The sequence below is a fragment of the Oncorhynchus mykiss genome, chromosome 21 (genome assembly GCF_013265735.2).
Source record: "Oncorhynchus mykiss isolate Arlee chromosome 21, USDA_OmykA_1.1, whole genome shotgun sequence".
Lineage (NCBI taxonomy): Eukaryota > Metazoa > Chordata > Actinopteri > Salmoniformes > Salmonidae > Oncorhynchus > Oncorhynchus mykiss.
The window spans coordinates 7,745,855-7,948,354 of record NC_048585.1 but is presented as its reverse complement, the minus strand read 5'-3'; the positions used below and the strand labels follow the sequence as shown (position 1 = coordinate 7,948,354).

Here is a 202,500-nt window from a genome sequence, read left to right as displayed (position 1 = left end):
TCAGGGCCTCTTCATGGTGTTTCAGTAGGAGTGCTGATGGAGGATGTTATGAATAAGAAGAGGTCGGACTGCTTCTAGATCAGATATGCTTTATGAACTCAAGCCCTGAACAAGGTTCTCCTCTACCCTCAGTCCCCTCAGAAAGAATAGGACCTGCCCTGAACAAGGTTCTCCTCTACCCTCAGTCCCCTCAGACAGAATAGGACCTGCCCTGAACAAGGTTCTCCTCTACCCTCAGTCCCCTCAGACAGAATAGGACCTGCCCTGAACAAGGTTCTCCTCTACCCTCAGTCCCCTCAGAAAGAATAGGACCTGCCCTGACCAAGGTTCTCCTCTACCCTCAGTCCCCTCAGAAAGAATAGGACCTGCCCTGAACAAGGTTCTCCTCTACCCTCAGTCCCCTCAGAAAGAATAGGACCTGCCCTGAACAAGGTTCTCCTCTACCCTCAGTCCCCTCAGACAGAATAGGACCTGCCCTGAACAAGGTTCTCCTCTACCCTCAGTCCCCTCAGACAGAATAGGACCTGCCCTGACCAAGGTTCTCCTCTACCCTCAGTCCCCTCAGAAAGAATAGGACCTGCCCTGAACAAGGTTCTCCTCTACCCTCAGTCCCCTCAGAAAGAATAGGACCTGCCCTGAACGAGGTTCTCTACCCTCAGTCCCCTCAGACAGAATAGGACCTGCCCTGAACAAGGTTCTCCTCTACCCTCAGTCCCCTCGTTCAGGGCAGGTCCTATTCTGTCTGAGGTTCTCCTCTACCCTCAGTCCCCTCAGAAAGAATAGGACCTGCCCTGAACAAGGTTCTCTTCTACCCTCAGTCCCCTCAGAAAGAATAGGACCTGCCCTGAACAAGGTTCTCCTCTACCCTCAGACAGAATAGGATCTACCCTCAGTCCCCTCAGACAGAATAGGACCTGCCCTGAACAAGGTTCTCCTCTACCCTCAGACAGAATAGGACCTGCCCTGAACAAGGTTCTCCTCTACCCTCAGACAGAACAGGACCTGCCCTGAACAAGGTTCTCCTCTACCCTCAGTCCCCTCAGACAGAATAGGACCTGCCCTGAACAAGGTTCTCCTCTACTCTCAGACAGAATAGGACCTGCCCTGAACAAGGTTCTCCTCTACTCTCAGACAGAATAGGACCTGCCCTGAACAAGGTTCTCCTCTACCCTCAGTCCCCTCAGACAGAATAGGACCTGCCCTGAACAAGGTTCTCCTCTACCCTCAGTCCCCTCAGACAGAATAGGACCTGCCCTGAACAAGGTTCTCCTCTACCCTCAGTCCTATCAGAAAGAATAGGACCTGCCCTGAACGAGGTTCTCCTCTACCCTCAGTCCTATCAGAAAGAATAGGACCTGCCCTGAACGAGGTTATCCTCTACCCTCAGTCCCCTCAGACAGAATAGGACCTGCCCTGAACAAGGTTCTCCTCTACCCTCAGTCCTCTCAGACAGAATAGGACCTGCCCTGAACAAGGTTCTCCTCTACCCTCAGACAGAATAGGACCTGCCCTGAACAAGGTTCTCCTCTACCCTCAGACAGAATAGGACCTGCCCTGAACAAGGTTCTCTACCCTCAGTCCCCTCAGACAGAATAGGACCTGCCCTGAACAAGGTTCTCCTCTACCCTCAGTCCCCTCAGACAGAATAGGACCTGCCCTGAACAAGGTTTTCCTCTACCCTCAGTCCCCTCAGACAGAATAGGACCTGCCCTGAACAAGGTTCTCCTCTACCCTCAGTCCCCTCAGACAGAATAGGACCTGCCCTGACCAAGGTTCTCCTCTACCCTCAGTCCCCTCAAACAGAATAGGACCTGCCCTGAACAAGGTTCTCCTCTACCCTCAGTCCCCTCAGAAAGAATAGGACCTGCCCTGAACAAGGTTCTCCTCTACCCTCAGTCCCCTCAGACAGAATAGGACCTGCCCTGAACAAGGTTCTCCTCTACCCTCAGTCCCCTCAGACAGAATAGGACCTGCCCTGAACAAGGTTCTCCTCTACCCTCAGTCCCCTCAGACAGAATAGGACCTGCCCTGAACAAGGTTCTCCTCTACCCTCAGACAGAATAGGACCTGCCCTGAACGAGGTTCTCTACCCTCAGTCCCCTCAGAAAGAATAGGACCTGGTTTAACAAACATCTGTTTGTGATCTAAAAAAAATCAGACATTGTCAGGAACTGCATCTCAGCTGTACTTACTGTCTGTTGGTGGGGGGCGCTTAACAGAAGGTCCACTATAGGGCCCTGGGCAACATATAGGGAATGATGGTGGGGGGGTGACTGAGTGAAGTCATCCACTCTGCCCTCAACAGGAGAACTCTGGACCAGACTGACTAGCGAAGTGTTTAGGGGAGGGGGGGGTGACTGAGTGAAGTCATCCACTCTGCCCTCAACAGGAGACATCTGGACCAGACTGACTAGAGAAGTGTTTACCCCGGTGGTCGCTACGACACCGTCACTTCCAGAAGGAAAGTATTTTAATAGTGGATCAAAATGTAAATATGACGTTTTATTTTAAAGAAGGAATAACATGTTGGGATGTAAATAACTTAGTTTGATGGTTTGTTTTTGTTGTTGTTGTTGTTTTGAACTTCTGTTCCTTTTCTGAAGAGATGTAATGTTAAAGATTAGTCCGTGTCGTCTTTACAGGTTTGAGCAGCATGATCCATAGGACTGACTATAACCGGGACAACAGCATTTTATACCCAACTGTTACTCACAATTCAGCTTGACCAATGAGGACATGTGATTGGTAATGCTAACCTGCCTGTTAACTATATACTGAACAAACATGTCAATGATTTAAACTCCGTTACAGTTCATTAAATGAAATCAGTCAATTGAAATAAATTCATTAGATCGTACTCTATGGAATTCACATGATTGGGCAGGGGCGTAGCCATGGGTGGGCCTGGGAGGGCACACACTCAGAATGAGCCCTCACGCGATCCCGCAGGTGAAGAAATCCGATGTAGATGACCTGGGCAGGCGTGGTTTCACCTGCAGTTGAGGCGGGTTGGACAGTCTCCCAAATTCACTCACTAAAACAGCTCTGGTGGACATTCCTACAGTCGGCATGCCAATTGCATTCTCCCTCAACTTGAGACATCTGTGGCATGATAACACTGCACACTTTAGTGGCCTTTTTGTCCCCAGCACAAGGTGCACCTGTGTAATGATCATGCTGTTTAATCAGCTTCTTGATATGGATCATCAAGGAGAAGTGTTCACTGAAAGGGACGTGAAACAAAGCTGTGCACAACATTTCTGGGATGTTTCATTTCAGCTCCTCCCAGGAACCGACGTGTTCCGTGCCCTTGAGTCCCAGTTATTTTCTACCGTACCGCTACGTGTTAGGTAGTATTGATATGTTGAGTCACTCAGCGTCAAAAACATTTTCAGTGGAGGGTTTCGCTCCTCCCTGATACTTGATTATATCTGATTAGGAACTACCCTGACCTGGTTGTCTCTAAGTCTGAAAGGGAGACACCAGGCCCCTTCATGGAATGCGTTTGGCATAAGCCGCAGGCAATTAGCAATTCCGAGTCAACAGGAGGGCCTCAAAACATTTGGGTTGGCCACGCCCACCACCTCAGCTCCATCGCACCGTTGGCCACGCCCACCACCTCAGCTCCATTTTGAACCTGAAGAACCTGCAGTAAACACCATGTTCATCCAGCTGTACTTACTGTCCAGCCTCTGTAGACTAATCCATACAACGTTAACACGTCTCCGTGTTGCACCGGATGTTGAGCTGTATTTGAGTGGTCTGTTATTTATGCCATTGTTACAAATTAATCTTCTTCGGCCCCAGACCAGACTAATGGATATTCAGATATGATCCCAGACAGCTTACCTCCAGACCAGACTAATGGATATTCAGATATGAGCAGACAGCTTACCTCACCAGACCAGACTAATGGATATTCAGATATGATCCCAGACAGCTTACCAGACCAGACTAATGGATATTCAGAAATGATCCCAGACAGCTTACCTCCAGACCAGACTAATGGATATTCAGATATGATCAGACAGCTTACCTCCAGACCAGACTAATGGATATTCAGATATGATCCCAGACAGCTTACCTCCAGACCAGACTAATGGATATTCAGATAAGATCCCAGACAGCTTACCTCCAGACCAGACTAATGGATATTCAGATATGATCCCAGACAGCTTACCTCCAGACCAGACTAATGGATATTCAGATATGATCAGACAGCTTACCAGACCAGACTAATGGATATTCAGAAATGATCACAGCCAGTTTACCAGACCAGACTAATAGATATTCAAAATGATCCCAGTCAGCTTATCTCCAGACCAGACTAATGGATATTCAGAAATGATCACAGCCAGTTTACCTACAGACCAGACTAATGGATTTAAATCAAGATGATCCAGACTGGATCTAAATGTGGTGTTAGAAAAACAGAACGGATCACATCTGGCCACCCAGAACCAGGACCGGTTGTGGAGGGGAGACTGAAGGCAGTCAAATGTTTTGGCGGACTGGATTAGAAAACACCGCACATTTACGAGATATATGTTCATCCTGTATTCATCTGTCTTCATATCTTTATTGGTTCATCAAAACAACATTAAGTGTTTCCTAATCCAGACACCAGGGTTTCTCCTACCAATGGGTGAGAGGTAGTGAGGGAAATCAATCTGGTCAGAGAATCGAGTTCCCAAACGATCTCCTCACCCTGTGAAGCTTTAGTGTTTGTTTTCTTCAGATGTTGGAACAAAGTGACTCCCAGGCATTAAATGCAAGTAGATCAATCTGTCATCTTGTATTTTATTATCTCTGGTTAACCTGAATCTCAAGGTTATTTTCCACAGTGACTTTGCCATGAATGAAAAGTAAACCCAAGACACTTCACCCTCTCAAACTTTACAATATTAAAGAGCCCATCCGGTCCAATTAAATTGATCACTCAACGGACAAATCACCCCCCCATGCCAAAATAATCATACTGGTCATAGACAGGAAGTGGAGGAAACCGATCCCTTGTCAAGTCAGTCTATGAAGACGGACATGCTCACTCGCAGTCAGACACTTCCCCATTGGCTCCTCCGCCAGCTCTCTGCCTGGTGATTGGCTCCTGGAGGGAGTGCCATGGCCAATGCCGTCACTAGCAGAGCGGTGCAGCCTTATCCCTTGATCACAGCGATGGGTCGTAGTTTGATGGCTTTCTTGCTGATTCCAGCATCGTGACACGTGTTGACGACATCACACACGTTTTTGTACGACTCCGGAGCCTAGAAATGGTAAGAAAATACTGTTAGCCTTTATAACACAATAGCCACGACCCCCCCCCCCCCCCACTGTAGCTATAGCATGACTAGTCTGGGTGAAGCCTACCCCTTCCACGACCCCCCCCCACTGTAGCTATAGCATGACTAGTCTGGGTGAAGCCTACCCCTTCCACGACCCCCCCACTGTAGCTATAGCATGACTAGTCTGGGTGAAGCCTACCCCTTCCATGACCCCCCCCCCCCCCCCACACACTGTAGCTATAGCATGACTAGTCTGGGTGAAGCCTACCCCTTCCACGACCCCCCCCCTGTAACTATAGCATGACTAGTCTGGGTGAAGCCTACCCCTTCCATGACCCCCCCCCCCCCCCCCCCCCCCCACACACTGTAGCTATAGCATGACTAGTCTGGGTGAAGCCTACCCCTTCCATGACCCCCCCCCCCCTGTAACTATAGCATGACAAGTCTGGGCGAAGCCTACCCCTTCCACGACCCCCCCCCCCCCCCCCACTCCCACTGTAGCTATAGCACGACTAGTCTGGGTGAAGCCTACCCCTTCCACGAACCCCCCACTGTAGCTATAGCATGACTAGTCTGGGTGAAGCCTACCCCCCCCCCCCCACTGTAGCTATAGCACGACTAGTCTGGGTGAAGCCTACCCCTTCCACGACCCCCCCACTGTAGCTATAGCATGACTAGTCTGGGTGAAGCCTACCCCCCCGCCTCCCCCCCCCCACTGTAGCTATAGCATGACTAGTCTGGGCGAAGCCTCCCCCCCCCACTGTAGCTATAGCATGACTAGTCTGGGTGAAGCCTACCCCTTCCACGACCCCCCCACTGTAGCTATAGCATGACTAGTCTGGGTGAAGCCTACCCCTTCCACGACCCCCCCACTGTAGCTATAGCACGACTAGTCTGGGTGAAGCCTACCCCTTCCACGACCCCCCCACTGTAGCTATAGCATGACTAGTTTGGGCGAAGTGAAGCCTACCCCTTCCATGACTAGTTTGGGCGAAGCCTACCCCTTCCATGACTAGTTTGGGCGAAGCGAAGCTTACCTCTTCCATGACTAGTTTGGGCGAAGCCACCCTGATGGCGATACCCTTGTCTGCCAGCTTATCCAACACGTCCTGGAAGTCGATATTCCTGCGGGATTTGGCCCGAGACAGAGCCCGACCCTGGAGACAAGAGTTCAATGTTGAGGAGTAGATAAAACATGTTCTTGATAATGAACAGATGGATGCAGTCCATCGTTACTACTTGTTATAGTATGGACATACCTAGGAGCACAGCGACAGAGAAGTGCAGTAAAGCGACAGAGAAGTGCAGTAAAGCGACAGAAGTGCAGTAAAGCGACAGAGGTGCAGTAAAGCGACAGAGGTGCAGTAAAGCGACAGAGGTGCAGTAAAGCGACAGAGGTGCAGTAAAGCGACAGAGGTGCAGTAAAGCGACAGAGGTGCAGTAAAGCCTTACCGCGCCGTGGCAGGTGGTGCCGAAGGTCTCTGTCATGCCCTGTTCCGTGCCCGTCAGGACGTAACTGCAGGTGCCCATCGTGCCCCCGATCAACACCGGCTGGCCTGTCAGCTGATTGGACCAGAAACAGGAAGCGTTTTAAAAACAGTCTGCATCAAAGTGGCACTACTTTAGGGCCAGAGACACATAGGGCTGTCAGATTGGCCCTAAAGCTGTGCCTAAAGTAGATAGTCTATAATGTTAAACCATAACTTCATTCTGTATTGATGTTGAGGGGGAGAGGGGGGGGTACCTGGTAGTCTACAGGGATGAGAGGGGGTACCTGGTAGTCTACAGGGATGAGGGAGGGAGGGGGGGGGGGGGGGGGTACCTGGTAGTCTACAGGGATGAGAGGGGGGGGGGGGGGTACCTGGTAGTCTACAGGGATGAGGGGGGGTACCTGATAGTCTACAGGGATGAGAGGGGGGGGACCTGATAGTCTACAGGGATGAGAGGGGGGGGACCTGATAGTCTACAGGGATGAGGGGGGGGGGACCTGATAGTCTACAGGGATGAGGGGGGGGGGACCTGGTAGTCTACAGGGATCAGAGGAGGTACCTGGTAGTCTACAGGGATGAGAGGGGGATGGGTACCTGGTAGTCTACAGGTGTGAGAGGGGGGTACCTGGTAGTCTACAGGGATGAGGGGGGGGTACCTGGTAGTCTACAGGGATGAGGGGGGGTACCTGGTAGTCTACAGGGATGAGAGGGGGTACCTGGTAGTCTACAGGGATCAGAGGAGGTACCTGGTAGTCTACAGGGATGAGAGGGGGATGGGTACCTGGTAGTCTACAGGTGTGAGAGGGGGGTACCTGGTAGTCTACAGGGATGAGAGGGGTACCTGGAAGTCTACAGGGATGAGAGGGGGTACCTGGTAGTCTACAGGGATGAGAGGGGGTACCTGGTAGTCTACAGGGATGAGAGGGGGGTACCTGGTAGTCTACAGGGATGAGAGGGGGTACCTGGTAGTCTACAGGGATGAGAGGGGGTACCTGGTAGTCTATAGGGATGAGATGGGGTACCTGGTAGTCTACAGGGATGAGAGGGGGTACCTGGTAGTCTACAGGGATGAGAGGTTGTACCTGGTAGTCTACAGGGATGAGGGGGTACCTGGTAGTCTACAGGGATGAGGGGGTACCTGGTAGTCTACAGGGATGAGAGGAGGTACCTGGTAGTCTACAGGGATGAGGGGGTACCTGGTAGTCTACAGGGATGAGGGGGTACCTGGTAGTCTACAGGGATGAGAGGAGGTACCTGGTAGTCTACAGGGATGAGAGGAGGTACCTGGTAGTCTACAGGGATGAGGGAGTACCTGGTAGTCTACAGGGATGAGGGGGTACCTGGTAGTCTACAGGGATGAGGGGGTACCTGGTAGTCTACAGGGATGAGAGGAGGTACCTGGTAGTCTACAGGGATGAGAGGGGGTACCTGGTAGTCTATAGGGATGAGATGGGGTACCTGGTAGTCTACAGGGATGAGAGGGGGTACCTGGTAGTCTACAGGGATGAGAGGGTGGTACCTGGTAGTCTACATGGATGAGGGAGTACCTGGTAGTCTACAGGGATGAGGGAGTACCTGGTAGTCTACAGGGATGAGAGGGGGGGGGGGGGGGTACCTGGTAGTCTACAGGGATGAGGGGGTACCTGGTAGTCTACAGGGATGAGAGGAGGTACCTGGTAGTCTACAGGGATGAGAGGAGGTACCTGGTAGTCTACAGGGATGAGGGAGTACCTGGTAGTCTACAGGGATGAGGGGGGGTACCTGGTAGTCTACAGGGATGAGAGGTACCTGGTAGTCTACAGGGATGAGGGGGTACCTGGTAGTCTACAGGGATGAGGGAGTACCTGATAGTCTACAGGGATGAGGGGGGGGGGGGGGGACCTGATAGTCTACAGGGATGAGGGGGGGGGACCTGGTAGTCTACAGGGATGAGGGGGGGGGGGTACCTGGTAGTCTACAGGGATGAGGGGGGGGGGGGGGGTACCTGGTAGTCTACAGGGATGAGGGGGGGGTACCTGGTAGTCTACAGGGATGAGAGGGGGTACCTGGTAGTCTACAGGGATCAGAGGAGGTACCTGGTAGTCTACATGGATGAGAGGGGGGGGGGGTACCTGATAGTCTACAGGGAAGAGGGGGGTACCTGGTAGTCTACAGGGATGAGAGGGGTACCTGGAAGTCTACAGGGATGAGAGGGGGTACCTGGTAGTCTACAGGGATGAGAGGGGGTACCTGGTAGTCTACAGGGATGAGAGGGGGGTACCTGGTAGTCTACAGGGATGAGAGGGGGTACCTGGTAGTCTACAGGGATGAGGGGGTACCTGGTAGTCTACAGGGATGAGGGGGTACCTGGTAGTCTACAGGGATGAGGAGGTACCTGGTAGTCTACAGGGATGAGGGAGTACCTGGTAGTCTACAGGGATGAGGGAGTACCTGGTAGTCTACAGGGATGAGGGGGTACCTGGTAGTCTACAGGGATGAGGGGGTACCTGGTAGTCTACAGGGATGAGAGGGGTACCTGGTAGTCTACAGGGATGAGAGGAGGTACCTGGTAGTCTACAGGGATGAGGGAGTACCTGGTAGTCTACAGGGATGAGGGGGTACCTGGTAGTCTACAGGGATGAGGGGGTACCTGGTAGTCTACAGGGATGAGAGGAGGTACCTGGTAGTCTACAGGGATGAGAGGGGGTACCTGGTAGTCTATAGGGATGAGATGGGGTACCTGGTAGTCTACATGGATGAGGGAGTACCTGGTAGTCTACAGGGATGAGGGGGGGTACCTGGTAGTCTACAGGGATGAGAGGAGGTACCTGATAGTCTACAGGGATGAGGGGGTACCTGGTAGTCTACAGGGATGAGGGAGTACCTGGTAGTCTACAGGGATGAGGGAGTACCTGGTAGTCTACAGGGATGAGGGAGTACCTGATAGTCTACAGGGATGAGGGGGGGGGGACCTGATAGTCTACAGGGATGAGGGGGGGGGACCTGATAGTCTACAGGGATGAGGGGGGGGTACCTGGTAGTCTACAGGTGTGAGAGGGGGGTACCTGGTAGTCTACAGGGATGAGGGGGGGGGTACCTGGTAGTCTACAGGGATGAGGGGGGGGGGTACCTGGTAGTCTACAGGGATGAAGGGGGGTACCTGGTAGTCTACAGGGATGAGAGGGGGTACCTGGTAGTCTACAGGGATCAGAGGAGGTACCTGGTAGTCTACATGGATGAGAGGGGGGGGGGGGTACCTGATAGTCTACAGGGAAGAGGGGGGTACCTGGTAGTCTACAGGGATGAGAGGGGTACCTGGAAGTCTACAGGGATGAGAGGGGGTACCTGGTAGTCTACAGGGATGAGAGGGGGTACCTGGTAGTCTACAGGGATGAGAGGGGGGTACCTGGTAGTCTACAGGGATGAGAGGGGGTACCTGGTAGTCTACAGGGATGAGAGGGGGTACCTGGTAGTCTATAGGGATGAGATGGGGTACCTGGTAGTCTACAGGGATGAGAGGGGGTACCTGGTAGTCTACAGGGATGAGAGGTTGTACCTGGTAGTCTACAGGGATGAGGGGGTACCTGGTAGTCTACAGGGATGAGGGGGTACCTGGTAGTCTACAGGGATGAGAGGAGGTACCTGGTAGTCTACAGGGATGAGGGGGTACCTGGTAGTCTACAGGGATGAGAGGAGGTACCTGGTAGTCTACAGGGATGAGGGAGTACCTGGTAGTCTACAGGGATGAGGGGGTACCTGGTAGTCTACAGGGATGAGGGGGTACCTGGTAGTCTACAGGGATGAGAGGAGGTACCTGGTAGTCTACAGGGATGAGAGGGGGTACCTGGTAGTCTATAGGGATGAGATGGGGTACCTGGTAGTCTACATGGATGAGGGAGTACCTGGTAGTCTACAGGGATGAGAGGGTGGTACCTGGTAGTCTACATGGATGAGAGGGTGGTACCTGGTAGTCTACAGGGATGAGGGAGTACCTGGTAGTCTACAGGGATGAGAGGGGTACCTGGTAGTCTACAGGGATGAGAGGAGGTACCTGGTAGTCTACAGGGATGAGGGAGTACCTGGTAGTCTACAGGGATGAGGGGGTACCTGGTAGTCTACAGGGATGATGGAGTACCTGGTAGTCTACAGGGATGAGAGGAGGTACCTGGTAGTCTACAGGGATGAGAGGAGGTACATGGTAGTCTACAGGGATGAGGGAGTACCTGGTAGTCTACAGGGATGAGGGAGTACCTGGTAGTCTACAGGGATGAGAGGAGGTACCTGGTAGTCTACAGGGATGAGAGGAGGTACCTGGTAGTCTACAGGGATGAGGGAGTACCTGGTAGTCTACAGGGATGAGGGGGTACCTGGTAGTCTACAGGGATGAGAGGAGGTACCTGGTAGTCTACAGGGATGAGGGAGTACCTGGTAGTCTACAGGGATGAGGGGGTGGTACCTGGTAGTCTACAGGGATGAGGGAGTACCTGGTAGTCTACAGGGATGAGAGGGGGTACCTGGTAGTCTACAGGGATGAGAGGGGGTACCTGGTAGTCTACAGGGATGAGGGAGGTACCCGGTAGTCTACAGGGATGAGGGAGTACCTGGTAGTCTACAGGGATGAGAGGAGGTACCCGGTAGTCTACAGGGATGAGGGAGTACCTGGTAGTCTACAGGGATGAGGGGGTACCTGGTAGTCTACAGGGATGAGAGGAGGTACCCGGTAGTCTACAGGGATGAGAGGGGGTACCTGGTAGTCTACAGGGATGAGGGAGTACCTGGTAGTCTACAGGGATGAGGGGGTACCTGGTAGTCTACAGGGATGAGAGGAGGTACCTGGTAGTCTACAGGGATGAGGGAGTACCTGGTAGTCTACAGGGATGAGGGAGTACCTGGTAGTCTACAGGGATGAGGGAGTACCTGGTAGTCTACAGGGATGAGAGGAGGTACCTGGTAGTCTACAGGGATGAGGGAGTACCTGGTAGTCTACAGGGATGAGGGGGTGGTACCTGGTAGTCTACAGGGATGAGGGAGTACCTGGTAGTCTACAGGGATGAGAGGGGGTACCTGGTAGTCTACAGGGATGAGGGAGGTACCCGGTAGTCTACAGGGATGAGGGAGTACCTGGTAGTCTACAGGGATGAGAGGAGGTACCCGGTAGTCTACAGGGATGAGGGAGTACCCGGTAGTCTACAGGGATGAGGGGGTACCTGGTAGTCTACAGGGATGAGGGGGTACCTGGTAGTCTACAGGGATGAGAGGAGGTACCTGGTAGTCTACAGGGATGAGGGAGTACCTGGTAGTCTACAGGGATGAGGGAGTACCTGGTAGTCTACAGGGATGAGGGAGTACCTGGTAGTCTACAGGGATGAGGGAGTACCTGGTAGTCTACAGGGATGAGGGGGGGGGGGTACCTGGTAGTCTACAGGGATGAGGGAGTACCTGGTAGTCTACAGGGATGAGGGAGTACCTGGTAGTCTACAGGGATGAGGGGGTACCTGGTAGTCTACAGGGATGAGGGAGTACCTGGTAGTCTACAGGGATGAGGGAGTACCTGGTAGTCTACAGGGATGAGAGGAGGTACCCGGTAGTCTACAGGGATGAGGGAGTACCTGGTAGTCTACAGGGATGAGAGGGGGTACCTGGTAGTCTACAGGGATGAGAGGGGGTACCTGGTAGTCTACAGGGATGAGGGAGTACCTGGTAGTCTACAGGGATGAGGGAGTACCTGGTAGTCTACAGGGATGAAGGAGTACCTGGTAGTCTACAGGGATGAGGGAGTACCTGGTAGTCTACAGGGATGAGGGAGTACCTGGTAGTCTACAGGGATGAGGGGGAGGTACCTGGTAGTCTACAGGGATGAGGGAGTACCTGGTAGTCTACAGGGATGAGGGGGAGGTACCTGGTAGTCTACAGGGATGGGGGGGGGGGGTACCTGGTAGTCTACAGGGATGAGGGAGTACCTGGTAGTCTACAGGGATGAGGGGGGGGGTACCTGGTAGTCTACAGGGATGAGGGAGTACCTGGTAGTCTACAGGGATGAGGGAGTACCTGGTAGTCTACAGGGATGAGGAGGTACCTGGTAGTCTACAGGGATGAGAGGGGGTACCTGGTAGTCTACAGGGATGAGGGGGGGTACCTGGTAGTCTACAGGGATGAGGGAGTACCTGGTAGTCTACAGGGATGAGGGGGTACCTGGTAGTCTACAGGGATGAGGGGGGGTACCTGGTAGTCTACAGGGATGAGGGAGTACCTGGTAGTCTACAGGGATGAGGGGGTACCTGGTAGTCTACAGGGATGAGGGGGTACCTGGTAGTCTACAGGGATGAGGGGGGGTACCTGGTAGTCTACAGGGATGAGGGAGTACCTGGTAGTCTACAGGGATGAGGGGGTACCTGGTAGTCTACAGGGATGAGAGGGGGTACCTGGTAGTCTACAGGGATGAGGGGGTACCTGGTAGTCTACAGGGATGAGGGAGTACCTGGTAGTCTACAGGGATGAGGGAGTACCTGGTAGTCTACAGGGATGAGGGAGTACCTGGTAGTCTACAGGGATGAGGGGGTACCTGGTAGTCTACAGGGATGAGGGAGTACCTGGTAGTCTACAGGGATGAGAGGGGGTACCTGGTAGTCTACAGGGATAAGAGGGGGTACCTGGTAGTCTACAGGGATGAGGGAGTACCTGGTAGTCTACAGGGATGAGGGGGTACCTGGTAGTCTACAGGGATGAGGGGGTACCTGGTAGTCTACAGGGATGAGGGGGTACCTGGTAGTCTACAGGGATGAGGGAGTACCTGGTAGTCTACAGGGATGAGAGGGGGTACCTGGTAGTCTACAGGGATGAGGGAGTACCTGGTAGTCTACAGGGATGAGGGAGTACCTGGTAGTCTACAGGGATGAGGGAGTACCTGGTAGTCTACAGGGATGAGGGGGTACCTGGTAGTCTACAGGGATGAGGGGGTACCTGGTAGTCTACAGGGATGAGGGAGTACCTGGTAGTCTACAGGGATGAGGGGGTACCTGGTAGTCTACAGGGATGAGAGGGAGTACCTGGTAGTCTACAGGGATGAGGGAGTACCTGGTAGTCTACAGGGATGAGGGGGTACCTGGTAGTCTACAGGGATGAGGGAGTACCTGGTAGTCTACAGGGATGAGGGGGTACCTGGTAGTCTACAGGGATGAGAGGGAGTACCTGGTAGTCTACAGGGATGAGGGGGTACCTGGTAGTCTACAGGGATGAGGGAGTACCTGGTAGTCTACAGGGATGAGGGGGTACCTGGTAGTCTACAGGGATGAGGGAGTACCTGGTAGTCTACAGGGATGAGGGGGTGGTGTGGAGGGAAGGCCCGGGTGGATCCCTTGCGATGCAGCAGTAGAGTCTTCTGTTTCCCATCTACCATGTGTTCCTCCACCTTGGCGATGTTATGAGACACGTCATAGATCACATGCATGTCCAGGTCATCAGGAGTGGTGGTGAACACCTTGGCAAACGCCTGGAGGAGACAGAGACGCGGAGAAGTCGCACTGGAGTGGTCAGTTACCTGTCTCAGGTGGGGTCAGTTAGGGTCAGTTACCCGTCTCAGGTGGGGTCAGTTACCCGTCTCAGGTGGGGTCAGTTACCTGTCTCAGGTGGGGTCAGTTAGGGTCAGTTACCCGTCTCAGGCGGGGTCAGTTACCTGTCTCAGGTGGGGTCAGTTAGGGTCAGTTACCCGTCTCAGGTGTGGTCAGTTACCCGTCTCAGGTGGGGTCAGTTAGGGTCAGTTACCCGTCTCAGGTGGGGTCAGTTACCTGTCTCAGGTAGGGTCAGTTACCTGTCTCAGGTAGGGTCAGTTACCTGTCTCAGGTAGGGTCAGTTACCTGTCTCAGGTGGGGTCAGTTAGGGTCAGTTACCCGTCTCAGGTGGGGTCAGTTACCCGTCTCAGGTGGGGTCAGTTACCCGTCTCAGGTGGGGTCAGTTACCCGTCTCAGGTGGGGTCAGTTACCCGTCTCAGGTGGGGTCAGTTACCCGTCTCAGGTGGGGTCAGTTACCCGTCTCAAGTGGGGTGAGTTGGGGTCAGTTACCCGTCTCAGGTGGGGTCAGTTGGGGTCAGTTACCCGTCTCAGGTGGGGTCAGTTACCCATCTCAGGTGGGGTCAGTTACCCGTCTCAGGTGGGGTCAGTTACCCGTCTCAGGTGGGGTCAGTTACCCGTCTCAGGTGGGGTCAGTTACCCGTCTCAAGTGGGGTCAGTTACCCGTCTCAAGTGCGGTCAGTTAGGGTCAATTACCTGTCTCAGGTAGGGTCAGTTACCTGTCTCAGGTAGGGTCAGTTACCTGTCTCAGGTAGGGTCAGTTACCCGTCTCAGGTGGGGTCAGTTACCCGTCTCAAGTGGGGTGAGTTGGGGTCAGTTACCCGTCTCAGGTGGGGTCAGTTGGGGTCAGTTACCCGTCTCAGGTGGGGTCAGTTACCCGTCTCAGGTGGGGTCAGTTACCCGTCTCAGGTGGGGTCAGTTACCCGTCTCAGGTGGGGTCAGTTACACGTCTCAGGTGGGGTCAGTTACACGTCTCAAGTGGGGTCAGTTACCCGTCTCAAGTGCGGTCAGTTAGGGTCAATTACCTGTCTCAGGTAGGGTCAGTTACCTGTCTCAGGTAGGGTCAGTTACCTGTCTCAGGTAGGGTCAGTTACCTGTCTCAGGTAGGGTCAGTTACCTGTCTCAGGTAGGGTCAGTTACCTGTCTCAGGTAGGGTCAGTTACCTGTCTCAGGTAGGGTCAGTTACCTGTCTCAGGTAGGGTCAGTTCCCTTGTTCAGGTAGGGTCAGCTACCTGTCTCAGGTAGGGTCAGTTACCTGTCTCAGGTAGGGTCAGTTACCCGTCTCAGGTAGGGTCAGTTACCCGTCTCAGGTAGGGTCAGTTACCCGTCTCAGGTAGGGTCAGTTACCCGTCTCAGGTAGGGTCAGTTACCCGTCTCAGGTAGGGTCAGTTACCCGTCTCAGGTAGGGTCAGTTACCCGTCTCAGGTAGGGTCAGTTACCCGTCTCAGGTAGGGTCAGTTACCCGTCTCAGGTAGGGTCAGTTACCCGTCTCAGGTAGGGTCAGTTACCCGTCTCAGGTAGGGTCAGTTACCCGTCTCAGGTAGGGTCAGTTACCCGTCTCAGGTAGGGTCAGTTACCCGTCTCAGGTAGGGTCAGTTACCTGTCTCAGGTAGGGTCAGTTACCTGTCTCAGGTAGGGTCAGATACCTGTCGTGTGAGGAAGGTCATAGAGGAACGGTTGACCCAGGCATAGTTGCCGGCGGCGGCCATTCCTTTCAGGTAGTCTTGTCCCTCCTCTGAAAAGATACGGGCGCACGCCAGCTGACGATCGTTCACCTGGATCTTGTCTCGCTTCATCGCCTTCTCCATGGCAACCAGGGCATCTACCAGAACATATACAGTACCAGTCAAAAGTTGGGACACCCACTAATTATTCAAGGGTTGTTCTTCAGTGGCTTCAGGAAGTATTCAGACCCCTTGACTTTTTCCACATTTTGTTACGTGACAAACTTAATCTAAAATGGATTCAATTGTCCCCCCACAATCTGTGCACAATGCCCCATAATGACAAAGTAAAAAGGTTTTTGCTAATTTATAAAAAAAACAATATCACATTTACCTAAGTATTCAGACCCTTAATTCAGTACTTTGTTGCAGCACCTTAGGCAGTAATTACAAGCTCGAGTCTTCTTGGGTATGACCCTACAAGCTTGGCACACCTGTATTTGGGGAGTTTATCCCATTCTTCTCTGCAGATCCTCTCAAGCTCTGTCAGGTTGGATGGGGAGCATCGCTGCACAGCTATTTTCAGGTCTCTCCAGAGATGTTTGATCAGGTTCAAGTCTGGGCTCCGGCTGGGCCACTCAAGGACATTCAGAGACTTGTCCTAAAGCCACTCCTGTGTTGTCTTGGCTGTGCGCTTAGGGTCGTTGTCCTGTTGGAAGGTGAACCTTTGCCCCCCCCCACCAGTCTGAGGTCCTGAGCAGGTTTTCATCAAGGATCTCTCTGTAATTTGTTCTGTTCATCTTTCCCTCGATCCTGACTAGTCTCCCAGGCCCTGCAGCTGAAAAACATCCCCACAGCATGATGCAGCCACCACCATGCTTCACCGTAGGGATGGTGCCAGGTTTCCTCCAGACGTGATGCTTGGCATCCAGGCCAAGAGTCCAATCTTGGTTTCATCAGACCAGAGAATCTTGTTTTCTTGTTTGAGTCCTTTAGGTGCCTTCAGGAAAACTCATAGGGGGCTGTCATGTGTCTTTTTACTGAGGAGTGGCTTCCATCTGGCCACTCTACCATAAAGGTCTGATTGGTGGGGTTCTGCAGAGATGGTTGTCCTTCTGGAAGGTTGTCCCATCTCCACAGAGGAACTCTGGAGCTCTGCCAGAGTGACCATCGGGTTCTTGGTCACCTCCCTGACCAAGGCCCATCTCCCCCGATTGCTCAGTTTGGCCAGGTGACCAGCTCTATGAAGAGTCTTGGTCGTTCCAAACTTCTTCCATTTAAGAATGATGGAGGCCACTGTGTTCTTGGAGACATTCAACACTGCAGAAATGTTTTGGTACCCTTCCCCAGATCTGTGCCTCGACACAATTCTGTCTCGGAGCTCTACGGACAATTCCTTCGACCTCATGGCTTGGTTTTTGCTCTGACATGCACTGTCAACTGTGGGACCTTATATATAGACAGGTGTGTGCCTTTCCAAATCATGTCCGATCAATGTCATTTATGACAGGTGGACTCCAATCAAATTGTAGAAACATTTCAAGGATGATCAATGGAAACAGGATGCACCCGAGCTCAATGGAAACAGGAAGCACCTGAGCTCAATGGAAACAGGATGCACCTGAGGTCAATGGAAACAGGATGCACCTGAGGTCAATGGAAACAGGAGGGACCTGAGGTCAATGGAAACAGGATGCACCTGAGCTCAATTTCAAGTCTCACAGCAAAGGGTCTGAATACTTATGTAAGGCATCCGTTTTTCTAATAAACCGTTTTCCATTATGGGGTAGTGTATTTATGTGTATTTATTTTATCAATTTTTTTCCCTCAATGTATATTTGTACCTTTATTTAACCAGGTAAGTAATTGAAAAACACACCATTTACAACAACAACCTGACCAAGACAAGAACCAATACACCTTGCAGCAACGCAGACAGGAGACCACGTTACAGACAATTCTTTAAAACGAAACAAAAATGCATATTTCCAACATGGGTAGAGAGTCCTACCTGTCGCCACCTGGTGGCCCAGCCCCCTGCTGCCACTGTGGATCATCACACACACCTGGCCCTTGTGGTCGATGCCCATCTTCTTAGCAGCATAGTCATTATAGATCTCATCCACCACCTGGATCTCAGCGTAGTGGTTCCCTGCCCCCAGAGTACCCAGCTGGAATAAGGACAGGTCATTATAGATCTCATCTACCACCTGGATCTCAGCGTAGTGGTTCCCTGCCCCCAGAGTACCCAGCTGGAATAAGGACAGGTCATTATAGATCTCATCTACCACCTGGATCTCAGCGTAGTGGTTCCCTGCCCCCAGAGTACCCAGCTGGAATAAGGACAGGTCATTATAGATCTCAGCCCCCAGAGTACCCAGCTGGAATAAGGACAGGTCATTATAGATCTCATCATAGTGGTTCCCTGCCCCCAGAGTACCCAGCTGGAATAAGGACAGGTCATTATAGATCTCATCATAGTGGTTCCCTGCCCCCAGAGTACCCAGCTGGAATAAGGACAGGTCATTATAGATCTCATCATAGTGGTTCCCTGCCCCCAGAGTACCCAGCTGGAATAAGGACAGGTCATTATAGATCTCATCATAGTGGTTCCCTGCCCCCAGAGTACCCAGCTGGAATAAGGACAGGTCATTATAGATCTCATCATAGTGGTTCCCTGCCCCCAGAGTACCCAGCTGGAATAAGGACAGGTCATTATAGGTTAGGGAGTGGCGTTACCTGAGGCAGGCCACTCTTCTTGGCCTGGGAGGAGACCTTGTTGGGGGTCAGGGGTCACTTAGGGAGTGGCGTTACCTGAGGCAGGCCACTCTTCTTGGCCTGGGAGGAGACCTTGTTGGGGGTCAGGGGTCAGGGTTAGTTAGGGAGTGGTGTTACCTGAGGCAGGCCTCTCTTCTTGGCCTTGGAGGAGACCTTGTTGGGGTCGGCCTGCAGCATCCTGCCATACTCCTCACAGTGCTCCTTATCCTCTGCCCAGGCATAGCCTTCTCTCAGGGACCAGTCCACTCCCATCTCTAGAGCCTCCTCTAGATCCCTGTAACAGACACCAGGTTATCAGTCTATAGACAGCCTTCTCTCAGGGACCTGTCCCCTCCCATCTCTAGAGCCTCCTCTAGATCCCTGTAACATACACCAGGTTATCAGTCTCTACGTAGCCTTCTCTTAGGGACCAGTCCCCTCCCATCTCTAGAGCCTCCTCTAGATCCCAGTAACAGACAGCCTTCTCTCAGGGACAAGTCCACTCCCATCTCTAGAGCCTCCTCTAGATCCCTGTAACATACACCAGGTTATCAGTCTCTACGTAGCCTTCTCTTAGGGACCAGTCCACTCCCATCTCTAGAGCCTCCTCTAGATGCCTGTAACAGACAGAGCTTGAGAGGATCTGCAGAGAAGAACAGGAGAAAATCCCCAAATACAAGCTTGTAGCAACAATTTATAAACCTGTTCTTGCTTGGTCATTATGGAGTATTGTGTGTAGATTGATGAAAGGAAAAAAACAATTTCATCCATTTTTAGAAAAAGGCTGTAAAAGTAACAAAATGTGTAAAAAGTCAAGGGGTCTGAATATTTTCCGATGGCCCTAACCTTAACCCCTAACCCTCTAACCCTAACCCTAACCCTAACCCCTAACCCTAACCCCTAACCTTAACCCTCTAACCCTAACCCTCTAACCCTAACCCCTAACCTTAACCCCTAACCCTAACCCCTAACCCCTAACCCTGACCTTAACCCTGCTCTATCCAAAGGGATTGGGTTAATGTTGTATTGGTGTCTGCGGACAGCAGGGTATTGGTGTCTGTAGACAGCAGGTTATTGGTGTCTGTAGACAGCAGGGTATTGGTGTATTGGTGCCTGTAGACAGCAGGGTATTGGTGTATTGGTGTCTGCAGACAGCAGGGTATTGGTGTATTGGTGTCTGTAGACAGCAGGGTATTGGTGTATTGGTGTCTGTAGACAGCAGGGTATTGGTGTATTGGTGTCTGCAGACAGCAGGGTATTGGTGTCTGTAGACAGCAGGGTATTGGTGTCTGTAGACAGCAGGGTATTGGTGTATTGGTGCCTGCAGACAGCAGGGTATTGGTGTATTGGTGCCTGTAGACAGCAGGGTATTGGTGTCTGTAGACAGCAGGGTATTGGTGTCTGTAGACAGCAGGGTATTGGTGTATTGGTGCCTGTAGACAGCAGGGTATTGGTGTATTGGTGCCTGTAGACAGCAGGGTATTGGTGTATTGGTGCCTGCAGACAGCAGGGTATTGGTGCCTGCAGACAGCAGGGTATTGGTGCCTGCAGACAGCAGGGTATTGGTGCCTGTAGACAGCAGGGTATTGGTGTATTGGTGTCTGTAGACAGCAGGGTATTGGTGTCTGTAGACAGCAGGGTATTGGTGCCTGTAGACAGCAGGGTATTGGTGCCTGTAGACAGCAGGGTATTGGTGCCTGTAGACAGCAGGGTATTGGTGTCTGTAGACAGCAGGGTATTGGTGCCTGTAGACAGCAGGGTATTGGTGTCTGTAGACAGCAGGGTATTGGTGCCTGTAGACAGCAGGGTATTGGTGTCTGTAGACAGCAGGGTATTGGTGTCTGTAGACAGCAGGGTATTGGTGTCTGTAGACAGCAGGATATTGGTGCCTGTAGACAGCAGGGTATTGGTGTCTGTAGACAGCAGGGTATTGGTGTCTGTAGACAGCAGAGTATTGGTGTCTGTAGACAGCAGGGTATTGGTGTCTGTAGACAGCAGAGTATTGGTGTCTGTAGACAGCAGGGTATTGGTGTATTGGTGTCTGTAGACAGCAGGGTATTGGTGTATTGGTGTCTGTAGACAGCAGGGTATTGGTGTCTGTAGACAGCAGGGTATTGGTGTCTGTAGACAGCAGGGTATTGGTGTATTGGTGTCTGTAGACAGCAGGGTATTGGTGTATTGGTGTCTGTAGACAGCAGGGTATTGGTGTATTGGTGTCTGTAGACAGCAGGGTATTGGTGCAGCAGGGTATTGGTGTCTGTAGACAGCAGGGTATTGGTGCCTGTAGACAGCAGGGTATTGGTGTCTGTAGACAGCAGGGTATTGGTGCCTGTAGACAGCAGGGTATTGGTGTCTGTAGACAGCAGGGTATTGGTGTATTGGTGTCTGTAGACAGCAGGGTATTGGTGTCTGCAGACAGCAGGGTATTGGTGTATTGGTGTCTGTAGACAGCAGGGTATTGGTGTATTGGTGTCTGTAGACAGCAGGGTATTGGTGTCTGTAGACAGCAGGGTATTGGTGTATTGGTGTCTGTAGACAGCAGGGTATTGGTGTATTGGTGTCTGTAGACAGCAGGGTATTGGTGTCTGTAGACAGCAGGGTATTGGTGTATTGGTGTCTGTAGACAGCAGGGTATTGGTGTATTGGTGTCTGTAGACAGCAGGGTATTGGTGCCTGTAGACAGCAGGGTATTGGTGCCTGTAGACAGCAGGGTATTGGTGCCTGTAGACAGCAGGGTATTGGTGTATTGGTGTCTGTAGACAGCAGGGTATTGGTGTATTGGTGTCTGTAGACAGCAGGGTATTGGTGCCTGTAGACAGCAGGGTATTGGTGCCTGTAGACAGCAGGGTATTGGTGCCTGTAGACAGCAGGGTATTGGTGTATTGGTGTCTGTAGACAGCAGGGTATTGGTGTATTGGTGCCTGTAGACAGCAGGGTATTGGTGTATTGGTGTCTGTAGACAGCAGGGTATTGGTGTCTGTAGACAGCAGGGTATTGGTGTATTGGTGTCTGTAGACAGCAGGGTATTGGTGCCTGTAGACAGCAGGGTATTGGTGCCTGTAGACAGCAGGGTATTGGTGCCTGTAGACAGCAGGGTATTGGTGCCTGTAGACAGCAGGGTATTGGTGTATTGGTGTCTGTAGACAGCAGGGTATTGGTGTCTGTAGACAGCAGGGTATTGGTGTATTGGTGCCTGTAGACAGCAGGGTATTGGTGTATTGGTGCCTGTAGACAGCAGGGTATTGGTGTATTGGTGTCTGTAGACAGCAGGGTATTGGTGTATTGGTGCAGCAGGGTATTGGCGCCTCCTTACTTGGCGGTCATAGGGATGACTCCCTTGGAGCCGACTCCTACAGGGATGTGGTCAAACAGGGCCTGAGCCAGCTGCTCCTTGACAGGCTGGACGTCTCCCTCGTCTAGGTTGGTCCTTAGTAGACGCACTCCACAGTTAATATCAAACCCCACACCACCTAGCTCACACACACACACACACACACACACACACGGTTAATGTCAAAACCCACACCAGAGATTAGACAGGAGAGCCTGTTGGACTGTGTGTATCCTCTGTACCTGGGGATACGACTGCGTTGGGGTCGCTCATGTCGAAGGCAGCCATGTTTCCGATGGCGAACCCATACCCCGAGTGGCAGTCTGGCAGGCCGATGGACCTCTGAGGGGGAGAGGGAGAGGTTTGGGGACACTATTAGGCCTTGTTTCCTGGACACAGGTTAAGAGAAATCCTGGACTGACAAGCAAACTCATTGAAAGTGCTTGTTAGTCTGTGACAAGGCTAAATATGTGTCTGGGGGAAACCGGTGAGATATTACAGAGGTGTCAATATGTCAGTTTATAGCTGGTTAGATAACGGCTGTCAGCGTCATCTCCACTGACTTGTGTTAAGGACTGATCCGGACCGGACATCTACTTACATGGACTATACCCGGCAGAGCTGCAACGTTTCCAATCTGTTTCATGGCAGGGAGAAACCCGCCAAAACCTGACGACAACAACGACAACAACAACAACCAAATCAGTCAAATCAACGAGGAAAACAATACAGGAGCGGGCTTGTCTGTTAACATGGCATCATGTGTTGTTGTTGTTGTTGTCTACCTCCTCCTTTACACGCGTTACGCAGCTCCTCAAACATCAGCTTCTCCAGGGACTCGTTGACGTAAAACACCCCTTCCACCTGGAATCAAAGGGGAAGGATTTGATGAGCTGTCAAGTCCATAAGCCATATTAGGTTAGCTAAATTAGGTAGCTACTATGCTCTTACACCTTATCTACATACAAAAGACAACAGCAACAATAACAGAGTCAAGCTGGATAGTAACAAGCCACGTCTGAAGCTATCAAACTACGGACATGTGCTAACGTTAATTCATTCCATTTAAGTTCGTTTTAGCTAATCACCTGCATATTTGGGACGAAACCTTTCTTGATTCGCCAGCAGTTCTTGTCAATCTTGTCCAAATATTGTAACTCGTCATTGTACGATCGACTCATGATATGATTATGTAGCTAGCTGTTTATTTCACTTATATTTCAGCAGTGTCTGATTCTGTTCTGAACCAACAAACTACAACTACGGCAACTCAGAGGCGTCCGTACAAAACGCGTTTTTGGAAAACTGAATAATGACGCAGCTGTAAATGTTTTTAAATGTATCGCGTTTATTTTTTAATGGATTGAAACATTGATCTTGGATAACACCATATTATAGTCGTTCCTAACAAATACACGTTCCCTAATGTCCTAGCATAGTTTTATTTTTTGAAAACATTTGTGGTTATTATTTTCCTGTATTAGTCTTTTTTGACTTTCCGTAGTTGAAGTCAGAACGCTCATTTCTTTCCGTAGTTGAAGTCAGAACGCTCATTTCTTTCCGTAGTTGAAGTCAGAACGCTAATCTCTTTCCGTAGTTGAAGTCAGAACGCTAATCTCTTTCCGTAGTTGAAGTCAGAACGCTAATCTCTTTCCGTAGTTGACGTCAGAACGCTAATCTCTTTCCGTAGTTGAAGTCAACTATTTGATAACATTTTGTTGACCATCTAGCTTCTGTCAAAGCCTCTTCTACTTCTCGATTGTAATACGTGGAAATCTTCAACCATCTCTACTTGCAATTAAGACCTCTTTAGTTAACATGAACTGTATGGTGTGAAATGATTAAGGCTTGCAATAAGTTAACAAGAGACAACAACTAAACTAAAGTAAGTGAAATGCTGCTGGCTAGCTAGCTACCAGATAGGTTAACCAGCTAGCTGCTCTTCTACGTGTAGGTTTGTATTGTTCTCGCTAGATAAACACCATCATACCAGAAGTGTGCTGTGCATAATGAAACGTATCTGTATACTGTATGAATTTCTAGGCCAGTGTACCTGCTATAACGTTAGATTGTTACACTGATGAATGTTACCATTTTACCTTCATAATTCAGTCTTTCTTAACACAGTTGGCAGGAAATGAAAGTGAAAGAATTCCAGCTGGCATTGTGTTTCTACTGTAAAGAGGTGACTTGGCGTTGCCAAGTGTTTTCTACTTCAATGTGAATACTGACATCATGCTCAGAAAGTTGGGCGTTTTGTGAAAGGGTGTTTTGGAAGATGACCGTAATGATTCATGATGAACCAGGGAGAGAAGACCACAATTAAGTGTCTTGGGTCTGAATGATTGAATTTGTGTCCTTAACCTGTCTGATCGTGTTCTGTGTGTTGGTTACCTAACCCTGTCCCATCGGTCTCTCTCTCCCTCCCTGTCCGTCGGTCTCTCTCTCCTAAGCATGAAACTACGTGTGAGGATAAACAAGCAGACCAGCCGGGTGAAGCTGGAGGGAGAGGAGCCCACTCTGACAGAGCTCAACGTTCAAATCAGAGAGATCCTTCTGCCTTCACATGGCCTCAGGTTAGTTAGACCCTCAGGTTAGTTAGTCCCTCAGGTTAGTTAGTCCCTCAGGTTAGTTAGTCCCTCAGGTCAGTCCCTCAGGTTAGTCCCTCAGGTTAGTTAGTCCCTCAGGTTAGTTAGTCCCTCAGGTTAGTTAGTCCCTCAGGTCAGTCCCTCAGGTCAGTCCCTCAGGTCAGTCCCTCAGGTCAGTCCCTCAGGTTAGTCCCTCAGGTTAGTTAGTCCCTCAGGTTAGTTAGTCACTCAGGTTAGTTAGTCCCTCAGGTTAGTTAGACCCTCAGGTCAGTCCCTCAGGTTAGTCCCTCAGGTTAGTTAGACCCTCAGGTTAGTTAGTCCCTCAGGTTAGTTAGACCCTCAGGTTAGTTAGACCCTCAGGTTAGTTAGTCCCTCAGGTTAGTCCCTCAGGTTAGTTAGTCCCTCAGGTTAGTCCCTCAGGTTAGTTAGATCCTCAGGTTAGTTAGTCCCTCAGGTTAGTCCCTCAGGTTAGTTAGATCCTCAGGTTAGTCCCTCAGGTTAGTTAGTCCCTCAGGTTAGTCCCTCAGGTTAGTTAGTCCCTCAGGTTAGTCCCTCAGGTTAGTTAGATCCTCAGGTTAGTTAGTCCCTCAGGTTAAACACTTTCTCCTTCTGTTGCTAAAGGGCAATTCCATGGTAGACTCAGATTTTCACTCTAAAATGTCTGCCGAACAAAAAACATTGATTTCAAAGTTTAACAAACCATACAACTCTATGCACAAGGACGACTTTTAAAAATGCCCACTTAAAATTTTCCAAAAAAACAACTTTAGAGGAAGACCTGGGCAGAAACTAAGTTTGCTAACAGAATAAAACTAAGGGAGATTTTACTGTAATTCTGGAACCAAACTTTGCATCTGGTGTTTTTCCAGTAAATGTGATATTTTTATAAATGTATTGTGTAAATTATTCAAAGAGGTCATTGTTCATAGTTGTCTGGTTTATTAAACTTAGAAAACAATGGTTTGTGTTTAGCAAACATTTAAAAGTGAAAAATCGATGTCTCGGTGTAATTCCGTTAATTCCGTTAGCGTGGAAGGTTATTTTAAAGGTTTAACTTGGCAGTAGCTGTGTATTATTTGTGTTTATATATTGTTAGTAAAGTATGAGGACCACATGTTGAATGCTGTAAAGTTTACCCATGGTGGTTGGGGCTCAGATCGTACCTCTCCTCTGTCCCCCACAGCCCAGACACAGAGTTCACCTTGTCCCTGAACGGCTCAGATCCTAACTCTCCTCTGTCCCCCACAGCCCAGACACAGAGTTCACCTTGTCCCTGAACGGCTCAGATCCTAACTCTCCTCTGTCCCCCACAGCCCAGACACGGAGTTCACCTTGTCCCTGAACGGCTCAGATCTTCTATCTGACTCTGGTCAGACTTTGTCCTCCTGTGGCATCGTCACTGGGGACCTGGTCTGTGTCATCTTGCCTCCATCTGTGGCTGTGCCCTTCGCTGCCCCTGCTCCCTCAGCCCGCCAGGCTGTGCCCTCAGGCTCCTCTGCCCCCTCCGCTGCCCCTGCTCCCTCAGCCCGCCAGTCATCCAGCAACAGCAGCAGCAGCAGTAGTAGTAGTCCTGGGCTGTACCAAGCTGTACACCCACCAGCCCAACGCTCCAGTGAGGTGAGCCCTCATCTCCTAACACCAGTAGTATATTATATTACAGTATAGTAGTAGTAGAATATAGTACAAGTATTCAGACCCCTTCAGACCCCTTGACTTATTCCACATTTTGTTAAGTTACAACCTTATTCTATAATTGATTTTTAATAATTAATTTTTTCCTCTTCAATCTACACACAATACCCCATAATGACATCACAATACCCCATAATGACATCACAATACCCCATAATGACATCACAATACCCCATAATGACATCACAATACCCCATAATGACATCACAATACCCCATAATGACATCACAATACCCCATAATGACATCACAATACCCCATAATGACAACGTGAAAACTGATTTTTTTGAATGTTTTGCAAATTTATAAAAAAAAAAAAAAAAACAGATACCTTATTTACACAAGTATTCAGACCCTTTGCTGTGAGACTCAAAATTGAGCTCAGGTGCATCCTGTTTCCATTGATCATCCTTGAGATTTTTTTACAACTTGATTGGAGTCCACCTGTGGTAAATTCAACTGATTGGACATGATTTGGAAAGGCACACACCTGTCTATATAAGGTCCCACCGTTGTTGCCAGTGCATGTCAGAGCAAAAACCAAGCCATGAGGTCGAACTAATTTTCCACAGAGCTCAGAGACAGGATTGTGTCGAGGCACAGGTCTGGGGAAGGGTACCAATCAATTTCTGCAGCATTGAAGGTACCCAAGAACACGGTGGCCTCCATTTTTAAATGGAAGAAGTTTGGAACCACCAAGACTCGAGCAGGGCCATGGTCAAGGAGCTGACCAAGAACCCGATGGTCACTCTGACAGAACTCCAGAGTTTCTCTGTGGAGATGGGAGAACCTTCCAGAAGGACAACCATCTCTGCAGCACTCCACCAATCAGGCCCTTATGTTAGAGTGGCCAGATGGAAGCCACTCCTCAGTAAAAGGCACATGACAGCCCACTTGGAGTTTGCCAAAAGGCACCTGAAGACTCTCAGACCATGAGAAACAAGATTCTCTGGTCTGATGAAACCAAGATTGAACTCTTTAGCCTGAATGCCAAGCGTCACGTGTTGGAGGAAACCTGGAACCATCCCTACGATGAAGCATGGAGGTAGCAGCATCATGCTGTGGGGATGTTTTTCAGCAGCAGGGCCTGGGAGACTAGTCAGGATCGAGGGAAAGATGAACGGAGCAAGGTACAGAGATATCCTTGATGAAAACCTGCTCCAGAAACCTCAGGACCTCAGACTGAGGCGAAGGTTCACCTTCCAACAGGACAACGACCCTAAGCACAGAGCCAAGACAACGCAGGAGTTGCTTCGAGACAAGTCTCTGAATGTCCTTGAGTGGTCCAGCCGGAGCCCGGACTTGAACCCGATCGAACATCTCCGGAGAGATCTGAAAATAGCTGTGCAGCGACGCTCCCCATCCAACCTGACAGAGCTTGAGAGGATCTGCAGAGAAGAATAGGAGAAGGGTCTGAATACTTATGTAAATGTGATATTTTAGTTTTTTTTAATGTCTTAACCTGTTTTTGCTTTCTCATTATGGGCTATTGTGAGGAAAAAATAGAATGTGTATGTAAATCGTATGCTTGTACTGTGAGTTTTGTTTTACTCTAATAGGACACTGCTGTTGACTTTCTTCTCAGTACCAGATAGTCACCATGGTGATTTGTGTTGTTGATCCAGGCCAGCACGAGCAAGGGGGCGGAGCCTCAACAGGAAGTGGTCAGAGAGGAGGAGGAGCAGGAAGAAGAGGCAGGTCAGTGGGTGTGGGAGCCCATGCTGTGTGGGGAGGCAGAAGGAGGGAAGGTACCCCATTCCCTGGAGGTTCTGTACCACCAGGCTCAGAGCAGCAGTACCTGTGATTCCCTGATGGTGGCAGTCCACCTCCTGATGGTGGAGACTGGCTTCCTGTGTCAGGTAAGCCTCTACAGGAGACTGGGGGAGACAATCTCAATTGAATACTCCTCGCATTCCTCTCTGCTTCCTTCCTCAAAACCCATTGGAGGAGAAGGTCAGGTGGGAGGGACCTCTGGCTTTCTCATCCAATGGGTTTGAGAAGGAGGCGAGGAGAGAGGAAGCTAGGAGTATGCAATTGAGATTCTCTCTGGGATTTGCATCCCAAATGGAACCCTAGTCCCTACATAGTGCACTACTGTTGACCAGAACCCTATTCCCTAAATAGTGTGTGTGTGTGTGTGTAGGGCTCTGAGGGGCGTCCTGGTGAGATGCCAGCTGGGTGGAGGGCACCAGGAGGGCTGTACAGACTGCAGTATGCCCATCCTCTCTGTGACGACAGCCTGGCCTTGGTCCTAGCTGTCCCCATGGGACCCGTTCTGGTTATCAACGGTCAGTCTCACTGTTTCTCAAAGCTGTGTCCCAAATGGGGTTTATTACTTCTGACCAGGGACCATATGGCTCCTCTATAGGGGCCATGTGTAAGGGCTCTATAGGGGCCATGTGGAAGGACCATAGGGCTCTATAGGGGGCCATCTGGAAGAGCTCTATAGGGGGCCATGTGGAAGGGCGCTATAGGGGGCCATCTGGAAGGGCTCTATAGGGGGCCATCTGGAAGGGCTCTATAGGGGCCATCTGGAAGGGCTCTATAGGGGGCCATCTGTAAGGACCATAGGGCTCTATAGGGGGCCATCTGGAAGGGCCATAGGGCTCTATAGGGGACCATCTGGAAGGGCTCTATAGGGGGCCATGTGGAAGGGCTCTATAGGGGGCCATGTGGAAGGGCTCTATAGGGGGCCATGTGGAAGGGCTCTATAGGGGGCCATGTGGAAGGGCTCTATAGGGGGCCATGTGGAAGGGCTCTATAGGGGGCCATGTGGAAGGGCTCTATAGGGGGCCATGTGGAAGGGCTCTATAGGGGGCCATCTGGAAGGGCTCTATAGGGACCATCTGGAAGGACCATAGGGATCTATAGGGGGCCATCTGGAAGGGCTCTATAGGGGGACATCTGGAAGGGCTCTATAGGGGGCCATCTGGAAGGGCTCTATAGGGGGACATCTGGAAGGGCTCTATAGGGGGCCATCTGGAAGGGCTCCATAGGGGGCCATCTGGAAGGGCTCTATAGGGGGCCATCTGGAAGGACCATAGGGCTCTATAGGGGCCATCTGGAAGGACCATAGGGCTCTATAGGGGGCCATCTGGAAGGGCTCTATAGGGGCCATCTGTAAGGACCATAGGGCTCTATAGGGGGCCATCTGGAAGGACCATAGGGCTCTATAGGGGACCATCTGGAAGGGCTCTATAGGGGCCATGTGGAAGGGCTCTATAGGGGGCCATGTGGAAGGGCTCTATAGGGGGCCATGTGGAAGGGCTCTATAGGGGGCCATGTGGAAGGGCTCTATAGGGGGCCATCTGGAAGGGCTCTATAGGGACCATCTGGAAGGACCATAGGGATCTATAGGGGGCCATCTGGAAGGGCTCTATAGGGGGACATCTGGAAGGGCTCTATAGGGGGCCATCTGGAAGGGCTCTATAGGGGGCCATCTGGAAGGGCTCTATAGGGGCCATCTGGAAGGACCATAGGGCTCTATAGGGGCCATCTGGAAGGACCATAGGGCTCTATAGGGGGCCATCTGGAAGGGCTCTATAGGGGGCCATCTGTAAGGACCATAGGGCTCTATAGGGGGCCATCTGGAAGGACCATAGGGCTCTATAGGGGGCCATCTGGAAGGACCATAGGGCTCTATAGGGGGCCATCTGGAAGGACCATAGGGCTCTATAGGGGGCCATCTGGAAGGACCATAGGGCTCTATAGGGGGCCATCTGGAAGGACCATAGGGCTCTATAGGGGGCCATCTGGAAGGACCATAGGGCTCTATAGGGGCCATCTGGAAAGACCATAGGGCTCTATAGGGGCCATCTGGAAGGACCATAGGGCTCTATAGGGGGCCATCTGGAAGGACCATAGGGCTCTATAGGGGGCCACCTGGAAGGACCATAGGGCTCTATAGGGGGCCATCTGGAAGGACCATAGGGCTCTATAGGGGGCCATCTGGAAGGACCATAGGGCTCTATAGGGGGCCATCTGGAAGGACCATAGGGCTCTATAGGGGGCCATCTGGAAGGACCATAGGGCTCTATAGGGGCCATCTGGAAGGACCATAGGGCTCTATAGGGGCCATCTGGAAGGGCTCTATAGGGGGCCATCTGTAAGGACCATAGGGCTCTATAGGGGGCCATCTGGAAGGACCACAGGGCTCTATAGCGGCCATCTGGAAGGACCATAGGGCTCTATAGGGGCCATCTGGAAGGACCATAGGGCTCTATAGGGGGCCATCTGGAAGGACCATAGGGCTCTATAGGGGGCCACCTGGAAGGACCATAGGGCTCTATAGGGGGCCATCTGGAAGGACCATAGGGCTCTATAGGGGGCCATCTGGAAGGACCATAGGGCTCTATAGGGGCCATCTGGAAGGACCATAGGGCTCTATAGGGGCCATCTGGAAGGGCTCTATAGGGGGCCATCTGTAAGGACCATAGGGCTCTATAGGGGGCCATCTGGAAGGACCATAGGGCTCTATAGGGGGCCATCTGGAAGGACCACAGGGCTCTATAGCGGCCATCTGGAAGGACCATAGGGCTCTATAGGGGCCATCTGGAAGGACCATAGGGCTCTATAGGGGCCATCTGGAAGGACCATAGGGCTCTATAGGGGGCCATCTGGAAGGGCTCTATAGGGGGACATCTGGAAGGGCTCTATAGGGGGCCATCTGGAAGGGCTCTATAGGGGGACATCTGGAAGGGCTCTATAGGGGGCCATCTGGAAGGGCTCCATAGGGGGCCATCTGGAAGGGCTCTATAGGGGGCCATCTGGAAGGACCATAGGGCTCTATAGGGGCCATCTGGAAGGACCATAGGGCTCTATAGGGGGCCATCTGGAAGGGCTCTATAGGGGCCATCTGTAAGGACCATAGGGCTCTATAGGGGGCCATCTGGAAGGACCATAGGGCTCTATAGGGGACCATCTGGAAGGGCTCTATAGGGGCCATGTGGAAGGGCTCTATAGGGGGCCATGTGGAAGGGCTCTATAGGGGGCCATGTGGAAGGGCTCTATAGGGGGCCATCTGGAAGGGCTCTATAGGGACCATCTGGAAGGACCATAGGGATCTATAGGGGGCCATCTGGAAGGGCTCTATAGGGGGACATCTGGAAGGGCTCTATAGGGGGCCATCTGGAAGGGCTCTATAGGGGGCCATCTGGAAGGGCTCTATAGGGGCCATCTGGAAGGACCATAGGGCTCTATAGGGGCCATCTGGAAGGACCATAGGGCTCTATAGGGGGCCATCTGGAAGGGCTCTATAGGGGGCCATCTGTAAGGACCATAGGGCTCTATAGGGGGCCATCTGGAAGGACCATAGGGCTCTATAGGGGGCCATCTGGAAGGACCATAGGGCTCTATAGGGGGCCATCTGGAAGGACCATAGGGCTCTATAGGGGGCCATCTGGAAGGACCATAGGGCTCTATAGGGGGCCATCTGGAAGGACCATAGGGCTCTATAGGGGGCCATCTGGAAGGACCATAGGGCTCTATAGGGGCCATCTGGAAAGACCATAGGGCTCTATAGGGGCCATCTGGAAGGACCATAGGGCTCTATAGGGGGCCATCTGGAAGGACCATAGGGCTCTATAGGGGGCCACCTGGAAGGACCATAGGGCTCTATAGGGGGCCATCTGGAAGGACCATAGGGCTCTATAGGGGGCCATCTGGAAGGACCATAGGGCTCTATAGGGGGCCATCTGGAAGGACCATAGGGCTCTATAGGGGGCCATCTGGAAGGACCATAGGGCTCTATAGGGGCCATCTGGAAGGACCATAGGGCTCTATAGGGGCCATCTGGAAGGGCTCTATAGGGGGCCATCTGTAAGGACCATAGGGCTCTATAGGGGGCCATCTGGAAGGACCACAGGGCTCTATAGCGGCCATCTGGAAGGACCATAGGGCTCTATAGGGGCCATCTGGAAGGACCATAGGGCTCTATAGGGGGCCATCTGGAAGGACCATAGGGCTCTATAGGGGGCCACCTGGAAGGACCATAGGGCTCTATAGGGGGCCATCTGGAAGGACCATAGGGCTCTATAGGGGGCCATCTGGAAGGACCATAGGGCTCTATAGGGGCCATCTGGAAGGACCATAGGGCTCTATAGGGGCCATCTGGAAGGGCTCTATAGGGGGCCATCTGTAAGGACCATAGGGCTCTATAGGGGGCCATCTGGAAGGACCATAGGGCTCTATAGGGGGCCATCTGGAAGGACCACAGGGCTCTATAGCGGCCATCTGGAAGGACCATAGGGCTCTATAGGGGCCATCTGGAAGGACCATAGGGCTCTATAGGGGCCATCTGGAAGGACCATAGGGCTCTATAGGGGCCATCTGGAAGGACCATAGGGCTCTATAGGGGGCCATCTGGAAGGACCATTGGGCTCTATAGGGGCCATCTGGAAGGACCATAGGGCTCTATAGGGGCCATCTGGAAGGACCATAGGGCTCTATAGGGGCCATCTGGAAGGACCATAGGGCTCTATAGGGGCCATCTGGAAGGACCATAGGGCTCTATAGGGGCCATCTGGAAGGACCATAGGGCTCTATAGGGGCCATCTGGAAGGACCATAGGGCTCTATAGGGGGCCATCTGGAAGGACCATAGGGCTCTATAGGGGCCATCTGGAAGGACCATAGGGCTCTATAGGGGCCATCTGGAAGGACCATAGGGCTCTATAGGGGCCATCTGGAAAGACCATAGGGCTCTATAGGGGCCATCTGGAAGGACCATAGGGCTCTATAGGGGCCATCTGGAAGGACCATAGGGCTCTATAGGGGCCATCTGGAAGGACCATAGGGCCCCTGATTGATTGGTATATTGTTTGATCCATCTCTGCTTATCATTATTGATTGGTCTCCCCCTGATTGATCGGTATATTGTTTGATCCATCTCTGCTTATCATTATTGATTGGTCTCCCCCCTGATTGATCGGTATATTGCTCCCTTCTGCAGCCACCCTGAAGATGAACCAGCAGGTGGACACAGTGAGGAAACTGTCGCTGAAACCCTCCACCTATGTGACTGACCAGTGGACAGGTTAGTGTGACTGAGCAGTGGACAGGTTAGTGTGACTGACCAGTGGACAGGTTAGTGTGACTGACCAGTGGACAGGTTAGTGTGTGTCGTGTGACTGACCAGTGGACAGGTTAGTATGACTGACCAGTGGACAGGTTAGTGTGACTGACCAGTGGACAGGTTAGTGTGACTGACCAGTGGACAGGTTAGTGTGACTGACCAGTGGACAGGTTAGTGTGACTGACCAGTGGACAGGTTAGTGTGACTGACCAGTGGACAGGTTAGTGTGTGTCTGGTGACTGACCAGTGGACAGGTTAGTGTCTGTCTGGTGACTGACCAGTGGACAGGTTAGTGTGACTGACCAGTGGACAGGTTAGTGTGACTGACCCGTGGACAGGTTAGTGTGACTGACCCGTGGACAGGTTAGTGTGACTGACCAGTGGACAGGTTGGTGTGTCAGTTGACTGACCAGTGGACAGGTTAGTGTGTGTTTATCTACAGTTGGTAGTGTCTGTTCTATCTGTTCTGTTCCAGGTGATAGTGTCTGTTCTATCTGTCCTGTTCCAGGTTGATAGTGTCTGTTCTGTCCCAGGTTGATAGTGTCTGTTCTGTCCCAGGTTGATAGTGTCTGTCCTGTTCCAGGTGATAGTGTCTGTTCTGTCCCAGGTTGATAGTGTCTGTCCTGTTCCAGGTGATAGTGTCTGTTCTATCTGTTCTGTTCCAGGTGATAGTGTCTGTTCTGTTCCAGGTTGATAGTGTCTGTTCTGTTCCAGGTGATAGTGTCTGTTCTGTCCCAGGTTGATAGTGTCTGTCCTGTTCCAGGTGATAGTGTCTGTTCTGTTCCAGGTGATAGTGTCTGTCCTGTTCCAGGTGATAGTGTCTGTTCTGTCCCAGGTTGATAGTGTCTGTCCTGTTCCAGGTGATAGTGTCTGTTCTGTCTGTTCTGTTCCAGGTGATAGTGTCTGTTCTGTCTGTACTGTTCCAGGTGATAGTGTCTGTTCTGTCTGTTCTGTTCCAGGTTGATAGTGTCTGTCCTGTTCCAGGTGATAGTGTCTGTTCTGTTCCACGTTGATAGTGTCTGTTCTGTTCCAAGTTGATAGTGTCTGTTCTGTCCCAGGTGATAGTGTCTGTTCTGTTCCAGGTGATAGTGTCTGTTCTGTTCCAGGTGATAGTGTCTGTCCTGTTCCAGGTGATAGTGTCGGTTCTGTCTGTACTGTTCCAGGTGACAGTGTCTGTTTTGTGTGTTGATCCACAGGTGACAGTGCAGCGGCCGTCTACACAGAGCTGAGGAAGTTGTCCCGGGTCTTCAAAGACCAGCTGGTGTATCCTCTGATAGCTTCAGCCAGAGAAGGTACTGGGATGTAGATATATAGTACTGTTATTAAATAAATAGTACTGGGATGTAGATATATAGTACTGTTATTAAATAAATAGTACTGGGATGTAGATATATAGTACTGTTATTAAATAAATAGTACTGGGATGTAGATATATAGTACTGTTATTAAATATATAGTACTGGGATGTAGATATACAGTACTGTTATTAAATATATAGTACTAGGATGTCGATATGTAATACTGTTATTAAATATATAGTACTGGGATGTAAATATATAGTACTGGGATGTAGATATACAGTACTGTTATTAAATATATAGTACTAGGATGTAGATATATAATACTGTTATTAAATATATAGTACTGGGATGTAAATATATAGTACTGGGATGTAAATATATAGTACTGGGATGTAGATATATAGTACTGTTATTAAATATATAGTACTGGGATGTGGATATATAGTACTGTTATTAGATATATAGTACTGGGATGTAGATATATAGTACTGTTATTAAATATATAGTACTGGGATGTAGATATATAGTACTGTTATTAAATAAATAGTACTGGGATGTAGATATATAGTATTGTTATTAAATATATAGTACTAGGATGTAGATATATAGTACTGTTATTAAATATATAGTACTGGGATGTAGATATATAGTACTGTTATTAAATATATAGTACTGGGATGTAGATATATAGTATTGGGATGTGGATATATAGTGCTGTTATTAAATAAATAGTACAGGGATGTAGATATATAGTATTGGGATGTAGATATATAGTACTGTTATTAAACATATAGTACTGGGATGTAGATATATAGTACTGGGATGTAGATATATATAGTCCTGTTATTAAATATAGTACTGTTATTAAATATATAGTACTGTTATTAAATATATAGTACTGGGATGTAGATATATAGTACTGGGATGAAGATATATAGTACTGTTATTAAATATATAGTACTGGGAGGTAGATATGTAGTACTGTTATTAAATATATAGTACTAGGATGTAGATATATAGTACTGTTATTACATATATAGTACTGGGATGTAGATATATAGTACTGTTATTAAATATATAGTACTGGGAGGTAGATATGTAGTACTGTTATTAAATATATAGTTCTGTGAAGTAGATATGCAGTACTGTTATTAAATAAATAGTACTGGGATGTAGATATATAGTACTGTTATTAAATAAATAGTACTGGGATGTAGATATATAGTACTGTTATTAAATATATAGTACTAGGATGTAGATATATAGTGCTGTTATTAAATATATAGTACTGGGATGTAGATATATAGTACTGTTATTAAATATATAGTACTGGGATGTAGATATATAGTATTGGGATGTAGATATATAGTACTGTTATTAAACATATAGTACTGGGATGTAGATATATAGTACTGGGATGTAGATATATAGTACTGTTATTAAATATAGTACTGTTATTAAATATATTGTACTGGGATGTAGATATATAGTACTGTTATTAAATATATAGTACTGGGATGTAGATATATAGTACTGGGATGTAGATATATAGTACTGGGATGAAGATATATAGTACTGTTATTAAATATATAGTACTGGGAGGTTGATATGTAGTACTGTTATTAAATATATAGTACTAGGATGTAGATATATAGTACTGTTATTACATATATAGTACTGGGATGTAGATATGTAGTACTGTTATTAAATATATAGTTCTGTGAAGTAGATATGCAGTACTGTTATTAAATAAATAGTACTGGGATGTAGATATATAGTACTGTTATTAAATATATAGTACTGGGATGTAGATATATAGTACTGGGATGTAGATATATAGTACTGTTATTAAATATATAGTACTGGGATGTAGATATATAGTACTGGGATGTAGATATATAGTACTGTTATTAAATAAATAGTACTGGGATGTAGATATATAGTACTGTTATTAAATATATAGTACTGGGATGTAGATATATAGTACTGGGATGTAGATATATAGTACTGTTATTAAATATATAGTACTGGGATGTAGATATATAGTACTGGGATGTAGATATATAGTACTGTTATTAAATAAATAGTACTGGGAGGTAGATACAGTGGGGAGAACTAGTATTTGATACACTGCTGATTTTGCAGGTTTTCCTACTTACAAAGCATGTAGAGGTCTGTCATTTTTATCATAGGTACACTTCAACTGTGAGAGACGGAATCTAAAACAAAAATCCAGAAAATCACATTGTATGATTTTTAAGTAATTAATTAGCATTTTATTGCATGACATAAGTATTTGATACATCAGAAAAGCAGAACTTAATATTTGGTACAGAAACCTTTGTTTGCCAATTACAGAGATCATACGTTTCCTGTAGTTGTTGACCAGGTTTGCACACACTGCAGCAGGGATTTTGGCCCATTCCTCCATACAGACCTTCTCCAGATCCTTCAGGTTTCGGGGCTGTCGCTGGGCAATACGGATTTTCAGCTCCCTCCAAAGATTTACTATTGGGTTCAGGTCTGGAGACTGGCTAGGCCACTCCAGGACCTTGAGATGCTTCTTACGGAGCTACTCCTTATTTGCCCTGGCTGTGTGTTTCGGGTCGTTGTCATGCTGGAAGACCCAGCCACGACCCATCTTCAATGCTCTTATTGAGGGAAGGAGGTTGTTGGCCAAGATCTCGCGATACATGGCCCCATCCATCCTGCCCTCAATACGGTGCAGTCGTTCTGTCCCCTTTGCAGAAAAGCATCCACCTCCATGCTTCACGGTTGGGATGGTGTTCTTGGGGTTGTACTCATCCTTCTTCTTCCTCCAAACACGGCGATATGTAGTACTGTTATTAAGAAGGGAATATCTGGAAATATGACATTGGTCTCAGATCTCACTGCAATCATTTAAAATCATTGAATAGCAAACGTTAATGACCAATGTGTCAAATCCATTACTCCTTGTCTCCCCCTGTTGTCTGGTGGTGGTATAACAGCCATGGCCCTGCCAGTAGTGTTGTAACTCTCTGTCTCCCCCTGTTGTCTGGTGGTGGTATAACAGCCATGACCCTGCCAGCAGTGTTGTAACTCTCTGTCTCCCCCTGTTGTCTGGTGGTGGTATAACAGCCATGGCCCTGCCAGCAGTGTTGTAACTCTCTGTCTCCCCCTGTTGTCTGGTGGTGGTATAACAGCCATGGCCCTGCCAGCAGTGTTGTAACTCTGTCTCCCCCTGTTGTCTGGTGGTGGTATAACAGCCATGGTCCTGCCAGCAGTGTTGTAACTCTCTGTCTCCCCCTGTTGTCTGGTGGTGGCATTTCGCTACACTTGCATTAACATCTGCTACCATGTGTATGTGACAAATAACATTTGATTTTATAACAGCCATGGCCCTGCCAACAGTGTTGTAACTCTCTGTCTCCCCCTGTTCTCTGGTGGTGGTATAACAGCCATGGCCCTGCCAGCAGTGTTTGGCCTGCCAGTCCTTCCTCCAGAGCTGTTACTGAGGGTCCTGAGACTGCTGGATGTCTCCTCTCTCCTGGCCCTCTCCTCGGTCAACAGACACCTCCACCAGACCACCACAGACCCGGCCCTCTGGAGACACCTCTACCGCAGAGACTTCCGAGGTAGGACGAACGCACACACACACACACACACACACACACACACACACACACACACACACACACACACACACACACACACACACGGATATATTTATAAACACACATAAAAGACAGGAGGTTTCTGGTCTGTCTCGGGGTCTCTGGTCTGTCTGGAGGTCTCTGGTTTGTCTGGAGGTCTCTGGTCTGTCTGGAGGTCTCTGGCCTGTCTGGAGGTCTCTGGTTTGTCTGGAGGGTCTCTGGTTTGTCTGGAGGTCTCTGGTCTGTCTGGAGGTCTCTGGTTTGTCTGGAGGTCTCTGGTCTGTCTGGAGGTCTCTGGTTTGTCTGGAGGGTCTCTGGTTTGTCTGGAGGTCTCTGGTCTGTCTGGAGGTCTCTGGTTTGTCTGGAGGGTCTCTGGTCTGTCTGGAGGACTCTGGCCTGTCTGGAGGGACTCTGGCCTGTCTGGAGGGACTCTGGCCTGTCTGGAGGGACTCTGGCCTGTCTGGAGGGACTCTGGTCTGTCTGGAGGGTCTCTGGTCTGTCTGGAGGTCTCTGGTTTGTCTGGAGGGTCTCTGGTCTGTCTGGAGGACTCTGGCCTGTCTGGAGGGACTCTGGCCTGTCTGGAGGGACTCTGGCCTGTCTGGAGGGACTCTGGCCTGTCTGGAGGGACTCTGGTCTGTCTGGAGGGTCTCTGGTCTGTCTGGAGGGTCTCTGGTCTGTCTGGAGGGTCTCTGGTCTGTCTGGAGGTCTCTGGAGGTCTCTGGTCTGTCTAGAGGGTCTCTGGTCTGTCTGTAGGTCTCTGGAGGTCTCTGGTCTGTCTGGAGGGACTCTGGTCTGTCTGGAGGGACTCTGGTCTGTCTGGAGGTCTCTGGTCTGTCTGGAGGTCTATCTGGAGGGTCTCTTTCCAGAGTGTCTGTTAAATGACATGTCGGTGTCTGTATTAAAGATATGTGAGTTCTGCTCTGACATGTAGAATCTAGGTCTGTTCTCCTGAGACGTCTGTATTATAGATATGTTAGATTCTACATGTCAGAGCAGAACTAAGTCTATTAAATATATGTTAGTTATTGAGTGCATATTGTGTAATGGAGATTGTTATTTGACTGTTGCAGACGGCCAGGACCACAGCAGAGCCAGAGACACTCAGTGGAGAGAGGTGAGTCAGGTCCCAGTATTCTCAGCTCTATTTATTCTATACATCATCCCTGGAATCAACCCACAGATAGTAAGTCTCTAGTCATTAGTGACTGTTTTTAGATATCAATAAAACTACAATCTGACGTCACTGAAACCCCAGCTACAATCTGACATCACTGAAACCCCAGCTACAATCTGACATCACTGAAACCCCAGCTACAATCTGACGTGACTGAAACCCCAGCTACAATCTGACATCACTGAAACCCCAGCTACAATCTGACGTCACTGAAACCCCAGCTACAATCTGACATCACTGAAACCCCAGCTACAATCTGACATCACTGAAACCCCAGCTACAATCTGACGTCACTGAAACCCCAGCTACAATCTGACATCACTGAAACCCCAGCTACAATCTGACGTCACTGAAACCCCAGCTACAATCTGACATCACTGAAACCCCAGCTACAATCTGACATCACTGAAACCCCAGCTACAATCTGACGTCACTGAAACCCCAGCTACAATCTGACATTAATAAAACCCCAGCTACAATCTGACATCACTGAAACCCCAGCTACAATCTGACGTCACTGAAACCCCAGCTACAATCTGACGTCACTGAAACCCCAGCTACAATCTGACATTAATAAAACCCCAGCTACAATCTGACGTCACTGAAACCCCAGCTACAATCTGACATTAATAAAACCCCAGCTACAATCTGACGTCACTGAAACCCCAGCTACAATCTGACATCACTGAAACCCCAGCTACAATCTGACGTCACTGAAACCCCAGCTACAATCTGACATTAATAAAACCCCAGCTACAATCTGACGTCACTGAAACCCCAGCTACAATCTGACATCACTGAAACCCCAGCTACAATCTGACATCACTGAAACCCCAGCTACAATCTGACGTCACTGAAACCCCAGCTACAATCTGACGTCACTGATACCCCAGCTACAATCTGACGTCACTGAAACCCCAGCTACAATCTGACATTAATAAAACCCCAGCTACAATCTGACGTCACTGAAACCCCAGCTACAATCTGACATCACTGAAACCCCAGCTACAATCTGACGTCACTGAAACCCCAGCTACAATCTGACATTAATAAAACCCCAGCTACAATCTGACGTCACTGAAACCCCAGCTACAATCTGACATCACTGAAACCCCAGCTACAATCTGACATCACTGAAACCCCAGCTACAATCTGACATCACTGAAACCCCAGCTACAATCTGACGTCACTGAAACCCCAGCTACAATCTGACATTAATAAAACCCCAGCTACAATCTGACATTAATAAAACCCCAGCTACAATCTGACGTCACTGAAACCCCAGCTACAATCTGACATCACTGAAACCCCAGCTACAATCTGACGTCACTGAAACCCCAGCTACAATCTGACATTAATAAAACCCCAGCTACAATCTGACGTCACCGAAACCCCAGCTACAATCTGACATTAATAAAACCCCAGCTACAATCTGACATCACTGAAACCCCAGCTACAATCTGACGTCACTGAAACCCCAGCTACAATCTGACATTAATAAAACCCCAGCTACAATCTGACGTCACTGAAACCCCAGCTACAATCTGACGTCACTGATACCCCAGCTACAATCTGACGTCACTGAAACCCCAGCTACAATCTGACATTAATAAAACCCCAGCTACAATCTGACATGAATAAAACCCCAGCTACAATCTGACATGAATAAAACCCCAGCTACAATCTGACATTAATAAAACCCCAGCTACAATCTGACGTCACTGAAACCCCAGCTACAATCTGACGTCACTGAAACCCCAGCTACAATCTGACGTCACTGAAACCCCAGCTACAATCTGACGTCACTGAAACCCCAGCTACAATCTGACGTCACTGAAACCCCAGCTACAATCTGACGTCACTGAAACCCCAGCTACAATCTGACATTAATAAAACCCCAGCTACAATCTGACGTCACTGAAACCCCAGCTACAATCTGACGTCACTGAAACCCCAGCTACAATCTGACATTAATAAAACCCCAGCTACAATCTGACATCACTGAAACCCCAGCTACAATCTGACATTAATAAAACCCCAGCTACAATCTGACGTCACTGAAACCCCAGCTACAATCTGACATCACTGAAACCCCAGATACAATCTGACATTAATAAAACCCCAGCTACAATCTGACGTCACTGAAACCCCAGCTACAATCTGACATCACTGAAACCCCAGCTACAATCTGACATCACTGAAACCCCAGCTACAATCTGACATTAATAAAACCCCAGCTACAATCTGACGTCACTGAAACCCCAGCTACAATCTGACGTCACTGAAACCCCAGCTACAATCTGACATCACTGAAACCCCAGCTACAATCTGACGTCACTGAAACCCCAGCTACAATCTGACGTCACTGAAACCCCAGCTACAATCTGACGTCACTGAACCCCCAGCTACAATCTGACGTCACTGAAACCCCAGATACAATCTGACATTAATAAAACCCCAGCTACAATCTGACGTCACTGAAACCCCAGCTACAATCTGACATTAATAAAACCCCAGCTACAATCTGACATTAATAAAACCCCAGCTACAATCTGACATGAATAAAACCCCAGCTACAATCTGACATGAATAAAACCCCAGCTACAATCTGACGTCACTGAAACCCCAGCTACAATCTGACGTCACTGAAACCCCAGCTACAATTTGACGTCACTGAAACCCCAGCTACAATCTGACGTCACTGAAACCCCAGCTACAATCTGACATTAATAAAACCCCAGCTACAATCTGACGTCACTGAAACCCCAGATACAATCTGACGTCACTGAATCCCAGCTACAATCTGACGTCACTGAAACCCCAGCTACAATCTGACATTAATAAAACCCCAGCTACAATCTGACGTCACTGAAACCCCAGCTACAATCTGACATTAATAAAACCCCAGCTACAATCTGACATTAATAAAACCCCAGCTACAATCTGACGTCACTGAAACCCCAGCTACAATCTGACATCACTGAAACCACAGCTACAATCTGACGTCACTGAAACCCCAGCTACAATCTGACATTAATAAAACCCCAGCTACAATCTGACGTCACTGAAACCCCAGCTACAATCTGACGTCACTGAAACCCCAGCTACAATCTGACATCACTGAAACCCCAGCTACAATCTGACGTCACTGAAACCCCAGCTACAATCTGACATTAATAAAACCCCAGCTACAATCTGACGTCACTGAAACCCCAGCTACAATCTGACGTCACTGAAACCCCAGCTACAATCTGACGTCACTGAAACCCCAGCTACAATCTGACATCACTGAAACCCCAGCTACAATCTGACATTAATAAAACCCCAGCTACAATCTGACATCACTGAAACCCCAGCTACAATCTGACATTAATAAAACCCCAGCTACAATCTGACGTCACTGAAACCCCAGCTACAATCTGACGTCACTGAAACCCCAGCTACAATCTGACATTAATAAAACCCCAGCTACAATCTGACGTCACTGAAACCCCAGCTACAATCTGACGTCACTGAAACCCCAGCTACAATCTGACATCACTGAAACTCCAGCTACAATCTGACGTCACTGAAACCCCAGCTACAATCTGACGTCACTGAAACCCCAGCTACAATCTGACATCACTGAAACCCCAGCTACAATCTGACGTCACTGAAACCCCAGCTACAATCTGACATCACTGAAACCCCAGCTACAATCTGACATCACTGAAACCCCAGCTACAATCTGACATTAATAAAACCCCAGCTACAATCTGACATCACTGAAACCCCAGCTACAATCTGACGTCACTGAAACCCCAGCTACAATCTGACATTAATAAAACCCCATTACAATCTGACGTCACTGAAACCCCAGCTACAATCTGACGTCACTGAAACCCCAGCTACAATCTGACGTCACTGAAACCCCAGATACAATCTGACATTAATAAAACCCCAGCTACAATCTGACATCGGTGAAACCCCAGCTACAATCTGACATCACTGAAATCCCAGCTACAATCTGACATCACTGAAACCCCGGCTGACATCAGAGTAACATGCTGTCTCATCAGTATCTGTTCCTGTTTACAACAGATGGATATAGATTCTATAGATACAACACATATCAACATCGGATCTGGTCTATAGTAGTGCACTATGTAGGGTTCTGGTCTATAGTAGTGTACTATATTGGGCATAGGGCTCTGGTCTAAAGTAGTGTACTATATAGGGAATAGGGCCCTGGTCTAAAGTAGTGCACTATATAGGGAATAGGGCTCTAGTCTAAAGTAGTGCACTATATAGGGAATAGGGCTCTGGTCTATAGTAGTGCACTATATAGGGAATAGGTTTCTGGTCTATAGTAGTGTACTATATAGGGAATAGGGCTCTGGTCTATAGTAGTGCACTATATAGGGAATAGGACTCTGGGCTATAGTAGTGTACTATATAGGGAATAGGGCCCTGGTCTAAAGTAGTGCACTATATAGGGAATAGGACTCTGGTCTATAGTAGTGTACTATATAGGGAATAGGGCTCTGGCCTAAAGTAGTGCACTACATAGGGAATAGGTCTCTGGTCTAAAGTAGTGCACTATATAGGGAATAGGGTTCTGGTCTAAAGTAGTGCACTATATAGGGAATAGGGCTCTGGTCTAAAGTAGTGCACTATATAGGGAATAGGGCTCTGGTCTAAAGTAGTGCACTATATAGGGAATAGGGCTCTGGTCTAAAGTAGTGCACTATATAGGGAATAGGGCCCTGGTCTAAAGTAGTGTACTATATAGGGCTCTGGTCTAAAGTAGTGCACTATATAGGGAATAGGCCTCTGGTCTATAGTAGTGCACTATATAGGGAATAGGCCTCTGGTCTATAGTAGTACCACTATATAGGGAATAGGGCCCTGGTCTATAGTAGTGTACTATATAGGGAATAGGCCTCTGGTCTATAGTAGTGTACTATATAGGGAATAGGCCTCTGGTCTATAGTAGTGTACTATATAGGGAATAGGGCTCTAGTCTAAAGTAGTGCACTATATAGGGAATAGGCCTCTGGTCTATAGTAGTGCACTATATAGGGAATAGGGCCCTGGTCTATAGTAGTGTACTATATAGGGAATAGGCCTCTGGTCTATAGTAGTGCACTATATAGGGAATAGGCCTCTGGTCTATAGTAGTGCACTATATAGGGAATAGGCCTCTGGTCTATAGTAGTGTACTATATAGGGAATAGGCCTCTGGTCTATAGTAGTGCACTATATAGGGAATAGGCCTCTGGTATATAGTAGTGCACTATATAGGGAATAGGCCTCTGGTCTATAGTAGTGCACTATATAGGGAATAGGGCTCTGGTCTATAGTAGTGCACTATATAGGGAATAGGGCCCTGGTCTAAAGTAGTGCACTATATAGGGAGTAGGGTTCCCTTTGGGACTCAGACACTGTCTAACTCTCTGGTATCGTTGAGGACACTGTCTAACTCTCTGGTATCGTTGAGGACACTGTCTAACTCTCTGGTATCATTTAGGACACTGTCTAACTCTCTGGTATCGTTTAGGACTCAGACACTGTCTAACTCTCTGGTATCATTTAGGACTCAGACACTGTCTAACTCTCTGGTATCATTTAGGACACTGTCTAACTCTCTGGTATCATTTAGGACACTGTCTAACTCTCTGGTATCGTTTAGGACTCAGACACTGTCTAACTCTCTGGTATCATTTAGGACTCAGACACTAACTCTCTGGTATCGTTTTAGGACTCAGCCACTGTCTAACTCTCTGGTATCATTTAGGACTCAGCCACTGTCTAACTCTCTGGTATCATTTAGGACTCAGACACTGTCTAACTCTCTGGTATCGTTTAGGACTCAGACACTGTCTAACTCTCTGGTATCATTTAGGACTCAGACACTGTCTAACTCTCTGGTATCGTTTTAGGACTCAGCCACTGTCTAACTCTCTGGTATCATTTAGGACTCAGACACTGTCTAACTCTCTGGTATCGTTTAGGACTCAGACACTGTCTAACTCTCTGGTATCATTTAGGACTCAGACACTGTCTAACTCTCTGGTATCGTTTAGGACTCAGACACTGTCTAACTCTCTGGTATCATTTAGGACTCAGACACTGTCTAACTCTCTGGTATCGTTTTAATTTCAGCTCTACAAGAAGAAGTATAAGTGGAGGAGAGAAGCAGCCAGTTACCGGCACCACATGCCCCGTTACCACCCTGTCCCCCCACCGCTCTACCCCCTCCACCCCCTCCCCAACAACCCCTTCCCCTTCTACCCGCCTGGCATCATCGGTGGGGAGTACGACCAGAGACCTGGCATCCCCGGTGGTATTCTGCCCCGCCCCCGCTACGACCCTATTGGTCCGCTCCCGGGTCACGATCCCACAGCAGGAGGGCTGATTGGACGAAGGGGGCTGAGACCTGCTGGGAACCGGCCGGCTGACATCAGAAGAGGGTTCATATGACCTCCCTGACCAGTGACCTCTAGTGGTGGTGTAGGAGTATGACCACCACACAGAGAAGCTTAAATAAAACAGAGATGTTGAAGACTGACTGATTAGCCTACCTTAAATAAGGTGCTATTGTCACAGATAAATGGCGTTGTTCGGTCTATAAACACTAACCCTCAGCCAGCCTGCTTATTATCCCCTAAACCTCATCCAGGTGTTTTTTATAAACCCTATCCTTGACCCAGAATCAGCTTTTAATAGTTCATGTTCTCCTGTGTGTGTTTAGTAAGTGATGAGGTCAGATCATACCGATCTGCTATCTTCATTTGATCTCTCTGTTGGAAATGTAAAGTTTTCCCGTGAGAAACCGGTCAAATTTAAGATAGTAGATCTGTAAGGGTGCCTGGGGGATTGAGGTGGCCGTTTCGATCTTCCACCATTCACTATGAAGACATTTTGTACTTGTTTCCTCGCAGACGAAAAGCTGTAAATAAAATGAGAAAATGGCAATCGACTGGTTTTTAGCTGTGGTCATATTTGAGCCCTCAGTCTGTCTCTGAAATCCAGACTGTTCAGGGACGATTCAATAGTCATGTACACTGAGCTACAATATAAACACAACATGTAAAGTGTCTCTATGTTTTATGAGATGAAATAAAAGATCCCGGAAATGTTTCGTACGCACAAAAATTTCTCAAAAACACAACTTTTACATCACTGATGATGAGCATTTCTCCTTTGCCAAGATAATCCATCCACCTGACAGGTGTGGCATATCAAGAAGCTGATTAAACAGCACGATCATTACACAGGTGCACCTTGTGCTGGGGACAATAAAAGGCCACTCTAAAATGTGCAGTTTTGTTGCACAATGCCATGACACAGATGTCTCAAGTTTGGCATGCTGACTGCAGGAATGTCCACCAGAGCTGTTGAATGTTAATTTCTCTACCATAAGCCGCCTCCAAAGTCATTTTTGAGAATTTGGAAGTAAGTACAACCGGGCCTCACAACCGAAGACGGCGTGTTGATGAGCGGTTTTCTGATGTCAACGTTGTGAACAGTGTGCCCCATGGTGGGGTTATGGGTAGGCATAAGCTACAGACAACAGACACAATTGCATTTTATCTATGGCAATTTGAACGCACAGAGATGCTGTGATGAAATCCTGAGGTCCATTGTCGGGCCATTCATCCTCCATCACCTCATGTTTCAGCATGATAATGCACAGCCTCATGTCACAAGGATCTGTATTCCTGGAAGCTGAAAATGTCCCAGTTCTTCTATAACCTGCATACTCACCAGACATGTCATCCGTTGAGCATGTTTGGGATGCTCTGGATCGACCTGTACGACAGCGTGTTCCAGTTCCCGCCAATATCCAGTAATTTCACACAGCCATTGAAGAGGAGTGGGACAACATTCCACAGGCCACAATCAACAGCCTGATCAACATTTGTTTTAAGCAAGTCAGCCATATCAGCTATGTTTTCATAAAAGGCAGTAAATGAAGCTGAATGAACTGTTTCGCTGCCAGACGAGGCTCTGCTGATAGCCAGGTGTAGCAGTGGTAAGGTGTTGGGACTCTGCTGATAGCCAGGTGTAGCAGTGGTAAGGTGTTGGGACTCTGCTGATAGCCAGGTGTAGCAGTGGTAAGGTGTTGGGACTCTGCTGATAACCAGGTGTAACAGTGGTAAGGTGTTGGGACTCTGCTGATAACCAGGTGTAGCAGTGGTAAGGTGTTGGGACTCTGCTGTTGGTACTCTGTTGGGACTCTGTTGTTGGTACTCTGTTGGGACTCTGCTGTTGGGACTCTGCTGTTGGGACTCTGCTGTTGGGACTCTGCTGTTGGGGCTCTGCTGTTGGGGCTCTGCTGTTGGGACTCTGCTGTTGGTACTCTGTTGGGACTCTGCTGTTGGGACTCTGCTGTTGGGACTCTGCTGTTGGGACTCTGCTGTTGGTACTCTGCTGTTGGGACTCTGCTGTTGGGACTCTGCTGTTGGTACTCTGCTGTTGGTACAGCTTTATTTAGGCCCTAACAGTTTGTGGGCTCCGTTTGTCACCGTCACAGTGCAATGAATGCACTACACTGTATTCAAAATTACATCCAATTGCCTTTATAGTGCACTAGTTTTTACCAGAGTTCTGGTCGAAAGTAGTGCACTAGCTTTTACCAGAGTTCTGGTTGAAAGTAGTGCACTAGCTTTTACCAGAGTTCTGGTTGAAAGTAGTGCACTAGCTTTTTCCCAGAGTTCTGGTTGAAAGTAGTGCACTAGCTTTTACCAGAGTTCTGGTCGAAAGTAGTGCACTATAAAGGAAATAGGTTGCCATTTGGAAGGTGTATAAATAGGTCTAGTGTTTCTCCTGTGAGAGGAGAGAGCTGTTGTGGAGCAAGTCTGTATCCTGTTTATTGAGCAGTCTGTATCCTGTTTATTGAGCAGTCTGTATCCTGTTTATTGAGCAGTCTGTATCCTGTTTATTGAGCAGTCTGTATCCTGGTTTATTGAGCAGTCTGTATCCTGTTTATTGAGCAGTCTGTATCCTGTTTATTGAGCAGTCTGTATCCTGGTTTATTGAGCAGTCTGTATCCTGTTTATTGAGCAGTCTGTATCCTGTTTATTGAGCAGTCTGTATCCTGTTTATTGAGCAGTCTGCAGTCTGGTTTATTGAGCAGTCTGTAGTCTGGTTTATTGTGGCCTAGGATAGAAATGACATCATCTTTTTTCTTTGCAACAATGACATCAGAGGGGGCTCACATGATTGGCTGTTCGATGCCAGCGACTCGGAGACACTTTTACAGCCACTGCGAGCCATGGGCCAATGACAAGCTGGAAACGGCAGAGAGCCTACAGAACATGAGATGAGCTGGGAGCGATGGTCGCTCCGTCTCTCACATAGAGATAGATAGAGGACTCATCTTTATACCGGTGTCATTATAGCGTCTGTGACAACATGGGAAACTCCATTGAGGCTACAACCCATAGGAATCCTCAACCAACTGACTACTTTCAACTGTCAGGAGCATGGTGAAAACCATCAATGTCGCTGCCCATGCCTAAAATCGCCATTTGGACACTAGAGGCCTCTAGCATTCTCTATGGTCTCACATTAATAATTGAGTCAATCTACAACATGATTTTTATCGGCCATTCTTCATCATATCGTGCGATAAACGCGGAACCAGGCTATTTATGGAAGATTGACATGAACTAATGCCTTGGCTTGTGCAGTAGTAGGCCTAGATATAAATTATGACATTAGAAAACGGACAGATGGGTTTGTAGCCTACTGTACTGGATGTGCTGTAATTGACAGTTGTTGATTGTCTGGAAAAATAATAATAAACACTTATAAATAATTGCATCTAGAACTTGGAGGAATCCTGAAAACGGAGAAAAAAAACGTCTCGTACCAATTCCGTCATCTTCGGAGATCACCGGGAGCTCGCACCGAATATCCGCTGCCCCGCCTCCCCTCCCCTCTTCCCGTCAGCTCGAGACCAACGGAAACATCATAGGCCTGTCCGGCTGATCCACACGCGGGAAACGTATCTAGGAGACATATATACATTTGATTTGTTACAACGTGCCTGGTATTTGACTGTTTGCTAGAATGGAAATGTTCACCCAAAATATCAATTTATGAGAAATCGACGTAAATGGTCACTTCTCCTTTAAATGTTCTCTGTTGTTCTGCATAATATCCAGGAAGTGTGAGAGCATTCCTCCCCAGCTGATCCAGAGAGCCAGACGGAAGTCTCCTACTCAGAGGCTTTAACATTCAGCGGTGACCAGACAAGGGGACCGTGTTATTGGTAAATATCGTCTGGAATAAATCCCGTGGATTACCACCCGTGGGTGGTTTTAGTGGAGACACGGCCCGGTATCCCCACCGCCTCTGTCTTTCTCCCGGTCGGTCGGGTGGATCTGCCGTGGTAGGACTGTCATGAGCCCGGGCTGGGAATGGCATCCTCTCCCAGTGTTTGTAAGAAGGTCGGGCCGGTGGAGGAGGAGAACGGAGAACCGGATCGTTCTCTACAAGAGATGTTGAAGGCGATAGCCGACGAACGGAACCGTCTTACTGTCAGACAAGAAACTAGTGGACTTGGTGAGTAGAGGTTTACAATGTGCACTGTTGAATTGATTAGATCGGTGGCCTATCGCGTCTTGCAATATCACCAACAAATAGCTTGTTTGGTTACACGCTTCATGCTCATCCGGTTATGTGACTTTGTGACTGTCATTTGTAAGGGACAAACTCTCAAACCCTTGTTATTATCTGTAGAGTTTAAAGCAGTCAAACCTATATTTCCCCGCGGTTGGTTGCTTGTGAACCCGCCTACAAATTCCGACTGTTTTAACGTTTTAGAAACGTCGATCATCGCTTGCGAAACGGTTGCTGGTATATCAGCGCGAGAGAATCTTTCTATTGTAAAGACACTTACTGGAGCAGTTTAGCACAGATCCGGTTGAGGAACTACACTTCTTCCCCGGTGATGCTTACCCACAGGTGTTCTGGGGATGCGACATGTAAAGTGTTGGTCCCTTGTTTTAATGAGCTGAAATAACAGATCCCAGAAATGTTCCAGACAGCACAAAAAGTTATTCAAATGTTGTGCACAACTTTGTTTATATTCCTGTTAGTGAGCATTTCTCCGTTACCAAGGAATTCCATCCACCTGACAGGCGTGGCCAATCAAGAAGCTGATTAAACAGCATGATCATTACACAGGTGCACCTTGTGCTGGGGGACAATAAAAAGCCACTCAAATGTGCAGTTTTGTCAAACAACACAATGCCACAGATATCTAAATGTTTGAGGGAGAGTGGTATTGGCATGCTGACTGCAGGAATGTCCACCAGAGCTGTTGCCAAATAATTAAAAGTTAATTTCTCTACCATAAGCCGCTTCCAAAGTAATTTTAGAGAATTTAGCAGTACGTCCAACCGGTCTCACAACCACAGACCACGTGTAACCACGCCAGCCCAGGACCTCCACATCCGGCTTCTTCATCTGCGGGATTGTCTGAGGTGGAGGAGGGTGGGGGGTGCTGAGGAATATTTCTGTCTGTCTTTTGTTGGGGGAAGAACTCATTCTGATTGGCTGGGCCTGGCTCCCCAATGGGTGGGCCTAGCTCCTAAGTGGATGAGCCTATCCCCTCCCCTGCCCGGTCATGTGAAATCCATAGACTAGGGCCTCATTTATTTATTTCAATGGACTGATTTTCCTTATATGAAATGTAACTCAGTAAAATCGTTCACTGTAGCTACCTCTATCCAGTCTCTGAAACTAGCTACAGCATAACACTGTAGCTACCTCTATCCTGTCTCTGAAACTAGCTACATCATAACACTGTAGCTACCTCTATCCAGTCTCTGAAACTAGCTACAGCATAACACTGTAGCTACCTCTATCCAGTCTCTGAAACTAGCTACATCATAACACTGTAGCTACCTCTATCCAGTCTCTGAAACTAGCTACAGCATAACACTGTAGCTACCTCTATCCAGTCTCTGAAACTAGCTACATCATAACACTGTAGCTACCTCTATCCAGTCTCTGAAACTAGCTACATCATAACACTGTAGCTACGTCTATCCAGTCTCTGAAACAAATGCCGATGCTTCATGGCTTTAGACAAGGCTGTCTGTGTATCATAGTGCACTGAGCAGTGGACTGATGAGGAATGAGGTGGCCTCATTGGTCCTAAACAGTCGGCTATAGTGTTGTACAACTTGTGATATCCATGTGAATATTATTGCATCCCCAGGCCACCAGACTTGTCCTCGGCCAGGAGAAGGGGGGGATTCTATATTTTGATATATTATTGCATCCCCAGGCCACCAGACTTGATATCTGGGTGTTCAACTTTGGCATCAGGAAGTTATTTTTTGACCTTTTTTGAAAACCACATGATAGAAACATTTTAAAAATTGATGTTTCAGGCGATATCACAGCAACCGTAGGGAACTTGGCTCATGGATAGAAACAACATCAGTAACTGTGTTTTCTTTCTTCTCAATGTTTCTGTACCACGGCTGCCTCCTGAACGAGTCCATTCTCATTGTAATGTCACCCACAGCTGCACACCTGTCTAAAGGCTCATTATCATATGCAAAACCCTTAGAGATGAGCTCCGGCGAGGTTATTCATGAATAAAAATGAACCCAAATCGTACATTTTTTAAAAGCAGCCAGAAAGCAGCTGGTGTGGAAACAAAACGGGTGTGTTCATTAGTGCGCATTGAAGAAAAACAGAAACGTTGCACAATTCCAGGTCGGTCCCTCGACGTTTCAGCACCTCTGTTTCCGTTTGCCTCCTAGTGGTTACACGCCACGCTCGTCAACGGGCCTTTAGTTGGCGATGAGGCACGAGGGGGGTGTGGTATATGGCCGATATACCACGGCTAAGGGCTGTTCTTAGGCACATCCATGTAGTGCTGTTCAAGATAACACATTCCTGTAAAAATGAGCCTTTTGTAATGAGCAGCAGGTGTGTTCTACTGTCAGTTCTGTGAATCCTGCGGGTACAGTATTTTTTTAATTTAACATTTTATTTAACTAGGCAAGTCAGTTAAGAACAAATTCTTATTTACAATGACGGCCTACCGGGGGAACAGTGGGTCAACTGCCTTGTTCAGGGGGCAGAACGACAGATTTTTACCTTGTCAACTCGGGGATTCGATCGATTCAGCAACCTTTCGGGTTACTGGCCCAACTCTCTAACCACTAGGTTACCTGCCTCCCCCCTGTATGACCATCTAAATATAGTCTCTGGTATCCCAATGTGGACTGAAGACCGGATTATCTCTCTCTGAGTGTCAAGGTGAATGTGAACGCAACATCTAGGCTCGTCTACAAAAAGTCCTTGGTTCAACAGCGTAATCTGAGGGAGAACCTCAGAACACTAATCTGCATTCTACACTAGAAACGTGGTGATTTTGCCAAGCGTTTGTTTGTCTCTCAGTAGTGGTATTGTTCTGTCAGGGACGTGTCATCTGTATTCCGTTCTCAGCATGACGTCGCCGCAGAGCGCTGGGCCTCGTGTCAATATGATGTCACCACAGAGCGCTGGGTCTCCTTGTGTCAATGTCTTTCTCTCGTTCTCGATCTGTCTTTCTCTGAGGCATTTTACACATCTAATCAATAGCTCTGTTACTGTTATCACTGAAGGATTAGGATGGATGGACATTTTAAAATATAATGACTAGTTGAACGGCAGCATGAATAGCCAGTGTCCGGGACAAGGTACCACGTCTGGTGAACTGGTCAAGGCTCGGTAGCCGCAGGCAGAACAGCAGAGACTGGATCAGCAGCACGACCAGGTGGACTGGAGACTGGGTACAGCCAGGAGTCATCAGACCAGGTAGTCATGAGAGAGGGTCTTAGGGCTCAGGTCCGTCTGAAGGGGAGAGGGAGAGAGATGGGAGAATTAGAGGTCATTAATTAATGAATTAAGATCACACAGGACACCAGATAGGACAGACTGACCCTCGCCCCCCAGCACATAGACTGTTGCAGCATACAGTGGGGCAAAAAAGTATTTAGTCAGCCACCAATTGTGCAAGTTCTCCCACTTAAAAAGATGAGGCCTGTAATTTTCATCATAGGTACACTTCAACTATGACAGACAAAATTAGGAAAAAAATCCAGGAAATCACATTGTAGGATTTTTTTATCAAATTTATTTGCAAATTATGGTGGAAAATAAGTATTTGATCACCTACAAACAAGCAAGATTTCTGGCTCTCACAGACCTGTAACTTCTTCTTTACGAGGCTCCTCTGTCCTCCACTCGTTACCTGTATTAATGGCACCTGTTTGAACTTGTTATCAGTATAAAAGACACCGGTCCACAACCTCAAACAGTCACACTCCAAACTCCACTATGGCCAAGACCAAAGAGCTGTCCAAAGGACACCATCTTTTTAAGTGGGAGAACTTTGGCACAATTGGTGGCTGACTAAATACTTTTTTTGCCCCACTGTACATACTGGAGACTGAGATGGGGGAGCGGACACTGTGTCCCTGCCTGGTGATGGGCACCAGGAGTAGTGCAGAACCCTTTTCTATGTGGGATTTAAAAACAGGAACAGCATCATCCGCTGTGAAAGCTTTCCCTCTGACCACGGCTTTCCAAAGGTTATTAAAGGATAGAGACGACCAAGGTGTTGACACCATTTTTGTTGTTGATTGGCTTCCACATGTTGTTCTGTGGGGACCTGCTCGGGGCCCTGCTCGGCTGTGATGTGGAGTCTGTAACAGTCAGACGCAGGATGGTTTGAGGACTCTACTGTCTTTGTCTCTATAGGACCCTGGTCCCCTGTATCATAATGCTGTATGTCTCTATAGGACCCTGGTCCCCTGTATCATAATGCTGTATGTCTCTATAGGACCCTGGTCCCCTGTATCAGAATGCTGTATGTCTCTGTCTCTATAGGACCCTGGTCCCCCTGTATCAGAATGCTGTATGTCTCTATAAGACCCTGGTCCCCTGTATCAAAATGCTGTATGTCTCTATAGGACCCTGGTCCCCTGTATCAGAATGCTGTATGTCTCTATAGGACCCTGGTCCCCCTGTATCAGAATGCTGTATGTCTCTATAGGACCCTGGTCCCCTGTATCAGAATGCTGTATGTCTCTGTCTCTATAGGACCCTGGTCCCCTGTATCAGAATGCTGTATGTCTCTATAGGACCCTGGTCCCCTGTATCAGAATGCTTGCTGTATGTCTCTATAGGACCCTGGTCCCCCTGTATCAGAATGCTGTATGTCTCTATAGGACCCTGGTCCCCCTGTATCAGAATGCTGTATGTCTCTATAGGACCCTGGTCCCCTGTATCAGAATGCTGTATGTCTCTATAGGACCCTGGTCCCCTGTATCAGAATGCTGTATGTCTCTATAGGACCCTGGTCCCCTGTATCAGAATGCTTGCTGTATGTCTCTATAGGACCCTGGTCCCCCTGTATCAGAATGCTGTATGTCTCTATAGGACCCTGGTCCCCCTGTATCAGAATGCTGTATGTCTCTATAGGACCCTGGTCCCCCTGTATCAGAATGCTGTATGTCTCTGTCTCTATAGGACCCTGGTCCCCTGTATCAGAATGCTGTATGTCTCTATAGGACCCTGGTCCCCTGTATCAGAATGCTGTATGTCTCTATAGGACCCTGGTCCCCTGTATCAGAATGCTGTATGTCTCTATAGGACCCTGGTCCCCCTGTATCAGAATGCTGTATGTCTCTATAGGACCCTGGTCCCCCTGTATCAGAATGCTGTATGTCTCTATAGGACCCTGGTCCCCCTGTATCAGAATGCTGTATGTCTCTGTCTCTATAGGACCCTGGTCCCCTGTATCAGAATGCTGTATGTCTCTATAGGACCCTGGTCCCCTGTATCAGAATGCTGTATGTCTCTATAGGACCCTGGTCCCCTGTATCAGAATGCTGTATGTCTCTATAGGACCCTGGTCCCCCTGTATCAGAATGCTGTATGTCTCTATAGGACCCTGGCCCCCCTGTATCAGAATGCTGTATGTCTCTATAGGACCCTGGTCCCCCTGTATCAGAATGCTGTATGTCTCTGTCTCTATAGGACCCTGGTCCCCTGTATCAGAATGCTGTATGTCTCTATAGGACCCTGGTCCCCTGTATCAGAATGCTGTATGTCTCTATAGGACCCTGGTCCCCTGTATCAGAATGCTGTATGTCTCTATAGGACCCTGGTCCCCTGTATCAGAATGCTGTATGTCTCTATAGGACCCTGGTCCCCTGTATCAGAATGCTGTATGTCTCTATAGGACCCTGGTCCCCTGTATCAGAATGCTGTATGTCTCTATAGGACCCTGGTCCCCTGTATCAGAATGCTGTATGGCTCCTATGGGCGCGGCCAAACAGATTTTGGTTGGTGGTCTGTGCGCCTGTGGAGTGGGTCTAATTTGGCAAACATGTCTCCCGTCAAGACTTCAACTCATCTGATCTTTATTTGTTGTTTGTGAAAATGGATGGACACGTCATCTCTGCTGTCCCTCACCGTAGAACTCCCATTGAGGAAGCTTTTGGATATCACGGATCCAGATCAACGGGCCAGTTGGCCACGGCCCTCTGACTCCCTGCCCCACTACCCAGTCCTCTACTCTAGTTACTGATGGCCACGGCCCTCTGACTCCCTGTCCCACTACCCAGTCCTCTATTCTAGTTACTGATGGCCACGGCCCTCTGACTCCCTGCCCCACTACCCATTCCTCTACTGTAGTTACTGATGACCCTCTGACTCCCTGCCCCACTACCCAGTCCTCTACTCTAGTTACTGATGGCCACGGCCCTCTGACTCCCTGCCCCACTACCCAGCCCTCTACTCTAGTTACTGATGGCCCTCTGACTCCCTGTCCCACTACCCAGTCCTCTACTCGAGTTACTGATGGCCCTCTGACTCCCTGCCCCACTACCCAGTCCTCTACTCTAGTTACTGATGGCCCTATGACTCTGACTCCCTGTCCCTCTACCCAGTCCTCTACTCTAGTTACTGATGCTGTATGAGCAGCTTGAGGAGGACTGCAGGTTATAGGACAATGAGGTCCTGTGTCATGAATTATCTCCCTCTGTCTCTCTCCTCTTGTGTCTCTCTCTCTCCTCTCTGTCTCTCTCCTCTCTCTCTGTCTCCTCCCTCTGTCTCTCTCTGCCATTCAGAGGGACCTACTGTTTGCCTCATATCTATTAACAGGAGACAATGGGAGGCTGTTAAACAACAGACAAGGGACACACTCAATATGTTTAGTTTAGAAAAGGTTCATGTCCTCAATGAGGAGATACATTTGGCAGTAATTCCAGTACATACAGACCACATCCCATAAACAAGCAGAACACATAGCAGAGGAAAGAGGTTGAGTGATGTTTTAAACATGTCCTGTCTTTGTTCTACTACACTTATGATTAAGACTGTCAGAGCTCGTTGGACGATCCAGCGTTAACCAGTTAACAAATGGGTGGGCTATTTAACCAGTTAACAAATGGGTGGGCTATTTAACCAGTTAACCAGTTAACACCTTGTTATTCTCCACTGGGACGTCAGTCAGTCTTAGAAGACCAAGTTAGTCTGTCTAATCTCTTTGAGGAGGTACCACGTCTGGCTGTGTGTGTGTGTGTGTTCCTCTGTGACAACAGTATGGGTTTTATGTTGTAGTTCCCTGTTTGACAGACCACATCAGAGTGCTGGTCTTGTAGTATAAAGTCAACTGAAATAGTTGAAAAAGAAATAGTCACATTATAGCCTAACATTTTGACTGAGGAAACACAAGAATAGATCTTGGTGATTCTCCTGTTGTCATGAGGTGTTCTAGAACAGAGCAGTGTTCTAGAACAGAGCAGTGTTCTAGAACAAAGCAGTGTTCTAGAACAGAGCAGTAGGAGGTAGTAGGAGGCTTCTTGTATCTGTGTCTGTGTTGCACCACGTTGGAGAAAACAGGCCCTGCTCCTTTTGCTTCTCTCTCCCCCTCTCCTCCCTCTCTCTTCCTCCCCCTCTCCTCCCTCTCTCTCCCTCCCCCTCTCCTCCCTCTCTCTCCCTCCCCCTCTCCTCCCTCTCTCTCCCTTCCCCTCTCCTCCCTTCTCACCTTCCCCACCTCTCTCCCCACTCCTCTCCCTCCACCTCTCCTCCCTCCCTCCTCACACTCTCTCCCTCCCCCTTCTCTCCGCCCCCTCTCCTCACTCCCTCCTCACACTCTCTCTCTCCCCCTTCTCCCTCCTCACCTCTCTCCTTCCCCCTCTCTCTCCCCCTCTCCTCCCTCCCCCTCACCTCTCCCCTTCCCTGTGTAGTGAGGGGAGGGGAGAAGGCTGTGAAGGGAGAAACGGAGAGCTCATGGTTGAGTCCAGAGGACAAATCAGTGGTCAAATCCTGCTGCTGTCAGCATCCTGGATGAACTCCCTCCCCCTCTCTCTCCCCACTCCTCTCCCTCCCCCTCTCTCTCCCACTCCTCTCCCTCCCCCTCTCTTTCCCACTCCTCTCCCTCCCCCTCTCTCTCCCACTCCTCTCCCTCCCCCTCTCTCTCCCACTCCTCTCTCTCCCACTCCTCTCCATCCCCCTCTCTCTCCCACTCCTCTCCCTCCCCCTCTCTCTCCCACTCCTCTCCCTCCTTGTTTTTCCATGACGGGCCAGATATCGAGGAGGGGAGAACAGAGGACAACACTGCAGGACAAGGACAAACTCATCAGTCGTCTCCAGGATTGTCTCACTATCCGCCAGACAGCAGTGTGTCTGTCACTTCTAGCCAGTCTTGTGTTCCTCTGGTGTGGAAGAGGTATTGATTTGGAATCAGTCCTCCCCTGTCCTCCTCCAGGCTCAGGATGAGACGCAGGCTGTGTCCCAACATGGCACCCTATTCTCTCCTACCTCGTCTCACTTCTCTCCTTGCTCTAGATCAGAACAGGGTGCCATTTGGCACGGAGCCTGAGCCACACAGTGATGAACAACCTCTGTGGTGATTCTCTCCTCCAATCAGCATCGGGGGGAGAGAGTTGTTGAGGTTCTGTTGTGACAACAAGGGATGGCAGGGTCGAGGTTCTGTTGTGACAACAAGGGATGGCAGGGTCGAGGTTCTGTTGTGACAACAAGGGATGGCAGGGTAGAGGTTCTGTTGTGACATCAAGGGATGGCAGGGTAGAGGTTCTGTTGTGACAACAAGGGATGGCAGGGTAGAGGTTCTGTTGTGACAACAAGGGATGGCAGGGTAGAGGTTCTGTTGTGACATCAAGGGATGGCAGGGTAGAGGTTCTGTTGTGACAACAAGGGATGGCAGGGTAGAGGTTCTGTTGTGACAACAAGGGATGGCAGGGTAGAGGTTCTGTTGTGACATCAAGGGATGGCATGGTCGAGGTTCTGTTGTGACGTGACACAACAAGGGATGGCAGGGTCGAGGTTCTGTTGTGACGTGACACAACAAGGGATGGCAGGGTAGAGGTTCTGTTGTGACAACAAGGGATGGCAGGGTCGAGGTTCTGTTGTGACATCAAGGGATGGCAGGGTAGAGGTTCTGTTGTGACATCAAGGGATGGCAGGGTAGAGGTTCTGTTGTGACAACAAGGGATGGCAGGGTAGAGGTTCTGTTGTGACAACAAGGGATGGCAGGGTAGAGGTTCTGTTGTGACGTGACACAACAAGGGATGGCAGGGTAGAGGTTCTGTTGTGACACAACAAGGGATGGCAGGGTCGAGGTTCTGTTGTGACAACAAGGGATGGCAGGGTAGAGGTTCTGTTGTGACAACAAGGGATGGCAGGGTAGAGGTTCTGTTGTGACGTGACACAACAAGGGATGGCAGGGTAGAGGTTCTGTTGTGACACAACAAGGGATGGCAGGGTCGAGGTTCTGTTGTGACAACAAGGGATGGCAGGGTAGAGGTTCTGTTGTGACATCAATGGATGGCAGGGTAGAGGTTCTGTTGTGACAACAAGGGATGGCAGGGTAGAGGTTCTGTTGTGACGTGACACAACAAGGGATGGCAGGGTAGAGGTTCTGTTGTGACACAACAAGGGATGGCAGGGTAGAGGTTCTGTTGTGACACAACAAGGGATGGCAGGGTCGAGGTTCTGTTGTGACATCAAGGGATGGCAGGGTAGAGGTTCTGTTGTGACATCAAGGGATGGCAGGGTAGAGGTTCTGTTGTGACAACAAGGGATGGCAGGGTAGAGGTTCTGTTGTGACAACAAGGGATGGCAGGGTCTCTACTCACTCTCTCCACCCTCACTCTCTCCACCCTCACTCTATTACCCAGCGAAGTTAAAGCTCAGTGTTTCACTTCCTGACTCTCCCTCTCCTGGGCCCTTGGCTGATTAGCTAGGTGTTGTGGTTGAGGTGGGGGGGGGGGCCCTCGGCTGGTTAGCTAGGTGTTGTGGATGGGGGGGGGGCCTCGGCTGGTTAGCTAGGTGTTGTGGTTGGGGAGACCCTATTCCAAACCTTAACCCTAACCATAAGCAGTCAAAATGAATGCCACAAGGAGTCGCTAGAGCGCGATGCGACAAGGATATCCTGGCCGGTCAAACCCTCCCCTAACCTGGACGACGCTGGGCCAAACCCACCCCTAACCTGGACGACGCTGGGCCAAACCCTCCCCTAACCTGGACGAAGCTGGGCCAAACCCACCCCTAACCTGGACGACGCTGGGCCAAACCCTCCCCTAACCCGGACGACGCTGGGCCAAACCCTCCCCTAACCCGGACGACGCTGGGACAAACCCTCCCCTAACCCGGACGACGCTGGGCCAAACCCTTCCCTTAACCCGGACGACGCTGGGCCAAACCCTCCCCTGACCCGGACGACGCTGGGACAAACCCTCCCCTAACCCGGACGACGCTGGGACAAACCCTCCCCTAACCCGGACGACGCTGGGACAAACCCTCCCCTGACCCGGACGACGCTGGGACAAACCCTCCCCTGACCCGGACGACGCTGGGACAAACCCTCCCCTAACCCGGACGACGCTGGGACAAACCCTCCCCTAACCCGGACGACGCTGGGACAAACCCTCCCCTAACCCGGACGACGCTGGGACAAACCCTCCCCTAACCCGGACGACGCTGGGACAAACCCTCCCCTAACCCGGACGACGCTGGGACAAACCCTCCCCTAACCCGGACGACGCTGGGACAAACCCTCCCCTAACCCGGACGACGCTGGGACAAACCCTCCCCTAACCCGGACGACGCTGGGACAAACCCTCCCTTAACCCGGACGACGCTGGGACAAACCCTCCCTTAACCCGGACGACGCTGGGACAAACCCTCCCCTAACCCGGACGACGCTGGGACAAACCCTCCCCTAACCCGGACGACGCTGGGCCAAACCCTCCCCTAACCCGGACGACGCTGGGCCAAACCCTCCCCTAACCCGGACGACGCTGGGCCAAACCCTTCCCTAACCCGGACAACGCAGGGCCAATTGTGCGTCGCGTCATAGGTCTCCCGGTCACGGCCGGCTGTGACACAGCTTGGGATCGAACCCGGGGCTGTAGTGACACCGCAAGCACTGCGCCACTCGGGAGGCAAGACCCGTGAGCTCTTGTTGCTCATGGAAGCAGTCAGGCGGTGGGTGAGTCGTGGTCACTGATGACTGGCCAATGTGCTGGTGTGTGTGTGTTTGTGACTATCCTGATGACTAGCCTGTGTGTGTGTGTGTGTGTGTGACTATCCTCAGTAGCCTGTGTACTGGTGTGTGTGTGACTATCCTGATGACTATCCTCAATAGCCTGTGTACTGGTGTGTGTGTGTGACTATCCTGATGACTAGCCTCAGTAGCCTGAGTACTGGTGTGTGTGACTCCTGATGACTAGCCTGTGTACTGGTGTGTGTGTGTGACTAGCCTCAGTAGCCTGTGTACTGGTGTGTGTGTGTGACTATCCTGATGACTAGCCTCAGTAGCCTGAGTCTCTGTCAGGGGGAGAAGTTGTTGATGAGGAGATTTCCTGGAAGCAGTGTCCGCTTGGCTGGAGGTTTCATATAACTGCTGAAGTGTCTGTTAGCTCAGCCTCCCAGGTAGATGTTATATGCTGGCTGCATTCTGTACTCTGGAGGTTTCATATAACTGCTGAAGTGTCTGTTAGCTCAGCCTCCCGGGTAGATATGATATGCTGGCTGCATTCTGTACTCTGGTGGGGAATGTTCAGCAGCGCTGTCAGATTGTGTGTGTTGGGGCTCCCGGGTGGCGCAGCATCTCAGTACTAGAGGCGTCACTACAGACGCCCTGGTTCCCATCCAGGCTGAATCACAAGCGACCGTGATTGGGAGTCCCATAGGGCGGCGCACCATTGGCTCAGTGTCGTCCGGGGTAGGCCGTCCATTGGCTCAGTGTCGTCCGGGTTTGGCCGGGGGAGGCCGTCCATTGGCTCAGTGTCGTCCGCGGTTGGCCGGGGTAGGCCGTCCATTGGGAGTCCCATAGGGCGGCCCACCATTGGCTCAGTGTCGGCCGGGGGAGGCCCACCATTGGCTCAGTGTCGTCCGGTGTTGGCCGGGGGAGGCCCACCATTGGCTCAGTGTCGTCCGGTGTTGGCCGGGGGAGGCCCACCATTGGCTCAGTGTCGTCCGAGGTTGGCCGGGGGCGGCCCACCATTGGCTCAGTGTCGTCCGAGGTTGGCCGGGGGAGGCCCACCATTGGCTCAGTGTCGTCCGGGGTTGGCCGGGGGAGGCCCACCATTGGCTCAGTGTCGTCCGGGGTTGGCCGGGGGCGGCCCACCATTGGCTCAGTGTCGTCCGAGGTTGGCCGGGGGAGGCCCACCATTGGCTCAGTGTTGTCCGGGGTTGGCCGGGGGAGGCCGTCCATTGTAAATGTAATCGTTTGTTCTTAACTGACTTGCCTTGTTGAATAAAGGTAGAATAAAATAAAAAAATCAGGCTCAGGAAATGTAGTGGTATTTCAGTTCCCTTTCGTTCTGTCTGTAGAAACTAGACTCGTCTGAGAGGAACAAAGGCTTCAGTTTCAGCATTTATGGTGTCAGCATTAAGAGGAGATGTTCTTTGAATAATGTACACACATAGATACAAGTTATTTAAACCAAATGCGATCTTTTTGACACCACGTTATTCGTCAACGATAATGAATTTCCAAAATTGAAGCGATCAAAGCCAGACAGCGCTTCAGTAGATTGAGTTACACTGAATTGAATCTCACTGTAATGAAATGGCATGGAGGAATGTGTTTCTCTGAATGAGCAGTTTAAACTGAATGGCCATTTTGTGTCAGAAGCTGCTGTCTTCCATTAGAGAAGAACCCTGTCTGTCTCCGAAATGGTAGCCCCATTGCCTATATAGTGCCCCAGTGAAACTATATGGAATGGAAACTACTGAGTCTATGGGCTCTGGTCAAAAGTAGTGCACAATGTACAGAGCCTTCAGGAAGTATTCACACTCCTGGACTTTTTCCACATTTTGTTGTGGAAGTGGGATTAAACTGGATTCTGTTGTCATTTTGTTGTGGAAGTGGGATTAAACTGGATTCTGTTGTCATTTTGTTGAAGTGGGATTAAACTGGATTCTGTTGTCATTTTGTTGAAGTGGGATTAAACTGGATTCTGTTGTCATTTTGTTGAAGTGGGATTAAACGGGATTCTGTTGTCATTTTGTTGAAGTGGGATTAAACTGGATTAAGTTGTCATTTTGTTGAAGTGGGATTAAACTGGATTCTGTCATTTTGTTGAAGTGGGATTAAACTGGATTCTGTTGTCATTTTGTTGAAGTGGGATTAAACTGGATTAAATTGTCATTTTGTTGAAGTGGGATTAAACTGGATTCTGTTGTCATTTTGTTGTGGGATTAAACTGGATTATGTTGTCATTTTGTTGTGGGATTAAACTGGATTCTGTTGTCATTTTGTTGTGGGATTAAACTGGATTCTGTTGTCATTTTGTTGTGGGATTAAAATGGATTCTGTTGTCATTTTGTTGTGGGATTAAACTGGATTCTGTTGTCATTTTGTTGTGGGATTAAACTGGATTATGTTGTCATTTTGTTGTGGGATTAAACTGGATTCTGTCGTCATTTTGTTGTCAACGATCTACACAAAATGCGCTGTCAAAGTGCTTAACAAATTCTAACATATTTGTAAAGCACTTGTATATCTTGATTATATAATTATTCATCCACTTTAGCAGTGATTACAGCAGTGAGTCTTTTTGGGTAAGTCTCTTAAGAGTGATTACAGCAGTGAGTCTTTTTGGGTAAGTCTCTTAAGAGTGATTACAGCTGTGAGTCTTTCTGGGAATGTCTCTAAGAGCTGTGAGTCTTTCTGGGTAAGTCTCTAAGAGCTTTGCAAACCTGGATTGTACAATTTTTTTGCAATTTTTTTTTTGAATTCTTCAAGCTCTGTCAAGATGGTTGTTGATCATTGCTGGACAGACATGTTCAGATCTTGCCGTAGATTTCCAAGCAGATGTGAAAACTGTAACTCAGGAACATTCACTGTCTTCTTGGTAAACAACTCCAGTGTAGATGTGCCCTTGTGTTTTAGGTTATTGTCCTGCTGAAAAGGGGAATTCATCTCCCAGTGTCTGGTGGAAAGCAGACTGAACCAGGGTTTCTCTAGGATTTTGCCTGTGTTCAGCCATAACATGATCCAGCCACCACTATACTAGACAATATGAAGAGTGGTACTCAGTGATGTGTTGTATTGGATTTGCCCCAAACATAACACTTTGTATTCAGGACATGAAGTTAATTTGCTTAGCCAATTTCTTTTGCAGTTTTACTTTAGTGTCTTGTTGTAAACAGGATGCATGTTTAGGGATATTTGTTATTCTGTACAGGCGTCCTTCTTTCCACTCTGTCATTTAGATTAGTATTGTGGAGTAACTACAATGTTGTTGATCCATCCTCAGAGTTTCTCCTGTCACAGCCATTAAACTCTGTAACTGTTTTAAAGTCTGTGTCATTTAGGTTAGTATTGTGGAGTAACTACAATGTTGTTGATCCATCCTCAGTTTTCTCCTATCACAGCCATTAAACTCTGTAACTGTTTTAAAGTCTGTGTCATTTAGGTTAGTATTGTGGAGTAACTACAATGTTGTTGATCCATCCTCAGTTTTCTCCTATCACAGCCATTAAACTCTAACTGTTTAAAGTCACCATTGGCCTCGTGGTGAAACCCCTGAGTGGTTTCTTTCCTCTCTGGCAACTGAGTTAAGGATGCCTGTATCGCTGTAGTGACTGGGTGTATTAATACACCATCCAAAGTGTAGTAACTCCACCGTGCTCTAACGGATATTCAATGTCAGCTTTTTAACATTTTTACCCATCTACCAATAGGTGCCCTTCTTTGCAACGCAAAACCTCCCTGGTCTTTGCGGTTGAATCTGTGTTTTGAAATTCACTCCTCGACTGAGGGACCTCACAGATAATTGTATGTGTGGGGGTACGGAGACGAGGTCGTCATTTAAAAAAATCATGCTAAACATTATTATTGCACACACAGTGAGTCCATGCAACTTATTATGTGACTTGTTAAGCAACATTTTGACTCCTGAACGTATTTAGGCTTGACAAATGGGGTTGAATACTTATTGACTGAAGATATTTCAGCGTTTCATTATGAATTAATTTGTAAAAAATGAATAAATCTAAAAACAAAATTCCACTTTGGCATTGTGGAGTATCGTGTGTAGATCAGTGACCAGATAAAATGTCAATGTGATCCATTTAAAATGTCTGTAACACGACGACATGTGGAACAAGTCGAAGGGTGTGAGTACTTCCTGTAACACGACGACATGTGGAACAAGTCGAAGGGTGTGAGTACTTCCTGTAACACGACGACATGTGGAACAAGTCGAAGGGTGTGAGTACTTCCTGTAACACGACGACATGTGGAACAAGTCGAAGGGTGTGAGTACTTCCTGTAACACGACGACATGTGGAACAAGTCGAAGGGTGTGAGTACTTCCTGTAACACGACGACATGTGGAACAAGTCGAAGGGTGTGAGTACTTCCTGTAACACGACGACATGTGGAACAAGTCGAAGGGTGTGAGTACTTCCTGTAACACGACGACATGTGGAACAAGTCGAAGGGTGTGAGTACTTCCTGTAACACGACGACATGTGGAACAAGTCGAAGGGTGTGAGTACTTCCTGTAACACGACGACATGTGGAACAAGTCGAAGGGTGTGAGTACTTCCTGTAACACGACGACATGTGGAACAAGTCGAAGGGTGTGAGTACTTCCTGTAACACGACGACATGTGGAACAAGTCGAAGGGTGTGAGTACTTCCTGTAACACGACGACATGTGGAACAAGTCGAAGGGTGTGAGTACTTCCTGTAACACGACGACATGTGGAACAAGTCGAAGGGTGTGAGTACTTCCTGTAACACGACGACATGTGGAACAAGTCGAAGGGTGTGAGTACTTCCTGTAACACGACGACATGTGGAACAAGTCGAAGGGTGTGAGTACTTCCTGTAACACGACGACATGTGGAACAAGTCGAAGGGTGTGAGTACTTCCTGTAACACGACGACATGTGGAACAAGTCGAAGGGTGTGAGTACTTCCTGTATGGATGCCGTTTAGGATGGACAGTAGAGGTCGAAAAATCCTAATCGGTCGACCTCTAATGGAAAGCCTGAGATTTAACATCTCCTCCAGTTCATCTCACTGAGGACCAAAGCCAATAGCCACCTAGACGTATTACAGTAGACCGTTTGTCTTCGAGTTTACTGTAAATCAGGAGTGGCCCGGGTCCCGTCTTCCTCTTGCTCTGATAACTGTGATAGGACCGTTCCAGGGTGTTTTAAGGTCTGACCTCTCTGTGTTTTTTGATCCAGGGTGTTGTAAGGCCTGACCTCTGACCTTTCTCTGTGTTTTTTGATCCAGGGTGTTTTAAGGTCTGACCTCTGACCTCTCTGTGTTTTTGATCCAGGGTGTTTTAAGGTCTGACCTCTGACCTCTCTGTTTTTTGATCCAGGGTGTTTTAAGGTCTGACCTCTGACCTCTGTGTTTTTGATCCAGGGTGTTTTAAGGACGACCGCATCGTGTTCTGGACATGGATGTTCTCCACGTACTTCATGGAGAAGCTGTCGCCGCGGGAACAGGACGACATGTTGTTTTACGTCCGCAGGAAGCTGTCATACGTCAGCCCCGACCAATCAGAGGGCAAGAAGGTGAGTGAGTGAGTGAGACTGTCTCTGGCAGAAGTTGTTTTCCCTTCACCTCAGTGTGTGTGTGTGGTTTGTTACTGTTGCTCTGGGACACAGTATAGTACTGTGTGTGTGGTGTGTTACTGTTGCTCTGGGACACAGTATAGTACAGTGTGTGTGGTGTGTTACTGTTACTCTGGGACACAGTATAGTACAGTGTGTGTGGTGTGTTACTGTTGCTCTGGGACACAGTATAGTACAGTGTGTGTGGTGTGTTACTGTTACTCTGGGACACAGTATAGTACAGTGTGTGTGGTTTGTTACTGTTATTAGTGGTGACCACTAACCAGTCTGGATATTCTGAGACCTGTATTAGTGGCGACCACTAACCAGTCTGGATATTCTGAGACCTGTATTGGTGGTGACCACTAACCAGTCTGGATGTTCTGAGACCTGTATTAGTGGTGACCACTAACCAGTCTGGAAGTTCTGAGACCTGTATTAGTGGTGACCACTAACCAGTCTGGATGTTCTGAGACCTGTATTGGTGGTGACCACTAACCAGTCTGGATATTCTGAGACCTGTATTAGTGGTGACCACTAACCAGTCTGGATGTTCTGAGACCTGTATTAGTGGTGACCACTAACCAGTCTGGATATTCTGAGACCTGTATTAGTGGTGACCACTAACCAGTCTGGATATTCTGAGACCTGTATTAGTGGTGACCACTAACCAGTCTGGATGTTCTGAGACCTGTATTAGTGGTGACCACTAACCAGTCTGGATGTTCTGAGACCTGTATTAGTGGTGACCACTAACCAGTCTGGATGTTCTGAGACCTGTATTAGTGGTGACCACTAACCAGTCTGGATGTTCTGAGACCTGTATTAGTGGTGACCACTAACCAGTCTGGATATTCTGAGACCTGTATTAGTCTTGACCACTAACCAGTCTGGATATTCTGAGACCTGTATTAGTGGTGACCACTAACCAGTCTGGATGTTCTGAGACCTGTATTAGTGGTGACCACTAACCAGTCTGGATGTTCTGAGACCTGTATTAGTGGTGACCACTAACCAGTCTGGATGTTCTGAGACCTGTATTAGTGGTGACCACTAACCAGTCTGGATGTTCTGAGACCTGTATTAGTGGTGACCACTCTAACCAGTCTGGATGTTCTGAGACCTGTATTAGTGATGACCACTCTAACCAGTCTGGATGTTCTGAGACCTGTATTAGTGGTGACCACTCTAACCAGTCTGGATGTTCTGAGACCTGTATTAGTGGTGACCACTCTAACCAGTCTGGATATTCTGAGACCTGTATTAGTGGTGACCACTAACCAGTCTGGATGTTCTGAGACCTGTATTAGTGGTGACCACTCTAACCAGTCTGGATGTTCTGAGACCTGTATTAGTGGTGACCACTCTAACCAGTCTGGATGTTCTGAGACCTGTATTAGTGGTGACCACTAACCAGTCTGGATATTCTGAGACCTGTATTAGTGGTGACCACTCTAACCAGTCTGGATATTCTGAGACCTGTATTAGTGGTGACCACTCTAACCAGTCTGTGGAATGTTTTTTCACATGTTGTTTATTGTGACCAATTTCCAGTGTAAACTCTTCACTTCCTTGTCTGGCCTTTTTCATATTGATCATGGATATTAGAATGTGATCAAAACCGTATATACTTAGTTGACCTTGTTTTGCCAAGTAACAGATAAGCATAGCATATATCATAGACATTTATACCATTAAAGGTAGGAAGCAGGAGTTTTTCCTCACCACTGTAACACAGTATGGTCAAAGACTTAAGTAACTTAGTTGTAGTCATGATCTGGTACAAAGTACAAACCTAGGTATGTTTTTGGGGTTATTATATATTTATTAACCTATTTCCGAATAAGCTACCCACAATGCACCAATGTTCGACTTCATATGGAAGATCTACTCTGCTACTGAGTTTGTATTTTAGCTCAAGCTGTCTTAGCCGCTAGCTATGCTAGCATGTCATTACATTCCAGACCAAGTGTTGGCGGACGAAGTTTGACGTGATCAAGGAGCAGATGGGGGCATGCAGCATGCTCTTCGCATACATTGTAGCTTGTGGGAACCCGTTAGCATGGCAGGGAGCAAAGCAAAACAGAGAATCTCCCTGCTTGCTCTAATTGCGTAGTACCTCGTCTGTTCTCCTTTTTTGTTTTGTCAACTTTGTTTTTGTCAACTTCTCCCTGCAATAGAGCCCTGAGTACCAGGCCATTAGGACCTGATGGAGGGACAATAGAGCCCTGAGTACCAGGCCATTAGGACCTGATGGAGGGACAATAGAGCCCTGAGTACCAGGCCATTAGGACCTGATGGAGGGACAATAGAGCCCTGAGTACCAGGCCATTAGGACCTGATGGAGGGACAATAGAGCCCTGAGTACCAGGCCATTAGGACCTGATGGAGGGACAATAGAGCCCTGAGTACCAGGCCATTAGGACATGATGGAGGGACACTAGAGCACTGAGTACCAGGCCATTAGGACCTGATGGAGGGACAATGGAGACCTGAGTACCAGGCCATTAGGACCTGATTGGTGTGTAGTCAGTTGGGTTCTTCCAAGGACCAGGCCGTTAGGACCTGATTGATTGGTGTGTAGTCAGTTGGGTTCTACGAAGTACCAGGCCGTTAGTGACCTGATTGGTGTGTAGTCAGTTGGGTTCTACCAAGGACCAGGCCGTTAGTGACCTGATTGGTGTGTAGTCAGTTGGGTTCTACCAAGGACCAGGCCGTTAGTGACCTGATTGGTGCATAGTCAGTTGGGTGTAACCGCCATGTCCAGAGTTAATTAAAGGAGATGGAAGTTGACTCAGCAGAATGTGACTGTGGTCTTGACTCATGACTGCCGATGTGGCGGTAATATGGGCACCACAACAGCCCCAGACACAAATACCAGTATAGGAACGAGTCAACAGCATGATTTGGGTTTAACAGAATATGAGCTATGAAAAGCAGCATTTTTCACGCGACAGTTTTTAGTTTTATAGGACAACTGACTGAGATCAATCTTACACTGTGCATAGAATGGAAGACATTTGCATGTTTTAATTATATTAGATAGATTATAATTACATTCTTGGGGTTCTGAGATAGTAAAAGCATGCGAGGTATAGTCGCATCAAAGGATGTGTTAAATGGGGTGGTCAATTTATTCCGAACCACAGGTGAGTGAGAGGCACAGGAGGTTGATGGCACCGTAATTGCGGAGGACGGGCTCGTGGTACTGACTGTATGTAGCGTAATAGCTGGAGTAGTATCAAATGCATCAAAAGTGGTTTACGTTTTAATGCCATGTGTTTGATGCCATTCCATTCGCTCTGTTCCAGCCATTATTCTGCAGTTCATATAACCATGTTTTAACTAAAGGACTTTGTGAAGGACCTTCACAGGTTCACAGGCCTAATCTTCATGGATATGGCTTTCACAGAGTAGAAGGTCTTCCATCCCCTCCAGTTGACTCCAATCTGTGAGTTCAATCCCCATGTATAAAGACCGTTTGGGTTTGAGAAGTAACACTCGTTGTACCAGTAACCTCCGACCGCGTTGACTGCACAGTTGATTTCCTGGTCTCGGTCGAAGGTGGAGAACTTCATACCGCTGTGATAGGTGAGAGAGTCCCCTTGGTTCAAGCAGGAAACACAGGTCAGATGTTATGTAACCTATCAGAGCCCTGGTCAAAATCAGTCTACTATGTCACAGTATGATCTAGGACCAGCCCCCGCCGTCATTTCTATGTAATACTATTCATTATGATCTCTAATAAACTGATCCCAGATCAGCTCTAAGATGGTGTATCTGTACGCCCCCCCCCCCCCCCCCCCCCTGTCCTTTCTATGTAATACTATTCATTATGATCTCCAATAAACTGATCCCAGATCAGCTTGTATCAGATCAGGTTGTATTCACTAGGAATCAAACAGAACCGAATGAGGGAACTTAGCTGAACTCTGGACTAATGAATACAGCCCAGATGTTTCTCTAATGAAGTTTAAACTGTTCTCACCTGAACTCTGGACTAATGAATACAGCCCAGATGTTTCTCTAAGGAAGTTTAAACTGTTCTCACCTGCTCCTCCGTCTTTAAAGCCAGTAACCTGGAGTTTGTAGCCATCCAGTTCAGGATCTGTGACTTTGGGAGAGATGGCGAAGGAGGAGTAGAAAGCGTAGGCTTTCTGTCCGTCAAAGTCCTCCATGTCCACCCTCAACTCGTAATTCTTTTTCAGGGTCAGGAGGTAGATGGTGTCCAGACCTGCATCGAACAGACGAGAGGGGAACCTTTTTTAGAACAGAGATATTCAACTGTTACCCCTTACCAGGTTCACAGGCTGCTGGTTTTCTCTTCTACCTGGTAATTAATACCTGGTGTCCCAGGTCTAAACCAGTCCCTGAGGAAGAGGAACAATGTGAAAACATGTAGTGGCGCTGGCGTCGAGGTCAAGAGTTGAGTTTTTAAAAGGATCTCTATTTCTATCATGCAGATGTCTTCGGTCAGCAAGGAAAGTCATGTCTTCGGTCAGCAAGGGAGAGTCATGTCTTCGGTCAGCAAGGGAGAGTCATGTCTTCGGTCAGCAAGGAGAGTCATGTCTTCGGTCAGCAAGGGAGAGTTATGTCTTCGGTCAGCAAGGAGAGTCATGTCTTCGGTCAGCAAGGGAGAGTCATGTCTTCGGTCAGCAAGGGAGAGTCATGTCTTCGGTCAGCAAGGGAGAGTCATGTCTTCGGTCAGCAAGGGAGAGTCATGTCTTCGGTCAGCAAGGGAGAGTCATGTCTTCGGTCAGCAAGGGAGAGTCATGTCTTCGGTCAGCAAGGGAGAGTCATGTCTTCGGTCAGCAAGGAGAGTCATGTCTTCGGTCAGCAAGGAGAGTCATGTCTTCGGTCAGCAAGGGAGAGTCATGTCTTCGGTCAGCAAGGGAGAGTCATGTCTTCGGTCAGCAAGGGAGAGTCATGTCTTCGGTCAGCAAGGGAGAGTCATGTCTTCGGTCAGCAAGGGAGAGTCATGTCTTCGATCAGCAAGGGAGAGTCATGTCTTCGATCAGCAAGGGAGAGTCATGTCTTCGGTCAGCAAGGGAGAGTCATGTCTTCGGTCAGCAAGGGAGAGTCATGTCTTCGGTCAGCAAGGGAGAGTCATGTCTTCGGTCAGCAAGGGAGAGTCATGTCTTCGGTCAGCAAGGGAGAGTCATGTCTTCGGTCAGCAAGGGAGAGTCATGTCTTCGGTCAGCAAGGGAGAGTCATGTCTTCGGTCAGCAAGGGAGAGTCATGTCTTCGGTCAGCAAGGGAGAGTCATGTCTTCGGTCAGCAAGGGGAGTCATGTCTTCGGTCAGCAAGGGGAGTCATGTCTTCGGTCAGCAAGGGAGAGTCATGTCTTCGGTCAGCACAGAAAAGTCATGTCTTCGGTCAGCACGGGAAAGTCATGTCTTCGGTCAGCACGGGAAAGTCATGTCTTCGGTCAGAACAGAGAGTCATGTCTTCGGTCAGCACAGAGAGTCATGTCTTCGGTCAGCACAGAGAGTCATGTCTTCGGTCAGCACAGAGAGTCATGTCTTCGGTCAGCACAGAGAGTCATGTCTTCGGTCAGCACAGAGAGTCATGTCTTCGGTCAGCACAGAGAGTCATGTCTTCGGTCAGCACGGGAGAGTCATGTCTTCGGGCAGCACGGGAGAGTCATGTCTTCGGGCAGCACGGGAAAGTCATGTCTTCGGGCAGCACGGGAAAGTCATGTCTTCGGGCAGCACGGGAAAGTCATGTCTTCGGGCAGCACGGGAAAGTCATGTCTTCGGGCAGCACGGGAAAGTCATGTCTTCGGTCAGCACGGAAAAGTCATGTCTTCGGTCAGCACGGAAAAGTCATGTCTTCGGTCAGCACGGAAAAGTAAATTCTTCGGTCAGCACAGAGAGTCATGTCTTCGGTCAGCACAGAGAGTCATGTCTTCGATCAGCACAGAGAGTCATGTCTTCGATCAGCACAGAGAGTCATGTCTTCGGTCAGCACAGAGAGTCATGTCTTCGGTCAGCACAGAGAGTCATGTCTTCGGTCAGCACAGAGAGTCATGTCTTCGGTCAGCACAGGAAAGTCCATTCTTCGGTCAGCACAGAGAGTCATGTCTTCGGTCAGCACAGGAAAGTCCATTCTTCGGTCAGAACAGAGAGTCATGTCTTCGATCAGCACAGAGAGTCATGTCTTCGGTCAGCACGGGAAAGTCATGTCTTCGGTCAGCACGGGAGAGTCATGTCTTCGGTCAGCACAGAGAGTCATGTCTTCGGTCAGCACAGAGGGTCATGTCTTCGGTCAGCACAGGAAAGTCATGTCTTCGGTCAGCACAGCTTGCTTCATTTTTTTTGTATATACTGTACCAGTCAAAAGATTAGTACTGTTGGAAAATAAATTCCAGGTGAAGCTGGTTGAGAGAATGCCGAGAGTGAACAAAGCTGTCATCAAGGCAAAAGGGTGGCTACCTTGAAGAATCTCAAATATAAAATATATTTTGATGTAACACTTTTTTGGTTACTACATGATTCCATATGTGTTATTTCATAGTTTTGAGGTCTTCACTATTATTGTACAATGTAGAAAATAGTAGAAAATAAAGAAAAGCCCTTGAATGAGAAGGGTGTGTCCAAACTTTTGACTGGAAGTGAATATATTAAGTGAATATATTAATTAAGTGAATATATTAATTTAGTGAATATATTTTTGTACATGTTATTTTTTTAAATGCTTTGGAGTAGTGTGGGAGGTTGCTTTTCTAGACGCACTGGTTTTACACACCGACTAAAGGGGATTGGTCCTGTTGTGATTTGGTCCTGTTGTGATTTGGTCCTGTTGTGATTTGGCCTTGTTGCGATTGGTCCTGCCTAACTACTGACCGTCACAACAACATCACTATAACAGAGAAGTCAATTTAACAACCCAATGATTAATTTATATTATCCAGGGTTTTTCCATGGATGATCTGTCCTTGATGAGGCTTTTTGAAAGAAGTCCTTTACCCAGCCAGTACTCTCCTGCTGCGTGTCCAAAGCCGTTCTTGTACTGGTCCCATCCTCTGTAGAAGTTCACTGTTCCATCCATCCTCCTCTGAAACACCTGGAAGGAGGGGGAGAGAAGAGAAGGGGAGAGGAGAAATTGTAAGCATCTAGGCCATGTCGTCAAGTACTGACTCAGGAGAATTCAGTACCAACGGTTGATCAGACCTCTAATCTGGCAGACTAGTATGGTCTGGAGGGGTTGATGCTGACTAGTATGGTCTGGAGGGGTTGAGGCTGACTCTAGTATGGTCTGGAGGGGTTGATGCTGACTCTAGTCTGGTCTGGAGGGGTTGATGCTGACTCTAGTCTGGTCTGGAGGGGTTGATGCTGACTCTAGTCTGGTCTGGAGGGGTTGATGCTGACTCTAGTCTGGTCTGGAGGGGTTGAGGCTGACTCTAGTCTGGTCTGGAGGGGTTGAGGCTGACTAGTATGGTCTGGAGGGGTTGAGGCTGACTAGTATGGTCTGGAGGGGTTGAGGCTGACTCTAGTCTGGTCTGGAGGGGTTGAGGCCGACTCTAGTCTGGTCTGAACACTGGTTATGTACTCCGTTTAAATAGTTTCCTACTAGGTGACCTACTCACAGTCCATTTCCCTCCGTCGGTGTCCATATCACAGTAGACGTATCGAGGAGAGTTGGGTCCAGCAGGGTACATCCTGTAGACACCACTGGTCTTAGAGCCGTCGTTGTAGATATCAGCACAGTCCAGAGGCTGGAACATCAGCCCCTTAGAATGAACTGCTACTGACAGCAGCAAAACATGGAGAATCCTCAGGGCCTGGAACACAGAGAGCCTATTAAATGTGGATGTATTTTATGTCATTCCATGTGTGAAACATAATAATTTTCTGCTCAATATATGGAAATGCGTGTGTTTACATATAAACAGTCTGTAGTGGTAAAATGTTTCAGTTGTAAAATGAAGCCTTCAACTTACATGCATTGTTGGGACGGTTAGCTGTCTTTTTCCAGTTGGTTTTCAGCCCGACAAGAAAAATAATGTGCTTGTGACTCTTATCCATCCTTTTTGTGTTCTTTTTAGAAGGGGTGGGTTGATCATGATTGGCTGATTTATTATCAGGGAAGCAAACACGATTTCACAATATGGACATTTCCACTTCTGTAGTTTCCTGGACTCTGTCTTTTTAAACACAGTTTATCTTCTGTCCATATAGCCTAAGTTTTCTCCATGTTACACCATAACATGTGTGTACTCTACTTTTCTGCTCATATTTTGTTAGACAATTGTTGAATGTTGTTTACACAGTCTGTTTCCCTCGGGTTCCCTATCGCGGTCCGTTTCCCTCCCGTCGGGTTCCCTATCGCGGTCCGTTTCCCTCCCGTCGGGTTCCCTATCGCGGTCCGTTTCCAAGTCCAATGCTCTAACCACTAAGCTACCTGCTGGTTACTAGTCCAATGCTCTAACCACTAAGCTACCTGCTGGTTACTAGTCCAATGCTCTAACCACTAGGCTTCCTGCTGGTTCCAAGTCCAATGCTCTACCCACTAGGCTACCTTCTGGTTCCAAGTCCAATGCTCTACCCACTAGGCTACCTTATGGTTCCAAGTCCAATGTTCTAACCACTAGGCTACCTTCTGGTTCCAAGTCCAATGCTCTAACCACTAGGCTACCTGCTGGTTCCAAGTCCAATGCTCTAACCACTAGGCTACCTGCTGGTTCCAAGTCCAATGCTCTAACCACTAAGCTACCTGCTGGTTACTAGTCCAATGCTCTAACCACTAGGCTACCTGCTGGTTCCAAGTCCAATGCTCTACCCACTAGGCTACCTTCTGGTTCCAAGTCCAATGCTCTACCCACTAGGCTACCTTATGGTTCCAAGTCCAATGCTCTAACCACTAAGCTACCTGCTGGTTACTGACCCAACACTCTAACCACTAAGCTATCTGCTGGTTACTGGTCCAACGCTCTACCTGCTGGTTACTGGTCCAACACTCTAACCACTAGGCTACCTGCTGGTTACTGGTCCAATGCTCTAACCACTAGGCTACCTGCTGGTTACTTGTCCAATGCTCTAACCACTGGGCTACCTGCTGGTTACTTGTCCAATGCTCTAACCACTAGGCTACCTGCTGGTTACTAGTCCAACGTTCTAACCACTAGGCTACCTGCTGGTTACTGGTCCAACGCTCTAACCACTAGGCTACCTGCTGGTTACTGGTCCAACGCTCTAACCACTAGGCTACCTGCTGGTTACTAGTCCAATGCTCTAACCACTAGGCTACCTGCTGGTTACTAGTCCAATGTTCTACCCACTAGGCTACCTGCTGGTTACTAGTCCAATGTTCTACCCACTAGGCTACCTGCTGGTTACTAGTCCAATGTTCTACCCACTAGGCTACCTGCTGGTTACTAGTCCAATGTTCTACCCACTAGGCTATGCTGCCATCCCTTTCTGTTCTTGACTCGTTAGATAGCTGGCTAGACAAACTTTCCCCAAACAAATTGTAGATGACATGGCTAATTGAGTGACTCTCAGTTATAATTAAGTTATAATAATAGAATATTACATCTTTATGGGGCACCACTTGCCTGTTCTTAGTCAGGTAGGCCTTACACACCATAGAGCATGATAGAGAATGATTGAGGCCTCTAGTGGCCAGAAGGTGGTATTAAGTCCTTATACACACCATAGAGAATGATAGAGGCCTCTAGTGGACAGAAGGTGGTATTAAGGCCTTATACACACCATAGAGAATGATAGAGGCCTCTAGTGGACAGAAGGTGATATTAACATGGGCAGCACCACTAGCACCACTTCCACCATTTTAAAAGTAGTCAAATGGGTGGGACTTTCAACTTCATTAGCTGATCCCTCTTGGTGACCCTGTTGGAGTCATGTCAAACCGGGTCATCAGGAGGTGTTCAGCCAATCGTGAAGAAGAACATTTACTACAAAATGGCGATTGCCTCAATGGAGCTGCCGATGCTGTCATACGCTATATTGGCTAAGATACAAAGATTAGTTCTCCTATCTACAGTATCTCTATGTTACACACAGGTACACAAAGGCACACACACACACCACCTTCGCCATAACTATAGCAACCCCTGATAGTGATCTTGGTGCTCCCTGAGTGATATGTCACTCTGTTCCTGGTTACAGCATAACAGTACAGACCTCAATCAGCGGCTACTACAACCTCACAGTACATATCTCAGAGAGTGTGTGTGTGTGTGTGAGAGAGAGAGATGTGGCTGGGGGTCATTGAAGGGTGAGATGTGGCTGGAGGTCGCTGAAGGGTGAGCTGTGGCTGGGGGTCGTTGAAGGGTGAGCTGTGGCTGGGGGTCGTTGAAGGGTGAGATGTGGCTGGGGGTCGTTGAAGGGTGAGATGTGGCTGGGCTGGGGGTCGTTGAAGGGTGAGATGTGGCTGGGCTGGGGGTCATTGAAGGGTAAGATGTGGCTGGGCTGGAGGTCGTTGAAGGGTGAGATGTGGCTGGGCTGGAGGTCGTTGAAGGGTAAGATGTGGCTGGGCTGGAGGTCGTTGAAGGGTGAGATGTGGCTGGGCTGGAGGTCGTTGAAGGGTGAGATGTGGCTGGGCTGGAGGTCGTTGAAGGGTGAAATGTGGTTGGGCTGGGGGTCGTTGAAGGGTGAGATGTGGCTTGGGGTCGTTGAAGGGTGAGATGTGGCTTGGGGTCGTTGAAGGGTGAGATGTGGCTGGGGGTCGTTGAAGGGTGTGATGTGGCTGGGGGTCGTTGAAGGGTGTGATGTGGCTGGGCTGGGGGTCGTTGAAGGGTGAGATGTGGCTGGGCTGGGGGTCGTTGAAGGGTGAGATGTGGCTGGGCTGGGGGTCGTTGAAGGGTGAGATGTGGCTGGGCTGGGGGTCGTTGAAGGGTGAGATGTGGCTGGGCTGGGGGTCGTTGAAGGGTGAGATGTGGCTGGGGGTCGTTGAAGGGTGAGATGTGGCTGGGGGTCGTTGAAGGGTGAGATGTGGCTGGACTGGGGGTCGTTGAAGGGTGAGATGGGGCTGGGCTGGGGGTCGTTGAAGGGTGAGATGTGGCTGGGCTGGAGGTCGTTGAAGGGTGTGATGTGCCTGGAGGTCGTTGAAGGGTGAGATGTGGCTGGGCTGGAGGTCGTTGAAGGGTGAGATGTGGTTGGGCTGGGGGTCGTTGAAGGGTGAGATGTGGTTGGGCCGGGGGTCGTTGAAGGGTGAGATGTGGCTGGGGCGGAGGTCGTTGAAGGGTGAGATGTGGCTGGGCCGAAGTTCGTTGAAGGGTGAGATGTGGCTGGGGGTCGTTGAAGGGTGAGATGTGGCTGGGGGTCGTTGAAGGGTGAGATGTGGCTGGGCTGGAGGTCGTTGAAGGGTGAGATGTGGCTGGGCTGGAGGTCGTTGAAGGGTGAGATGTGGCTGGGGGTCGTTGAAGGTTGAGATGTGGATGGGCTGGAGGTCGTTGAAGGGTGAGATGTGGCTGGGGGTCGTTGAAGGTTGAGATGTGGCTGGGCTGGGGGTCGTTGAAGGGTGAGATGTGGCTGGGCTGGAGGTCGTTGAAGGGTGAGATGTGGTTGGGCTGGGGGTCGTTGAAGGGTGAGATGTGGTTGGGCCGGGGGTCGTTGAAGGGTGAGATGTGGCTGGGGCGGAGGTCGTTGAAGGGTGAGATGTGGCTGGGCCGGAGTTCGTTGAAGGGTGAGATGTGGCTGGGGGTCATTGAAGGGTGAGATGTGGCTGGGGGTCGTTGAAGGGTGAGATGTGGCTGGGGGTCGTTGAAGGGTGAGATGTGGCTGGGGGTCGTTGAAGGGTGAGATGTGGCTGGGGGTCGTTGAAGGGTGAGATGTGGCTGGGGGTCGTTGAAGGGTGAGATGTGGCTGGGGGTCTTTGAAGGTTGAGATGTGGCTGGGGGTCGTTGAAGGGTGAGATGTGGCTGGGGGTCGTTGAAGGGTGAGATGTGGCTGGGGGTCGTTGAAGGGTGAGATGTGGCTGGGGGTTGTTGAAGGGTGAGATGTGGTTGTGCTGGGGGTCGTTGAAGGGTGTGGTTGGGCTGGGGGTCGTTGAAGGGTGAGATGTGCCTGGAGGTCGTTGAAGGGTGAGATGTGGCTGGAGGTAGTTGAAGGGTGAGATGTGGCTGGAGGTCGTTGAAGGGTGTGATGTGGCTGGGCTGGAGGTCGTTGAAGGGTGAGATGTGGCTGGGGGTCGTTGAAGGGTGAGATGTGGCTGGGCTGGGGGTCGTTGAAGGGTGAGATGTGGCTGGGCTGGAGGTCGTTGAAGGGTGAGATGTGGCTGGGGTTCGTTGAAGGGTGAGATGTGGCTGGGGGTCGTTGAAGGGTGAGATGTGGCTGGGGGTCGTTGAAGGGTGAGATGTGGTTGGGCCGGGGGTCGTTGAAGGGTGAGATGTGGCTGGGCCGGAGGTCGTTGAAGGGTTAGATATGGCTGGGGGTCGTTGAAGGGTGAGATGTGGCTGGGTGTCGTTGAAGGGTGTGATGTGCCTGGAGGTCGTTGAAGGGTGAGATGTGGTTGGGCTGGGGGTCGTTGAAGGGTGAGATGTCGCTGGGCTGGGGGTCGTTGAAGGGTGAGATGTGGTTGGGCCGGGGGTTGTTGAAGGGTGAGATGTGGTTGGGCCGGGGGTCGTTGAAGGGTGAGATGTGGCTGGGCCGGAGGTCGTTGAAGGGTGAGATGTGGCTGGGCCGGAGGTCGTTGAAGGGTGAGATGTGGCTTGGGCGGAGGTCGTTGAAGGGTGAGATGTGGCTGGGCCGGAGTTCGTTGAAGGGTGAGATGTGGCTAGGCCGGAGGTCGTTGAAGGGTGAGATGTGGCTGGGCCGGAGGTCGTTGAAGGGTGAGATTTGGCTGGGCCGGAGGTCGTTGAAGGGTGAGATGTGGCTGGGCCGGAGGTCGTTGAAGGGTGAGATGTGGCTGGGCCGGAGGTCGTTGAAGGGTGAGATGTGGCTGGGGGTCGTTGAAGGGTGAGATGTGGCTGGGGGTCGTTGAAGGGTGAGATGTGGCTGGGGGTCGTTGAAGGGTGAGATGTGGCTGGGTGTCTTTGAAGGGTGTGATGTGCCTGGAGGTCGTTGAAGGGTGAGATGTGGCTGGGCTGGAGGTCGTTGAAGGGTGAGATGTGGCTGGGCTGGAGGTTGTTGAAGGGTGAGATGTGGCTGGGCTGGAGGTCGTTGAAGGGTGAGATGTGGCTGGAGGTCGTTGAAGGGTGAGATGTGGTTGGGCCGGGGGTCGTTGAAGGGTGAGATGTGGCTGGGCCGGAGGTCGTTGAAGGGTTAGATGTGGCTGGGCCGGAGGTCGTTGAAGGGTGAGATGTGGCTGGGCCGGACGTCGTTGAAGGGTGAGATGTGGCTGGGCCGGACGTCGTTGAAGGGTGAGATGTGGCTGGGCCGGACGTCGTTGAAGGGTGAGATGTGGCTGGAGGTCGTTGAAGGGTGAGATGTGGCTGGGCTGGGGGTTATTGAAGGGTGAGATGTGGCCGGGGGTCGTTGAAGGGTGAGATGTGGCTGGTGGTCGTTGAAGGGTGAGATGTGGCTGGGGGTCGTTGAAGGGTGAGATGTGGCTGGGGGTCGTTGAAGGGTGAGATGTGGCTGGAGGTCGTTGAAGGGTGAGATGTGGTTGGGCTGGAGGTCGTTGAAGGGTGAGATGTGGTTGGGCTGGGGGTCGTTGAAGGGTGAGATGTGGCTGGGCTGGAGGTTGTTGAAGGGTGAGATGTGGCTGGGCTGGAGGTCGTTGAAGGGTGGATGTGGCTGGAGGTCGTTGAAGGGTGAGATGTGGCTGGAGGTCGTTGAAGGGTGAGATGTGGCTGGAGGTCGTTGAAGGGTGAGATGTGGCTGGAGGTCGTTGAAGGGTGAGATGTGGCTGGAGGTCGTTGAAGGGTGAGATGTGGTTGGGCCGGGGGTCGTTGAAGGGTGAGATGTGGCTGGGCCGGAGGTCGTTGAAGGGTGAGATGTGGCTGGGCCGGAGGTCGTTGAAGGGTGAGATGTGGCTGGGCCGGAGGTCGTTGAAGGGTGAGATGTGGCTGGGCCGGAGGTCGTTGAAGGGTGAGATGTGGCTGGGGGTCGTTGAAGGGTGAGATGTGGCTGGGGGTCGTTGAAGGGTGAGATGTGGCTGGGGGTCGTTGAAGGGTGAGATGTGGCTGGGTGTCTTTGAAGGGTGTGATGTGCCTGGAGGTCGTTGAAGGGTGAGATGTGGCTGGGCTGGAGGTCGTTGAAGGGTGAGATGTGGCTGGGCTGGAGGTTGTTGAAGGGTGAGATGTGGCTGGGCTGGAGGTCGTTGAAGGGTGAGATGTGGCTGGAGGTCGTTGAAGGGTGAGATGTGGTTGGGCCGGGGGTCGTTGAAGGGTGAGATGTGGCTGGGCCGGAGGTCGTTGAAGGGTTAGATGTGGCTGGGCCGGAGGTCGTTGAAGGGTGAGATGTGGCTGGGCCGGACGTCGTTGAAGGGTGAGATGTGGCTGGGCCGGACGTCGTTGAAGGGTGAGATGTGGCTGGGCCGGACGTCGTTGAAGGGTGAGATGTGGCTGGAGGTCGTTGAAGGGTGAGATGTGGCTGGGCTGGGGGTTATTGAAGGGTGAGATGTGGCCGGGGGTCGTTGAAGGGTGAGATGTGGCTGGTGGTCGTTGAAGGGTGAGATGTGGCTGGGGGTCGTTGAAGGGTGAGATGTGGCTGGGGGTCGTTGAAGGGTGAGATGTGGCTGGAGGTCGTTGAAGGGTGAGATGTGGTTGGGCTGGAGGTCGTTGAAGGGTGAGATGTGGTTGGGCTGGGGGTCGTTGAAGGGTGAGATGTGGCTGGGCTGGAGGTTGTTGAAGGGTGAGATGTGGCTGGGCTGGAGGTCGTTGAAGGGTGAGATGTGGCTGGAGGTCGTTGAAGGGTGAGATGTGGCTGGAGGTCGTTGAAGGGTGAGATGTGGCTGGGGGTCGTTGAAGGGTGAGATGTGGCTGGAGGTCGTTGAAGGGTGAGATGTGGTTGGGCTGGAGGTCGTTGAAGGGTGAGATGTGGTTGGGCTGGGGGTCGTTGAAGGGTGAGATGTGGCTGGGCTGGAGGTTGTTGAAGGGTGAGATGTGGCTGGGCTGGAGGTCGTTGAAGGGTGAGATGTGGCTGGAGGTCGTTGAAGGGTGAGATGTGGCTGGAGGTCGTTGAAGGGTGAGATGTGGCTGGGGGTCGTTGAAGGGTGAGATGTGGCTGGGGGTCGTTGAAGGGTGAGATGTGGCTGGGGGTCGTTGAAGGGTGAGATGTGGCTGGGGGTCGTTGAAGGGTGAGATGTGGCTGGAGGTCGTTGAAGGGTGAGATGTGGTTGGGCTGGAGGTCGTTGAAGGGTGAGATGTGGCTGGGCCGGAGGTCGTTGAAGGGTGAGATGTGGCTGGGTCGTAGGTCGTTGAAGGGTGAGATGTGCCTGGAGGTCGTTGAAGGGTGAGATGTGGCTGGGGGTCGTTGAAGGGTGAGATGTGGCTGGGCTGGAGGTCGTTGAAGGGTGAGATGTGGCTGGGCTGGAGCTCGTTGAAGGGTGAGATGTGGCTGGAGGTCGTTGAAGGGTGAGATGTGGCTGGGGGTCGTTGAAGGGTGAGATGTGGCTGGGCTGGGGGTCGTTGAAGGGTGAGATGTGGCTGGGCTGGAGGTCGTTGAAGGGTGGATGTGGCTGGAGGTCGTTGAAGGGTGAGATGTGGCTGGAGGTCGTTGAAGGGTGAGATGTGGCTGGAGGTCGTTGAAGGGTGAGATGTGGCTGGAGGTCGTTGAAGGTTGAGATGTGGCTGGAGGTCGTTGAAGGGTGAGATGTGGCTGGGCCGGGGGTCGTTGAAGGGTGAGATGTGGCTGGGCCGGAGGTCGTTGAAGGGTGAGATGTGGCTGGGCCGGAGGTCGTTGAAGGGTGAGATGTGGCTGGGCCGGAGGTCGTTGAAGGGTGAGATGTGGCTGGAGGTCGTTGAAGGGTGAGATGTGGCTGGAGGTCGTTGAAGGGTGAGATGTGGCTGGGCTGGAGGTCGTTGAAGGGTGAGATGTGGCTGGTGGTCGTTGAAGGGTGAGATGTGGCTGGGCTGGGGGTCGTTGAAGGGTGAGATGTGGCTGGGCTGGAGGTCGTTGAAGGGTGAGATGTGGCTGGGGGTCGTTGAAGGGTGAGATGTGGCTGGGCTGGGGGTCGTTGAAGGGTGAGATGTGGCTGGGGGTCGTTGAAGGGTGAGATGTGGCTGAGGGTCGTTGAAGGGTGAGATGTGGCTGAGGGTCGTTGAAGGGTGAGATGTGGCTGGGCTGGAGGTCGTTGAAGGGTGAGATGTGGCTGGGCTGGGGGTCGTTGAAGGGTGAGATGTGGTTGGGCCGGGGGTCGTTGAAGGGTGAGATGTGGTTGGGCCGGGGGTCGTTGAAGGGTGAGATGTGGCTGGGCCGGAGGTCGTTGAAGGGTGAGATGTGGCTGGGGCGGAGGTCGTTGAAGGGTGAGATGTGGCTGGGCCGGAGTTCGTTGAAGGGTGAGATGTGGCTGGGGGTCGTTGAAGGGTGAGATGTGGCTGGGCCGGAGGTCGTTGAAGGGTTAGATGTGGCTGGGCCGGAGGTCGTTGAAGGGTGAGATGTGGCTGGGCCGGACGTCGTTGAAGGGTGAGATGTGGCTGGGGGTCGTTGAAGGGTGAGATGTGGCTGGGGGTCGTTGAAGGGTGAGATGTGGCTGGGGGTCGTTGAAGGGTGAGATGTGGCTGGGGGTCGTTGAAGGGTGAGATGTGGCTGGGTGTCTTTGAAGGGTGTGATGTGCCTGGAGGTCGTTGAAGGGTGAGATGTGGCTGGGCTGGGGTCGTTGAAGGGTAAGATGTGGCTGGGCTGGAGGTCGTTGAAGGGTGAGATGTGGCTGGGCTGGAGGTCGTTGAAGGGTGAGATGTGGCTGGGCTGGAGGTTGTTGAAGGGTGAGATGTGGCTGGGCTGGAGGTCGTTGAAGGGTGAGATGTGGCTGGAGGTCGTTGAAGGGTGAGATGTGGTTGGGCCGGGGGTCGTTGAAGGGTGAGATGTGGCTGGGCCGGAGGTCGTTGAAGGGTTAGATGTGGCTGGGCCGGAGGTCGTTGAAGGGTGAGATGTGGCTGGGCCGGACGTCGTTGAAGGGTGAGATGTGGCTGGGCCGGACGTCGTTGAAGGGTGAGATGTGGCTGGAGGTCGTTGAAGGGTGAGATGTGGCTGGAGGTCGTTGAAGGGTGAGATGTGGCTGGGCTGGGGGTTATTGAAGGGTGAGATGTGGCTGGGGGTCGTTGAAGGGTGAGATGTGGCTGGGGGTCGTTGAAGGGTGAGATGTGGCTGGGGGTCGTTGAAGGGTGAGATGTGGCTGGAGGTCGTTGAAGGGTGAGATGTGGTTGGGCTGGAGGTCGTTGAAGGGTGAGATGTGGTTGGGCTGGGGGTCGTTGAAGGGTGAGATGTGGCTGGGCTGGAGGTTGTTGAAGGGTGAGATGTGGCTGGGCTGGAGGTCGTTGAAGGGTGAGATGTGGCTGGAGGTCGTTGAAGGGTGAGATGTGGCTGGAGGTCGTTGAAGGGTGAGATGTGGCTGGGCCGGAGGTCGTTGAAGGGTGAGATGTGGCTGGGCCGGAGGTCGTTGAAGGGTGAGATGTGGCTGGAGGTCGTTGAAGGGTGAGATGTGGCTGGAGGTCGTTGAAGGGTGAGATGTGGCTGGGCTGGAGGTCGTTGAAGGGTGAGATGTGGCTGGTGGTCGTTGAAGGGTGAGATGTGGCTGGGCTGGGGGTCGTTGAAGGGTGAGATGTGGCTGGGCTGGAGGTCGTTGAAGGGTGAGATGTGGCTGGGGGTCGTTGAAGGGTGAGATGTGGCTGGGCTGGGGGTCGTTGAAGGGTGAGATGTGGCTGGGGGTCGTTGAAGGGTGAGATGTGGCTGAGGGTCGTTGAAGGGTGAGATGTGGCTGAGGGTCGTTGAAGGGTGAGATGTGGCTGGGCTGGAGGTCGTTGAAGGGTGAGATGTGGCTGGGCTGGGGGTCGTTGAAGGGTGAGATGTGGTTGGGCCGGGGGTCGTTGAAGGGTGAGATGTGGCTGGGCCGGAGGTCGTTGAAGGGTGAGATGTGGCTGGGGCGGAGGTCGTTGAAGGGTGAGATGTGGCTGGGCCGGAGTTCGTTGAAGGGTGAGATGTGGCTGGGGGTCGTTGAAGGGTGAGATGTGGCTGGGCCGGAGGTCGTTGAAGGGTTAGATGTGGCTGGGCCGGAGGTCGTTGAAGGGTGAGATGTGGCTGGGCCGGACGTCGTTGAAGGGTGAGATGTGGCTGGGGGTCGTTGAAGGGTGAGATGTGGCTGGGGGTCGTTGAAGGGTGAGATGTGGCTGGGGGTCGTTGAAGGGTGAGATGTGGCTGGGGGTCGTTGAAGGGTGAGATGTGGCTGGGTGTCTTTGAAGGGTGTGATGTGCCTGGAGGTCGTTGAAGGGTGAGATGTGGCTGGGCTGGGGTCGTTGAAGGGTAAGATGTGGCTGGGCTGGAGGTCGTTGAAGGGTGAGATGTGGCTGGGCTGGAGGTCGTTGAAGGGTGAGATGTGGCTGGGCTGGAGGTTGTTGAAGGGTGAGATGTGGCTGGGCTGGAGGTCGTTGAAGGGTGAGATGTGGCTGGAGGTCGTTGAAGGGTGAGATGTGGTTGGGCCGGGGGTCGTTGAAGGGTGAGATGTGGCTGGGCCGGAGGTCGTTGAAGGGTTAGATGTGGCTGGGCCGGAGGTCGTTGAAGGGTGAGATGTGGCTGGGCCGGACGTCGTTGAAGGGTGAGATGTGGCTGGGCCGGACGTCGTTGAAGGGTGAGATGTGGCTGGAGGTCGTTGAAGGGTGAGATGTGGCTGGAGGTCGTTGAAGGGTGAGATGTGGCTGGGCTGGGGGTTATTGAAGGGTGAGATGTGGCTGGGGGTCGTTGAAGGGTGAGATGTGGCTGGGGGTCGTTGAAGGGTGAGATGTGGCTGGGGGTCGTTGAAGGGTGAGATGTGGCTGGAGGTCGTTGAAGGGTGAGATGTGGTTGGGCTGGAGGTCGTTGAAGGGTGAGATGTGGTTGGGCTGGGGGTCGTTGAAGGGTGAGATGTGGCTGGGCTGGAGGTTGTTGAAGGGTGAGATGTGGCTGGGCTGGAGGTCGTTGAAGGGTGAGATGTGGCTGGAGGTCGTTGAAGGGTGAGATGTGGCTGGAGGTCGTTGAAGGGTGAGATGTGGTTGGGCTGGGGGTCGTTGAAGGGTGAGATGTGGCTGGGCCGGAGTTCGTTGAAGGGTGAGATGTGGCTGGGCCGGAGGTCGTTGAAGGGTGAGATGTGGCTGGGCCGGAGGTCGTTGAAGGGTGAGATGTGGCTGGGGGTCGTTGAAGGGTGAGCTGTGGCTGGGGGTCGTTGAAGAGTGAGATGTGGCTGGGGGTCGTTGAAGGGTGAGATGTAGCTGAGCTAAGGAGCTGTCCTGGAGTATAGCCAGGGTTGATTTAACCTGCACTCTGTGTGCTGCATCAGGACATTTCTATACAACCAGACTATATGATCATCACACTGGAATTCAGCAGCAAAGAGACTACAGTGTTCAAATAGTGATGGGCGGTGTTGTGTTGTGTATTGTAGGTGGGATAATTCAGTGTAATTGTCACGTCTGTATATTCCAGGTAGATGTGGATATGATTCTATAATATATCTCTGTATATTCCAGGTAGATGTGGATATGATTCTATAATATATCTCTGTATATTCCAGGTAGATGTGGATATGATTCTATAATATATCTCTGTATTCCTGGTAGATGTGGATATGATTCTATAATATATCTCTGTATATTCCAGGTAGATGTGGATATGATTCTATAATATATCTCTGTATATTCCAGGTAGATGTGGATATGATTCTATAATATATATCTGTATATTCCAGGTAGATGTGGATATGATTCTATAATATATCTCTGTATATTCCAGGTAGATGTGGATATGATTCTATAATATATCTCTGTATTCCTGGTAGATGTGGATATGATTCTATAATATATCTCTGTATATTCCAGGTAGATGTGGATATGATTCTATAATATATCTCTGTATATTCCAGGTAGATGTGGATATGATTCTATAATATATCTCTGTATATTCCAGGTAGATGTGGATATGATTCTATAATATATCTCTGTATATTCCAGGTAGATGTGGATATGATTCTATAATATATCTCTGTATATTCCAGGTAGATGTGGATATGATTCTATAATATATCTCTGTATATTCCAGGTAGATGTGGATATGATTCTATAATATATCTCTGTATATTCCAGGTAGATGTGGATATGATTCTATAATATATCTGTATATTCCAGGTAGATGTGGATATTATTCTATAATATATCTCTGTATATTCCAGGTAGATGTGGATATGATTCTATAATATATCTCTGTATATTCCAGGTAGATGTGGATATGATTCTATAATATATCTCTGTATATTCCAGGTAGATGTGGATATGATTCTATAATGTATATATCTGTATATTCCAGGTAGATGTGGATATGATTCTATAATATATCTCTCTATATTCCAGGTAGATGTGGATATGATTCTATAATATATCTCTGTATATTCCAGGTAGATGTGGATATGATTCTATAATATATCTCTGTATATTCCAGGTAGATGTGGATATGATTCTATAATATATCTCTGTATATTCCAGGTAGATGTGGATATGATTCTTTAATATATCTCTGTATATTCCAGGTAGATGTGGATATGATTCTATAATATATCTCTGTATATTCCTGGTAGATGTGGATATGATTCTATAATGTATATATCTGTATATTCCAGGTAGATGTGGATATGATTCTATAATATATCTCTCTATATTCCAGGTAGATGTGGATATGATTCTATAATGTATATATCTGTATATTCCAGGTAGATGTGGATATGATTCTATAATATATCTCTGTATATTCCAGGTAGATGTGGATATGATTCTATAATATATCTCTGTATATTCCAGGTAGATGTGGATATGATTCTATAATATATCTCTGTATATTCCAGGTAGATGTGGATATGATTCTATAATATATCTCTGTATATTCCTGGTAGATGTGGATATGATTCTATAATATATCTCTCTATATTCCAGGTAGATGTGGGATATGATTCTATAATATATCTCTGTATATTCCAGTTAGATGTGGATATGATTCTATAATATATCTCTGTATATTCCAGGTAGATGTGGATATGATTCTATAATATATCTCTGTATATTCCAGGTAGATGTGGATATGATTCTATAATATATCTCTGTATATTCCAGGTAGATGTGGATATGATTCTATAATATATCTCTGTATATTCCAGGTAGATGTGGATATGATTCTATAATGTATCTCTGTATATTCCAGGTAGATGTGGATATGATTCTATAATATATCTCTGTATATTCCAGGTAGATGTGGATATGATTCTATAATGTATATCTGTATATTCCAGGTAGATGTGGATATGATTCTATAATATATATCTGTATATTCCTGGTAGATGTGGATATGATTCTATAATGTATATATCTCTCTATATTCCAGGTAGATGTGGATATGATTCTATAATGTATCTCTGTATATTCCAGGTAGATGTGGATATGATTCTATAATATATCTCTGTATATTCCAGGTAGATGTGGAGGTGTACAGGAGAGACTCTAAGAAGCTTCCAGGTTTAGGAGAACCTGACATCGACTGGGAGGAGAGTGTTTACCTGAATCTGATCTTAATGAAGGTTGGTATGACAACATGCTCATTCCCAGGCTGTCTCCTGTCCCAGTACTAACCAGGCCCGACCCTGAACAGGCTGTCTCTCGTCCCAGTACTAACCAGGCCCGACCCTGAACAGGTTGTCTCCCGTCCCAGTACTAACCAGGCCCGACCCTGAACAGGCTGTCTCTCGTCCCAGTACTAACCAGGCCCGACCCTGAACAGGCTGTCTCCCGTCCCAGTACTAACCAGGCCCGACCCTGAACAGGTTGTCTCCCGTCCCAGTACTAACCAGGCCCGACCCTGAACAGGTTGTCTCCCACCCCAGTACTAACCAGGCCCGACCCTGAACAGGCCGTCCCAGTACTAACCAGGCCCGACCCTGAACAGGCTGTCTCCCGTCCCAGTACTAACCAGGCCCGACCCAGCCATCTTGGGTCCTTCTAGCAGCCATCTTGGGTCCTTCTAGCAGCCATCTTGGGTCCTTCTAGCAGCCATCTTGGGTCCTTCTAGCAGCCATCTTGGGTCCTTCTAGCAGCCATCTTGGGTCCTTCTAGCAGCCATCTTGGGTCCCTCTAGCAGCCATCTTGGGTCCTTCTAGCAGCCATCTTGGGTCCTTCTAGCAGCCATCTTGGGTCCTTCTCACAGGCTACAAGTGAAGACAGCCACATCAGGGACGCACGCAGTTGAGCGCCTCCTTATATTGAAGATGTCGGCAGAACTGTCCACATTTTCTTTGAACCTTTTCGTCAGCCAACGAGATGAGTAGGCCTAACGAACAACAAAAGAACTAGCCTATGTCAAGTTACTATTCCCCATTAGTACAAAAGTTGACCTATTATATTCTGTGTATGAAATAAATATTCCAAACATTAGTCTGGGACAGTTGTGGGATATAATAGATCCCAAATTACCACTAGCATTACAAAAATAACACATTTTCAAAATCAATGAGGCTGATTCAACAGATCAGACCGTTCCGCTGAAAATGTTGATAAACTATTCAGCTTTTTGTCCATATAAGCGCAGCAATGCACCCGGCAGGAGGCTATGAGCACGAACTGTTCCAAAATGGCAGCAATGCACCTGGCAGGAGGCTATGAGCACGAACTGTTCCAAAATGGCAGCAATTCACCTGGCAGGAGGCTATGAGCACGAACTGTTCCAAAATGGCAGCAATGCACCTGGCAGGAGGCTATGAGCACGATGTTCCTAAATGGCAGCAATGCCCCCGGCAGGAGGCTATGAGCACGAAATGTTCCAAAATGGCAGCAATGCCCCCGGCAGGAGGCTATGAGCACGAAATGTTCCAAAATGGCAGCAATGCACCTGGCAGGAGGCTATGAGCACGATGTTCCTAAATGGCAGCAATGCCCCCGGCAGGAGGCTATGAGCACGAAATGTTCCAAAATGGCAGCAATGCACCCGGCAGGAGGCTATGAGCACGAACTGTTCCAAAATGGCAGCAATGCACCTGGCAGGAGGCTATGAGCACGAAATGTTCCAAAATGCAATTAATTAGTGGGAAACAACTGGTATCAAAAGTGTTTCTGCGTGTAATGCTTTCTTATAAAGGGGCATTTTTTATGGTGAAAAATGATCTTCCCCAAACTGGAAACTGACACGGTGTCTATGTAGGCCAGTTTGGCTGTCTATGTAGGCCAGTTCGGCTGTCTATGTAGGCCAGTTTGGCTGTCTATGTAGGCCAGTTTGGCTGTCTATGTAGGCCAGTTTGGCTGTCTATGTAGGCCAGTTTGGCTGTCTATGTAGGCCAGTTTGGCTGTCTATGTAGGCCAGTTTGGCTGTCTGTGTGCCAGTTTGGCTGTCTATGTAGGCCAGTTTGGCTGTCTATGTAGGCCAGTTTGGCTGTCTATGTAGGCCAGTTCGGCTGTCTATGTAGGCCAGTTTGGCTGTCTATGTAGGCCAGTTTGGCTGTCTATGTAGGCCAGTTTGGCTGTCTATGTAGGCCAGTTTGGCTGTCTATGTAGGCCAGTTTGGCTGTCTATGTAGGCCAGTTTGGCTGTCTATGTAGGCCAGTTTGGCTGTCTATGTAGGCCAGTTTGGCTGTCTATGTAGGCCAGTTTGGCTGTCTATGTGTGCCAGTTTGGCTGTCTATGTAGGCCAGTTTGGCTGTCTATGTAGGCCAGTTTGGCTGTCTATGTAGGCCAGTTTGGCTGTCTATGTGTGCCAGTTTGGCTGTCTATGTGTGCCAGTTTGGCTGTCTATGTAGGCCAGTTTGGCTGTCTGTGTATTCCAGTTTGGCTGTCTGTGTGTTCCAGTTTGGCTGTCTGTGTGTGCCAGTTTGGCTGTCTGTGTGTGCCAGTTTGGCTGTCTGTGTGTGCCAGTTTGGCTGTCTATGTGTGCCAGTTTGGCTGTCTATGTGTGCCAGTTTGGCTGTCTATGTAGGCCAGTTTGGCTGTCTATGTAGGCCAGTTTGGCTGTCTATGTAGGCCAGTTTGGCTGTCTATGTAGGCCAGTTTGGCTGTCTGTGTAGGCCAGTTTGGCTGTCTGTGTAGGCCAGTTTGGCTGTCTGTGTAGGCCAGTTTGGCTGTCTGTGTAGGCCAGTTTGGCTGTCTGTGTAGGCCAGTTTGGCTGTCTGTGTAGGCCAGTTTGGCTGTCTGTGTAGGCCAGTTTGGCTGTCTGTGTAGGCCAGTTTGGCTGTCTGTGTGTTCCAGTTTGGCTGTCTGTGTGTGCCAGTTTGGCTGTCTGTGTGTGCCAGTTTGGCTGTCTGTGTGTGCCAGTTTGGCTGTCTATGTGTGCCAGTTTGGCTGTCTATGTGTGCCAGTTTGGCTGTCTGTGTGCCAGTTTGGCTGTCTATGTGTGCCAGTTTGGCTGTCTATGTGTGCCAGTTTGGCTGTCTATGTGTGCCAGTTTGGCTGTCTATGTGTGCCAGTTTGGCTGTCTATGTGTGCCAGTTTGGCTGTCTATGTGTGCCAGTTTGGCTGTCTATGTGTGCCAGTTTGGCTGTCTGTGTATTCCAGTTTGGCTGTCTGTGTATTCCAGTTTGGCTGTCTATGTATTCCAGTTTGGCTGCCTATGTATTCCAGTTTGGCTTTACACTGGTTCTAAAGGGGATTAATGTGCTTAATTGTTATTTGGCATCTTTAGCTGTGATTCAAACCAAAACATATAGGCCTATGGGCTAACACGTAATTCACTAGGATAACACGTCATTGATAGTGATAGCCTAATATTGTCACCCATCACACTTTGGGTGTAAAAATGTTATCTATTAAATATTTTCCCCTTATTCTCCCCAATTTCGATCTTGTCTCGTCGTTGCAACTCCCCAAACGGGCTCGGGAGGCGAAGGTGGAGTCGTGCGTTCTCTGAAACATGACACGCCAAACCGCGCTCCTTAACACCCGCCAGCCTAAACCGGAAGTCAGCCGCACCAATGTGTCGGAGGAAACACTGTTCAACTGGCGACTGAAGTCAGCCTGCAGATACCCGGCCCGCCACAAGGAGTCGCTACAGAGCGATGAGCTTTACTTGGCTCATCGCTCTCTAGCGACTCCTTGTGGCAGGCCGGGTGTCTGCAGGCTGACCTCAGTTGCCAGTTGAATGAACCCAGGTCTGTAGTATCGCCTCTAGCACTGCGATGCAGTACCTTAGACCGCTGGGCCACTTGTAATTTTCCAGGAAACTCTAGTTCAGAATATGGTTGAATAAAACCAAGTTCATGACCTCTTTTTTTTTTTTCCTATCAGCTGGACTATGTGGTGACGTGTGCCGTCTGCACGCGCTCAGACGCAGGAGACATCCACATTCACAGGAAGAAGTCTCAGGTAAGAGACAGGACTCTTCAGACTACATCCCATTGGATTTACTGATGTAGCTATGGATAGATGGGCCTCTACAGAACCTGACCCAGTAACTCTCTCTTTCTTGCTTTCTCTCTCTCTCTCTCGGTTTCTCTCTCTTCCTCGCTCTCTCTCCCCCTTTCTCGCTCTCTCTCTCTCCCCCTTTCTCGCTCTCTCTCTCTCTCTCTCTCTCCCCCTTTCTCGCTCTCTCTCTCCCCCTTTCTCTCTCTCTCTCTCTCCCCCTTTCTCGCTCTCTCTCTCTCTCTCTCTCCCCCTCTCTCTCTCTCTCTCTCCCCCTTTCTCGCTCTCTCTCTCTCTCTCTCCCCCTTTCTCGCTCTCTCTCTCTCTCTCCCCCTTTCTCGCTCTCTCTCCCCCTTTCTCGCTCTCTCTCTCTCTCACCCTTTCTCTCTCTCTCACCCTTTCTCGCTCTCTCACCCTTTCTCGCTCTCACCCTTTCTCGCTCTCTCATCGTCCATCTTTCCCTTCCTCTCTCTCTCCCCCCCTTCCTCTCTCTCCCCCCTTCCTCTCTCTCCCCCCTTCCTCTCTCTCCCCCTTCCTCTCTCTCCCCCTTCCTCTCTCTCCCCCTTCCTCTCTCTCTCCCCCCTTCCTCTCTCTCTCCCCCCTTCCTCTCTCTCTCCCCCTTCCTCTCTCTCTCCCCCTTCCTCTCTCTCTCTCTCTCTCCCCCCTTCCTCTCTCTCTCTCTCCCCCCCTTCCTCTCCCTTTCTCTGTATCTCTCCTGGTCCCTCTCTTTCCCTTACTTTCTCTCTCCCTCTCTCTCTCATCACAGCAAGTGTATGCGTCACCAAGTAAACACGCCATGGACAGTAAAGGAGAGGAGTCTAAGATGAGCTACCCCAACATCTTCTTCATGATTGACAACTTTGAGGAGGTAACCGTGACAACCGCCCACAATCCCCTCCTCCCCAATCAGGCACCTGACAGGTTGTGATTGACTGCCGGGGCCTCTAGGAGGGCCCCCTGGGAGATGGGCTGTGTGTTGAAATGTGACCTGGGGTGTATTCATTATTCGGTCTCCGTTGCAACCCGGAAACCATTTACTCCAAATGGAAAACGTTTTACAATGAAAACGAGAGTTTCTATTGGACAAATTCAGGTAGGAACCTCCCCCATTTCATTCCATTTCCTCTGTTTGCTTCCGTTGGTTCGTTAGAGTAAACGGTTTCCGTTGCAAAACGTTTTAGCAACAGACAAGACATTTTTCACAACGGAATCTAACTAATGAATACACCCCTGATGCTGTCGGTCCATTTAAAAGCCACAGTCCCCTGATTCCAGTGTATTAACCTCATGGCAGACCCCTGATTCTAGTGTATTAACCTCATGGCAGACCCCTGATTCTAGTGTATTAACCTCATGGTAGACCCCTGATTCTAGTGTATTAACCTCATGGCAGACCCCTGATTCTAGTGTATTAACCTCATGGCAGACCCCTGATTCTAGTGTATTAACCTCATGGCAGACCCCTGATTCTAGTGTATTAACCTCATGGCAGACCCCTGATTCTAGTGTATTAACCTCATGGCAGACCCCTGATTCTAGTGTATTAACCTCATGGTAGACCCCTGATTCTAGTGTATTAACCTCATGGCAGACCCCTGATTCTAGTGTATTAACCTCATGGCAGTCCCCTGATTCTAGTGTATTAACCTCATGGCAGACCCCTGATTCTAGTGTATTAACCTCATGGCAGTCCCCTGATTCTAGTGTATTAACCTCATGGCAGACCCCTGATTCCAGTGTATTAACCTCATGGCAGACCCCTGATTCTAGTGTATTAACCTCATGGCAGACCCCTGATTCTAGTGTATTAACCTCATGGCAGTCCTCTGATTCTAGTGTATTAACCTCATGGCAGTCCCCTGATTCTAGTGTATTAACCTCATGGCAGACCCCTGATTCTAGTGTATTAACCTCATGGCAGACCCCTGATTCTAGTGTATTAACCTCATGGCAGACCCCTGATTCTAGTGTATTAACCTCATGGCAGACCCCTGATTCTAGTGTATTAACCTCATGGCAGACCCCTGATTCCAGTGTATTAACCTCATGGCAGACCCCTGATTCTAGTGTATTAACCTCATGGCAGACCCCTGATTCTAGTGTATTAACCTCATGGTAGACCCCTGATTCTAGTGTATTAACCTCATGGCAGTCCTCTGATTCTAGTGTATTAACCTCATGGCAGACCCCTGATTCTAGTGTATTAACCTCATGGCAGTCCTCTGATTCTAGTGTATTAACCTCATGGCAGACCCCTGATTCTAGTGTATTAACCTCATGGCAGACCCCTGATTCTAGTGTATTAACCTCATGGCAGACCCCTGATTCTAGTGTATTAACCTCATGGCAGACCCCTGATTCTAGTGTATTAACCTCATGGCAGTCCCCTGATTCTAGTGTATTAACCTCATGGCAGACCCCTGATTCTAGTGTATTAACCTCATGGCAGACCCCTGATTCTAGTGTATTAACCTCATGGCAGACCCCTGATTCTAGTGTATTAACCTCATGGCAGACCCCTGATTCTAGTGTATTAACCTCATGGCAGTCCCCTGATTCCAGTGTATTAACCTCATGGCAGACCCCTGATTCTAGTGTATTAACCTCATGGCAGACCCCTGATTCTAGTGTATTAACCTCATGGCAGACCCCTGATTCTAGTGTATTAACCTCATGGCAGTCCCCTGATTCTAGTGTATTAACCTCATGGCAGACCCCTGATTCTAGTGTATTAACCTCATGGCAGACCCCTGATTCTAGTGTATTAACCTCATGGCAGACCCCTGATTCTAGTGTATTAACCTCATGGCAGACCCCTGATTCTAGTGTATTAACCTCATGGCAGACCCCTGATTCTAGTGTATTAACCTCATGGCAGACCCCTGATTCTAGTGTATTAACCTCATGGCAGACCTCTGATTCTAGTGTATTAACCTCATGGCAGACCCCTGATTCTAGTGTATTAACCTCATGGCAGACCCCTGATTCTAGTGTATTAACCTCATGGCAGTCCCCTGATTCTAGTGTATTAACCTCATGGCAGTCCCCTGATTCTAGTGTATTAACCTCATGGCAGTCCCCTGATTCTAGTGTATTAACCTCATGGCAGTCCCCTGATTCCAGTGTATTAACCTCATGGCAGACCCCTGATTCTAGTGTATTAATGGCAGACCCCTGATTCTAGTGTATTAACCTCATGGCAGACCCCTGATTCTAGTGTATTAACCTCATGGCAGACCCCTGATTCTAGTGTATTAACCTCATGGCAGACCCCTGATTCTAGTGTATTAACCTCATGGCAGACAGTTACAAATGGATTATTTGCCTGGGAAGGAAATCGATGACTTTCTTTACGTTTTTACAGTGAAAATATAAAACAGCAGTGATTGAACCGGTCTTTTCAGTTCCTGGTATCAGCTTTCTCAGCTAAACGACTTGACTCTGCAAACAATGTCTGTAAACAGACACTCCGTATTCTAACGCAGCGGTTCTCAACTGGTTTTGCTTCGGGAAACATAATTGAACCAGGTTGTCTGTCGCGACTTAATATTCACATCGCGGAAAATAATATAGAAAAGTATTTTTTTTTATGCTATATTGATATTTAATAAACCAATTATATGACTATAAAATGTTGCCCATATTCTTGAAGAATGTAAAGTTCACTGGTTTCAGACAACGACGACCAAATCCACTTAATAGCGCTGCTGATAATTTAAATCACAGTATTTTTAAAAGTTATTTTAAAAATACATACAGTACATATAGTATAATATACAGTACCAGTTAAACGTTTGGACACACCTACTCATTCCAGGGTTTTTCTTTATTTTTACTATTTTCTACAATGTAGAATAATTTGTGAAGACATCAAAACTATGAAATAACACATATGGAATCATGTAGTAACCAAAAAAGTGTTAAACAAATCAAAATATATTTTAGATTCTTCAAAGTAGCCACCCTTTGCCTTGATGACAGCTTTGCACTCTGGGCGTTCTCTCAACCAGCTTTTTAAATGTGTTTTTATTTAACCTTTATTTAACTAGGCAAGTCAGTCAAGAATAAATTCTTATTTACAATGACAGCCTACCCCGGCCAAACCCAGACAACGCTGGGCCAATTGTGCGCTGCCCTATGGGACTCCCAATCACGTCCGGATGTGATACAGCCTGGATTCGAACCAGGGACTGTAGTGACGCCTCTTAGACCCCTGCGCCACTCGGGAGCCCTAAGTTTCATGAGGTATTAACAGGTGTGTTTTGTAAAAAGTGAATTTGTTGAATTTCTTTACTTAATGGGTTCGAGCCTGTCAGTTGTGTTGTGACAAGGTAGGGGTGGTATACAGAAGATGGCCCTATTTGGTAAAAGACCAAGTCCATATTATGTCAAGAACAGCTCAAATAAGCAAAGAGAAATGACAGTCCATCGTTACTTTAAGACATGAAGGTCAGTCCATCGTTACTTTAAGACATGAAGGTCAGTCCATCATTACTTTAAGACATGAAGGTCAGTCAATCCGGAAAATGTAATGAACTTTGAAAGTCTCTTCAAAATCAAAGCAAATTTTATTTATGTTCAAGTGCAGTCGCAAAAACCATCAAGCGTTAAGATGAAATTGGCTCTCATGAGGACCGCCACAGGGACCGCCACAGGGACCGCCACAGGGACCGCCACAGGGACCGCCACAGGGACCGCCACAGGGACCGCCACAGGAAAGGAAGATCCAGAGTTACCTCTGCTGCAGAGGATCAGTTCATTAGAGTTACCTGGCTCTCATGAGGACCACCACAGGGACCGCCACAGGGACCGCCACAGGAAAGGAAGATCCAGAGTTACCTCTGCTGCAGAGGATCAGTTCATTAGAGTTACCTGGCTCTCATGAGGACCGCCACAGGAAAGGAAGATCCAGTTACCTCTGCTGCAGAGGATAAGTTCATTAGAGTTACCTGGCTCTCATGAGGACCGCCACAGGAAAGGAAGACCCAGTTACCTCTCCTGCTGAGGATAAGTTCATTAGAGTTAACTGGCTCTCATGAGGACCGCCACAGGAAAGGAAGACCCAGTTACCTCTCCTGCAGAGGATCAGTTCATTAGAGTTACCTGGCTCTCATGAGGACCGCCACAGGAAAGGAAGATCCAGTTACCTCTGCTGCAGAGGATAAGTTCATTAGAGTTACCTGGCTCTCATGAGGACCACCACAGGAAAGGAAGACCCAGAGTTACCTCTCCTGCAGAGGATAAGTTCATTAGAGATACCCGCGACCCATTCAGAACCTCCCGAGACCCAATTTGGGTCGCAACCCACTAGTTGAGAATCACTGTTCTAACGTGTGCGTCTCTCTCTCTCCCTGTCTCTCTCTGTCTGTCTGTCTCCCTCTCTGTCTGTCTCTCTGTGTGTCTCTCTCTCTGTGTGTCTCTCTCTCTGTGTGTCTCTCTCTCTGTGTGTCTCTCTCTCTCTGTGTCTCTCTCTCTGTGTCTCTCTCTCTCTGTGTCTCTCTCTCTGTGTCTCCCTCTCTCTGTGTCTCCCTCTCTGTCTCCCTCTCTGTCTCCCTCTCTGTCTCCCTCTCTGTCTCCCTCTCTGTCTCCCTCTCTGTCTCTCTGTGTGTGTGTAGGTGTTCTGTGACATGACGGTAGGCGAGGGGGAGATGGTGTGTGTGGAGTTGGTAGCCAGTGATAAGAGCAACACGTTCCAAGGAGTCGTCTTCCAAGGTTCCATCCGCTACGAAGCTCTGAAGAAGGTTTACGACAACAGAGTAAGTCTCTCTACTCTATAGATGTATATCTGGGATGTCTCTCTACTCTATAGATATATATCTGGGATTCCTCTCTCTGGAGAATTCCCCTACAGTGTATTTGGAAAGTTTGCGAACCCGTAGACTTTTTCCCCAAAATTTGTTACATCATTATTCTATTTATTTCATTATTATTATCATTATTTTTTTTAAATCATCAATCTACACGATACACAATACGACAAGCATTTTTGCAATTGTGTTAATATTTTTTTTTAAATATCAAATTTACATAAGTATTCAGACCCTTTACTCAGTACTTTGTTGAATCACCTTTGGCAGTGATTACAGCCTCCAGTCTTATTGGGTATGATGCTACAAGCTTGGCACACCTGTATTTGGGGAGTTTCTCCCATTCTTCTCTGCAGATCCTCTCAAGCTCTGTCAGGTTGGATGGGGAGTGTCGCTGCACAGCTATTTTCAGGTCTCTCCAGAGATGTTGGATCGGGTTCAAGTCCGGGCTCTGGCCGGGCCACTCAAGGACATTGAGACTTGTCCTGAAGCCACTCCTGCGTTGTCTTGTCTGTGTGCTTAGGGTTATTGTCCTGTCGGAAGGTGAACCTTCACCCCAGTCTGAGGTCCTGAGCGCTCTGGAGCAGCTTTTCATCAAGGATCTCTCTGTACTTTGCTCCATTCTTCTTTCCCTCGATCCTGACTAGTCTCCCAGTCCCTGCCGCTGAAAAACATCCCCACAGCATGATGCCGCCACCACCATGCTTCACCATAGGGATGCTGCCAGGTTTCCTCGAGACATGACGTTTGGCCTTCAGGCCAAAGAGTTCAATCAGACCAGAGAATCTTGTTTCTCATGGTCTGAGATTCCTTTTGGCAAACTCCAAGAGGGCTGTCATGTGCCTTTTACTGAGGATTGGCTTCCGTCTGGCCACTCTACCATAAAGGCCTGATTGGTGGAGTGCTGCAGAGATGGTTGTCCTTCTGGAAGGTTCTCCCATCTCCACAGAGGAACTCTGGAGCTCTGCCAGAGTGACCATTGGGTTCTTGGTCACCTCCCTGACCAAGGCCCTTCTCTCTGATTTCTCAGCTTGGCCAGGCAGCCGGCTCTAGGAAGAGTCTTGGTGGTTTCAAACGTCTTCCATTTGAGAATGATGGAGGCCACTGTGTTCTTGGAGACATTCAACACTGCAGAAATGTTTTGGTACCCTTCCCCAGATCTGTGCCTCGACACAATCCTGTTTCGGAGCTCTGTGGACAATTCCTTCGACCTCATATAGACAGGTGTGTGCTTTTCCAAAGTAAGTCCAATCAATTTAATTTATGACAGGTGGACTCCAATCAAGTTGTAGAAACATATTTCTGAATATTCTGTGAAAATGTGAAATCAGCCTCAAGCTGTGAGAAACTTTACTGCTTGAATTACATAAAGACCTTGGAAAGAAGGAAACTGGATATGTTTGTCTTAATGAAATGGAGTTTACAGACATTACTAACAGAGAAAAACACAGGACTTTGTGGACCAGACATTACTAACAGAAAAACACAGGATTTTCTAGTTTGTGGACCAGACATTACTAACAGAAAAACACAGGACTTTGTGGACAAGACATTACTAACAGAAAAACACAGGACTTTGTAGTTTGTGGACCAGACATTACTAACAGAAAAACACAGGACTTTGTAGTTTGTGGACCAGACATTACTAACAGAAAAACACAGGACTTTGTAGTTTGTGGACCAGACATTACTAACAGAAAAACACAGGACTTTGTAGTTTGTGGACCAGACATTACTAACAGAAAAACACAGGACTTTGTAGTTGATGGTGAAATACAAGACAAGATTCAAAACGATCCATATCAAGTCTTCGTGTTGTGTGTTTGTCTTGTAGGTGAGTGTGGCAGCGAAGATGGCCCAGCGCATGTCGTTCGGCTTCTATAAGTACAACAACATGGAGTTTGTCAGGATGAAGGGGCCGCAGGGCAAAGGTCACGCTGAGATGGCGGTCAGCCGGGTCCCGACCGGAGACACGTCCCCCTGCGGCACAGAGGAGGACCTGGACTCACCCCTACACGAGAGGGTAGGTAGAGTAGACAAATAGGCACGCACGCACACACACACATATACGAGAGGGTTAGGACACACAAAAAACGTGCATGGACACATTAGGAACACCTCTTTCCATGACCGACTGACCAGGTGAATGCTGTGATCCCTGATTGATGTCACCTGTTAAATCCACTTCAATCAGCGTAGATGAAGGGGAGGAGACAGGTGGTTGAAGAAGGATTTTTAAACCTTGAGACAATTGAGACATGGATTGTATGTGTGTGCCATTCAGCGGGTGAATGGGCAAGACTAAAGATTTAAGTTCCTTTGAACGGGGTACGGTAGTAGGTGCCAGGAGCACCGGTTTGAGTCAAGAACTTCAACGCTGCTGGGTTTTACACACTCAACAGTTTCCTGTGTGTATCAAGAACGGTCCACCACCCAAAGGACATCCAGCCAACTTGATACAGCTGTGGGAAGCGTTGGTGTCAACATGGACCAGCTTCCCTGTGGAAGGCTTTGGACACCTTGTAGAGTCCATATCCCAAATAATTGAGGCTGTTCTGAGGGCAAAAGGGGGTGTAACTCAATATTAGGAACGTGTTCAATAATGTTTTGTACACTCAAACACAGGACGCTGACCGTCCGCTAGACTAGAGGGTCGGGGCTCTGACCGTCCGCTAGACTAGAGGGTCGGGGCGCTGACCGTCCGCTAGACTAGAGGGTCGGGGCGCTGACCGTCCGCTAGACTAGAGGGTCGGGGCGCTGACCGTCCGCTAGACTAGAGGGTCGGGGCGCTGACCGTCCGCTAGACTAGAGGGTCGGGAAAGCATTATGGTAGAACCACAAACATTCCATGTCCTCAGGTACATAGATATACATGGAGGGGAAATGGTTTCATAATCAGAGAAATGACCCACAGAATATCCAACATGAAATAGTCAGAGCCCAGGAATGGACATGTAGATGGCTGGAACACACTTCTATTCTGTAACGTGTGTGTCCCCCTTTAACTGAGGTTCTGTATGTCCTGAGATACTGTTCCCCTTTAACTGAGGTTCTGTATGTCCTGAGGTTCTGTATGTCCTGAGGTTCTGTATGTCCTGAGGTTCTGTATGTCCTGAGGTTCTGTATGTCCTGAGGTTCTGTATGTCCTGAGGTATGTCCTGAGGTTCTGTATGTCCTGAGGTACTGTATATCCTGAGGTACTGTCCCCTTTAACTGAGGTTCTGTATGTCCTGAGGTTCTGTATATCCTGAGGTACTGTCCCCTTTAACTGAGGTTCTGTATGTCCTGAGGTACTGTCCCCCTTTAACTGAGGTACTGTCCCCCTTTAACTGAGGTTCTGTATGTCCTGAGGTACTGTCCCCCTTTAACTGAGGTTCTGTATGTCCTGAGGTACTGTCCCCCTTTAACTGAGGTTCTGTATGTCCTGAGGTACTGTCCCCCTTTAACTGAGGTTCTGTATGTCCTGAGGTACTGTCCCCCTTTAACTGATGTTCTGTATGTCCTGAGATACTGTCCCCCTTTAACTGAGGTTCTGTATGTCCTGAGGTTCTGTATGTCCTGAGATACTGTCCCCCTTTAACTGAGGCACTGTTCCCCTTAAACTGAGGTTCTGTATGTCCTGAGGTACTGTCCCCCTTTAACTGAGGTTCTGTATGTCCTGAGGTTCTGTATGTCCTGAGATACTGTCCCCCTTTAACTGAGGCACTGTTCCCCTTTAACTGAGGTTCTGTATGTCCTGAGGTACTGTTCCCCTTTAACTGAGGTTCTGTATGTCCTGAGGTTCTGTATGTCCTGAGGTTCTGTATGTCCTGAGATACTGTTCCCCTTTAACTGAGGTTCTGTATGTCCTGAGGTACTGTCCCCCTTTAACTGAGGTTCTGTATGTCCTGAGGTACTGTTCCCCTTTAACTGATGTTCTGTATGTCCTGAGATACTGTCCCCCTTTAACTGAGGTTCTGTATGTCCTTAGGTTCTGTATGTCCTGAGATACTGTCCCCCTTTAACTGAGGCACTGTTCCCCTTTAACTGAGGTTCTGTATGTCCTGAGGTACTGTTCCCCTTTAACTGAGGTTCTGTATGTCCTGAGGTTCTGTATGTCCTGAGGTTCTGTATGTCCTGAGGTTCTGTATGTCCTGAGATACTGTTCCCCTTTAACTGAGGTTCTGTATGTCCTGAGGTTCTGTATGTCCTGAGGTTCTGTATGTCCTGAGGTACTGTCCCCCATTAACTGAGATACTGTTCCCCTTTAACTGAGGTTCTGTATGTCCTGAGGTTCTGTATGTCCTGAGGTACTGTCCCCCATTAACTGAGATACTGTTCCCCTTTAACTGAGGTTATGTATGTCCTGAGGTACTGTCCCCCTTTAACTGAGGTTCTGTATGTCCTGAGGTACTGTCCCCCTTTAACTGAGGTTCTGTATGTCCTGAGATACTGTTCCCCTTTAACTGAGGTACTGTCTCCCTTTAACTGAGGTTCTGTATGTCCTGAGGTTCTGTATGTCCTGAGATACTGTTCCCCTTTAACTGAGATACTGTCCCCCTTTAACTGAGGTTATGTATGTCCTGAGATACTGTCCCCCCTTTAACTGAGGTTCTGTATGTCCTGAGGTTCTGTATGTCCTGAGGTACTGTCCCCCTTTAACTGAGGTTCTGCCCCCCTTTAACTGAGGTTCTGTATGTCCTGAGGTTCTGTATGTCCTGAGGTACTGTCCCCCCTTTAACTGAGGTTCTGTCCCCCCTTTAACTGAGGTTATGTATGTCCTGAGGTTCTGTATGTCCTGAGACTGTCCCCCTTTAACTGAGGTTCTGTATGTCCTGAGGTTCTGTATGTCCTGAGAGACTGTCCTCATTTAACTGAGGTTCTGTATGTCCTGAGGTTCTGTATGTCCTGAGGTTCTGTATGTCCTGAGGTTCTGTATGTCCTGAGGTTCTGCCCCCTTTAACTGAGGTTATGTATGTCCTGAGGTTCTGTATGTCCTGAGACTGTCCCCCTTTAACTGAGGTTCTGTATGTCCTGAGGTTCTGTATGTCCTGAGAGACTGTCCCCCTTTAACTGAGGTTCTGTATGTCCTGAGGTTCTGTATGTCCTGAGGTTCTGTATGTCCTGAGGTTCTGTATGTCCTGAGGTTCTGTATGTCCTGAGGTTCTGTCCCCCTTTAACTGAGGTTCTGTATGTCCTGAGGTTCTGTATGTCCTGAGAGACTGTCCCCCTTTAACTGAGGTTCTGTATGTCCTGAGGTTCTGTATGTCCTGAGGTTCTGTATGTCCTGAGGTTCTGTATGTCCTGAGGTTCTGTATGTCCTGACGTTCTGTCCCCCTTTAACTGAGGTTCTGTATGTCCTGAGGTTCTGTATGTCCTGAGGTTCTGCCCCCTTTAACTGAGGTTCTGTATGTCCTGAGGTTCTGTATGTCCTGAGGTTCTGTATGTCCTGAGGTTCTGTATGTCCTGAGAGACTGTCCCCCTTTAACTGAGGTTCTGTATGTCCTGAGGTTCTGTATGTCCTGAGGTTCTGTCCCCCTTTAACTGAGGTTCTGTATGTCCTGAGGTTCTGTATGTCCTGAGGTTCTGCCCCCTTTAACTGAGGTTCTGTATGTCCTGAGGTTCTGTATGTCCTGAGGTTCTGTATGTCCTGAGGTTCTGTATGTCCTGAGAGACTGTCCCCCTTTAACTGAGGTTCTGTATGTCCTGAGGTTCTGTATGTCCTGAGGTTCTGCCCCCTTTAACTGAGGTTCTGTATGTCCTGAGAGACTGTCCCCCTTTAACTGAGGTTCTGTATGTCCTGAGGTTCTGTATGTCCTGAGGTTCTGTATGTCCTGAGGTTCTGTATGTCCTGAGGTTCTGTCCCCCTTTAACTGAGGTTCTGTATGTCCTGAGGTTCTGTATGTCCTGAGAGACTGTCCCCCTTTAACTGAGGTTCTGTATGTCCTGAGGTTCTGTATGTCCTGAGGTTCTGTCCCCCTTTAACTGAGGTTCTGTATGTCCTGAGGTTCTGTATGTCCTGAGGTTCTGTCCCCCTTTAACTGAGGTTCTGTATGTCCTGAGGTTCTGTATGTCCTGAGAGACTGTCCCCCTTTAACTGAGGTTCTGTATGTCCTGAGGTTCTGTCCCCCTTTAACTGAGGTTCTGTATGTCCTGAGGTTCTGTATGTCCTGAGGTTCTGTCCCCCTTTAACTGAGGTTCTGTATGTCCTGAGGTTCTGTATGTCCTGAGAGACTGTCTGACTCAGTTGGGGGTTGTTCTGGAGGATAGACTGGATTTGACTCAGTTGGGGGTTGTTCTGGAGGATATACTGGATTGACATTATATTACTACTGAGTTACTGCCATGTTTAATACACTGTCGTATGTTATATTACTACTGAGTTACTGTAGTATATTATATTACTACTGAGTTACTGCCATGTTTAATACACTATTATATTACTACTGAGTTACTGTAGTATATTATATTACTACTGAGTTACTGCCATGTTTAATACACTATTATATTACTACTGAGTTACTGCCATGTTTAATACACTATTATATTACTACTGAGTTACTGTAGTATATTATATTACTACTGAGTTACTGCCGTGTTTAATACACTGTAGTATATTATATTACTACTGAGTTACTGCCATGTTTAATACACTATTATATTACTACTGAGTTACTGCCATGTTTAATACACTATTATATTACTACTGAGTTACTGTAGTATATTATATTACTACTGAGTTACTGCCGTGTTTAATACACTGTAGTATATTATATTACTACTGAGGTACTGCCATATTTAATACACTGTAGTATATTATATTACTACTGAGGTACTGCCATGTTTAATACACTATTATATTATATTACTACTGAGTTACTGCCATGTTTAATACACTGTAGTATATTATATTACTACTGAGGTACTGCCATGTTTAATACACTATTATATTATATTACTACTGAGGTACTGCCATGTTTAATACACTATTATATTATATTACTACTGAGTTACTGCCGTGTTTAATACACTGTAGTATATTATATTACTACTGAGTTACTGTAGTATATTATATTACTGAGTTACTGTAATATATTATATTACTACTGAGTTACTGCCGTGTTTAATACACTGTAGTATATTATATTACTACTGAGTTACTGTAGTATATTATATTACTACTGAGTTACTGTAGTATGTTATATTACTGAGTTACTGTAGTATATTATATTACTACTGAGTTACTGCCGTGTTTAATACACTAATATTACTACTGAGTTACTGCTGTGTTTAATACACTGTAGTATATTATATTACTACTGAGGTACTGCAGTATGTTATATTACTACTGAGTTACTGCCGTGTTTAATACACTGTAGTATATTATATTACTACTGAGTTACTGCAGTATATTATATTACTACTGAGTTACTGCAGTATGTTATATTACTGAGTTACTGTAGTATATTATATTACTACTGAGTTACTGCCATGTTTAATACACTAATATTACTACTGAGTTACTGCTGTGTTTAATACACTGTAGTATATTATATTACTACTGAGGTACTGCAGTATGTTATATTACTACTGAGTTACTGCCGTGTTTAATACACTGTAGTATATTATATTACTACTGAGTTACTGCAGTATATTATATTACTACTGAGTTACTGCAGTATGTTATATTACTGAGTTACTGTAGTATATTATATTACTACTGAGTTACTGCCATGTTTAATACACTAATATTACTACTGAGTTACTGCTGTGTTTAATACACTGTAGTATATTATATTACTACTGAGGTACTGCCATGTTTAATACACTATTATATTACTACTGAGTTACTGCCATGTTTAATACACTGTAGTATATTATATTACTACTGAGTTACTGCCATGTTTAATACACTGTAGTATATTATATTACTACTGAGGTACTGCAGTATGTTATATTACTACTGAGTTACTGCCGTGTTTAATACACTGTAGTATGTTATATTACTGAGTTACTGTAGTATATTATATTACTACTGAGTTACTGCCATGTTTAATACACTGTAGTATATTATATTACTACTGAGTTACTGCAGTATGTTATATTACTGAGTTACTGTAGTATATTATATTACTACTGAGTTACTGCCATGTTTAATTTACTACAGTTTAACTACACAGGTATAAGAGCAACTGATGATAGTATTAGATATGTTCTGATTGGCTGTCTGTGTGTTTTCTCTGTAGTACGTTGGTTCTGATTGGCTGTCTGTGTTCTGTTTGGTCAGGTGACGTCGTTCAGCACCCCTCCCACCCCGGAGAGGAACCGCCCCTCGTTCTTCTCCCCTTCTCTCCGTCGGAAGGTCCCCAGGAACCGTATCACTGAGATGAAGAAGAGTCACTCAGCCAACGATAGTGAAGAGTTCTTCAGGGAAGAGGACGACGAGGGTAATGATATTTTATACCCAAACACCACGTGTTGTGTAGGATGTGTTGGAGAGTGTAGAACCCGGATGTGTTGGAGAGTGTAGAACCCGGATGTGTTGGAGAGTGTAGAACCCGGATGTGTTGGAGAGTGTAGAACCCGGATGTGTTGGAGAGTGTAGAACCCGGATGTGTTGGAGAGTATAGAACCCGGATGTGTTGAAGACACAGAGAGTGTAGAACCTGGATGTGTTGAAGAGAGAGAGTGTTTAACCTATAACCTGGATCATGTGACCCCATGCAGACCTGTGTAACCAGTCCAACCTGCGGTCTCGCTCCCTGTCGGGTACAGGTCGGTCCCTGGTGGGATCTTGGCTCAAACTGAACCGTACGGAGGAGTACTTCCTGCTTTACTCCCACCTGACCTACGTCACCCTGCCGCTGCACCGCATCACCTCAGGTCAAGACCCACACACCATCAGTCCCTAATGGTTCCCTATCACCTCAGGTCAAGACCCACATACCATCAGTCCCTAATGGTTCCCTATCACCTCAGGTCAAGACCCACACACTATCAGTCCCTAATGGTTCCCTATCACTTCAGGTCAAGACCCACACACTATCAGTCCCTAATGGTTCCCTATCACCTCAGGTCAAGACCCACACACCATCAGTCCCTAATGGTTCCCTATCACTTCAGGTCAAGACCCACATACCATCAGTCCCTAATGGTTCCCTATCACCTCAGGTCAAGGCCCACACACTATCAGTCCCAAATGGTTCCCTATCACCTCAGGTCAAGACCCACACACTATCAGTCCCTAATGGTTCCCTATCACTTCAGGTCAAGACCCACACACCATCAGTCCCTAATGGTTCCCTATCACTTCAGGTCAAGACCCACATACCATCAGTCCCTAATGGTTCCCTATCACCTCAGGTCAAGACCCACATACCATCAGTCCCTAATGGTTCCCTATCACCTCAGGTCAAGACCCACATACCATCAGTCCCTAATGGTTCCCTATCACCTCAGGTCAAGACCCACACACTATCAGTCCCAAATGGTTCCCTATCACCTCAGGTCAAGACCCACACACCATCAGTCCCTAATGGTTCCCTATCACCTCAGGTCCAGACCCACACACTATCAGTCCCAAATGGTTCCCTATCACCTCAGGTCAAGACCCACACACTATCAGTCCCTAATGGTTCCCTATCACCTCAGGTCAAGACCCACACACTATCAGTCCCTAATGGTTCCCTATCACCTCAGGTCAAGGCCCACACACCATCAGTCCCTAATGGGTCACTATCACCTCAGGTCAAGGCCCACACACCATCAGTCCCTAATGGTTCCCTATCACCTCAGGTCAAGACCCACACACCATCAGTCCCTAATGGTTCCCTATCACTTCAGGTCAAGACCCACATACCATCAGTCCCTAATGGTTCCCTATCACCTCAGGTCAAGACCCACATACCATCAGTCCCTAATGGTTCCCTATCACCTCAGGTCAAGACCCACATACCATCAGTCCCTAATGGTTCCCTATCACCTCAGGTCAAGACCCACACACTATCAGTCCCAAATGGTTCCCTATCACCTCAGGTCAAGACCCACACACCATCAGTCCCTAATGGTTCCCTATCACCTCAGGTCCAGACCCACACACTATCAGTCCCAAATGGTTCCCTATCACCTCAGGTCAAGACCCACACACTATCAGTCCCTAATGGTTCCCTATCACCTCAGGTCAAGACCCACACACTATCAGTCCCTAATGGTTCCCTATCACCTCAGGTCAAGACCCACACACTATCAGTCCCTAATGGGTCACTATCACCTCAGGTCAAGGCCCACACACCATCAGTCCCTAATGGTTCCCTATCACCTCAGGTCAAGACCCACACACTATCAGTCCCTAATGGTTCCCTATCACCTCAGGTCAAGACCCACACACTATCAGTCCCTAATGGTTCCCTATCACCTCAGGTCAAGACCCACACACTATCAGTCCCTAATGGTTCCCTATCACCTCAGGTCAAGGCCCACACGCCATCAGTCCCTAATGGGTCACTATCACCTCAGGTCAAGACCCACACACCATCAGTCCCTAATGGTTCCCTATCACCTCAGGTCAAGACCCACACACTATCAGTCCCTAATGGGTCACTATTCCCTATCACCTCAGGTCAAGACCCACACACTATCAGTCCCTAATGGTTCCCTATCACCTCAGGTCAAGACCCACACACCATCAGTCCCTAATGGTTCCCTATCACCTCAGGTCCAGACCCACACACCATCAGTCCCTAATGGTTCCCTATCACCTCAGGTTAAGACCCACACACCATCAGTCCCTAATGGTTCCCTATCACCTCAGGTCAAGACCCTGTGGGGGGACAGGGTAATTGTCCATTGGGGGGCAGGGTAAATGTCCATTGGGGGGGACATCTTGGGCAGGGGGACGATGGTGGGGATAACAACCTGAGCTAGAGAGAGTGAAAATGTTCTGATAACACAACAGCCAGCTGGTCTGGCCATGCTCTGAGGGTGCGGCTAGCGTCCTCTAATCTAGATTCTTTACACTTTCTAGAGGACAGGGAGCCATTATGGACTGTCCCTGTCGTGTAAATTACAGTATTGACTGCTCATTGACTCTGTTGTCTGTCATCAGATATCCTGGAGGTGAGACAGAAGCCCATCCTGATGACATAGCAGATCAGAGCTCCAGTCCTCCTAACTGCCCCAGAGCCTCCCTACGAAGTGCCTTCCTGCATCAGGCACCACTACAAACCAGTGGTGAGATGGAAAACTACAGCAACACTACCACCATCTGTTGGTGAGATGGAGGAAGTACAGCAACCCTACCACCATCTGGTGGTGAGATGGAGGAATTACAGCAACACTACCACCATCTGGTGGTGAGATGGAGGAATTACAGCAACACTACCACCATCTGGTGGTGAGATGGAGGAATTACAGCAACACTACCACCATCTGGTGGCGAGACAGAGAACTACAACCAAACCTGGAGTCAATGGCAAGAGGTGACTAAAAAACAACTTTGGAACAATGAAAACCAGCCAATCAAAAAAGTGCCTCTTCCCTGTCATGTTCCTGCTCGATGAGGATTCGCCGGTGGGTGTGAGGCGGTCGCCAGGGAAACGGGCATAGCAACCCACCTGTCCTGTCAGGATCACAATGGTCGTGAAGTGCAGTACCATTGGCTGAACTCTGACCTGGAACTAAAATTATTTAGAATGTCTCTGGACGAATCTAAAATGGAACTCTCTTCCCAGTTTAGTGCACTAACGTTGGCCTTAGCCCTGTGTGGACTCTGATCTAAAGTAGTGCTCTGTAAAAGGGAATAGGGTGCCATTTTGGACAACGTCTCCTGTTTTCTTGTAAATATCCTGCTGCTTAACTATTCACTGATAAGCCTTTAGGAAAGGTTACGCTTCTTCTGATGGGAACATAAAGCTTCTGTCTGTTTTGTCGTTGCGTGTTTGTGTTTCTGTCTGCGAGGCGGGGAAGGTTAAAGGGAGTGTGTGTCTGTGTGTCTAACATCGTTGTCTAAGTCCCAGGGCTTTGTGGATGTGCTGCCTTCAGTCTATCAGCACACCACTGGCACATAAAGGATGTTACTCTGAGACCAGAAGGGCACCGTATTGACCAGGGAGTAGGCTTCCATCAGGCTCACAGTCTGGAGACCCTTCAACTCTTCAGTTTAACGTGACGAACTTTCAACAGGGAACCGAAATTATCATCTATATAGAAAAATTAAAAAACAATGATGTGGAAATTCACACACACACACACACACGTGTGAGAAAGTTTTTCCTCAGCACTGGAACAAGATGGCTGAATATAGAAACGCAGGGCCTGCTGATACTCAGCTTTAGTAGCGGTAAGATACTAAACCCTGTTTCTGTCTGGTCTCGTCCCCAGGCTGCTGTTATGTAGAGCCTGGTGACTGTGGGACTGTCTGGAACTAAGGGGGTGTGGATTTACTGAGTGATATGCTAATCAATTCCAATTCTGGAGCGACTCACACGACTATGAGGAGAAGGGGGAGGGAGCGAGCCTGGGATAGTTGTATTTATGGAAGCCCATTCCTGCCACACAAAATATAATTAAATGTCGACACTGCCTCAACATTTTGAGCTTCTAACTAAAACCATTTAGACAGAACATACATACACTACATGGACAAAAGTATGTGGACACCTGGTCGTCAAACATCTCATTTCAAAATCATGAGCATTAGTATGGAGTTGGGTCTCCCCCAACTGGTTCTGTGCAGGCCAGTCAAGTTCTTCCACACCGATCTCGACACACCACTTTTGTATGGACCTGACTTTGTGCACAGGGGGCATTGTCATGCTGAAACAGGAAAGGGCCTTCCCCAAACTGCTTCCATAGTTAGTTAGTTTGGAACTCGGTAGCGAGTGTTGCCACGGGCTTCAGCACTCGGCGGTCCCGTTCTGTGGTCTACCACAGCCGTTGTTGCTCCTAGACGTTTCCACTTCACAATAGCAGCACTTACAGTTGACCGGGGGCAGCTCTAGCAGGGCAGAAATTTGACCAACTGACTTGTTGGAAAGGTGCCACATTGAAGGTCACTGAGCTCTTCAGTATGGCCATTCTACTGCCAATGTTTGTCTATGGAGATTGCATGGCTGTGTGCTCGATTTTATACACCTGTCAGCAACGGGTGTGGCTGAAATAGCCAAATCCACTCATTTGAAGGGGTGTCCACATACTTCTGTGTATATACATACTCTGTGTTTCTTCATTTGTAGCATTATGTGGTGAATTATATGAGTCCATTGCTGAACTGGCATTTGTCCCAACACTTTATATTGTTTATTAAAATAATTGACACAAAAGCACCGAAAAGAGGGACAAATTACTGGTGTTAAGACTGATTCGCCTCATGATTTGATTGGTCAACTCCTGCTTCAGTCTGATAAACCACAGCTGTCCTAGAGTAGCCTACCGATAAACCACAGCTGTCCTAGAGTAGCCTACTGATAAACCACAGCTGGTCTAGAGTAGTCTACTGATAAACCACAGCTACAGGTAGCCTACTGATAAACCACAGCTGCAGGTAGCCTACTGATAAACCACAGCTACAGGTAGCCTACTGATAAACCACAGCTACAGGTAGCCTACTGATAAACCACAGCTACAGGTAGCCTACTGATAAACCACAGCTACAGGTAGCCTACTGATAAACCACAGCTACAGGTAGCCTACTGATAAACCACAGCTACAGGTAGCCTACTGATAAACCACAGCTACAGGTAGCCTAGACAAGCCTTTGCACCCAGATCCCCTCTGGTCATGTATTACAGTCTAAAATAGGACTATTTACTGTATGTGTTAATAAGAGAGAATGTGATCAAATTGGTTTCCTATTCAAACTGTGGGTGGCTGAGCTACCTAGACCGTATCAACACAATAGTGAAGACATTGTGACTTTTATTTCCAGATGATACAACCCTGCATACCTGTGACCAGTCCTGGTCATTCTACTGTCACAGTCCTGGTCACAGTCCTGGTCACAGTCCTGGTCATTCTACTGTCACAGTCCTGGTCACAGTCCTGGTCATTCTACTGTCACAGTCCTGGTCATTCTACTGTCACAGTCCTGGTCACAGTCCTGGTCACAGTCCTGGTCATTCTACTGTCACAGTCCTGGTCATTCTACTGTCACAGTCCTGGTCACAGTCCTGGTCATTCTACTGTCACAGTCCTGGTCATTCTACTGTCACAGTCCTGGTCATTCTACTGTCACAGTCCTGGTCACAGTCCTGGTCATTCTACTGTCACAGTCCTGGTCACAGTCCTGGTCATTCTACTGTCACAGTCCTGGTCACAGTCCTGGTCATTCTACTGTCACAGTGCTGGTCATTCTACTGTCACAGTCCTGGTTACTCTACTGTCACAGTCCTGGTCATTCTACTGTCACAGTCCTGGTCACAGTCCTGGTCACAGTCCTGGTTATTCTACTGTCACAGTCCTGGTCATTCTACTGTCACAGTCCTGGTCATTCTAACCCTATGACCTGACGAGAAAATATCTGGCCCCATCATAGTCCACATAGTCATTTTTTATTACTGTCATATCATACTACTAGGGCCTGGAGTTTTACCTGGTTTATTACGGTGTCATATCATACTACTAGGGTCTGGAGTTTTACCTGGTTTATTACGGTCATATCATACTACTAGGGCCTGGAGTTTTACCTGGTTTATTACTGTCATATCATACTAGGGTCTGGAGTTTTACCTGGTTTATTACTGTCATATCATACTAGGGTCTGGAGTTTTACCTGGTTTATTACTGTCATATCATACTACTAGGGTCTGGAGTTTTACCTGGTTTATTACTGTCATATCATATACTAGGGTCTGGAGTTTTACCTGGTTTATTACTATGTCATATCATACTCCTAGGGCCTGGAGTTTTACCTGGTTTATTACTGTGTCATATCATACTACTAGGGTCTGGAGTTTTACCTGGTTTATTACTATGTCATATCATACTAGGGTCTGGAGTTTTACCTGGTTTATTACGGTCATATCATACTACTAGGGTCTGGAGTTCTCCCTGGTTTATTACTATGCCACTTACTATGCCACTATGCCAAGGTGGTTTCTGAGTGGAGTCCAGCGGGCTCTCTGGCCCAAAGCTGTAGAGAGAACCCCCCCCCCCTGTCTCAGTATTATAACTGCTGGTCCAAAGCTGTAGAGAGAACCCCCCCCCCCGTCTCAGTATTATAACTGCTGGTCCAGAGCTGTAGAGAGGAACCTCTACCGACCACCACCAGGCGGTCCCGGCCACCAGGCGGTCCCGGCCGACCACCAGGCGGTCCCGGCCGACCACCAGGCGGTCCCGGCCGACCACCAGGCGGTGCCGGCCGACCACCAGGCGGTGCCGGCCGACCACCAGGCGGTCCCGGCCGACCACCAGGCGGTACCGGCCGACCACCAGGCGGTACCGACCACCAGGCGGTACCGACCGACCACCAGGCGGTACCGACCGACCACCAGTGACAAGAAAAACAAGTGCTACCCGTTGAATTGTTGATGAATTTATTCCCCATGTTAAATCAATGACTACAAAATGTTTCAGACAGGCGACGGCTGCATTGCCTCACCTCAGCGACAGACAAAAAGGACACTTGGAAACAACCAAACCTAGAGACGAAGGAAAGAGCATCCTTTCACACCAACTGATGATGCCTTGTGGAAAACAGACTGTGACCTTACAGGCCCTCTCCCTGCATCCAAAATGGTGTGCTTCTTTTGAGCAGCTCTAGAAATATATATATATAATGCCTCTGAGAGGCTGTGAAGGGAGACATATTCTCAAAGAAAGACAATTACTGAAGCAGACATTCCCTTTCGAGACAGTTGTGGGTGAACCGGCGGCCATTTTGAGTGAGTGTAATTCCACGAGGGAGATGGAGTCCATTTCCTCAGACAGGTACACAGTTATGGGTGAACCCGGCGGCCATTTTGAGTGAGTGTAATTCCACGAGGGAGATGGAGTCCATTTCCTCAGACAGGTACACAGTTATGGGTGAACCCGGCGGCCATTTTGAGTGAGTGTAATTCCACGAGGGAGATGGAGTCCATTTACTCAAGACAGGTAAAATAATGAATCTCACTCCAGCACAACATATTCCCATTTATCTGTTACAATAAATACAGTCTTACAAAAAAAAAAAAATGAACAAACATTCAGTAGAAACACACAGACAGACAACACTAGGTTTAGGCAGTGAAAGGTGAGAACTAACTAGATGCTGTTGGGGAGGGGAGGGTTTATCTAGTTCTCAGATGATCTGCTAAAACTGACCCAGTCTTGCATTAACATAAAGGGCCTGCGGCTAAAATGGCTCCCTATTCCCTACATAGTGCACTACTTTTGACCAGGGCCCTATGGGGGGGGAAACCCTATTCCCTACATAGTGCACTACTTTAGACCAGGGCCCTATGGGGGAACCCTATTCCCTACATAGTGCACTACTTTTGACCATGGCCCTATGGGGGGGGGGGGGGGGGGGGGGGGGGGGGGGGGGGAACCCTATTCCCTACATAGTGCACTACTTTAGACCAGGGCCCTATGGGGGGGGGGGGGGGGACCCTATTCCCTACATAGTGCACTAGATAGGGAATAGGGAGCCATTTGAAATGAACCCTCATCGACACACCCCTTTGAAAACACGGTTGAACTCCTCAAGTTATCCTCGGAGAGCTGGACAGAGAGCAGGTGGGGGAAAAAAAACACAGTCCCTCGTCATACTAGTCTACCACACTTTAATTAAAGGTCTCCTCTTGTCCACAACCAGAAGAACCCACAGTATCGCCAACAGTTTAAAACATCAGCCTGCTTCCCTGTCGTCTTTCAACTCAAACTATAGCAGCAGTATTCAATCTAGACGGAATGTTACTGAACCCCCCCAACGACAAGATGAATGGATATGGGTCATTCAACAAGTCTCGTGTCTGCTAGGAGCAAGACAGTGGAGCCCAGTGGACTTTCACAGTAATAATCACAACCATATTTTACAACTAAAAATGTGTGTTGCTACACAACGCATGCAAATAAAACATTTCAACGGTCACATGTACGTCTCTGGGTTACAGTGTGTCTAGTCCAGGTGTGTCTAGTCCAGGTGTGTCTAGTCCAGGTGTGTCTAGTCCAGGTGTGTCTCTGGGTTACAGTGTGTCTAGTCCAGGTGTGTCTAGTCCAGGTGTGTCTAGTCCAGGTGTGTCTAGTCCAGGTACGTCTCTGGGTTACAGTGTGTCTAGTCCAGGTGTGTCTAGTCCAGGTGTGTCTAGTCCAGGTGTGTCTCTGGGTTACAGTGTGTCTAGTCCAGGTGTGTCTAGTCCAGGTGTGTCTAGTCCAGGTGTGTCTAGTCCAGGTACGTCTCTGGGTTACAGTGTGTCTAGTCCAGGTGTGTCTAGTCCAGGTGTGTCTAGTCCAGGTGTGTCTCTGGGTTACAGTGTGTCTAGTCCAGGTGTGTCTCTGGGTTAGTGTGTCTAGTCCAGGTGTGTCTAGTCCAGGTGTGTCTAGTCCAGGTGTGTCTAGTCCAGGTACGTCTCTGGGTTACAGTGTGTCTAGTCCAGGTGTGTCTAGTCCAGGTGTGTCTAGTCCAGGTGTGTCTCTGGGTTACAGTGTGTCTAGTCCAGGTGTGTCTCTGGGTTAGTGTGTCTAGTCCAGGTGTGTCTCTGGGTTACAGTGTGTCTAGTCCAGGTGTGTCTAGTCCAGGTGTGTCTCTGTGTTACAGTATGTCTAGTCCAGGTGTGTCTAGTCCAGGTGTGTCTAGTCCAGGTGTGTCTAGTCCAGGTGTGTCTCTGGGTTACAGTGTGTCTAGTCCAGGTGTGTCTAGTCCAGGTGTGTCTCTGTGTTACAGTATGTCTAGTCCAGGTGTGTCTAGTCCAGGTGTGTCTAGTCCAGGTGTGTCTCTGGGTTACAGTGTGTCTAGTCCAGGTGTGTCTAGTCCAGGTGTGTCTAGTCCAGGTGTGTCTAGTCCAGGTACGTCTCTGGGTTACAGTGTGTCTAGTCCAGGTGTGTCTAGTCCAGGTGTGTCTAGTCCAGGTGTGTCTCTGGGTTACAGTGTGTCTAGTCCAGGTGTGTCTCTGGGTTAGTGTGTCTAGTCCAGGTGTGTCTAGTCCAGGTGTGTCTAGTCCAGGTGTGTCTAGTCCAGGTACGTCTCTGGGTTACAGTGTGTCTAGTCCAGGTGTGTCTAGTCCAGGTGTGTCTAGTCCAGGTGTGTCTCTGGGTTACAGTGTGTCTAGTCCAGGTGTGTCTCTGGGTTAGTGTGTCTAGTCCAGGTGTGTCTCTGGGTTACAGTGTGTCTAGTCCAGGTGTGTCTAGTCCAGGTGTGTCTCTGTGTTACAGTATGTCTAGTCCAGGTGTGTCTAGTCCAGGTGTGTCTAGTCCAGGTGTGTCTAGTCCAGGTGTGTCTCTGGGTTACAGTGTGTCTAGTCCAGGTGTGTCTAGTCCAGGTGTGTCTCTGTGTTACAGTATGTCTAGTCCAGGTGTGTCTAGTCCAGGTGTGTCTAGTCCAGGTGTGTCTCTGGGTTACAGTGTGTCTAGTCCAGGTGTGTCTAGTCCAGGTGTGTCTAGTCCAGGTGTGTCTCTGGGTTACAGTGTGTCTAGTCCAGGTGTGTCTAGTCCAGGTGTGTCTCTGGGTTACAGTGTGTCTAGTCCAGGTGTGTCTCTGGGTTACAGTATGTCTAGTCCAGGTGTGTCTAGTCCAGGTGTGTCTCTGGGTTACAGTGTGTCTAGTCCAGGTGTGTCTCTGGGTTACAGTGTGTCTAGTCCAGGTGTGTCTAGTCCAGGTGTGTCTAGTCCAGGTGTGTCTAGTCCAGGTGTGTCTAGTCCAGGTGTGTCTCTGGGTTACAGTGTGTCTAGTCCAGGTGTGTCTCTGGGTTACAGTGTGTCTAGTCCAGGTGTGTCTAGTCCAGGTGTGTCTAGTCCAGGTGTGTGTCTAGTCCAGGTGTGTCTAGTCCAGGTGTGTCTCTGGGTTACAGTGTGTCTAGTCCAGGTGTGTCTAGTCCAGGTGTGTCTAATCCAGGTGTGTCTAATCCAGGTGTGTCTCTGGGTTACAGTGTGTCTAGTCCAGGTGTGTCTAGTCCAGGTGTGTCTAGTCCAGGTACGTCTCTGTGTTACAGTGTGTCTAGTCCAGGTGTGTCTAGTCCAGGTGTGTCTCTGGGTTACAGTGTGTCTAGTCCAGGTGTGTCTAGTCCAGGTGTGTCTAGTCCAGGTGTGTCTAGTCCAGGTGTGTCTCTGGGTTACAGTGTGTCTAGTCCAGGTGTGTCTAGTCCAGGTGTGTCTAGTCCAGGTACGTCTCTGGGTTACAGTGTGTCTAGTCCAGGTGTGTGTCTAGTCCAGGTGTGTGTCTAGTCCAGGTGTGTGTCTAGTCCAGGTGTGTGTCTAGTCCAGGTGTGTCTCTGTGTTACAGTGTGTCTAGTCCAGGTGTGTCTAGTCCAGGTGTGTCTAGTCCAGGTGTGTGAATATAAAACTTGTTGTAGACGACCCCTCTGGCATCACATGACAAAATGGCCTCCTATCCCCTTTCTAGTTCACTAGTTCTAGATTACATAGTTGGTAGATAGGGAATAGGGGCCATTCCAGATTGGAGAGTTGTCAGTGAGACAGGCAAGGATAAAGAGGGTTAAAATAAACATGACCTGGGGTGGAGGGGTACAGGACTGGCCCTGGGGTGGAGGGGTACAGGACTGGACCTGGGGTGGAGGGGTACAGGACTGGCCCTGGGGTGGAGGGGTACAGGACTGGCCCTGGGGTGGAGGGGTACAGGACTGGCCCTGGGGTGGAGGGGTACAGGACTGGCCCTGGGGTGGAGGGGTACAGGACTGGCCCTGGGGTGGAGGGGCACAGGACTGGCCCTGGGGTGGAGGGGCACAGGACTGGCCCTGGGGTGGAGGGGCACAGGACTGGCCCTGGGGTGGAGGGGCACAGGACTGGACCTGGGGTGGAGGGGCACAGGACTGGCCCTGGGGTGGAGGGGTACAGGACTGGCCCTGGGGTAGAGGGGTACAGGACTGGACCTGGGGTGGAGGGGTACAGGACTGGACCTGGGGTGGAGGAGTACAGGACTGGCTCTGGGGTGGAGGAGTACAGGACTGGCTCTGGGGTGGAGGGGCTAGGGGTACAGGACTGGCCCTGGGGTGGAGGGGTACAGGACTGGCTCTGGGGTGGAGGGGTACAGGACTGGCCCTGGGGTGGAGGGGTACAGGACTGGCCCTGGGGTGGAGGGGTACAGGACTGGCCCTGGGGTAGAGGGGTACAGGACTGGCCCTGGGGTGGAGGGGTACAGGACTGGCCCTGGGGTGGAGGGATACAGGACTGGGCCTGGGGTGGAGGGATACAGGACTGGGCCTGGGGTGGAGGGGTACAGGACTGGCTCTGGGGTGGAGGGATACAGGACTGGCTCTGGGGTGGAGGGATACAGGACTGGACCTGGGGTGGAGGGATACACGACTGGCCCTGGGGTGGAGGGATACACGACTGGCCCTGGGGTGGAGGGATACACGACTGGCCCTGGGGTGGAGGGGCTAGGGGTACAGGACTGGCCCTGGGGTGGAGGGGCTAGGGGTACAGGACTGGCCCTGGGGTGGAGGGGCTAGGGGTACAGGACTGGCCCTGGGGTGGAGGGGTACAGGACTGGCACTGGGGTGGAGGGGTACAGGACTGGCCCTGGGGTGGAGGGGTACAGGACTGGTCCTGGGGTGGCTAGGGGTACAGGACTGGCCCTGGGGTGGAGGGGCTAGGGGTACAGGCCTGGCCCTGAGGTGGAGGGGCTAGGGGTACAGGACTGGCCCTGGGGTGGAGGGGTACAGGACTGGCCCTGGGGTGGAGGGGTACAGGACTGGCCCTGGGGTTAGTTGATAGGCAGAAGGGTGGAGTTGGGGGCAGCCTGTACCACCCTCCAGGGGGCTCGTCCTCTAAGCTTTCTTCTCCTCCAGTATGTTGTGCAGTTCATCAGCGTCCTCTGCTGTTTTGACCCTGATGAGCATGGCGACAGGGTTGGTAGGGTTGTTGTGGTCCACGACAGGGTTAGGAACACACATCACCATCACGTTGTTCTTTCCCATCCTGGAACAGAGTATGGAGGGCTGGACCATGATGTTCAACAGGATGTTACCTGGAGGAGAGAGAGGGGGAGGGGGGGGGGGGTTATTGATGAGGGCTGGACCATGATGTTCAACAGGATGTTACCTGGAGGAGAGAGAGGGGGGGGGGGGGGGGTTGTTATTGATGAGGGCTGGACCATGATGTTCAACAGGATGTTACCTGGAGGAGAGAGGGGGAGGGGGGGGGGGGGGTTGTTATTGATGAGGGCTGGACCATGATGTTCAACAGGATGTTACCTGGAAGAGAGAGAGGGGGGGGGGGGGGGGTTGTTATTGATGAGGGCTGGACCATGATGTTCAACAGGATGTTACCTGGAGGAGAGAGAGGGGGTTGTTATTGATGAGGGCTGGACCATGATGTTCAACAGGATGTTACCTGGAGGAGAGAGAGGGGGAGTTATTGATGAGGGCTGGACCATGATGTTCAACAGGATGTTACCTGGAGGAGAGAGAGGGGGAGGGGGGGGGGGTTGTTATTGATGAGGGCTGGACCATGATGTTCAACAGGATGTTACCTGGAGGAGAGAGAGGGGGAGAGGGGGGGTTATTGATGAGGGCTGGACCATGATGTTCAACAGGATGTTACCTGGAGGAGAGAGAGGGGGAGAGGGGGGGTTGTTATTGATGAGGGCTGGACCATGATGTTCAACAGGATGTTACCTGGAGGAGAGAGAAAGAGGGAGGGGGGGGGGTATTGATGAGGGCCGGACCAGGATGTTACCTGGAGGAGAGAGAAAGAGGGAGGGGGGGGGGGGGTATTGATGAGGGCCGGACCAGGTTTAATAAGGTTTAATAAGGCTTAATGCGCTAAGGTTTAATGCAGTAAGGTTTAATAAGGTTTAATGCAGTAAGGTTTAATAAGGTTTAATGCAGTAAGGTTTAATAAGGTTTAATGCAGTAAGGTTTAATAAGGCTTAATGCAGTAAGGTTTAATAAGGTTTAATGCAGTAAGGTTTAATAAGGCTTAATGCAGTAAGGTTTAATAAGGCTTAATGCAGTAAGGTTTAATAAGATTTAATAAGGCTTAATGCAGTAAGGTTTAATAAGGTTTAATAAGGTTTAATGCAGTAAGGTTTAATAAGGCTTAATGCAGTAAGGTTTAATAAGGCTTAATGCAGTAAGGTTTAATAAGGCTTAATGCAGTAAGGTTTAATAAGGTTTAATAAGGCTTAATGCAGTAAGGTTTAATAAGGTTTATTGCGGTAAGGTTTAATGCAGTAAGGTTTAATAAGGCTTAATGCAGTAAGGTTTAATAAGGTTTAATGCAGTAAGGTTTAATAAGGCTTAATGCAGTAAGGTTTAATAAGCTTTAATAAGGCTTAATGCAGTAAGTTTTATTAAGGTTTAATAAGGCTTAATGCAGTAAGGTTTAATAAGGCTTAATGCGGTAAGGTTTAATAAGGCTTAATGCGGTAAGGTTTAATAAGGATTAATGCAGTAAGGTTTAATAAGCTTTAATAAGGCTTAATGCAGTAAGGTTTATTAAGGTTTAATAGGGCTTAATGCAGTAAGGATTAATAAGGTTTAATAAGGTTTAATGCAGTAAGGTTTAATAAGGTTTAATGCAGTAAGGTTTAATAAGGCTTAATGCAGTAAGGTTTAATAAGGTTTAATGCAGTAAGGTTTAATAAGGCTTAATGCAGTAAGGTTTAATAGGTTTAATAAGGCTTAATGCAGTAAGGTTTAATAAGGCTTAATTCAGTAAGGTTTAATAAGGCTTAATAAGGCTTAATGCAGTAAGGTTTAATAAGGCTTAATGCAGTAAGGTTTAATAAGGTTTAATGCAGTAAGGTTTAATAAGGTTTAATGCAGTAAGGTTTAATAAGGCTTAATGCAGTAAGGTTTAATAAGGTTTAATGCAGTAAGGTTTAATAAGGCTTAATGCAGTAAGGTTTAATAAGGTTTAATAAGGCTTAATGCAGTAAGGTTTAATAAGGCTTAATTCAGTAAGGTTTAATGCGGTTTAATAAGGCTTAATGCAGTAAGGTTTAATAAGGTTTATTAAGGCTTAATGCAGTAAGGTTTAATAAGGTTTAATAAGGCTTAATGCAGTAAGGTTTAATAAGGCTTAATTCAATAAGGTTTAATAAGGCTTAATAAGGCTTAATGCAGTAAGGTTTAATAAGGCTTAATTCAGTAAGGTTTAATAAGGTTTAATAAGGCTTAATGCAGTAAGGTTTAATGCGGTTTAATAAGGCTTAATGCAGTAAGGTTTAATAAGGTTTAATAAGGCTTAATGCAGTAAGGTTTAATAAGGCTTAATTCAGTAAGGTTGAATAAGGTTTAATAAGGCTTAATGCAGTACGGTTTAATAAGGTTTAATAAGGCTTAATGCAGTACGGTTTAATAAGGTTTAATAAGGCTTAATGCCGTAACGTTTAATAAGGCTTAATGCAGTAAGGTTTAATAAGGCTTAATTCAGTAAGGTTTAATAAGGTTTAATAAGGCTTAATGCAGTAAGGTTTAATGCGGTTTAATAAGGCTTAATGCAGTAAGGTTTAATAAGGGTTAATAAGGCTTAATGCAGTAAGGTTTAATAAGGCTTAATTCAGTAAGGTTGAATAAGGTTTAATAAGGCTTAATGCAGTACGGTTTAATAAGGTTTAATAAGGCTTAATGCAGTACGGTTTAATAAGGTTTAATAAGGCTTAATGTCGTAACGTTTAATAAGGCTTAATGCAGTAAGGTTTAATAAGGTTTAATAAGGCTTAATGCGGTAAGGTTTAGTTAAGTTTAATAAGGCTTAGTAAATTAAAGTTCTATATTTTAATAACATACTCAGGTTGGTATCTTTCACACCACTGAGTACAGTCTAGGTCTCTAGATAAGGTTTAATAGTGAAAGGGTTAGAAAGGTTTAATAAGGAAAGGTTTAATAAGGAAAGGTTTAATAACATACCCAGGTTGGTGTCAGCATTCTCTAGATAAGGTTTAATAAGGTTTATAACATACCCAGGTTGGTGTCAGCGGTCTCTAGATAAGGTTTAATAACATACCCAGGTTGGTGTCAGCGGTCTCTAGATAAGGTTTAATAAGGTTTATAATATACCCAGGTTGGTGTCAGCGGTCTCTAGATAAGGTTTAATAAGGTTTATAACATACCCAGGTTGGTGTCAGCGGTCTCTAGATAAGGTTTAATAACATACCCAGGTTGGTGTCAGCGGTCTCTAGATAAGGTTTAATAACATACCCAGGTTGGTGTCAGCGGTCTCTAGATAAGGTTGAATAACATACCCAGGTTGGTGTCAGCGGTCTCTAGATAAGGTTGAATAACATACCCAGGTTGGTGTCAGTGGTCTCTAGATAAGGTTTAATAAGGTTTATAACATACCCAGGTTGGTGTCAGCATTCTCTAGATAAGGTTTAATAAGGTTTATAACATACCCAGGTTGGTGTCAGCATTCTCTAGATAAGGTTTAATGAGGTTTATAACATACCCAGGTTGGTGTCAGCGGTCTCTAGATAAGGTTTAATAACATACCCAGGTTGGTGTCAGCGGTCTCTAGATAAGGTTTAATCAGGTTTAATAACATACCCAGGTTGGTGTCCGCGGTCTCTAGATAAGGTTCAATAAGGATAAATAACATACCCAGGTTGGTGTCAGCGGTCTCTAGATCAGGTTTAATAACATACCCAGGTTGGTGTCAGCGGTCTCTAGATAAGGTTTAATAAGGTTTAATAACATACCCAGGTTGGTGTCAGCGGTCTCTAGATAAGGTTTAATAACATATCAGGTAGGTGTCAGCGGTCTCTAGATAAGGTTCAATAAGGTTGAATAACATACCCAGGTTGGTGTCAGCAGTGTCTAGATAAGGTTCAATAAGGTTGAATAACATACCCAGGTTGGTGTCAGCGGTTGAATAACATACCCAGGTTGGTGTCAGCAGTCTCTAGATAAGGTTCAATAAGGTTTAATAACATACCCAGGTTGGTGTCAGCATTCTCTAGATAAGGTTTAATAAGGTTTATAACATACCCAGGTTGGTGTTAGCGGTCTCTAGATAAGGTTCAATAAGGTTGAATAACATACCCAGGTTGGTGTCAGCGGTCTCTAGATAAGGTTTAATAACATATCAGGTTGGTGTCAGCGGTCTCTAGATAAAGTTTAATAAGCTTGAATAACATACCCAGGTTGGTGTCAGCGGTCTCTAGATAAGGTTTAATCAGGGTTAATAACATACCCAGGTTGGTGTCAGCGGTCTCTAGATCAGGTTGAATAACATACCCAGGTTGGTGTCAGCGGTCTCTAGATAAGGTTTAATAACATACCCAGGTTGGTGTCAGCGGTATCTAGATAAGGTTTAATCAGGTTTATCAACATACCCAGGTTGGTGTCCGCAGTCTCTAGATAAGGTTCAATAAGGATAAATAACATACCCAGGTTGGTGTCAGCGGTTGAATAACACACCCAGGTTGGTGTCAGCGGTGTCTAGATAAGGTTTAATAAGGTTTAATAACATACCCAGGTTGGTGTTGAATAACATACCCAGGTTGGTGTCAGCAGTCTCTAGATAAGGTTCAATAAGGTTGAATAACATACCCAGGTTGGTGTCAGCGGTCTCTAGATAAGGTTTAATAAGGTTTAATAACATACCCAGGTTGGTGTCAGCGGTCTCTAGATAATGTTTAATCAGGTTTAATAACATACCCAGGTTGGTGTCAGCGGTCTCTAGATAAGGTTTAATAAGGTTTAATAACATACCCAGGTTGGTGTCAGCGGTCTCTAGATAAGGTTTAATAAGGTTTAATAACATACCCAGGTTGGTGTCAGCGGTCTCTAGATAATGTTTAATCAGGTTTAATAACATACCCAGGTTGGTGTCAGCGGTCTCTAGATAAGGTTTAATAAGGTTTAATAACATACCCAGGTTGGTGTCAGCAGTCTCTAGATAATGTTTAATCAGGTTTAATAACATACCCAGGTTGGTGTCAGCGGTCTCTAGATAAGGTTTAATAAGGTTTAAAAACATACCCAGGTTGGTGTCAGCTGTCTCTAGATAATGTTTAATCAGGTTTAATAACATACCCAGGTTGGTGTCAGCGGTCTCTAGATAAGGTTTAATAACATACCCAGGTTGGTGTCAGCGGTCTCTAGATAATGTTTAATCAGGTTTAATAACATACCCAGGTTGGTGTCAGCGGTCTCTAGATAAGGTTTCATAACATACCCAGGTTGGTGTCAGCGGTCTCTAGATAAGGTTCAATAAGGTTGAATAACATACCCAGGTTGGTGTCAGCGGTCTCTAGATAAGGTTCAATAAGGTTTAATAACATACCCAGGTTGGTGTCAGCGGTCTCTAGATAAGGTTCAATAAGGTTTAATAACATACCCAGGTTGGTGTCAGCGGTCTCTAGATAAGGTTTAATCAGGTTGAATAACATACCCAGGTTGGTGTCAGCGGTCTCTAGATAAGGTTCAATAAGGTTTAATAACATACCCAGGTTGGTGTCAGCGGTCTCTAGATAAGGTTCAATAAGGTTTAATAACATACCCAGGTTGGTGTCAGCGGTCTCTAGATAAGGTTTAAATCAGGTTGAATAACATACCCAGGTTGGTGTCAGCGGTCTCTAGATAAGGTTTAATCAGGTTGAATAACATACCCAGGTTGGTGTCAGCGGTCTCTAGATAAGGTTTAATAACATACCCAGGTTGGTGTCAGCGGTCTCTAGATAAGGTTTAATAAGGTTGAATAACATACCCAGGTTGGTGTCAGCCGTCTCTAGATAATGTTTAATCAGGTTTAATAACATACCCAGGTTGGTGTCAGTGGTCTCTAGATAAGGTTTAATAACATACCCAGGTTGGTGTCAGCGGTCTCTAGATAAGGTTTAATCAGGTTTAATAACATACCCAGGTTGGTGTCAGCGGTCTCTAGATAAGGTTTAATAAGGTTTAATAACATACCCAGGTTGGTGTCAGCAGTCTCTAGATAAGGTTTAATAACATACCCAGGTTGGTGTCAGTGGTCTCTAGATAAGGTTCAATAAGGTTTAATAACATACCCAGGTTGGTGTCAGCGGTCTCTAGATAAGGTTTAATGAGGTTGAATAACATACCCAGGTTGGTGTCAGCGGTCTCTAGATAAGGTTTAATAAGGTTTAATAACATACCCAGGTTGGTGTCAGCGGTCTCTAGATAATGTTTAATCAGGTTTAATAACATACCCAGGTTGGTGTCAGCGGTCTCTAGATAATGTTTAATAAGGTTTAATAACATACCCAGGTTGGTGTCAGCGGTCTCTAGATAATGTTTAATCAGGTTTAATAACATACCCAGGTTGGTGTCAGCGGTCTCTAAATCAGGTTTAATAACATACCCAGGTTGGTGTCAGCGGTCTCTAGATAAGGTTTAATCAGGTTTAATAACATACCCAGGTTGGTGTCAGCGGTCTCTAGATAAGGTTTAATAAGGTTGAATAACATACCCAGGTTGGTGTCAGCGGTCTCTAGATAAGGTTCAATAAGGTTTAATAACATACCCAGGTTGGTGTCAGCAGTCTCTAGATAAGGTTTAATAAGGTTTATAACATACCCAGGTTGGTGTCAGCAGTCTCTAGATAAGGTTTAATAACATACCCAGGTTGGTGTCAGCGGTCTCTAGATCAGGTTTAATAACATACCCAGGTTGGTGTCAGCGGTCTCTAGATAAGGTTTAATCAGGTTGAATAACATACCCAGGTTGGTGTCAGCGGTCTCTAGATAAGGTTTAATAACATACCCAGGTTGGTGTCAGCGGTCTCTAGATAAGGGTTAATCAGGTTTAATAACATACCCAGGTTGGTGTCAGCAGTCTCTAGATAAGGTTTAATAAGGTTTATAACATACCCAGGTTGGTGTCAGCGGTCTCTAGATAAGGTTTAATCAGGTTTATAACATACCCAGGTTGGTGTCAGCTGTCTCTAGATAAGGGTTAATCAGGTTTAATAACATACCCAGGTTGGTGTCAGCGGTCTCTAGATAAGGTTCAATAAGGTTGAATAACATACCCAGGTTGGTGTCAGTGGTCTCTAGATAAGGTTTAATCAGGTTTATAACATACCCAGGTTGGTGTCAGCGGTCTCTAGATAAGGTTTAATAAGGTTGAATAACATACCCAGGTTGGTGTCAGTGGTCTCTAGATAAGGTTTAATAAGGTTTATAACATACCCAGGTTGGTGTCAGCAGTCTCTAGATAAGGTTTAATAAGGTTTATAACATACCCAGGTTGGTGTCAGCGGTCTCTAGATAAGGTTTAATAACATACCCAGGTTGGTGTCATCGGTCTCTAGATAAGGTTTAATCAGGTTGAATAACATACCCAGGTTGGTGTCAGTGGTCTCTAGATAAGGTTTAATAAGGTTTAATAACATACCCAGGTTGGTGTCAGCGGTCTCTAGATAAGGTTTAATAAGGTTGAATAACATACCCAGGTTGGTGTCAGCGGTTTAATAACATACCCAGGTCGGTGTCAGCGGTCTCTAGATCAGGTTGAATAACATACCCAGGTTGGTGTCAGCAGTCTCTAGATAAGGTTTAATAAGGTTGAATAACATACCCAGGTTGGTGTCAGCGGTCTCTAGATAAGGTTTAATCAGGTTGAATAACATACCCAGGTTGGTGTCAGTGGTCTCTAGATAAGGTTTAATAAGGTTTAATAACATACCCAGGTTGGTGTCAGCGGTCTCTAGATAAGGTTTAATAAGGTTGAATAACATACCCAGGTTGGTGTCAGCGGTTTAATAACATACCCAGGTCGGTGTCAGCGGTCTCTAGATCAGGTTGAATAACATACCCAGGTTGGTGTCAGCAGTCTCTAGATAAGGTTTAATAAGGTTGAATAACATACCCAGGTTGGTGTCAGCGGTCTCTAGATAATGTTTAATCAGGTTTAATAACATACCCAGGTTGGTGTCAGCGGTCTCTAGATAATGTTTAATCAGGTTTAATAACATACCCAGGTTGGTGTCAGCGGTTTAATAACATACCCAGGTTGGTGTCAGCGGTCTCTAGATAAGGTTTAATAAGGTTGAATAACATACCCAGGTTGGTGTCATCGGTCTCTAGATAATGTTTAATAAGGTTTAATAACATACCCAGGTTGGTGTCAGTGGTCTCTAGATAAGGTTTAATAAGGTTTAATAACATACCCAGGTTGGTGTCAGCGGTCTCTAGATAAGGTTTAATAAGGTTCAATAACATACCCAGGTTGGTGTCAGCGGTCTCTAGATGAGGTTGAATAACATACCCAGGTTGGTGTCAGCAGTCTCTAGATCAGGTTGAATAACATACCCAGGTTGGTGTCAGCGGTCTCTAGATAAGGTTTATAACATACCCAGGTTGGTGTCAGCGGTCTCTAGATAAGGTTTAATAACATACCCAGGTTGGTGTCAGCGGTCTCTAGATAAGGTTTAATAAGGTTTAATAACATACCCAGGTTGGTGTCAGCGGTCTCTAGATAAGGTTTAATCAGGTTTAATAAGGTTGAATAACATACCCAGGTTGGTGTCAGCGGTCTCTAGATAAGGTTTAATAAGGTTTATAACATACCCAGGTTGGTGTCAGCGGTCTCTAGATAAGGTTTAATAAGGTTTAATAACATACCCAGGTTGGTGTCAGCGGTCTCTAGATAAGGTTTAATAAGGTTTAATAACATACCCAGGTTGGTGTCAGCGGTCTCTAGATAAGGTTCAATAAGGTTTAATAACATACCCAGGTTGGTGTCAGCGGTCTCTAGATAAGGTTTAATAAGGTTTATAACATACCCAGGTTGGTGTCATCGGTCTCTAGATAAGGTTTAATAAGGTTTATAACATACCCAGGTTGGTGTCAGCGGTCTCTAGATAAGGTTTAATAAGGTTTATAACATACCCAGGTTGGTGTCAGCGGTCTCTAGATAAGGTTTAATAAGGTTTATAACATACCCAGGTTGGTGTCAGCGGTCTCTAGATAAGGTTTAATAAGGTTTATAACATACCCAGGTTGGTGTCAGTGGTCTCTAGATAAGGTTTAATAAGGTTTAATAACATACCCAGGTTGGTGTCAGCGGTCTCTAGATAAGGTTTAATCAGGTTGAATAACATACCCAGGTTGGTGTCAGCGGTCTCTAGATAAGGTTTAATAACATACCCAGGTTGGTGTCAGCTGTCTCTAGATAAGGTTTAATAAGGTTTAATAACATACCCAGGTTGGTGTCAGCAGTCTCTAGATAAGGTTTAATAACATACCCAGGTTGGTGTCAGCGGTCTCTAGATAAGGTTTAATAACATACCCAGGTTGGTGTCAGCGGTCTCTAGATAAGGTTTAATAAGGTTGAATAACATACCCAGGTTGGTGTCATCGGTCTCTAGATAATGTTTAATAAGGTTTAATAACATACCCAGGTTGGTGTCAGTGGTCTCTAAATAAGGTTTAATAAGGTTTAATAACATACCCAGGTTGGTGTCAGCGGTTGAATAACATACCCAGGTTGGTGTCAGCGGTCTCTAGATAAGATTTAATAAGGTTTAATAACATACCCAGGTTGGTGTCAGCGGTCTCTAGATAAGGTTGAATAACATACCCAGGTTGGTGTCAGCAGTCTCTAGATCAGGTTGAATAACATACCCAGGTTGGTGTCAGCGGTCTCTAGATAAGGTTTATAACATACCCAGGTTGGTGTCAGCGGTCTCTAGATAAGGTTTAATAACATACCCAGGTTGGTGTCAGCGGTCTCTAGATAAGGTTTAATAAGGTTTAATAACATACCCAGGTTGGTGTCAGCGGTCTCTAGATAATGTTTAATCAGGTTTAATAAGGTTGAATAACATACCCAGGTTGGTGTCAGCGGTCTCTAGATAAGGTTTAATCAGGTTTAATAAGGTTGAATAACATACCCAGGTTGGTGTCAGCGGTCTCTAGATAAGATTTAATAAGGTGTAATAACATACCCAGGTTGGTGTCAGCGGTCTCTAGATAAGGTTGAATAACATACCCAGGTTGGTGTCAGCGGTCTCTAGATAAGGTTGAATAACATACCCAGGTTGGTGTCAGCGGTCTCTAGATAAGGTTTAATAAGGTTTATAACATACCCAGGTTGGTGTCAGCGGTCTCTAGATAAGATTTAATAAGGTGTAATAACATACCCAGGTTGGTGTCAGCGGTCTCTAGATAAGGTTGAATAACATACCCAGGTTGGTGTCAGCGGTCTCTAGATAAGGTTTAATAACATACCCAGGTTGGTGTCAGCGGTCTCTAGATAAGGTTTAATAACATATCCAGGTTGGTGTCAGTGGTCTCTAGATAAGGTTCAATAAGGTTTAATAACATACCCAGGTTGGTGTCAGCAGTCTCTAGATAAGGTTTAATAAGGTTTAATAACATACCCAGGTTGGTGTCAGCGGTCTCTAGATAAGGTTGAATAACATACCCAGGTTGGTGTCAGCGCGGACTAGCAGCTGTGTCTTTCCGTCTGAGGTGGTTTTCAGATGCAGCGTTCCAACTCCCTTCTCCTTGAACTCCGTCTCTTTCTTATAGAACAGTTTACACCTGGAACACACACACACACACACACACACACACACACACACACACACACACACACACGACTAACGTCAAGTTCACCGTTTGGAACAAACCCATTTCTGAAAAATACTGGACGTGTGTAACAAATACAAAAGCATTGAATTAATTCACTGTTTTATTCACTGTTTCATAAAGCATAAGAATAATTGTACAATTCTAATATAGTCAGTCTTTTCCAGCGTGTTGAAAAAGGTCTTGAAGCAAAACACAACAGGTAAAATATAAACCTGCAAGAGCGTCTGTCAACCGTGAGCCATAATGCATCCCATAATGCATCCCATAATGCATCCCATAATGCATCCCATAATGCATCCCATAATGCATCCCATAATACATCCCATAATGCATCCCATAATGCATCCCCTAATGCATCCCCTAATGCATCCCATAATACATCCCATAATGCATCCCATAATGCATCCCATTGGATAATTCGAAGACAGATCCTACAGATGTATAGAGCTATAATACATCCCATAATCCATCCCATAGACAGATCCTACAGATGTATAGAGCTATAATACATCCCATAATCCATCCCATAGACAGATCCTACAGATGTATAGAGCTATAATACATCCCATAATACATCCCATAGACAGATCCTACAGATGTATAGAGCTATAATACATCCCATAGACAGATCCTACAGATATATAGAGCTATAATACATCCCATAATCCATCCCATAATCCATCCCATAGACAGATCCTACAGATGTATAGAGCTATAATACATCCCATAATCCATCCCATAGACAGATCCTACAGATGTATAGAGCTATAATACATCCCATAGACAGATCCTACAGATATATAGAGCTATAATACATCCCATAATCCATCCCATAATACATCCCATAGACAGATCCTACAGATGTATAGAGCTATAATGCATCCCATAGACAGATCCTACAGATGTATAGAGCTATAATGCATCCCATAATACATCCCATAATGCATCCCATAATACATCCCATAGACAGATCCTACAGATGTATAGAGCTATAATGCATCCCATAATGCATCCCATAATGCATCCCATTGGGTAATTCGAAGACAGATCCTACAGATGTATAGAGCCATAATACATCCCATAATACATCCCATAGACAGATCCTACAGATGTATAGAGCCATATTTTAAATGTTTCTGTAAAAGGAGACCTACTTTCTGGAGTAGAACGCGTCAGCCTCCTTAATCTCCTGGACTTCCACTTTGGGAGGTTCATCCGAGTCCTCCCCGTTTTCATCTACGGGACGACAAGGAAGAGACGGACGTTATGAAGAGCCTCTGATAACCAAACGGACAGAGGAAACAAAAACAGACGGCCTAAATCCACTTTACACTTAGAATATTTACAGAAATTCACTATTTATTTTCCACAATGACCTTTACATGTGAGCTCAGCCCCTTGAATGGGATTTAAAAATATATATTTAAATCACTGGGACTAAAAACCTGAATGTGAGATTTTATAGAGGTTTAATCTGGGATAAAACATTTTAATGTGATATCTAATAGAGGTTTAATCTCCGGGATTAAAAACCTGAATGTGAGTATGTTGTCTATCACTAACAGCACCATATCACCAGGTAACATTCTGAGTATGTTGTTTATCACTAACAGCACCATATCACCAGGTAACATTCTGAGTATGTTGTCTATCACTAACAGCACCATATCACCAGGTAACATTCTGAGTATGTTGTCTATCACTAACAGCACCATATCACCAGGTAACATTCTGAGTATGTTGTCTATCAGCAAAATATCACCAGGTAACATTCTGAGTATGTTGTTTATCAGCATCATATCACCAGGTAACATTCTGAGTATGTTGTCTATCAGCATCATATCACCAGGTAACATTCTGAGTATGTTGTCTATCAGCACCATATCACCAGGTAACATTCTGAGTATGTTGTCTCTCACTAACAGCACCATACCACCAGGTAACATTCTGAGCACGTTGTCTATCACTAGCAGCACCATATCTCCAGGTAACATTCTGAGTATGTTGTCTAGCAGCACCATATCACCAGGTAACATTCTGAGTACGTTGTCTATCACCAGCAGCACCATATCACCAGGTAACATTCTGAGTATGTTGTCTATCACTAACAACACCATATCTCCAGGTAACATTCTGAGTATGTTGTCTATCACTAACAGCACCATATCACCAGGTAACATTCTGAGTATGTTGTCTATCACTAACAGCACCATATAACATTCTGAGTATGTTGTCTAGCAGCACCATATCACCAGGTAACATTCTGAGTACGTTGTCTATCACTAGCAGCACCATATCACCAGGTAACATTCTGAGTATGTTGCCTATCACTAACAGCACCATATCACCAGGTAACATTCTGAGTATGTTGTCTATCACTAACAGCACCATATCACCAGGTAACATTCTGAGTATGTTGTCTATCACTAGCAGCACCATATCACCAGCTAACATTCTGAGTATGTTGCCTATCACTAACAGCACCATATCACCAGGTAACATTCTGAGTATGTTGTCTAGCAGCACCACATCACCAGGTAACATTCTGAGTATGTTGTCTAGCAGCACCATATCACCAGGTAACATTCTGAGTATGTTGTCTATCACTAACAGCACCATATCACCAGGTAACATTCTGAGTATGTCGTCTCTCACTAACAGCACCATATCACCAGGTAACATTCTGAGTATGTTGTCTATCACTAACAGCACCATATCTCCAGGTAACATTCTGAGTATGTTGTCTATCACTAACAGCACCATATCACCAGGTAACATTCTGAGTATGTTGTCTATCACTAACAGCACCATATCACCATGTAACATTCTGAGGAGGTTGTCTAGCAGCACCATATCACCAGGTAACATTCTGAGTACGTTGTCTATCACTAGCAGCACCATATCACCAGCTAACATTCTGAGTATGTTGCCTATCACTAACAGCACCATATCACCAGGTAACATTCTGAGTATGTTGTCTAGCAGCACCACATCACCAGGTAACATTCTGAGTATGTTGTCTAGCAGCACCATATCACCAGGTAACATTCTGAGTATGTTGTCTATCACTAACAGCACCATATCACCAGGTAACATTCTGAGTATGTCGTCTCTCACTAACAGCACCATATCACCAGGTAACATTCTGAGTATGTTGTCTATCAGCACCATATCACCAGGTAACATTCTGAGTATGTTGTCTATCACTAGCAGCACCATATCACCAGGTAACATTCTGAGTATGTTGTCTATCACTAACAGCACCATATCACCAGGTAACATTCTGAGTATGTTGTCTAGCAGCACCACATCACCAGGTAACATTCTGAGTATGTTGTCTAGCAGCACCATATCACCAGGTAACATTCTGAGTATGTTGTCTAGCAGCACCACATTACCAGGTAACATTCTGAGTATGTTGTCTAGCAGCACCATATCACCAGGTAACATTCTGAGTATGTTGTCTATCACTAGCAGCACCATATCACCAGGTAACATTCTGAGTATGTTGTCTATCACTAACAGCACCATATCACCAGGTAACATTCTGAGTATGTTGTCTATCACTAACAGCACCATATCACCAGGTAACATTCTGAGTATGTTGTCTATCACTAACAGCACCATATCACCAGGTAACATTCTGAGTATGTTGTCTATCAGCACCATATCACCAGGTAACATTCTGAGTATGTTGTCTATCACTAACAGCCCCATATCTCCAGGTAACATTCTGAGTATGTTGTCTAGCAGCACCATATCACCAGCTAACATTCTGAGTATGTTGTCTAGCAGCACCATATCACCAGGTAACATTCTGAGTATGTTGTCTAGCAGCACCATATCACCAGGTAACATTCTGAGTATGTTGTCTAGCAGCACCATATCACCAGGTAACATTCTGAGTATGTTGTCTATCACTAGCAGCACCATATCACCAGGTAACATTCTGAGTATGTTGTCTAGCAGCACCATATCACCAGGTAACATTCTGAGTATGTTGTTTATCACTAGCAGCACCATATCACCAGGTAACATTCTGAGTATGTTGTCTATCACTAGCAGCACCATATCACCAGGTAACATTCTGAGTATGTTGTCTAGCAGCACCATATCACCAGGAAACATTCTGAGTATGTTGTCTAGCAGCACCATATCACTAGGTAACATTCTGAGTATGTTGTTTATCACTAGCAGCACCATATCACCAGGTAACATTCTGAGTATGTTGTCTAGCAGCAACCTTATCACCAGATAACATTCTGAGTATGTTGTCTAGCAGCACCATATCACCAGGTAACATTCTGAGTATGTTGTTTATCACTAGCAGCACCATATCACCAGGTAACATTCTGAGTATGTTGTCTAGCAGCAACCTTATCACCAGATAACATTCTGAGTATGTTGTCTAGCAGCACCATATCACCAGGTAACATTCTGAGTATGTTGTTTATCACTAGCAGCACCATATCACCAGGTAACATTCTGAGTATGTTGTCTAGCAGCACCATATCACCAGGTAACATTCTGAGTATGTTGTTTATCACTAGCAGCACCATATCACCAGGTAACATTCTGAGTATGTTGTCTAGCAGCACCATATCACCAGGTAACATTCTGAGTATGTTGTCTAGCAGCACCATATCACCAGATAACATTCTGAGTATGTTGTCTAGCAGCACCATATCACCAGGTAACATTCTGAGTATGTTGTCTAGCAGCACCGCATATAATATCTAGTCACATGATATCACAACTGTCGGGACAGTATAATATTTATATTACCCTACATACATAACACCCTCCATATCGTACCTGTGGTCTGGGTGGGGGCAGCCTCCGCTTTGGCCCCACTGAAGGAGAAGGCAGGAGGAGCAGCGCCTCCAAACAGGGAGGAGGAGGAGACACTAGGAGCTCCTCCGGTGCTCAGAGACCCCAACACTGAGCTGTTCCCCTTCTGGCCCAAGCTAAAGCTGATGCCAGCGGGGATCGGAGCAGGAGCGGCTGAGCTCTCCCCCGGGGCCGTAGCGCTGCCGTCCTTGTCCTTACTGAAGGAGAACACCGGGGCCGTGGCGGTCGAGCCGGCGGCGCTAGAGGAGGGTGGTGGTGCGGTACTGACTGCCCGCTTCTCCTCTGGTTCCTCTGCTCTGCTCCTGCTCTCTGAGCCTCCGTCCGCCACCACAGCAGCTTCAGTCACAGCTCCAGTCCCTCCACTCCCTCCGTACTTCTTATCGATGCTGGCCAGGTGCTTTTCATAGTCCCTGAAGATGGGGTTTAGGTCACAGAGGGGGTTTCCGTTGACGTGCTTGGTGATCCAGTCCCTGACAGAGCAGTTGAGAGCTGTGAGCTGCCTACTGTATTCCTGGTTGTTACCGCTGTTAGTGGAGAGAGAGGAGCTGAGAGACCGACTGGAAACCGCGGGGGAGGAACCATTAGACTGCTGCCCTGTGATGACAGCACTGGAGGAGGGGCCGCTGAATGTTAATGAACCTAGGAGAGGAGGAGGAGGGGGGAGGAAGAGAGGGGATAGAGGGGAGGAGGAGAGGAGGGGGGGATAGAGGGGAGGAGGTGGTGAAGAGAGAACGAGAATGTAAACGTTCCAGCAGAGAGAGAAGCCGTGATACCTCACAGTAGCCTTAAGGCTTCAGCGTGAGTCACCTGGCGCCTAGCAACACAACGGCTGTGTTGCCATACCTTCCTCCTTCGCTTGAAAAACAAGAAGGGGGAAAAGGGCAATAGTACCGTTTGTCCATCTTGAGATGCTGTAGCCGGTAAACACTTCCTCAAAATAACTCAAGAAATATATATTTCTCCATCTGACTAGGATGTTTGGTGCAAGTATTTCTCAAGTGAAAAGATTTGCATGAAAAGTAGCCTATCATTGAATGACAAAACAGATCTATGAAGAATCATGCCGAACACCAAAACATCACAAAATGGCGTCATCATAAATGGACAAACTGTTTCAGATGGGAAGCACGCGGACGCCCGCAGTATGCCCTGTGTTTCAGATGGGAAGCACGCAGACGCCCGCAGTATGCCCTGTGTTTCAGATGGGAAGCACGCAGACGCTCGCAGTATGCCCTGTGTTTCAGATGGGAAGCACGCAGACGTCCGCAGTATGCCCTGTGCTTCAGATGGGAAGCCTGCGGACGCCCGCAGTATGCCCTATGTTTCAGATGGGAAGCACGCAGACGCCCGCAGTATGCCCTGTGCTTCAGATGGGAAGCCTGCGGACGCCCGCAGTATGCCCTGTGTTTCAGATGGGAAGCCTGCAGACGCCCGCAGTATGCCCTGTGTTTCAGATGGGAAGCCTGCAGACGCCCGCAGTATGCCCTGTGTTTCAGATGGAAAGCACGCAGACGCCCGCAGTATGCCCTGTGTTTCAGATGGGAAGCCTGTGGACGCCCGCAGTATGCTCTGTGCTTCAGATGGGAAGCCTGCGGACGCCCGCAGTATGCCCTGTGTTTGAGATGGGAAGCCTGAAACACAGTATGCCCTGTGTTTCAGATGGGAAGCCTGCGGACGCCCGCAGTATGCCCTGTGTTTGACGGTAGAGAAGAAGAGCTGTGTGGCTGTGACAGCACCACACAGAGCGAGAGACGGAGAACGAAAGACGGAGAACGAGCACGTCCTAGACTGACTGACTACTGGAGCATTTCTGTTCTGTCATTCTGCCCTCAGGCACCACACTGGGAGAGGAGCTGACACACACAGCGAACCCCACTGACTCAGCTCCATTATCCTGTAATACCAGATCCACACAACAAACCTCACTGATTCAGCTCCATTACCCTGTAATAGCAGATCCACACAACGAACCCCAGTGATTCAGCTCCATTAACCTGTAATAGCAGATCCCGCTCAACAATGAAGGATTTTCAACTCGCTTTCACAAGTTATCCTATCGGACTTGCACATTAACTGTACAACGGGTTTCCACCCCCCCCCCCCCCCCCCCCCCCCCCCCCCCAAACAATCCGTCTCTTACCTGGTGTGGTGGTCTTGGTGGCAGTAGGCGAGGTGAACCCGGTGAGGGCCGGAGTGACAGGTTTGACACTGTTCCCATTGGACAGCCCAGACAGGGGTTTAAACCCTACCCCATTCCCGAACCCGGAGAAGGCTGTGATCCCCTCAGCGGCTGGCCCGGTTCCCGATGTAGGGGCCAGGGAGAACCCTTTAAACACTGTGAATGCTCCTCCACTCTGCCCCTGTAGGCAGAAAAGACAAGAAGGAAACTGGATTCACTAGGGGGGAACTGGATGCTTCCATCTCCCTCCATTAGGCTAAAACATCACTGGAGGGGTCTCTTTAAAAAGAGTTCTGGCATCCAAGGAAGCAAACGCTGCTTGCCTTGGGTTAATGTAAAGCTGGAAGGAAGGAAGGAAGGAAGGAAGCACTGCTTGCCTTGGGTTAATGTAAAGCTGGAAGGAAGGAAGGAAGGAAGCACTGCTTGCCTTGGGTTAATGTAAAGCTGGAAGGAAGGAAGGACTGCTTGACTTGGGTTAATGTAAAGCTGGAAGGAAGGAAGGACTGCTTGCCTTGGGTTAATGTAAAGCTGGAAGGAAGGAAGGAAGCACTGCTTGCCTTGGGTTAATGTAAAGCTGGAAGGAAGGAAGGAAGGAAGCACTGCTTGCCTTGGGTTAATGTAAAGCTGGAAGGAAGGAAGGAAGGAAGGAAGCACTACTTGAATTGGGTTAATGTAAAGCTGGAAGGAAGGAAGGAAGGAAGGAAGGAAGGAAGGAAGCACTGCTTGCCTTGGGTTAATGTAAAGCTGGAAGGAAGGAAGGACTGCTTGCCTTGGGTTAATGTAAAGCTGGAAGTAAGGAAGGACTGCTTGCCTTGGGTTAATGTAAAGCTGGAAGGAAGGAAGGAAGGAAGGACTGCTTGACTTGGGTTAATGTAAAGCTGGAAGGAAGGAAGGAAGGAAGCACTGCTTGCCTTGGGTTAATGTAAAGCTGGAAGGAAGGAAGGACTGCTTTGACTTGGGTTAATGTAAAGCTGGAAGGAAGGAAGGACTGCTTGACTTGGGTTAATGTAAAGCTGGAAGGAAGGAAGGAAGGAAGGACTGCTTGCCTTGGGTTAATGTAAAGCTGGAAGGAAGGAAGGATGGAAGGAAGGACTGCTTGCCTTGGGTTAATGTAAAGCTGGAAGGAAGGAAGGAAGGAAGCACTGCTTGACTTGGGTTAATGTAAAGCTGGAAGGAAGGAAGCACTGCTTGCCTTGGGTTAATGTAAAGCTGGAAGGAAGGAAGGAAGGAAGGACTGCTTGACTTGGGTTAATGTAAAGCTGGAAGGAAGGAAGGATGGAAGGAAGGACTGCTTGCCTTGGGTTAATGTAAAGCTGGAAGGAAGGAAGGAAGGAAGCACTGCTTGACTTGGGTTAATGTAAAGCTGGAAGGAAGGAAGGAAGGAAGCACTGCTTGCCTTGGGTTAATGTAAAGCTGGAAGGAAGGAAGGAAGGAAGGACTGCTTGACTTGGGTTAATGTAAAGCTGGAAGGAAGGAAGGAAGGAAGCACTGCTTGCCTTGGGTTAATGTAAAGCTGGAAGGAAGGAAGGAAGGACTGCTTGACTTGGGTTAATGTAAAGCTGGAAGGAAGGAAGGACTGCTTGACTTGGGTTAATGTAAAGCTGGAAGGAAGGAAGGAAGGAAGGAAGGATGGAAGGAAGGACTGCTTGCCTTGGGTTAATGTAAAGCTGGAAGGAAGGAAGGAAGGAAGTAAGGACTGCTTGCCTTGGGTTAATGTAAAGCTGGAAGGAAGGAAGGACTGCTTGCCTTGGGTTAATGTAAAGCTGGAAGGAAGGAAGGATGGAAGGACTGCTTGCCTTGGGTTAATGTAAAGCTGGAAGGAAGGAAGGAAGGAAGGAAGGAAGGAAGGAAGCACTGCTTGACTTGGGTTAATGTAAAGCTGGAAGGAAGGAAGCACTGCTTGCCTTGGGTTAATGTAAAGCTGGAAGGAAGGAAGCACTGCTTGCCTTGGGTTAATGTAAAGCTGGGTTGTGTTCAGTAGGCACTAAACTGAAGAAAACGTGAAACAGGGATGTAGTTGCCACCTGAACTTGTGCAATAAGAAACACTTGTTTTTTCTTCTAATGAACATGACCCAGGTTTCCCCCTGACACACTAAGACAGCATGCATGTGAGCTAGTTCCTGTGGTGTTGGTTAGTTAACGAGTCTAGAAAAGTATGTGGCCATTAATGCCAGCTTCTAGCCTACGTCACCTAGGTCAACAGCTGGTCACACACACACAGACAGCATGCATGCTAGTGCCCTTGGGCGTTGGTTAGTCAGTCAGGTAACCTACGTCACCTAGGTCAACAGCTAGTCACACACACACACACACAGACAGCATGCATGCTAGTGCCCTTGGGAGTTGGTTAGTCAGTCAGGCAGCCTACCTCTGAACCAGCAGCCCGACGCTTGGCCTTCTTGATGGGCCTGCTCTTCATCACATCATCACTAGCGATGGAAAATGTCCCTGCCTGATGAACACCATCAGAACACTATTAGAAATAGGATCAAATATGTACAACACATCCTTACTCTGCTATATAGTCCAGGTAATATATACAACACATCCTTACTCTGCTATATAGTCCAGGTAATATATACATCCTTACTCTGCTATATAGTCCAGGTAATATATACATCCTTACTCTGCTATATAGTCCAGGTAATATATACATCCTTACTCTGCTATATAGTCCAGGTAATATATACATCCTTACTCTGCTATATAGTCCAGGTAATATATACATCCTTACTCTGCTATATAGTCCAGGTAATATATACATCCTTACTCTGCTATATAGTCCAGGTAATATATACATCCTTACTCTGCTATATAGTCCAGGTAATATATACATCCTTACTCTGCTATATAGTCCAGGTAATATATACATCCTTACTCTGCTATATAGTCCAGGTAATATATACAACACATCCTTACTCTGCTATATAGTCCAGGTAATATATACAACACATCCTTACTCTGCTATATAGTCCAGGTAATATGTACAACACATAATTTATTTATTTTTATTTAACCAGGTAGGCTAGTTGAGAACAAGTTGTCATTTATAACTGCAACCTGACCAAGATAAAGCAAAGCACAAAACAACAACACAGAGTTATACATGGAATAAACAAGAGTACAGTCAATAACACAATAGAGAAAAAATAAAGTCTATATACAGTGTGTGTAAATGGCATGAGGAGGTAAGGCAATAAATAGGCCATAGTAGCGAAGTAATTACAATTTAGCAGATTAACACTGGAGTGATAGATGAGCAGATGGTGATGATGTGCAAGTAGAAATACTGGTGTGCAAAAGAGCAGAAAAGTAAATAAAAACAATATGGGGATGAGGTAGGTAGATTGGGTGGGCTATTTACAGATGGACTATGTACAGCTGCAGCGATCGGTTAGCTGCTCAGATAGCAGATGTTTAAAGTTATTGAGGGAGAGATAAGTCTCCAGCTTCAGCGATTTTTGCAAAACGTTCCAGTCATTGGCAGCAGAGAACTGGAAGGAAATGTGGCCCAAGTAGGTGTTGGCTTTGGGGGTGACCAGTGAAATATACCTGCTGGAACGCGTGCTACAGGTGGGTGCTGCTATGGTGACCAGTGAGCTGAGATAAGGCGGGGCTTTACCTAGCATGGACTTATAGATGACCTGGAGCCAGTAGGTTTGGCGACGAATATGTAGCGAGGGCCAGCCGACTAGAGCGTACAGGTCGCAGTGGTGGGTGGTATAAGGTGATTTGGTAACAAAACGGATGGCACTGTGATAAACTGCATCCAGTTTGCTGAGTAGAGTGTTGGAAGCTATTTTGCAGATGACATCGCCGAAGTCGAGGATCGGTAGGATAGTCAGTTTTACTAGGGTAAGTTTGGCGGCGTGAGTGAAGGAGGCTTTGTTGCGAAATAGGAAGTCGATTCTAGATTTAATTTTGGATTGGAGATGTTTAATATGAGTCTGGAAAGAGAGTTTACAGTCTAACCAGACACCTAGGTATTTGTAGTTGTCCACATATTCTAGGTCAGAACGTCCAGAGTAGTGATGCTGGGTGGGTGCAGGCAGCGAACGGTTGAAAAGCATGCATTTGGTTTTGCTAGCGTTTAAGAGCAGTTGGAGGCCACGGAAGGAGAGTTATATGGCATTGAAGCTCGTTTGGAGGTTTGTTAACACAGTGTCCAAAGAAGGGCCAGATGTATACAGAATGGTGTCGTCTGCGTAGAGGTGGATCAGGGAATCACCCGCAGCAAGAGCGACATCATTGATAAGTACAGGGGTACTGTGGTACCCCCAAAGATACTGCCAGAGGTCCGGACAACAGATCCTCCGATTTGACACACTGATCTCTATCTGAGAAGTTGTTGGTGAACCAGACGAGGCAGTCATTTGAGAAACTAAGGCTGTTGAGTCTGCCGATAAGAATATGGTGATTGACAGAGTCAAAAGCCTTGGCCAGGTCGATGAAGACGGCTGCACAGTACTGTCTTTATCGATGGCGGTTATGATATCGTTTAGTACCTTGAGCGTGGCTGAGGTGCACCCGTGACCAGCTCGGAAACCGGACTGCACAGCAGAGAAGGTACGGTGGGATTCGAAATGATCAGTAATCTGTTTATTAACTTGGCTTTCGAAGACTTTAGAAAGACAGGGCAGGATGGATATAGGCCTGTAGCAGTTTGGGTCTAGAGGCAGGGCAGGATGGTTATAGGTCTATAACAGTTTGGGTCTAGAGTGTCACCCCCTTGAAGAGAGGGTTCTACAACATTGAATCAACATGTTGATTTGACAATCTTCTTTGTAACCATAGTAACTCAGGGCTAACCTCAGTAACCGTAGTAACAAGGGGCTAACCTCAGTAACCGTAGTAACTCGGGGCTAACCTCAGTAACCGTAGTAACTCGGGGCTAACCTCAGTAACCGTAGTAACTCGGGGCTAACCTCGTAACCGTAGTAACTCGGGGCTAACCTCGTAACCATAGTAACTCGGGGCTAACCTCGTAACCGTAGTAACTCGGGGCTAACCTCAGTAACCGTAGTAACTCGGGGCTAACCTCAGTAACCGTAGTAACTCGGGGCTAACCTCAATAACCGTAGTAACTCGGGGCTAACCTCAGTAACTCGGGGCTAACCTCAGTAACCGTAGTAACTCGGGGCTAACCTCAGTAACCGTAGTAACTCGGGGCTAACCTCAGTAACCGTAGTAACTCGGGGCTAACCTCAGTAACCGCAGTAACTCGGGGCTAACCGTGTAACCGTAGTAACTCGGGGCTAACCTCAGTAACCGTAGTAACTCGGGGCTAACCTCAGTAACCGTAGTAACTCTGGGCTAACCGTGTAACTGACGGTTATAGATGAAGACCTTCATGAAAATAAACAGTAAATGATCTATTAAAAACGGCTGACTGAAGACGGGGCCGATCATTGGTGCGGTTGAGTCAGTTTCTGTAGTAACATGGCCTTAAACATGATGTAACTGTTGCTCCTTGCTGAAACAAGCAACAAATCATTATTCGGTTCCCACAATGCAGCAGCAGCACACATGTAGTTATGAAATAGAATGAATAGAACAGGCTTGGAACCTCTAACCCTGGTAAATAGAATGAATAGAACAGGCTTGGAACCTCTAACCCTGGTAAATAGAATGAATAGAACAGGCTTGGAACCTCTAACCCTGGTAAATAGAATGAATAGAACAGGCTTGGAACCTCTAACCCTGGTAAATAGAATGAATAGAACAGGCTTGGAACCTCTAACCCTGGTAAATAGAATGAATAGAACAGGCTTGGAACCTCTAACCCTGGTAAATAGAATAGGCTTGGAACCTCTAAACCTGGTAAATAGAATGAATAGAACCTGTAACCCTGGTAATATGACTGGTAAATAGAATGAATAGAACCTGTAACCCTGGTAATATGACTGGTAAATAGAATGAATAGAACCTGTAACCCTGGTAATATGACTGGTAAATAGAATGAATAGAACCTCTAACCCTGGTAATATGACTGGTAAATAGAATGAATAGAACCTGTAACCCTGGTAATAAGACTGGTAAATAGAATGAATAGAACCTCTAACCCTGGTAATATGACTGGTAAATAGAATGAATAGAACAGGCTTGGAACCTCTAACCCTGGTAATATGACTGGTAAACTCATGGCTGCCTGGTATTGTGATGTAATAATTTCCATGGTAATGTAGAATGTTTATTCAAATGATGTTCACTGATGTGGCTCAAACAATGGAATGTATTATTTGTAACGTCTGTAGAGTTGAATCAACAAATAACAGCACAGGGTACACTTCCTGCTTTTACTTCCTGCTTTGCTCCAAGGTTAAAAAAAAAACAAGGTTACAACAACGTAATAACTCCCATCAGGAAGGATTTGAAAATAAAACAAATTCATGGGACCAGCTCAGTTGAAAACTACTTGCTAATTAGCAACGCCGGTCCCATGAATCGCCAAATTATGGGATATTAGAACCCCTCTGTCTTATTAACCTTGTAATCTTCAGCCCAGACGTTAGCTAGCTGGCTAGATGGTTGTCTCTTTTCTCACATTAGCTTCAATGCTATTTTATTTCCTTACCAACCTCATGATCTGTTTCAGACAGCTTGCCTTCTGCCGAGGCAGCGTAGCTCCAATACCTGAGCTGATCACATGGTTGATTCAGAGAGGTAGAACCTCAAACATTATTGTGAAGCCGGTGTCTTTAACCTTCAAATTTTATAACCTAGCTTTGCTCCTATGGGGACACTCAACATGGCCGCCAGTCCTGCCATTATGCCACCATCCGTTCTAGTCATTCTATTTCTATGGCAGCAGATGCAGTCAGGAGCAGATGAGGGGAGACAATGTGTTTAATTTATTTATTTTTTCTCATAAAATATAACTCATAAAACTAACTCATACGTAGACTGCTGTCATTTGGCTGGCTACCGTCACTGAAGGCCTATCCAACCAGCTCTCTAGCTCCTGAGTAACCCTCTATACCAATCACTGAAGGCCTATCCAACCCCTCTATACCAATCACTGAAGGCCTATCCAACCCCTCTATACCAATCACTGAAGGCCTATCCAACCCCTCTATACCAATCACTGAAGGCCTATCCAACCCCTCTATACCAATCACTGAAGGCCTATCCAACCCCCTCTATACCAATCACTGAAGCCCTATCCAACCCCCTCTATACCAATCACTGAAGGCCTATCCAACCCCTCTATACCAATCACTGAAGGCCTACCCAACCCCTCTATCACTGAAGGCCTATCCAACCCCTCTATACCAATCACTGAAGGCCTACCCAACCCCTCTATCACTGAAGGCCTATCCAACCTCCTCTATACCAATCACTGAAGACCTATCCAACCCCTCTATACCAATCACTGAAGGCCTATCCAACCCCTCTATACCAATCACTGAAGGCCTACCCAACCCCTCTATCACTGAAGGCCTATCCAACCTCCTCTATACCAATCACTGAAGACCTATCCAACCCCCTCCATACCAATCACTGAAGGCCTACCCAACCCCTCTATACCAATTACTGAAGCCCTATCCAACCCCTCTATACCAATCACTGAAGGCCTACCCAACCCCTCCATACCAATCACTGAAGGCCTACCAACCCCTCTATACCAATCACTGAAGGCCTACCCAACCCCTCTATCACTGAAGGCCTATCCAACCCCTCTATACCAATCACTGAAGGCCTATCCAACCCCATCTATACCAATCACTGAAGGCCTACCCAACCCCTCTATCACTGAAGGCCTATCCAACCCCTCTATACCAATCACTGAAGGCCTATCCAACCCCATCTATACCAATCACTGAAGGCCTACCCAACCCCTCTATCACTGAAGGCCTATCCAACCCCTCTATACCAATCACTGAAGGCCTATCCAACCCCCTCTATACCAATCACTGAAGGCCTACCAACCCCCTCTATACCAATCACTGAAGGCCTACCAACCCCCTCTATACCAATCACTGAAGGCCTATCCAACCTCCTCTATACCAATCACTGAAGGCCTATCCAACCTCCTCTATACCAATCACTGAAGACCTATCCAACCCCCTCAATACCAATCACTGAAGGCCTATCCAGCCCCCTCTATACCAATCACTGAAGGCCTACCCAACCCCCTCTATACCAATCACTGAAGACCTATCCAACCCCTCTATACCAATCACTGAAGGCCTACCAACCCCTCTATACCAATCACTGAAGGCCTACCCAACCCCCTCTATACCAATCACTGAAGACCTATCCAACCCCTCTATACCAATCACTGAAGGCCTACCCAACCCCTCAATCACTGAAGGCCTATCCAACCCCTCTATACCAATCACTGAAGGCCTATCCAACCCCCTCTATACCAATCACTGAAGACCTATCCAACCCCTCTATACCAATCACTGAAGGCCTATCCAACCCCCTCTATCACTGAAGGCCTGCAGGCTGTGTATTATTAGACAGTCTATAGTAGTATCAGTGAGGCAGTAGAACCACAGTGCAGCAGCCAACCTCCTCTCCCTCATCCTCCTGGTCCCAGTTCCGGTCAGTCAGCTCTTTGTCGGCAATCCTCTTCGCCATGGCAACGCTGCTCTCTGGTAGACAACACAAGAGATGAGTCAACACACAAATGATTCAACGGTGATCATTAATAACATACTTCAAAATGTCTCGTTATTTTTTGTGAGTTTCAGTGGTTACACGATACAAGTATACTATAAACAAATACAATAAAACACTAGAAAATCTCAATAAACAATATTTCAACATCTGGGACATTGGACGAACATAATTAACTACAGTAAACAGCAAACTAAGTTAACTACAGTAACTAGTTGATTAAGGTGAGTGCTTTTCCCCCTATGTCCTGTTAGACTGAGTTGATGTAGCTAGTTATTAAATTATATATGATGTATCTATATATATATATATATCTTATATAGTTAGTTATGCAACACGTTGATACTGATTTAAGTCACAAACTGTTGTACAAAGAGACAGGAAAGTGGAGGACAAAAGAAGAGCCCGTATGTGTTGTTGTTTAGTGAATAGTTATGGGCTCGCTAATGATGAAATATCAACACAGGTAACTTTAGCTTGCACCATTAGGATATCGAAATGCCTGGTAGTAACTAGATGTACTACGAGTTAACTAAGTAACGTTACATATCATCGAGTACGTATTTTCTCTTCTGGCTAAGGATAATTTGGCCAACCATCTGTGGGTGGATTTCCTTTCTCTAATGTTAGCCAACTCTAAATGTGTGTCAATATCAAAGACAGTAGTAGTTAGCGGACTATAAAAAGTTCGGCGAAATATCAGCTGCCGGTAACAACACGGGTTACTTATGTATCTAACAAGTTAGCTAGTTCGCTAACCAATTTAACAACTTGCTATTTTTTGGCATGATATATTTGGTACCTTTTAGTCACACGTGGTGCAGAGTAACATTAGAGTGTATTTTGCGTGTTTAGCAGGGCCCTATAATGTGATTTATTCCATGCTAGCTACAGTAGCACCACCATCAACAATATGAACAGCCATGAAGTCTCCTGCTAGCTGTGTTGATAGGCTAACTACTGCTCCGATGTCATTGAATATATAAAAGAAACATACCTTTTTTCCCCCCCTTTAATTAAAATGTTCGATAACAACTGCCCTTTGATAGTAAATCAATTCCAAATGCTACTAAACTTGGAATAATCGTTGGTTGTCCGATCAGCGAAGAAGAAGAGGCAAAGCGAGAGGTTTTACTCCGCCCATCGGAATTGTGATTTATTTTGTTGTATGTGTGGGGTCAATGAGAGTGTAGAATTTGGTCGAATTTAAACATTTAATTTGCTACATGAGGTTTATTTGGTCGAATAAAAGTTTCAGTAATGTTTAGGCTGTTACGAATGCACTGATAAAAGTGGACGCACTTAATAAAAATAATAATAAAACAACGACTTTTATGTTATTCATATATGTGTATCTGCCCTCTCATTGGTTAGAATGGTCCACGCGATCTCTCCCGGTCTATATACCTCAGACGACGTTTACACGCACACAATAATGCGATTATTATATATATGTTAATATAATAGTTTGATTAAAAATATTGACATGGTATGAAAGAAGAACGATTCTGTAATAATCCTGTTTACATAGACACATCTGAAAAGGATATCTGATAGCACTTAGAAATGCAATCAAAATGAACGTTCTACCACACAGCCAACAATTTATTTTTGGGAAGCATATTTGATTCTGAGTTTGTATGTGAAAAAACGACTTCTAGGAAGCATAGATTCTGTTTTCAAACTCACTCCTGCTAAAGAGGGCTGTTCACTTGGCTGGCGCGAGCACATGCAGAGGTCCAATACACTTCTGGAATGACGATTGTGTTTACACGACCTAATAGTTCGAAAGATTGCTCAGAAAACCAGATGTTTTAATCGGAGTATGATTTTGACCTTACGCCGATTATTAAAATAAACAGAGGACGGTGTTTACAAGACTATTTCATAATCATCCTACTGCCACAATCCATTGAATAGCAAAGTATTAGTGTGCGCGGAAACATACTGAGTACGTTTACATGCACAATAATAATTTGATATTAAACTGACCAAATTCAGCACTTGGTAAAGCAAGCCTTCCTCTTGTGAACGAGTTAATTGAGTTTGGAAAAACTGAAAGTTTGTATCTTATAGTTTTAAGTTTTAACATACAAACTGTATATGTCCGAACTCAGAATCAAATAGTCTTGGCAAAAAAGAACACGGTCACTGTGGTAAGAATGTTGTTTTGGGCCAGCAGTTTTGTTGCATTTATCAAGAGTTCCATCAGTAGCTTGATTTCAGATTATTAGGGAAATCGTGCTTCTTGCAAAGCATGTAAACGATTAAAATGAACATATATAACAATATTAACCTTTCTACAATAATCACATTATTGTGTGCATGTAACCGTGCTCAGTAATGTCTCTACCTCCCGCCTGCATTCCATCTTTGACAACATGTATTTCCATCGTTAGAGCGGTCACTTGATTATCTTGTCAATATAATAGAAAGTCTTTGGTTTAGTTTAGTAAATGTGTCCAGGCCTTTTCACGCCGCCATTTCACAAAACGGAATCTCCGCGCGCCTCGTCTCCGTTGGCCCAATGCGCAAGTGCGAAATATAGGACCATTCATGGGAGTTGTAGTCCTGTAGCAGAGTTTGAGAGTCCTTTTAAGAGCTCAGTGTCTGTTTGTCTGCATGTTTTAAAATATTTATACTGAAATTCACCCCAGAAATTCCCCAAAACTCACTTCCTCAAGAGAATGGTGATGAGGAGATTATACACACACACACACATACACACTTAGAGTTGTGCCACACTATATATCCTGTCAGTGAGGTGTACAATATTCATACTGTATGATTCAAAATAGGCACAGAATGTGCTTGTGATACTTATGGCATGAGATGGTGTCTTCCTCATCAGGGCTGTGGCTTCAAATCATTATGGCTCTACCCCATGCTACATTATGGAGACGTCATTTATAGATCGGCAGGTAAGGGTGCTCTCGAGCAGCTAGATGTTCTTTACCATTCGGCCATCAGATTTGCCACCAATGCTACTTATAGAACACATCACTGCACTCTATACTCCTCTGTAAACTGGTCATCTCTGTGTACCCGTCACAAGACCCACTGGTTGATGCTTATTTATAAAACCCTCTTAGGCCTCACTCCCCCCTATCTGAGATATCTACTGCAGCCCTCATCCTCCACATACAACACCCGTTCTGCCAGTCACATTCTGTTAAAGGTCCCCAAAGCACACACATCCCTGGGTCGCTCCTCTTGTCAGTTTGCTGCAGCTAGCGACTGGAACGAGCTGCAACAAACACTCAAACTGGACAGTTTTATCTCAATATCTTCATTCAAAGACTCAATCATGGATACTTACTGACAGTTGTGGCTGCTTTGTGTGATGTATTGTTGTCTCTACCTTCTTGCACTTTGTGCTGTTGTCTGTGCCCAACAATATATGTACCCTGTTTGTGCTGCTACCATGTTGTGCTGCTGCCATGTTGTGTTGCTACCATGTTGTGTTGCTACCATGTTGTGTTGCTACCATGTTGTGTTGCTGCCATGTTGTGTTGCTGCCATGTTGTTGTTATGTTGTGTTGCTGCCATGTTGTTGTTATGTTGTGTTGCTGCCATGTTGTGTTGCTAGCATGTTGTGTTGCTGCCATGTTGTGTTGCTACCATGTTGTGTTGCTGCCATGTTGTGCTGCTACCATGTTGTGCTGCTGCCATGTTGTGTTGCTACCATGTTGTGTTGCTACCATGTTGTGTTGCTACCATGTTGTGTTGCTGCCATGTTGTGTTGCTGCCATGTTGTGTTGCTGCCATGTTGTGTTGCTGCCATGTTGTGTTGCTACCATGTTGTGTTGCTACCCATGTTGTGTTGCTACCATGTTGTGTTGCTGCCATGTTGTGTTGCTGCCATGTTGTGTTGCTGCCATGTTTTTGTTATGTTGTGTTGCTGCCATGCTGTGTTGCTGCCATGTTGTTGTTATGTTGTGTTGCTGCCATGTTGTGTTGCTGCCATGTTGTGTTGCTGCCATGTTGTGTTGCTGCCATGTTGTGTTGCTGCCATGTTGTGTTGCTAGCATGTTGTGTTGCTGCCATGTTGTGTTGCTACCATGTTGTGTTGCTGCCATGTTGTGTTGCTGCCATGTTGTGTTGCTGCCATGTTTTTGTTATGTTGTGTTGCTGCCATGCTGTGTTGCTGCCATGTTGTTGTTATGTTGTGTTGCTGCCATGTTGTGTTGCTGCCATGTTGTGTTGCTGCCATGTTGTGTTGCTGCCATGTTGTGTTGCTGCCATGTTGTGTTGCTGCCATGTTGTTGTTATGTTGTGTTGCTGCCATGTTGTGTTGCTGCCATGTTGTTGTTATGTTGTGTTGCTACCATGTTGTGTTGCTGCCATGTTGTTGTTATGTTGTGTTGCTGCCATGTTGTGTTGCTGCCATGTTGTTGTTATGTTGTGTTGCTACCATGTTGTGTTGCTGCCATGCTGTGTTGCTGCCATGTTGTTGTTATGTTGTGTTGCTGCCATGTTGTGTTGCTGCCATGTTGTGTTGCTGCCATGTTGTGTTGCTGCCATGTTGTGTTGCTGCCATGTTGTTGTTATGTTGTGTTGCTGCCATGTTGTGTTGCTGCCATGTTGTTGTTATGTTGTGTTGCTACCATGTTGTGTTGCTGCCATGTTGTGTTGCTACCATGTTGTGTTGCTACCATGTTGCTATGTTGTTGTCTCAGGTCTCTCTTTATGTAGTGTTGTTTTGCTACCATGCTGTGTTGCTACCATGTTGTGTTGCTACCATGTTGTGTTGCTACCATGTTGCTATGTTGTTGTCTCAGGTCTCTCTTTATGTAGTGTTGTGTTGCTACCATGCTGTGTTGCTACCATGTTGTTGTTATGTTGTGTTGCTACCATGCTGTGTTGTCATGTGTTGCTGCCATGTTGTTGTTATGTTGTGTTGCTACCATGTTGTGTTGCTGCCATGTTGTGTTGCTACCATGTTGTGTTGCTACCATGTTGCTATGTTGTTGTCTCAGGTCTCTCTTTATGTAGTGTTGTGTTGCTACCATGCTGTGTTGCTACCATGTTGTTGTTATGTTGTGTTGCTACCATGCTGTGTTGTCATGTGTTGCTGCCTTGCTATGCTTTATTTATTTGTTATTTTTTATCCCATCCCCCCGTCCACGCAGGAGGCCTTTTAGTAGGCCGTCATTGTAAATAAGAATTTGTTCTTTACTGACTTGCCCAGTTAAATAAAGGTCAAATAAAAAATCATACAAAATAAAAATAGCTGGTCTCCAGGGACTGAGGGTAGAATGGCTCCAGGGACTGAGGGTAGAATGGCTCCAGGGACTGAGGGTAGAATGGCTCCAGGGACTGAGGGTAGAATGGCTCCAGGGACTGAGGGTAGAATGGCTCCAGGGACTGAGGGTAGAATGGCTCCAGGGACTGAGGGTAGAATGGCTCCAGGGACTGACGGTTGAATGGCTCCAGGGACTGAGGGTAGAATGGCTCCAGGGACTGAGGGTAGAATGGCTCCAGGGACTGAGGGTAGAATGGCTCCAGGGACTGAGGGTAGAATGGCTCCAGGGACTGAGGGTAGAATGGCTCCAGGGACTGAGGGTAGAATGGCTCCAGGGACTGAGGGTAGAATGGCTCCAGGGACTGAGGGTAGAATGGCTCCAGGGACTGACGGTTGAATGGCTCCAGGGACTGACGGTTGAATGGCTCCAGGGACTGAGGGTAGAATGGCTCCAGGGACTGACGGTTGAATGGCTCCAGGGACTGAGGGTAGAATGGCTCCAGGGACTGAGGGTAGAATGGCTCCAGGGACTGAGGGTAGAATGGCTCCAGGGACTGACAGTTGAATGGCTCCAGGGACTGAGGGTAGAATGGCTCCAGGGACTGAGGGTAGAATGGCTCCAGGGACTGAGGGTAGAATGTCTCCAGGGACTGAGGGTAGAATGTCTCCAGGGACTGAGGGTAGAATGGCTCCAGGGACTGACGGTTGAATGGCTCCAGGGACTGAGGGTAGAATGGCTCCAGGGACTGAGGGTAGAATGGCTCCAGGGACTGAGGGTAGAATGGCTCCAGGGACTGAGGGTAGAATGGCTCCAGGGACTGAGGGTAGAATGGCTCCAGGGACTGAGGGTAGAATGGCTCCAGGGACTGAGGGTAGAATGGCTCCAGGGACTGAGGGTAGAATGGCTCCAGGGACTGAGGGTAGAATGGCTCCAGGGACTGAGGGTAGAATGGCTCCAGGGACTGAGGGTAGAATGGCTCCAGGGACTGAGGGTAGAATGGCTCCAGGGACTGAGGGTAGAATGGCTCCAGGGACTGAGGGTAGAATGGCTCCAGGGACTGAGGGTAGAATGGCTCCAGGGACTGAGGGTTGAATTTCTCCAGAGCAGTAGGCCAGACTGCAGTAGACCAGGCTGCAGTAGGCCAGGCTGCAGTAGGCCAGGCTGCAGTAGGCCAGGCTGCAGTAGGCCAGGCTGCAGTAGACCAGGTTGCAGTAGACCAGTTAGCAGTAGTCCATGGCTGCAGTAGACCAGGCTGCAGTAGACCAGGCAGCAGTAGACCAGGTTGCAGTAGACCAGGCTGCAGTAGACCAGGCTGCAGTAGGCCAGGCTGCAGTAGGCCAGGCTGCAGTAGACCAGGCAGCAGTAGACCAGGTTGCAGTTGACCAGGCTGCAGTAGACCAGGCTGCAGTAGGCCAGGCTGCAGTAGGCCATCGCTGAAGTAGACCAGTTAGCAGTATACCAGTTAGCAGTAGACCAGGCTGCAGTAGACCATGGCTGCAGTAGACCAGGCTGCAGTAGACCAGGCTGCAGTAGACCAGGCAGCAGTAGACCAGGTTGCAGTAGACCAGGCTGCAGTAGACCAGGCTGCAGTAGGCCAGGCTGCAGTAGGCCATCGCTGAAGTAGACCAGTTAGCAGTATACCAGTTAGCAGTAGACCAGGCTGCAGTAGACCAGGCTGCAGTAGGCCTGGCTGCAGTAGACCAGGCTGCAGTAGACCAGGCTGCAGTAGGCCATGGCTGCAGTATACCAGGCTGCAGTAGGCCATGGCTGCAGTAGACCAGGCTGCAGTAGACCAGGCTGCAGTAGGCCAGGCTGCAGTAGGCCATGACTGCAGTAGACCAGGCTGCAGTAGGCAGACTAGAGAGGCTCCAGGGACGAGGGAGTAGAACCATAGAATGGGGCAGAGTTGTAAAGCAGAGCAGATGGCTGGTCTCCAAGCTCCCAAGATTCTCCAGTCCAGTGCCAGGGCCTTGCCAAGGCAGGAACAGGTGCTGGAGAAAAGGAGGAAGTGAGCTGAGGGCTCTAGAGGCCCTTGACCAGGGGAAACTTCAGCCCGGAGCAGCTGGTCTGGCCAGGAGAAAATACAGTAGGCCGGGGAGCCTTGGGTTTGTTGGGCTGCTAGAAAGAGAAAGCTGTTCCAACGGGGAGAGAACAGGGACAAAAAGGTCATTGAGGAGAATTCAAGGTAACTATAAATTGTAAGGTGCATGAAGCAGAGAGGACCTATAAAATCATTTTGCAGTGGAGTGAAATGCATGCTGGGAGAAGCCAACTACCATGGGTCAGAGGAGTGAAAAGCATGCTGGGGGAAGCCAACTACCATGGGTCAGTGGAGTGAAATGCATGCTGGGGGAAGCCAATTACCATGGGTCAGTGGAATGAAATGCATGTTGGGGGAAGCCATCTACCATTGGTCAGTGGAGTGAAATGCATGCTGGGGGAAGCCATCTACCATTGGTCAGTGGAGAGAAATGCATGCTGGGGGAAGCCATCTACCATTGGTCAGTGGAGTGAAATGCATGCTGGGGGAAGCCATCTACCCTTGGTCAGTGGAGGGAAATGCATGCTGGGGGAAGCCAACTACCATGGGTCCTTGGAGTGAAATGCATGCTGGGGGAAGCCAACTACCATGGGTCAGTGGAGTGAAATACATGCTGGGGGAAGCCAACTACCATGGGTCAGTGGAGTGAAATGCATGCTGGGGGAAGCCATCTACCATTGGTCAGTGGAGTGAAATGCATGCTGGGGGAAGCCATCTACCATTGGTCAGTGGAGTGAAATGCATGCTGGGGGAAGCCATCTACCATTGGTCAGTGGAGTGAAATGCATGCTGGGGGAAGCCATCTACCATTGGTCAGTGGAGAGAAATGCATGCTGGGGGAAGCCATCTACCATTGGTCAGTGGAGTGAAATACATGCTGGGGGAAGCCATCTACCCTTGGTCAGTGGAGGGAAATGCATGCTGGGGGAAGCCAACTACCATGGGTCCTTAGAGTGAAATGCATGCTGGGAATAATGATATTCATTTGTCGTACCGGTTTTCAGAGCACCAGTGAAGTGCATTAGGTTCAGTCATCCATAGGGGGCCTTGGTAGGCTATTCTCCAGCCCAGGGAGGAGGGGCGTAGATGGGGTAACAAAAGGAGGCCCTCTGCCTGCCTGCTGGGTGGAGGAGATTACCAGCCAGGCTGACAAAATGGAGGGGCCCTACTGGGCACTGTGGGGGAACCACTTCTATAGGCAGGTTAAGAGTTATACACACACACACACACACACACACACACACACAGGTTCAGCCAATAGGCATGGTAGGGTAGCTGACAGGATCAATAGATGTCAGATGGAGACTTCAGAGCTGTTAGAATCACAGGCTTGTTGTTGCCCTGGACAGACAGAGACTGGTTAGAATCACAGGCTTGTTGTTTCCCTGGACAGACAGAGACTGGTTAGAATCACAGGCTTGTTGTTTCCCTGGACAGACAGAGACTGGTTAGAATCACAGGCTTGTTGTTTCCCTGGACAGACAGAGACTGGTTAGAATCACAGGCTTGTTGTTTCCCTGGACAGACAGAGACTGGTTAGAATCACAGGCTTGTTATTCCCCTGGACAGACAGAGACTGGTTAGAATCACATGCTTGTTGTTTCCCTGGACAGACAGAGACTGGTTAGAATCACAGGCTTGTTGTTTCCCTGGACAGACAGAGTTTTGATCACTACGAGAGGATGTCAGACCCCGGTGATTATTGCCGATGAGCTTCTGATTCTAACACGGTGAAGATGGTGCCTCTTCCTGTTCGGGCGGCGCTCGGCGTTCGTCGTCGCCGTCCTACTAGCTGCCACCGATCCCCGTTTCTGTCTCAGTTAGTTGTGTCTGATTAGTTTCATCTGTTTGTTGTTTGGGTTTTGTTTTGGGGCTATTTAAACCCGGTAGGGGCCGCCTGCTTCTGTGCAGGCTTGTTTTTCTGTTCCATGGTGTGTGGATTTATGTGGATTCCTTTTTCCGGAAGGTTCCGTCCTGTTTGTTGGACTTGGGTATTTATGCGCCCTTGTGTTCGGCGTGACTCTGTTCCTGGAATAAAGACCCACGTTTGAACTCTGCTCTCTGCGCCCGACTCCTCCACCCACAACTCCTAGAAACCGTGACACACGGCCTCAGTACATCAGGAAAAGGACAAGACGCGTTCAACCACATGTCTGTTATGTCACAGCTTTCTTCAGGAAGAATTGAAATGGGAGATATTTACAGCTAAATCTGGTACAATATTTAAGATGTACAGCTTTTATTTTAAAAAAAAAAACATATAATTCCATGTCAAATATTATAATGAATAATAGTGAACTAAAGCATCTCTATGCTTTGTTACACACTCGCTGTTTGGCTCATAGAAAACATCCTCATCCCTTTAGTTGTGCTGTTGATTATATCCACAGGTCTTAATTATAATTCCTGTAGCAGCCATCTCTAATAGCTGGTCTGCTCTCGTCGTGCCATAGCTACATCCAAAATGGCCACCCTATTCACTATACAGCGCACTACTTTGGATCCAGGGCGCATAGGGCTCTGGTTAACATCAGGTGCACTGTGTAGCGAATGGCAGGGTTCGGATTGGGACGCGTGTCATATTTAAATGTCAATCAGGCGCTATGCAGATCACTGAAGCAGTAATTACACCCAATTAGTTAGCAGCGTTATACAGTAATTAGTAGAGTGACAAATTAATTTCATGACTCAACACAAATCACCATTATCAAAAGAAATGAGAACTACAATGCTAACTGTGGAATTAATGTGTATTTCTCTCCTAGGAAAATACATGCTAACTGTGGAATTAATGTGTATTTCTCTACTAGGAAAATAAATGCTAACTGTGGAATAAGGGTGCTAACTAGCGACAGGGAAGGGTACTAACTAGTGACCGGGAAGGGTACTAACTAGCGACAGGGAAGGGTACTAACTAGTGACATGGAAGGGTACTAACTAGTGACAGGGAAGGGTACTAACTAGTGACAGGGAAGGGGTACTAACTAGTGAGAGGGAAGGGTACTAACTAGTGACAGGGAAGAGTACTAACTAGTGGCAGGGAAGGGTACTAACTAGTGACAGGGAAGGGTACTAACTAGTGACAGGGAAGGGTACTAACTAGTGACAGGGAAGGGTACTAACTAGTGACAGGGAAGAGTACTAACTAGTGACAGGGAAGGATACTAACTAGTGACAGGGAAGAGTACTAACTAGTGACAAGGAAGGGTACTAACTAGTGACAGGGAAGGGTACTAACTAGTGACAGGGAAGGGTACTAACTAGTGACAGGGAAGGGTACTAACTAGTGAGAGGGAAGGGTACTAACTAGTGACAGGGAAGGGTACTAACTAGTGAGAGGGAAGGGTACTGACTAGTGAGAGGGAAGGGTACTAACTAGTGACAGGGAAGGATACTAACTAGTATAACTATGTATATTCTGGATGATTGAGGAAACAGGAAGTGATGTAATCATGTACAGTAGGTAGTCTATACCACTGTCATAATGTAATGTATGTTTAATCTGGATGGTTGAGGAAACAGGAAGTGATGTAACCATGTACAGTAGGTAGTCTATACCACTGTCATAATGTAATGTATGTTTAATCTGGATGGTTGAGGAAACAGGAAGTGATGGAGGCCTATAATGTAACCATGGTCTATACCATTGTATGCCATTGAGGAAGTGGCCAAATTAAATTCTCATCATATTTTTCAGCAGCGTTCTCCATTTCAGTCTAAGCTGTTGTACTCATTCATGTTTGCCAGATAATAATTATATCTTAAGGCTGTGTGTATAAACAGTTGAAGGACAGACAAACCGTATGTTGAAGTCAAAGTGAGTGTCCCAAATGGCACTCTATTCCCTATATAGTGCACTTATTCTTACTAGGGCCCCTAGGGCTTTGATCAAAAGGAGTGCACTATGTAGACAATAGGGTGCCAGAGTCCTACTGACCCTGGTCTAAAGTAGTGCACTATGTAGGGAATAGGGCTCTGGTCTAAAGTAGTGCACTATATAGGGAATAGGGTTCTGGTCTAAAGTAGTGTACTATATAGGGAATAGGGCTCTGGTCTAAAGTAGTGCACTATATAGGGAATAGGGCTCTGGTCTAAAGTAGTGTACTATATAGGGAATAGGGCTCTGGTCTATAGTAGTGCACTATATAGGGAATAGGGCTCTGGTCTATAGTAGTGCACTATATAGGGAATAGGGCTCTGGTCTATAGTAGTGCACTATATAGGGAATAGGGCTCTGGTCTAATGTAGTGTACTATATAGGGAATAGGGCTCTGGTCTATAGTAGTGCATTATATAGGGAATAGGGCTCTGGTCTATAGTAGTGCACTATATAGGGAATAGGGCTCTGGTCTATAGTAGTGTACTATATAGGGAATAGGGCTCTGGTCTATAGTAGTACCACTATATAGGGAATAGGGCTCTGGTCTATAGTAGTGCACTATATAGGGAATAGGGCTCTGGTCTATAGTAGTGTACTATATAGGGAATAGGGCTCTGGTCTATAGTAGTACCACTATATAGGGAATAGGGCTCTGGTCTATAGTAGTACCACTATATAGGGAACGGGGTTCCATAGGGCTCTGGTCTAAAGTAGTGCACTAGATAGGGAACGGGGTTCCATAGGGCTCTGGTCTAAAGTAGTGCACTAGATAGGGAACGGGGTTCCATAGGGCTCTGGTCTAAAGTAGTGCACTAGATAGGGAACGGGGTTCCATAGGGCTCTGGTCAAAAGTAGTGCACTAGATAGGGAACGGGGGTTTGTCATATCAGACTGTTCCTGATGAGCGCCGTGTGTTCCTGAGATTGTGCTTTGTACTTGATGAGACTAAAACATGTTATCCACAGAAACATCGCCTCTATGCAACGAGGGTTTGTTGTTTTCCCTGATAATAATTTAATTCACTTCCTTTGTGTGCGAGAAGACAAGAACATCGTCATTCTCTCCAGCTAAGGCCGAAACACAGAGAGCACAGTCACAGATAATAAATAGACAGCGGGAGATTGCCTTCGTCAAGTGTTCCTGAAGTTCAGAATAACAGTGAAAGGATCCGTCCCAAATGGCATCCTATTCCCTATATAGTGCACTACTTTAGACCAGAGCCCTATTCCCTATATAGTACACTACTATAGACCAGAGCCCTATTCCCTATATAGTCCACTACTGTAGACCAGAGCCCTATTCCCTATATATAGTGCACTACTTTAGACCCCGAGCCTTATGGGTCCTATTTATAGCCCAAGGGGTCTTGGTCTAAAGTAGTGCACTATATATAGGGAATAGGGAATAGGGTTTCATTTGGGACGCAGGCCCAGATCTCCACGATTTTTCTCACCAGGACTGAACAATACAAGGTTTTACAATGAGAGTGCTGAGATTCAACGAATCACAATTGTTTATTTTTAGAGACGAATGTAATTTTGTGGACAAAGCCAAACCATTTCCATGGTGATACAATTACACTCTGGATGCTAGCCAAATGGCCCCGATTCCCACAGTGCACTTCTTCTGACCAATACCAGTAGGGCTCTACAGTAATTCAAACAAGCACAGCACTTACACAAATGACTGATGATTGGCTGAGAGAAATTGATGATAAAAAATGTTTTGTGGGGGCTGTTTTTGTTAGACTTCCGTGTGGCTTTTTGACATTTATCGATCGTAGTTTGCTGCTGGATAAACGTATGTGTTATGGCTTTACACCCCCTGCTATAATGTGGATAAAGAGTTTCCTGTCTAACAGAACACAGAGGGTGTTCTAGAATGGAATCCTCTCCAACATAATCCAGGTAACAGAACACAGAGAGTTCTTTAATGGAAGCCTCTCCCACATAATCCAGGTAACAGAACACAGAGAGTTCTTTAATGGAATCCTCTCCAACATAATCCAGGTAACAGAACACAGAGAGTTATTTAATGGAAGCCTCTCCCACATAATCCAGGTAACAGAACACAGAGAGTTCTTTAATGGAATCCTCTCCAACATAATCCAGGTAACAGAACACAGAGAGTTCTTTAATGGAATCCTCTCCAACATAATCCAGGTAACAGAACACAGAGGGTGTTCTCTAATGGAATCCTCTCCCACATAATCCAGGTAACAGAACACAGAGGGTGTTCTCTAATGGAATCCTCTCCAACATAATCCAGGTAACAGAACACAGAGGGTGTTCTAGAATGGAAGCCTCTCCAACATAATCCAGGTAACAGAACACAGAGGGTGTTCTAGAATGGAATCCTCTCCAACATAATCCAGGTAACAGAACACAGAGAGTTCTTTAATGGAATCCTCTCCAACATAATCCAGGTAACAGAACACAGAGGGTGTTCTCTAATGGAATCCTCTCCCACATAATCCAGGTAACAGAACACAGAGGGTGTTCTCTAATGGAATCCTCTCCAACATAATCCAGGTAACAGAACACAGAGGGTGTTCTAGAATGGAATCCTCTCCAACATAATCCAGGTAACAGAACACAGAGGGTGTTCTCTAATGGAAGCCTCTCCAACATAATCCAGGTAACAGAACACAGAGGGTGTTCTAGAATGGAATCCTCTCCAACATAATCCAGGTAACAGAACACAGAGGGTGTTCTAGAATGGAAGCCTCTCCAACATAATCCAGGTAACAGAACACAGAGGGTGTTCTAGAATGGAATCCTCTCCAACATAATCCAGGTAACAGAACACAGAGGGTGTTCTAGAATGGAATCCTCTCCAACATAATCCAGGTAACAGAACACAGAGGGTGTTCTAGAATGGAAGCCTCTCCAACATAATCCAGGTAACAGAACACAGAGGGTGTTCTAGAATGGAATCCTCTCCAACATAATCCAGGTAACAGAACACAGAGGGTGTTCTAGAATGGAATCCTCTCCAACATAATCCAGGTAACAGAACACAGAGGGTGTTCTTTAAAGGAAGCCTCTCCAACATAATCCAGGTAGAATCAGGCATTGAAAAAAGGGAAGCTGTTTAGGCTCATTAATTTGTTCAATCTTGACTAATGAATTGCCATTGGCTTTGAGTAAAGCCAGAGTGTCTATGTATGCAGATGACTCAACACTATACACGTCAGCTACTACAGAGACTGTAATGACTGCAACACTCAACAAAGAGCTGCAGTTCGTTTCAGAGTGGGTGGCAAGGAATAAATTAGCCCCAAATGTTTATAAAACTAAAAGCATTTTATTTGGGACAAATCATTCACTAAAGCACAAACCTCAACTAAAGATTGTAATAAATAATGTGGAAATTGAGCAAGTTGAGGTGACTAAACTGCTTGGAGTAACCCTGGATGGAGTAACCCTGGATGGAGTAACCCTGGATGGAGTAACCCTGGTTGGAGTAACCCTGGTTGGAGTAACCCTGGATGGAGTAACCCTGGTTGGAGTAACCCTGGTTGGAGTAACCCTGGATGGAGTAACCCTGGTTGGAGTAACCCTGGATGGAGTAACCCTGGATGGAGTAACCCTGGTTGGAGTAACCCTGGATGGAGTAACCCTGGATGGAGTAACCCTGGATTGTAAACTGTCATGGTCAAAACATGTAGCTAAGATGGGGAGAAGTCTGTCCATGATAAGGACCTGCTCTACCTTCTTAACAACATTATCAACAAGACAGGTCCTACAGGTCCTAGTTTCTACCTTCTTAACAACATTATCAACAAGACAGGTCCTACAGGCCCTAGTTTCTACCTTCTTAACAACACTATCAACAAGGCAGGTCCTACAGGCCCTAGTTTCTACCTTCGTAACATCACTATCAACAAGGCAGGTCCTACAGGCCCTAGTTTCTACCTTCTTAACAGCACTATCAACACGGCAGGTCCTACAGGCCCTAGTTTCTACCTTCTTAACAGCACTATCAACACGGCAGGTCCTACAGGCCCTAGTTTCTACCTTCTTAACAGCACTATCAACACGGCAGGTCCTACAGGCCCTAGTTTCTACCTTCTTAACAGCACTATCAACACGGCAGGTCCTACAGGCCCTAGTTTCTACCTTCTTAACAGCACTATCAACAAGGCAGGTCCTACAGGCCCTAGTTTCTACCTTCTTAACAACACTATCAACAAGGCAGGTCCTACAGGCCCTAGTTTCTACCTTCTAAACAAGGCAGGTCCTACAGGCCCTAGTTTCTACCTTCTTAACAGCGCTATCAACAAGGCAGGTCCTACAGGCCCTAGTTTCTACCTTCTTAACAACACTATCAACAAGGCAGGTCCTACAGGCCCTAGTTTCTACCTTCTTAACATCACTATCAACAAGGCAGGTCCTACAGGCCCTAGTTTCTACCTTCTTAACAACATTATCAACAAGGCAGGTCCTACAGGCCCTAGTTTCTACCTTCTTAACAGCACTATCAACAAGGCAGGTCCTACAGGCCCTAGTTTCTACCTTCTTAACAACACTATCAACAAGGCAGGTCCTACAGGCCCTAGTTTCTACCTTCTTAACAACACTATCAACAAGGCAGGTCCTACAGGCCCTAGTTTCTACCTTCTTAACAACACTATCAACAAGGTAGGTCCTACAGGCCCTAGTTTCTACCTTCTTAACAACACTATCAACAAGGCAGGTCCTACAGGCCCTAGTTTCTACCTTCTTAACAACACTATCAACAAGGCAGGTCCTACAGGCCCTAGTTTCTACCTTCTTAACAACACTATCAACAAGGCAGGTCCTACAGGCCCTAGTTTCTACCTTCTTAACAGCACTATCAACAAGGCAGGTCCTACAGGCCCTAGTTTCTACCTTCTTAACAGCACTATCAACAAGGCAGGTCCTACAGGCCCTAGTTTCTACCTTCTTAACAACACTATCAACAAGGCAGGTCCTACAGGCCCTAGTTTCTACCTTCTTAACAACACTATCAACAAGGCAGGTCCTACAGGCCCTAGTTTCTACCTTCTTAACAACACTATCAACAAGGCAGGTCCTACAGGCCCTAGTTTCTACCTTCTTAACCTATCAACCTATCAACACTATCAACAAGACAGGTCCTACAGGCCCTAGTTTCTACCTTCTTAACAACACTGTCAACAAGGCAGGTCCTACAGGTCCTAGTTTCTACCTTCTTAACAACATTATCAACAAGGCAGGTCCTACAGGCCCTAGTTTCTACCTTCTTAACAGCACTATCAACAAGGCAGGTCCTACAGGCCCTAGTTTCTACCTTCTTAACAGCACGATCAACAAGGCAGGTCCTACAGGCCCTAGTTTCTACCTTCTTAACAACACTATCAACAAGGCAGGTCCTACAGGCCCTAGTTTCTACCTTCTTAACAACACTATCAACAAGGCAGGTCCTACAGGCCCTAGTTTCTACCTTCTTAACAACATTATCAACAAGGCAGGTCCTACAGGCCCTAGTTTCTACCTTCTTAACAACACTGTCAACAAGGCAGGTCCTACAGGTCCTAGTTTCTACCTTCTTAACAACATTATCAACAAGGCAGGTCCTACAGGCCCTAGTTTCTACCTTCTTAACAACACTATCAACAAGGCAGGTCCTACAGGCCCTAGTTTCTACCTTCTTAACAACATTATCAACAAGGCAGGTCCTACAGGCCCTAGTTTCTACCTTCTTAACAGCACTATCAACAAGGCAGGTCCTACAGGCCCTTGTTTTGTCACACCTGGACTACTGTTCAGTCGTGTGGTCAGGTGACACAAAAAATGACTTTTTTTGTTTGCAATTGTCTCAGAACAGGACAACACGGCTGGTTCAGAACAGGACAACACGGCTGGTTCAGAACAGGACAACACGGCTGGTTCAGAACAGGACAACACGGCTGGTTCAGAACAGGACAACACGGCTGGTTCAGAACAGGACAACACGGCTGGCCCTTGGATGTACACAGAGAGCTAACATTAATAATACGCATGTCAATCTCTCCTGGCTCAAAGTGGAGGAGAGGTTGACTTCATCACTGCTTGTATTTATGAGAGGTATTGACATGTTGAATTCACCGAGCTGTCTGTCTAAACTACTAACACACAGCTCAGACACCCATACATACCCCACAAGACATGCCACCAGAGGTCTGTTTAAACTACTAACACACAGCTCAGACACCCATACATACCCCACAAGACATGTCACCAGAGGTCTCTTCACAGTCCCCAAGTCCAGAACAGACTATGGGAGGTGCACAGTACTACATAGAGCCATGACTACATTACATGGAACTCTATTCCACAGTACTACATAGAGACATGACCACATGGAACTCTATTCCACAGTACTACATAGAGTCATGACTACACGGAACTCTATTCCACAGTACTACATAGAGCCATGACTACATGGAACTCTATTCCACAGTACCACATAGAGCCATGACTACATGGAACTCTATTCCACAGTACTACATAGAGCCATGACTACATGGAACTCTATTCCACAGTACTACATAGAGCCATGACTACATGGAACTCTATTCCACAGTACTACATAGAGTCATGACTACATGGAACTCTATTCCACAGTACTACATAGAGCCATGACTACATGGAACTCTTTTCCACAGTACTACATAGAGTCATGACTACATGGAACTCTATTCCACAGTACTACATAGAGCCATGACTACATGAAACTCTATTCCACAGTACTACATAGAGCCATGACTACATGGAACTCTATTCCACAGTACTACATAGAGCCATGACTACATGGAACTCTATTCCACAGTAATACATAGATTAACACTTGAAGACGTTAAGAAGCCTTTTGGACCTAGACCAGCGCGCCGGTAAACGCTTGCCGTGTGGTAGCAGAGAGAACAGTCTATGACTAGGGCCTTCCTCTGACACCGCCTGGTATAGAGGTCCTGGATGGCAGGAATCTTGGCCCCAGTGGTGTACTGGACCGTACTGTATACGGTGTAATGTAGTACTGTACTGTATACTGTGTAGTACTGTACTGTATACTGTGTGGTGCAGTACTGTACTGTATACTGTGTAGTACTGTACTGTATACTGTGTAGTACTGTACTGTATACTGTATGGTGCAGTACTGTACACTGTGTAGTACTGTACTGTATACTGTGTAGTACTGTATACTGTGTAGTACTGTACTGTATACTGTATACTGTGTGGTGCAGTACTGTATACTGTGTGGTGTAGTACTGTATACTGTGTAGTACTGTACTGTATACTGTGTGGTGTAGTACTGTACTGTATACTGTGTGGTGTAGTACTGTATACTGTGTAGTACTGTACTGTATACTGTGTGGTGTAGTACTGTACTGTATACTGTGAAGTGTAGTACTGTATACTGTATACTGTGTGGTGCAGTACTGTACTGTATACTGTGTGGTGTAGTACTGTACTGTATACTGTATGGTGCAGTACTGTATTGTATACTGTGTATTACTGTACTGTATACTGTGTAGTACTGTACTGCATACTGCATGGTGCAGTACTGTACTGTATACTGTGTGGTGTAGTACTGTATACTGTGTAGTACTGTACTGTATACTGTGTAGTACTGTACTGTATACTGTGTGGTGCAGTACTGTACTGTATACGGTGTGGTGCTGTACTGTACTGTATACTGTGTGGTGTAGTACTGTACTGTATACTGTGTGGTGTAGTACTGTATACTGTATACTGTGTAGTGCAGTACTGTACTGTATACTGTGTGGTGTAGTACTGTATACTGTGTAGTACTGTACTGTATACTGTGTAGTACTGTACTGTATACTGTGTGGTGTAGTACTGTACTGTATACTGTGTGGTGTAGTACTGTATACTGTGTGGTGCAGTACTGTACTGTATACTGTGTGTTGGAGTACTGTATTCTGTGTGGTGCAGTACTGTACTGTATACTGTGTGGTGGAGTACTGTATACTGTGTGGTGCAGTACTGTACTGTATACTGTGTGGTGTAGTACTGTATACTGTGTGGTGCAGTACTGTACTGTATACTGTGTGGTGTAGTACTGTATACTGTGTGGTGCAGTACTGTATACTGTGTGGTGCAGTACTGTACTGTATACTGTATACGGTGTGGTGCTGTACTGTACTGTATACTGTGTGGTGTAGTACTGTATACTGTAAACTGTGTGGTGCAGTACTGTACTGCATACTGTGTGGTGTAGTACTGTATACTGTGCGGTGCTGTACTGTATTGTACACTGTGTGGTGCAGTACTGTATACTATGTGGTGCAGTACTGTATACTGTGTGGTGTTGTACTGTATTGTATACTGTGTGGTGTAGTACTGTACTGCATACTGTGTGGTGTAGTACTGTATACTGTGTGGTGCAGTACTGTATACTGTGTGGTGCAGTACTGTATACTGTATGGTGCAGTACTGTACTGTATACTGTATGGTGCAGTACTGTATACTATGTGGTGCAGTACTGTATACTGTGTGGTGTTGTACTGTATTGTATACTGTGTGGTGTAGTACTGTATACTGTGTGGTGCAGTACTGTACTGCATACTGTGTGGTGTAGTACTGTATACTGTGTGGTGCAGTACTGTATACTGTGTGGTGCAGTACTGTACTGTATACGGTGTGGTGCTGTACTGTACTGTATACTGTGTGGTGTAGTACTGTACTGTATACTGTGTGGTGTAGTACTGTATACTGTGTGGTGCAGTACTGTACTGCATACTGTGTGGTGTAGTACTGTATACTGTGTGGTGCAGTACTGTATACAGTGTGGTGCAGTACTGTACTGTATACTGTATGGTGCAGTACTGTATACTGTGTGGTGCAGTACTGTATACGGTGTGGTGTAGTACTGTACTGTACACTGTATGGTGCAGTACTGTATACTGTGTGGTGTAGTACTGTATACTATGTGGTGTAGTACTGTACTGTATACTGTGTGGTGTAGTACTGTACTGTATACTGTGTGGTGCTGTACTGTACTGTATACTGTGTGGTGTAGTACTGTATACTGTGTGGTGCAGTACTGTACTGTATACTGTATGGTGCAGTACTGTATACTGTGTGGTGTAGTACTGTATACTGTGTGGTGTAGTACTGTACTGTATACTGTGTGGTGTAGTACTGTACTGTATACTGTGTGGTGCTGTACTGTACTGTATACTGTGTGGTGTAGTACTGTATACTGTGTGGTGCAGTACTGTACTGCATACTGTGTGGTGTAGTACTGTATACTGTGTGGTGCTGTACTGTACTGTACACTGTGTGGTGCAGTACTGTATACTATGTTGTGTAGTACTGTATACTGTGCGGTGCTGTACTGTATTGTATACTGTGTGGTGCAGTACTGTACTGTATACTGTGTGGTGTAGTACTGTATACTGTGTGGTGCAGTACTGTATACTGTGTGGTGCAGTACTGTACTGTATACTGTATACGGTGTGGTGCTGTACTGTACTGTATACTGTGTGGTGTAGTACTGTATACTGTAAACTGTGTGGTGCAGTACTGTACTGCATACTGTGTGGTGTAGTACTGTATACTGTGCGGTGCTGTACTGTATTGTACACTGTGTGGTGCAGTACTGTATACTATGTGGTGCAGTACTGTATACTGTGTGGTGTTGTACTGTATTGTATACTGTGTGGTGTAGTACTGTACTGCATACTGTGTGGTGTAGTACTGTATACTGTGTGGTGCAGTACTGTATACTGTGTGGTGCAGTACTGTACTGTATACTGTATGGTGCAGTACTGTATACTATGTGGTGCAGTACTGTATACTGTGTGGTGTTGTACTGTATTGTATACTGTGTGGTGTAGTACTGTATACTGTGTGGTGCAGTACTGTACTGCATACTGTGTGGTGTAGTACTGTATACTGTGTGGTGCAGTACTGTATACTGTGTGGTGCAGTACTGTACTGTATACGGTGTGGTGCTGTACTGTACTGTATACTGTGTGGTGTAGTACTGTACTGTATACTGTGTGGTGTAGTACTGTATACTGTGTGGTGCAGTACTGTACTGCATACTGTGTGGTGTAGTACTGTATACTGTGTGGTGCAGTACTGTATACAGTGTGGTGCAGTACTGTACTGTATACTGTATGGTGCAGTACTGTATACTGTGTGGTGCAGTACTGTATACGGTGTGGTGTAGTACTGTACTGTACACTGTATGGTGCAGTACTGTATACTGTGTGGTGTAGTACTGTATACTATGTGGTGTAGTACTGTACTGTATACTGTGTGGTGTAGTACTGTACTGTATACTGTGTGGTGCTGTACTGTACTGTATACTGTGTGGTGTAGTACTGTATACTGTGTGGTGCAGTACTGTACTGTATACTGTATGGTGCAGTACTGTATACTGTGTGGTGTAGTACTGTACTGTATACTGTATGGTGCTGTACTGTACTGTATACTGTGTGGTGTAGTACTGTACTGTATACTGTGTGGTGCTGTACTGTACTGTATACTGTGTGGTGTAGTACTGTATACTGTGTGGTGCAGTACTGTACTGCATACTGTGTGGTGTAGTACTGTATACTGTGTGGTGCTGTACTGTACTGTACACTGTGTGGTGCAGTACTGTATACTATGTGGTGTAGTACTGTATACTGTGCGGTGCTGTACTGTATTGTATACTGTGTGGTGCAGTACTGTACTGTATACTGTGTGGTGTAGTACTGTATACTGTGTGGTGCAGTACTGTATACTGTGTGGTGCAGTACTGTACTGTATACTGTATACGGTGTGGTGCTGTACTGTACTGTATACTGTGTGGTGTAGTACTGTATACTGTAAACTGTGTGGTGCAGTACTGTACTGCATACTGTGTGGTGTAGTACTGTATACTGTGCGGTGCTGTACTGTATTGTACACTGTGTGGTGCAGTACTGTATACTATGTGGTGCAGTACTGTATACTGTGTGGTGTTGTACTGTATTGTATACTGTGTGGTGTAGTACTGTACTGCATACTGTGTGGTGTAGTACTGTATACTGTGTGGTGCAGTACTGTATACTGTGTGGTGCAGTACTGTACTGTATACTGTATGGTGCAGTACTGTATACTATGTGGTGCAGTACTGTATACTGTGTGGTGTTGTACTGTATTGTATACTGTGTGGTGTAGTACTGTATACTGTGTGGTGCAGTACTGTACTGCATACTGTGTGGTGTAGTACTGTATACTGTGTGGTGCAGTACTGTATACTGTGTGGTGCAGTACTGTACTGTATACGGTGTGGTGCTGTACTGTACTGTATACTGTGTGGTGTAGTACTGTACTGTATACTGTGTGGTGTAGTACTGTATACTGTGTGGTGCAGTACTGTACTGCATACTGTGTGGTGTAGTACTGTATACTGTGTGGTGCAGTACTGTATACAGTGTGGTGCAGTACTGTACTGTATACTGTATGGTGCAGTACTGTATACTGTGTGGTGCAGTACTGTATACGGTGTGGTGTAGTACTGTACTGTACACTGTATGGTGCAGTACTGTATACTGTGTGGTGTAGTACTGTATACTATGTGGTGTAGTACTGTACTGTATACTGTGTGGTGTAGTACTGTACTGTATACTGTGTGGTGCTGTACTGTACTGTATACTGTGTGGTGTAGTACTGTATACTGTGTGGTGCAGTACTGTACTGTATACTGTATGGTGCAGTACTGTATACTGTGTGGTGTAGTACTGTATACTGTGTGGTGTAGTACTGTACTGTATACTGTGTGGTGTAGTACTGTACTGTATACTGTGTGGTGCTGTACTGTACTGTATACTGTGTGGTGTAGTACTGTACTGTATACTGTGTGGTGCTGTACTGTACTGTATACTGTGTGGTGTAGTACTGTATACTGTGTGGTGCAGTACTGTACTGCATACTGTGTGGTGTAGTACTGTATACTGTGTGGTGCTGTACTGTACTGTACACTGTGTGGTGCAGTACTGTATACTATGTGGTGTAGTACTGTATACTGTGCGGTGCTGTACTGTATTGTATACTGTGTGGTGCAGTACTGTACTGTATACTGTGTGGTGTAGTACTGTACTGTATACTGTGTGGTGTAGTACTGTACTGTACACTGTTGGATGGTGAGCGTACTGCCATACTGCCCCGTGGCCACATCGTGAGTCAGCAGCATGATAACAAACTGGCTGATCTGAACACAGAGAGAAGGGGGAGGAGGTGGGCACCCTATCCCCTATATAGTACACTACTATAGACCAGAGTCCTATTCCCTGTATAGTGCACTACTGTTGACCAGAGCCCTATTCCCTGTATAGTGCACTACTGTTGACCAGAGCCCTATTCCCTGTATAGTGCACTACTATAGACCAGAGTCCTATTCCCTGTATAGTGCACTACTGTTGACCAGAGCCCTATTCCCTATATAGTGCACTACTGTTGACCAGGGCCCTATTCCCTATATAGTACACTACTTTAGACCAGAGCCCTATTCCCTATATAGTGCACTACTGTTGACCAGGGCCCTATTCCCTATATAGTACACTACTGTTGACCAGAGCCCTATTCCCTATATAGTACACTACTGTTGACCAGGGCCCTATTCCCTATATAGTACACTACTGTTGACCAGAGCCCTATTCCCTATATAGTGCACTACTGTTGACCAGGGCCCTATTCCCTATATAGTACACTACTGTTGACCAGAGCCCTATTCCCTATATAGTACACTACTATAGACCAGAGCCCTATTCCCTATATAGTGCACTACTATAGACCAGAGCCCTATTCCCTATATAGTGCACTACTATAGACCAGAGCCCTATTCCCTATATAGTACACTACTTTAGACCAGAGCCCTATTCCCTATATAGTACACTACTTTAGACCAGAGCCCTATTCCCTATATAGTACACTACTTTAGACCAGAGCCCTATTCCCTATATAGTGCACTACTTTAGACCAGAGCCCTATTCCCTATATAGTGCACTACTATAGACCAGAGCCCTATTCCCTATATAGTACACTACTATAGACCAGAGTCCTATTCCCTGTATAGTGCACTACTGTTGACCAGAGCCCTATTCCCTATATAGTGCACTACTGTTGACCAGGGCCCTATTCCCTATATAGTGCACTACTGTTGACCAGGGCCCATGTTCAAGTCCAATACAACCAACCTTCTTCTAGTCTGGTCATCATAACACCCCTGACCTCATAGATACTGTATAATAAAACATAATCATAACAGCTCTGACCTCCGACCCCTAGGTGATGATGTCATCAGATGAACGTTCTCTGTGAAGGTCACAGAGCTTGAGACGGAGCGGCCTAGCGAGACGAGGGGTTGATGGTTACTCATAAGATTATTATGTTAATGGGTTCATTATTTACTACTCCTCTCAGACAAAATGAGGATTAGATTTAACATGCATCCAAAATGGCACCCTATTCCCTACATAGTACACTCCTTTAGACCAGGGTCAGTAGGACTCTGGCACCCTATTCCCTACATAGTACACTCCTTTAGACCAGGGTCAGTAGGACTCTGGCACCCTATTCCCTACATAGTACACTACTGTTGAGCAGGGTCAGTAGGACTCTGGCACCCTATTCCCTACATAGTACACTACTGTTGAGCAGGGTCAGTAGGACTCTGGCACCCTATTCCCTACATAGTACACTACTGTTGAGCAGGGTCAGTAGGACTCTGGCACCCTATTCCCTACATAGTACACTACTGTTGAGCAGGGTCAGTAGGACTCTGGCACCCTATTCCCTACATAGTACACTCCTTTAGACCAGGGTCAGTAGGACTCTGGCACCCTATTCCCTACATAGTACACTCCTTTAGACCAGGGTCAGTAGGACTCTGGCACCCTATTCCCTACATAGTACACTCCTTTAGACCAGGGTCAGTAGGACTCTGGCACCCTATTCCCTACATAGTACACTCCTTTAGACCAGGGTCAGTAGGACTCTGGCACCCTATTCCCTACATAGTACACTCCTTTAGACCAGGGTCAGTAGGACTCTGGCACCCTATTCCCTACATAGTACACTCCTTTAGACCAGGGTCAGTAGGACTCTGGCACCCTATTCCCTACATAGTACACTCCTTTAGACCAGGGTCAGTAGGACTCTGGCACCCTATTCCCTACATAGTACACTCCTTTAGACCAGGGTCAGTAGGACTCTGGCACCCTATTCCCTACATAGTACACTACTGTTGAGCAGGGTCAGTAGGACTCTGGCACCCTATTCCCTACATAGTACACTACTGTTGAGCAGGGTCAGTAGGACTCTGGCACCCTATTCCCTACATAGTACACTACTGTTGAGCAGGGTCAGTAGGACTCTGGCACCCTATTCCCTACATAGTACACTACTGTTGAGCAGGGCCCATGCACCCTATAGACACTGTATATTCGATAGGCAATGACTTGAAAAACGACAAACCTCAGATTTTCCACTTCCTGGTTGGATTTTGTCTCAGGTTTTTTGCCTGCCATATGAGTTCTGTTATACTCACAGACATCATTCAAACAGTTTTAGAAACTTCAGAGTGTTTTCTACCCAAATATAGATTTTGGGTCTGAGTAGCAGGCCGTTTACTCTGGGCACCTTATTATCCAAGCTACTTAATACTGCCCCCCTGTCCCAATGAAGTTAAAGGAGGATCCTGATAGGTTGATAGGAGCTGACTATTAAAGGAGGATCCTGATAGGTTGATAGGAGCTGACTATTAAAGGAGGATCCTGATAGGTTGATAGGAGCTGACTATTAAAGGAGGATCCTGATAGGTTGATAGGAGCTGACTATTAAAGGAGGATCCTGATAGGTTGATAGGAGCTGACTATTAAAGGAGGATCCTGATAGGTTGATAGGAGCTGACTATTAAAGGAGGATCCTGATAGGTTGATAGGAGCTGACTATTAAAGGAGGATCCTGATAGGTTGATAGGAGCTGACTATTAAAGGACGATCCTGATAGGTTGATAGGAGCTGACGATTAAAAGAGGATCCTGATAGGTTGATAGGAGCTCACTATTAAAGGAGGATCCTGATAGGTTGATAGGAGCTGACTATTAAAGGAGGATCCTGATAGGTTGATAGGAGCTGACGATTAAAAGAGGATCCTGATAGGTTGATAGGAGCTGACTATTAAAGGAGGATCCTGATAGGTTGATAGGAGCTGACTATTAAAGGAGGATCCTGATAGGTTGATAGGAGCTGACTATTAAAGGAGGATCCTGATAGGTTGATAGGAGCTGACTATTAAAGGAGGATCCTGATAGGTTGATAGGAGCTCACTATTAAAGGAGGATCCTGATAGGTTTATAGTAGTTGACTATTAAAGGAGGATCCTGATAGGTTGATAGGAGCTGACTATTAAAGGAGGATCCTGATAGGTTTATAGTAGTTGACTATTAAAGGAGGATCCTGATAGGTTTATAGTAGTTGACTATTAAAGGAGGATCCTGATAGGTTTATAGTAGTTGACTATTAAAGGAGGATCCTGATAGGTTTGTCGTGGTTGACCATTAAAGGAGTTCCTTGGAATGAAAACACTACAACAGACAGCTCAAGGCAGAGTTCAGAGTTCAGTGACTTAAACCTGACTGCTCGTTGCTAAGCTAATCACCCCTGTCTGACTGCTCGTTGCTAAGCCAATCACTCCTGTCTGACTGCTCGTTGCTAAGCTAATCACCGCTGTCTGACTGCTCGTTGCTAAGCTAATCACCCCTGTCTGACTGCTCGTTGCTAAGCTAATCACCCCTGTCTGACTGCTCGTTGCTAAGCTAATCACCCCTGTCTGACTGCTCGTTGCTAAGCCAATTGGGGCGGCAGGGTAGCATAGTGGTTAGAGCGTTGGACTAGTAACCGAAAGGTTGCAAGTTTGAATCCCCGAGCTGACAAGGTAGAAATCTGCCGTTCTGCACCCTGAACAAGGCAGTTAACCCACTGTTCTTAGGCCGTCATTGAAAATAAGAATTTGTTCTTAACTGACTTGCCTAGTTAAATAAAGGTAAAATAATCACCCTTGTCTGACTGCACGTTGCTAAGCAAATCACCCCTGTCTGACTGCTCGTTGCTAAGCTAATCACCCTGTCTGACTGCTCGTTGCTAAGCAAATCAACCCTGTCTGACTGCTTGGTATCAACACCTATTACCCTACTACAATAACACTGGGGAGGAAATAGGACCTGGGCCTGGTATCAACACCTATTACCCTACTACAATAACACTGGGGAGGAAATAGGACCTGGGCTTGGTATCAACACCTATTACCCTACTACAATAACACTGGGGAGACAATAGGACCTGGGCCTGGTATCAACACCTATTACCCTACTACAATAACACTGGGGAGGAAATAGGACCTGGGCCTGGTATCAACACCTATTACCCTACTACAATAACACTGGGGAGGAAATAGGACCTGGGCCTGGTATCAACACCTATTACCCTACTACAAAAACACTGGGGAGGAAATAGGACCTGGGCTTGGTATCAACACCTATTACCCTACTACAAAAACACTGGGGAGGAAATAGGACCTGGGCTTGGTATCAACACCTATTACCCTACTACAAAAACACTGGGGAGACAATAGGACCTGGGCTTGGTATCCAATGGTACCCTATTCCCTATTTACTTTGGACTATAGTGCACTATATACGGAATAGGGTGGCATTTGGGATTTTAACCCAGTTATACAGCTAGTTATAAGGCTTTATTGGTTATCATGTTGTCACGCTCGTCCTCCTCTTCTGACGAGGAGTAGCAAGGGTCGGACCAAAGCGCAGCGAGGTATGTGTTCATGACGATATTTATATTCAACTCAGAACACTAAAACAAAAATAACAACGAGGACGAAACGAAACAGTCCTGTCTGGTGACATACACAAAGACAGAAAATAATCACCCACAACTCAAAAGGGGAACCAGGCTACCTAAATATGGTTCTTAATCAGGGACAACGATAAACAGCTGCCTCTGATTGAGAACCGTACCAGGCCGAAACACAGAAATCCCAAAACATAGATAAAAGGAACATAGACAACCCACCCAACTCACGCCCTGACCAAACTTAAACAAAGACATAATTAAAGAACTAAGGTCAGAACGTGACAAGAACCTTATAAAGAGATCTTCCGTGAGCTATTTAGACTTTGTAAGAGTTCTGTTGTTACACCAGTCAGCAGTGCTTCTCGCGAGAGAAGCTTCTCAGCTTTAAAACGGATTCAAATCAAATCAAATCAAATGTTATTTGTCACATACACATGATTAGCAGATGTTAATGCGTGTGAGAGTAATACTAGATTCTACAGTCTAACAGCACCTTTATATTCTGGATGGCTCCGTTTATAAAGGCAAGACGTAATGTGTGTGTGTGTGTGTGTGTGTGTGTGTGTGTGTGTGTGTGTGTGTGTGTGTGTGTGTGTGTGTGTGTGTGTGTGTGTGTGTGTGTGTGTGTGTGGTTCTAAACCCGTTTTTTATTTATTTGACTGTACTGGTTCAGATCATTATGATTCATGAATATCAACCCAAATACACAGTTGTAATAACATTTCGCCCACTGAGTTAATTACCGACTCATTTATTACACCGGTTTCAAATGATAGGTTACCAACCTTCATACCGCAGCCGTATAAGTCATTCAATTGTAACAGTAATTAGCTAGCTACAGTATTAACGAGCATGCATGAAAAATAAATAGTTGCCAGTTAAATAATTCTCTGTTTGTTCATCAAGTGGTACTGTCAGGCCTCTACTATCATGTAGGATATAAACAGAGGTGGGTCTAATAGCTTATTAGACGTCAAAAACACACAGCAATAACTATTTCGCTGTCGTATCTTGGTGTTCATTGTCGGTCAGTGACGCTGCTGTGAAGAGAAGCTTTGCTAAAAGCATCTTGCAATCGAAAGTGACTGACTGGTTGTTTTTCCTGCGAGGAGTTCAGAGTTTCACCGCTGAGCCGTGAAATGAGGAAGAACAGCTGATGTAGCACGGCGGCAGACATCACACACACACACACACACACACACAGCCTGGCTTCGACCTGTGCAGAGTGGTGGGGGGAGGGGAGCTTTCCTTTCACGCCCGGACAGAAAATCCGCTCAACTAAGTCCACAAAACTTAAAAGCGTTGTTACTCTTACGTGTGAATGAGTTTAAGGAATTTATTGTAGGCCCTATTTTAGAAAATAAAAATAAAAATAAATAGTATACTAGCCTGTAACTTATCGAGTGGTTTTTAAAAGTCTACTACCCGTGAAGGATTGCTTGACCAACGGTCCCCTTCAGAATGCCTGGTTGAAAACAGTGGTTATGCATTGAATACCCCCAGGGATTAGCACGTTACATGAATATGACCAATGGAGTACAACTCGAGGCGAGTGACCAACATGAATAAGTAACTTCCTTTAAAACGTCGATAGAACGTAATGGATGCCGCCTGAAAACAGTCCAGTATTTTAGCGGCGTTTCAGCGCTGTCCATGGTGCTACTTTCCCCACATCGTGGCTATAGCCCCCCACTCTGTTGCTGCCTGTGTTTTACTGTATCCGTTGGATCGCTTGCTGTGTTTTACAAGCGGTAATTAAATCGTAATATGTATTCCAGAACTATTTCCCAGTATTGTAGAACACCACGCAACACTACTCAGCTGCGCCCCCCCCCCCCCCCCCCCCCCTTATTAATTTGTATTCGAAACTAGCGGTCTCTAGACTAGGTTACTCCTGTGGTGTTTTCTCTTTGAGTTGATTTGAAAAGCATAGCAACGCTATCTCTGTTTCACATCAACTCTCAACTCACATCCTCCCCGCGGCCGACCGACACAGACCCACTCCGAGGCACTGATTGGCTGCTCGCCGCCCCACCTCGCGTCGGTCTGAAGCCATATGCAGCAGCGGAAAACTCCTGATTGGCACAGCCCGCAACCCCCTTCGCGCAGCACGCCAAAAGGAGCTCCAATGGCGGCTTGACCTGTGTGGCTTGGAGGAGGGAGGACGCGGGAGGCTAGGGGGAGGGAGGAAGACAAATCCTTGAGCACAGGGTGAGGGGTGTCAGATTAGAAAAAGGAGAAATGTATTTGTGTGAGCAAAACGTCACACTCGGTAGGCTACTTGCTGTTAGCTATATGACCCGTTTCTCTCTCTCTCTCAGAACAAAATGGCTAACTGCCCCTCTACAGCCCGATCTCTGTGTTACTACAACCGAGTGCTGGTATAATTCAGATGATATGCTACTAACTTCAGACCGCTTGTTTATATTCATTTGCTCTTCTGTATGCTAGTTAGAAAGACACAGAAAGATGTGGAATTATTTAAGACTATAATGCTTTTAACACATAATTCATTAGGCCTTTATTTACTGAGCTGGCACACACAAGAACACATTTTGATAACTGCAGTGAACAATTCTTAACTGGGCATCTAAGCACATAGGCATATAAGGAACAGAGGTGTATGTCTGTTGGTGTCCAGGCTGACTAGCTAAATCAATAAGGGGAGAGAACATAACCTTTAAATGACCTCAGCTCACTTCTCCTGGTGCTTTTACAGGTCAGAGTGGTCTTACTCAGAATAAACTGGAGCAATGAATAACTAATTTTCCTCTCCATGAAATGCCCAATGTCCCTCTGAGTGTGTTAAAGACCCAATGTCCCTCTGAGTGTGTTACAGACCCAATATCCCTCTGAGTGTGTTAAAGACCCAATGTCCCTCTGAGTGTGTTAAAGACCCAATGTCCCTCTGAGTGTGTTAAGACCCAATATCCCTCTGAGTGTGTTAAAGACCCAATGTCCCTCTGAGTGTGTTAAAGACCCAATGTCCCTCTGAGTGTGTTAAAGACCCAATGTCCCTCTGAGTGTGTTAAAGACCCAATGTCCCTCTGAGTGTGTTACAGACCCAATGTCCCTCTGAGTGTGTTACAGACCCAATGTCCCTCTGAGTGTGTTAAAGACCCAATGTCCCTCTGAGTGTGTTAAAGACCCAATGTCCCTCTGAGTGTGTTACAGACCCAATGTCCCTCTGAGTGTGTTAAAGACCCAATGTCCCTCTGAGTGTGTTAAGACCCAATGTCCCTCTGAGTGTGTTAAATACCCAATGTCCCTCTGAGTGTGTTAAAGACCCAATGTCCCTCTGAGTGTGTTAAAGACCCAATGTCCCTCTGAGTGTGTTACAGACCCAATGTCCCTCTGAGTGTGTTAAAGACCCAATGTCCCTCTGAGTGTGTTAAAGACCCAATGTCCCTCTGAGTGTGTTAAAGACCCAATGTCCCTCTGAGTGTGTTAAAGACCCAATATCCCTCTGAGTGTGTTACAGACCCAATGTCCCTCTGAGTGTGTTACAGACCCAATGTCCCTCTGAGTGTGTTAAAGACCCAATGTCCCTCTGAGTGTGTTAAAGACCCAATGTCCCTCTGAGTGTGTTAAAGACCCAATGTCCCTCTGAGTGTGTTAAAGACCCAATGTCCCTCTGAGTGTGTTAAAGACCCAATGTCCCTCTGAGTGTGTTAAAGACCCAATGTCCCTCTGAGTGTGTTAAAGACCCAATGTCCCTCTGAGTGTGTTAAAGACCCAATGTCCCTCTGAGTGTGTTAAAGACCCAATGTCCCTCTGAGTGTGTTAAAGACCCAATGTCCCTCTGAGTGTGTTACAGACCCAATGTCCCTCTGAGTGTGTTACAGACCCAATGTCCCTCTGAGTGTGTTAAAGACCCAATGTCCCTCTGAGTGTGTTAAAGACCCAATGTCCCTCTGAGTGTGTTAAGACCCAATGTCCCTCTGAGTGTGTTAAAGACCCAATGTCCCTCTGAGTGTGTTAAAGACCCAAAGTTCCTCTGAGTATGTTACAGACCCAATGTCCCTCTGAGTGTGTTAAAGACCCAATGTCCCTCTGAGTGTGTTAAAGACCCAATGTCCCTCTGAGTGTGTTAAAGACCCAATGTCCCTCTGAGTGTGTTAAGACCCAAAGTCCCTCTGAGTGTGTTATAGACCGAATGTCCCTCTGAGTGTGTTAAAGGCCCAATGTCCCTCTGAGTGTGTTACAGACCCAATGTCCCTCTGAGTGTGTTAAAGACCCAATGTCCCTCTGAGTGTGTTAAAGACCCAATGTCCCTCTGAGTGTGTTAACGACCCAATGTCCCCCTGAGTGTGTTAAAGACCCAATGTCCCTCTGAGTGTGTTAAAGACCCAATGTCCCTCTGAGTGTGTTATAGACCGAATGTCCCTCTGAGTGTGTTACAGACCCAATGTCCCTCTGAGTGTGTTAAAGACCCAATGTCCCTCTGAGTGTGTTAAAGACCCAATGTCCCTCTGAGTTTGTTAAAGACCCAATATCCCTCTGAGTGTGTTAAGACCCAATGTCACTCTGAGTGTGTTACAGACCCAATGTCCCTCTGAGTGTGTTACAGACCCAATGTCCCCCTGAGTGTGTTAAAGACCCAATGTCCCTCTGAGTGTGTTAAAGACCCAATGTCCCTCTGAGTGTGTTAAAGACCCAATGTCCCTCTGAGTGTGTTAAAGACCCAATGTCCCTCTGAGTGTGTTAAAGACCCAATGTCCCTCTGAGTGTGTTAAAGACCCAATATCCCTCTGAGTGTGTTACAGACCCAATGTCCCTCTGAGTGTGTTACAGACCCAATGTCCCTCTGAGTGTGTTAAAGACCCAATGTCCCTCTGAGTGTGTTAAAGACCCAATGTCCCTCTGAGTGTGTTAAAGACCCAATGTCCCTCTGAGTGTGTTAAAGACCCAATGTCCCTCTGAGTGTGTTAAAGACCCAATATCCCTCTGAGTGTGTTACAGACCCAATGTCCCTCTGAGTGTGTTACAGACCCAATGTCCCTCTGAGTGTGTTAAAGACCCAATGTCCCTCTGAGTGTGTTAAAGACCCAATGTCCCTCTGAGTGTGTTAAAGACCCAATGTCCCTCTGAGTGTGTTAAAGACCCAATGTCCCTCTGAGTGTGTTAAAGACCCAATGTCCCTCTGAGTGTGTTAAGACCCAAAGTCCCTCTGAGTGTGTTATAGACCGAATGTCCCTCTGAGTGTGTTAAAGGCCCAATGTCCCTCTGAGTGTGTTACAGACCCAATGTCCCCCTGAGTGTGTTAAAGACCCAATGTCCCTCTGAGTGTGTTAAAGACCCAATGTCCCCCTGAGTGTGTTAAAGACCCAATGTCCCTCTGAGTGTGTTAAAGACCCAATGTCCCTCTGAGTGTGTTATAGAACGAATGTCCCTCTGAGTGTGTTAAAGACCCAATGTCCCTCTGAGTGTGTTACAGACCCAATGTCCTTCTGAGTGTGTTAAAGACCCAATGTCCCTCTGAGTGTGTTAAAGACCCAATGTCCCTCTGAGTGTGTTAAAGACCCAATGTCCCTCTGAGTGTGTTAAAGACCCAATGTCCCTCTGAGTGTGTTAAAGACCCAATATCCCTCTGAGTGTGTTACAGACCCAATGTCCCTCTGAGTGTGTTACAGACCCAATGTCCCTCTGAGTGTGTTAAAGACCCAATGTCCCTCTGAGTGTGTTAAAGACCCAATGTCCCTCTGAGTGTGTTAAAGACCCAATGTCCCTCTGAGTGTGTTAAAGACCCAATGTCCCTCTGAGTGTGTTAAAAACCCAATGTCCCTCTGAGTGTGTTACAGACCCAATGTCCCTCTGAGTGTGTTAAAGACCCAATGTCCCTCTGAGTGTGTTACAGACCCAATGTCCCTCTGAGTGTGTTAAAGACCCAATATCCCTCTGAGTGTGTTACAGACCCAATGTCCCTCTGAGTGTGTTAAAGACCCAATGTCCCTCTGAGTGTGTTAAAGACCCAATGTCCCTCTGAGTGTGTTACAGACCCAATGTCCCTCTGAGTGTGTTACAGACCCAATGTCCCTCTGAGTGTGTTAAAGACCCAATGTCCCTCTGAGTGTGTTACAGACCCAATGTCCCTCTGAGTGTGTTAAGACCCAATGTCCCTCTGAGTGTGTTACAGACCCAATGTCCCTCTGAGTGTGTTAAGACCCAATGTCCCTCTGAGTGTGTTAAGACCCAATGTCCCTCTGAGTGTGTGTGTGTTAAGACCCAATGTCCCTCTGAGTGTGTTAAAGAGCATTTCTTTGGGGGGGGGGGGGGCGGGGGGTAAGTAACAACCTGGTAGTAACATATTAGAACATAACAATGATCACAATATAAGTCTATTATTCTACACGTGATAAAGCCTAACCTTATGCATATTACTGGACTTAATCAAATAGTTATCTATCCTGGATTTAATATTATAGTTATCTATCTTGGACTTAATAAATTAGTTATGTATCCTGGACTTAATTAATAAAATAGTTATCTATCCTGGATTTAATCAAATAGTTATCTATCCTGGACTTAATAAATTAGTTATCTATCCTGGACTTAATTAATCAAATAGTTATCTATCCTGGATTTAATCAAATAGTTATCTATCCTGGACTTAATAAAATAGTTATCTATCCTGGACTTAATCAAATAGTTATCTATCCTGGACTTAAGAAAATAGTTATCTATCCTGGACTTAATTAATAAAATAGTTATCTATCCTGGACTTAAGAAAATAGTTATCTATCCTTGCAATATTGTGGACAGCCTGAGTGTATTTTATTCAAGAGTGCGCATGACTGAGTGTATGCTTTTGTGACCGAGGGGGAGAGAAAGACAGACGAGGGGAGAGTTCTGTTCTTTCACTGCTCCATCCGGGAATTTTCGAATTAGCATTGACAGCCGAAGCGCAACTTTTCCCCAGGCAAAGTGAAATCAAGCCGCTCACTCGGACAAAATATAGTCCCCACTATTCAACTAAAAATGATCAAAAGAAAAATAAATCGACCGTTTGGAGAGGATGCGTCGACGCGGCGTTATTTTTAGAGTGGATCTGTCCAGGTGCTGAAACCTTTCCCCGGTGTTTAGAGCACTTTGCTCAGCGGCGTAAAGTGAGTGATGAGCCCTCTACACAGCAAAGAAGCAAGAACTTGCTTTGCAGCCTGAGTAGTTCTTCTTTCGATTGTTATTGTCGCTTTAAAAAAAAACATTTTAATTCACTTAAACTTCACATTGATTACATCGAAAGTGGTACAAAAGTGTTTTTGAAGTCGGAACATGGAACTACAATGCCTGCAAGAGGCGTTGAAAGTCGAGATCCAATGTCATCAGGTAAAAACGAAACATCGTTTCATTCTACCCCCTTATTTGTGGTCTTTTGAGCGAGTGAGTGGTGTAGGGAGGGGAAAAAAAATCTCAGAGGGATCAAACGTGACATGTTTGTTTTCCCAGCGAGAAAAAGAGTATGTGCTCTGTTATGCTTAGCTTGTATGTGCGTGCGACGCCATAAACATGCACTTTCTGATGAGAGTGGGACACTTTTTTAGACTACTTTGTTATTGTCGTGGGTCTGTTTCGAGCATCAAGAACTAGGTTGTAATAATGCGGTGGTCCTGTGTGGCGAGCAGGACGCGACCTGAATATTTATGAGCTGTAGAAACCGACTCGCTCCTAATGCTTCGCTGCTTTGATCTTGTCTTTTTACACACTAAACTTGAAACACTTTTTTCTAATTCCTCTTTCGTTTTTTTTTCTTCCTCCGGTTAGAAACTAGTTGCACAGATGAAGCAAGACCCGCAGGTAAAATGTCTATTTGTGAAAGCCTTGTAATCGTCCTCTAGACACGGCTGGTTAGGGTTAGGGAGTGTGGCAGGAAACTTTATCAGCATTAAATCTCTTTATTGTCTTGTTGTAAACCCTGTTTACTTAGCAGAGTTTCCACCTGCTTTGTCCAGCAAATGTGACTTTGGTTTATAACGCAACGACATAAGTTTGAAACGTATCGACATTGTTAGGTTACACTTGGTGTTTTGGTCCCATTCATAATCCTATTATTTGACTGATGATGTTTTTGTTTAATTGTAGGATGGAGAGCTTAAGAAACAACTACACGAAAGACACGACAGAATAACAGCCCTAAGCGAAAAACAAGTAAGAAAACCCCCAAAAGCATCTGTGTTGCTTTATTATACACTTATTGTTGGCTATAATCATCATTCATGTCACGGCAATAGTCTTGTATTGTGTGAGACCGTTATGTTTAGGACAATGTGCTTGTGTGTTTTTTTTTTTAAAAACGGTTTCAAAAAGTAAAGGCATTTGATTTAGTCTTTGCTCCCCCTTTAAAGTCGTTGTGTTGTAGAATTCCTCAACGTAATCTGCTGATTCTGTCCGGATACTCTTTAAGTTGTCTAACATGAAATGTTGAAAAATGTAGCGTCCATTTTGAGTAAGTCGACATGTTTTCAGGAGAGTAAGAAAGGAGATGCTCAAGTATCCGGTCTGCACTTATTTTTTATTTTTTTGTTACACATCAAGCGTCACGTTTTTACTATTCTGACTATTCGTAGATATTCATCGGCGAATGAATACGTATTTTTTTGTTGTTGCTTCTAAATGGACTTTATGTGTTACTTTATAGCCAGTATTATTTATTCTTGGTCACATGACGGTAAAGGTCGCTTTTGATTCGATCGCAGCTTACACTTTCATTTTTTTAAATTTTTTTTTTACTACATCTAGTATCAAATTGGCCAAGATGAACTTCCATCTTTGTAATAAGTGATTTAAACTTATTTGTATGTATTCCTAATGAGTCATTTGAAGGGTAAAGAGAAACACTAAAGTCCAGCTCTTCCGCCCAGGAGAACGGGAGCTATTTTTTCAGCACCACAGAACAGATGCCGTTGAACGCTTAAAGTCACAACACTGCCTGGCTCAATATATGAAGTTACCGAAGCCACTAAGGAACACAAAACAGACATATAATGTGTAAATATATATTGTGGAAGTCAAATCAATCGACGTTGAATCATTTTAGTTCATTTTAAAGGGTTTTTGCGTTGGCCTAAGTTAGATCGATCCTGTTTCTTCAGGAATGCAGTTTTCAGCACTTGAGCCCTGAACAGCGCCTTGATTTTCTCCACCATTCGCTGTTGAACGTTTCCTGTAAAGCAGAAGACGAACTCATTTAGGCAGCTTATGCAGAGAAACAATGCTTATATTTTCACGTAGTTGGTTATCTATTTACACGAGGTGGATCTTTCCAGAGTATGTATTTGTTGTAGTGTTTTACGCAAAGCGCCTTAGTTTGGTAGTGGATGCTTCCATTTTGTGCCGAGAAGGGGTGTTGGTTTCTTCCTAACATGGAGAAAAAGTCTGCGGAGTTTCTCGGAGAGGGGGGATGGGCCCCATTCATGCCGAACATTACCATTTTGATTGCTTTGATGCTGTTTATAGAGGAGGGGGAGGGGAGAGAGAAAAGAGAGAGCCCCGAGTCAGCAGCAGCAACGCAGCCTGGGATGTTTAATCACTGTTTAGCGTCGATTCTCCTTATTTTATTAGCGGAATATGACCTATAGTTTACTCTGCTCTAGCGATGCTTGCTGCTACCAGAGAAAATCTGCTTTTTACACCGTCATAGATTTAGTTGTTGTTGTTGTTGTTGTAGGGCACTGACATTACATATCACCTGAAGAATAGGCTTTTGTTTACTTTTGTTTAAGTCAAATTTGAGATGTTAAAAGATAGCTTTGTTAGGTCAACATATGTGTAATAATTTAGCCTATTCATTTAGCATATGATTCACTTTCTTTCTCTTAAATTAAAAGTGTATTTTGCTTCAGTGGCTTTTGTTATATAAAAATGACATAAAATTAATACTTAACATAGTGACTTTATAGTCATCCAGACGTTATAATGCATATGCCAATGTTCTGACGGTGGCTAGTAAATACTAGTCCCTCTGTTAAACCAAACTACTCTACAAACACGAGGCAGAAAGTATACAGTATGCATCATATGTCTATGAGGATGTAGGCCTGTGTGTGTTTCTATCCTAGGTTTTGTTGAGGGACGGTGTGAATAGAGAGAGGAGCAGGTTGTTGAGGGACGGTGTGAATACAGAGAGGAGCAGGTTGTTGAGGGACGGTGTGAATAGAGAGAGGAGCAGGTTGTTGAGGGACGGTGTGAATAGAGTACTAATACTATATAGGGAATAGGGCCCTGGTCTAAAGTAGTGCACTATATAGTGAATAGGGCCCCAGTCTAAAGTAGTGCACTATATAGGGAATAGGGCCCCAGTCTAAAGTAGTGCACTATATAGGGAATAGGGCCCCAGTCTAAAGTAGTGCACTATATAGGGAATAGGGCCCCAGTCTAAAGTAGTGCACTATATAGGGAATAGGATGCCATTTGGGACTCAGATTCAGTGTGACCTTCTGTTACCTTCAGGGGAAAACACAGACAGACAGTTCTATTCCTTATCCCAGTGTAGTCCTGAGAGACAGACAGCTCTATTCCTTATCCCAGTTTAGTCCTGAGAGACAGAGAGCTCTATTCCTTTTCCCAGTTTAGTCCTGAGAGACAGACAGCTCTATTCCTTATCCCAGTTTAGTCCTGAGAGACAGACAGCTCTATTCCTTATCCCAGTTTAGTCCTGAGAGACAGACAGCTCTATTCCTTATCCCAGTTTAGTCCTGAGAGACAGACAGCTCTATTCCTTATCCCAGTTTAGTCCTGAGAGACAGACAGCTCTATTCCTTATCCCAGTTTAGTCCTGAGAGACAGACAGCTCTATTCCTTATCCCAGTTTAGTCCTGAGAGACAGACAGCTCTATTCCTTATCCCAGTTTAGTCCTGAGAGACAGACAGCTCTATTCCTTATCCCAGTTTAGTCCTGAGAGACAGACAGCTCTATTCCTTATCCCAGTTTAGTCCTGAGAGACAGACAGCTCTATTCCTTATCCCAGTTTAGTCCTGAGAGACAGACAGCTCTATTCCTTATCCCAGTTTAGTCCTGAGAGACAGACAGCTCTATTCCTTATCCCAGTTTAGTCCTGAGAGACAGACAGCTCTATTCCTTATCCCAGTTTAGTCCTGAGAGACAGACAGCTCTATTCCTTATCCCAGTTTAGTCCTGAGAGACAGACAGCTCTATTCCTTTTCCCAGTTTAGTCCTGAGAGACAGACAGCTCTATTCCTTATCCCAGTTTAGTCCTGAGAGACAGACAGCTCTATTCCTTATCCCAGTTTAGTCCTGAGAGACAGACAGCTCTATTCCTTATCCCAGTTTAGTCCTGAGAGACAGACAGCTCTATTCCTTATCCCAGTTTAGTCCTGAGAGACAGAAGTCTACAACGTTCACAACTGAACGATTAAACTTCAACAATACTTTTAAACATTCCTTTTCGTTTGCTTTTCACTCTGTTGCAACATTGTAATCAGTCTGTTCTGTCAGGTAGCAGAGACTACATTAATGTGTAGTTCTTTGGGTGGCCTACTGGGACCCGGCTGGTAACCTGACTGCTAGGTTTATGTTATTAATAACAGCAAGGCTGGCAACCTGACTGCTAGGTTTATGTTATTAATAACAGTAGAAGTAACAATGTTAACCTGACTGCTAGGTTTATGTTATTAATAACAGCAAGGCTAGTAACCTGACTGCTAGGTTTATGTTATTAATAACAGTAGAAGTAACAATGTTAACCTGACTCCAGCTGATTTCAATGGACCACCACTCTGTCAGACTGACTCTAAAGTAGGTCTACTTTGAAAGGCAGCTTTGGTCGGCCATTATTCCTCATGTTTGGCTCTATGTCTCAATGTGCTGATCATTAAGTCCTGGTGGTTCCTAGGCTGTATGGAGATGACTGGTATCAGTTATTTATCTGTTTCCTGTTTTACCAAGGCTGCTGTTAGGGGGAGCAGGAAGGAACCAGTTATTTATCTGTTTCCTGTTTTACCAAGGCTGCTGTTAGGGGGAGCAGGAAGGAACCAGTTATTTATCTGTTTCCTGTTTTACCAAGGCTGCTGTTAGGGGGAGCAGGTAGGAACCAGTTATTTATCTGTTTCCTGTTTTACCAAGGCTGCTGTTAGGGGGAGCAGGAAGGAACCAGTTATTTATCTGTTTCCTGTTTTACCAAGGCTGCTGTTAGGGGGAGCAGGAAGGAACCAGTTATTTATCTGTTTCCTGTTTTACCAAGGCTGCTGTCAGGGGGAGCAGGGAGGAATCAGTTATTTATCTGTTTCCTGTTTTACCAAGGCTGCTGTTAGGGGGAGCAGGAAGGAACCAGTTATTTATCTGTTTCCTGTTTTACCAAGGCTGCTGTTAGGGGGAGCAGGAAGGAACCAGTTATTTATCTGTTTCCTGTTTTACCAAGGCTGCTGTTAGGGGGAGCAGGAAGGAACCAGTTATTATCTGTTTCCTGTTTTACCAAGGCTGCTGTTAGGGGGAGCAGGAAGGAACCAGTTATTTATCTGTTTCCTGTTTTACCAAGGCTGCTGTCAGGGGGAGCAGGGAGGAATCAGTTATTTATCTGTTTCCTGTTTTACCAAGGCTGCTGTTAGGGGGAGCAGGAAGGGATCAGTTATTTATCTGTTTCCTGTTTTACCAAGGCTGCTGTTAGGGGGAGTAGGCAGGAACCAGTTATTTATCTGTTTCCTGTTTTACCAAGGCTGCTGTTAGGGGGAGCATGAAATAACCACTTATTTATCTGTTTCCTGTTTTACCAAGGCTGCTGTTAGGGGGAGCAGGAAGGAACCAGTTATTTATCTGTTTCCTGTTTTACCAAGGCTGCTGTTAGGGGGAGCAGGAAAGAACCAGTTATTTATCTGTTTCCTGTTTTACCAAGGCTGCTGTTAGGGGGAGCAGGGAGGAACCAGTTATTTATCTGTTTCCTGTTTTACCAAGGCTGCTGTTAGGGGGAGCAGGTAGGAACCAGTTATTTATCTGTTTCCTGTTTTACCAAGGCTGCTGTTAGGGGGAGCAGGAAGGTATCAGTTATTTATCTGTTTCCTGTTTTACCAAGGCTGCTGTTAGGGGGAGCAGGCAGGAACCAGTTATTTATCTGTTTCCTGTTTTACCAAGGCTGCTGTTAGGGGGAGCAGGAAGGAACCAGTTATTTATCTGTTTCCTGTTTTACCAAGGCTGCTGTTAGGGGGAGCAGGAAGGAACCAGTTATTTATCTGTTTCCTGTTTTACCAAGGCTGCTGTTAGGGGGAGCAGGAAGGAACCAGTTATTTATCTGTTTCCTGTTTTACCAAGGCTGCTGTTAGGGGGAGCAGGAAGGAACCAGTTATTTACCTGTTTCCTGTTTTACCAAGGCTGCTGTCAGGGGGAGCAGGGAGGAATCAGTTATTTATCTGTTTCCTGTTTTACCAAGGCTGCTGTCAGGGGGAGCAGGAAGGAACCAGTTATTTACCTGTTTCCTGTTTTACCAAGGCTGCTGTTAGGGGGAGCAGGAAGGAACCAGTTATTTATCTGTTTCCTGTTTTACCAAGGCTGCTGTTAGGGGGAGCAGGAAGGAACCAGTTATTTACCTGTTTCCTGTTTTACCAAGGCTGCTGTTAGGGGGAGGAGGAAGGGAAGAAGTAACCGTGAACAGCCACTCAGTTATCCTGTTGTTTGCGTTGTAGTTAGAGGTGCATTAAAATGACAGTGGTAGAGGAAGTCATTTTGAAAAGAACACACGGAGAGAGAGAGAGGGAGAGAGGGGGAGAGAGTGAGAGAGAGTGAGAGAGAGAGAGAGAGAGGGGGGGGAGAGGGGGAGAGTGAGGGGGAGGGAGAGGGAGAGAGGGGGGATAGAGAGAGAGTGAGGGGGAGAGTGAGGGGGAGGGAGAGAGGGGGAGAGAGAGGGAGAGAGGGGGGATAGAGAGATCAGATGTAAGCTACTTATGAGAGAAAGATTACCAGGATGGGTACACACACACACACACACACACACACACACACACACACACACACACACACACACACACACACACACACACACACACACACACACACACACACACACTAACGGCACCCTATTCCCTATATAGTGCACTACTCTATACTACAGCCCTATTCCCTATATAGTACACTACTTTATACTACAGCCCTATTCCCTATGTAGTGCACTACTTTATACTACAGCCCTATTGCCTATATAGTGCACTACTTTATACTACAGCCCTATTCCCTATATAGTGCACTACTCTATACTACAGCCCTATTCCCTATATAGTGTGCTACTGCACTCTGGCTACCCAGACTCCTTTGCTCCACCCAAATGCGAGGCCACGCCCACGGACGTTAGTTTTTTTTAATCCACAATGATTCTGGACCTGAGTCCCTCCCCGATGATTTGTAGAACACAAACACATTCTAAGTGTTCTGATTGGTCCCAGAAACAGGAAGTTGGTAGTAGAGGTGAATTGGGGAGAACAGGCTCGTGGGAATATTCGGAAGCGGAATCAGTGGAACGGCGTTAAATACGTCACACGTGGTTTCCATGGTTTCCCTGGTTTCCGTGGTTTCCATGGTGTCTGATGACGTTCCATTTGCTCCGTTCCCGGACTCTTCTATGAGCCGTCCTCCCTTCAGCAGCCTCCTGTGATTGGACCAGAGCCAGAACACACGTGTGGGTAAAGGACGCATTTAGAAAATATGCCATTGGCTACTTTGATTGATTTATTTACAGATGATCCAATCGCTGATGACTTGGTTTGTGACGTCAGTCTGTAGAATGTAGGGAACATTGAGCAGTGGGAGTCGTCAGGTGACCACTATATAGGGAACATTGAGCAGTGGGAGTCGTCAGGTGACCACTATATAGGGAACATTGAGCAGTGGGAGAGTTCAGTTTGAGTCGTCAGGTGACCACTATATAGGGAACATTGAGCAGTGGGAGAGTTCAGATTGAGTCGTCAGGTGACCACTATATAGGGAACATTGAGCAGTGGGAGAGTTCAGTTTGAGTCGTCAGGTGACCACTATATAGGGAACATTGAGCAGTGGGAGAGTTCAGTTTGAGTCGTCAGGTGACCACTATATAGGGAACATTGAGCAGTGGGAGAGTTCAGTTTGAGTCGTCAGGTGACCACTATATAGGGAACATTGAGCAGTGGGAGAGTTCAGTTTGAGTCGTCAGGTGACCACTATATAGGGAACATTGAGCAGTGGGAGAGTTCAGTTTGAGTCGTCAGGTGACCACTATATAGGGAATAGGGAGTTATTTGGTCTCCCGAGTGGCGCAGCGGTCTAAGGCACTGCGTTCTCAGTGCGTCACTACAGACCCTGGTTCGTTTCTACGGCTGTATCGCAAGCGGCCGTGATCGGGAGTCCCATAATTGGCCCAGTGTCGTCCGGGTTTGGGTTTGGCTGGGGTTAGGGTTAGGGGTTAGGGTTAGGGGTTAGGGTTAGGGTTAGGGGTTAGGGTTAGGGTTAGGGTTGGGGTTAGGGTTAGGGGTTAGGGTTAGGGTTAGGGGTTAGGGGTTAGGGTTGGGGTTGGGGTTAGGGTTAGGGTTAGGGTTTGGGTTTGGCCGGGGTAGGCCGTCCATCGTAAATAACAATTTGTTCTTAACGGACTTGCCTAGTTAATTAAAAGGTTAAAATAATTTGGGACCAGTCTATGTGAAAGCACAGCAGGGGGTTTCCCTCCAGAGAGTTTCATCATGTTGTCAGACTGAACCTGATACGTTACACCTGTTAGGAGAGGCGGAGTGTGGCCCAGGGAACACTGCCGTCTGATTGGTCTGTCCCACCTGTGGCAGTCTGTTAGAGGCTGCTGTGATTGGTGGAGGAAGAGGTTAGAGCCAGGCAGAGGGTCAGGTTAGGCCAGTGTGTAGACTACCCACGATGCCCTCTGTCTAAACAAGTTTTTATTTGTACTAAATGGCTGTAATTGTCTGTGTGGTGACGATGCAGAGAGCGGCGGTAGTGTGTTGGCTCACGTCCGAGGCCTAAGGAGGCGTTGTTCAGTATGCCGTCATCACAGAGGTCAGGCTTTTAGGACCACACGTTACGACGTAGGCCCCTGGCTCCTCATGTAAATATAAACACTGGTATTCCTACATCGCCCATAACACATTGTGGTTACATGGCTGTGAGGTAACCGCTGGCTTGTTCAAACCCTACGCTGTGCTACAGTGGCTCTTCTCCCCCTCCACTCCCTACCCCCTACGCTAAAACCCTACGCTGTGCTACAGTGGCTCTTCTCCCCCTCCACTCCCTCCCCCCTACGCTAAAACCCTACGCTGTGCTACAGTGGCTCTTCTCCCCCTCCACTCCCTCCCCCCTACGCTAAAACCCTACGCTGTGCTACAGTGGCTCTTCTCCCCCTCCACTCCCTCCCCCCTACGCTAAAACCCTACGCTGTGCTACAGTGGCTCTTCTCCCCCTCCACTCCCTACCCCCTACGCTAAAACCCTACGCTGTGCTACAGTGGCTCTTCTCCCCCTCCACTCCCTCCCCCCTACGCTAAAACCCTACGCTGTGCTACAGTGGCTTTACACCAGGAATTGGACATTTGAGGAGCTGGAAAAGCTGTTCTTCTCCTCCAGTGGGAACTAGTAATACGGCTCTTCTCCCTCGTCCACTCCCTCCCCCCTCCCCCAGTGGGAACTAGTAATACGGCTCTTCTCCCTCCTCCACTCCCTCCCCCCTCCCCCAGTGGGAACTAGTAATACGGCTCTTCTCCCCCTCCACTACCTCCCCCCTCCCCCAGTGGGAACTAGTAATACAGCTCTTCTCCCTCCTCCACTCCCTCCCCCCTCCCCCAGTGGGAACTAGTAATACGGCTCTTCTCCCTCCTCCACTCCCTCCCCCCTCCCCCAGTGGGAACTAGTAATACGGCTCTTCTCCCTCCTCCACTACCTCCCCCCTCCCCCAGTGGGAACTAGTAATACGGCTCTTCTCCCTCCTCCACTCCCTCCCACCTCCCCCAGTGGGAACTAGTAATACGGCTCTTCTCCCCCCTCCACTACCTCCCCCCTCCCCCAGTGGGAACTAGTAATACGGCTCTTCTCCCTCCTCCACTACCTCCCCCCTCCCCCAGTGGGAACTAGTAATACGGCTCTTCTCCCCCTCCACTACCTCCCCCCTCCCCCAGTGGGAACTAGTAATACGGCTCTTCTCCCCCTCCACTCCCTCCCCCCTCCCCCCTCCCCCAGTGTAAACTATTAATACGGCTCTTCTCCCCCCTCCACTCCCTCCCTCCCCCCTCCCTTCTACTTCCCCCCTGGTCAGACCCAGGCCTGCTGGGCCGGGGTTCAGGGAGGGGGAACCAAGTCTGGCAGTACATCCTAAACACCTGCCTCTACCTGGTCCCTCTATCAGCTGGCCGAGGTTTCTGTGTGTGTGTGTGTGTGTGTGTGTGTGTGTGTGTGTGTGTGTGTGTGTGTGTGTGTGTGTGTGTGTGTGTGTGTGCGTGCGTGCGTGCGTGCGTGCGTGCGTGCGTGCGTGCGTGCGTGTGTGTCAGGTGAGAGCTGAACTTTCCCAGCGTCTCAGACTAAACTCAGACTAATCCCATGATGTGTCATTAGAGTCTCCTGCTACAGGGGAGATTATAGAGGCTGAGGCCCACATCCCAGAGCCCTATGGGACCTGTCTATAGTAGTGTACTATACAGGGAATAGGGCCCTGTCTAAAGTAGTGCACTATGTAGGGAATAGGGCTCTGGTCTAAAGTAGTGTACAATATAGGGAATAGGGCCCTGTCTATAGTAGTGTACTATATAGGGAATAGGGCTCTGGTCTAAAGTAGTGCACTATATAGGGAATAGGGCCCTATCTAAAGTAGTGTACTATATAGGGAATAGGGCTCTGGTCTAAAGTAGTGTACTATATAGGGAATAGGGCTCTGGTCTAAAGTAGTGTACTATATAGGGAATAGGGCTCTGGTCTAAAGTAGTGCACTATATAGGGAATAGGGCTCTGGTCTAAAGTAGTGTACTATATAGAGAATAGGGTGCCACTTGGGCCACATCCACAGAGGGAGAGTTAGGGGACCTCTGCTGCTGCACTCAGTATGTCATTTAGTGTTACTGAGGACAGATTGTTAGTGATGACAGATTGTTAGTGATGACAGATTGTTAGCGAGGACAGATTGTTAGCGAGGACAGATTGTTAGTGATGACAGATTGTTAGCGAGGACAGATTGTTAGTGATGACAGATTGTTAGCGATGACAGATTGTTAGCGATGACAGATTGTTAGCGAGGACAGATTGCTAGCGAGGACAGATTTTGAGTGATTACAGATTGTTAGTGATGACATATTGTTAGTGATGACAGATTGTTAGCAATGCCAGATTGTTAGCGAGGACAGATTGCTAGCGAGGACAGATTTTGAGTGATTACAGATTGTTAGTGATGACATATTGTTAGTGATGACAGATTGTTAGCAATGCCAGATTGTTAGCGAGGACAGATTGTTAGTGATGACAGATTGTTAGTGATGACAGATTGTTAGCGAGGACAGATTGTTAGTGATGCCAGACTGTTAGTGATGACAGACCGTTAACGAGGACAGATTGTTAGTGATGCCAGACTGTTAGTGATGACAGACTGTTAACGAGGACAGATTGTTAGTGATGACAGATTGTTAGTGATGCCAGACTGTTAGTGATGACAGATTGTTAGCGAGGACAGATTGTTAGTGATGCCAGACTGTTAGTGATGACAGACCGTTAACGAGGACAGATTGTTAGTGATGCCAGACTGTTAGTGATGACAGACCGTTAACGAGGACAGATTGTTAGTGATGCCAGACTGTTAGTGATGACAGACCGTTAACGAGGACAGATTGTTAGTGATGCCAGACTGTTAGTGATGACAGACTGTTAACGAGGACAGATTGTTAGTGATGCCAGACTGTTAGTGATGACAGACTGTTAACGAGGACAGATTGTTAGTGATGTTCTGCGGGAGGTTTTACTATGTTGTTGTGTCTATGTTAGACTATCTTAGATGATGTCTTTCAGATGTAAACATTTTGTTTTCTGTAAACGAAATGTTTTGGTTGTTTAGATGATTTTTAGAAGGGCAGTAAACGGGAAACCGAAGCTCTCCAGCTCATTAAAGCCCCCATGCAGTATTTTTTTTTAAATCACCACTGTATGTCTAATACATTACTGTGTTTATTTCATGAAAATAAATAACAAATATATTTTTTTTTTGCGTTTATTTCCCTCAGCCTCCTTTTGCTATTGAACTGCTCAGTGTGATCATGTGGGCACGTTGATACACATTGTAATATATTTACATACACAGCCCTGATTGGTGGATAGGATCCTCTAGACTCTCTCTAGAGCCTTCCCCACTTACCCCTTCGAAGTAGAAGGAGACGTATGCAAATTAAAAGATGACTAATCGGATCAGATTGTGACATCATGCCGGGGGCCAACAAACTATATCCCTCCTGGAAAGCTCTTTACACTGAAACGGCATTATTCAACAACTTCAGGGTTATTTCCTCCTCGTAGTGTGGAAATATCAAGAACAAAATGAGAACGCACTGCCCCTTTAATAATAACTCATTATAATATTGTGTCCTCTGGCAGCCTGAGAGAGGCCTGCTTCCCAGAGTGTAACGTCCCATTAAAGATGAGCCTCAGGGCCTGCACTCTGAGACACAGCCTGGGCTTGGAGTAGGTGAGCAGCCTGGGAGGCAGTGAGGCGTCTGGGCAAATGGGCACAACTCCAGTCCCTGGTCTGACACGGGCCTACAGGCCTGGCTCTGTGACTGGCATACTGATGAGTTAGTGATCCGGGGAGGGACAGTGTGGGTGTGTGTGTTCGTGCATGCGTTGTGTGTGTGTGTGTGTGTATGTGTGTGTGTGTGTGTGTGTGTGTGTGTGTGTGTGTGTGTGTGCCGACAGGCAGGCAGCAGCCAGTAAAGACCACTACACATGACTAGAGAATAGTGGCAGGAAGTAGATTCTACGGTAACTCTCCCTGGACAATAAATCTCCTATTGTCTCCCCACCTTCCTCTACCTCCACAGTGTCCCTGAGACAGGAAGTAGATTCCACGGAAACTCTCCCTGGACAATACATCTCATATTGTCTCCCTACCTTCCTCTACCTCCACAGTGTCCCTGAGACAGGAAGTAGATTCCACCGTAGATTCCACCGTAACTCTCCCTGGACAATACATCTCCTATTGTCTCCCTACCTTCCTCTACCTCCACAGTGTCCCTGAGACAGGAAGTAGATTCCACGGAAACTCTCCCTGGACAATACATCTCATATTGTCTCCCTACCTTCCTCTACCTCCACAGTGTCCCTGAGACAGGAAGTAGATTCCACCGTAACTCTCCCTGGACAAAACATCTCCTATTGTCTCCCTACCTTCCTCTACCTCCACAGTCCCTGAGACAACGGGCGTCCCAAATGACACCTTTAATCCCTATATAGTGCACTACTTTTAACCACAGCCCCGGAAGACAGACTCTGCTAAGACGAAGGGAAGGAGGGGGCGTCTTTGTCTTTGTGAAGCAGTAGCTTTGTGCTCATCTCTAATGTTGTGAAGGAAGTCTGAAGTTTCTGCCGGCCTGAGTTAGTATACCTCGTGATAAACTGTAAACCCACACTATTTACCAAGATAGTATTTTTCATAGCTGTCTATTTACTGCCACAAATCGATGCTTGGCACTGAGACCGGCACTCAAAGAGCTGAACAGGGCCAATAAGTAAACAAGAAAATGCACATTCAGAGGCAGCCTTTTTCTTGGCCAGTGATTTTAATGCAGGGAAACTGAAATCCGTTTTTTTTACCAGCATGTCACCTGTGCAACTAGAGGGAAACAAAACTCTAGATCATCTTTAGTCCCACACACAGAAATGCGGACAAAGCCCTCCATCGCTCTCCCATTGGCAAATCAGACCATAACTCTATCCTCCTGCTTGCTGCTTGCAAGCGAAAACAGGACTGTTTCGCTAGGACAGATTGGAATATGTTCCGGGGATTCGTTCGATAACATTGAGGAGTTTATCCACGTCAGTCAGGACGTCGTCCCCACAGTGACCGTACGTACATATCCTAACCAGAAGCCATGGATTACAGGCAACATCCGCACTGAGCTAAAGGCTAGTATTCCTCCTGTCACTATTTATATTTTTATATTTTCTATCTTTATCTTTAACTCTGCTTTGCTGGTTAAAAGACCTGTAAGGAACAATTTCACTGTTAGTCTGCAGCTGTTGTTTTACGAAGCATGTGACAAATATCATTGTATTTTATGTAAGGAACAGTGTGTCATTTGGGTCGCGACCTCCTCAGACCCTCCAGACCCTCCAGACCAGGCAAATCAGACCCCATTGTATTTTATGTAAGGAACAGTGTGTCATTTGGGTCGCGACCTCCTCAGACCCTCCAGACTCTCCAGACCAGGCAAATCAGACCCCATTGTATGCCGATTCCTTTAATCACCACAGTTAGGCTGGAGGCATAGAGAAGATTTTTCTCTGACTAATTAAAAACTCTGCCACGACTCCTCCGCTGCTAGGTAGGGCTTTTCGCAGCTACCCATAATGCAATGCGAGGGAGGCAGATGGGAGGGTGTCTATCAAGCCGTCTGAATTCTCATACTATTGTACCGTTTACTGCTCTAAGCCCTGTTCTTTATTAGAAGGAGTGAGAGTTCTATGTTCTAATGCCTGTTCTGTATTAGAAGGAGTGAGAGTTCTATGTTCTATGGCCAGTTCTTTATTAGAAGGAGTGGGAGTTCTATGTTCTAAGGCCTGTTCTTTATTAGAAGGAGTGAGAGTTCTATGTTCTAATGCCTGTTCTGTATTAGAAGGAGTGAGAGTTCTAAGTTATAAAGCCTGTTCTTTATTAGAAGGAGTGAGAGTTCTAAGTTATAAAGCCTGTTCTTTATTAGAAGGAGTGAGAGTTCTATGTTCTAATGCCTGTTCTGTATTAGAAGGAGTGAGAGTTCTATGTTCTAATGCCTGTTCTTTATTAGAAGGAGTGGGAGTTCTATGTTCTAAGGCCTGTTCTTTATTAGAAGGAGTGAGAGTTCTATGTTCTAATGCCTGTTCTGTATTAGAAGGAGTGAGAGTTCTAAGTTATAAAGCCTGTTCTTTATTAGAAGGAGTGAGAGTTCTAAGTTATAAAGCCTGTTCTTTATTAGAAGGAGTGAGAGTTCTATGTTCTAATGCCTGTTCTGTATTAGAAGGAGTGAGAGTTCTATGTTCTAATGCCTGTTCTTTATTAGAAGGAGTGAGAGTTCTATGTTCTAATGCCTGTTCTGTATTAGAAGGAGTGAGAGTTCTATGTTCTATGGCCTGTTCTTTATTAGAAGGAGTGAGAGTTCTATGTTCTAATGCCTGTTCTGTATTAGAAGGAGTGAGAGTTCTAAGTTATAAAGCCTGTTCTTTATTAGAAGGAGTGAGAGTTCTAAGTTATAAAGCCTGTTCTTTATTAGAAGGAGTGAGAGTTCTATGTTCTAATGCCTGTTCTGTATTAGAAGGAGTGAGAGTTCTATGTTCTAATGCCTGTTCTGTATTAGAAGGAGTGAGAGTTCTATGTTCTAATGCCTGTTCTGTATTAGAAGGAGTGAGAGTTCTATGTTCTATGGTCTGTTCTTTATTAGAAGGAGTGAGAGTTCTATGTTATAAAGCCTGTTCTTTATTAGAAGGAGTGAGAGTTCTATGTTCTAAGACCTGTTCTGTATTAGAAGGTGTGACCTTTCTAAGGCCTGTTCGTTAATAGAAGGAGTGAGAGTTCTATGTTCTAATGCCTGTTCTTTATTAGAAGGAGTGAGAGTTCTAAGTTATAAAGCCTGTTCTTTATTAGAAGGAGTGAGAGTTCTAAGTTATAAAGCCTGTTCTTTATTAGAAGGAGTGAGAGTTCTAAGTTATAAAGCCTGTTCTTTATTAGAAGGAGTGAGAGTTCTATGTTCTTATGCCTGTTCTGTATTAGAAGGAGTGAGAGTTCTATGTTCTATGGCCTGTTCTTTATTAGAAGGAGTGAGAGTTCTATGTTATAAATCCTGTTCTTTATTAGAAGGAGTGAGAGTTCTATGTTCTAAGACCTGTTCTGTATTAGAAGGTGTGACCTTTCTAAGGCCTGTTCTTTAATAGAAGGAGTGAGAGTTCTACATTCTAAGTCCTGTGGCTGGCTATGCTGAAGTTGCTGTGTCCCTGCTAGTGCTAGAAATGCTTGACATGTGAGTGGGAGGGAGGAGCACACAGAGACAAACATTTGATTCCTTCACAAAGCAGCAGCGTCCTCCTCTTCTTGTCTCCTGCTCGGACACAAAGAGCAGGCTTGGTGTCACGAAGGCATCTGGTTGAACGTCACAGGAAGCTGCTAACTACCACCACAACAGAGACGTTCTCCATAGAAGAATAGAAAAGGGAATGAGAAACAGACAGCTAGAAGGCTCCGGACAACAACAAGAGAGATGGTTAGAAACAGAGAGAAGAAGAGTTGGATCCAGGGTCAGGGTGAGTAGTATTCAGGTGGTCTCAGAGGCTCTGCCATGCTTCCTGGTAAGAGGATGACAGGAGAGGAAGGAGTGATGAGGAGGAGGGTACAGTATAGCCCCCTATCTGAGGAAAAAGCTGCTTTCCAACCCAAACATCCCAGAAATGACCATATACCAGATTAAATAACAACAAATAAGACATGTTCTTTATGTAAATAGCACGAACCAGAACAACTGTCAAAGTCTGTAAAATGACAGGAACAAGTAGTTTAAAGGCAGAAGGGGTTTGAGTATGAATACCCTTCTCTTCTTCTGTGAGATGCTGCTATGATTATGATCAGTATAATAAACAGATACATACTATATGTATAACAGATATATATATATATATATATTAATAATCAGTATAACAAACATATATAAACACTAATAATCAGTATAACAGATATATATATATATACTAATAATCAGTATAACAGATATGTATATATACTAATAATCAGTATAACAGATATATATATATATATATATATATATATATATATATATATATATATATATATATATATATACTAATAATTAGTATAACAGATATATATTAATAATCAGTATAACAAACATATATAAACACTAATAATCAGTATAACAGATATATATATATATATATATATATATATATATATACTAATAATCAGTATAACAGATATGTATATATACTAATAATCAGTATAACAGATATATATATATATATATATATATACTAATAATTAGTATAACAGATATATATTAATAATCAGTATAACAAACATATATAAACACTAATAATTAGTATAACAGATATATATTAATAATCAGTATAACAAACATATATAAACACTAATAATCAGTATAACAGATATATATATATATATATATATATATATATATATACTAATAATCAGTATAACAGATATGTATATATACTAATAATCAGTATAACAGATATATATATATATATATATATACTAATAATTAGTATAACAGATATATATTAATAATCAGTATAACAAACATATATAAACACTAATAATCAGTATAACAGATATATATATATATATATATATATATATATATATATATATATATACTAATAATCAGTATAACAGATATATATTAATAATCAGTATAACAAACATATATAAACACTAATAATCAGTATAACAGATATATATATATATCCTCAAAGCATTGAGGAGTGGAAGACAAAACAGAGGTGTGTGTGTGTGTGTGTGTGTGTTGTCAAGGTAAGAGAGGTAAGAATATCTCAACGCAGTCAGACTGTTTTGTAGTCCCTGCGGAGATAGAGACATGCTCTAGAGAATGCTGAGGCTTTCATTTCTACATTCAAACGACTGAAAATGTCCATAATAATATCAGACTGTCTCCCTGTACCTTGTGTCTTATTGCATCTAGTCAGTCTGAACACAGATTGTTTATTTTAGGCTACTGTCGACTGTTACTACTCAGTTTGAGAGACTACAGGCGACTGTTACTAATCAGTTAGAGAGACTACAGGCGACTGTTACTAATCAGTTTGAGAGACTACAGACGATATTATACAGTCCAGTGTCATAATATTATGCTGTAGATGGGAGGAGCTATAGGTCTATAGTGAAGATGGGAGGAGCTATAGGTCTATACTGTAGATGGGAGGAGTTATAGGTCTATACTGTAGACGAGAGGAGCTATAGGTCTATAGTGTAGATGGGAGGAGCTACAGCTCTATACTGTAGATGGGAGGAGCTACAGGTCTATACTGTAGATGGGAGGAGCTACAGGTCTATACTGTAGATGGGAGGAGCTACAGGTCTATGGTTGAGTGCTGACAGCAGAGCAGCCAGTGTGGAGTCTGTTAATGAAAGACTTGGCCTGTCTGTGTGTGTGCGTGCGTGTGTGTGTGCGTGCGTGCGTGTGTGTGCGTGCGTGTGTGTGTGTGTCAGCCACTCAGAGGACAGTGCATAACAGTGTGAGGTTTGACTAGAAGGCCAGTCTGCTATAACATCCGCGTTCGTGACAGAGACCTTGGTGACATGTCTCTGTATGAAAGCCTGATGTCCGTTCAACTCCCCTCCTAATGAACTACAGCTAGCAGGTTTCTACCCATGTGGCATAGCTACAATTTGCTTGATTCCTCTGAGCCTATTCATTCATGAATTCATTAGTTCATTCATTCATTAGTTCATTAGTACATTCATTCATTAGTTCATTAGTTCATTAGGTCATTAGTTCATTCATTCATGAATCCATTAGTTCATTCATTCATTAGTTCATTAGTTAATTCATTCATGAACCCATTAGTTCATTCATTCATCAGTTCATTGGTTCATTAGTTCATTCATTCATGAACCCATTAGTTTATTCATTCATTAGTTCATTAGTTCATTCATTAGTTCATTAGTTCATTCATTAGTGGCAGGGCTTGCAAACTATTACAGACTACAAAAGGAAGCACAGCCGCTAGCTGCCCAGTGACACGAGCCTACCAGATGAGCTAAATCAATTCTATGCTCGCTTCGAGGCAAGCAACACTGAGGCATGCATGAGAGCATCAGCTGTTCCGGACGACTGCTTGATCACGCTCTCCGTAGCTGACGTGAGTAAGACCTTTAAACAGGTCAACATTCACAAGGCTGCGGGGCCAGACGGATTACCAGGGCATGTGCTGACCAACTGGCAGGTGTCTTCACTGATATTTTCATCATGTCCCTGTCCGAGTCTGTAATACCTACATGATTCAAGCAGACCACCGTAGTCCCTGTGCCCAAGAACACTAAGGTAACCTGCTTCAATGACTACCGACCCGTAGCACTCACGTCCGTAGCCATGAAGTGCTTTGAAAGGCTGGTCATGGCTCACATCAACACCATTATCCCAGAAACCCTAGACCCACTCCAATTTGCATACTGCCCAAACCGATGATGCAATCTCTATTGCACTCCACACTGCCCTTTCCCACCTGGACAAAAATAACACTTATGTGAGAATGCTGTTCATTGACTACAGCTCAACGTTGAACACCATAGTACCATCAAAGCTCATCACTAAGCTAAGGATCCTGGACAAAACACCTCCCTCTGCAACTGGATCCTGGACTTCCAGACGGGCCGCCCCTAGGTGGTAAGGGTAGGTAACAACACATCCGCCACGCTGATCCTCAACACAGGAGCCCCTCAGGGGTGCGTGCTCAGCCCCCTCCTGTCCTCCCTGTTCACCCACGACTGCACTGCCAGGCACGACTCCTACACCATCATTAAGTTTGCAGACGACACAACAGTGGTAGGCCTGATCAACGACAACGATGAGACAGCCTATAGGGAGGAGGTCAGAGACCTGGCCGGGTGGTGCCAGAAGGAGATGATTGTGGACTACAGGAAAAGGAGGACAGAGTACGTCCCCATTCTCATCAACAGGGCTGAAGTGGAGCAGGTTGAGAGCTTCAAGTTCCTTGGTGTCCACATCACCAACAACCTAACATGGTCCAAACACACCAAGACAGTCGTGAAGAGGGCACGACAAAACCTATTCCCCCTCAGGAGACTGAAAAGATTTGGCATGGGTCCTGAGATCCTCAAAAGGTTCTACAGCTGCAACATCGAGAGCATCCTGACCGGTTGCATCACTGCCTGGTACGGCAATTGCTCGGCCTCCGACCGCAAGGCACTACAGAGGGTAATGCGTACGGCCCAGTACATCACTGGGGCTAAGTTTCCTGCCATCCAGGACCTCTACACCAGGCGGTGTCAGAGGAAGGCCCTAAAAATTGTCAAAGACCCCAGCCACCCTGCTCTCTCTACTACCGCAAGGCTAGCGGTACCAGAGTGGCAAGTCTGAGACAAAAAGGCTTCTCAACAGTTTTTACCCCCAAGCCATAAGACTCCTGAACAGGTAATCAAATGGCTACCCGGACTATTTGCATTGTGTGCCCCTACAACCCCTCTTTTACGCTGCTGCTACTCTCTATCACTTTAATTATACACCAGCTTTTATTTGAACCTTTATTTTACTAGGCAAGTCAGTTAAGAACAAATTCTTATTTTCAATGACAGCCTAGCAGTGAGTGGGTTCCTGAACTGCCTGTTCAGGGGCAGAATGACAGATTTGTTCCTTGTCAGCTCTGGGATTTGAACTTGCAACCTTTCAGTTACTAGTCCAATGCTCTAACCACTAGGCTACCCTGCCGCCCCAGCTACTGATGTGTTGATGTGTTTCCTGAATACACCAGCTACTGATGTGTTTCCTGAATACACCAGCTACTGATGTGTTGATGTGTTGATGTGTTTCCTGAATATCAGATCAGGATGAGCGGTGCTTGAAGTCCTACTTGTCATAACATTCAACCGACTTGAATCGCTACGGTCCTCCAGGAACGTTCCTTTACAAAGGAAAATGTCATTTTCCTGAAGAAACATAATCTTGTTACATAGAGAACATCTAATGAGTATAGAGGCCCTGCATAGTCCAACCACCCCTCACTGCATAGTCCAACCACCCCTCACTGAATAGTCCAACCACCCCTCACTGGATAGTCCAACCACCCCTCACTGCATAGTCCAACCACCCTTCACTGCATAGTCCAACCACCCCTCACTGCATAGTCCAACCCACCCCTCACTGCATAGTCCAACCACCCCTCACTGCATAGTCCAACCCACCCCTCACTGCATAGTCCAACCCACCCCTCACTGCATAGTCTAACCAACCCCTCACTGAATAGTCCAACCACCCCTCACTGCATAGTCTAACCAACCCCTCACTGAATAGTCCAACCACCCCTCACTGGATAGTCCAACCCACCCCTCACTGCATAGTCCGACCACCCCTCACTGCATAGTCCAACCCACCCCTCACTGGATAGTCCAACCACCCCTCACTGGATAGTCCAACCCACCCCTTACTGGATAGTCCAACCACCCCTCACTGCATAGTCCAACCCACCCCTCACTGGATAGTCCAACCCACCCCTCACTGGATAGTCCAACCCACCCCTCACTGGATAGTCCAACCCACCCCTCACTGCATAGTTCAACCACCCCTCACTGCATCGTCCAACCACCCCTCACTGCATAGTCCAACCCACCCCTCACAGCATAGTCCAACCACCCTTCACTGCATAGTCCAACCACCCCTCACTGCATAGTCCAACCCACCCCTCACTGCATAGTCCAACCACCCCTCACTGCATAGTCCAACCCACCCCTCACTGCATAGTCCAACCCACCCCTCACTGCATAGTCTAACCAACCCCTCACTGAATAGTCCAACCACCCCTCACTGCATAGGCCAACCCACCTCTCACTGGATATTCCAACCCACCTAGTTCACTGTCACCCAGCCTACTGACCAGCCAGAACCCAGTTCACTGTCACACAGCCTACTGACCGGCCAGAACCTAGTTCACTGTCACCCAGCCTACTGACCAGCCAGAACCCAGTTCACTGTCACACAGCCTACTGACCGGCCAGAACCTAGTTCACTGTCACCCAGCCTACTGACCGGCCAGAACCCAGTTCACTGTCACCCAGCCTACTGACCGGCCAGAACCCAGTTCACTGTCACCCAGCCTACTGACCGGCCAGAACCCAGTTCACTGTCACCCAGCCTACTGACTGGCCAGAACTATGGTAACTATGGTAACACACACGCAGGTCAGCGGCTAACTGCCTGAAATGACCACTGTGCACAGTCAGCACTGTCCCCACCACCCTCATCCCACTGCCCCCACCGCCCTCATCCCACTGCCCCCACCACCCTCATCCCACTGTCCCCACCACCCTCATCCCACTGCCCCCACCGCCCTCATCCCACTGCCCCCACCACCCTCATCCCACTGCCCCCA

The 202,500-nt window shown here is 47.0% G+C and overlaps 8 protein-coding genes and 2 long non-coding RNA genes across 48 annotated transcripts in view; 5 read left to right on the top strand and 5 right to left on the bottom strand.

Annotated features, from left to right (window-relative positions):
• The window catches only part of LOC110515713 (exportin-T), a 57,544-nt gene extending 54,687 nt beyond the window's left edge, over nucleotides 1-2,857 (top strand). For 7 of the 23 annotated variants that reach the window (XM_036956747.1, XM_036956740.1, XM_036956735.1 and 4 more), the window contains 3 exons: nucleotides 1-694; nucleotides 748-1,263; nucleotides 1,476-2,857. The exon at nucleotides 1-694 is cut by the window's left edge. The gene's annotated coding sequence lies outside the window, so the exon portion shown is untranslated. Of the gene's footprint in view, nucleotides 695-747; nucleotides 1,264-1,369 lie in introns of all 23 variants that reach the window. The other 16 variants (XM_036956738.1, XM_036956748.1, XM_036956746.1 and 13 more) reach the window with 16 other exon arrangements.
• A 1,913-nt stretch (nucleotides 2,858-4,770) lies between these two features.
• On the bottom strand, nucleotides 4,771-23,339 carry yt6j (UPF0027 protein F16A11.2). 3 transcript variants are annotated; one of them, XM_036956483.1, is made up of 13 exons: nucleotides 23,157-23,339; nucleotides 22,854-22,932; nucleotides 22,670-22,737; nucleotides 22,311-22,410; nucleotides 22,051-22,207; nucleotides 18,876-19,032; nucleotides 18,272-18,313; nucleotides 17,992-18,151; nucleotides 15,963-16,138; nucleotides 14,052-14,240; nucleotides 6,735-6,845; nucleotides 6,320-6,439; nucleotides 4,771-5,264 (listed from the first exon to the last, which is right to left on the bottom strand). In XM_036956483.1, the coding sequence occupies exons 1-13, from the start codon at nucleotides 23,247-23,249 to the stop codon at nucleotides 5,157-5,159; spliced, it is 1,560 nt and encodes a 519-aa protein (XP_036812378.1). In that variant the 5' UTR covers nucleotides 23,250-23,339; the 3' UTR covers nucleotides 4,771-5,156.
• A 275-nt stretch (nucleotides 23,340-23,614) lies between these two features.
• Nucleotides 23,615-46,643, top strand: LOC110517214 (F-box only protein 7). 5 transcript variants are annotated; one of them, XM_036956757.1, is made up of 11 exons: nucleotides 23,615-23,953; nucleotides 24,522-24,644; nucleotides 25,970-26,093; nucleotides 26,133-26,273; nucleotides 27,973-28,206; nucleotides 28,491-28,635; nucleotides 33,296-33,379; nucleotides 34,615-34,710; nucleotides 38,160-38,336; nucleotides 39,425-39,468; nucleotides 45,673-46,643. In XM_036956757.1, exons 2-11 carry the CDS (start codon nucleotides 24,523-24,525, stop codon nucleotides 45,988-45,990), a joined length of 1,485 nt encoding a protein of 494 aa, XP_036812652.1. In that variant the 5' UTR covers nucleotides 23,615-23,953; nucleotide 24,522; the 3' UTR covers nucleotides 45,991-46,643. The 5 variants fall into 5 exon arrangements, with proteins under 5 accessions (XP_036812652.1, XP_036812651.1, XP_036812653.1 ...); XM_036956756.1 differs by having other exon boundaries at nucleotides 25,970-26,273; XM_036956758.1 differs by lacking the exon at nucleotides 33,296-33,379 and having other exon boundaries at nucleotides 25,970-26,273.
• A 2,536-nt stretch (nucleotides 46,644-49,179) lies between these two features.
• LOC110516645 (uncharacterized protein KIAA0930 homolog) lies at nucleotides 49,180-111,205 on the top strand. 2 transcript variants are annotated; one of them, XM_036956728.1, is made up of 11 exons: nucleotides 49,203-49,567; nucleotides 49,683-50,082; nucleotides 66,455-66,606; nucleotides 88,195-88,299; nucleotides 91,985-92,062; nucleotides 92,865-92,966; nucleotides 97,714-97,854; nucleotides 99,740-99,928; nucleotides 106,172-106,331; nucleotides 106,612-106,767; nucleotides 108,989-111,205. In XM_036956728.1, exons 2-11 carry the CDS (start codon nucleotides 49,938-49,940, stop codon nucleotides 109,027-109,029), a joined length of 1,269 nt encoding a protein of 422 aa, XP_036812623.1. In that variant the 5' UTR covers nucleotides 49,203-49,567; nucleotides 49,683-49,937; the 3' UTR covers nucleotides 109,030-111,205. The 2 variants fall into 2 exon arrangements, with proteins under 2 accessions (XP_036812624.1, XP_036812623.1); XM_036956729.1 differs by lacking the exon at nucleotides 106,612-106,767 and having other exon boundaries at nucleotides 49,180-50,082.
• LOC118942852 lies at nucleotides 58,082-59,444 on the top strand. Its single transcript, XR_005038487.1, has 3 exons — nucleotides 58,082-59,098; nucleotides 59,178-59,247; nucleotides 59,327-59,444. It is a non-coding gene; the product is annotated as an uncharacterized LOC118942852 (long non-coding RNA).
• LOC118942851 lies at nucleotides 65,034-66,106 on the bottom strand. Its single transcript, XM_036956730.1, has 2 exons — nucleotides 65,998-66,106; nucleotides 65,034-65,950 (listed from the first exon to the last, which is right to left on the bottom strand). Exons 1-2 carry the CDS (start codon nucleotides 66,080-66,082, stop codon nucleotides 65,064-65,066), a joined length of 972 nt encoding a protein of 323 aa, XP_036812625.1. The 5' UTR covers nucleotides 66,083-66,106; the 3' UTR covers nucleotides 65,034-65,063.
• Nucleotides 69,765-74,740, bottom strand: LOC118936573 (microfibril-associated glycoprotein 4-like). 2 transcript variants are annotated; one of them, XM_036956731.1, is made up of 5 exons: nucleotides 74,588-74,740; nucleotides 74,234-74,428; nucleotides 73,614-73,710; nucleotides 70,697-70,879; nucleotides 69,765-70,249 (listed from the first exon to the last, which is right to left on the bottom strand). In XM_036956731.1, the coding sequence occupies exons 1-5, from the start codon at nucleotides 74,591-74,593 to the stop codon at nucleotides 70,014-70,016; spliced, it is 717 nt and encodes a 238-aa protein (XP_036812626.1). In that variant the 5' UTR covers nucleotides 74,594-74,740; the 3' UTR covers nucleotides 69,765-70,013. The 2 variants fall into 2 exon arrangements, with proteins under 2 accessions (XP_036812626.1, XP_036812627.1); XM_036956732.1 differs by lacking the exon at nucleotides 69,765-70,249 and adding an exon at nucleotides 70,521-70,570 and having other exon boundaries at nucleotides 70,634-70,879.
• Nucleotides 111,206-118,439: 7,234 nt separating the features above from the next.
• LOC110510398 (nuclear pore complex protein Nup50) lies at nucleotides 118,440-147,689 on the bottom strand. 6 transcript variants are annotated; one of them, XM_036956722.1, is made up of 8 exons: nucleotides 147,555-147,689; nucleotides 145,094-145,176; nucleotides 138,945-139,049; nucleotides 136,536-136,755; nucleotides 134,360-135,034; nucleotides 130,699-130,780; nucleotides 129,375-129,493; nucleotides 118,440-119,002 (listed from the first exon to the last, which is right to left on the bottom strand). In XM_036956722.1, exons 1-8 carry the CDS (start codon nucleotides 147,592-147,594, stop codon nucleotides 118,803-118,805), a joined length of 1,524 nt encoding a protein of 507 aa, XP_036812617.1. In that variant the 5' UTR covers nucleotides 147,595-147,689; the 3' UTR covers nucleotides 118,440-118,802. The 6 variants fall into 6 exon arrangements, with proteins under 6 accessions (XP_036812617.1, XP_036812618.1, XP_036812620.1 ...); XM_036956723.1 differs by having other exon boundaries at nucleotides 138,945-139,028; nucleotides 147,555-147,688; XM_036956725.1 differs by lacking the exon at nucleotides 147,555-147,689 and adding an exon at nucleotides 146,202-146,490 and having other exon boundaries at nucleotides 145,094-145,178.
• On the bottom strand, nucleotides 142,675-145,075 carry LOC118942850. Its single transcript, XR_005038486.1, has 3 exons — nucleotides 144,960-145,075; nucleotides 144,833-144,865; nucleotides 142,675-144,798 (listed from the first exon to the last, which is right to left on the bottom strand). It is a non-coding gene; the product is annotated as an uncharacterized LOC118942850 (long non-coding RNA).
• Nucleotides 147,690-180,051: 32,362 nt separating the features above from the next.
• Nucleotides 180,052-202,500, top strand: part of LOC118936572 (PHD finger protein 21B-like) — a 177,776-nt gene continuing 155,327 nt past the window's right edge. The window contains exons 1-3 of one of the 4 annotated variants that reach the window (XM_036956717.1): nucleotides 180,052-180,546; nucleotides 180,982-181,014; nucleotides 181,300-181,365. In XM_036956717.1, coding sequence (XP_036812612.1) covers nucleotides 180,493-180,546; nucleotides 180,982-181,014; nucleotides 181,300-181,365 — 153 coding nt within the window. In that variant the 5' untranslated portion in view covers nucleotides 180,052-180,492. The remainder of the gene's footprint in view (nucleotides 180,547-180,981; nucleotides 181,015-181,299; nucleotides 181,366-202,500) is intronic. The other 3 variants (XM_036956718.1, XM_036956719.1, XM_036956720.1) reach the window with 3 other exon arrangements.

Excerpts from the sequence above, each read along its gene's own strand:
- yt6j (XM_036956483.1), bottom strand. The coding sequence starts at position 23,249 with ATGAGTCGATCGTACAATGACGAGTTACAATATTTGGACAAGATTGAC. Across the intron at positions 22,208-22,310 it reads CAACGCAGTCGTATCCCCAG|GTGGTGTGGGGTTTGATATT; the intron begins GTACAGAGGATA and ends TGTGTGAGCTAG. Across the intron at positions 6,440-6,734 it reads GCACCACCTGCCACGGCGCG|GGTCGGGCTCTGTCTCGGGC; the intron begins GTAAGGCTTTAC and ends TCTTGTCTCCAG.
- LOC110517214 (XM_036956756.1), top strand. The coding sequence starts at position 24,523 with ATGAAACTACGTGTGAGGATAAACAAGCAGACCAGCCGGGTGAAGCTG. Across the intron at positions 24,645-25,969 it reads CTGCCTTCACATGGCCTCAG|CCCAGACACGGAGTTCACCT; the intron begins GTTAGTTAGACC and ends TGTCCCCCACAG. Across the intron at positions 38,337-39,424 it reads CTACCGCAGAGACTTCCGAG|ACGGCCAGGACCACAGCAGA; the intron begins GTAGGACGAACG and ends TGACTGTTGCAG.
- LOC110516645 (XM_036956728.1), top strand. The coding sequence starts at position 49,938 with ATGGCATCCTCTCCCAGTGTTTGTAAGAAGGTCGGGCCGGTGGAGGAG. Across the intron at positions 88,300-91,984 it reads TGAATCTGATCTTAATGAAG|CTGGACTATGTGGTGACGTG; the intron begins GTTGGTATGACA and ends TTTTCCTATCAG. Across the intron at positions 97,855-99,739 it reads AGAAGGTTTACGACAACAGA|GTGAGTGTGGCAGCGAAGAT; the intron begins GTAAGTCTCTCT and ends TTTGTCTTGTAG.
- LOC118942851 (XM_036956730.1), bottom strand. The coding sequence starts at position 66,082 with ATGTTAAATCTCAGGCTTTCCATTAGAGGTCGACCGATTAGGATTTTT. Across the intron at positions 65,951-65,997 it reads CCTAAACGGCATCCATACAG|GAAGTACTCACACCCTTCGA; the intron begins GAAGTACTCACA and ends GTCGTGTTACAG.
- LOC118936573 (XM_036956731.1), bottom strand. Across the intron at positions 73,711-74,233 it reads CCGACGGAGGGAAATGGACT|GTGTTTCAGAGGAGGATGGA; the intron begins GTGAGTAGGTCA and ends CCCTCCTTCCAG. Across the intron at positions 70,880-73,613 it reads AGCAGGAGAGTACTGGCTGG|GTCTGGACACCATCTACCTC; the intron begins GTAAAGGACTTC and ends TGTTCGATGCAG.
- LOC110510398 (XM_036956722.1), bottom strand. The coding sequence starts at position 147,594 with ATGGAAATACATGTTGTCAAAGATGGAATGCAGGCGGGAG. Across the intron at positions 129,494-130,698 it reads GACGCGTTCTACTCCAGAAA|GTGTAAACTGTTCTATAAGA; the intron begins GTAGGTCTCCTT and ends TGTGTGTTCCAG. Across the intron at positions 119,003-129,374 it reads CCGCGCTGACACCAACCTGG|GTAACATCCTGTTGAACATC; the intron begins GTATGTTATTCA and ends TCTCTCCTCCAG.